This window comes from Amblyomma americanum, chromosome 1 (genome assembly GCF_052857255.1).
Source record: "Amblyomma americanum isolate KBUSLIRL-KWMA chromosome 1, ASM5285725v1, whole genome shotgun sequence".
NCBI lineage: Eukaryota > Metazoa > Arthropoda > Arachnida > Ixodida > Ixodidae > Amblyomma > Amblyomma americanum.
Window position 1 is genome coordinate 372287209 of NC_135497.1, and position 277465 is coordinate 372564673.

Genomic DNA, 277465 nt, shown 5'->3' on the forward strand with positions numbered 1-277465 from the left:
AAGCAAAGACACCAGTTAGACGAAGCCAAGTGAGCTGGTGCATAAAAGAAAGAAAGAAACAAGACCCCTCAAGGAACCGAAGTGTTCCGTGAAGGCCTTCAGAGCTGTTGATCACTGTGGCCACCGCTCGAGGACTTTCATCTGCGTTAGCCGGCGAGGAATAAGACGGTCCAGAGTAGCGTAGCCATTGTCTTTATTTACAGATCTCCAGACAAGCATAAAGTACGTGTTCTATTGTCTCGTCATAAGAGCAGTTAGAGCAGCAGTGCGATCAGCCGGACTGTAAGCGCTGAAAGGAGAGGAAAATAGAAAACGAAGGAGACGATACACAGCATACTAACAACTCACATTTTACTGGAAGATCACTTCCTTGAATACAGCAACTGTTCTTTAACAATAAAAGGAATTGCGGAGCGAAGGCATATCATGTCACCTATGCTACCTCGGATGCCTATGGGTGAAGCTGCGTGAGCTGAGATAATTTGTCCTTTTATTGTCAGCGATATTGAGAGCAGGCTGACAAACGTCCTGTCGGATTTATTAAGCTGAGGTGTTAGCAGCGCTCGCCTCCTTCCGTGTACCGCCTGCTTCATTTTGTGCTGTCCCTGTCTCTGTGAGCCACCACTACGGCACACTATTGCCTTTGAAGCTCGTAATGTTCGGGCATGCCTCAAAGCTGCCGGCATGCGTCTTTATCGCTTTGTTTGCGATCCAAGATGGTGCCGGATTTATCTCGAATGATCGCAGCCATTCGCAACTCCTTCTACGTTCTTCTAGAGTGTTGTGGCTGCTTTCCGTGCTTTACATCGTAAGTACTCAACTTTGAAACGAGTGCGGCCGAGAGCAGTGGTGGTGCTGTTCTTCGACTACCACCGAGCACGCCTGTTGTTATTGTAGCCACTGAGTTGTACAGTTCTTTGCGGTCGCCAGTAAGCACCAAGAAATTACCTTTTGAAGCCTTTCGGTGCCCTCCTCCCTATCAGATTGCCGTTACCACTATGCGTGACATCTGCGGCGATGATTCGAGGTAAATCTGGTCGCATTTCGGATCATAAGCAAAGCGATGAAGCCGCGTTACGGCAGTTTGAGGAATGAATAAGTAAAAAATGGCCAGGCTTAGCTTGGTTAAGCCAAGAATGCGTTGCATATCTCGATGGAGTTCCGTGCTGCTCCGTTGACTCGATAGGCTATTGACTCGATCGCCATTGAAACTGCCCGTGTAGCAGCGCTCGATCGCTTTTGAGTCGATAGACTATCGGTTCGAGGGCCCTCGAAATGCCCGTGTGACAGGGGTATAAGACTGTCCCGGCGAAGGAGCGCAGCTCTTTTATACATATGCCGTGACGTCAATCATATCGCAGCGCCCCTAGTGGGAGGAGCGGGAGTCAGGTGGTGGCTGCGACCGCGCGCGACCGCGCCAGTTGGGGCCCAGCTTTTCCTCCGTGACGTCACGCGCCGGCGCAGCGCCTCTAGCGGGAGGAGCGGGAGTCAGGTGGTGGCTGCGGCAGCGCGCGACCGCGCGAGTTGGGGCCCAGCTTTTCCTCCGTGACGTCACGCGCCAGCGCAGCGCCCCTAGCGGGAGGAGCGGGAGTCAGGTGGTGGCTGCGGCCGCGCGCGACCGCGCGAGTTGGGGCCCAACTTTTCCTCCGGCTATCGTGACGTCACGTCACGTGGTTGCGCTAAAGGTCAATGGTGGCTGCCCGGCCGCGCCCAAGGGCTGAACTGAGTGATTGCAATATGCAACGCATAAAATTACAAGCCTTCGCGGCGCTGAACACTAGCTAGTCTGCAAGAATAGTTGACTCATGGCTATTAGCCATACCAATGAGGAAGCAGTATACGTTTGTGAACGCAATGTCCAGCCACCGGCGACACAGCCAAATTGGATGAAGTTGTAGTGGGCAGGGCGCACGAAATGCATGCGTGATTTCCAGAACTGGCCCAAACTCCGTAAGGGAAGCGTCATTTGTCACGTAACCGCTTCACTGCATCAACTGTCGAGACCTGTGTCTAGCTTTTGCCGCACAGTCCTGCGAATTTGTTCATTCTTTTTTTTTCCGTTTTGAACAGGACTTGTTAATTTCGCGTTCCATTATCTCTAGTTAAGAATACCCAAACATAGCGGGGTGGACTTTTCCAGTATGCCCCACCATGGCAGCTCAGTGGCTTTGGCGTTCGGCTGCTGAACACGAGTTCGCGTGTTCAACCCGGACAGCGGTGGCCTCGATGCGATGAAGGAGATATTTGGGATTGCGACTGAAGGTTAGATTTCAGTAAACGTAAAACACTCCAGAAAGTCTAACCAATCAGCTGCCGCTGCGACCTGCCTTAATCCCAGCAGTGTTAATGCGAGAGTAATTATAAACATTTCACAATATCTTGCTTGCGGAGACGTGTCTTCTCTGTTCCTTGTTTTTTTCTTTTGTAAGAAAGTTTTCGCCGTCAAATCGCTCCGTCTCCTTTCTTCGCTTTCTTTCAGCTCTTGTTAGCCTGACACTACACAAACCTGAGCTCTGCACTATGTACCCCCCGCCCCTCCCCTTTTCTGCCGCTGTAATTGCGCAATGTGCGGCGTCAGCGAACGTTTCGGCGAGTGCAGGGGCCGGCATGCAGACTTCTGTCACTATTTTTTCGCTCATGGCGCGTGGTTTAAAAGCACAACCTGACACCTGCTCTTCAAAGACGACGTGCCAGCAGCGCGACGCCGGCGTCCGCAACAATGCCGCGCGTGGTCTCGGATAACGTGCCGGCCCGACTCTTCCTATCTCTCCCGCTAATGCGAGCGTCGATTGACGTGACGTCACGCGGCCATGGAGATTCCAGGCGCTGACTGACGCCCCCGGCTCGGTGACGGCGCGGCCGCCATTCGCTCCTCCGGTGGGTGACAAGAGCGCCCGCACCGATGGCTGTGCTCCGAGCCTGCTGCTGGCTGTGCGTCGCCGTCATGCTCATCAGCGTTCCGCGTCTGGTCGCCGGCAGACCCGTGCGTGCCCGGTCGCGCGTCTTCCAGTACAACCCCAACAACACAGGTGGGAGGCCGCCTCGCGTGCGTCCTTATCGCGCCGCCTTGCACGTACCGCGGAAGCACGCAGAACGTGGAAGACTGCGCTGGAAGGCGCCTGACGTCCCCATATGCCAACTCTACCGCGTGCGCGCGCGTTACTTGCAACAGCAGACTGACTGGCCTTGGCGCTCGCCTTGTTCATCTCTATTCCGTTCGATGTGACCACCGACGGCTCGAAAGAAAATTGCAGTTAGTTTAGGTTACAAGGGGCAGACATCTTGAAGCCATCTCGCGTAGTATCTGCGCTGTTCGCACTTAATATCTCGATCACGTCTTCCAGCTTCAAAAAAAAAAGGGTGAAGCTAAGAAACGGAGCCTGTTGAATGCTCTGCCTCTTCCTGACTGCCGCATTCAGCGACAATCATTAAGTTTGTTTTGATCTCTTTTTCTGATGTCTTGATGCGAGCGCAGTATCGGTGCCATATCGAGAAGTTTTTCAACGTACTGTTATTCATTACAATGCAAGCTGTGCATTCAAACGGAGCTCGCATGCGTCGGATCTCCTTGTGTGCAGATTCGCGCACACCGGTTTTCGATTCTCTGTTCTTCATTTGGCCAACGTTCGGCGGTGAAAGTGGAACGCCCAAAATTATCCTTTAAAATCACCGTGATATCGGCCTCTAGTCTCCGCCAAAGTGCAAGAGCACAGCGTTTAACGATAACCGCAACATGCCTATCAGTGACCCGAATAAATCCTGTGAACTTGACGTTGTTGTACGTCACTCGGTAATATACGTGTTCTTAAAAGCCTAAAACAATGGTGAAAGCGTTGCTGTTCCGTTCGGAGGCACCGCACTCCGCAAATGGGTTGCTTTCTACGTAGTTATTCCACACGTCAGTTTTAGAACAACAAAATTTATTTTAAAAAATCATTCAAGCAAGTAACGCGCACTTCAGCTGTTTTTTCGCCATCCGTTTGATTAACATATGACCGTAACTAGGCGTTGCTGTGTACAATTGAGACGAAAGAAACCCTACCAGCAGGTCAAAGTTATCAGCACAATGCGAGAAGTTCGCGCAATGCCTCTCTTGTCCACGACGGATCGCTTTCCAGACGATCACATTCATTCATGTATTGTTTTTCTGCTGATCGTGCATGTGTGCCCAGTTGACAGACACTAGTTTTGATTGCCTTTTGCGCACCCGTTACGTGCTTTGTGCTCGAGTTGACGTCGCATCAATTTTGGAATGGCGAACGCGATTCAAGCACTGAATAGCTCAACAAAAACAAATTGCCAGAACTTCCAAAAAATTTTGCCTTCCGCAAACATCTACTTAGCAATTAGATTCGCTGTTACTGTTCTGCGCCAGGTATAAGTCAACACTTATGAAATAGTATTTAACCAGGGCCATCGTTTGTGGACGCGGTTCGGGCGCCGCCAAGTGCCTTGCAATTTGGCATGCGCTTCAAATTACGAACCAAATGTTGCTGAAGCTGGCATATTAGCCGCGTTCTGCAGCTCAACAAAGTTTTGCTTTCCCAGCCGTGGTTCCCACACTTCGATGGAGCCGGGACGCCGACACCCTTGTTCTGAGATAAGGAACCGGAGAACAACCAAATTAATTTGAAGCCCTTCACTGCGATGCGTTTTACACAGCTGGTGCAGCTCTGGCACTTAAAAATACATTAACGTCTATAGCCGGCCTGCATGACAACCAAGGCTGACGTATGTCGTGATCTTCAGTGCCGAGTGATTCCATTTGTAGACAGACCGCAAAAACGATTGCAAAGTATCTTCTATGGCGTCGAGCGCAAGAAAATAATAGGGACGACACTGCCCATTTATTTGTTCGGGGGCCGTATAAAACTGACGAGATATTTCAGTAAAACTTCTTTTTGGGCTAGTTGATGCATTTTTTGTAAATATGGTAGCGACTGCCATTCGTTGCGATAGGGTGGCAGCAGTCACGGGTCCTTATCGCGCCATCATTTCCTGACTTATAGCACAGCTTCTAGGGGTTGCTCTTGAGGACGTAAGTACATCCATTTCAGTGAACATCCACTTGATAAATGAAGTATACGGATGGCTTGCGTACACTCAAAATGATTTGAACAATGAATGCCGGCCGGAACGAGCGGTACCTGCCAGACGTGAACTTGACTTGTGTGTATTAGTACAAAGTTGTGCAGTAACAGTGCCAACTTCTGACACAGAAAGAAATAAAGCGACACTGAAAATGTTAACCAATTTGCGCCCTTACACTCTAAAAACGAATTATGCTAAATGGTAGTAAGGAGCCCGTATACTGTGCGACGTCAGTGCACGTTAAAGAACCCCAGGTGGTCGAAATTTCCGAAGCCCTTCACTACGACGTCCGTCATAACCTGAGTCCCTTTGGGACGTTAAAACCCCATAAACTATACATATATTGTGTTACAAATGTAGGTTGCGTTGGTTTCCTCAGGGAAAAAGTTGATTTAAGTAGGACCTTCTCAAAGACACATTTATTGCCGACGTTTCAACCGCACCGCAAAGACATTAAATATGTCTTGGAGAAGTGCCTACTTAACTCAACTTTTTCCCGACGGAAGCCAACGCAACCTACTCTCTTAACGCAATACATGTATAGTTTATGGGGTTTTAACGTCCCAAAGCGACTCAGGCTACAAGGGGCGTCGCAGTGAAGGGCTCCGGAAATTTCGACTATCTGGGGTTCTTTAACGTACATTGGTATCGCACAGTACACGGGCCTCTAGAATTTCGCCTCCATCGAAATGCGACCAGCGGTGCCGGGACACATTTCTCAAAGACACATTTATTGCTGACGTTTCGACCGCGTCGCAACGCAAATACAATAAATGCGTCTTTGAGGAGGCGTACTTCACTGAAGCTAGTAACAACTAGTCATAACTAGTAATAACTGAACTGGTGGCATCAAGTTGTGAACTTCTGTCTTCACAAAGACGTTATTCGCGCCAAGTTGTGAAGTCGGATAGAAAAAGCATAACCATTTAACCACACCATGGCAGTGCGATTACGTTGATCTTTGAAAGTGCACCCTTAGAAAAATACATGGGTGTTTTTACTGTTAAACGAGTTTAGCACTGAAACTTAACCTGCATTGTGGGTTGTTTGTTCCCCAACCGCCCTTGGAGGTGCAAAGTGGCGTGCAATCTAGGGAAGTCTAATGGGAGGAGTTGACTCTAAAATAAGACAAGCGAACTGGAGGAAGAAAGGTGAAAAAAATCCGCTTGATATATAATGCAGGTGAAGGCTGAGTTAATGCACTGCTTAGAAGGTGGTGGAGACCTAAGCAGTCTGAGTGAGTTACAGAGGGCCTCGCTTTCGCATCTCTCTGCCGTGGTGATCGGCTTCTCGACCGTGCACCTCGACCTCACGTGTCGAGGTTTCCGCTGCAACGGCCTACCCTCCCCTCGCCCTATACCGCAAGCGAGTGATTTTGCAAGGGAAAATCGCATTTGTTCCTATTTTTTCGTGTAAAAAGTTCAATGGCTACATTGTTACAATAGGAGCACGCTCCTATAAGAGCAGTCCATTGATCTGCCATGCTTTTATCGAGCACGATTCATTAGTTGGAACCGCTCACTAAGCATGCAAAAAGAACAACTTCAGTATTCAAGCTTTGTTTCAGTGAAAACCTCCCGGTAAGCGCTGCATACAAACCGACAGAGGCACTATTGGCGCATCGTATTTTTTACGTTGTTGTCTGTCCGAGTAAATGAGCAAGAAGAAACACTGCCCCACCCCCTCTTCCACGCGAGCAGTTATCTTCATCAAGCAGTGCGTACGCAAAGCTGTAAACGATGTCCAGCGCGTGCACAACGTGACAGGGAGCGTCGATTACGGCGACGCCTTGGCCGAGGGCTGATAAGGGTCAATAACAAAATAAAACACGCTTCTTGGGCTCTTCGAGCTGCAGAAACAGCGCGGACGGACATTTGTGGCAGCAGGCTGGCCTTAATGACTACTCGTGGATGGGTGTGGAAACCAAGCTGAGAACAAATTCAGAGATTCCGTCGTAGTGATGAAAGCCTACCGCAGATTTATCTCATCCGCATTAATATTGAGCAATATTCTCAGAACTTCCTGAAATGCGTGAGAACGTTTTGTTTGTCTTTTTTTTCTTGTTGATCCGATCTTGATAACAGAAAAATGTAACGCGGGACATATTGTCGACGGTTAACCCCATGCTGTACGACTACGCCAAGAGGAATGCGTTCTGGAAGGGGATAATGCCGCGGCTTTGTACCAGATAGCTTCATTTTTGCTCCATGTGCTTGCCTCAAGAGCACCACGCACCTTGACGCGGTGATGAGCGGTGGTTAAAAAGACCGACATAGAGTGCAAAGCAGACACTTGCTGCATGGGGCTACGAATCTTCGAGGGAAGATGCCGGTGAGTGGGCTCTAGGAAGGCAAAATTCGCATGGCCGGTTCATGAATGACGTAAGAGCAACTGCACAGCAGAAACACTCAATGGTCGTGTATAATATGATGTGCAGCGAGGAGAAGGGCGGCACGTCCAGGAATTTGGGATTCAATAAATTTCACGGTTAGTCTGTACTGCCGTGCACATGACAGCCAATAATATGGCCGTGCCCTAACTATAGCGCTGAAAAACAGCAGGAACGGAACTGAGAATCCTACTTTTCTTGTGGCTCCCCTATCATGTCAGTATGACGTATACTGGTGCAGCCGGGATGGCGGATGTTACCGCTTACACCAACCTGCACCCCCCCCCCCCCCCCTCAAGAAAGCGGCGAGAATGCATTGCAATGGACAACAGCGGCCGCCACTGTCTCAGTAAACGAGTCAATGCTCTCGGAGCAGTAAGCCTAGAGGGAACGAGTGCAACAATATCGACGTTGAGGGTTACGCGACAGAAGCTGAATCTTGCACATTAAATTTTTCCCACAATGAAAACAGCGCGAACTTCACGAAGGACGCAGAAAGGGAAGACGTGACACAGGCGTGCCTTTAGGCAATATCCTTTCGGAAACACGCAGCTAATAAGGGGACCAACTGCCTACAAGCCGTTTCCGCGATCGACTGAAGTGTGGTGCAGAGCTCCTTCAAAGACGAGGTGCGGAATTTTCGATCGGTTGGTTTTGTGTGGTTAACGTCCCAACGCGACCCAGGCTACGAGCGGCACCGTAGTGGAATGCTCCGGATAATTTCTACCACATGGTGTTCTTTAACGTACACTGACGCCTCCATTGAAATCCGACCGCCGCAGCCGGGATCGGACCCACGTCTTTCGGGTCAGCGCAGACGATCGTCATAACCACTGAGCCACCGAGGCGGCACAGTCCTTTGGTCCGTCTCTTCTAGGACGCCGTTGGCACCGTTTTGCTTGGCATGCGGTTCCCCACACATGTCGAGGAAAGGTGGAGGCGGTTTATCTCGGTGCGAGCTCATAGCGCTGCTAGTAGTTGCCTGCAAAGTTCTAGTGCAGCAATCGTCTCCATATTTAGCATAGATGCGAGAGGCTGGCTTTATATCCGTGATCCGACGCACGGCGGAGCCATGATGCACATTCGTGTCGCGCTGCGACCTCCCGGAAACGTCGCACTGAATCGAGACCTTCGACAGCAGCTCAGAGGTGTCGGACGCAGGAGTGAAGTGGCAGGAATGGGGGCACATCGGAAGGCACTTGCATACGCTTTCCCGCTGGCTTCCGAACAGCCGGCGCCAAGGACGAGGCGCGCGAGGGCTTGAAGCTTCTTTCCTGGCGCAACGCCTTCTGCCCCGTCGCAGTCCGCTCCGTGCAAAATTTCAGGGGCCTTCCGGGTGGCGTTCGGCTCCGGGAAAGCTGCCACGCGGAAAGTCTTCGGCAGCAGCCATGACGCCAGCTACGACGCCACCGGTAGAACGGAAGCCTGCGGAAAGCATTTATAGAAACGCGAACGGAGACATTTCAGGAAGAAAGGAAAGGCGCAGTAACTGTTGCACACTTTATGGCCACAAGAAGCGTGTTAAGCGTGTTTTGAGGGAAGTGGTGAAGGAAGGGGTGACAGACGGGAGAGAAACAAAGAGGGGACATAACCGAGGGCCCCAAGTTATTCTGACTGCCGGAGCTTTTTTAACGTGCCGCCGTACACCCAGGATTCGATCTTGCGACCTGACGCTCAGCAGCCTAATGCCATGACCACTGAGCAACCGTGGTGTTAGGCGTAGAGCATACAGAAACGGGCGCTCACTGTGGGGCGCCATGATCACTGCGTCTGCCGAGTGGCTTCCTCCGCTTACATTTGTTTCCTCTCCACGAGACTAGCGTGATGTGCATTTGTCCGTCAGCATGTATGATCAATGTCTTATTTAATCACAAACGTCTTCTGAAATTTCGGACAGCTGCTAGCTAGCGCAGCTACGGCTTGCGCCCGTAGCTTTTGAATGGAAGAAGCATCATTTTTTGGTGCAACTTATCACACAGATAACAAACTGGGTTTTGCTCCATGGTTAAGGTTCTAGGTGACCCTCCGCCAAAGCTTAATGTCGGGAAGTTCCGGGGGTTTCATACCCCCAACCAGTATTAAAAACGTATCTGAGGCTGCCCGCGCCAGACTGTATGGGCTGCACGAATCCGCAGCAGGCAACCTTTCTTCATTCTTCATGCCAGTGGTTGTCGGAACATTTCTTCTCTATCGTTTCGAAAATTTAACCGTGATCACTGATATTTTTGACAAAATTCACTCAAAAGAAGAAATTGACAAAATAATTGAAAAAAATTCACATGAATCATTGATTTTTTTTGTAAAATCTGAGACAGAGAAAAATAAAAAGTCGGCAACACAACACAAGGGCTGGAAGAAGAAGGGAAACTATGTCTCGGTCGCACCAGCTTATCAAAACTGTTCAGAAACGCTACCTTCGTCCTTGATGTCATTAAGGGTATAAAATAGTGGCTTCGTGAATAATATTACATACATTAGAATAGCCGACACAGCGTTTCAGTGTGAGCCGTTTTACGACAGATACCGTCGAGCACCTGACAGAGCGTGAGGATCGCTTGTTTCAGGTTTGTGGCAATTATTGAGCAAAAAATCACCTTAAAAATGATATCTCTCATTTTTATCAAATCAAGCATCAAAGAGGACACCGGACGCTTTCTCTCTCGCTCTGCCTCTCTATATCCATCTCTACCTGCGCTCGAATAACTATAGACGCCCCTTCTTTGCAGCCAGAGTTCAAGCACTGTCTCCCGAACATGGCAAAGGCAGCGGAGTCTCGATGCCTCCACTAACGTTTGTTCCGAAACCATGGTTTATCCAATGACCGTCTATGGAAACAGAAAATTTTAGAGGTCTTCTTGGTGACAAAAACACGATTTTTGAGAGATATACAGGATCAATCGCTTTTTTTCAGCGGCTTCATATAGAACAGGGAATTGTCTTTCTGTATATCCAATGGTGTCTATGGAAGCAAACAGAAAAATTCTCCAAAAGTAGACATTTTCACAACACGGTTACTCCATTTCACACTGGAGGACTATAAGTCTACGCGTCCATGCGCACGAATACACCGTGGCGTCCCCGAGTGGTCTATCGCTACACCGCATGGAGACAGAGGTTTTATGATCGAACCGTCGCTAACACCATGTGGTGGTGAAACTTTATTTGGTCGGCTAAACAGTGTCTTGAGTAGACTACATATGTGTTAGTGTGTGTGTGTGTGTGTGGGAGGGGGGGTTCACACCCCCTTAGGTGGTCATGAGCCCTTGGCGTTCGGGGACCTCTATGGCTCATCTGACTACCCGGAGTTGCCTCTCCGGAGCGGAGCCGAGCAACGCGGCCTCCCACTGTTTGAGGTTCGAGAGATGCAAGTTCTACGGGGCTTCCTCCGATGGACATTCATATAGTATATCAGCTAGGATGGCTTTTTCGTGGCCACACAGTTTGCATTTGGGGAGAATTCTTCTTTAAAAATGATGAAGAAGTAGGGGAAGGTGATAGTTTGGAGTTGTCTCCAGGAGTTGGAGTTGTTAGGAATTGGTGAGGGATTTATTAGAGGTCGGGTAGTGAAGCCAGTCATTGCGATAGTGTATCGTAATTTCGTGATAAGTGGCCATACACTCCCTTACCGATCTGAGGTACGGGAAGGCCACTTCCCGGTTCGACGAATCCTCGGGCGCAGTTGTGAGCTGCTTCGTTCCCTGGATGCGACGAGAGCGATGCATGGACTCAGATAATTTAGTCAGATAAAAATTTGGCATTTGGCGGGGTTCTAAATTAGCATACTTTGAAGGGCTAAGATGACGGCAGAGTAGACTCTGCCTTTCGCAAAATTTCGAACGGCTGTTTTGGAGTCGCTGAGAATTTACTCGCTTTGGATCAGTTAATGGCTATGGCGATGGCTGACTCTTCTGCTTCATCCGCGAGCCATACTTTGCTAATGGCGGCTTTGAGTGGGTTGCCTAAGTTATCGACTGCCGCTAAGGCAAAAGCTGCTTGATCGGGATAGTCCGCGACATACCACATGGACTGTCTCCTATAGCGGGGAGTTGTTTTTGTGTAGTGCAGGCGCTCGAGCTTTGCGCCTTGCGGTGGGGGTGTTCGGGGTGCATGTTTATTGGCGTGTCATTAATGATGAGTTGTTCGTGGATGTGTTGTAGAGGTTGGGCTGTGGGGCTCTGTGGGGAGCTGTGTCCTATTCGGAGCTCATGAAGAATGATGCGTCCTGTGGGACTTTGGGACAAGCTTTCGTATTGGGCTCTGAGGTGGCCCTCTGCCTACGGACTCCCAGCTCTAGTAGTTTCTGTGTGGGTGTGCTTTTGGGGATGTGAAGGGCTGTTTTGTGGGCTTGTCTGATGAGGCAGCCTACTTTCTTCCTTTATGATGGGAGGAAGACGATGTATGATATGGTATAAACGGTGCAGCTTAGGACGAAGGCCTAGACCAAGCACCTGCGGTCCGCTTCCTTCATACGCTGATGTTTGTTTGCTAAACGGTGAATCAAACGTTTTGAAGGACGCATGCTTTGAGTTGGTTCACGGTAACAGTGCTTTTACCGTTGTTTTTTGAATGTCCACGCCTAGTACACGGAGGGTACGGACCTCTGGTACTGGAGTGCCATCCACATAAACTAGAAGAGGAGAGGTCTATTGCATTGGGATGCCCCTGGTAACGAGGAGTTCGGATTTTGTCGGAGAGCAGGAGAGGCCCACGCTGGTGGCGTAGCGCGCAACTGCATCGGCTGCCGCCTGCAAGGTGAACTCGATTTGCACGTCTTTGTCGGTCGTGACCGACAGGGTGATGTCGTCACCGCAGAAAGAGAGAGAGTGTGTGTGTGTCTGTGTGTGCGTGCGTGCGTGCTTGTGAGTGCGTGTGCGTGCGTGTTTGTGTGTGTGTTTTAGTGCACCCGTTATTTTGTTGTCATCCGCCATATGTTGGCAAAACAAATGAGCTAGACCACTGTCCCTAATTCCAAGTAACGTCGACACCTCAATTTTATGCAATTAAAAACAATGCACGCAATCAGCATTAATCACAATCTTTTAAACTGCCCAGTGCTGAGGAGAAGGCAATCATGCGGTCTACGGAAGCTGGAAGTAATTCCGCTTTGCAAGCAATAGTTGCAAACTCTAAAAAAAAATGGACAACGCTTAATATTCGCCTTTAAGAGTGAAACAGCGTGTTGCAGCGCTGCCAGGGAGTCCACAGAACGACATCGTCTTGCCCGTTGGACAAGTCGCTCGGAGTTTCTAGGAGGTCTCTGAAAACAACGCAGACGCTGCTCCACACTAGCACCCGTAGACGGCTGCGGTTCCATCACACCTGTTCAGAAATGAACGACGCGCACTACGACGCAGAAAGGTCGCCTACGCGTGCGCCATCTGCCGGGCTAGCGCCGTGTAAGGCGAATGGGGGGGGGGGGGGGGGGGGAAGGGGGAGTTCAGTGGATGCCACAGGGTGGTGCTACGACTGCACGTCAAGCACGGAGAAAATTTACCGGAAACGCATGGTACTGATATTGAAGATACGTTTCTAGGAAACCCGTGCGTGCACTAGACGCGCCTTTATTCATGTTCAAACGTCGAGCCGTCGCTGCGGAGTGGAAGCTTCCCGTCCTCGAACGTCAAAGGCTCTGGTTCGATTATCGGTCTAGACCCCGGTTTTTTTATTCATTGACAGTGCGTGGATTTTTACGCAGCCCCGAATATTTCCGGCGCGATGCGCGCAAGTACTATGACCTCGACGGCATTTCGACCGAACGAGCTTTATGCGCTGTCGTGTAATAGAGTTGCACAGAACGCTGTTCCCTCTGAAGAAGGAAAGTGTCAAAAAGGTAGTCGAAACCTTCTGAGCGTGTCTTCCGATCCTGCGAGAGTCATATAATTAAAAAACCCCAGAAGAAGTCTGTGGAGATTCAGAGGGGCTGCGGCTGAAATGTGCTCAGTTTTGCTCGAATGGCAAAGAGCGATGTCAGATTGGAGTTGCGAGCACAAAAACAGTTTTTCATTATTTCCCTGAAACCTCTACGATTATACGATTAATTATGATGTAAAAAGAAACTATGCTGTCATAAATAGGAGTCATTTACACATTATAAGTGACAATAAGGAAGTGAAATACATACCTGTAATTACCACAAGAAAAATCCTTTGCAGACTGCCTGATGCACATCAAAATTAGTAAACTTGGCGCGAAGTTCGTATTTGTGTCGGTGCGGAGAGTATTGCGAGGAAGACCTTATCGGTAATAGATGGGCGATAAGCTGTAACTTGCCAGCGACTGCTACGATAGACCCGGTGCGGGCAGGAAGTGAACTCTGTGCGAATCAGTGGTAAAGTTTCGACATGTGCTGAACGGTGAAACTTCACTTCGAAAACCGAATGCAGCACCAAGTATTTCGGGTGTTAAACAACACCGAACATTGAACGTCACTGTTGCTATAGCTCAAAAGGAAAAGTTTATTATATACATAGCATTTCAGTCCGGCTTTTCCTTGGTAGAGCAGAGGAAGTATTTTTCTGCGCTGTGATCATCTTTGAACATTCTCATTGCTATTTTATTCCTCCTATTTCCTATTAAATTGAACAGTTTCTGCACTCAAAGTTTAGCGCCACAAAAATGAAATAAAATGCACTTTCACTGGTCTAAAGTTAAACTAAGGCCTCACAAGTAGTAAATGCTTGAGTGAGATAGAAACAGGGGTATATCAAAGTTGTCAATCGGTAATCCCGTGCAGCATTGGCGATCGTAATGACTAACTTCCTTTCTACCTTAATGCGATATGACTTTCGTTCAGCGCCCACCCGGTTTCAGAGGCACCGACTTTTAAGCGCAATCATAGTTTACTGGGGACACTTATTGTTTAGATGATGCGTTCAGCTGGCTAAAAAGCTCACTGGTTGTGCATGGCATTCTCACCAGGTTCATCAAAGCGCTTACTCATTCTTAGATATGGCAGTGTCGGTGGCAGTCTTGGTGGCTGTCTCGCCTTAGATCCTGACGCATCCACCGATGTTAGGTTGAAGACTCGGATCGCATAGGACTTTCTCCTACCAAAGCGAACTCTGAAGTCCTGGCCTGAAGGCTAGCTGCTGTGCAAGGTGTAGTAAAAAAGGAATTTCGAGGTATTTATGTATAGAGATACAGAAAGGGGCTATTTATAGCTTTAGAAAGAATGACGCAGACGCTATATTGGCGATTTGCACGATGAATGGGGAGCGCCTCAGTTTAGCCATTATGGCGGCGTTAGAGACGACTGCTCCTGGGGAGAGCATAAGTAAAATTGCGCTTGTTCTAAAATTTCACGATTAATTCGAGTTTTTTTTTTGCCTATGGCAGCAGCCTTGTCAGATCAAAACAACCTCTCGTTTCTAGAATAAACAACGGACAAGGAAGAAGTCACTGTCTGGCGTTTGAAAACACCTGGCGTGAAACCGGAGCAGTAGTTGGTTGATGCGTGCCCTGGAGAGAATTTAAAAGCAATGATATTGATAATAAAGGCTCATGTAGAACAGGTGGAAGACAGTACTAGAAGAGCAAGTCTTTCAGGGAAGTAAGATTCAGTGACTGTTATTCTACTTGCACAAAAAACAAATGAGCTTCCCATTCACCGTCGCCTCAATTTTATACTGAGGAACATGCGCACTTTTTTTTTTCGAGCCCACAAACTAAAATAAAAAGTGCTGCTTTCAATATAAGTATATATTTCTGATCGTGTGTGCGGGCGGCAAGCGCGAAAAATGAAGTCGCCTGTTTCTGCGCGCTGTTTTCTCGAAGCAAATAGCCGCGCCTTATGCGCTGTTTTCTAGTGAACTGTGTACAGAAGGCAAGCAATTTATTTATTTATTTCGTCAAAGGTCTCGGTTGAGACATTACATGAGGGAGTGGACGGTATCTGGCAAACAATGGTAAAAAATGTTAAGATGAAAGGTTGGCGACGCTCCGCTTGAATTCTAGTGGGTTGATGATAATGGCAACCTCGGTGGGCAGGTCATTCCAGTCTCGTGCAGTACGCTGAAAAAATGACTGCTGAAATGTCACAGTATGGGCTTGTAGGGGATACACTGCGTTACTGTGGCTGAACCGGGCGATGCGGTGGGCTCTTTTTATGTAGGGGTTATCAAGAGGCAAAGAATGGAAAAATTTATGAAAAAGGTTAAGACGTGCTATCTTACGGCGCGAGGCTACGGGGGGCAAGTTTATTCGAGCTTTTAGTGCTGAGATGCTTGAGTGGTAGGAATAATTTGATAGAATGAATCGTGTTGCGCGGTTCTGAACCAATTCGAGGGCGTTAGTAAGATTAACGTGGTGCGGATCAAAAATAGCGTTAGCATACTCAAGCTTGGGACGCACAAAGGTTTGAAAAGCAAGCTGTTTAATAGGGGGAGGAGCGAGTGAATGGTTACGGCGTAAATAACCTAGAGCACAATTAGCAGAATTTATTATGTGATTAATATGACAGGTCCAAGTTAGGTCACGCGAGATATGCACACCAAGATATTTGAATGATTCGGATGTTCCAATCTGCAGGTTATTAATATTACAATTAGGCGCTACGTAATTACGACGACGGTGAATGGACATTAACACGGTTTTAGAAATATTTAATGACATGAGCCATGTTTTACACCAGTCCTGTATGCGAATAAGGTCAGTTTGTAATGCGAGATGGGCGGTGGAGTTAGTAATGCTTCGGTAAACGACACAGTCATCGGCAAAGAGTCGGATATGAGAAGAAATGTTACACGGTAGGTCATTAATATATATCAAGAAAAGGAGGGGCCCGAGTACCGTTCCTTGAGGTACCCCTGAGAGCACAGGTGTTAAGGATGAAGAGTGTGAATTGGCATATACGAACTGCTGACGGTTAGATAAAAACCCTCGAATCCAGTTCAGAACACATAAATGAATATTAAGGCGCGATAACTTTAGTAAGAGATGACCATGGGGAACCTTATCGAACGCTTTTTCGAAGTCTAAAAACACTGCATCAGTCGGGATATTACGATCAAGGTTTAAATGTAAGTCGTGCAGGAAGAGTGCCAGTTGGGTATCACAGGAATGATTCTTGCGAAAACCATGCTGGCTTGAGTGAAAAAAATGAACGGACGATAGGAAGGTAGCAATATGCGAGTATAAAACATGCTCCATTATTTTACAAGAAACGCTTGCTATGGAAATCGGGCGGTAGTTACTCGGCGATGGTCGGCTTCCTTTCTTGAAGACTGGGATGACCTTGCCCACCTGCCAGTCACGTGGAATCGAACCGGTGTTCAGGGATTCCTGGAATATGAGCGATAAGAACAGGCTACACGTATGTTTAGTATTTTTTAGCACTTTGGCGTTGATACCGTCCACTCCAGTAGATGACGAGTTCTTCAGTGACTCAATTACCTTGACTATGCCGACGGGATGAAATGTGATATTTTGCATGAGCGGGTGCGTAAAATATGGTGGATCTGGAAGATTGTCAAGGGGTTCATTAGTAAAGACCGAACTGAATACTGTGTTAAGAACATCTGCAACCTCAGTGTCGGGAATAGGAGATCCAGAGCTACTGTTAAGTGAAATCTCCTTACATTGATTAGGGCTAATGGTTTTTCAAAATCGTTTTGGGTTAGTCTGCAGCATAGATGGTAAAGTAGTAGAAAAAAACTTCCGTTTAGTCTGAGCGGTTAACTTGTATTCTTTTGCGACAGCATGACAGTTCTGCCATGTGGAAGAAGAGTTAGACAGCTTGGCCGACCGGAACAGGCGTTTTTTCTTATTATTGAGTCGTTTGAGTGATACATTAAACCATGGTGATGTTATTCTTTCTGATATAGTAATGTTTGGAATGTAAAGACTTATAAGCCGATGCATCTCTGTTTTGAAAAGTAACCAGATTGACTCGAGAGAATGTAGTGGAAAGTTAGCAGCGAAGGTGTCGAAGTAATCTGATAATTCACGGTTCATGCTGGCATAGTCTCCTTTATCATAAAGCGTAAGTATTTTTTTATTTTTTTGTTTCTTTAGTACGTTGTAATAAAAAGAAGTATGTATCGTCAAATGATCGCTGAGACCGCGCAACAAGGTGATAGGAGTAAAATTATCAGGATGCGTTGTTAATACGAGATCTAGAACGTTGGACGAGTGGTCAGTAACGCGTGTGGGATCAGTGACGAGTTGAGTTAAGCCAAAAGTCATACACGTGTTTAAGAAATCTCTAGCCGGGCTGCTTTTCGATAATGTAGCGGCGGGATTAAACCAATCTATTGTGGGAAAATTAAAATCACCGAAGAGAAGGATAGGGCTAAGTGGATATGTTTTAGTTAACACATTTAAGGCATCATGAAATAAGGGGGTGAAAGAACTGTCAGCATTAGGAGGGCGGTAACAAATACCAATGAGGATGGGCGGATGTGTAGTAGTGCATCGAAGCCAAATCATTTCCAGTTGTGAAGGGAGGTTAACAAATGAACAATGCAGATCCCGTTTAGTGGCGAGCAATACACCCCCACCGCGCGAATTATCGGGTCTATCCTTCCGGAATATCTCAAAATCTGGGAGAAATGGAAGAATCTCAGAACCGTGAACTGATGCGTTAAGCCATGTTTCAGTTAGTAGTAAGATATCGCATGAAGATGAACCTATTAAACTGCACAATGAATCGCGCTTGGGAACAACACTTCGATTGTTAGCAAGCAGAAATGATAAAGGGTGACGATTCGGCGAACGGGGTTCACAATTTGGTTTTAATGGTGGCTACAAGCTGTCCTCAACGACATGGTTAGAAACATGGTCGAAATGGTATGTTTTTTCACTTATGACAAGCTTTTCATTTCGCAACTTGTATTTCAGTTTTCGAGCCTTTCCAAATTCGATGAGGTGTTTCTGGGCAAGGCGCGTGCTGGGAGAAAGATCTTGAGCAACCGCATATCCTGTGTCTTTGAATTTCCGAGCGGAAGACAGGACTTGATCTTTGTCTTTAAAGTGAGCAAATCTCACAATAATAGGTCTGCACCTACCAGTTTGGAAAGTCCCAAGGCGATGTGCACGCTCAATGTCGCGTGGCTCTAACTGGATGTCTAAATACTGATTAATGTGTGCAATGATGATATTTTCAGAATCTGACCATGTTTCTTTATCTTTATCTTCAAGGCTGTAGAAAACAAGGTTGTTTCGTCTGGACCGATTTTCTGCATCATTTACCCGGGCAGACAGAGCATTTATCTGCGCCGTGTTCTCAGTGCTGATTCCATGCAGTTCTTTCAATTCAGTCTGCATGTCATCAATACCAACACATGCTGTCTCAATTTTATCTAGTCGCGCCTTAATCTCGCAAAACGTTTTATCATGATCAACTAGTTTCATTTCAATCGACTTTAGCTGCGCTAGCATTGCTGTCTGCCCAGTTTGAATTTCCTTCAAAGCATCAAGAATCTCTTTGTTAGGGCCGGGGTTAGATTCTATATCACCAGCTACCATAAGAAGTTTTAACAACATATGCGCACAGTCATACATGATGGACCGGAAACGCCGTGGGCTCGGCAGCACCAACAGTGCACGGTAGCTACTTGGCTTAGCGTAAAGGCAATAAGGTTTCATTACCTGCACCAAGAAGCGTAGAACGTTAGCACGGGCCATCGCTGGCGTGTTGCCGAGCCCACTGAACGGCACGCCGCTCCGAGCTGCCTTTTTAGCACAAGTCCACGCATGCGCAGGATGTACAGGGACGGTTCCGCGTTCAGGCGGCTCAGAGAAAGCCATGATGCTTGAAGATATGGTCCGTGGCCGTGTAGAAATTGCGCGGACCGGGATGCGTTGTCGATGGGCTGGCCATTCGTAGCCGAGAAAGGCTCAACCGTGTGAAGTCCGGAAAGCAGGAGTGTTGCGTTTGGACTGGAGTTGACGACGGATGCTAGGTACGGGACCCGGGGGCTCCACGGCCACTTTGGTAGAATTACTTCCGACGGATTCTATTCGATTCCTATCACCTGTTCTTCTCAATGACTGACTCCAGTGAACCAAGTGTGAAAAGAATCAGAATGAAATTGTTTTGTCAGATTTCCTCCCCTCTGCGTGTAAACAATGCCCCAAATCATCTGGCATGTCTGCCTCAGTAATGCCCGCAGTTACAGAGACAGCCGCGCACAAGTGTTTTCGCAGTTGGAATGTGCGTGCTAGTCATGCGTTCTCAGCTATGTTTGCTAAAAAATAGCATCTTGCATGCTTATTTACACTTGGTTTCCGATCCGAGTAAATGATGTTTTTTTTATATAGGCTTGTTTCGTGATCAGAGCGGCGTCATCCGCAGTCTACAACCATTCTGTTACAATGCGGAGACTTCCTTTTTCTTAATTCTGTGTTGGTGGCACCGGGAAACTTACGCAAGGACATTTGGCGGCTCTTCTGTCTCGATAGCATGGAAGCATCAATGTAACAGCTCTCCTAAAATAGGTTTTCGCATCGAAATTCTGAAACAACGCCTGAGTGTGCCGGCGAACCCCTCAAGCAGCTCAGCAAACGATGTGGATACTCGCGCGCCGCTCCTTCTTAGACTAATTCGCGGTGCGGCCGCAACGTGGCGTCGATTTTGTAAACAATCGCCAATATATGCCTACACGTTCGAGTGAAATATCTTCAATCTACTGGCTATTTAAGCTTGGAATGTCAACCCTTTAGGCACAGACTAATCTGGCGGTCATCTGTGCTCATTTTCAGCCACCCCCACATCAAAAAGCGCCAGAAAACCTCTTTGCTGTCCTGGGTAAAAGGGTAAACTTGTCGCCATTCCGTCAGAGCAGTCCACTGTTTCTGAGCCTTCAGCAGCGCCCCTAGTTTGGGTTGACTGCTTGCGTTTTTGTCGTCGGCTTCCGTCAATGGAAGGAGGGTCACTGGTCTGTGGTACATCGCTGGGATGGCGCCTTTTCTTCTCCGAGGTTTGTAATCCACGTATCATCGTCTGCTCCTTTCCCATGCCGGTCCGATTAGTCAGGCGAGGTCAGTGATAAGTACGCACGTTGACCTCGGCCGGGACCCCGCTGAAAATGACCACCTATGAAAGAGGCAGAATTACTGTCTCTCCCCGTGAATGGTTGTAAAAGGACGTGTGCCGCCAACCCTCACACGATGGACAACTCATATGACGAGGCACGGTGTCTTTGAGTGATTCATAAGACGTATTTTTACAACGCGCCTGGAAACACTCCCTCATTTCCTCTAAGTAGAAGATTCTAGCCAAACACGGCGTAATATTTTGCTTGTGCCAGTGACGCCACTGGCCACTATACAAAAGACAAGTGAAAAGAATGAATGATCCACAAATTCATGAGATCCTGCAAAGGTGGATGGACCGATTTAGTGCATGTAGACAAATGGTAACCGTTGCTCGCGCTATCATTTTCTGCAGAAGAACATATTGTGTTGGAGCTTTCTTGCCGTTAATGTTAGATGGCTGACTTGTGTTGCTTCTATACGGATGCAAAGCAGCGGTGTGCTTAGGGCTGCATGACACCATGGACACAGACACAGTGGCTGCCGATCCAGCTCTGGTACGGTGCTTTGAAACGATTCACTTAATAAAAATGATCCTGACATTGTAGCCAAAGTTGTTAGCGCTGCGAGGCCATAGTTTGTCCCACAGTTCGCTGGGGGTGGTGGTGGAAACTTTTATTTCCAACGATGTAAATGGTGGGGGCGAAGTGAAATGCAAACTGGTGCATTTAAACCAGAAACAAAACTGCACAAAATGTTCGTTCGTTAAAACGGTCAGGCATTGGCCTCCTCTGAGGTGCCGCGATCGCTGGAGTGACAGACACGAGCCGGTCACCACCGTTTTCACGTGTGATATGCGCTGTAAGTTCAGACACTGATTTCTTAGCAACCATCTTCAGTGCCAATGGATAGTGAGACTCGAAGTATAGTTGTGAAGTTTTTGCAACTTGCAAATATATACGCTGCATATGCATGAGACCACGGCTGTCCCAAAACACGCTTTAACAAGGGTGCTGTTTTGAAGGCGACACTTTTGGTTTTCTTCTTCCTAGCCGGCATTTATGAGCTTTGGTAACAAAGATGTCTCATAGCCGCGTCTCGCCGCGTTGCTACACGCTCGCCACACGAGTGCCACACCTTTATGCGGCCCAGCATCCTTCTCTACGTGCTCCCTTGCGTAAGATCCCCTTTCCGCTTTGTCTCTCTTTCTCAAGGTGCGTCGCCGAGACGAGTTTTCCGCTCCGTGCGCAAGGCACACAGCCTCGCTGTGACTGCGACTGTTACGCGCCATCGGGCCGTCGCTCCACTTCCACTCATGGGCCAGCGGGCCTGGCGGCTGGTTACTGTCATTGCCCGAGCATCGATGAAAACGATCTGCGTGTTGTCCAAGGCGTGTCGACAGCCTCCACTTATTCGATTCGCCACGCATTGATACACATATTTACTGCTAACATGTGGTCACAGGTTCCGAGAGACAACCGGTTTTCCTCGCAATGCGTGTATCTTGAGGCAGTTGCCGTGACACATGTTTTCCTTAATTCCTTCGTTTCCTTCCATTCGAATCACGGCGGCGGTGTCGGCGAGGCGTTTGCCGCCTCTTCAGATCTGCGATCATTCTCGAGATTCGTCCGTAAACGACCGCAGCCCGCGTTCTGTTTCACGTGCGGCGAAAACCGAGAGCGGAGGCGGAAGAAAAGGGCAACAGAAATACCTCGCCCAGAAATTCCCGTGTGGTCACCGGCAAGTAAATATCCGAATAATAAAACCGAAATAATAGCGCAGCGCTGGATGCGGTTGCTAATCGGGCCGGCGACTCGACACCGAATTCTTGCGCTTGCGCGTGCGCGCGACCACCTTCAGATTACCGGGAACGTCAGCAATACCAGCCGCCGCTCACTTCAGAGATACCGCCGACCGGTGGCCGATACAAAATCCGGTGGCAAAATCCAGTGGCCGGTGGCGAAATGGAAACGAACGGCGCGCTGTCCCTCTCTTTCTGCTTCGCAGTTACGACGCGGAGATTATGTGTGCTCCTTCTTGGATGCAATTGAAGGGCTGTGCAGTCCCTCCATTCACTACTAGCCAATCCTCTAGCACGCTTCCTTATTAATAAGATCAATTATGCGGACTGTGTATAGAGTGAAAACTGCAGCCGCACTCTCATGAACACAACCACCTTACGTTAGCTTGCCGCCGCCTGCCCCTGTAAACTTAAGTCTGTGGGGACCTAGCGAAACAGAACACCCCCTGTCAGATGGTTAGGTAATTTTTGGGTAGCTTTGTGAGCGAACTTTTTCGAAGTGTGGTCTCCTTCGCAGTGCGCCGTCTCCAAACAGAACTCACGCTCACCAATTGCCCAGGTGGGCAAAACTCCTGGGCGCTCCAGCCTAGGTGGGCACCATAGAGCTCCCGCACAGGTGCGCTCGAACCCCATTTGAGCTAGAGTAGGCAGTAGGTGCATTCATCGGGGCAAAGAGGCGGGGCAAAGAGGCGGGGCAAAGAGGCGGGGCGTTATACAGCCACCGGCATCCCTTCTTGGCCTCGGGAGAGGACAAAAGGTCGGGAGATTTTTTCCTACAAAAAAAAAGACTGCATCAGCTTCGAGTTCTCATCAGCGTTAAACGTGTGCCAGGTCTAGAGATTCAAGGCCTGCACACACACCTTGCGATTTGGTTCCGTCGAGTGTAAAAGCGCTTTATACGCTTGGCCGATGTGGCCGTGCCACCCACGGCTTTACAAGCAGATTCTAATCGAGGCAACGTGGTCACACTCGTCCCACAGTTGCAGCGCGTGGGCATCGTGCGTCAAAAGACGCGGGTGCAGGTACCCTGGCGCCTGCTAATTTGCGCTCAAAGTGTTTCGCTTTCCCCCTGAGCGAAGATCAGTCGGAGGCAAGAGTGGCAAGTGGGGGGAGGTTGGGAAACACCGCAGCTAGAGGACTTCACACTCCAATATCTTTCCTACCCGTTATCTTACATTAGTAGAAGGTTGAGCTAATCGGGTCTTGGGAAAGAGCTCCCGGGAATGAGTTATCGAAGGGGAAATAAACACCGGCCTTTCGCGATCTTATCTAACGTATCTTCGATCTCTGACGCAGGCTTTTTCATTAACCTTAGCGGCATGAATTATGAAACTATGCACCCTTCAAGTACTTCCCGTAGTTTGCAGGTGTGCCGTTATATTTTTTGCCATTAAGGAGCTAGATAAATACGGCACAAGGCAGTAGGTGTGCGGGATTTTGAAGCTTTTGAATGCCGCATTAGAGCGCAGACGCTTACGACATTGCTTCGCCGATAGAAACGATGCGTTGCTTCCAGTAAGTCGCTACTTATGACTCTGCAGGCTCGCAATTTTGGCAAGACTACGAAATCTGGCCAATTCATGCCTTCGAAGCGACCATGGACGATGCTCTGCTTGATTAAACACGCCCTAATATGCCATTAATATGCCATCGTAACTCATCTTCACAACCTGGAAATGCAGTCGTGCAATAAAATTAGTTGCGTGAGGTTAACTGAGTTGCTCACTCAACTTTACGTAATTCACGAGACATTTTCAAAGCTCAACTTCGGACTTTTTACAGAAGGTAAAACCTTTTCCAAAAAGTAAAGACTCTTGCTCAAAGAGCTCCGTTCAAAGCCATGTAATTGCGTGTTTTTAGCATCGGTGGTTGTTATAACTTACGAATGGAGGAGGATTAGAATTCATCTCGCTTTCAAAAGATTTGGAACGTTGGCGAGGTGAGCCGCAAAGCATAGCCCAGAAGTAAATTTCTGGTGCTGTTCACGTTTTAGAAAGGCTGACTTTGATGTTAAGCTTGGAGCGTTTGTCCAGTGCTGGAAATCACTTCTATGGTGCCTACATTCAGCGGGAACTAATCACAGACCGAGGCTTCTATCCAAATGAAAGAGTACCATTCACTTTAGAGTTACTGGAGCGGCTCTTCAGAATCCAGGTTACTCTGATTACAAAACAAAGAAAGGTAAATCGAGCAGCAACGCTGGCACATCGTTGGCTCAATTTCTTAATTGCGCGCGTGAGAAACGGTGATGGCTACTTTTTGCTGTTCGAAGTTAAGGTGCCAGAGGTTTTCGCCTATCTAGTTTTTAGTCAACGACCCTTTCCGTTCAAATTTGATTGATTCTAACTGTTTCACATTGCGTACTCTTCTTAATTTGATATCCTAGCCGCACTTCTAAGCGGACGTGCTGCATCCACATGTACGACACCACAGTTCTCGACTCCACATTGTCCATGAGCCTGCAGATTAGGTGTGCCCCTGCATCTTTATAAAAGCGGGCGTATTAATGTAGCGTTAGTCTGAAAAGTTGGGGCCTAGAATTTTCTACGACGCAAACATCTGCGAAATTTTCTTCTCGGAACGGCGACCGGTTGAGCCTAACAAAAAAAGATATTGTTGGGCTGCATCATATCTACAACTACACGGAAAACGTGTGCAGTGACCCTTAGTGTTTATGTAACACTGCACAAGGCCGTGAGCGCCTGGAAATCAGTCGGTGAACCATGTTTTCAGAACGGCGCGTTCGTTGGCCGCCGTTTGCTGGCTGAGGAGAAATCGAAAAAAAACCGATCCAAATAAAATGCCGACAAGACGGCAGCATTCCCTTTAGCAGGGGGGCACGCGCGCAATGCAGTAATTATCCGATGCATGGCCAACTGCCTGCATTGTCCTCTTGATGGGCAGTGAAGTTGATACGGACGGCGGGGTCTGGGCCACTCGACGCATGATATCGCCTTTTTCACACCTGCTTCAGAGAGAATGTGATAACGGGAGATAGGATTGACGTCAGTAGGACCGAATTCTTATGTATCTGCTCTCTTCCTGCGGTGAACAGATTCACTTGGTCGAAGTGCAAGGATCAAAGTACACTTCTTGTCACTGTTCTGCTTTTTGGATCGACGACGCCGTAGAAATTGTTAATAAGGCACATTTTTGCTGTTCAAGAAGCAGCGCGTGACTCCGGAAACACACCGCAGGGAGCATAAGGGCTTGAGCATCGTTGCTATCGTTAACCCAAGACTACAAATAAATGAAAATCGCCTCGCTTTGCCTTCGTCACGCTAATTACATTGAACGCCGTGTGCCGACCGACGAATTACTATTTTCGCGAACACGACATAAAGACCGGGCGAGCGGCGTCTAGTTTCCAGCCACGTGCTAAGTTGACTTCGCTAGTTGATATTTCTCCCTCGCGCCTTAGAAACGAGACAGACTCGAAAAGCCGCTCTGTGAACCAGTAAGCGAATGTTTGACGTTCAAAACAGGGGCCAAATAGTGCTCTTCACTTTCGAGTAATGCCGCGAACGCAGAGCCCAGCTATAGTGCGGAAGTTTGCTACTTATTTCCATCTGAGTGGTGTTCATACTGATGGGCACTGTGCACTCCGTCTTGTTTCTTCTGGCGTCTGTTTACAAGTTTCAGCGTCAACTGCTCCTATATTGTGGTGGAGTTTCGAAGCTTCACCAAGATTCAGTGAACTACTTCAAAGCAGTTTAAAAGCTTCATTGTTGTGGTTCTCTCATACGAGCCACGAGCTCGACAGATCGCTCCACCATGCACCTCTCTCGCCATTACGATAGTACGCGTTTTATCCAAGGGGAGCCTAAAGCGTGGCACGCATGGAGCGTTTTTTGCCCGCCAAATCTCGTCGCGCGCCCGACGCCAGCGCCGGCGTCGACGAATTCACTCCCGCATGGTCAGCAGCCGAGCGGAATTTTTTTGCCGCCCAGTTGTGGGGTGCACGCGCCCCCATTAATACTGAAATCAGACCGATGCGCAGGAAGCGAAGTGAAGCCGCTGGCTCTCGCGCGCATACTCCATGAGAGCGCGCCTCTCTCGGCCGGGGTGCACCGGCGTTGCTCTGTCCAGAATCACGTGACGCCCGCTCCGCCTCTCATTGGCCCTCTGGCGCTGCCCTCAACCGGCGTCGGCGCGGCGTTTTATTTTCTGTTCCGTCAGAACCTGACGATTTGGCAAAAACGTCCTCTCCGGCGGCAAAAAAAAAAAAAAAACACTCCGCTGCTGTCGATGTCGACGAATCGCCCGGGAAAACGCTCCATGCGGACCACGCTTAAGAAGAACGCCACATCATCGAATGCTTTTTTTTCTGTCCAAACAAGCCCTATCGCTTCGGAGGCCAGCCGCTAGCACGGCCGCGCTCGCGTTCACTGCGAGAAAAATAGGTTTGGTCAGGCTGGCTTCGGCTGCCTCGGTCTACTTTATTGTCGAACTCTGAGATATCCTGAAGCGTTAGGAACCGTAATCAAAATGAACAGCCGGACTTTAGAATCACCTGACGGTCTTTGCAAATGTGCAGGAACCACAAATGTGTGTGGCTTTGCTGTAGATACTAAAAAATGTTTTAATGATTTGTTGAACCCTTGACTGCGTCTTTCCGTCTCATCAATGACTCCGCGCTTCTGTTCGACATGTCTCTTTGACGAAGAGCTTCAGAAGTACTTAGAGAATAAGAGTGAGAAAAACCGTTTAATCAATTTTGGGACTTCAGTTTAGGCTGCAGTGAGAGGAACTTTAACACCCTTAATTTGGTGCCAGTGTAACAAGAAAAATAGCGTACTGATTATCTTTAGCTTCATTCAGTTGCCCTAGTGTCCCACCTGCTCAATTTGGTTCGGTTTATGCGAAGCGACTCCGACTATAAAGGACGCCGCAGTGAAGGGCTCCGGAAATTTCGACCACCTGGGGTTTTTTAGCGTGCACTGACATAGTACAGTAGACGGGCCTTAGAGTATCGCCGCATCGAAATTCGACCGCCGCGGCCGGGATTGAACCCGCGTTTTTAGGGTCAGTAGCCGAGCGCTCTAACCACATAGCCACCGCGGCGGCTGCTCAATTTTTATTCTTGAAACGAACTAGTGCAAAGCAGTGAGCTAGCGCAGGAAAAGAATTTATGTGTAGCGCTTAAGCGACAAAGCCCATCATGCGTCCAACACACTACATAAACACTACACTTCATTTAAGCTGGCAGAAGTTGTCTTTAGGGATGCACATAAGAAGCGGATTGCCGTAAATGTAAATTAGTTCACACCGTTATTTACCATAACCAGTCTCTTAAACGTGAGATTAAGCATAAACGTTTTGTAAATTACAGGTGGGATTAGACTTCCTTAATTCTGCAGGCAATTGCTTCACCATAGCGGTGCCTAAATTATAATTAAGAATGAGCAGAATGGGATGCTTCCCGTCATCTTCTAAAACACCTTCCGGACACTGAACCGTTCTACATGTGGTGACGGGTGCATTTATAGACTCTTGTGGGCGCTTATGCGCATGGTGAACGAGCTCAAGCGAGACGTTTGCACATAACATGCAAACTCTAGTAACGCTTGTATATCACATAGACAATTTTACTGCCCAGCCCAGCGATGTGCTGCAATGTGTAAACTCTGCCCTGCAGTTTCATTCTGCCAAACTAATTACTACTCGCAACAGCAATTCTTTATGAATTCTTCATCTGATTGCTCCAAACATTTAAACAAATTGAGGCGTCACTTTTCGCGTGCGTGATATGAGGTTCCCCTGCGAGCAACTCAAAGTTCATTTTAAGGTCAGCAATTACACCTGACACAACGAACTGCTCACAGACGACAGGTTCTTCAGCCGTTTCAAGAGTTACGTGCTACTGTCCGAACATTGGTAATGTCTACCGCATAGAAATGCACGCCCGCTGTATTTTTTGCATAAAATACTGGGGCGGATGTTTTCCTATTTCTTGCACATAAAGAATTCTGATATTTTCATTGTTCTTTGTGAGGAAGCTCGTAACATGCACTACACTGCGCGCTTTGCATTAGCGCATTCGTTCATGGCAGCTATAGTTTTAAAGCTCTCGAAGGCAGAAGATATTTGCCTTCTCGAAGAGCTGGGTGAAGACCAGACGCGTACTGTCAGCGTCAAATGAAATGCGAACAAGAGAACTGAAACCCAAACAGTGAAACTGGAAGATATTACACTAGGGAGGCAGTATACTAGAGCGGCTGACCACTCCAGTACTGCTCCTTGGAAGACCGCTCTTTGGATGTGTTAATAGGCTACGCCTTTAATCGTCCCCGACCGGGAACATGCTTCATTGTTCGTGCTCGAGTTTCAATCTTGTTCGCGTTTCATTTGATGTTGATGGCACGCCTCTTTCTCTAGCGCGTTGCTTCCCAATGCCACGATATAATGTTGAACAGACACGGCAAGTCTGGCTCGAGGTGAAGCCCCGCCTGTCTACCTGTCAAGCCCCTCGCCTGAACAGAGGGGCGAAGCGTCTTGTGTAAAACACGCATTAACGGCGGTTTTTCGCGGAGCAACACATTAAGAGCTGACGGGCTAAAGTGAAAAGAAGGTCGTGTTGCCCCCGCTTCTCATCGGGGCCATTAGCGCGTGCAAGGTACTTACGCATGTTTAGCCCATATTCATGCAGCTGAAGCCCTTCTTTACCAGTCAGCGCACCGCTCCTTCGGCGATGACCTTCGCTCCGGCCACCCTTGTCTGATGCATCTCAACTGCGATCAAAGGCCGCACTGAGAAAAGACCATGAGTACCGTGGAAAGCGCGGGTGGCCCACATGTTCAGCACAATCTCCTAATTATCCCCTGGAGCGGTAGTGCAAATATCGCTATGACTTCTTCTTTGGCGATATACTGGATACATACTTTAAGGGAGCGAGTTGACGGGCTAGTTGGTATTGCATGGTGTAGGAACAGCGCTAAGAACAGGGCAGAAGTCAAACATGGAAGCACAGGGACGGACGCCCGCCCTGTGCTTCCATGTTTGACTTCTGTCCTGTTCTTAGCGCTGTTCCTACACCATGGATACATACGCAAAAGAGACCGGTTAGGACCGTACCAAGAAACTAAAATACGTTAGTCTAACAGATTTTATAGCGTACTGAATAAATATATGAACGCAGAGTACCCGGATTCAAACACGACCGCGGCGGAAGCGTTTCGATGGAGGCGAAACGCAAAGGCGCCCGTGTGCTGCGTAATATCAGTGCACGTTAAAGATCTCCAGGTGGTCGAAATTATTCCGGAGCCCTCCACTACGGCACCTCTTCCTTCCTTTAATCTTTCACTTCCTCCCTTATTCTTTCACTTCCTCCTTTATTCCTTCCTTTACGGAGCGGTTCAGGTGTCCGCCGAGATGTGAGACAGATACTGCGCCATTTCCTTTCCCAAAAGCTAATTTTCAACGCAGACGCATGCATCATAGAAACGTGCTTTGCTTTATAGTTCTCAGATGTGCCTCTGAAACTAAGCTTCAAATCTTCGCAAAGAAAACCCCTGAATTCGATTTTTTTTTCCTTTTGCGGTACATGTGCAGCATTCATTCGAACGCTGTGTAATTAACTGTATTGCGATATTCAGGGCGTCTTTTCTAGAATGGTTGCTGGGACTTTATTCTAGCCCCGTTACGTTCAACGACGCACTTACTGAGGCAGCGACAAGTTCTAAAAACAAAAAAAAAGAGATACCCTTCTGTTCTGAAAGAAGTGCCATGAGTAAGCAATTATTATACTTTAGTTGCCTAGCACTGCTTCGATAAGGAAGCACCATGCTCTAGAGGTGCGCTTGGATGCTGTTGCTTGATGCTCCAACCGACAAAGAGCGTTGATTCGCACACACCTCACGTTGCGACGTGCAAAACCGACCCTTTTAGAGTTTGGGGAACCAGAAATCTAATGAACCGATCACCTAAAAATGTACACGACGAGCTGATCTGTCCACTTTCCAACGCATGTTCTTTTCGCAAATACGGCTGCCAACTATAATCTCTTTGCTGCAGGCATCGCACCATTGCTAAGACTAAAGTGTCGAAGTGCTGAACGTTGGTATTGTTTAAGTGGCACTGATTAATGTTGAAAAAAAAACCAGTCACAAAAGACAAGGGACAAGAGAAGGAGTGTACACGCCACAACGACTTGACTGTCAACTGAGATTTATTAGACAAAACATAGTCTCAGCAAGGCCAGCAGGGCATGCGCAACAGCCGTATCAACAGACGTTTGGCAGGCCAGGCAACCGAAGTATTCTGGAATCAGCTGAGAGCACATCTGCCAAAAAAAGAAAGGGTGAAGGTGAACAAAGGCACAGTGGCATACTTGGAAGGTGCGACAGTGCCAAAGGTTGTTGATGACCTGCTGAAAAATGACCCTAAGTACAGCCTTACACCAAGCTTAAGGGGCCATGAGCTGCTCGCCACCGTGCACCGGCTGGCTGATAAAGCGCACAAGGATGAAAAACCGCGCTGTTTGTCTGAAGGGGTTGACGTTCTTTTGAAGGTTGATAGCAAGCAGTCAGTATGCAGCCATCGCGCACTTAACCGTGTTGTCGACCACTTCATCGAAAATGACCTGACCCTACTCCAAGCGGACAAAGGAGGTGGCTTCGTAGTACTTCCGACAAGTTCTTTTGGAGAGAAGGCAATGGCTGCTGTAGCGAAAAACTTTGTTCTTGCCATTCGGAAGCCCTCAAGGTTAAAGACTGAAGCCATGAAGCTAGTGAAGGAAAGCAACTTGGAGAAACTTTCGAATAGTGTCAAGAATGCAAGGGAGACCGCCTGCGAGTGTTTTTTTCAGCAAAAACACATAAGGTGGGTTGCCCTCTGAGAGCCATCATCACGGAGACTGGTTCACGGCATAAGATAGTGAGCAAATTCCTTCAGCAACAGTTTACGGCCCTCAATGTGCAGGACCCTTTCAGTGTGGCCAGCTCGGCAGCGGTTGTTGACGCTCTTAATAGCGGTATTCCTGGTGCCAACATGGCTTTTTCGTTTGACATTGATGACCTTTTCTACAGCATTCCCCACGATGAACTCTTTGTTGCAGTGCGTGAACTTATTGATCATTGCAGTAATGTGAACTTTCGGAACGCATGTGGCAAGTCGGCTGATACCTTTTTGGAGTTATTTTTTTACCTGTCATCAACCGTTGTTGAATTCAAAGGCACCTTGTTCCTTCAGAAAAGCGGAATATGTATTGGCTCTAGCGTCGCTCCAGTGCTTTCTCAGATATTTTTTTAGCAAAATTTGACAAAACACTTCAGGAACTTCTTCAGGACAAGCGTGTGTGCAATGTTTTTCGGTACGTGGACTATTTTTTATTACTTTTCGAGCGTTTACCTAATGACACTCTGCCTGCAGCAGTAGACGATGTTTTGCCGGCTTCGTCCGTTCTTTCTTGAGCGTCTGAAGCAGCGATTCAGCCATTGCTTTCAAAAGATGCTTAAGGAACCCTGTAGCTTCCAAACGTTGGAATTGATTATCAAGGCTCTTTTTGATAGCCTGGTGACAGCTTTTTTCCAGTGCATTGCGGAAACAATTCATCACAATGCATCTCTTTATAATCTTAGTGCCTTGGTTTAAAAAATTTAAATGCACTGAATGTTATTTTTTTCTTCAGGCGCCCTTAATTTCACTGATGAACTCCCTAACAATCATTCCATCAGGTTCCTAGAACTGCAGATTATCTTCTTTGACGATGGTCATTTATGCTGGATGTTTTTACCTAGAAACAAGAACGCTCTGTTACCGGTCGGTTCTGTGCACTCTAAGATTGTAAAGAGAGGCATTGTGATGAATTGTTTCCGCAATGCACAGGAAAAAAGCTGTCACTACGCTATCAAAAAGAGCCTTGATAATCAATTCCAACGTTTGGAAGCCACATGGTTCCCTAAGCATCTTTTGAAAGCAGTGGCTGCATCGCTGCTTCAGAAGCTCAAGAAAGAACGGACGAAGCCGGCTGATGGTGGAGCAACTGAACGCAAGAAATTTGAGGTCATGCCGTATGCGCATAAAGTGAGCCACAGCATCAAAAAAGTTGCGGCCAAGCAGGGAGTGAGTGGTGTTTTCTGCCCCTTGCAAGTTTTCGGGTCTGTGCTCGCGCATTTCTCGAGGCAGGGAAAGGAACTACGTTTGTACAACGCAGCACGAGAACCGCTTCACGGCGTGTGTCGCTCAGGTCGTGTACAAGTTATTATAAACGAAAACGTAGCATATGGACGGGACGTAGAAGGGCGAAGACAGGACGATTGCTACGCTTACAACTGAAATGAATGAAATGCGACAATAAACCACACCCCATCACAGAGCAACAACACGCATGCGCATAACATAAAACAAGGTAAAAACAAACTGATAATCTTAAAACGTGTGGAAAAAGATAAAAAAGGAGAAAAGAGAAAGAGCGATAGATAATAAAAGGTGCTAAGAAAACTCAAGTGCGTTTTAAAAACTTCAATTCCTTCTCCATCAGATACACTGATGGGGTACTAATGCACGTACCTTCACTACATTTCGAAATTTCCTGGGCTTCCAAGATTTCCCTAGCCAATTGGGTTTTACCACGCCCTACAATTTTAGTACTATTAAGCAGGGGAAAACAACCATTGCACTTCTTGCAATGCACTGGTACGTGTTCTCCAGTTTGTTGGCGAAGTGAAGAGGCATGTTCACCCAGCCTCACGTTTAGACACCTGCCCGTCTGCCCAACGTACACAGACCCACATCGGAGAGGGAACTCATAAACAATATCTGTTGCGCATGAGACGTACGGTTTTCTATGTTTTGTGCCACAACCTGGTTCTCTTTCCCTCTCTCGATCTGCTAAAGCACATAGCATTGCCAGCTTGAGGGGCGTAGAAAACACGACGTCAACCCCAAATTTTGCTGCCACTCTCTTCAAGTTGTGGGAGAGCCTGTGTACATAAGCGTAACTTCAAACTTCCTATTCTTTTGGTCACCTGGTGTGATACGACGTAACAGAAGCTCTTTTTCTTTTAGCAGTGTCTTTCTGAGAGCATCTGCAACTGCCACAAGAACATCGGCAGGGAAGCCTGCTTCCTTAAGTCTCTTGACCTGAATGTCAAAACTTCTTCCCACTCTATGAGGGCATGACTTTATAAGTGCTGACCTAAAACGTGTACAAGTTCCCCCTCACATGCGAAAGAGTATACATATGCCAAACAGGTCGATGTACTAATGATCGGCTGCGTGAGCACCACTCCTCCCTGGGGTCTGATGACGGTGCCAACTTGCCTCGCCATTGCAATGAATGTGGGTGTTATCCACTGTTCAGCAAAGTAATGATTCTTGGTAGAGGCAAGGGTAACGAAGAGCGAGAAATCTTAGAGGCATACCATATCAGTTTGTCAGGCCAAGATTGCATTAGCAAAACTTGGGTGCGCTTTCTCGAGAAGGAATTTGCTTTTTTAGGCCGGTCACGTTGGAGGTGTCTTGTGTGCCCTATGCGCTGTGAGATTTGATACGGCTATTGCGCATGCTCTGCTGGCCTTGCAGGGACTATGTTTTGTCTAATAAATCTCATTTTACAGTCCAGTCTTTGTGGCCTGTACACTCCTTCTCTTGTCTCTTGTATTTTGTGACTGGTTTGTGTTTTGAAGTTACTATGAACCAACTGGCCCACATTTCAACCCTTCTGCTGATTAATCTTCGAGGTTCAAACTTTTCCTATGGAAACACGCCAACCTGCACTTCGTCCTTCAGGGTTAGAGCTCTTTCTTACAAAAATTTACGATCAGTTTCTGATTTAAAGTGAATGACAATAGATATGAAACTCACTAAGTATTTCTGACGACTTTTACGTGTGGATGACTGATATATTGCTGATGAAAATTGGTCACCGCATTTCTCATTAAGACATGATGTGTTTTCTTCTATTGAAATTATTTTTATTTTGTGATGCGTGCATGTCAAATTAAAGATAAATGTCTGCATGGATTATGGTGCATTCGAAGTAGTGCCTTGGTTTAAAAAATTTAAATGTACTGAATGTTATTTTTTTTCTAGCGTTTCTTCCCCATCACAAAAAACGCTACCTTAATAGTCTCTTAAACTACTGTAAACATCCATGAAACAGTTACATCTGCAACTCTTCCTGGAACCTTTACAGTCCAGGAAGAAGAAACTTGCTGATTATTAGAGCAAACAACTTCCATGGACCCTATAAGAGGAGCCAACAACAAGAATACCGAGAAAATAGGGTATACGACGCAGTGGAAACACGTGCCACGCCGGTACACTAACCTGATTCGAACTACTTCATGTCGTGCCTTAAGCTTGTGTGCGGACAATGAAAGGCCTCCCAACATGCGTGTTGGGGAGCTGTCAATAAGCAGTTTCCTAAAAACGTTCTTGGTGTCATTCATGCAATTTCTGGCAGGTAAAAATCAAGATATCTAACTGCAAAATTTTGTTAGCTGATGCGCATCATTACTGCAGGAGAAATTAAAAAAATGTCTGGCGTGCTGCTTTATAAAGACACTGCTCTAATATCTTCATGTATCATGACTTGTAGTAAAAAACAAGGTTTTTTATCAGCATAGTTAAAGCAAGAAACTCGTCTAGAATTTGATCCCAGTTTGACGCCAAAAAGCTCATGTAAAAACTTATAACGATTTTATCATTATGATATAAGAAATTCAAGACTAATTTTTTAAGCAATCGCTTGGAATATTCTTTTTTTCAAGAACAACCCAATACAAGGTGCGATAACAAGGCTCTAAAGGAGATGTGCTTCTTTTGAGCGGGACCACGTTACATTCCAACTTCTTCACGCTGCACAGCTTCTCTTCGAGTTCAGATTAACGTTTTTTTTATTTCCTGAGATACCTGTAATATGATAGATGCGGAACTTCCAACAAGGCGATCTTAAAACTTTTTTTTCTGTCGTGAGATATCCAGTTAGGCTTTGCGAGAATCATAATTCATTCAAATGGTTTTGCCAATCGACATAGCCTCAATAGTTACTCATTATTCCTCCCTATTTTTGGCGTCGATTGTTGCAAAGTTGTCGTGAAACCAGATCGCTGTGAAGCGCACCGGCAACTTTTGAATATCAAGAGAATTGGTCGGAGTGAATGAGGCTTTCAATTGAGAGGAAGTGCTATGTTCACGGTTTAGACGACATGGCTTCGCTACAGCTCCCTGCTTTCCCAGTGTTCTAAATATGTATTTTCGGATTTTCTTAAATTAATTTATTCGTCGCTCCAGCATACTGCATACGCATGTAATATACCTCGAGCGTTGAAAATATCTCTGACAATTCTATTCCGTAGAGTCACGTAATGATTTTGTGGAACACCTGTCTCCGCCAAGAGCGTGTTTTAGAACCTTCTACTCAGAACAGGTTTAATGGTATCAGTGCTGACTTTTTAACAACTTTGAGCGTCAACAAGAAATTAATCAACTAAGGATTCCTTTGCGCTGAGTAAAGTGGACTTTCTTTGGTGTCTTTAATAATTTTTCAGGCTATCACCTGATACTTCAGCATCAACGACAATTTCCTGTTCACATTCATTCAACGAAATTCCTCAAACGGAAGAAGAAAAACACCGTGGCATGTTCTCCTCAGGCTATCCGCTTGCGTGGCTGCCGCACGAGGCAAGCTGCAGAAACATTAAAGATTAGAACAGGCAGGCTTCAAGGATATCAGTGTTATTAACTTCCGAGCTCGATGTGCCGAAGTATTTAAAAGGAGCAGGGATAGGGTAAACGTCAGGATTCCGTCATGATGCGGCACAGTCGCATATATAGCAACGCGCTGAAAGCAAGAATAAATGCGATCTACATGTGCATTTTCATCACTAAGAAAAACTTGGAAAAGCCATATTGTTACCAATTTATAGTGCCAGAATGCAATTCCGTGCAATAACTTTATATGCATGCTAATAATATAAGATGCATATTCATTATTATATATTCACATATTAGGTCTTGCAGCGCCGTTTAGGCGCCGTGCATTCTACGCATTCTAGCCTGTTTTGCACTCGTCAGCTTATTAATTCCTACAATAATTCAAAAGCTGAAGCTATTAAGGATCCCAAATGGCTGTTTGTCGACTTAATAAACTCTTATAGAATGCTTCGGGCCGGTACGCTCACAGGGCTTAGGCATCTGGTTTATAATAAGCTTGTGTCTGTGGTCACCATTTTGTACTTCAGCCTTTATGCGTCCTGGGACGCGAAGCGTGGCTATTATGTAGATGCGCATAGATTACAGTGTCGGATAGGAACAGACGGAATATTGCGGTCGTAAAAGCATAGATGCCTTGGCTACACTTTAGTGTTTCACTTGCTTACAGCGCGCACTAAGGATATAAATGCTTCTGTATGCTTTTTTCGAGGTAATATGTTGCTATGAAAACACAACTTGCCTGCATGTTGAGCCTAGACATGTGGAACTAATCGCACATTTCGTCATTTCATGCAGATCTAATCGAGGGTGACATCATACCTCCAAAGCAATCGGTAAGTACAGTTCCAAGTTATTTGGTCATTTACAGATTGGTCGGCAGATAAGGACTGTCCTGTTTCGTTTTTATTTTACGCTTGTCGTAGAACACACGAGGGTCTCTTCGAAAAAATAAGCGAACGTGAGACTGGACGCATATGGCTAAGAGTATTGCGTTCCTGTTCCTTTCTTTCTAGCTCTCCTTCTTTCTCTCCTCTATCTTCTTTTTTTTCTTTCTTTCGTGTGCCTATAAAACATGTTTTCCGCCCGAATGTTTTCAGCTACAATTTGCGGTAAATTGAGACGGACATCGTCTGCAAACCATGGCGAACCTAAAGCCAGACATCAAGTCGCGCAGGGAGCCATACGTTTTCGGAGTGTTTCAAAATTTGCCGTCCGAAAAGTATCCAGGACAAGAAAAAATATTTCAAATAACATATCACTGAGCACGATAAGATTCAGCGCTGTCGCAAACAAAGCAACTTCCTTAGGCCAGCCACCCATCACCACAACCTCTCGGCCCACGGGTTCTAAGAGACGCTACGTCTTCTTAACCATCGCTTTCGTCGTCTTTCACCGGTTAGATCTGCGTTCCAAAATTATCGGCGGCCATAAAGCTGCCTCCATGGCCGTGCAAGAAAACCGTATGAGCCAAGAGAAAAATAAACAGCTGAGTGTTTACGTTGTGCTGCACTGAACTCAGAGAACATTTCCTAGGTGGGCGCTTTTTCCCATACACAGTACAAAACTAGCGCTACAAATGACTTAGTCCGCAGCGTAGCATTTGCTTATTTTCGCTCATCACACACAGCACTGCTACAGCCAAGTGATCAATGAAGTGAATTCTAACGGCTTCTACATCCCGCACAGCATGCCGTGTTTGAAAGGCTATATACACATGTTTCTGCTGGTTTCTGCGCGACCTTTGCAATAAGGGCATCGCCATATTTCTCGCTGGATTGTTGTGTGCACGTGACGCTAGCACGGCGTGACTGGCAACAAAACCGGTTTGAGACAACCCAGAAAGGAGGAGTCCCGACGTCTCCCTCGCCCGATGCAAAGGTCTGTTCACGAACGGCATTCGCCTACATCTGGCAACGACGCTTTGTCTGCCGCCACTGTCGGTAGACAACCTTTGACACCGCGCACGGCAAGATTCCGCCCGCATCGACTCTTGTTGCCTCGCATTTCAGCGCAAGGGCGGGTAGAGCTGTCTCCTCCTCACTCTCCATCGAACTGCTTCTGTTGCCGCGACTTGCTTCTGCCATCACACTTTCCACGCGACAGCTGTGCGCGCTCCGCAGCCGCGCACGGTTTCATCCTTTGGTAATGCCCGGCTGCAACGTCCCGCAAAAGTGCGGCGCCATCCCTGGTACTGCGCACTAAGCAGCTGCTGACGTGGCGCCATTCATATGGGGTGCGTTAAGCAGCGGCATACTGCCGGCCGCCTTTGCCGACGGATGACACTGAAGCTCCGCCTGGTTGGGCTCCGTATAACAGCTTTCGCTCTAAAAGGATTTCTGCCTATGTCGCCAACGGCAACTTTACGCTCTTGCGCACGAAGCTTCTGAGGAGGTGGCTTAAGGCTGCCTAACGCTTCGCTGAGACCGAAGAGGCGCATCATAGTCTTAGTTGGTTTTGCGCCATTAAACTTCATGTAACTAACTAGCTAAGGCCGCAAAATAGCAGGAATGCCATAGCGTGCCAAGTAGGCAAAGCAGAGAAAGGCGCCGAGGGTGCTGTCCAGCTGTAACGAAAGAGGTTAATGGCGGCGGCTCTTCAAGCCACGAGAACAGCCTGGAAAACCATACCCGATCATGAACGAGCAGAAGCAAGTGAATGCGGTGGCATGTCCAGCAGGCAAAGGATCCGGCCAATATCTGAGTGTTATACAATGGGCTGTGCCTTTCTTGCAATGCATTTCTTGTCTGGGCCTACAGCAGACGAAAAGATAAACTATATTTAAAAAATGTATAAAGCACTAATTTTATGTAAATGAATTTTCAAAACTATGTGTTAAAAGAACGACGCACATGGCTGCCACTTCATGCGAATGACGACACGTATGTCGTTATGTTAAAAATAGGCAACTTCGTTGAGCGAGTACAAACGACGTCCGTTTATTTCGAGTTACATGACACGACTGCCCCTCTAAGGGGCGCTCGGTGGTTTCTCTTTCCCAGCATGCTTGGCTTGTCTTGCCTTCCGACTTGAAGCGGTCTTTTTTCGGTTGTGGTTTCGCAACACATTCCCCCACAAAATGAGTTCAGTCATTTTTTTTCCTTTTACGTTAACTCTAGAGGATACACGAATTGGATTGGTCTCTTGAGGGTTGATCCTCCAGGTAGTCTCAGAAGGCACGACTGCGCCTTTCCGTCTCTTCCCACGGGCAGTTTATCAATCCTTGCGATCTTCCACTGCTGCCGTGGTTGAAGACTGTCACGAAGAATAATCAAGTCGCCTTCCTTGATTGTTTTTCCTTGGCGTTCGTTCTGACCTTACACATTTCGCAGTTCCTCTAGGTACTCTCTGGTCCACCTACGCCAGACAGCTTCAGTTGTCTGCTGGCGTCGGGTCCGCAGTCTCTGAAGGGATATGTTGATTTGGTCAGCTTCATTTTTTCCCACGCTAGGCAGCGATGTGAGGCGTCTTCCTGTCAAGGAGAAGAAAGGGCAAAGAGGTTCCGGTTCTTCTGGTCCGTCGTATACGTGTGTTAAAGGTGTGGAGTTCGAGACAGCTTCAATTTCAGCCAAGGTCGTTGCTAGCTCTTCGAAGGACAGACACCTTGAAGCGATAACTTTCTTGAGAGCAAGTTTGGTTGATCCCACGAGTCGGTCATAAAAGTCACCTCACCATGGGGCGCGCTCTACTATGAACTTCCATTCAATTCGTGTCATTGCAAAGTAGTCAGGCACCTCTGGTTTCCGAATAGAGCTCAACAGGCACAAAAGATCTCGGTTTCATTTCATTTCATTTTAATACCTTAAAGACCCACTGGGGGTATTACATAAGGGGTGGGTACATACAGTCAAATGAACAAGTGTTATGTTGAAAAATGGTTGGTAACAGCTTCGGCGAATGTGGACGGGCATGAGATGGTAGCGATGTCATTGGAGAGGTCGTTCCAGTCTACAGAAACACGGTGAAAAAAAGAAGCGGCACAGGTAACAGTACGGGCACGGGGGCGAAACACTTGGAAAGGATGACGAATGTGGTGGGATATGCCGGCTGGCGGGGCAATGTAGGGAGCGCAGCGCAGCGAACTATGGAAAAATTTATGGTATAGGCAGAGGCTAGAAATACGATGACGAAGTGAAAGGGGCGCTAAACTGGATTCCGCTTTTAAAGATGTTACACTGATATCGTACGAATAGGAGGAATGAATGAATCTGGCTGCTCTGTTTTGAAGTGACTCGAGCGCATTGATAAGGTAAACTTGATGAGGGTTCCAAACTGGCGATGCGTAATCTAACTTTGACCTGACAAGAGGTTTATATGCTAGTAATTTTACCTGTTGTGGGGCGTGGCGAAGATGACGTCGTAAGAATCCGAGAGTTTTATTAGCCGAGGAAATGACGTTAGTAACGTGTGTAGCCCATGATAAGTTGTTACACAGTGTGACGCCTAGGTATTTGTATGAAGAAACGGACTGCAGGTGAACGTTAGCGACTACATATGGGAAATCAAGCGGGTTACGGCGGCGGTGTAAGGACAAACGTTTACATTTATGAGGGTTCAGTTCCATTAGCCAACGGTCGCACCATTCCTGTATGCGGTTTAGGTCATCTTGAAGGTATGTTGGGTCGGAGGCGTTAGTAACTGTGCGATAAACGACGCAGTCATCTGCAAACATGCGAATATTAGAGCACACATTGGTCGGTAAGTCATTATTATAAATTAGGAATAGAAGCGGGCCTAGTACAGAACCTTGAGGGACGCCTGATGTTACTGGTAGCGGATTGGAATTTTGATTGTTAACAACGACAAACTGTGAGCGATTAGTCAGGAATTCTTCTATCCATTTTACTATGTCGGGGGGCAAGTTCAAACGGGAAAGTTTTAGGATTAAGCGTTTATGAGGTACCTTGTCAAATGCTTTTGCAAAATCCAGGAAAATGGCGTCGGTCTGTAGGTTAGAATCGAGATTAGCATGTAAATCATGAATGAATAGGGCTAGCTGCGTTTCACAAGAAAAACCTTTCCGAAAACCGTGTTGAGACGAATGGAAAAAATTGTTCGAGTCGAGGAAGTTTATAATATGAGTATATATGACGTGTTCCATTAGTTTGCAGGGCACACTTGATGGAAAGCGCGTTGTCCCTGTAGATGACTCTGGGACACTCTCCTTGAGGTGAAACGTGTGAAGGTCATCAAGAACGACTCCGCTGTCATGTCCCTTGCAAGCTCTACGTGAACTGCTCGCGTTACGGCACAGGTGAATAGTGTGATGTAGGACTTGTATAGCAAATTTTTTCCTTTCACCAGAAGTGGTCATGCAAAGTCCACTCCTGTGACCTCAAAGGGTTGAGCTTGGATTACTCGGTCACGTGGAAGCGGTGCAGTCACTTCAGTCGCTGGACGTACATTGTAGCGCTGACAGGTTATGCATAATTGATTGATTCTTTTTACCAGCTGCCGGGCTCGTATCACATGGTACTTCTCTCTCAGCTGTAACAAAGTATCCTGTGATCCTCCATGTAGCACTTGATGATGTGCTTGACGCACGAGCAATTGTGCTAGGCGATGTCACCTCGACAGTACACTTGGATGGCTTTCGTCGTACGGCTTGCCACTCTGTTGAAGTCTACCGCTTATGCGGAGAATACTGTCGTCAACAAACACTGGAGTGTCCCTCAGCGGCGAGTCTGCTGGAAAGCGATCTCCTTTTTTCGCACAATGCATTTCTCTATCCACGTCTTCTCTCTGAGCTTGCCGTATCCAGTATTTCTCGGCATCAACCAGTTCAACTGCCGTCAGTGATCCTTTGTTAGTGCTCAGATGTCGTAGCTTGTTGGCGTATCGTAATATCCAAGCTGTCACACGGAAGAGCCTCGTTGCATTGCTGTATCGATCTGTGTCTAACAGCTTTGGAGCGTCAGGTGAACTTGTCGTATGAAGGACTTCCGCAGTTCGCTTTTCTTCCTCCATTGTCGGAATGTTCCTGGGTAACGAGAAGCAGGGCCACGTGTTTCCAGTCGCCTTCATCCAGGACGTTCCCTCCGACCAGGTGGAACTCTCAACAAGCTGATCAGCTTTAACTCCTCATATCATGAGATCCGCCGGATTCTCGGATCCGAGACAATGTTTCCATGCAGAGGTGTCGGTAAGGCGCTTAATTTCAGTTACGCGATTCTTCACTAATTGTTTCTATTGAGAGGGCTCTCCTTTTATTCAATACAGTGTGATTGTCGAGTCAGTCCAGTAATGTGTCACCTGTGGTGGTTCCTTCAGTTTTCTCAACATGTGTCGACTCAGTCGGGCAGCTAAAAGACACGCCATGAGTTCGAGTCTCGGAAGAGTCAATTGCTTGATCGGGGCAACCATTGGCTTGCTAATCATAATGATCGAAGTTGTGATCCTATCCGCATGTGTTACGCAGATGTAGGCCAGTGCACCGTATGCCACTGGGCTGGCGTCAGCAAATACGTACAGGACTGTTTTGCTGGCAGGTTCGACTGCGCCTGCTTTGTAGTAGCGCTGCACTAAAACTTTTTTCAATTCTTGTAGTTTCTCGCACCACCGCATCCATTTTTCATCCAGATCCTGTGGTAGGATGTCATCCCATTCCCCATTTCTTTGCCACAGCTCTGTGAGTAAAGCCATTACCCGGACCGTGAATGGAGCTAGCTTCCAAGTGGGTCATACAGTCTTGCTATCGTCTTCAGAACCGATCTTTTAGTGCTTGTTCCAGGCTTCGGTAGCTCGCTGGACTGCGGAGTGAAAGTGAGGTTACCTTTGCGGAGATTCCATGTCAGTACTAACGCTTTAAGGACCCCTGGGAGGTATCCTGTCTTGCTTGAAAACCATCCTTCGCAAATTGTTTGTTCAATGTCTGGTTGTTCGACTCCCACTTGTGCATTGTCATAGAGACCGCACTGAAGATGGTCCTAGCATCTTCATAGATCTTCAGGGATACCTCTTCATTTTCTGCTCCCGTTAAGAGGTCGTCCCCTTACAAGGAATGCGCCAGCAGTGATGCTGTGTCCGGATACTCTTCTTCCATATTCCTGAAGTGATGCTGAAGAGCTGCGGTCAACAAGAAAGGACTCGCTGTCGTTCCGAAAAGAATTCGCTTCATTCGAAAAGTCTGCACTTCACCTGCTGTTCCGCTCGCACTTGGTTTCGTATGGTATCACAGAAAGCGCAATGCATCTCTGTCGTCCCCTCTTATCTCTATTTGCAAGAATGCCTTTTCAATATCTGCCACCAAGGCTATTCTGTTGCTTCTGAAATTCAGTAGCAGTGCGATAAGGTCAGCCGTCAAATTCGGACCACTTTCGAGGTTTTGGTTTAATGACTTTTACCTCGGGCCACGCGTAGAGGCATCGAAAACCACTCGCAATCTCGTCGTATTGCTCGTTTCTGGGAACACCGGCTGGTGCGGCATGTAGTAGATCAGCTTTCCCTCTTCTTCATTTTCTACCACTGGCTCAGCTATGTATTCCATGCAATACTCTCTGATGACAGCGTCGTAGGCTTCCAGCAATTCAGGAGTTCTTCGAAGGCGGTTTGTCAGTTGGGACAGTCGTTTTTCAGCAGTCTCTTTGTCACTGAGATCGATGTTTTGCCTCCAAGGAAGGGCTACCTCGTATCGTGATCCACTATGCCGCATATTGTCTTCGAAAGAATCGAGCACCCGTTGCCCAACAAAGTTGTCGTCATCCGCGACTCCGATAGACTCCAGGGTCCAGAAACGTTCCAAGCAGTTTATGGTCTCACTCTCGGCCAGTGATATGAGAAGGGCAATGATTTGCATGCACTGCGAGTCAACTATCTTTACTTCTACTGGTTCTTGAATGCACCAACAAAAGGCAGCGTCGACTGCTCGGAGTTTTCCATCTAGCGGCTTGCTTCTTCAAGTTACAAGTTCCCAGTAATGCTCTGAGCCGATGAGGAGGCCGATGTTACCTCTCTCGTTATCGCAGGTCCTGTCGGCTGAAGATAAAGGTACAAGTAGTTCCTTGATCCTGTGTTCAGAAATCAGGATTATTTGTTCACATATTATGTTGTCTCAAGGACTTCGATCTGTTGGATCTTTTTGTTTTGCGCGGTTAGCGAGACCAGCACTCTGCTGAAGTCTCGCTCTGATTGGTGTCCTCCAAACACGCCAACCCACAAAGTTTCTGTTCCAAGAACTCGACACCCGAGTTTTTCTGATGATCGCTTCGTAATGAATGAACGTTGGCTACCACCGTCAAAGAGAGCACATAAGTATACCGCTTTCGTTTCACCGGCACACAACGCCGTTGCCGTTTGTAGCAGTACTTCTCGTTTGCGAGTTTGTTTCACTGTAGATTGCATATTCACTGCGACTGTTGTCACATCGGTTGCATTCGCCTTGACGTTTAGATGGTAAATTCTGGATCGCACATTGTCGTCGCATGCCACCCTGCACAGTTACCGCATTTAATGCTGCTTCTGCACTCGTTTGAACGGTGATTTGGCTTCGTGCAGCGGAAGCAGTGTCTTACCGAACGGAGTATTTTCTTCTTTTCTTCTAATGAAATGTCAGCACGGCAGGCGTTGTTTTCGTGGTTATTCTCCTTGCAGAGGAAACAATGATCTGTTCTTGCTGATTGTTGTAGTACAGCTGCTGAGGAGTTAAATTTCGTTATAGTGCTGCTCTTGTAATTCCCAGTTTGGTTTAACGTCTTCAGCATTGATACCTGGTGCTTCTTGCTATTACGTTGCTGAGCAACCAGGTTCTCGCGGCTTTGCACTTCAATCCTCAAAAAGTCATTTAAATTCGAGAATAAAGGCAGAGTACCTTTTACAGCTATTTCTTTTAGGTGTCCCAGAGCGTCGTCGCTTCGCAGTGGAGATGCAGTTCGTTCCGCGTTCTGTGTTGACGTTTCCGAGATTTCCTCCCTCGCCACGGCTCGGTGGAACTCGAGCAATATTCCTTTCGGCAGTGTACGATGTACGACGGGGTAGAGCAACGTGCCGTAAGCCTCTTGGTTCTGGCCGAACGCCTCCAGGCCACGGAGGTGAGAGACGAGGGTATCGTATAACTGTCGGAGGGACCGTATGTCTTCGGCGCTTCGCACAGGTTCGAGGTCCAAGAGCTTCCGCATGTGCGCTTGTACGATGGCGTCTTCACCGCCGAACCTTTTTCAGCAGCAAGATGGCGTCGCCATAGCACTGCGATGTGGGGGGAAGGCCCTTGATCGTTCTTACTCCTGCGCCAATCACAACCGATATTAAATACCTGAACTTGTCCAAGGTCTTCAGCCGATCGTTCTTGTGAATCATTTGCTCGCACTGTTTCCGAAATTCTTACCAGGGCACATTTTTGCCGTCCAATTTTACGAGCTCTAATTTTGGAAGCTTCACCCGGCAGGTAAGGGTTGCCGCGCCTGCGTCGTTGCTTGGTGATGGCTCTTCTTTCGGCTGCCTCTTGCCTTGAATTTCTGTTATCTCAGCTTGGAGCTTCGCGATGTATGTAGCGATCTTGTCGTCATACTCGAATGTTTGGGTATAGTCCTGCTCCGCTTCTTCCGCTGGCAGTTGCTCCTCGACAGCGGCGTTAGCTTAGTTTAGTCGGGTCTGCAGAGAGCTCATTCTTGGCAAGGAAACACAGTTCTTTTTCTTTGTCCATGCGGCTTGTCATGCAGGAGTCAATATCCGTAATGCGTCGAGTCACCTGTGACTAGAAATCTGATCTATTCGCTTTGTGTCTCTCCATGTCACTGCACTCGGTAGCACTGGGCCGTGGCTTCAGAGTAGAAACTGGCTTTTTCTTCGTTATTCCTCGCCGTCGCCTCCAGGTAGTCGCCTTCGTTCGGTCTCGGGGTATATCCCGGGTTTCGGCACCAGTTTATATTTATGTCGCTTTCGTTAATAATAGACAACTTCGTTGAGCGAGTACAAACGACAACCGTTTTTTTCGAGATCACACCACTGCCCCTCGGCGCTCGGTGGTTTCTCTTTCCCAGCATGCTTGGCTTGTCTTGCCTTCCGACTTGTAGCGGTCTTGTTTCGGTTTCGGTTTCGCAACAACGTAAGCGGGGGTTTTAGTACTATCCTATCCGTTTTCAAACTTCCTGAACCCAGCTACAGCTTCCTTAAGACGCGTGCTCATATGATCTAAAATTGTAGGATATACGTCTCTTTGGGAAAAAAAAGAGCAGCGTGATTAGTTGCGAATCACGTTTTCAGCGCCATCCAGTGTCCATGTGACTGGGAAAGTGTATCGTGTTTTGCCTTGCGTTAGAAAAATAACGCAGAAGTCGGAAAGAAGCATGCGGGCAAGAAGATTTAAAAGGCGATTAGGATCTGTAATCTGAGCGGTTCTTCAGAAGGCAGGGGGAAAAAAGTGGGGCATAAATTGTATAAGATAAAAATACATTCACGAAAGTGCGTCGAGAGGAACATCTATGTATAACCGAAGGTAGACTGGAATCCCATAGATAAAGCCGTTCAAACTTTGTAGCCTAGAGGGGCGGGATACACGGGAACGCTCCTGCTAACATATCTTTTCCAAACCTTATTCTCAGCAAACATGAAGACATCCCAGATCCACTTTTTTGCACTTCTTGCGAACTTGCGCATCCGTTTGAAATTTATGGGCAGCTCAAAATACGCAGGCGCCAAACCAGGAGGATCGCAGGCTTTTTTCAGGTTGTTATTTGAAAACTCTCTTGAAGTCGATCAATTGTTGTACTTACAGCACAAGAAAGGCATGTACCGGAAATAAAGACCACTTCCAACAGCAGAGCAAAATGATGTTTCGTTGTATTAATTTGTTCTTTGTGTTGCAAAAACTGACTATACGGTTAAAATATATGCTGCATATGTCAAGAAACTCGGCAATTGCATCCATAGCCATCTTTATTTTAAATTTCCACCCCTTCATGCTTTCCCTAATCACTTCTCACACGATATGCTCCAGGTATCCACCCATTTAAAGACGCATTCCTTTTGAGCGTTTCCTTACTACTTCCTAAAAACTCGCAAAGCGAAGCGCACAGAGTCCGAGAGGCGTTTCAAAGCACATGATGGCCTCTTACGACCGCGCACCCCGCCTGAAATCTACTTATAACTCCGCAAAGACGTTCACAGTCCGTCCGAAAGGTGTTTATAAGCTTTACCAGCCTACTAAAACCCACGAGGTTCCATAGCGCAAAAGAAAGAACAAGAGAACACAAGAGCTAGCTTCCACTGAACGCTTTATTGGCGCTTAGAGGGTTTATGAAGGTACAAACAAAGGCAGGGGGGACAACATAAGCGGTTATCAGGCTGATGGTGTGAAATCATACATGTCGAAAGCAAAAACAAAAACTAAACCGTATGCAAGCAAAAGAGAACCTAAAAATATGTAAGCACGTTTCACGAATTCGCACTGTACCCTGCATCCAAGAAGGCAATGCCTTTTGTTAGTACGACATGCTGTTGGGCTAGTTGGTCTTCCATGATATTTGATAAACCAGCGCAAAAAGAAAACGAGCAAGCAGCGGGGTGTTTCACTGCGGTGATGGCGTACTGCGCTAATGCATGTGGCCAGGGAAGCTGATCTGCTCGCGCCGCCCGAAAGAAAGGTGATGAATACGACAATACCAAAACCCAGCAGAAGAGCCTGGCAGCCTGGAGCGAGGTTTATTGTGCTGCGGCCGAGAGTCAGCAGCGGCGTAGCCATGGAGGAGTGCTTCTACAACACTTCTTTCTCTTCTTCTTGGTAGGCGCGTTCGTCTTCACGAGCGTTGGCGTCATTAGCCCCACCCTGCGAAAGCATCGACCCGATGATGAAACGAAAGCAGGGGGTATCGAGAAGAGTTAGGGTGTCCTTGCGTAGTAGGACTTCAGTAAAATTACGTGGACTACCTCGGGCCGGTAGTGGCGTCGATATTGTTGAGTCTCATGAGGGACGACTTCATAATTCAGGCAATACTTTTGTTGGGCTAGTTGGTGCTTACGATGATCCATAACAGCGCGACAGACGGGGCAGAGAAGAAAGAAGTTGTGAGTCAGTGCTCTGTGTTGTGTCTTCTCTTCTCTGCCCCGTATATGTTACGCAGATATGTTACGTGCAGTCCCTCCTTGATCCCATAAATATTCATTTCACAGATATCCGCCAATTGTATAACAACTCATCTGCCCAGATTGAATTCGATGGCATTTTCCCATCGAATGCAAAGCTGCAGTCCTTCCCGCTTCTTCAGGGTCTGTTGCAGGACCACCTAAGGTCCTTTACCTCTCATGTTCTTATTGCTACTGATGCCTCGCAGGATCGCGAGAAGGCAGGTGTGGGAATTTTTTCGCCTTCACTGGATTGGTCTTTTTCTCTCCGTCTTCCTGACTTCACTCCCATTTTTCTGGCTGAATTATTAGCAGTAATCTTAGCCTTACGAAAATTAGAAACTACCGTTTCCCAGGTTGTGGTTATGACAGACTCTCTTTCCATTTGCTCTTCCTTATCCTCACCCACTGAGTCTCGGGCATCACGCCTCTTTAAGTTCCTGATTCCGCTCCATCTAAATTCGGTAAGGTTGCTTTGGGTACCAGGTCACATGGGTTTTCACTTAAATGAGTCCTTGAAGGTATTGGTGAGCGCTACTAAAATACGGAAAGGGACGAACACCAATACCGCGCTCACCAATACCTTCAAGGATGCATTTCCAACTAGCCCCAGTTGTAGCTCTTTTGACTTAAATGAGGTTGCAGATTCCTTAGCAAGAGCCTCTCTCAGCGGCCCAATTGTTGCTGTCCTACCATCGTGTGCATATACAGCTGCGGTGAGGTTTCGCAGCTACAAAATATTTCAGGAATTTGCTGCCTCGGCTCTTACATCATCTCCCGAATATCAGCATCTTCTGCATCCTTGGAGTAGCAAAGACTGGCGCTCACGCAGACTAGAGGTCTCTTTCACGCGCTTGCGTTGCCGGGTTCCCCTTCTAAATTTCTACCTTCACAGATCTGGCCTGGCGGCTTCCCCACTGTGCCCTTTTTGTGCCGAACCTGAGACAATAGATCACTTCCTGCTGTTCTGCCGCCGCTTCTCTCATTTGAGGAAGCGACTTTTGCAAATTCCATTTCATCAACTGGGCTTGCCTGTGTCCTCCGCGGTTGTTCTTTCCATTGGCGCTTCTTTGCTTGGACGAAGCGACAGGTGTGTGCGCTCTGCTGTGCAAAATTTTCTTCAAGAAACGCAGCGCTTCCCATTCTAATTTCTTCTTCCCGCTCTCAGTCAGTACGACATTGAAACATTATATACGTTGTGTACTATTATGTACATTAAGTCATTTTCCCGTCTTCGATCTCCAAGTTAACAGGACCCCTGTCCTTCCGTCTTCCAATCTATCAGGCTACATCCTACTACCATTCCTTTTCCTCTCAAAACTTTCCTGTATCCAGCAATTAACCGGCTGTGTCTTGGCCACTCCCCCGTAGTGGGTATATGCAAGCAACGTCTGAGGCCTTTCTTCCTTCCGTCGGTTGCGCTGTTATGGATCATCATAATTCAGGGCTGCAAGGCGTCGCACAATTCGGTAAGGACCCAAATAGCCGCGCAAGAGCTTTTCACTCAGTCCGCGTCGTCTGATAGATGTCCAAACCCAGACAGGTCACCTGGGTGATATTCCACATGCAGTCTGCGTAGATTGTAGCGTTGCGCGTCCTGGCCCTGTTCGTCCTGAATTCGAACCCGTGCGAGTTGGCGGGCAGCTTCGGCGCGTTGTAAGAAAGATGCAACGTCGTCATCTGGATGATTGTCGACATGAGGCGGCATGGCATCGATTGTTGTCACCTGACGTCCATAAACTAGGTCAAACGGTGCCATGTTGGTTGTTTCCTGTACGGCTGTATTGTATGCGAACGTGACGTAGGGTAGGACGTCGTACAGGTTTTATGTTTCACGTACACGTACATTGAAACCATATCTGCAAGCGTCTCGTTGAGACGTTCCGTCAGTTCGTTAGTTTGGGAATGATCAGAAGTCGTCCTACGGTGACCAGTGTGACTGAATATTAGAATATGGTGCAGGAGCTCAGAGGAAAAGGCAGCCCCTCTGTCCGTAACCAAACTTGTGGAGCACTATGATGTTAAAACGATTTGATGAACAAAGAACAGGGTTACTTCAATGGCGGTGCTACTTTGAAGACATGCTGTCTCCACATAACCTGTGAGATAATCAGTGGCTGCTATTAGCGACCTTTTTCCGGAGCCTGATGTAGGAAAGGGTCCGATCAGATCTATGTCGACTTGTTGAAACGCTTGGAAAGCGACTCATTGGGCTTGAAGAATCCGGCTGGCTTCATGAAGCGAACTTTGTGGCCTCTGGCTATCCCGGCAAGTGCGGACGTAATGCTCAATGTCAGGACACAGGCGAGGCCAGTAGTACTTGTCTTGAATTCTGGTTTGTGTTCTAGTAATACCAAGATGGGCGGAAGCTGGTTCGTCATGGCAGGCGTGAAGAATTTATTCGCGTAGGTTCACATGGACGACCAGCAAGTATTGCCTACCGTTGGCAGCGAAATTCTTCTTGAAAAGAACAACGTTTTGTATGCAGAGAGACGACAAAGCGCCCCTGAAGGCTTTAGAAACTCTCCTGTTGGCAACTTCAAGATAACGAATGACGTCGCGGAGATCGGGGTCGGCGCGTCGATGCTCGGCGAAATAATCGGTATGTATTGCATGTAAAGAGACATCGTCGTCAGTAGCGTCGTCCGGAGCTGCTTGCCCGGGAGCACGAGATAAGCAGTCGACATCTGCGTGTGTGTGACCGGATTTGTAAATGACGGTGATATCGAACTCTTGGAGTCGAAGGCTCCATCGTGCGAGGCGCCTGGAGGGATCCTTGAGCTTGGTCAGCCAGCATAGTGCGGTCACTTTGAAAGAGCGGCCATAAAGGTATGGTCTGAACTTCGAAACTGCCCACACGATGGCGAGGCATTCTCTTTCACAGACAGGGTAGTTGGCTTCTGTCTTCGATAATGCGCGGCTCGCATAGGCGATGACACGTGGTTGGTCCCGCCGAACTTGAATCAGGACAGCGCCCAAACTAACGTTGCTTGCATCGGTGTGGACCTTTGAGTCTGCATGTTCATCAAAGTGGGCCAGCACGAGGGGGGGGGGGGTGACTGCTGGCGGCGTTGAAGCTCTTGAAACGCCATCTGCTGTGCTAGTTCTCACTCGAACGGTACATGCGCCTTTGTCAGATCAGTAAGGGGCGAGGCAATTTGAGAGAAATTCTCCACGAAGCAGCGGCAATACGCGCATAGTCTGAGGAATCAACGAACTTCCTTCTTGTCACGCGGCGGTGGAAAATTCGCAATGGCAGATGTTTTCTCGGGATCCAGAAGGACTCCTTCTTGGTTCACAACATGGACTAAAAACTAGTTCTTCTTATGCAGAATGACATTTTTCAGCTTTTAGCGTGAGGCCTGATGACGTTATGGCCTACAATACCTCCTCGAAGCGATGCAGGTGCTTCTCAAAAGACGGGGCAAAAGCGATGACGTCTTCCAGATAGACCAGACAAGTTTGCCACTTAAAATCTACAAGAACGGTATCCATGAGCATTTGGAAGGTCTCAGGTGCCGCACAAAAACCAAATGGCATCACCTGAAACTCGTACAAGCTGTCTAGAGTGATGAATGCCGTTTTTTCTCGGTCCCTCTCGTCTAGCTCAATTTGCCGATATCCAGACTTCAGGTCCATGGAGGAGAAATATCTGGTGTTGCGTATGCGATCCAAGCCGTCGTTAATACTGGGTAGTAGTTGCACATCCTTTTCAGTCATATTGTTTCACCGACAGTAGTCAACACAGAATCGTAAGGTGCCGTCCTTCTTCACAAGCACGACAGATGCCGCCCACAGGCTCCTAGAAGGGCGAAAAACGTCGTAGGCGAGCATTTTTTTTTTCACTTGTGTGCTGTTAGCCTCACGTTCTTTAGTGAACACTCGATAAGGTGACTGCCGGAGTGGTGGGACAATTTCATCTCTACTAATGCGTTGTTTCGCAAGATGCGTTCGCCCGACGCGTGGCGATAGCGCGAAGGCACCACGGTAGCGGTCGAGCAGTTCCCGCACTTTGTCTCCCTGCTCGAGCGGCAGGGTTGGGTTAATGTCGTACTGAACACCCGCAGGTCTATCAGGCTCAGTCGTTGAAGCAGTCGTTAAAATGTGCACAGACCTAGTTTCACTAAAAGCGTCAATATACGCCACAGTCGTCCCCTTGTTAAGGTGTTGGTGTTCGTTGCTGAAATTTGTGAGAAGAACGTTGACCTTGCTATCATCAAAGAAGACAACCGTCATGGCGACTGAAACTCCTCTGTCCAGAAGCAACAACTGTTTGCTTTCCACGACACCCTCATTTTGCCGTATGCTCTTTGAGCCGACGGTTACCATTACACTGAAACGTGGGGGCATGGTCACGTGTTCGTCTAGGATGTGCAGCGCCGCTGGGAGAACACTATCGACGAATATGGACTTCTCGGTCGAGAACTTGACGGACTGCGATTGCAGATCAATGACGGCACCGTTTTCAGTCAGAAAGTCCATGCCGAGTATGACGTCCCGAGAGCACTCGGCTAGCACTACTAACGTTGCCAGAAATGTTTGGCCTTGCACGGTTACCCGCCACGTGCATGTTCCCGTCGGCGTGATCAAATGTCCCCTTGCGGTACGCATCTGTGGGTCGTCCCAAGCGGTTGTGACCTTTTTCAGTGCCGCCTCAAATTTTCCACTGAGCACAGAATAATCGGCGCCAGTATCCACCAGCGCGGTTACATCGGCGCCATCGACCGAAATCTCTAAGTCGGTTGTTGCTAGCGTCTTACTTTCGGGATGTCGAGGCATTCGCCCTCGGCTGCAGTGTGTCGAAGGAGATCGACATCGACGAAAAGCGCCGTGGCCACGGAGGGGTCACAGAGGCACTTTGGCTGATGAGTCGTCGGCACGGCTACGGAATTCGGCGTTGTGTGTGAACTGTCTTGCTGCGATGGAGGATCTTGAACATTTTGTCGTTGAGCAGCCGCAAATCCAGAGGCGGCTGCATCTAGTTCCCCTACGGGGACTCCGAGACTGGTCTCGTCCTGGGGAACTGTAGCGACACGGAGATGGTGATCGAGAGAAGCGGCGCTGTACTGAGTCAGCTTGCGAGATGTAATCCGCGGTCTCCTGCGGTCGTTATCCACACGTCGTATTGGGACAGCCGACGGGGAATCCTCGAAGGCCCATCTCCTTGTATGGGCAACGGCGCTAGACACGTCCAGCCTCACCGCAATGGTAGCACCGCGGCTGATTGTTTGGCGCTTTCCAGATATCCGTTCTGTGTCGTCCTTGGTGCTGTGGAGAATTCGGCTGGAGAGGTTGACTCCGTGGAGCGGCGGAGGCAGGTGCGTCGTAACGGGGGTTCGAATGGGACGGAATCAAACGACGTGTGACGGCGGCGTAGCTGAGATTAGGGTGCTGTGGCTGTACCGGGCCTATGAGAGGTAGTGGTGTGCTCGTACTTAAAGCTTGTTGAACTTCCTCGCGAACAACATCAGAAAGTGTGGCAACTGAGGCTGTACCTAAGCCGGAAAGAGCTTCGCCAGTACTTCTCGCACGATGGATCGAATGATCTCACGTAGAGATTCTGCCTAATTAATCGTGGCTGCCTCCACAGTGGCCGCGTGCATCGATGCAGTTGTGCGGTCGTACTGTCGGGCCCTCACGTCAAGAGACTTTTCGATGGAGCTCGGCTCCTTTACGAAGCCAGTTACAGTCAATAGAGGACTTCGAACCAGGCCGGCGAACGACGGCTCCTTAACCCCTTTCATCAGGAATCTCACCTTCCTCTTATCCGACATGCTTTGGTCCGCATGTCGGAAGAGTTTCTTCATTTCTTCGACATTCACCATCACACTCTCGTTGGGGAGTTAATTTCGGGCCACAAAAGCAGGTCAGCCTTCGCCATGCGTAGCGTGCTGTCCTTGAATACTTAGAGGAATTCGGTTTTGAACGTATCCTACGTTCGAAGGCCAGATTCATTGTTTATAAACCAGGTCCTCCCGTAGTCTTCGAGGGCGAAATAAAAATGAAGCATCTTGCAGTCAGCGCCCCAGCCATTGTAGATGGTCACCCGGTCGTACTGGTCCAGCCAGTCTTCGGCATCCTCGTTGGGTTTGCCGTGGAAATAAGTTGGCTCTCGCTGGTGGTGGAGTAGGACCGGTAGAACTGTAGCTGGAGGATTCATTGTAGCAGCCATTCGTGGTGGATTAGAAGCAAGGCGTAGTCCAAATTCGCGAAGTAGGCCTTGCAATCGGCGACTTCCATCGTGGACTGGCGTGTCTACCTTTGGTATTTGTCCAGGGCTTGAACTGCCGTTTGAAGCGGGCGTACGGTACTATAACGACATCCCAGCACCTCCACCAGATGCCAAGTTGGCGTTAGGCGGCCCAGAGTCAGCAGCGGCGTAGCCCTGGACAAGCGCTCCTACAACACTTCTTTCTCTTCTTCTTCATAGGCGCGTTCGTCTGCACGAGCGCTGGCGTCAATATAACGCTTTTGCATTAAAAACACACGTGAGGAAACGATGGTCAAAGTTTACACTACGAACAGCTTAATTGTCGAGCAGAACACCGTAAACGGGGGCGTCACGACCCAATAATTTTGAAAAACCTGATAGAGCACATTGGTTGCGTTTATTGTCTGTGAAAGAATTTTTTCTCTTTTGTCTGTCAAATTTACTATACGCGCAATGACGCAACAGCAACACACGAGATCGAGAAAAGTTCAAGGTGTTAAGTTCTCCTTTCCGATTGTTTAACCGGCATCTTCTTGGTTGGGAGATCTCCTGTGCAGACAGGTCCTGTCTGCACGAGAGATCGGATTTGACAGCCATCGAAGTGCGATTTCCGTGTCCTGTAGAAGGTGTCAGGAGACCAAAGAGCTGGCGGACACCTTGAAGTAGGACTTTCATCTTGAGGCATCATGAGAGCAGCCTAGCCTTGCACTGAATTTTTGTTATGACATACAACTTACATGCATATGCTGTGACATACGCATTGGTTGTGAAACATGAAGAACTCGAAAGGACAAAACTGACCTACATACACAGCAAATGAATTGAGGAACTCGTTTGACAAACATATAAAGGAAGCCTATAGTGACCGAAACCAAGATGTATAGAGGAATGTTTCTATTTTTTAAATTTGTAGTGTCGATCTATGGTAGAATAATATTTCGATCAATCTGCCGCTTGAAGAAAATTACTTAAAAAAGCAGCAGAAAAAACAAACCATGCCGCCGGTGGGATCCGAACCCACGACCTCCGAATATCGCGTCCGGTGCTCTACCAACTCCGCTACGGCGACGGCTGTCCTAACTGCTGCTTTTCTGGGTATTTATGTTTTGCGTGTAAGCGAACCTTGAGAGTGTTCACCAGCGCCACCTTCGTCCATAGCCACGTCACGTCGTTCCACGTCACACTAGCGGTATTACAGGACGTGCTACGTCCACCGCTATGGACGAGGTTGGCGCTGGCGAACACTCTCAAGGTTCGCTTACCCGCAAAACTTAAATACCCAGGAAAGCAGCAGATTGGACAGCCGTTGCCGTAGCTCATTTGGTAGAGCACCGGACGCGATATTCGCAGGTTGCGGGTTCGGATCCCATCGGAGGCATGGATGTTATTTCTGCTGCTTTATAAGTAATTTTCTTTAAGCGACAGATTGATTGAAATATTATTCTACTATACATTGACACTACAAAAAAAAAAACTAGAAACATTCCCCTATGCATCCCGGTTTCGGTGACTGTTGGCTTCCTTTATATATATACACCGGGTGTCGCATATAACTTGAGCCAAGGGCTAAAAAATAAATTATTAGAGAGAGGGAAGTAAAACCAGTTGCATATTGGTGACCGCCATCTTGTCATGCCTGATCAGGGAGCTCAGTAATTGCATGTCGTCTCGTGTATCATCTACCTCCTACTACCAACAGCCTAACATTCAATGAAAATCTTCTTGCGCGATTCCCCACCTGTGAAGTCGAGCCATTGTCATGCAGCCTTAGTTACCCTGTATTGCCTAGGTTTTCAGTAAGATATAAGTAGGGGGTTGGATTTTTCGTTTTTTTTTTTAGTTCGGCGGACTTTTTTCGGTGTTTATGTCAGAACGCCACTTTCAGCTTTTTTTTTTCGGAGAATATTATTTTCTACATAGGAATTTTCTGTTTTTAGCGGTGAAATATATGTACTGTAAACTGCACGTCAAAACTTACTAAGAGTTTAAACTTTTTTTTTAAATCACCCGCTCATGTAGCAGTATTTACCACATAAAAGGGCATCTTAAGAACGGTCTTTGCTGAAGAAAGTTGTACAGACGTAACAAAAAGTGAAAGTGCCGAAGTTAAATTTTTAGGCAGTGCAACAAACGTAAGTGGATGTTTGGCTGTAAAAACTTGATTGTCACATTCAGGTTGCACTTGTGGCTAAACGAGAGCACGGCGCACCTATATGCTCCGCGTGATGAAGGCAGCCATGGAACTGCTGCTTAACCGTTGCGGAAGCCGTTTGTGCATAGTAGCGCACCGACGGTTGCTGGTCACGGTGGCAAAAGTTTTCAGTGCATGTAGTAGAAAAACCTGCTTAACGAAGCGGCGGCTCCAAGTCGGTGATAATAAGTCTGAACAGACTGCGCTACGTTAGCCAGTAGTGCTTAGCTAAGTGGTCTAGCTATCCTATCTGCAGTGGCATGTCTGAGTTCACGGATCAATGCTTCATAACTTACAGTCACCGCACTAAATTAAGATGTCTTTGTCTCACCACGTTCCCAGTTCCAGCACTTTCTTAGTTTTCTGCTTTGACCTACTATAACTGCACTGAATGGCCTGTTGTGACAGGCATGAAAGTCATACTGACCTTTTTCGGTTAAAACCGAATTTCAAAATATGAACTAGGCGTGCGTTTATCTTTGTTTTTCTGTTTAAACCGAAGACTCCAACACCTAAATATAAGCGAAGCATTCGATTGTCAGTAAGCTGTGCTTCAATTACCTAGATTCATCTTTCGAAACATGCCAAGTGTTTCGCGCAAGCGCTGTTTTCTAATGGACAAGGTCGAACCACGCAGCGACGTCGTTCTAGACATTTGGCCAAGAAACCTACATCTTTCCGTCAGACATGCAAAGGCCGCCGGCATTCTCGCTTGCGTAGAGCTGGAGTAGCTACCGATAATGACACCGGAGACAATCATGCTTAATTCTGCTCTGTATTTCCTAGGTCGCTTGGCTGGAATGAACACGTCTGATTCGCTTTCATTTTCCGAACTTTCTGCTTCCTTTCCAGTGCAGATAATTCCGTCATGGTGACCACCTACGTCACGTATTTCATATGTTTGAAAAGTCAATTATGTAAACTTATAAGCACTCGTGGTGATCAAGTTTTTTGTAAAAAGCACAGCCCATGCTGTAGATGATTAAAAAGGGAAACACAGTCTACCTATGCTGCCCTCATTGTCAACTGCATCAGAAGACCATAAAGGCAGTATTCGCAGACTGTACTCGCCTCTGAAGGCGCTTACCAGCGGCCCCTTTAATTAGGGCTTCCAACCGTGGTCTTGAAAGCTTCTCAATTTATTCGTTTCCTTTCAATGAAAACAAAAGATTTCGGCATTTCTTTTTTTTTTACAAAGAAATAAAAAGCACAATTTGATACAGCAGGCGCGTATGAAGTACGCTGTCAGAGTATGCTTTTTCTTGAAATACTCGAAAGTTTTGTTACTCTTCAGAAGCTACATCATCGTCATCATCCATGAGGTTAGGCACTCCCATTGTTCTGGGAAAGCTCTTTGTCCGCCCTATCCTGAACCAGTGGTGGCCACAATATCCCATCAAGTTTCTGAATCTCTCTTCTCTCCACCTGAACCTCTGCGACCCATATGTAGTTTCATTACATATAATCCAAGCCGACTATGCCAAACTGTGCTATGCGTACTTTATTGAGCCGTTTCTACGAGAAAGGGATGGCATTCGGAGATGTTCCATTCAGGAATTTTTTTTTTATTTGGAGAGAACTTCGGAGGCGAAAATTCCCGAAAGATGAAATTTTTTGCGGCGTTTCAGAGAATTTAAGAACCAAAGTTGTCTAGCTTTCTCAAATTGAAGGAGTTTTAAGGCTACTGGAGGGTAAAGGGCCTCAAATAGAGATTTTGTGGTCTAATTTAGAGAAGTTTAGGTTACGGCATATAGCATCACTGCTGAAATTTCACGGGGCTATGTGTTTAAAGCCAAGTGTAGAATTGAGGGACATCCTAGTGATTCTATCAGCTGAAAAATGTGTCCAGTTAAGTACCCCTATGTAACGCACTCTAAGAACAAAATTTTCATTCCTGCGTTCGAATACGGACCACAATCCACGCGAGAGTGCTATCCTGTAATATAGCGCCTGCAGCCATTAGCCGCGTTTAGAGTGCTGTTTGCACCAATTCAATTCCTATTTCGGTTCCCACCTCGGTGTCTGGGCAAAAAAAAGACTATCCGTGCTAGGAGGGTTTTGGCGATTTGCGTTAACACTTGTTCCCCTGGAGCCTAAGCCTAAAAGATGCGTGCCTTGCACATGTGGTCAGCGCTTGAGACCTAGGAGTGTCTGACAGTGCTCGTATAGCGGTGCTATTTACCTCCACGTGGTTTTGAAGAAATGGGAGGCTTTAGCTGATGTGTTAAAGGGGGCCGCTTCGATGTTTTTAGAGGAGGTCTTAGATAATTTTGAGAGTGCCTAAAAATTCTCGCATATGGAAAGGTCAACAGGCTTAACCGCGATGACACCGACATCATACAGAGGATGTTATTTCCATGGCCCCTACGGCTTGCTCAGATCGAGCTCTCGAGTGGTTCTTGCAGAGGCCTTTCTATTGACGTGGTCAAATAGATAACCTCGGGACAGTTAACGGCCCAAGTACCGATTGCCCCACCACCTTTTGAGAAGTGTAGCCGCCTAAGCAGCTAAGGCGCGACACTTGAAGATTGGCCTTAAGGAATCAGGCACAATGGCTGCACTGCGCACTTCTCGCACGTTCTCGGCTTCCGCGACGTCTCCAAGATGGCCGTAGGCCGGAGTTGCATTCAAACATGTGGCTAACCTCACCTGTAGCGAAAAACTATCTCAAACTCTCATGAAGCCATCAGATGTACTGGGCTAACTGCGGGCTAACTGTCCTATCCTGCAACAGTATGCGCTCCTTTTTTAGCGAGACAGCCTTAAACTCCCGTTCAGCAGAAAACCTGGCCTTCTCATATCGAAAGATCCACCCGTCGTCACTTCGGCGGCGGTGATGTGTCCCGAAACCCCCGTCACGGGTGACGTCTGCGTGTGCGTCTGGAATGAAAATAATTTAAAAGACTTTTAAATTAAAGGTCGGTGCATGTCTCATATGACTTAATTTTATTAAGTAGTTGACTTTACCTAAAGAAAAGTTTGAATAAATTCTACTTTAGACTCAAACCCTTGGGCCGCCAGCCAGGTCAACTACTGGCTAGGCCAATAGACCCGTTGTTTTGGCTGAGGTACAACGGGGGAGGTGGAAACATTTATTCAAGACTCTTTACAGAAGAGAGTGGGGACTGGCCTTAAGAGCCAGCCCCTTACAAATCCTAGGAGAGGTCCCTAGTCCGGGACCCCGGTGGCTTCCGCGGCAGCTCGGGCCCTAGCGACGAGGGCTCTATGGCTCTCGAACCTACGGCAGCCGAGCAGGGCAGCCTCCCAGCTCTCTCGGGTAGGTGACGGGAAAGGAGGGTAAGCAGGGTTAGAGGGGCATGCCCACACCATGTGGTACAAGTCCGAGAACGCACAACCACAATGCGGGCACTCCCCGTTAAAGGCTGGAATAAAATATTGCAGCACTGCCGGGCACAGTACCGTGTTGGTATATAAGCGAAGGCCAAACGGGTGATGTGTGCGTATGGTTTTGGATTAACTGGCAGCTTAGTAATGGAGTAATTACTTGAGAGAACTAGAGACGTACGTATTAGTGAATCACTAATTAAAGCGAGATTATTTGCGTAACTTGGATTATGGAAGAGTTGAATGACAAGAATGTGGAAACTGTGTTGTGATAATTGATATAAATGTATGATTGTGGGCAAAGAAACGTGACTGTGCGGGAAGAGGAACTGCTGAAGGGAGCCGCTAACGCTCTCGCATCGTCTACCCTTAAAGACTGAGCTTAAGTGTGCCCCTAATTTCTTGTTACGAGAACGTATGTTTTTGTGAATGCCAGTGCTCTGGAACTTACCGGTACGCTTTAATGAAAGCTGTTGTCGCGGCATAACAGAACGGTGGATCGGCCGTTCTATTTACTTTTTAACGCAATAGCGTCACATAAAATCCGGCCGTGATCGTGAGCTGAAAATCTATGAAAAATTCCCAGAGACGCAACCTAAGTGGGCCACCAAGGTCATGTAATATTGCGGCGTGATCACCACCTGCCCATCGGATAGTGAACAAACTTGGCACCGTGGCAGGTGGCAGTTGAATTGATGATTGACCGCGCGAGGCTGCTCCGGAAAAACAACCTGGATCAAACAAGTCCCACCAGTGGCAGCACCTGCCATCCTGCAGGGCTGTGGCGCACCACTTAACCGCTGCGCCACTGCGCCAGGAGCGGTATTAGGACTCCCAGGGATCTGTGAATGTTGAATAGAGAAAGAGCCATTCTGCGTATATGGGAATTAACCCATGAGCTATCACGTCTTATCCTTAGGGCGGAGTGCGAGCCGCGGTACGGCGGCTACTGCCTTCACGAAGTTAGTGAGCAGATCAGAAGGGGTGTGACGGCGTCGCAGCGGCAGAAACATACATTCATGTAGACAAAGAAGTGCGGGTTGCATGCTTGGCATCGGGTTACATCACACCGCAGCGCGCGGCGAATGCGTTCACAAAGTTTGTCGGGCGGGTTTACGTATTCGCCCACGTAAGCACTTTTAAGAGTCTCTGCCACCTGTTCACGCGTGAATAATATTCTCATTTATTTATTTATTTATTTATTTATTTATTTATTTATTTATTTATTTATTTATCGTCCTCAAGTTAGAATTAATTGAAGAAAAGAGTGGTTGTCTAATACAGAGCTTATGTACACTGTGGTTTGGTGTGGTTTATGGGGGTCTAACGTCCCAAAGCGACTCAGGCTGTGAGGGACGCCGTAGTGAAGGACTCCGGAAATTTCGACCACCTGGGGTTCTTTCACGTGCACTGACATCGCACAGTACACGGTCCTCTAGAATTTAGCCTCCATTGAAATTCCACCACCGCGGCCGGGTTCGAACCTGCGTCTTTCGGGCCAGCAGCCGAGCGCCATAACCACTCAGCCACCGCGGCGGCTTATGTACATTGTGCTTACCATCCTAATTATACATATTTTAGCCGCCGCGGTGGCTCAGTGGTTATGGTGCTCGGCTGCTTACCCGAAAGACACGAGTTCGATCCCGGCCGCGGCGGTCGAAATTCAATAGGGGCGAAATTCTAGAGGTCCATGTACTCTGCCATGTCAGTGCAAGTTAAAGAGCCCCAGGCGGTCGAAAATTCCCGAGCCCTTCACTGCGGCGTCCTTCATAGCCTGAGTCGATTTTGAACGTTAAACCCCCATGAACCATAATCACACTAGCATGAGAAGAAATGTTGTATTTTTTAAGCGGTGAAATAAACAAAGAATCCTGCGAAATAAACAAAGACGAGCGTACTTTCGATGGGAAGAAAGGGATGTTAACTGTAGCGTGTTCTTCATGGAAGTTGCGCTGGCGGTGCAGCTGTAGTTTTGAAGGATAAAACGAGCTGAGTTATTTTGAATTAATTCGATGGCTGATTATGGACTCAGCATGTACTGTTATGTTGATACCTAGATAGCGGTATGATGTCGCCTTTTCTAATGTGATACTACCAAGGTGATAAGAAGTGGGGTAGGTCGACACACGTGAGAGAAGTAATGGTTTACATTTGGTGATGTTTATTTTCTTTGGCAACGAGTCTGATCACAGATTCTGTCAATGTCTATTCGCAAGGTGTGAGCATCGTTAGAGTCGTTAATTTTACGAAATAATATGCAGTAATAAGCAAATAAATGAATATTAGAAGATAAACGATAATGAATTATGTTGATTTTCATATATGAGGAACAAAAGTAGCCCTAAGACAGACCCTAGGGATACCCCAGAATAAGTGGTGCTGGATGGAGAATGAAAGTTATTAGCTGCAACAAGTTGTGTTCGATTACAAAGAAAATATTCTAACAATGTTAAAACATTGGGCTGAAGGCATTACCCGCTAAGTTTGAAAAAAAAAGTTCTTTATGATGAACTTTCTCAATGGCTTTAAAGAAGTCCATATTGAGGTGCAATCTGTGCAAGAACGACGGTCAAGAATGTGAAGTTTCTGCGCAAAGGCGAATAACTGAGTCTCACACGAAAATTACTTTCGAGAACCTTGTTGAGTGCCAGTGAAGAAATTATATGCAAGGAAGTCAATTGTGTTTGTGTATAAGAAGTGCTCTAGAATTTTGCACGGATTGTTCGCTAGCGATATGGGCCGGGAATTAAGTGGGGATTTTATACAACCTGACTTGTGTAACAGAACCACCTTTACGACCGTGCAGTCCGCAGCAAGCACAGACGTCTCGATTGACTGCTGAAATATTCTGGACAGAATGGTAGAAGAATAAAGGTTGGCAGTGTTCAGGAACTTAACGTCAATTAAAGTCGACTGAAGAGGTTTTATAATTCAACTAGTGTAAAGGGGTGAATTGTGTGAAAGCATGCAAAGTGTTATTGTGCAGCATTTGCAATGGTGACGTAATCGCCGAATAATGCCGCGTTGCCTTTAGGGCTTCTCTGCAGTGCACAGCGAAGGGCAGAGGCCGCAATGATGACGTCTCGTACGGCGGCGCTAAGATTTCAGCGAAGAAACGGTTGCTTCAAAGAATAAACCAACGCCGCCGAAGGCAAAGCACACGAAGCATTGTTTGGTTGCATCGGACGACGCACGGCAGAATGTGGGCGAAGGCAGCGGACATCTAAAATTTCAGCAACAATCATGCCAATACGAGTTTCCCCGCACTTCTCCAACGAAGTGAGGAGATACCTGTACACCGTGGCGGTTTTAATTGGTTATTACGTCACCATTATAAGTGCTAGTGCAAACTTAATTGGCATGCTTTTTACCTACAAGCTTCATGTACTAGAATTCTTGAACCACCTCGAATTAACAAAAAAAAAAGATTACAGCTTCCTTTTAAGCCACTACCAGGCTTTGTGATGTTTTGAGTCCTTCTGTTGTCTTTTTATCTCTTGAGGTTCGTTGAATGTTGCGTCCATTACTGCTTAATGATTTGAAGCTTTGAAGGTTTTTTAATACGAAATATAATCAATCAGAAGTACATGAAGACGTTAGTACAGTAAGAAATGAGATGTAAGAACAAAAAACAAAATTACTACAAAACATTTCCTTGGAAGCCGCCGCGGTGGATGAGTGGTAATGGCGCTCGGCTGCTGGCCCGAAAGACGCGGGTTCGATCCCGGCCGCGGCGGTCGAATTGGCTTTGGGACGTTAAACCCTCATAAAAACAAAAAAAAACATTTCCTTGAATATTTGGGGGCATTCAGTATCAGAGAGAGTTCAACCGTTTCCATCCAAGAGTTAGGTTAAATGATTTCTATCCCGGTTGATGACGCGCCAAAATCTGTGGGAGCCGTTTGTAAATGTGCTTGGCAGTGTATTCTGAAGAAAATGAGTCTTGACGCTTTCTACTCCTCATACATATATGCGCCATTCGCGGCTTGATAAGCTTCTGATTTTGCAACACACGTCGATATTCTCTGCGATACGGTAAAAACATTTTTTTCGGTTAGAAAACCTTTATGTGTGCGCTGTACAACCATGCTTTTGTATTACTTGTAATGCTCTGTAGTGGCATTTATTTTTCTGTTAGGTCATTCATATTAGCAACGAAAATGCTCTAATTCGTTCCAGTAGCTCGGCTCTCAAAATCTGTTAGAAAGACATCGCCAAATCAAGAAAGGTTTGCATTGATGACCTTAAAGTGAGCTTTGTTGCAATTACCGGTCGCTTGGCTTTCTTGTCAGTTTACTTGGTTAGAATGCTGAAGTCCAACGAGAGTAGCAAGTGGTCACTTTGGCCGGGCACATAGGTCATGTTCGAAACGAGGTCAGGATGGGAAGTCAATATTAGATTTAAAATGTTAGCAGTGCAATCTGATATCAGCGCTGGTTTCGCATTCCCAACTTAAAAAAAGAAATAAGCTAAATGTTCAAGACCTCGTTGCTTTGCGATGAAGATAATGTTTTAAGAGTTAGTTCCGAGGGCCAAGGGTGATCACAGAAGTGCAAACCACCTAGTAAAAAAGTGGTATAGTTTTAACGTAGTTAAACAGAGTACACGTGCGAAATCATGTGTTTAGCCTGGTTTCTTCACAGTTTTGATTTGCTGGGTCGTCGGCATGTCTGGCGACGATATTACCTCGACAGTAGTATTGCTTAATGAAGACGATGGTGTACAATGCACAGGGAGAGAGTGTGTATATTACTTCGATAGTGGTATTAGTTGATGAAGCCGACGGTGTGCAATGCACGTCTGATATCTTCTTTTCTAAGATACCAAAATCGTGGTAGACCAAGCAGTAAGGGGTGTTTTCGGCAAGAGAAGTCACAAGCGGGTGCCTTTGCCGGAGTGTGAGGTAGAGTTCTTGTACACATACTACAACATGTGAAACCAACTTTTCTTTTGTATGCATATTGCCACCTGGTATCAGAAAAGCGAACTGTGTCAGTGTTCATGCTGAGTGTCATTCTCTCGCAGCTACCGGATGTCATGTTCATTTTCACTCGCCCCAGCCTGTGGTAACAGGATTTAACAAAATGCTTAACAGTGATGGAGGGGAAAGGAAAATTCTGGAGAAATCTAAGATGATCAAGAGTGAAGAGCCAGCGTGCAAAAAAAATATTGCCTCGAACAATGCTTCTTTCCTCCTCACAAGAGACGAAAATCTACTGTGTCGGTAAGAGCAAAGAAAAAAAAACTGTCTACTTCGCTACCTAAAATTATCTGTAAGTGGAATGTCTCAAGGAAGAAAAAAAAAGAATATAAAACTTTTCGCCTTTACGCGGTATAGTGAAACGCTGAACTGGAAAATGAAATTTCAAAACAAAAAATGCTCAGGCGATCGTACGATATGATGTGAAAAATCGACGTTGGCGCTATTCGTGTATAGAATATGTTTTTACATTTGTCGCCTTCACGCTTCTTCTTTAAACACACACCCCTGCGCACGGACATACACACGCACGCACGCACGCACAAGCACAGCGAGCACGGCTTTTTCGCAGAAAGAAGCTAAAGTGCTCACGCATAATTTTTTTTTAAATTTTCCTCTCTATGTAGACAATGTAGCCGAGCTTGACTTATTTTTTCTTATGGGCTTATAAATAAAATCACATTTCATATTTCTCCTAGAAACAGCGATTCACCACCTATGCTGTCGTGAAGGACAGAGCTCTTACCTGGCCAGACGGAACGGTGTTCTACAAGTATGACCCAGACTCCTGTAAGTTTCATTTGTGTACGAAACGTTTTCTGCTCAATGTAAGTTTGCGAAAAGGCGTGTATGCGTGTATAGGCGGCCGATTCTATTATACGGCTGATTTCTAATCCTTGCGCCATGTAGCTCAGACGGGGTCAGAGTGGTGTTCTTTTTTCGCGGTTTTTATATGGACCCGTAGAGCCGAGCCAACTGCGCATTTCAGAGGAGAATATAGTCGCATTCAGAGAGCCTTTGCAACGGATGTTTGCAAAGAGAAATGTTCTTCCATTCGTGGCATAAAGCAAGGTCAGTTTGCGTGGGAGCCTAATAATGGAAAACGAAAATGTTCGTAATATTGTGAACACTGAAGCGCTGGCAGACGACGGACGAAGGGAGGACAAGACACAGTGCGACACACAGGGGACACAGTGGACAAAACACAGTGGACAAGGCACACAGCAACACACCCTGCTTCGTAATATTAACACCGCGGATCCCATTTAAAAAAAGTGTACGAAAGTATGCGGTCTCTTCAAGACACAGCGTCAGTGCTTTTCTGGTGAGCTCAGCCCTCAGTGAGCCCGTTAGCATCTTAGAGCAGGGACGAAAGCAGAAAAATGTAAGTACGAATGTAGAGACCTGAGTTGACAAAATGTTGAATGGACAACAGGAGCCGTTTTTTGCTAGCTGCCCTACTCTAAAATTAGATATTAAAGGATAAAAAAGAAACTTATTTTGAACAAAAAAGCAAATGAACAGTGCATTTTTATGCCAGCATACGCAGAATGCTGTGGTGATCAGTCCTACGAAACCTATGACCATATAGATGGGGCCTGTGAGCTGAGGCTACGGTCAATGAAATAAATACGGTAATGATCACCTGTTGTTATCTAGGAAAGTGCGATGGAGGTCATCTGTCAGATGTCACTACCGTACTCCAAAGCTAATTATGCTACCCCTGGATTCGCTGTTACGAGAAAAAAGCGAACACGCTGTAAATATAAACATAGCAATGCCAAGAGGTAATGACCGCGAGCAAATATTGGTTGGTTCAATTCCGGGGTGATTAATTGTCAGTTCGTACAGAGCCTTGCGAAGTATGATGTTACAGACACGGTGTTACAGACATGGATACAAAACCTGATAAGATGCTGCAACACGACCGAAACTCAGGTTCAAGTTGATTATCGTTGTAAACAGCTAGACTTAATGCGCGAACCGTAAACAGAACATGTGACGAAGAGATAACAGAGCGTGATAATAACCTGGAAAGGCCGCTTGTTTAGGGTGTGCCAGGCGCCTCATTTCTACTTAACAAATGCAGCCGAACGCCAAAAGTCGCAAGCCATATTTCAGTTTAAGAAGATTATATGAATAAAATTATCAACTCACAATGAAAACTAACATTTCCTTATTTAATTATTTTTATTTCCAACAGTTCCTCCAGGTCCCGAAGAGGAGGAAGAGAGTGGTAAGTAAACAGCAGAAGTTTAGAGTTTAGAGTTTAAATCATTAAATCTGCATTCTTCTTATTTTACTTTTTAATCATTAATATTTTTAACGTTTGGAGCCTCTGTCAGCCGCCGTCTTTGTCTTGGCCGATTCCCTCAAGTGGGTACGTGCCATTAGCTTCTTGAGGACAACAAAAACAAGTTTAGAGAGGCACAGAGGAACAAGATTAGCACATTGCTCTTGTGCGATACAACCCAAGACCAAAACGCCAGATGCCTCGTAAATGGGGCCCTGCAACCAATGGCGTCCACATATTGTCATGACGTCTTGTTAAATTGCCTTGCACCTGGTAGAGTGATATTACAGGCGGCTAGCAAGTGCGAGGCTATTGAGCCAAAATAGACTCGAATTCCCGTCCAAAAAAAATACCATAAAATTTTGCAGTTTGTCTGGTTGTTGAAAATATGCTCTTAATCTGGTTCCACCTACGGACCCAGATCGTAGCTGAAACTTTCTGCAAAAAAGTTCCGCCACTATCGCTGAAACTCTGCTTCATATACTCTTCAAATATGTGGAACAGCATTTTCCGAGCTTTTAGTTGGAACTGTGCTCAAGATATTTCTGATTGGAACTGTCTCGCAGAGAGATTAAGAGTGGAATGGCGGTCTAGATATTTTTAAGTAGAACGCAGTTCTGGTGAGGTTTCTCAGCTACGGTGTTTTCCTGAAGCAATCCCTTGAAACCTTGTTCCAGGTGTCTTGTGAACAGTAACTGGACCATATCATTCTCCAGCGTTATTGAGGAAACAACAGATTTTGCTCCAAGAAACACATATGGAATGACACGCTAGCTTTATTCATAGGAGTGCGCTGCTGCTATATAAATTGACATTTTGAACAGCGCGAAGAAACGAGGACTAACCAAGAAACACGCACACAGACACGAAGCGCTGACTATCAAGTTTTATTAGGAAAGACTCACAGTTATACAGCCTTCAAGCCCAGTGCACGCAGGCTGACTGTTGAAAATGCTAAACGTTCAGCAACTCGCACAGTTTTCGGTTCTGCAGACAATGGACGCATGGACGCATGCACAGTGACGACAGGTTCATTAGCGTGGTGTCAAAACAGAAAGTACAGGCGGAAACATCACTATAATGCTCTTCAACTTCTGCAGTTTTGTTGCATTCTGAATGCCACACTTTGCGAGACCTCTTTCGCTGAATCTATGCAATACTGCCATTGAACATTAGCCATTTATATCAATAAAATATATTTCCACAGTATTTCCATAAGACTACAACAAAACTTTACAAAGTACATAACTGAAACTCCTGAAGAGAAGACGGAACTAAAGGTCTTCGGAATACCACCAAAGTTTCTCTAAATACACACTCAATGTCTCTTAAAAATCTCGACAGGAATCCTTTTAACATCTTCGAGACATAGCATTACCAACCCTCCTAAAATATTTTAGCATTTGAAAAACTACTTAGTCATTTCACCTTTTAAAATCACCCGAATAGTTTAATTATACTTTACAGAGTACGCCAAGCTGACAGTGAATGTTATTTATTGTCAAAAGGAACGAAGAGCTGGTCCATGGGTGCATTTTATGTAATTCTAGTATATTTAAAGTTTATATATACTTTACAGAGTACCCCAAGCTGACGGTGAATGTTGTTTATAGTCAAAAGGAACGAAGAGCTGATCCATGGGTTCATTTTATGTAATTCTGGTATCTTTAACAATTTGGTTCCAGACCACTCATGAAAAGGGGAACTCATCTGAATATTTTACTTTATTGCTAACAGTGCACAGCATGTAGAAATAGCATGCAAAATATATTTCAAAAGAGACAAAGTGATTAATGCTCCATGGAATTCATTCTCTGATTAAACACTAAGTCTCATAAGGTGTTGCAGAGCCAGAATACGTGAGAACTGCAGACGTTTAAACGCATTGTAGAAGTGTTTCCTGTTATAGTGCTCTGTGTGTAATCAGCAGAATACTGTGTAATGCGAAAAATACTACTGCAAAAATGTCTCACTCACCTACGATCCGCAAGACACCTAAAACACGGTTGCAGTGTTTTTCAACTGCAGTGGCTGAAACTGTGCAATCTAGGATATTTCTATTGTGTTTTGGAAAGTATATAAGAAATTATACAGAGCCACTTTACAGCATTGGCTGTCATAAACTTCCTTTATTTGGTGTCACTACTTAAGCAGCATATTGGAGTAGCGGGCGCCGGCATCTTCGGATATGGTTTTCAACATGTGTAGCATAAACTTGACAATGATAGAAAGAGACAGCACACAGGCACTAACACTAACAACCAGCACACTATTATTTGGGAACGTAGTTGTAATTTTTCATTCTAATTGTTTAACCATGTTACGCATGTAATGAAGGCTACACCACAAAGAGACCATATTTTAATTAAAAAAATAGCTGTCACAAACAGGCGTCGCTTAGTGACTGCCTTCAGCACTCTTCGCTTGGGACGGCGACTTTGTTCGAAAAGAATAACCACTTGAAAGAGTATTCTGCAGTAACTCCCTCTCCTTTGAGATAGGATGATGCATATTACGTTTTTACTGAACCGGTAAGCCATAGCCATTATTTATGCGCTGGCTGGTCTGTACTGCACACTGCTAACAACATAACAGCACTGCCGGCTAAACTCCTCGAGTGGCGAGAGCAAAAGCTCTTTTCTGTCTTGTTGGAACTGTCTGGTTTATCTTTTAAAATATTTAATGCGCACAACACATTCATCTCAGTCGGGATAGGGAGAAGCAGACATGGAGCCTTTAGTTGTTTACGATATGGTAATCTTTGTTAGATCACAATGCCGGCAGTGAATGATGGTTTTCACTGCCATGTTTCCTTCTTAACAGCATCTGTCGACAAGCAACCTAAATATTTTATGCATGTTCTTTCCTGAACAGGCTTCCGATTAGTGATAAAGCAGGTTTCACCGAAAGGTGCGTGTTTATTCGGTTTTCAATGCCAAATTAAAATCTAATCCTCGTTTCTTTAACGTTGCAGTGCTCAATTCTTATAATATGAGGCACGATCTTTTCATTCCGCTATAATCTCAAGAGGCGTTTTCGTCAGTGGTCAGTCCCTTTAACGCACACTGGCACCGCACACCACGCGGCCATTTTTCTATTTCGCTTCGATCAGAATGTGTTTTTCTTTTGTGTCATTTCCTGCAGAAGACTCCGAGAGGTACATTATCGTGCAAGCCATGCAGCTCATCCAGGAGAAAACATGCGTCAAGTTTGAGCCGCATACCGACCAGAAAAACTTCGTCACTTTTGCTCACAGGCCGTGAGTGCACAAGTTTCATGCTTACGTTTTCCGGCCCGTACATTCCACAGCACCGCCAGCGCGTAATGCGTCTCGTAGAGGTACTGCGGCCACATAGGCACGTTGGATACAATCAGAGTTCTTGAATATATTTTTACTGGTCATGGAGCTTCCGTGGAAGTTTGGCATAGGGACAGAAGCTTCTGTTTTGTCTCTCGCATAATCCGTGTTACCACGGCATTGCGCGGGCTCTTCAAGGCGAAGCATAGGCAGTAAATTTCTACAAGCGTATAGTTTTCAAAGAGTTTGTCTATAAACGTGGTTCGTGTGCCTATCTTAAGGTTGAATCATAACAATCAGTGTATCCAGATATCCCACCTCCCCCCCCCCCCACACACACACACACGGGGTAAGGCAGTAGTTATCTCCTATTTATTGTCAAAAACACACCTCACTGGTTTTCTATAACAGTCTTAATTACCTGATGGAAGCGAAAGACAAATTTTATAAGCAACATTTTGCTATGCATCGGAAGGTTAGACCATTCCCATCAATATGTTCACAACAGTATATTGCATATTCTACCATTGCCTCACAATTAAAGCCGATCTCCAAGAAACTGGACTTATGTTTGTAACATATCTGAGGCGCACGAGATTGTATGTATACAATCGGAACAAATATTTATTCCCAAAGCCCAGCGGTATTCATAAAATATGTGCAAGTTATTAAAAAGAAGCATCCACTGCCGATAAATGAGGTTTACTTTCAGCGAGCACGATAGTTTATTAATATGGGCCCCGAACGTGTTAAAAAAAATTGATAGACTGTTTGGTCTTACGCCCGGGGCATGGAAGTGGCGGTGACAGCAGTGATGTTCGCTCGAGTTGGCCTTCTCGCTCTCTTGTCCTTGAGGGCTTTATATGGCAAGGGTGAAGTCGTTTTTTACAGAGTAAACCTGCGTTTTTATGGAGTACCTGGCGCCGCGTAAGGTGCGGGATACATGGAGCGTTTTCTGGGCGATTTTCGCCCGACGGCGCGCATTTGACGCCCGGCCTCGAAAAAAACGGCCGCCGTCGCCTATCTGGCCCCGCCAGATATTGACGCGCGGCGTCCGGCGAGACCGGAAGTGGCAGCCGGAGCAAGCCAATATCAGCGCAAAAAGCTCGCTCTTCCGGTTTGGCCGCCTCTGCCGCCGCCGCCGCCAACATGGCCGCCATGGCCGACGAGCACTGCTGTGTTTATTGCACGGAAATGTTATTATCGTGAAAATAAACGCTTCACGAGACATGAAATGTCACTTTTTTGGAGAACACGACCGAATCTTGGATCGAAATGACCACTTTTCCTCCCTGAAGTGAAGGTGCCGAAGAAAACCGCAGCCGATGGTAGCCACGGCTGAGCGGGCATCGAAAGGTACGCGACCGCATGCATTCGAGCACGCAAAACCTTGTAGATATCTATGCACGCGTGCTGCAATCAGTACGGTGGTGTCTAAATGAACAATTTCGTTATTCTGAAAGAGGAGTCAGCGTCGCTGCTCTCAAAGAGCTCCTCGCTCAATGGTATTTGCCACTTGTTGATCACATTGATTTCGCACTGAGATACGCGGCGGCGGGCTGCCGCTTTTTCGCTCCATGTATCTCCGGCCGGGCGTCGCGCCGCCACGACATTTTCTGCCGCGCGAACAACGTCGGAAAAAAACGTCGCATGTATCCCGGGCCTAAAGCATACTGTGTTTGGCATGCCACGCATATCGGTGTTAGTACCCACAATGTGCATCTTTGAAACAATAAAAATGAAAGACCTAGGACATCCAGCTTTCGTGTTAAGGGCCCTAATGATGAAATAAGCAAGCACAGTCCTTTTCAAAAATATACAACCCAGGAGGCTTCTTTCTAAGACGTGTAGCGGGGCTCTTAACCACATGTGACAGTACTAAGCTTGGGAGGGTTGAGGACACAAGTTGTTGCCGCCTTTGTGAGAATAGGGTCTCTGAGTATGAAGGAGGAACCGCGCTGCAGGGCTCAGAAGCAGACACCTTGGCTGTATACTTTTCACAAAGGCTGTACATAACGGAGCGCGTAGCTGCTGCCGTCCCGCTACCTGTAATTCTCTACATCAACCGTGTTTTAGAGTTTGGATGCATGATTGTGATTTTTTTTGCTGTGTCATAATCATATGACTAGTCTCAACGGGATTTCCCGAATAGTTCCCGCGCCAAAAGCTGAGGTCTCAGTTTTGACTTCTCCAATCTCGCAGCGCACCTTCGAATGTAAATAACCAGAACCGCGCCCGTCTGTCCAGCTTTTTCAGCCAGGGCAATTAGCTTCACTTGTTCTTATGCTGAGATGGCACGACAACTTGAAAGACATGGGTATCGTTCTCACCAAAATACTTCGTTCAGACGCGAATGCTTGTACACACCAAAGAAAAGAAGAAAAGCTTCCGGTTTCGCATGGTGTGCGCTATTTCACTACTCCGCTACGTTCACAATCACTCAGCGAGGCGAACGACGACACTGTTCTCCCTACCCCTTCAGCCGGCACGGCAGCGCAGAAAACAGCAAATATTCGAAATCCGTTGTCGTATTCAAACGCACTATTCCACACACATCACTCTGAATGAACTGTGAAAATTAGGCCTCAATCCATCATGATGTCAGCGCATCACATCAGTGCTTATAGCGGCCGCCTTCCCCATTGGCTCCTCCTAGCCTCTCCACTACAGCTATCGTCGCGGTATACGGCCACACTTGGCAACACGGGCAGCTCTCCTAAAGGGTTGTGCTCGAACTTCATCGCGATTAAAAGGTATTGAAGGATTCTGGTTGAATCGCTGAAAGCGACGAAATAGCAACCTATCAACCTCTGACAATGCACATCGCAACTGCATGATTGGATATGCTTCATGAAAAAAAAGCTATGAATTCATGTAATGTCGAGGAGTTTGTGCGTCACACTCGATGCCAAATGCAGCAAGCGTCTTCTACCGAGCAAGGATCGCTAGCAGCTAGGTGCTAACAGTCATCTCCAAGAAGTGGTACCAAAGTTCTGAATTGCAGTGTTCGCTTAGATCTCGCCTCGCCCGTTTCAAGTCTGTTTTTATGCTTAGGGGCGCAGGAAGGCTATGATAGACACCGTAAGCAGGCAAACTTACCGTTGTTATGACCGGTCAATTTCAGAGCCAAGTGGAGCGACGCGCAGGTGATTCTTCGGGGACAGAAAAGTCATATGTCATAGCAGGATGCGCAGCGTACCAAATCGCAGCGTCAAGTCAAAGAAATGCGTCGTTTCCTACCTTCTGCCGCAACGGATAACGCCGGGAGGCGACTAAGCCGCATCTACCTTTCAGGCTGGCATAGAGAAATCGAGATGCGAACTTCGAAGATCGTGGCGACGAAGGTCTTCCCCGACGCTGCTAGCTGCGGCCGGATACTACCGCTTTTCATTTTTTTTTCGGCGGGACCAGATGTTTCAAGAATCTGAGACTTTTTCACAGTGGCAGCTTTAGCTGTCAGAAAGCTGATTAGCACAGCGCTTCTTGATATAGACTAGTGCACCTGCCCAATGAAGCAAGATTGCGCACCTCTTCTCCTTGACATCATTGGGGCATGGACCTCCTTTACTACCATGAAGCTACTGATGAACGCGCCGCCCAGATGTGCCGTAGGGGCACTATTCGCTAAGCCTGCCAGACGCCCTTATCCGAATCCTATTTATCCTGTGGAATTGCATCCACTTTTAGACCACTACAGAAACTACTGGAGATGCTTCTGGAACCTCTCCAGTAGACTCTTAATCTACCACATGCTGTCAGTCACGATGTAAACAGGTGTGTATAAAACAAGTTTCTTTGTTCACCCATGGAACGATGTCCCTCCATCGTCTCGACCCCCTCGTCACCTTACAGTGAATTCCTCGGCCCTGAACCCTAATTGTATCACTATCCATCCTTTGAGGTCATGATGAAAAAAAGGACGGACGAGCCTATAATTTCCGATTAACTGAGCAAAGAACAAAGCTTGTACAAAGAATTTGCTTTTACATTGATCTCTGTGTCGATTCAGGGGGCGCGCACATAGAGGGTGCGTCAGTGCACCCCGTCATTTATTTTTTAAACTAGACTTTTCGAGATAAAATGATAGCTTTTGTGGCGTAGTAATACCAGTGTTGGATAGGGCGTCTGAAAACAAGTTCACATTAACTGCCAAGGTAGTTAACTAAATTCTAACAGTGAACGTTTAACTGCTAGAGTTAGGCGCCTGGTTGCAGTTGGAGATTTTTAGCTCGATGCTCGGTATAGTCACATTCGTTTTTAGAATTTCGAAAACACGATTACGCTCAGCGCTGTGTGGCGAGATGAGCTCTATCTATAGCTCGCGTCACTCTAAAATTCTGTGGCCGTAGAGCACGCGCAGCCACACCAACCAGCACACGTCAGTCGGCGGCGAACGTGTCACTATTATGCCCTGTTCCAGCGACATGCGCGCCACTGAGTGACCTTTCCTCTTAAGTGCCATTCTTCACAGCTCACATAACTATGGTACAGGCGCGCCTGTTTTCAAGTTGATACGCCTAGCCCTGATAAAGGTGTCTATGTGCTGGTCAAGTGGCAAGCAGTGTTGCTGCAGAAGCCAATGCGTGTCAGTGCATGCTCACCGCGGCGCTTTCCTTTGGCGGTGCAGGGGGCGCTGCGCGTCGCACGTGGGGATGCAGGGCGAAGAGCAGGTGGTGGCGCTGGACCTGAGCTACTGCCCCGGCCTGGGCCAGGTGGCGCACGAGCTGCTTCACGTACTCGGCTTCTTCCACGAACACAGTCGGCCCGATAGGGACGAGTACGTCGACGTGCTGTGGGATAACATCAAGCCCGGTGAGTGCTCCCGCTTTGTTATTTTGTGCACTTATAATTCACATAATAATGGCCGCCTTTTACAAACAAGGGCAAGAAGGATAAAGATACCAGAAAATGTGAAGCGTGCGCATGAACACAGAAGATGGTGCAGCAATGAGATGAAAATTCCCAGATGTTTGTGAAGCATCAAGGAAAAACATCATATGAGCAACATGCCGATAATTGCCCACATTGCATGGAAAACGCGGGGAGAGAGAAAACTTCATAAAAACTTCCAAAATAGCTCGTAAAGCCCCATTTCGCTTGCAGCACTTCCATTGTAATGTCTCCCTGTAGCTTTTTCAGTACCAAAAACAGGAGTCGGGCATGCTAGCGCCGAGAAAGAAATGCAAATGATGCTAATTAAATTATCAGCAAGGGCTCGCAATGACTTTGTAGAAAAAGTAATATTTTATACCAAAATCGCCAAACCAAAGAGGAGAGGTGTTCTGATTGATTTAGGAGAGCCAAGCTTGGCCTATCTTTAGGATCAGCCGGCTGAAATAGTTGGAGTGCGCTCACAAAGCGCTACTTGAATTTCTTTCCTCTCGATTGGTGCCATTTCGTTCCTCCGACGAATTATAGCCTTGACCCTTTAACAACAAAATTATGAAAAAAATCAAGGAAAAAATTCATAACTGCTACACTATGCGAGCAAGTGTGTACCTATTGAAAAACTTTAAGTTGACAATTTTTCTAGCGCTACTGGATTTAGGGAAATCAAGAAATCAATATGAATTCACGACATTAGATACTTGGTTCATTCTTCGCAGGTGAACCCCGAGCTATTGTGGTTGCCGAACATGAAGGCCTGCATTTTTAATAAAACCAAACACGCAGTTGTTTTCGACGTAGACAGGGGTGCCGACTGCATTTGTAGCCACAGGTACAATGTGGCGAGAATGCCCGTTAACGCATAATTGGTCAAAACCCCTAAAAATCTAGTTGTTCAACAAAAATAAGCATTTCAAGCGCCTGATAACAACACGGAAGAAAGTCATGGACGTTGGGAGTGTACTGTCTTCACAAAGTGAGCCATCTGGAGTCGTTAAACGTTGGCTAGTTGCACATTCGCCCCCTTATTTTGTTTTTACGCAGCTCCCTCAAAGTGCATGAGGCCACACAACTTCATAAGAAAGCGCTAGATAATAGGTGATGGTGGTGGTGAAAATATTTTAATGAAATTGTTTAGGAGGATGTAGCGGCGTTTGGAGCTCTCAGTCCGGAGCGCCATTGGCGTAGGCGGCTGTCCGGGCTCTTTCGATAACTTCTTTTTGGCACGCTTCATCCGAGTTTGTCAGAGCTGGTTCCCACCCCTGCTGCGTTGGCTGGTTATTAATAATGACCACCTGCATTCGTTGACAGGTCCATACGATATGGTACCTGTCAGCCTTCTCCCCTCAGAACTTGCACTGCGAGTCAATTGACTCCGGATTTATTGCGTGTAGTCTTCGCGGGTTTTTGTAAGAGTTATGTCTGCTCACATCAAAATTTCTGTCCCAAGATTCGTGTAAAACTATGTGCAAGGGATACATTTCGTATGCCGAGAATTCTTGACATTGATTGTTAAAAGTTTAAAATAGCCGTGCATATTGTCGAGATCAGTCAGTTACACTAAAGAACGTGCCACGCGCACATACGCATAAACAACTATGGTGAAAAACACCGCAATCAAGGTGGTAAGCAGACAGAGGACTTTACTTTTAAATGGCAGTTCGCCATATGTGAAAATTAGTATTAGGGGAAAGGAAATGGCGCTGTATCTGTCTCACATATCGGCGAATACTTGAACCGCGACGTAAGGGAATGGATGAAGAGGGATGAAGAGAAGAAAGGAAGAGGTGCCGTGGTGGAGGGCCCTGGAATAGTTTCGACCTCCTGGTGATATTTAACGGGCACTGAAATCGCCCAATACACGGGCGCCTGAGCGTTTCGCCTCCATCGAAATGCGGCTGCCGCTGTCTGGTTCGAACCCGGGTACTCCGCATCAGTAGCCGAGCGGCCTAACCACTGAGCCACCGCGGCTGGTCAATACATAATTTTTTCTTTTTCTGTCGCTGAGCAGAAGAAGCCAGTCTTATGCGAAGAGAGCCTGCAAATGTAAAGCTGAGCTTACTGAAAGAAGATCTAAAAGGTATACGTGTCTGAACCCCGCTTTTAATAACATAGCGTCTGATTTTGTGGCTGTCTTGACTCTGATAAACTTGGTTTTGAGCTTCATGTACTTGGGGATCCTTCCTTTGATAGCGGACCCAGAAAAGTTGAGATAGAATTGCACTTTTGATTTTTTCATCAAGGAAGCCCCATCCATCTCTAGCGTGCAGCTCTGGGTTACTAATGCTTTCTTTTTGAACCTTTAATTCCGCAGTCACTGCTCGCACATTGCATATTCCATAGAAGCCCTTCGCGCGCCTTTCATATAGGCCACCTCCACTTGCTTCATTTAGCATGTAGGCCGTCACTGACCGGCAATGGTAGCGTGTACTCAATGGAGTGCAGCAAAGCGGGATTGGGGAATCTTCTTTGAATTATGCCTTCAAGTCGCGACAGTTTCAGCAAGAAACATTTCTTCTTTCCCCATGCTCACGCAGGAGCGGTGTCAGCGTAGGAAAATAAGTGATCGCAACCAGTGTTCAGCTTACAATGTTTCTTTTAGTGTTCACATAAAACCGAACGCAGGCTCAAGCCAATGGGCGTCTGTTCGCGCTTATAGCAGTGCAATTACAAACCTCATCCGTCAGACATGGAGCAGTCACAGCTCAGGGAAAAGTAAGCGCGCTTGCCTTTTCACTGTTTACAACTTCATCAAGCACGCAGCCATTTTAGAATGTGCCGCGCATGCCCAGTTAGCTGCCTTTGCGAAATTCTTTCATTAGAACACTGCTACCACAGCTGAGAAGGGAAAATTTGAAAACTTCTTTGGACAGGGCTGCGACAGGCTTTTTTGACAGGCGAAGTTTTTAAGAAGGAAGGAAGCGATGGGAGCCAAGGTTAGGGGTAGTAAAAAGTCACGGTCGAAGTCGTCTTCGCATAATTAGCTTCAAAATGCGAGCACAAGCTGAGAAGTCTAGTCGGCGCTCCGCTTTAGCGCCCCCCCCCCCCCCCCCTCATGTCATGAGTTCAATGCTTTCATCATTGCGGTGCTACGGTGCACGCGACATCTGGTCCATTGGCACATGCGTGCTTCTTCAAATACCTGTTTTTTTTCCCGTCACAGATGCCAACCAAAGTTTCTGGCTTAAGCCTGAAACCGAGGCCGACACATTGGGAGAGCCATACGACTACGAATCAGTCATGCACTACCCGTTCGACGCGTTCGCCGTCAAGGAAGCGGAGCCCACGCTTTTGCCCAAGTCGGTCAATGTGAAGCGGGAGACACTGGGCAAGGCCTACGCGGAGGGCTTCCTCACGGACACTGACATTACGCAAATCAACGTGCTCTACACATGCGGCAAACAACCATCATAACCATAGGCTCTAGGCCACCTTAGGTTCAATTTATTTAAATTACGCAGAAACAACAACTGAGAACGCAGCGCAAAAAGACCGCCGCGCTTGTTTTCTGAAGGTTTGCCATTCACGTTGCTAAGAATGACGGCGCCAGTTTAGATACTGTGTTATAACGAGTTTTTCGGTCCGGTCTCTTTATGTACCGGCATCTGGAAGCGCTCACCGTTTTCGCTGAAACAATTCTTTGTCACGGCTACTTTTGACACAACCGAGCACAGGTGTTAGCAATTTTCGTCAGCATGTCTGATGTGTAAACATATGGTGTTTTCTTTTCGCATACCCTCTCTACTATTTTCTGTTCAGGAATGCACTGTGTATACAAATGGAAGTACAATAGTCTGGTTACATTTTTCAACACGTGTGAAGTGTTGGAAGATAAGGGTAAATCAGTTCAAACCAGCCTAAACATGGCTTCATCTGATGTGCAGTTCATGCCTACATTTTTATTTCCTCCGGATAGCTCCAATGTGTTACGTATATCTAGCAGGCGTTTTGTAAGATGTTCTATTTAGAAAGTTTATTGCAAGATGGCCCAGTTCTGTTTGACGAGAAATTCATGATTTTCTGACATGTATTGTTTTGTGAGTTCTATTGGCATCAAATGGAAAACGGAAATAATACAGCTGAAAACCAAATATAAAAACAAGATCGTTATGGATCAATAGCGGTGTCGATTTGCATTTCTACGGCGCGAAGACTACTCTTTGGAAATATTAATTGACCATGCCTCTATCTTTTTTTCCAAAAACCATTATTTTAGTGTTTTCACGTTCGGGCTACACACGACTTGTTCGCTTTTTCTTTGAAGCTGATAGTACACTGTACCAGGCCAATCAAAATATATTTAATTTTCTGTGTGTGCTTCTGTTGCCGCTGTGCTTGGCTGGCTCTATTCTTTCCCACCGCTGGCTGCTATACTCCGTTACAACTGGCAAAAGAGTACAAGTTACGGAGCCGAAATACACCTTCTCTTCTAACGCAGCGTAATACAGTTTCCGCTTGTGTTATAGATTTTATCTTAAAGCATTGTATATTGTCAACATTCCTTATTTAAGGGACAACTTTAACGCAACTGCCAACTGTCAACAATATAAAGTCGAGAAAAGAGATTTTTTTATTGCATCCAGTTTCTCAGACACGTCTAGTTACAAGGAGCACCTTGCGGGCAGGCGCACTATCGTGTGACCGAACCGTTCGGCGAAGTTCTTTTCATGCGAACACATGCCACAGATAAGCAGTTAAGCGCAAGCTGGCTGAAAGTATCAACTCAGACCGAATGTCGTTCTGAGCAAGTGCGTTCCCACGGAACAAAGTTTAAATTATAGCATGCCATCCAATGAATGCGTCCCTTGTTGTACACGTTCGCAAATTGTACTGCTAAGTGGCCTAGCACAGTTCTGTCCGCCCGATAAATTACGTTCCGCTAGTTTTTTTTTTCAAAACTGCCGCTCGAAGAGACGAAGAGAGATTTACTAGTTAGCTAGTAGATGGCACCACAGGTGTCGAGAATCTGCAGGCGTTGTGGTGTGTGAGCAGCTTGTGAGCGTTGATCCACAGCCGTACGCGTGTGAGCGAAGGTGGGGCAATGAGGCATTGGTATCTACGATGGAGGTCGTCAGTACGGGCGCAAGGAAGGCGAACAACGCGAGCTTCTCAAATCAATTGTGCGGTGTTCTCCAAGTACAAACTGCGCCGTTCAGCGGCGAGATAACGTAAGTAATTCACCGTTTGTATAGCTACTCTGGTTAAAACAGACTCACCAAGTTGGCAAAACAGTGTAATTTGGGTGCAACTAAGAACACGCCATGGCTACACAACAGGCAAAAAAAGTCACGTTCTGTCAACAAGATCGAAGTATTTCGACGTTTAAAATAATGTATATATAATTTTCAACCATATCTATAACCTCTATATAGAGCAATATTAAGTAGACAGCGCATGAAAGAACAGAATAGTACAAGAAAAAATATATCGATGCTTCATACAGCAGATAACGCACTGATCAAACAACCATCAGCTAATTTCAGAGCAGCGAATAAAGCGTTCTAAAGAGAAAAAAAGTGAAATTCCTGCCAGTATGCACGCTGTTCATTGGAGGCTGATTTTCCTGAGTTCATGGCACTCTTGTTTAAAGCTTTAAGAATCTTTTTTTTTACATACGACCGATGTTCAGTGGTGACTTTCGAAATGTGTTGATATCCTTGCTCAGGATATGAAGACATGCATGGTATAAAGCAGATGAACGTCGCGTGAGTACTGGTGCGACTTTACCTTCCTTCATATTTTTCTTCACAAAAGTTGGTATGATGATTTTACATTGTGGCAACTCCTTCCACGAGCCGCGCCTTGCCACTATATTTTGTGATGTTGTATGCAAGGCGCTGCTTTTGATTATTTTGTAATAACTTTGTCGCTAAGACAAAAGACACGAGGTCATTCTTCCTGTTTGGTTCTAAATATGAGCCGGATTGCGTCCTGCACGCCAGGAACCCAGCAGGAGGTTTTGTTTCTAGTCATATAACTCGCGTCATGTTTCTTTTTCTGGCTCTAAGATCGTTGTCTTCTTAGATGAAGTGTAAAAGCTACAATATTATGTATGTACATAAACAAGAATAAGGAAATACACACTAACCAATCTTAAGCCGACTCGTCTTTAATTCTTCTGTATACACCTGTGAGAGAAGGAAATGCTTTCCTGCACATGCATCCACAGCAACTCCCGCAATAAAGAAAAGATATTTTTTCACCTTCTAAAACACTAAAATTGGTTGCCAGAGGTTGTCAGGACGCCTTTCGGCAATAAAAAAAAGCAGTCCTACCTCGTCAATCTTGGCTAGTCAAACAGTGCAAGCTGACATTTACCTAACACCGGCCAAACGGAGCTACCGACGTAAGCCCGACCTGTTTGGCCGAACGTGGCCAACGTGGCCGACTGAACTACTGGACTTCTTGAAAATATACCTGCGCTCAAAAGACACGGACTGAAAGATAAAGACACACACACACACAGCGCTGGGCTTACAACTGAATTTTTTATTCGGGAAACACTGCTCTTTATACACATCAGCAGCTGATAAAAATGGAAGATGGTAACACCCGGATGATAAAAAATCGACAAACTGTCTCGTCACATGTCCAGTCCTACCTTCCCTTTTGCAAAAATGCCTTTTCCTTTTACTTCTACTGCCCAACCATTCGGCCTAACCCCCGTATTCACAAACAACCCTCCACTCGACGCTGCGCCTCCACTCCTGGGAGTGGAGGAGAGCGCTCATCCTCGGCCCGAGGAGCAGTCGCGCTTCTTGAACACACCTCGAACATTCCTCCATCGAGGAGCTGGCCGAGTAGCCCTCCTCCACTCCAGTGCTTTCGAGGAGAAGAAAGAAACTGCCGATGACGAGAGTATTGGAACATTTATGCAAATAAAACACCACCTATTTGGTAATATAGAAGTAATTTGTCTATTTTAGTGGTAAACTGCAAGGTAAAAACAATAAAAATGCATATTTTTTGTTTTCCCATAAAAAAACGTGTACTTTCAGAAGAAATAACCAGTTTTCTTTACCTGTCTGGCAACCACAGCAGTCGCTGCTGTCCGGCGCGGCATTTTTGTTACGGTCCCTCTTTCGTTTCTCCGCTTGCTCGCCGCGTGTTCTCGTCCGTTTGCTGTGCTCCTGACTCGCTTCTTGCAGCTTTGTTGCAGTGTCTGTGCTTGCGCGTGTTCGACTGTTCGTGTGTGCACGTGTTTTTGTGTCTGCCCTTCTTTTTCCTTTTGGTTGCACAATGTCCGATCTCGACATTTCGGACTTCAGCACGACACCATCGGCATCCGCTTCGGACGCAACCCAGCGCGCCAAGAAACGACCCGCCTGTCCGCGATTCATCTTCACCGTAGATGTACGCCACGTGTTTAGGAACATTATGGCGAAGTATCGCGACGTTATAGAAAACAAACGAACGGACAATACCACTAAAAAGGCAAAGGATGAAGCCTGGTCTCAACTTTGCGATGATTACAATAGCTTGGCCGGCACACGCACTGTGTGTGTAGCACAGCTACGAAAACTGTGGGATAATATGAAGTCCCGGTGGAAAAAGAAGAAGTCTGAAGAAACGAGGGAAATCTTTCGGACAGGTGAGCGAAACAGTTTTACATTCAAAAACTGTCCCATACATTTTCCTGCATGTTCGCACGTTTCATCTTCTGACATCATTTTAATCCTAACAATTTGGCATTATTTATTAATGCGAAAAAATTATATGGTTACTTCGCATCAGCAAAACGTGTCCGCGAATTCTGTGTGCACGGTTATGTCGTTCTGTGGAGATAAATATGCAAAAGTTTGAGTTAGGCAGTGCGCGAGTAGATCTTGAAGTGGGAAACGTTTGGTTGATGAATTGTAATTAGTTAATTAAATTGAAATAATGAAATAAAAATTGCTGTGTTTGAAGCAGGTTTTGTGTGACCGATTCGATGAAAAACGATGTAAATGCACGACAAGGCTTACTTAGTATAAAAAACAAATTTAAAAAATGAAAAACAAGCAACTACAAAATAAATTAAATGAAATAAGAAGTTTCCAACTAAAAAAAGGAACAGAGGGAGCAAGAGAAAAAGGGAAGGCTTTCGCATTTCCGTCCTTAAGCATAAATGCAATCTTTTTTCTTATTGTGAATTTTTGTGAAAAATTGTTAAAAATCTGCGTACTACTTTTGAGCAAAACATTACTGGTGGTACTCTACTGGTTAGCGATTTTGTTTGTTTTTCCTTTTCAAGCTTTGCGTGCTGCGCACAGAATGCACTTCACCTCAGTGTGTTTCACTGCGCAGATTGTGCTGTAGGAAATGCACAATTAAGAATTTTGGTGCAGGTGGCGGTACCCTTGAATGCCGGCCAATGAGTCCCGCAACAGAACTGGTTGGTGCAGTCGCCGACCATATGGCAACCAGACTGCCAAATCCCTTTGACAGCGACGGGGCCCATGTCACCGAGGCAGTGCTGTCCCTGCCACCTGTTGCATTATTGGAGGCGATGGTAAATGACAACGAACCAAGCCAAGACGACTTTTCCAGTAAGTAAGGCTGCCCTCTTTAAATACTAGTTACAACTGTCACGGTTAGTTTTCCTCGTGCATGAAGTCCAAAGCCTGGGCTGAGAAAGACGTTGTTGGGGAGGGCTATGGATTAATTTCAACTGCAAGGGATTTTTTAACGCCCGCTTACATGCCGCATTACACGGGCGTTTACACAGCTCCTCGCACCTATCGACATGTGGGCGCAGCATCCCAGATTCAATTCGCAACTGGTGCTCGGCTATCGAGCGGCACTGCAGCAAACACTAGTTATTTTCTGCTCGTGGTATGTGCACGTGCTCAAGCAGGTGGGCCACATATTTATCAGGACTTCTTGGCGGGCTCGTACTGGGTCCATTTTTCGCCATGTCACATATATGTTGAGAAGTTTGTTTTTAGATGTCTACACTAGTCGCGACCATGTAAAGCATTTGTTTTTGGTTCCCTGTTCTGGTCTGAATAGCCTCTGTTTATGGTCTTATTTGTTCTTTGCATGTCATATCACAGTAGTATGTATGTAAGCATAAGAGCCCACCAACTTTGTTACAGCATTGCAGAGTTCTCATGAAGGTATTGTATGTGTGTGCATGTTTTTGCAGGCGAGGTTCCTGCACCCACATCAATGCAGGCAGCACCGTCACCATGGCTGAACAGCCGACCACTAACTGACGAGGCACTTCCTGTTCAGGAAGAGTGCCTCAGTGCAGGCAGACCAACAGTGCTCGTGCCTGTCGTGCCGTCGTGCCAGAGTGTGTCTGAGGACATCACACCAGCACAAATTGCTCGCACGAGGGCAGGTGGCCCCCGAGTTGCTGCGGTGGAGCGGACACTGGCTCCTGAAGTAGCAGCCAGAATTAAGGCTATTGAAGCTGAGGACCGGCGGAAGGAAGAGTTACACCAACTCGACCTACAACTCCGCAGGAGCCAGCTGGCCGAGCAGCGGCTCAAAAACAAAATGCAGCGCAAGCTGCTTTCTCTGGATTTCGAAATCAAAAAGCGGCAGTTAGAAGCACTGAAGCGCTAAATAGAGAAATAAAATTAACTTGTACATATTTGTCTCGGAACACTTCTGTGTACAATTACCAACACTGTCGTCATTTTGATGCAGTCGTACAGTATTTGCATGTTCCTTCAGTTTCTTAAAAACAATGTTCTTTATTTAACACACTTGCACATGTATAAACAGTATAAGGAAATATAATATGGAAAGGATCAAGCAGTAAAATAAGGAAGTAGCCTAAAAGCAGCCAAAAGAAATCTTTCGTTGGCAGAAATTGGAAGGTGCCATAATAGTTCACGAGGAAAGTGACAAAATACCAGTTGTGAAGGGTGTCACGCAGGGAGACGCGTTCTCTCCAGTACTATTCGTCACGTGCTTCCAGGATATTTTCAGAGAACTCGAGAGGAAACAACTGAGGATGAAATTGAATGCGAATGCCTTAATAATCTCAGATTTTCTAAAAATATTTCACTGCTAAGTAGCTGAGAACAAACTTCCAAACATGGTCGAAGACAAGCAAAGCAAAGGAAGCAGAACGGTGGGAGTAAAAATGCATATTGAGATCTTCAGTAATGTTAACACTCAGAACGGAACAGCCGACAAGAGGCAGTAAAGCATTAAAGTTGTAAGGTAAACGCACCTATTTAGAGCATAGTGACCACAGATCTGCACCACATGTGTAAACTAACTAGGAGGATAAGAATGATGGTGCAGCACATTTGCCAGGCACTCTCCAGCCATGAATGGCAGTTTACTAGTATTCCTCAACAGCCATATCTTGTCGGGCAAAGCCTATAACCTATGGGGCAGATATAGTGCAGCGAACTATGGAAAGGAAAATGATAGAAGTAGCGGTTAAAGTGCAGAATGAATGAGGGAATAAACGTGAGTTGGTAATGTCCAAGCTGGAATCAAGAAGAAATGGGCATGGGCAGGGAATGTAATGTGAATTCAAGATAAATGTTGGGCCATTGGTAACGGAATGAATCCCAAAAGAAGGTAAGCATAGCAGAAGGCGGCAGAAAGTATGGTGGGCTGATGAGATTAGGAATTCTGCAAGAACAAGGTGGCCGCAGCTGGCACAGCACAGGGTTAATTGGAAAGATACAGGAGAGGCCTGCGTCCTCCCATGGACGAGGTTCAGCTGATGATGACATTATATGCTATAAGAGAACCCAGTTCAAAGAAATAGACAAAAACACTGCAAATGCCATAAAAATAGCGGTTCTTTAACACTAGAAAAGTATCGTGTACATTTTCGGAGAAGGTAATTGGGACATTTAACGGAACGATCTGGCTATAAGCCCCACCCGAACACGAGAGCCATTCACTGTGTCGGCAGAAAGCTGCGGTGGCACATGAAGCTGCTGTGGTTGTACCCTGGGCTGTGGCTGCTGGATAACGGGGAGGGCCACAGCAGGTGGCTCCGGGTCCTTCCGTAGAACGGCGAGATTGTGAAGGGCGCCGCAAGCAGTTATTATAACTGCTGAGCGCTCAGGGCGGTTCTGGAGGCCCATGTCTAGGCATGGGAAGCGGCGCTTCCAAACTCCAAAAGCCCTCTCCAGACTATTTCTCGTTTTGATGTGGGCCGCCTGATACCTGCGTGAAAGACGAGCAGTTCGAAGTAAAAATTTGTATAGATGTGCTAAATTGAAGAGCACAGCAGTCTGCGCATTACTTTCTCAGTGGCCCCTCTGCAGCTAATAATAAAGCTGTAATTACATTTGCACGCCTCGGAAAGTAGCAAGACAGCTTCAGGGGCGTTGTCCGTCAACTGGTGGCAAATGTATACTAAATCTGAATTTTTATTTCTTGTTGAATTTGAATGAAAAAATAGGAAAAGCATGGAAAAATTATGTGTTTCAGTAACAAATAAAAATGAAGATTCCACTCTTTGATGTAAAGTGTTTACGGAGCAGTACAGCAACAAAAGGAGATGACATTCGTACATTTGTGCTGCCTTCAATCAAAGAAATTATGTTGCTACGTTCCCTCTTGTACTTACCTGCCCTCTGGGGTATTTGGCGGGTTGGCATCTGCCAGAGGTGTCATTAAAAATGGCATGCAGGGATAACCTGCGTCTCCCAGCAGCAACCCGGGAACTCGCTTTGATTCGTAGAGGACCCGTGCACGGCTGTTGTCGAAAATCCTGCTGTCATGAACTGATCCAGGCCAGCCGACGACCAAGTCATAAAATTCAAGCCTTGGCCCTGTGATTGCCTGAGGATAAAATATTATGTCTCTTTCGTGAAAATATTCTCAGGAATTGAAAATAAATTTTTGTGCCTACATGTCAGATCACTCTACTCTTCAGCAATTAATATATATTCATAAAGCTTAGGTTCTATGTTTTACAGGAAACAAGAGCCAGAAAAATTAGCACTTTCATTGAAATGGTGCAAGTTGTTTACTTTCAATGCGAGTGAAAATTTGGTGCATCATGTAACAGGAACGCTAGGTAACATTCATGGTATTTATTTATTTTTACTCTCGGGGTCATACAGGCATTTGAAAAGGGTGCAGGAAGAATGAAATGCAAAACAAGCAATGCGAAAAACAAATTATTGCTCCTATATATACAATGTTAGCTAAGAAATAGTAAATTCATTAGATGTGCTGGTGTTTATACAACGCAAGGCAAATATTGAGGCATAACAAAAATATTGTACAAAAAATACCTTCATCACTGATGAATTGATAGCAGTCGCTTTGGACGTAAAAGGGGTTTGCGTATACGTACACGCAATAATTAAACCGAACCCTCCAATCTTGAAAAGTGATGCAGTGCAGGTTCAGCACGCCAAGAGATCGATCCTTTTTTTTTGGTCAATATTTACATGAACATTATTTGAAGAAGACAGCTAAGATGGGCAATGCGAAGAAAAGTGGCCCTCAAGTTTGTTCTATATCAACGCGCGTTAGTACAAATTAATGCCACCTAGAACGCGATAAAGTATTGCAAAAAGAAAAATGGGCTCACCTGCACATTGATCGAAAAGTAGCCTTTCCGGTTGCGGTATACCTCTCCGAGCTGCCCGCCAGGAGACTTGATTCTAAAGTGGGTGCAGTCTATGCACCCAGTCACCCCAGGGAAACGGCCAAGGCGGTAGAAGTCTCTCGTGTCCGCTTGAAACTCGGCCGCAGTAGCGGGGAACTTAACACTTCGAGGGAACATATGTGCCGCGATCAGCGTGGATACTCGTTCCACTGCACGGCACACCGTCGGTTGCGAAACATTTACCAAGTCACCGGTGACGACTTGGAACGTTCCACTTCCATAAAATCGAAGTGCAATGGCCAGCTGAAGCATCGGTGGTAGCGGGTGACCGCGATTGCTGACGCTTTCTTCCATGGGCAGGCACTTCAGGAGCTCTCGCACGGTGTCCTTCGAAAACCGGTACCGGGATAGGAACTCCCCATCGCTGAAATGCTCGAGCGGGTTTATTCTGTCCCGTAACGCCCGTCGTGGCACAACTGCAGCTTCGCTATCGTCGGCGCCGTCGTGGAACAGTTCGTCCACACGTAGCACACGTTCGGCGAACTCGGCGAGCGAGCCGGCAGCCATCTCAACACGGTTGAGGGGGGACGCTTCGGTCGAGGAGGCGTTCAAGGTAGCAGCAGCGCCACCTCGAGATTTCGGAGGAAAGCGTGGAGGAGTTCCTCCGTTCGAGGGCCGGTAGGAGTGGAGGAGGGTTTAAGAAGCACGAAACGGGCTTCGAGGAGCAACTCGAGTGAAATTTCAAGTGGAGGTCTGTTTAAGAATACGGGGGTAAGTCGTGCCGAGTGCCTTACGTTGGCCAGCCGTTATCCTACCGTTGGCTAATGATTTGCTGGTATCCCTGGTATTACTGACGACTGTTAACGACGAAAGGAAGCCAGTCTATTAAAACAACTTCCAGAATATAAACTTGAGCGACGTCATGTCGCGCGATCATGCTTCTTTCAAGACCGCGGTGTCACAACACAGCACTACGATATCACATTTTCTTCTCCCCCCCCCCCCCAAGTCTAGGTCTGAATCAGTCCGATTGCTTGCGCGAACCAGTGCCTCTGCAAAGCAATGGTTCTTGCTCTGATGCTTACCTGCCTTGGGCTTGGCTGCGGTGACAGATCCGCACAAGTAGAGGTTGGCACTGCGTCATCCACTGGAGGTGGTTGAAGAGCGGCCGGGTCCGTTCTTCTGCTGGCAGTCCAGTTGATTGTGCGCCCTCACTGAGTAGAGGACTACTGAACGGTGACCGTCCAATCGGTGCGTCGGTTGCGAATGGCCGTTCTGAGGCTGAGCAGGGTCAGCATGCTGTGGCCGCAGATGGTCAGCGTGTGTGAACCGAAGATGCCCGTGCTCTTCCGCATTGTACGTCAATGCACTCAAAACTTCGCGAACCACACTTTCCTCTCAAGAGGCATGTTCTCTGCGCACCGTCTTCACGTACACACGATCACCCTCGCAAAACACGCTGAGCTCCACACGACACATCACGCTTCTCTTTCACGTCAACTTGCTATTCCTGCAGGTCACCGACAAAGCTGGATTTTAGCAAAGAAAGACTCGTGTGTGGTTGATGCTTTAGGACAACAGCGCTGGAATTCGCCCCGTCGCACTGCTTGGTGTATTTCTGTAGGCGGGAAAAAATACTATTAATTACGCACCTGAAGCAAACACATGCGAGTGACATCATGTTCAATGCTCTGCTTTAACAGCGCTCGTTTTACCGTCGCAACGGTGCGCTCAACAACGCCATTGGACGCGGGGTGATACTTCAGGTACGGGCATGCTTCACACCGTTGCTCGCCAAGAAGTCTGAGAACTATGCATACGTGAAGTGCACGCAGTTGTCATTGAGTAACACGTCAGGTAGTTCGTGGGCCGCAAGACATTCCTTAGTCTACCAATTTTCTTTATGTAGACGTTTATGACATCGCCAAACTTCCCCTCATTTAGAAAAGGATCGAAATAAAATTAAAAAAACATGCTACAATTGTTACAAGCAAAATCAACGTGCACTCGCACCCAACACCTCGATGGATAGCTCCGCGGATAAAACGCCACGGCTTAAGCGGCTGGCTAACTGCATGACAGATTTTGCACTTGCGCACATACATCTCAATAGCTTGAGCCATTCCAGGCTGCCATACAAAGCTTCTGGCTAGAAATTTCACGCGAGTAATGCATGGATGTTCGTCATGAAGCAAAGTCAACATGCCTTCCTGCAATTGGTCTAGTATTACGACTCAAGTGCCCCCTGTTACACAACGTTGCTCAAGTGGAAACTTGAAACGGCACACGTGATCTGCCTTTTTTCTTTAGGCTTGGTCAACTATTCTGTATTTATTCACATACGACTAAAAGTTAGATTCCGCTTTGTGGTCTTTGCAGCATTAGCAGCATTTAACGGCACACATTCGAACACTGACTGGAATTGTTTTGCGTATATCAGTAACCTTCTCAGCGTGCGATTTGTAACCTGGACAGTGCGTCCGCTACTTCCAGCCTCTTGCCTTAGCAATATTAAAGCCGATATTTGTAGGCAGCAATCATAATGGCCAAATGCTGCATGCGCATTGCGGCTAAAGTAGGTGTTGGCTTGTCCTGGCCAAGGATTTCCAGCAATGGCTGATGGTCGGTGTAAATTGTAAATTTCCTGCCATATAAGTGTCGATGGAACTCCTTGAATCCAAAAACCAAAGCCAGAGCTTCGCGCCCGTATTGCGGGGACTTCTTTTCTGCAGCTGTCAATAGACAGTAGAGAGTTATAGCACATCGTTACCGTGTTTACGTTACCGTTTACCGGGCCCGGCAAGCGACGTCTGCGCATGCGCCGCCACTTTCCGCTCCGCAAGCACTTTACGGAATCTCTTTTAGCGTTGCGGAGAGTTAGCGTTCGCTCGTAAACAAACATAGCGGCGCCCTGCACGGCCGTTTCGGACCAAATACGGGACCGCCGCCAAGTTCTACGGCGTTATTTCTCGCTATACATGAAGGCATTCGCTTTTACTTTGCAAACTCTCACTGATACGTTGAGGTTTGAGTAACAACTAGGCCATGTTTTTGAGATTATTTGCCGATATTTGAGCACTTATGCAGACTTTATGTCGTGTACATAGCCAAATAGCAACGACTACACTGAAGCTCTTCAGTTTTGTGCCCAATTTAACATTTTTTCAATATTTTCATAATTTTTTTCCTTGAAAAATAAAACGGATAATTTTCTTACTATATTCATCAGTAATTGCAGAAAATAAAAAGTTTTCTCCTGCCATGAGTTGGCGCACTTTAACTTACTGCCACTAGATGGCGCCACTGTGTTTACATCCAAACACACAAAGAAGCGACGATGCGGCACGGCAAACAAGTGTCGCAGTTGTGCTTTTTTACAGCGCTCGCAACGCAACGTGCGCTGTGTATGCAACCTTACTTAGGTCTATGTAGTGAAATTGTCTACTGGCGAGAGTATGGAAATGTTTCTAGCTTCACGAGCACATTTGAAAAGCCGCTGAGTCGGCTGTTAGCTAAAGCGTAGTCGGTACGTCTTTATATGCAGAGAAAAAGATTATTAAAGTGTAGCATCTCACTTCATAGAAAGGATTGCAATGCATCCGTATTTTTTTTTTCATTAAAAGCTGTGCATCTGCCATCAACATCACTCGTTTTACCCTTACGGTAACTTGTTACGCGAGAGACGGTGTGCTTTTTTTAAAAGTCTTCTGCGTGCGCCGCGCTAACCGGAAAGTCAGGCGTCCGGTAACACGGTAACGTAAACACGGTAACGATATGCTATAACTCTCTAGTTTTAGCTGTGCGTACGCAACGGCTTAGCGTACGCAAGGAGTTTGCAGGGAAAGTAGTGCGCATGCGCAGAACGCAAGCGCAAGCCCTGCGTCTAGTGTGCGTATAAGCTAGCCAGCGGACTTTGCGTTGCGGCGCTTGCTTGGCTTGCGTCCGTTAACGTTGACAAGATGGCGGCACCCTGCTCGTCCGCTTCGGAATAAATACATGTCACCGCTGGATTCTCTCACGCAATATCTCGCTCAAATGGCAGCGGTTCGCTTTTATTTCGCCTACTCTTGCCCACACATAGCAGTATAAGCGATAACTAGCACCTGTTTTTCAGATAATTTGGCGATTTTCAAGCTCCCTAGCCTAACTAAATGCAGTGTGTTTTCCTCGTAGCAACGGCACCTGGCGAAGTAGTTTTCTAGCTTTTAGTCAGTTCTTGCATTTTCTTTAGTTTGCATAGTTTTTCTTGGAACAAAAGAAGGCTCCCAATGCACTCACCCTAGTTATCAGTAATCACGGATGAAATTTTCTTCAACCGAGCTTTGATGTGCTTTGACGTCTTGTCACTAGATGGCGCTACTTTTTACGCGTGCGCGTGAGGGACGCTACGGCACGGCCAGCTAAAACTATATATCGGAGTGGTCAGCGTAACGTACGCAGCGCCGTAGCGCTTTGCGTACGCAAGCACTTGTGCACGCACAGCTAAAACTGTCTAATGTTCGAAAGGCAAAGGCTATGGGACGTTCGTCTGCTGTCTCATGAAAAATACGATGCAGCGTCGCAAAACATGCCCATAGGCTGACTCCCGTTATAGAAGGTCAACACTTTTTTCGTGCGGCACGCGGGGGGTGGCTTGGCACACCACTGCGAAAGGAACGGTCTGCACGGAAATAACCAGTTGGAACAGCCAGCACTTTCGTCGAGAGCCTGATTGTCGACTGGCCCAGTACGTGCCCAAAGACACGACAGCATCGAAATAAGTATAGTGGGAGTGCCGACTGAGCGAAGTGACTAGAGAAGCAACGGTTAATGGGTATTGCCGACAATGGCTTTTTACGGGAAGATAGCAGATTTTTAATGCTAAAACTCTGAATTTTGAATCCTGCGAGGAACGTTTTCACTGTTGGCGCGAACGACATCGCGGAGGAGAAAAAAAGTGCGTTTTTGATGGTTGTGAGTTAGAAAGCTTACAAGGTGGTGAAGAGCCAGAGTGTCCTGAAAACGCCAGCTTAACAGACGTATGCTGATGTAAAACGGTTGCTTCCAAGTTAATACTGTCTTAAAAGCTCTTTGATGGCCGAACGCTGCCAGTTTAATCGCCGAATTGCAACTAGAGCATGAAAGTGTTGAAGAGTTTATGGTTGAATTGAAACACTTGGCCAGGAAGTGTGTTATTCGCGAACTTTTACCGGATGGGTTACAAGACAGCCTTATTCCAAGCTTGCAAAACGAGAAAAGTCAGTTCGCGTTGCTCACTGCCGAGGACTGAACGTTTAAAGGGGCGTGCAAAATTGCATTGGACGATGAGCTGGTAGCAAAAGACGCCGCGCAAATGCAAAAGAGAGAAACTAACCTATTGTTGCATGCCCAGCAGACTAAGAGCAAGGAAGGCTGCAAGGAACGAATATTGCGAAGTCGAATTCTGACCAATGCCGTGGGCAGCGTCTTATGAAAGATGTAGCAAGAAGCACGCATCACCAATACTGGCGCAAAAAATTTTAATTGACATAAGTGACTAAAAATTAATCACTTGCAGAAAATGTGCCCGAAGGCAAAACACCTGAATACCGTGGAAGGTAACGATGAAGAAGAAGGAGAGCTAGACGGGTATCTCAGACTTGACGCGGTCAAGTTATGATGTGAATATTGAAGTGGAAGGCAAGCCATTCAACATGAAGATTGACACTGGCGTGGCTGTTACAATTTTTCCACAGAGCGTGCATAATTCCGTCTCTCCGCATGTGAAGTGTGTGCCCACTAGCATATCGAAGAGCAGTTACACGGAACAACAGTTGTCTTTGAAAGGCGCATCGGAATATACAGTCCCGAACGACCTGACAACGCGCCATGCGATCACGGCTTTTTCAAGACGCGATGACGTCACAACACAGCGTCGCGCTATCACAATCCCGCAGCTGCTTGCCAACATTCATTGTAGTTCTTGCACCCGTTATGTTTAGGCACCTAAGTCATGCGCTAACGCTAATACTACACGCATTTTTTCATTCGCTATTACTTTCATTCACTATTACTACACGCATTCTCTGGTGTATAAATAGCTATGCCGCTGCGCTTCGAAATAGAGTCACAAGAAGGAGGCGTTCACGGATACCTGCATGGTAAGCGACTGAAGCACGAAATGTAATAAGGTTTTTACGTTAAAACAAAGCGTCCCCAGCTGCAATTCATCGCCAACTGGGTAAAGTTTTCGGAGCGAGTGTAATGTCACAAAACAGGTATGGTTTTGGGGCCAGTAAATTCATAACGGCGCAACAGATGTGCGAGAAGAGCAAACGTCAGTGCGGCCAAGCCCATGCACCTAATTGATAACGCGTGCCGTGTCGAAGGATTTATTCCAGCCGATCGTCGCATTCACATGAGGCAGACTGCACTCAAACTCAGCGTCTCCATTTTCAGTGTTTATCATCAGAATCCACTGGGCTACCGGAAGACGTGCTCTCGCTGGGTACTACGGCAACTCTCAGAAGAGGATGCGGCAAAAAATGGGATCGTCTCTCGAGCACTTAGCGGTATCAACTTAATGCGTTATCAGCCGAAGGGTGTCCAATTTCTGCACCATATCGTTGCAGGGTGTATATGATATGTCACATGAGACGAACAAAGCATCAATATCATGAAGACTTATGCTACAATGTTTTGGGGGACGCAGGGTGTGTTTCTAGTTGATTTTCTCACCCATGGAGAGACTGAATGCTGCGAGTTACTGTGCCGTGCACGTCGGAACGGCTGTAGAAGGCGATTCGAAGGAAATGACCGGGATTACTTTTTAAGCGCCATCGTACGATCATTTCGGAGCGGCTTCCGCCAGTCCCGCTTAGCGAGCGTGCCGCCCGTTTTCGGCCGCCAGACGGACGTGAAGCCTTTTTCACATGCAAGCGAACCGATCGCGAATTCCACCGCCGCAGTGAATACACTCTCTCACAAGCGGCGGAGGAAGCTCAAGAGGCTGGAGCGGCGAGGTTCGGGCAAGTTGAAAATTTTCGCGGCGGCCACGCGGCAGCACCGCATATCAACCAAAGACGGCCCGGCGTTGTTACGCGAGTTTGTACGCCGCACGTGCGAAGTTTAGTATACAAAAGAGAGTGTATAAAGTGCGGCTTAGTGCTTTAAACGCAAGAATTATATTTATTTATTTAAACTGTGAAAAGAAATGACAAAATAATGCTTATATATTGCGCTTTTTTGTGTTTGCAGGCCACCAAAACCGGTTGCAAGCGCATATCTTTTGCCAGCAACATTGGTTTTCGCAGCGGTGGGAAACGCGCAGCGGCGCTGCATGTGAAACGAAAGCACGGGAACCGCTTCCCAGCTCCGCGCCGCTGTACGTTCTGTTCGCCAATTTCCTTGCATGTGAGCCGCCCTTGAGGCGGAAAGGTGTTGTACAATCACTTTGGCGCTTGCGAGCGAGGCGGATGGTCCCAGCATGCCGATTGGCGCGCCCGCCACTCCCTGATTGGGCGGCTCGGCGCGCCCGGCCAATAGCCTTCTCCGGCTGATGGCAACCTAGCCGGCGCGAGCACATCGTCACGTGGTACTTTTTTTCGTTCCTCGGCCACCTGCACCTAGGCTGAGCCTCGGCAGCGCCATGGCGTGCGTGTTGAAGTTCTTGCTGTTGTCGGCGGCTCTCGTTAGCTACCAGATGAGTAGCTCTTATGTAGAGATTTTGCGTGGTTACATGACCAAAACAAACAGGGCGAACTGGCAATTAGTCGCAAAATTCTTCGCTGCCGACGCAATCATCTAGCTGCAGTGTAGTTATGATGTCATCAGAGAGAATCCCAACAAACACAAAACCTCTTCAAAATCTTCCAGAAATATCCTATCAGGCGATTTTGAATGTCCCCAGGAGGTGCTCAGTTTTCCCGAAGACATCCAAAAAACGTCCCCACAACTAGCCATGTCCAAGAAGTTGTGCATCTCAGCTACAGCCCCAAAAGGTGAATGTTACACTCTAAAAAAAGAGTGTGAGTTAGTCTTTTTCGGGGGTAAACCACTTGTCGCTGAGCTAGCACCTTTAGCAGGGTAATATTACGCTATTTGCTCCAGAATAAAGTTTTAGTCCACGACAAGCAGTATAAACGTTACACTCCCTCTAGCGTAAAGGTACACCTTGAAAGGCAGTGTAAGCTTTTGCTGCCCAAGACTATAGTTACATCTTTTCAGAAATACTATGTTTTAGTCCACGACTAACAGTGTAAACGTTACACTCTCTCTAGTGTAACGTTATGTCTTGAACGGCAGTGTAAGTTTATGCTGCCCAAGAATATAGTTACACCTATGCAGGAAGAATATATTTTAGTCTGAAGGGGTTAACTCCTACTCTCACAGCAGTGTAAATTTATGCCATCAATACCAGTGCAACGTGAGGCTGTCTAGGAGTATTGATACATTTTGAGAATGTGTATGTTTTATTCCAGACAACATAACTTACTTCCACAGCAGCATAAAGCTGTGCTGCTATGGGTTAATATTTCTCCAAAATGCAGTGGCTGGACTTGTAATCATGCAGAGTAGTGGTGCAATGTGTACACAAGAAACAGGCATGTATAATGTGCAGTAGTTGCGTGTTTTGGTTTAGGCGCAGTGCAATAACAGAACAAGATTTTTCACAACTGAAAAGAAAACATACCCCAAATGGCCTTTATTTTAAATAAGGTTACAGCCAAACTGCTCACAAGTCCACCTATAGCAGGAGAGACCTGAGCAGCAGATAAAAATACACACGTACTTAATACACTTAGGCAACACCTAAAGAGGCATAGGACAAGAGATTTTGTAATACAGTAATTTAAATGAAGTTTTTCAGTTACAAAATTCATAAAACCATCTGTGCTCCAGTCTTTACATGAAAGCAAGAATGAAATAAACCGACGCAAAAGAAATTTAGTTCTCACAATTCCTTGTTTCCTGAAAAAGTAAGGCAGATAGGTCCATGTGCCACAATATTGTGTCAAATTAAGGTTCCGTCACAAAATGGCATCAAACGCTATAAGTAGGTGAAAACCATTTCATGCTCTGATGCTACTACATGTGTGCACCAATAACTTAACTAGGGCTATATAATGTAGGAATGGCACTGCCTCCAGAAGAGTATTTTCCGATGCCTCTATATACCATAACCTCCTTGCAATGCTACATAGAATTTAATCATTTTAGATGACAGTTAAAGGGGGCTTCCTGCATTGCAAATAGAATTTGGTGCGTGAGCATGTGTGCCAGGAAGACTCAAAAGTGACATGAGTTCCATCAGAGCATGCTACAGTCAGAAACCACTCAAGAACAAATCAGCAGATGTCTCTCAAAAAAGGCCTTTCAACCAATGGCACGGACTGGTTCTTCTGATGTCACGCTTAGTCTGATTAAGCCCTGGTTTATCCCGCTTCATCTGCCACCCCATAGCGATGTTACACTAGCAGGTCTAAAGAGATTAACCAGCACGTTGTGAGAATCGATCGAAGCCATTGGTTGGAGGGCATTCTTTAACGGGCATTTGCCGCCTCGTTCTCGGGTTATATCCAACTAGAGGCTGAAAAAAAGAAAGTAGTTACGAGCCAGATCACATGATAAATCAGCATCAGATGGCAATCAGCGGCCTTATTTTGGTGCGCTTGCCACACTAAAGAACATCTCCATATGCCTGGGCCGCCATCAGCAGTGAAATGACTGCACAAGGGGTTTTATACCGTCTTAGTGCCACCATGTAGCTAGTTTACTTTTATGTTGCAGTGCTGTGTTACTTCAGCTTTGTACGCCACACAAGAACTCAGCATTATGATGAATTTTTTGTAGTGCACTTTCTTGTTCAGTGAGCCCACACATGGAACTCCACCTCAACGTGGGTTAAGGCCTTCAGTTGATAATGCCTCCACTGACCTACTGTCCAATGTTAGTACAAAGCACGTGGGCCTAAGCTATATGCAGCCGGGGAGGGGGAGTTTTAGCAAATGTGATAGGGTGGGTGCACTCAATGGGGGCAGGCTATACTAAGCTACTGCTCTCACGTTTTATTTTTTTTAACTTTGACTGCAATATTTAATATTCTCTCTGGCACTTGCAGTCAGTCACACTGGTCACTGTCACAACCAAGGTAATATGTGTCTGTTTACAGCGATGACTTTAGAGAAACAGTGTCCAAGCTTTGGTTAAAAAGGAACACAGGGTTTTTTTGGGGGAAAGAATTATGATTGGTAATATGACTGGGCAGAAATAAAATTCAAATGCAAAAAGCAGCGTCAAAGAAAGGAGCACTGTGGGAACATAGGTCACAATCAGGAAAGCTAAGTGTGAAAGAAGTCAAAGTTCACCCAAAACATCATCCCTCGACTCTGTCAATGATGGGTCATTCCAAGCCAAACATCCCAGAGTTAATCTCAACCATATTCGATTTGTTCAAAAAAATTAATATAAAATTTTTGCAGTGTGTGAAATCTAAGCCAGATGCAAAAAAATTTAATCATGAGGTGAGCGCAGTTTGAACGTTTAGAAAACGTGTGAAACCGGCAAAGCTCTATGATCGACCAAAAATCCAGATTTTTAGAAGATACATGACAAATGTTTCAATGAGATTTGCAAAGATTCTGGCTTTTGATATGATTCAGATCTTGTATTTTTGAACGGTATAATTATTTTTAAAATTTAAATAAAATGTAAAAATTACTCTATGACACTTAAAGAATAACTCCTAAGAAATAGCCGTCTTGCTTCCTTAGATGTGTATTACCCATAAGAAATGTTACAGCTCATGCAACTGAATGAGTCGAAGTGAAATAAAATGCTGAATTTGCAGAAAGGTGCGTTTGGGACCATAAAAACTCGTTCATTTCACTCTGAGGTGTTCCAAATAAAAATACTACCAGCGATGGCAAGTTTAGTAGAACAATTTATTGCGTTTCATTTCTGAAGTTTTAATCGAGGTGATTTTTGTTTAAAGCGAGAATAAAGTTTTTGAAGTAGAGCTCGTCCGCCGCGAGCTGCGTCGTCTCTTTGCGCCTCTTCATCACCGAGGACAGCACAACCCTCAGAACATTGTGTAGACGAACAGATAATCGTGGGAAAAGATTTTCTTTGCGCTGCCGGGGTGGCACTTGCACCAGTGAGATTTTTATTCAGTGTGTTCATGCCACACTACGTCACTGCTGTCAAAGACATGACAGACATAACAGGCAACGCTATGGATGTACTGTGTTCGCAAAACCATTTTACTCCACCACATATCATCTGTTCTTCTAAAAGCCTCGCTGAGTGTTTGAATGAAAACAAAGCGGTATAAAATGAACTGGTATCACTGAAAACCGCGCTAAAAGCAGTGAGGCACTTAGTGTTCATTACCTCTGGATATAATTTTCACTGAGTGAGGACAACTTTTTAGGCACGGATGGTGTATATGCGATTCGCCCTATGAGATGCATATCGTATCACCACATGCCATTTTTTACTTCTCGAAGTCTCGATGAGCCCAGGACAAAAATGTTGCAAGAGGTAGAACGAAGGGCAGGAGGCCGTCACTCACGATAATTGAGATTTGCAGCACGAAATATGCATGGGGTCACTATGCTTGTATGGCGAACTACTTTTTGGGCATAGACTTGACATTTGCAAAAAGGTGTGCTAGCTTTGGCAGCGTTGCCTGCTATGCAAGAAAAAGAGTATACAGAATACAAGGAGGAGGCGACTGCATGCCGGTGCTGCGGTCGCAGTTTGTTTGACCACTCGAGAGCAAGGCAGCTCCACTCGATCGGACCGTGCCAGTGCCAGCGTGTCTCGCGTTACCAGAAGCCGTGCTGAGGACTTCGCACCGTCACGTGCGCTCCGGGGCACATGCTTTCCGTGATCTTATTCGGACATTAAAAAAAAGACGTGTTACGAGAGTGCCAGGTGGTCGTTCCTTTCTTGTGGCTGAAGCGAGACAGCACACTTAGAGCCATAGTTTTGCTGCTTTTGGTTGCCTTATGCCATAGCGGGTTCGTTTGAACTTCAAAAGCGAAAACAAACTCGCATATCGCATACCGCCTGCAGAATTTCATGCGACACCTGCCTTTGCTCTAGCCCTAAACATGCACTACAGTGAGTGAGGGTAAACTGACGTGGTTATGTGGCCATAAATGTGCCATGACAGGTGCTGTGTTACTCGATGAAGCGTTAAGAGATGACGCAACTTGCAGCACGAGAGCTCGATTTTAAATTTTTTTTCTCGCTTTGAACAAAAAGCACCTCAATTAAAACTTCAGAAATGAAAGCCAATAAATCGTTCTACTAAACCCACCATCGTCTTTACTTTGACTTGGACCACCTCAGGGTGAAATAGAAAAAAAGTGTTTACTTATGTTCCGAAACACTTTTCTCCAACTTTAGTACTTTAATTCACTTGAACGCTTTCAGTTTCATCAGCTGTAACATATTTTATTGGTTATAGAAATCTAGGTAGGCAAGAATGTCATTCCCAAGCAGCACAAGTAATTGGCCCAACATTGGAACTTTATTGGCAAAGGTGGCCCCACAAAGCACCAGGATGGGACCATCCTGTTGCAATATTGGGCCCATGACCTGTGCTGCTTGGGTTCTGAGAGGAAGTTGATATTTTTTAAATGTACAAGTAGTAAATTTTAAAATTTTATTTAAACTTAAAACTACTTATACCGTCCAAAAATACACAATATGAATGATATTGAAAACCAGAAAATATGCAAATGTCATTAAAATTTGTGCAGTGTTTTCTAAAAGTTTGGATTTTTGATCATTATTGAGCAGAGCCTGGTTTCACACCTTTCTGAAATGCTCCCACTCACATCACCTCAAAAACTTTTTTTGGCTTAGACAATGCACGCTGGGACCAGCTTGAATGAATTTTCATCAAGACTGGAGATGGTCGAGCGCAATATGTAGGGCATTTGGAGTAGAGTGATGGATTCATAAATCTCACTTCTACCCAGTTATGCTAATTAGAATATAATTAGTGTTCTTGGTACACTCTCTGGCTCTTTACTGGCACTTTAATGTTTGTATGGCAGCCAAAACCAATTTAGGACTGATGTAAATGAATTTTAATATCTCGTAATGCTTGATCAAACTCGTGATCCAAATACTCGATTCAAACTCCTGACGTACACACTTAAAGACTGGTTGCCACCGTTCTCAAGTGAATAACAGTTTAGCAAATCCTCTGCTATCAGTGCCAAAAATTAACTGTAGACACGCGCAGTTGCTAACCCGGCTGGCCATGGTAACACTTGTATTTTGTTGTTTGGTCATCGTTAGTTTCCAGGAGCCCTCCACTAAGGCACCTCTCTATTTCTTTCTTTTATTCCCTCCTTTATCCCTTCCCTTACGGCGCGGTTCATGTGTTCAACGATATATGGGACAGATACTGCGCCTTTACTTTCCCCCAAAACCAATTATTATTATTATTATTATCGCTAGTTTCCAAAAGCTTCACTTTTGGTGAGAGTGGTCTCGTTGTGTTTAGAATTACAGAATTACATAGATTGATACAGGTAAACTTCAGTCCATTGTAAGAGTCCCTATGATGCTTAAGTGAACATTTTCACAATCACAAAGGCATAAAAAGCAGCAGAATCCAATATTCATAAACTGTGAATGATAGAACACAAACAGTTTTTAGTCTCTATGTGCAGAATATTAGTTCACACTGCTATGAGTTCATATCCTCCATCAGAACTCAGTAATTGGTAATAGAAATATAGGTAGGCAAGCACGGCATTCTGAGAGGAAGTTGATATTTTTTTAAATGTCAAGGTAGCAAATTTTTAAATTTTATTTAAACTTAAAAATACTTATACTGTCCAAAAATGCACGATCTGAATCATATCGAAAACCAGAAAATATGCAAATGTCCTTAAAAAATTTGTGTAGTGTTTTCTAAATATTTGGATTTTTGATCATTAATTATTGAGCAGAGCCTGGTTTCACACCTTTTAGAAATGTTCCAACTGACATCAACTCAGAAACTTTTTCTGGCAGAAATATTTGAGCTTAGACAACAGACGCTGGGACCAGCTTGAATGAAATTTCATCAACAGACTGGAGATGGTCGAGCGCAATATGTGGGGCATTTGGAGTAGAGTGACCGATTCATAGATCTCACTTCTATCCGGTCATGCTAACTAGAATCTAATTAGTGTTCTTGGTACACTCTCTGGCTCTTTACTGGCACATTAATGTTTGTATGGCAGCCAGAACCAATTCAGGACTGAGGTAATTGAATTTTAATATTTCCTAATGCTTGATTCAAAGTCGTGATACAAATACTCGATTCCAATTCCTGATGTAGACAACCCAAAAATTGGTTGCCACCGTTCTCAAGTGAATAACAGTGTAGCAAAGCCTCTGCTATCAGTGCCAAAAGTTAACTGTAGACACGCGCAGTTGCTAACCCGGCTGGCCATGGTAACACTTGTATTTTGTTGTTTGGTCATCGCTAGTTTACAAAAGCTTCACTGTTGGTGAGAGTGGTCTCGTGTTTTGAATGACACAGATTGATACAGGTAAACTTCAGTCCATTGGAAGAGTCCCAATGATGCTTAATTGAACATTTTCACAATCACAAAGGCATAAAAAGCAGCAGAATCCAATATTCATAAACTGTGAATGACAGAACACAAACAGTTTTTAGTCTCTATGTGCCGAATATTAGTTCACACTGCTATGAGTTCATATCCTCCATCAGAACACAGTATTATGGGAGTACATTACAGTACCGCAAAAATTACCGGGAATAAGTAGCGGGTACTGCTAATGTGAGCTTCCTATCAGCAGTACCAAGCTGGTAATGCAAAACCATGTTCTAATGCTTATTTTGCTGACATAGTGACAACAGAAACTATAGTTTTTCAGTCACTCTGACCGAAGGGAAGCAGGACTGCTGGGTTTTGTAGTATAATGAGCATTTCACAGAGGCATCTTCTACAATAAATGTGCAAGCACTGACTTCAATAAAAACATCTGAACACTGCTCATTTCAAAAGCAAAGTGTTGAATGTGTTAATGACATCTTATATGTTCAGAAATCTGTAAGAAAGTTCTAAGTGATGTACTCACTGAAGAAATCCCAGATTTCGCAGCTTTTCAAAGAGAAAAAAGGGCAGTGCCTGGACCGGTGGGGGCAGTGGCACTGCTTGTAGGGCGAGCAGCAAAACCAGCTGCTGGAAACCTGCATTAAATATGAACACGATGTTGTAGGTCATCCTCTGAAAAATGCATACCATCTTTTTATCTGCATAAATATGTAACACAATCTAATGTAAACAGGCCTGCTCATATAAATTTACCGCACAGAAGTACTGTATAGGAAGCCACAGCATTTTATTTCAAAGGCAGCATTGCAATAGTTAGAATGACATCATTATAGTGAACGAGAATATATTACAGTGGCTCCACCGGGAGGGCACGTCTACCTTTCCGACAGCCCGTTACGCTCTTGAAAGCCATCATAAGCGCTGCTGCTCTCTTTCATACTACAGCGCGGCAGCTGAGCCCACTAGGCATCACAGAGCGCAGATAGGCAATGGTCTTTAATGAATACTTTCGCCTGTTGGAAATGCGTTCTAACAGTGTACTTCATATCCTGGAACACAATAAAAGAGGGTAGAAGATAGAGCCTGGATGCCAAGAACACTGCGAGCAAGTTGCAGCTGGGGTTGCAGCATTTAATGCCACAGCACGCTTGTATTGTTTTACGGAAAGCATAAGCCACGCTAGCACCCAATGTCGTGAAGATGCACGGCTTAAATTTTGCCAGTGTTAAACACTGCTTAGTGCACTTTTAATAAACCAGAATTCAGCCCTTTCTTTATTTCCTTGATTTCTTGGGCGTACCAAGTATAGAGCACTGCATTTAAAATGAAATGCATGTGAAAAACTGTGGTACAATCAGACATCATATTCGACAATTAGGCGAAAGCAGTTGGATTTACCCTCGATTATTGCACAGATGGTTTTACTAAATTGAATGTTACTCTACATACATGCTGAAGCATTTACATTACATGCTGAGGCATCACACACAACAAATAATTGCCGCGGGGGAAGGAGTGATGCTAGCACTGCTTTAGCAGCAAAAGGTGCTAAATTTACCTAATGCTCCACATTTAGAAATACAGACTGTCTTCATAATCCCGCATAAATTTTAATATGCAGGGTGTTCAGAATTTAGTTTTACAGACTTCTACAAACATATATGCACTCAGTGCTGAGTGGTGCGTGAGTGTACTGTGTGATGCCCGTGCACGTTAAAGAACTCGAGGTGGTCGAAATTTCTAGAGCCTTCCACTACGGTGTTCCTCATTGCCCGAGTCGCTTTGGAACGTCGAGCCCCATGAAGCATAAACCATAAGGTTGAAATAAAAGAAAAAAGTTTCCGCTAGTAAAACTAACCACACAAAACAGAACTTTTAACTTCACAGTACCTCAAAAAAAACCTGGTTGATTGCAAGTGTACATGATGCCAAATGAACATGAGAGGCAGTACTCAAGCTTTCTAGGTTCCAGGTTATGGCAGCGAGCACGCTCGATGCTTTATCACGCATATCTTATCGCTTCTGACAGCTGGGTGATTCCATGAGAGATGAAACTGCCTAAATATTTCGTTTTTAATTTTCTCAGTTATTTTACTTATTATGCGCACATTATTCAGAAGGCCAACTGTGAATTTTGTTTTGTGAAAATGCTAATATTTGAGGAGAAAAAGTATAAACAATATCAAGGCAGAGGCAGCCTTTTCACGCAGAGCTCAATTTCTCTAATTTGCCATGAATTAAGTATCTAGATATGAAAGCATGATGTATACAATGTTCATGCTAAATGTACAGTTGAGAAGAAATATGTGGGCTTATTTCTGCCATTTCGAGGAAGTTGTCGCTTGCAGGAAAAAAATTTTCTGAAACGACACACAAGTCTGAAACGACGATATTTTCATTTTTTCTCCACAAATATATAACATGTATCTCTCAAATTTGCGCAATTAATAACCATTGAGGTGCTAAAAAGTATACCGGCTTTCATTGTTACATAAAATTGGGAAGTGCAAGAAGTATTGCCGTAAATCTGGCATTTTTGAATACAGTAGAAGTTTTCAAAAATCAAAGGAAAAACGCCCCATCTCTAATTTTTCTTAAAACACATGAAACAAGCTTCTAGAAGAAGGAAAAAAGTGTACGAAAGAACGTGTTGAATTATTTAGTTTCCAACAATGCAATCCAAGCTCAAAATTGTAGTTTTTTGAGCATCACTCAGAGCGCCTAAATGCGGGGGCGGAAGCAGCAAAAGCTCTTCGCTGCTCTAAAGTTTTCCCATATCCCAACACAGACCTTTTCCATGAAGAGAGAGCGTACCTAATACTTTTTGTGGATTGACACCAATCTGTAACATAAACAGAATTCAGTAGCACCGCTTAGTGCAGGTAAACAAAAGCTCTCAATGTAATTTTCTGACTGCACGGTGCAGCAGTAAGGTTGTCTTTCATTAATAAAAAGCCAACTACATAGTAGAAATGAACGTGGAAGTACACAGCATCATTTCAAAGTCAATGTTTCTTTTAAAAGAACATCCCAATATGTGCTTGCCAGAGGTGCTTCACAAATCCACATTCTGTACCATAGCTTTTACCATAGGCATTTTGGAGGCTCTGTGATACGCAAAAGCTTAAAGAAAATTGTACATAAGTTGAAGGAATGCCTACTGCAGCATAGCTATCCCTAATCTAGGATATACCAGCATAACCAATCCAAATAAATTAACTGCGGCAAAAAAAAACAAATTGTATTTTTAAATAATACTCGAACTAGAAAAGAAAATTAGCTACAGTATGCCTGCAGTCAAACGACAAAGCGAGAGCCTGGGGACACACACAGCTTCATAGGTGCACTATGCAGCAATAGAATTACATACAAATCTTTTCTTTAGATGCATTCCTATGGGCAAGTTGTTACCTGCACCAGGCCATAACGGCACTATCGAATCCTTCTTACATCACAGATCAGTGTCTGTCCTCAAAATGTATTATGTATGCTCACTCTTGACGAAAAAGGTCTCAGTGTTGGGATCGGGAGAAAATTTAGAGCAGCGGAGGGCGTGTTTGCAGCTTCCGGCCCCTTATTTAGGCGCTCCTGCTGACGCTAAAAAAATACAAGTTTGAGCTAGGATAACATTGCTGGAAACATAATAATGCAACATGTTCTTTCATACATTTTTTCACCTCCTTCTCGAGTCTTGTTTCCGGAGTTTTAAGAAAAATTGGAGAAGCGGGTTTTTGATGAAAACATTTTTGAAAAACACTACTATGTTCCGAAATGCCAAAATTAGGTCAATATTTCTTGCACTTCCTTATATTATATAACAATGAAGGTCGGTACACCCTATTAGCACCTCAATGCTTCTCTATTGTACAAATTTGAAGGAAACGTGCTTAATATTTGCGGAGAAAAAATATCTTGAAAATAGGCTCGTTTTCGAAATTTTTTCCAGCTAACAACTTCCTCAAAAATGCGGAAATAAGCCTGACATATTCCTTCTCACCTGTACATTTTTCGCACGAGAAATGTATCCATCATGGCTTTCACATCTAGATTCTTACGTCATGGCAAATTTGCGAAAATGAGCTGTCCTTGAAAACGCTGCCTCTGGCACGGCGTCGTTTACAATTTTTTCTTCTAAAATATTAGCACTTCCACAAAACTAAATTCACTGTTGGCCTACTGAATCAAGAAAACTTAAAATATGAAATATTTAGGCAGTTTGATCTCGCGTGGAATCACCCAGCTTCGTCTTGATAACTTCGGGAAAGACGGGACGAGAAATATTCATCATTTTTGCTCACAGCGCAACAAGAACGGGGCACGAGACGAAAGACAAACACAAACAAGCGCTGACTATTCACTGGTTTTATATTGAATAACAAAAGGCATATATATATATATATATATATATATATATATATATATATATATATATATATATATATATATATATATATATATATATATATATATATATATATATATATATATATATACATTATCTGAGAGGGAATTGAGTAATCAGACCTCCCACGTGCATTCCAGGTAACTTTTGCCATCTTGATAAGTCTTTCATTATCTGTATATATACGCATTTCGTGGTTTGGTTTATGGGGTTTTAACGTTCCAAAACGACTCAGGCTATGAGACGCCGTAGTGAAGGCTTCCGGCAATTTCGACCACCTGGGGTTCTTTAACGTGCACTGACATCGCACAGTACACGGGCCTCTAGAATTTCGTCTCCACCGAAATTCGACCACCGCAGCCGGGATCGAAACCGCGTCTTTCGGGCCAGCAGCCGAGCGCCATAACCTCTCAGCCACCGCGGCGGCTTTATACGCATTTCGTTCAATAAAAAACAGTTGATAGTCAGCGCTTGTTTGTGTCTGTCTTTAGCCTCGTGTCCCGTTCTTGTTGCGCTGTGAGCAAAAATGATGAATACCTACCAACTCGCCAAAATTTCCGCCTTGCTGAACGGGACGAGAAAGACGGAGGCGCTCGTGATGTCCATTTTAAGCGCTGCTTTCAAGACGAACTCAAGTCAACAAGCCCAACTTTCTACGCTTTTGCATGCACTGCTTGATGACTTACATGTATCGACGCAAAGTCAAGATGAAAGCAATTCTCCACTCTTCTCGCGTGCTCGATCCGCCCTCGCTGGTGGCATTACGAAGTCGCACACTCCAAGTCGTTGCAACCCAAATCCGTCTTCGTAGCAAGCATCCTGAACTGAACACGTTCGCCACAGAGGGAACAGTGGAAAAAGACGCGATAGGACTCGAAGCAGCTGCAGGCAGCAAACGTCCGTGCAAACGCCGAATTGTGCCTGACATGAAGGAAAATTGTGCCCAACATCCTAACGTACCGCGGCCATGCTGGCCATGTCACCGGCAAAGATTGCCTTCGGCTTCGGCTTCCAATGAAGCCAAAATCCAGCTTCATCGGTCACGTGGTGAATTTTTTTTATTCTCTTCCTTTTTTTCTAGCAGTGCCAGCAGCTGTATATGGTATCTTTTCAACAGGGCTATGGGATCTTTTCAACAAATGTCTCCTGACTGTGAGGTTTTGGCACTAGACTTTGTACTTCCTGGGTGCTCTTCATTTTCAATAGCAAATTGTTATTTCCCCAATGGAGTCCAGGATGTTAGACCTCTTGACTTGCTACTCGCTAACTGTAGAAACCCAGTTCTCGTGGCAGGGGACTTCAATACTCACCATGTGTCGTGGGGTTTTAGGACTAATACATGCTACAAGCGCCTTTGGGACTGGGATTCTGATCACAACCTGATGTGCTTAAATACAGGATCGGCCACTTATCTTCGCTCACACACTCAATCTGTTTTAGATCTCACGTTCATTAGCCCTAGAATTGGCGTAACGAATTGGTTGACTGTTGATAGCGGCACCTCAAGTGGCCATATACCTATTCATTTTGATATCATATGTCGTGTTACTCCGGCGTCTTCTCAGTTGCGGTCACATGTAAATTATGACAGATTTCAGACGACGTTTCGCTCTACCCTTGCTTCAGTGTCTAAAATCGCCAAAGTCCGCCAGTACACAAGCATATGTATGGCTATAGAGGAAAGCCGTAAAAAGTCGGAGTTCCTGGTGAGGCCAACAAAAGGGAATTCTTCTAACTGGTGGAATGCGGCCTGTACAAGAGATTACAGGCGGAGGAAGGCAGAATAGAAAAATCTTCTTCATAACCAATGCCCGAACAACTGGAGTGATTATAAATTTATTGCAGCCACCTTTAAACGCACAGTTTCTCGCGCGAAGGAAAAATATAACTCAGAACACATCGATTATCTTTCAAAGGCGGGCAACCGATGTGCACTATTCGGTTTTCTACGGTCTAGGAAATAGCTCATGGTCCTCTCATAATTTTCAGTCATTAGTTATGTCACATGTAGAGGCTATCCAGGTGGTTGAATTAATTGCCACAGGCCTGCAAAAGCGGTTCTCGTCTTTACTGCCTTTGCGCCCATTGTTGTTTGCACCAGTCATGCCAAATGATAATACCTCACAAGTAAATCTATCAGAGCTTTCACAAGTTGTCCAGAGATTGCCAGCTGCTGCTCCTGGTTCTGATGGCGTTACTACAAAGATGATCAAGATTCTATTTGAAGAGTCTCCCAACTCCTTATTGTACCTAATAAACTACTCTCTCAAACACGCTTGGATACCTTCTGAGTGGAAGCTGTCCAAGGTGATCCCTTTACTTAAAAATCAAGGTGGAGGCTATGAATTGGATAATATTAGGTCACTTTTTTTAACATCAAACGTGGTAAAGTTGATAGAAAGGGTGTTACTAATTCGGGTGTCAGCCATTGTGGACCGCAAAACTATACTCAGCCCGTGCCAACTCGGTTTCCGGCCACGGTGTTCGATATGGAATGTACATGCTGATCTTGAGAGCAGAATTCGCCTTGCTCGTCGTCAACGCCTGGTCGCGGCTTTGGTTACGTTAGATGTCGCCAAAGCTTACGACAGTGTAGAACACTCCATCCTGATACATAGGCTACAGTCTCTTCAATTTCCAGATTATATAGTTGCATGGATATCTGCATTTATTTCTAACGAGAATTCTTTTGCGTCCATAATGTTGTTCTTTCAGAGAGGTACAGACAAACGCGAGGTGTACCGCAAGGAGCTGTTCTTTCTCCTGTGCTCTTTAATATTCTGTTGAGCACAATTCCTCTCCACCGTCATGTACGCACTTACGTCTATGCGGACGATATTGCGTTTTTTGCTGCTGCGCCGGATATACATTCTCTGTATGGTCTGTTGCAGTCATATTTGAATACGCTTGCGTACTGGTTGAGCGCATTACACCTGAAGTTAAATGTTGGCAAGTGCGCCACTCTTGTTTTCCCTCTATTCACTCCTGCAGTGGTCTCTCTCACTTGCCAGTTAAAAATAATACCGCAGGTTCAATCCCTAAAATACCTAGGGGTCATTTATGACAACGAACACACCTGGCGACCTCACATTGACCATGTCGCGGCGAAAGGGGCTCGTGCCGTGGGCATGTTACGGAGATTATGCCATCACCGGTACGGCATGCGCAGAGATGCGCTATTAATGATCTACACTGTGTATGTCAGGCCAATTTTAGAATTTGGATCAGTGTTATTTTCAGGCCCGGCTACACATAAACTTCGCCCTCTCGTCCTTTTAGAGAGGGAAGCACTTCGCATGTGCCTCGGCCTTCTGAAATTTGTGACTATCAATGTGCTGTACCTTGAAGCCCGCATTCCGTCTCTCTTATCACGACTTCAATTTTTAACTTTGCAAACTTACCTCAGGATCTATGAATCCCATTTCCACCGTTCTCAAAGCATTTTCTGTTCTCAGCCGACCTCCTTTTTTGGTGTCCCCTGGTCTCGTTTCAATTCCCCTCAGGTAGTGTTTGTGCAAAGATTACTTCAGCCCTTAGATGTAAACGTTTATGTTATCCTTCCTGCGCTTCGCAATGGGCCCGCTATCCACATTGTTTTCGACGACATATTCCAAAAAATGCAAAACTTTTGCCACCGAGTATTCTAAATGGTCTTCTAGAAGATCATCTGAGGACCCTACCTACAGATATAGCAATAGCCACTGACGAATCGCAATGCAATGAAAAAGCAGGTGTGGGAATATTTTGCTCGCATTTAGACTGGTCCTTTTCACTGTGCCTTCCAGATTTTACCCCTCTTTTTCAAGCAGAGTTATTAGCAGTTGTACTTGCTGTACGCAAGCTAGACCCCTCTATTACAGCAGTTGCAGTAATTACTGATTCTTTATCTTTGTGTTCGTCCCTCGCTGCACATGTTGACAGTCCCATTTTAACAACTTTCTTATCCCTATTTCCTCCGCATTTGAGCCTTGTTCATTTAGTGTGGGTTCCCGGTCACAGCAATGTAAAAGTAAATGAGATTGCTGATAATCTCGCAAAGGCTTCCCTCAGCGGCCCCGTGTTGCCAATCATCCCGGCTACAGCCTATATTACAGCATCGAGATTTCGGCGACGTGCGTTTTTAAGCACGCAAGGCACATCACTTTTAACATCGGCAGACTATGAGCACCTTAAATGTTATTGGAACAGGAAAATTTGTTGCTCTCGGCAGCTTGAACTATCACTGATGAGGGTGCGCTGCCGCATCCCCCCTCTAAATTTCTATTTACACAAGTCGGGTTTGGCGCTCTCTCCCCTTTGTGCGTTTTGCCGTGAGCCTGAATCTATAGAACATTTCTGGCTGTATTGTCGCCGATTCAACTCTCTGAGAAAAAGGTTCATGGAGGAGCCCTTGCAGCATCTTGGCCTTAGTTTGAGCAGCCCGCTCTTGCTATCATTTGGCGCCACCACATTTGGGTTCAGCCACAGATCTGTTTGTACCGCTGTTCTAAATTTCCTGATAGAATCTCCCCGACTGCCTTGCTAAGTGTTCAAACTTTTCTTTTCTATCAATTATTACATTTTGACTAAATAATTATTATTTAATCCCTCTTTTTATTATTAATCTTAAAATTTTAAAATCAAAACTTTTATTCCTTTTCTGTTCATGACGCAAAATTCACCGGTGTTGCGCTCCCACGTGCTGTTCCTTTTTGTTAACTGCGTTCAGGTGAATAGCCACCCGATTCTTGGCCGATCCCCCAGTGTGGATATGTGCCATCTTTTGATAGGCTAACAACAACAACCGTTCCCACGCTGCGAAAGAAAAAGAGAGAAGGAAACGCTGTTCGGGCCAGCTTGCGGTTTTCAATTCCACGTCGGCTCCTCGGCGCTCTCTCCCCGCAGTCTTTGTACAGCGGCAGAAAGGAACGGCGCCAAATATGCCTCTTTTTTGTGTGGGTGATTTAGGAAATTCAACCAGCTACTGAGCACAGGCCCATGGCTGCCTTTGTGTCAGATGTCATGACATTTTTTTTTGCCGCGACGGCTAGCTTTTTTAAATTGTCCCTAATTCGAGTTGTCCATATTACCGGGGGTCGTATAAACGAGTCACGACTTGTTTTCTTCACATGTTTCGGCTCAAACATGTGAAACTCAAACCACGTGGCTGGCTAAACCATGCTTACGTGTTTCGAAGAGACTCAAGCAGCTCCGGTCTAGTTTTTTATTTTTTTATTTATTTTTGGGTGTTAAGGGTCAGTGTGCGTGTGCTGTGCGTGTGCCTGAAAAAGTAAAAAAAAACACTTGCTTGCAAGCAACCTTCAAACCCAAATACTGGCACCGAGGTTGCTTCGAAAGAAAAGGTTGCACTTCCGTTACGCAACACCCACAGGGCAAGAATAGGGAGTCCGCATTTGTTTTGCGACACAGGCGGTGGCATAGTCCCGAGAGAATTTTGAGCCCGAGGCGCACGCGGCTAAGCATTTGGAAGCGCCTAAAGCAGAGCTGTAAAATAGGTCCGAGCACTAAACACCAAAGAGAGAGAAAAAGTAGCCGAAATGTAGCCAAATGTGAAAATGGCATGTATCACGAAAACAGCCCGAAAGAATTTTTTTTAATGAGCACAACAAAATAATCACGAACAGGAGGGCTCCCATAACTGCTTCCTAGAGCTTCTAGCGCTCATTTTGTATTTCCGTTTTCATCTGAAAATCGCAGTCTTCATCATTCTCTTCATCTCGGTGCTGAAAGCGGACCATTGCGGTCCTAGCGCTTCACCGCTGTGATGGGCTTACCTCCTCTATTAATTAATCACTCTTCCTCCGACTCCTACCTTTCTTTGCTTCAAACTTTGCCTCTGTGCAACGGTGCGCTGCTTATGTTGTTTTTGAACATTTGAGCGACGTTGCTTCTCGGTACTACTTCTAGGAAAGCGTCGGCTTGATGTCATATGAGGAATTACAGTGAAAGAAACTTTCAGCAACAATTTTATTCTTATTGCAAAACGCATGCATACTACCTCCTCCCCCCCCGCCCTTTAAGCACATATGTACAGAACATACAGTCGGGGACAAAAGTCTGGAGACCACGTGTTTCTGAAACGAAGCCGATAGTTATATTATTAGCCAGCGGCTGGAGACCGCACTTATTTATTCGTGGAGCTGAATGAACAAAATTTTGACATTCACCTCCTCAAGTGTGGTCTCCAGCCGCCGGCTAGTAGCGGAGATATTGGCTTCGCTTGAAGAACATGTGGTCTTCAGACTTTTCTCCCCGACTGAACATCCACAAAAGGAACATGGATAAGAAAACGAGAAACACAGATAAAACGCAATTACAACAACTGCAGTTAAATTGCAGTGCCATAGGGGACCCGAGGTTCTAAAGCAAATAACGCAACGCCTATATGCACTGATCACGTGGGCGAGTGAAACTGCGCGGAAGATAGCTAGCTTCTAAGTCCTTTCTAACTAGCTCGAGTCTAGCTTAAGTTAGTTTTTCAGTTTATTTCGAATATTAGCCTGCCAGAAGCTTGAATAATCTAACATGGTTTAGGCTATCTGCCACCGTTCTGTGTTTTGTGAGAAAAGTAGCAAATAGATTTTTTTGGTAAAGTTGCGATCGTTTCAGTAAATGAAGTTTGGTTCGATATCCGAATTCTATTATATATATATATATATATATATATATATATATATATATATATATATATATATATATATATATATATATATATATATATGTCATTGGATGAAACGGTGTCCAAGGTATACTTCGGCAATTTACTGGCGCCGCAAAAGCAACGGATGGAACTGGCTTTTAATGCTCCACCACTAGAAAACTACCAATCTGCGCTATAAACAGCTCCAGCTTTGCACCATTAACCTACGATGTTCTAAGCGTGCTCCGGCGAATAAAGATAGCAGCGTCAGAGAAATGGCTTAAATATTGCCATTTTCGAACATTATACTATATAGCTACGTAATAAAAATAGGTGTAGAAAAGTGGTCATTATTTTTAATATCCTGAAATATATCAATTAAAATAGTACCACGTGATGGTCTGGCTCATGGTTGCTAAAAAAGGTTTCCGATTTTTTTTTCATGCGAAACTAGTTATCGCCCACCATAATGCAGAGGGTGCCTGGAAGCTGGTTGCATGTGCCGAAGTTCGGAGAGGTGCTGCTGCGTTACAATTGATTTCATGCTATTTGATGGCTTGTGCTTCAGCTGGAAGAATGCATGTGGGGATTCGAAAGCTGGTGTTTAAAACGCTGTTTCACATACAAAGACATCGGCCCGAAATTTTACGCAGCTAAAAAACGCACCCACGGGCTTGCACGTAATAACACTGCCATTACAGGAAACGGTCCGTGCGTGTTTGAACGTGATACAACGGTGCCTAGGGAGCCCGTCTCCATTCCCGCTGCCTTGCTTCAAAAGAGTGCACCAATATTAGGCGTGTCGAACCACAAAACGTTCTCAGAGTGAAGGTTTGACGCAGCTGTGCTAAAAAAATGCGTGGCTGTTCTAACCAGCTGCAGGCCATTGTGCAGAACTTGAAAGTATGCATAGCGGATACTGTATTTCTTGTAAAGATGTCCAGATTGCTGCGTTATTTAAAACACTCAAACGGACAGCCATGTTTTCCACATTCACTTTGAATCCTTTTCGTTGACGTTGAAGTTTTTGATCGATGTGTGGCAAGATTTGTTTCCAGGTCTGGACATAACCTTAGAGTGCCTGTCAGTGCTCTCCCACTCTCTCATTCATATTCTACTAGCGATTTCATGCCTGTGGTCCAGACATGCGGCCGTGCAACTTTTTTGCGATTCCCGGCCAGTTGATAATAACTTTTATTCTCATCTAGTTTTGCTCCGAACCTTCTGTGCTCAGTGCTTATACGGGCGTTACACCAATGCCCATTCTTCCCTAGGCCCTGAGGTATGTCCTCAGCAAATCGGTGGCTACTCAATGTCACGATTGAACTCTCTTCTGCTCCTATCCGAATCCATCGCTATAATGGCATCTCGCAAACGCGATGAACAGCAACGAAAAAATTGCGTCGCGTCGATATACTTTTAATTAGTGTTCACCACTTTTATGAAGATAAAGCAGTTTTTGCAACGAGGGCCAGCTCTGTTGAACTACGTTTTGATACGCTTGAACAGCAACTCAATGTGCTGGGGACGCTCTCGTGATGTAGTTCCTAGTTAAGTGGTTTCCACTGACATCAGCTTGGACGAGATTATGAAAAGCAAGAAAATATGCTTCAATATTAGTAGAAATAATCGTTGCAAGACTACAGGTGTTGACAAGACGCAAAGCAGTCAATTACACGAGAAACAAAGTGCCTCATGTTGTTTTTCTAAGAAGCCGTGACGTCACGGGAGTCATTTTTGGTCGCACAGGCTACCTCCCGCAGCGTACGCGGAAAAAGGTTGGTGATAAGCGGATTACGGAAAACATATTCCCTTTCACCGCCGTAATCTAGCCTCAGAGGTGGCGGCCGCTAGGACGTTGGTGAAAACTTTATTGTGAAGAATAATAGGGATGTAGGAACTGGAAGCTAATGAAACATGCAGCGAGACACAAGACAAAGCCACTAAGCAGGTACCAACTCGTCTGTTACCCCCCAGAGAGGAGTACAGTGTGAAAATATCGGGAAAGGAGCTTCCATAAAAGACGCACATTTCAAAAGGGCTCCATTCCAAGGGGATTCCAAGTCAGCATGTCAACAATAGGAGCGGTGTTTTTCAGGGGCAAGGAAGGGTGCACTTCTCATTCATGATTTTTCTCTCCTCCTAAAGCCCATCTTTCTCTTTTCCGTCTTGCTATACACGTTTACACGTACCGCCATAATGCTGGCTGGACTGAGTTTTCTACCTGGCGCTAAAATTAACCGCGCCTGCGCTTTAACTTCTCGCTCTCTAACTTCCTCCATTCATTCCTCTGCACCTATAGCCCGAGCAATAAACAACCCACTCCACGGAACGGCGACGAAGGCATTTTCCTCTCCCTGCCTAGCCACTACTGCAGGCAGCGCGCGACCATCCGGAGTTTTACTTCTCAAGCAGAATGTGTGCGTTGTTTGGGTTCGAGACCTTTTAGTTGGAGAGCAAGCTTTCAGGAAAAGATGACTTACTGGTATCCGCAAGTGGTCAGTTGACAACTTGCAGAATATATAGTAACACCCTCTGCAATATAGCATATAATTTTCAAACAAAAACCCTTGTTCACATTTCCGCATTCTTGTTCGAAAAGGATGAGGGAAGATGCTTTTTTATCTGTATGAGAGGGGAGTTGCTGAAAGGACACAATGAGTAGCCAAAAGTTCCAGTGAACCCAAAATTTCCACTGACTCTATAGGGAGACAAGTTCCGTTCCTGTACCAGCACTGGTCTCTAGCTTATCCACAATAAATACTCGCTCTCTCTTCTTTTGTGTGCAAAGCATGGCTGCGAACGCGAGGAACAGGTCGAAACAGGTACAACTGTGCAGCAGAGTACCCTTCGGCAACTGCCCTTTTCACACGTAAGCGAACCGTTGCTCGCGAATCCAGCCGCCGCGTCGCATACACCCCGTCTCAAGCCGCGAAGGAAGCTCCAGCGGCTGGAGCGGCGAGGTTCGGGCAAGTTGGAAATTTTCGCGGCGGCGACGCGGCAGCACCGCATCTCAACCAATGACGGCTCGGCGTTGCCACGTGACCTGTAGAGGCCTCGTACAAGAAAGCATGCGCATAGATCAGTGTTTGTGTTTGTGCGCCGCACGTACAAAATTTTGTTTAAAAAACAAAAATATTTATAGTGGGGTTGAATGCTTAAAACACAAGAATTATATTTATTCAAATAAGCTATGAAAATAAACGACAAAATCGTGATGATATATTACGCTTTTTTTGTTTGCAGGCCACCAAAACCGGTTGCAAGCTCATATCATTTGCCAGCAACATTGGTTTTCGCAGCGGTTGTACAACAGTTAAACTTCTAGTTCACTGTAGTTGTGCAGTGGCTGGAATTCTAGCCACTGTAGCGGTGGGAAATGCGCAGTGGCGACGAATGTGAACCGAAAGCAAGCGAAACGCTTCGCAGCGCCGCACCGCTGTTCGCTCTATTCGTCGAATCGCTTGCATGCGAACCACCCTTTGCACTCGATCTCGAAAGTTGGTGGTAACCTGTGGGGCTTCAGGTTCACTGAGATTAAGGACAGTCACTCTCTCTCTCTTTTCATAAAAAGAATGAAATGGAAGGCGATTGGCTCACATTCCCTCTGATGGCAGAGGATGAAATTAAGAGGCTGTACTCACGTGAAGGAGAATTTTCGGTTTCAACTTTCAAAATTCCAGAAAAACTTACTTAAAAAAGGTGCTTTCCGACAAACACCCTCGTTCACAGACTGGTTTTCTCTTCCTGCTCTACCCAAAACCGGGGTAGTGTGAAGAGAGATGAGTAAGTCGCCCTCCATTGTATTCTCTTTAGAAGTGGAGCGGGGCATTCACGTTAATCTGTGCAAACCTGAACTCCAGGCAGTTCCCATCAGTTTTGGAAAACGGGAAAATGCCACCCCGACGAGAGGCGGAACCGGTCTGGCCGGGCCGGCGGAGGCTGACGCGCTCGGTGCGAAATCGAAACGCACTCCAAGTTACTGCTGGTGTGGTCGAGGTGCGCCGAACCCGCCGAACGCTTCGGCGGTCAAGCGCCGTTGGAGTGTAGAGGTTCTCGCTGTGGCCAACGTGACGTCGCCGTGCCGCGCGCGCACGTTACGTCGGAGTATAAACGCGTCCCGCGTACTACCACGAGGGTCCAGCTTTACATCGCTGAGGGTCCTCACCGCTTAAGAACAACTTGCTTCAAGGACGCGTTCATGCAACTGCCCTCATTCCACGTGCTTTACAACGTTGGGCACGGCACCATATTAAAGCTATAAGTAAAATAAAGTGCTACTTCTTATTTGAGGAATGAAGAAATACAAAAACCTTGATTCATGAAAGTTTAAAAAACGAAGGTTGCGAAATTCAATACTGATCTCACATACACGTATTTCTTCTGGCTGCCTCTTTAAGCATTGCACCATAAAAAAGATTCGTCATTTTCATTGCTTTCAGTTTTGTTGCTAAAGGGAAAATTACACCTAGAGAGGTAAGTTCAGATCAGCAACTCTGGGAGGATAAAAACAACACAGCTTCTATACAGAGCTTTTTCATCTTATAAGACATCTTGCTCTAAGTTCCACATAGAGAAAAGATATATTTTTGATCAACTAGAACTGCCGCGCTTCAAAGTTTACTTCTTATGAAAAAGAAAACTGCGCTTTTCAGTAAAAAGAACCCGCTAGCATGGAGATATTGCGCAAGTGCAAACCATGCCGCAGTATTGCTTTCGCCTCCAACATTTCAGACACTAAACCCAAAGTGCCCTCTAGGAGAAATCCCAGGAAGAATTTTTTCTGCCATATTTGGCATAAAAAACGAAACACAGTTTTCAACACTGACAAAAAGGGATAAAAAAGGTGTAACTTTCACGAAACAGAGAAAACGTCTCGCAGCAGGTATTTCTAGTGTGCAAAGTTATTCCAATGCCTGCCGAGGTAAAAGTTACCCCTTTCTTACCCATTGTTTACACCGCTTTTTTAGAGTGTAGATTTTTCGGCTCTGGTTCAATAAAATTATTTCTTCTTTTCATGCAGACTTCAGGAATCTAAGCGCACATATATGTGCCAAATTTCAGGCACATGATTACCTTATAGGTGGTGTAATACATTTGTCCACTCGTGTGAATGCTTGCTGGCTAGGCCATTCAGACTTACCTGTTTACTTGAAATGTGCTTTAACAAGGTGAAAATTTGGGCTTGTTGGTGCATGATCTTGTGACGCGAGCCGCGCAGCACGAGACAGAGAGAGGTGGTACATGACGCTGAATAACAAGCAGATTTTTGATGCACGTTCGTCGAATATATACATCTCGCTCGTATAAGAAGGAAAAGAGAGAAGCATGAAAAACGCACAAGATGTACACGTGGTGAAATATTAAGACGTCGCACGCATATAATCAATTTCTCTGTCACGAAGCGCTACTAAAGGTATGCAAACGCATACGTCGCTCTTTTGTCTGATGTTGAAGGCTTGTTCAATCTCGCTGGTCCGTTGATCAAAATATGACGGGTTGACCATTGTGTTGATAAGCTGCGGAGCGCACTCATGTTCTCTGCAATGTTTTGCTAATTCACTGCTGATGGCGCCCTTTAGGGATATTTTGTGCTCTCGGAAGCCGTTTATTCAAACAGCACCCTGTTTGACCAATGTAGGTGCGTCCGCACATGACAGAGGTATTGCATAAAACCCGTTATGCACACAATTCACGTTTTTTCCGGTGTCTTTTCTTGCATTGATTTTTTCTTTGCTCGCTGTTGACTTTGGCGCACAGGCTCCTTAACTTGTTGGGTGCTGACATGAGCACTTTTACACCAGCTCTTGCTCCTACCTTTTTGAGACTGGAAATGCCATTAACGCAAGGAATGACCGTGTACGGCTTCCTTTATTCTGATGTGGATGCGACCTATTTTCTGACTCCAAGTGCTTGCAGACTCCCTTCTGCGACACTAGATAGCAGTCTGGTCGGGCAACATGCTGCTTTCAGCCGACAATTCTGGGTGTCAAAACTGCCTTGAACTTCCAGATGACAGGATCTCGTGAATTCGCCTCCCACTGCGGTTTTTTTCTACCCCCGCTTGATGACCTTGGAGTGCGCACACTCTAAAAAAAGAGTGTGATTTTGTCTTTTTGGAGGGTAAACCACTTGTCGCTGAGCTAAAACCTTTAGGAGGGCAATATTATGCTGTTTGCTCTAGACTAACGTTTTACTGCACGACAAACAGTGTAAACGTTACACTCTATCTAGTAAGTTACACCTTGAAAGGCAGTGCAAGTTTATGCTGCGCAAGACTATAGTTACAATTTTTTAGAAAGACTATGGTTTAGTCTACGACGAAGTGTGTGAAAGTTACACTCTCTCTAGTGTAAAGGTACACCTTGAAAGGCAGTGTAAGTTTATGCTGCCCAATATTATAGTTACACCTTGCAAGGAAGACTATATTTTAGTCCAAATGGGTTAACTCCTACTCCCACAGCAGCGTAAATTTATGCCATCAATACCAGTGCAACGTTAGGCTGTCTAGGAGTATTGGTACATTTTTTGAGAACGACTATGTTTTATTCCAGACAGCATAACTATTTACACTGCAGCATAAAGCTATGCTGCTATGGGTTAATATTTCTCTTTAGAATGCAATGGCTGGCTTTCTAGTCATGCAGAGTAGTGGTGCAATGTGTACACAAGAAGCAGGCATGTATAATGTGTAGTAGATGCATGTTTTGGTTTAGGCACAGTGCAATAACCAAACAAGATTTTTCACAACTGAAAAGAAAACATATCACAAATGGCCTCTATTTTAAATAAGATTGCAGCCAAAGTGCTCACAAGTCCACCTATTTTTTATCCTGGAGGACCAGACTGCAGGAGAGACCTAGGCAGCAGATGAAAATACACACGCACTTAATACACTTAGAAAACACATAAAGAGGCATAGAAAGACGAGAGATTTTGCAATACAGAAACTTAAATGAACTGAAGTTTTTCAGTTACAAAATTCATAAAACAATATGTGCTCAAGTGTTTACATGAAAGCAAGGAAGAAATAAACCGGCGCAAAAAAATAAAGTCCTCACAATTCTTTGTTTCCTGAAAAAGTAAGGCAGATAGGTCCATGTGCCACAACATTGTGCCAAATTAAGGTTCCATCACAAAATGGCATCAACAGCTATAAGTAGGTGAAAACCATGTCATGCTTTGAGGCTACTAGATGTGTGCACCAATAGCTTAACTAGGGCTATTAAATGTAGCAATGACACGGCCTCGAGAAGAGCATTTTCCGATGCCTCTAATACCATAACCTCCTTTCAATAGCTACATAGAATTTAATTTAATCATTTTAAATCAGAACTAAATGGGGGCTTCCTGCATTGCAAATATTATGGTGCGTGAGCATGTCTGCCATCAAGACGCAAAAATGACATGAGTTCCATCAGAGCATGCTACAGTCAGAAACAACTCAAGAACAAAGCAGCAGATGCCGCTCAAAAAAGGCCCTTCAACCAATGGCACTGACCGCTTCTTCTGATGTCACGGGAGTATGATTAAGCCCTGGTTTATCCCGCTTCATCTGCCGTCCAATAGCAATTTCACACTAGCAGGTCTAAAGAGATTAACCAGCACGTTGTGAGAATCGATCGAAGCCATTGGTTGGAGGGCATTCTTTAACGGGCATTTGCCGCCTCGTTCTCGGGTTATATCCAACTAGAGGCTGAAAAAAAGAAAGTAGTTACGAGCCAGATCACATGATAAATCAGCATTAGATGGCAATCAGCGGCCTTATTTTGGTGCGCTTGCCACACTAAAGAACATCTCCATATGCCTGGGCCGCCATCAGCAGTGAAATGACTGCACAAGGGGTTTTATACCGTCTTAGTGCCACCATGTAGCTAGTTTACTTTGATGTTGCAGTGCTGTGTTACTTCAGCTTTGTACGCCACACAAAAACTCAGCATTATGATGAATTTTTTGTAGTGCACGTTCTTGTTCAGTGAGCCCACACATGGAACTCCACCTCAACGAGGGTTAAGGCCTTCAGTTGATAATGCCTCCACTGACCTACTGTCCAATGTTAGTACAAAGCACGTGGGCCTAAGCTATATGCAGCCGGGGAGGGGGAGTTTTAGCAAATGTGATAGGGTGGGTGCACTCAATGGGGGCAGGCTATACTAAGCTACTGCTCTCACTTTTTATTTTTTTAACTTTGACTGCAATATTTATTATTCTCTCTGGCACTTGCAGTCAGTCACACTGGTCACTGTCACAACCAAGGTAATAATTGTTTGTTTACAGTGATGACTTTAGAGAAACAGTGTCCAAGCTTTGGTTAAAAAGAAACACGGTTTTTTGGGGAAAAGAATTATGACTGGTATTATGACTGAGCAGAAATAAAATTCAAATGCAAATAACAACGTCAAGAGAAAGGAGCACTCTGGGAACATTGGTCACAATCAGGAAAGCTAAGTGTGAAAGAAGTCACAGTTCACACAAATCACCATCCCTCGACTCTGTCAATTATGGGTCATTCAAAGCCGAACATCCCACAATTAATCTCAACCATACCCAATTTGTTCAAAAAAATGCATGTAAATTTTTGCAATGTGTGAAATCTAAGCCAGATGCCAAAAAATTTAATCATGAGTTTAGCGCAGTTGGAACAATTAGAAAACGTGAGAAACCGGTATCGCTCTATGATTACCAAAAATCCAGATTTTAGAAGATAGACCACAAATGTTTTAATGAGATTTTATTTAGTAGCGAACAATGCAATGTTAAGGTTTTCGAACGAATTTTTTAAGTTGTGGATGACTGTCTGTGTAACTTGGTGCCCAAAAAGTGTGTTAAAAGACGTCCCAAGCATATATATTACCACAGGGAAATCATACAACTTAATCGTCGCATCAAGAGTCTTCGAAAGCGACGAAAGTCACAGCATAAAAGTGATAATAGCTTCCTTGAAAGTGGCCCTGCGAACCAAAATGCACGACACTAGGAAATTTAATGATCAGAACACGCTGACAACATTCATAAAAACCAACCCATCCATATTCTGGACAACAATTCTCTCCGGCAACTGTTCATCATTTGCTGTTAATGATAAACCAAGTTCTAGTCATTCTATTATCTCTGAAGGTATTATTAAAGATTTTAGATCGGTATTTCATATTTTACAACGGCACTAGAGCGATTTTTTCTTTAGTCACTGAATTAACATCTTTCCCCAATTTGGGTATAAGTTATAACGGAGTTCTTAATCTTTTGTTACAAATTGAAATGGCCAAAACTGCTGGAGCCGATGTTATACCGAATATGTTTCTAAAGAGTGTTCTGAGTGGTGTGCCCGCTACTTGACTTTTATTTTCCAAAAATCCCTCCAATCTGAAACTTTTCCACAAATCTGGAATATAGCTAATGTAGTGCCAGTATTTAAGGCTGGCTACCAAAGAAGCCTCCCCAATTATAAACGAATTTCGTTAATATACTTGTTGAAAGGCACTAGAGCACATTACTCATAAACACATTGTCAAGTACTTGTCTAGCAATAATGTTGTCTCTAATAATCAGCATGGTTTACAGGCCTGATTCTCTACTCTCACGCTGTGTAATTGAATTCCCACACGACATTGCATCATGCATAAATGATCGCGGTCAGATGGACGCCATTTTTATCGACTAGTCTAAAGCATTCAATTTGGTTTGTCATAGTAAGCTCATGACTGAACTTGGTGCCTTTTTCAAAGAAACTCATGCTGTCCGACTACTACCCTGGACTAAGGAGTGCTTACAAATGACGTCACATTTTGTTGAGTTTAATCACTCTCAGTCAACGTCTGTCTCTGTAAGATGTGGCGTCCTACAAGGATCAGTTCTAGGGCCCCTTTTTTTCTCATTCACATTAATGACGTCGTCCAGATAACTAATAACACATGTGTTAAAATTCGTTTATATGCAGTTGACTGCGTTCTGTATTCAAATGTAAATAATGCATGCGACCAGCTCACTTTAAATAATGTGTTTTTTTATTCTGTGATTGGAGGAACACATGGGAGATGAAGCTTAATTTTATCAAGACTGTGTCGACGACATTCAATAAGAAAAATTCTTTTTACTTTTCGTACATTAACAACACTCATCACCTAACGCATATAAACGAGTAAAAGTACCTTGGCGTAACGTTCTGTTCAAACTTGAATTGGTCTAAACATGTAGATTTGCCTTGCTCGAAGGCTTTAAAGAAAATGGGGTTTTTAAAACGTACGTTAAAAGATGGGACCAAAAACTGTGAGCTGACGGCTTGCAAATCTCTAGTAAGCTGTGTTCTTGAATATGCATCGGTGGTCTGGTCACCGCACTTAGCTAAAGACTTCACTAAACTGTAAAAAGTACAGAAAAAAGCAATATGAATAATATCATATCAAAGCAATATGACCGCCATTTCTCTCCCACAGCTAACGCCCGCACATTATTTAACACGCTTCAACACAGACTCATATGTGATCGCGTTATTCTTCTTCACAATATCATCAGCAAGCGTATTTATATCAGCGCCCCCTTTTCTTTCCCCAGTTATTCAGCACGTGTCACTCGCCGTTGAAAACCGCTTAACATCGTGCGGTTTTTGCCGTTTTTAAACTTTTAAAATTTCAATTGTTCCTTTCACAGTCGAATTATGGAACGATTTTGATGGCACATTACGCCAGATGTCTATTGATCACTTTTTGCGAGAATTATGTACTCATGTATTTTCTTACTTGTACTGTACTGTTTTCTATGTAATGTTTGGGCTCACGTTTGTAATCATGCCCTTTCCTAATAAATTAGTTTCATGGGTAACCTATACCACTCCTGCAATGTCTCAATTTATGGGATAGCAGTATTTTTATATAAATAAATAAATAAATAGTATTTCTAAACGCGACCCCGATTTCCACTACTTTTCCTCTTGCCGCTAACTCGTAGGTGGATTCCCTCCAGTAGTTTCTTCCGTTTCGTCTTCAAGTCTAAGCTTTTTCTAAGCACGTGTTCGCTAAAACGCACCTTTCCGAAGACCTCCACATCCCGCACGAAACCAGGGTGAGTGCACAGTATGAAGTCTATTTGATTTTTAGTCTCACCATAGGGGCTCTTCCCCGTCCACTATAGTTCTATTGTTTACAAAAGAAGGTATTCATGATTCAATAATCATATCTCTTTGCAAACTCTGCTAATAATCTCCCCTACTATTCCTAAAGCCTATGTCACAGTCGCCTACCACCTGATATCCGGCTTGCTTCTTGGCTACCTTCGCAATAAAGTCGCTCAACAGTACAGTATACTGCTATTTTACTTTAAGGCGATCACGCAGTACAATTAATAGGTTAATGCTCATATATGCGGAATTGATCCTTCTCTACTACACATTCATAGGTCCCTGTGAGCCCTCATAACATTCCTCGCGCAGTGGTTTAGCCATGTGCAACTTGCTCCCGGTGGTGGCTGTTTCAAACACATTCACCTGTGGGGCCTGTGCGACCCAGGTTGCTCTTCCCAAGCAACCTCACGTGACCTACCATTTGAACTGCTACCTTTCACGGTGGGCAGTTTGCTCACATTCTGGTGGCAGGTTGTAATGACGCTACAAGGTGACGTGACCTAGGTAATAGGTGGACCATCTGCTTTTTAAGGCGGAAGCAGTTCTTGGCTCGTGATTGGCGTGGACGGAAGTTGTAGACGAAAAGTTGTGGATGGTAGTTTGCGGACATAAGTTGTCAGCAAGATCTGTCTATCATGACAGATATGGTTAATAAAATAAAATGCAAATGTCGGTTAAGTAACAGTTGATAAGGAGCATATAATGTTGCAAGAGGCTCCCATCTTTGTGGTGAAAAGTTTTATTTAGCGAAGACCGAGAAGAAAGGAAATTATGATGCTCCCGCTCCCTGGGTGGCCTTTAGGCTGCCGGTTGTGGCCGTCATGTCATGCTTGGCTGTGACTTCCGCTACCCAACTCGTAATCCGTAGTTGAATATACGGCTCCGAGCTGGCCAAAGCAGCCTCCCACAGCTCCGGGGTGTTAAGTGCCAAGAGGCGGGGGGAGAAAGCGCCGGACATTAATAAAGAATGTGAGCATAGTCTGCTCGGGGGGTGGCTGCACAGGGCGCATTCCGGTGAGAAGGCACCGGTGTGAATAAGAGCCAGGCGGGCAGGAGAGAGGAAAGTGCGGGCCTGTAAAGGGCGCCACGTGCTCTGTTGGAGCTTTGAGAGAGATTTATAAGGTGGAGGGAGGGGTACGCGAGAGTTGCGGTGATGCAGGGTGATGTCATGGAATGTAAGGAGGGAGTCACGCGTGTCCATCCCGGAGTGTAGGAGGCCAGCTCGGTCTGTCATCTAGCGAACAATGGAATTTGCCACCTCATTTCCAGGGTAACAATGGAGCGTATATAGAAACCGCCCAAAAGAACGAGGGACGAAGAGAAGAAAGCACAGGACAAAACACAGATTGGTTACCACTGAAGTGCATATTGCAACCGCGCAAAACGACGAGGGACGAAGAGAAGAGAGAACAGGACAAAACGCGGATTGGTTAACAATGCAGTGCATATTGCAACCGCGCAAAACAACAAGGGACGAAGAGAAGAAAGCACAGGAGAAAACGCGCATCCTTTAACTATGAAGTGCATATTGAAACCGCGCAAAATGATGAGGGACAAAGAGAAGAAAGCACAGGACAAAACGCGGATTGGTTAACAATAAAATGCATATTGCTACCGGGCAAAATGACGAGGGACGAAGAGAAGAAAGAACAGGACAAAACGTGGATTGGTTACCAATGAAGTACATAATGCAACCGCGCAAAACGACGAGGGACGGAGAGAAGAAAGCACAGGAGAAAACACGAATTAGTTAACAATGAAGTGCATATTGCAACCGCGCAAAATGACGAGGGACGAAGAGAAGAAAGCACAGTACAAAACACGTACTGGTTAACAATGCAGTGCATATTGCAACTCCGCAAAATGACGAGGGACGAAGAGAAGAAAGCACAGGACAAAACGTGGATTGGTTGACAATGAAGTGCATATTGCAACCGCGCGAAACGACGAGGGACGGAGAGAAGAAAGCTCAGCACAAAACGCGGATTGGTTAACAATGAAATGCATATTACAAAGGCGCAGACGACGAGGGACGAAGAGGACAAAGCAACTGACAAAACGCGGGTTGGTTAACAATGAAGTGCATATTGTAACCACGCAAAACGATGAGGGACAAGGAAAAAAAGCACAGGACTAAACACACCAACTGGAAGACGAAGTGACCCTGCTAAGGTGGCTGCACATCGCTCCAATGAAAAATCTCGCCATCCCCATATATACGTCCCTTATATCAAGAGAATTGACTTCGCACCATCTGACGAAGCTCCAGAGGCTTATGCGCCGTCTCACTGGGTGGCAGTAAGCAAGTGTCCTTCAGTCATCCCGGCAGCTGGACTGGGCTCCGAGGCTAGGCCTAGAGCCACTGGTGACGCGCTGGCAGAGGTGGCTTCGCCGGCGTCGGTCCTTCTCCCGGTCCATCAGCGGCAGCGCACATCCCGCCTTTTTCAAATGCACCTCAGCCTGTGAGCGATCTGCCCTCTGGGCAGAACTCGGCAATGGCTGCCCAGCCTCCACTGCTGGATGAGGCTTCAGCCGCGCAGCGTGAGGAGGAGAGCTCTCCAATGGGCCTGTCTTCAGCACCTCCATCCGTGCCACCGGCTTGCCGCATTTCTCAAAAGAGCCCATCAGGGGACACTGCACAGGATTTGTCTTCTGCCAACTGCAGCTCACAAGGCAAGCGTTCCCGCCGAGCGTATGCCAACCAGGTGGCTGTGCCGACATCCGGATAGGTATCGTATAAACTGGCCATTAAAGCTCTGGCAGCCAAAAGCCTGACAGACATTCCGAACAGGATTCTTCAGACGAACCTGGACGCGTGTCTTGGGACCAAAGGTTTTCGTGGTTTCACGTCCAGAACGAAATCTAATACCATCGCTGTGTGGCTTCCAACTTTGGCTGCTGTCGAGCGTCTGCAAACGCTCAAGTGCATAACGATTACAAGCGATATCTCGGTGCCGGTCAAGGTGTACCTAGTAGAAGGTTCGGACCTACAACGCTGTGTTGTTTACAACGTCGACGTTGCCGATGACCAGACGACCCTCCAGCGTGAGCTGTACTGTCCAACCCACCGTGTCATCCAAGAGTGGTATATGGGAAAGGGGCGCTCGTGCATCGTCACACTACAGGGCCCACCAACTCTTCCAGAACGACTTTACTACAATGGCTGTATTCTGCGGCCTCGCCCTTACAAACCGAGGGCATTCTGTTGCTACAGCTGTTTCAGACCTGGCCACATGCGCCGATTATGCCCTTTTGCAACGCAAGATGAGGCTTGGCCACAAGGCACACCGTCTTACAGGTGCGGACTTTGCAAGACTGACGACCACGAGATTACCTCTCCAACTTGCCCAACAAAACAGAAAGCAACTGTGAAGTTTCGGCGTGGGATCCGTAAGCAAGTGCCTCGTAATAAACACAAAGCCCTGATACAGACATCCAACAGGTTTGCGGCTCTTCAGTGGGTTGAAGACGACTGGCCTGAGCTTTCTGAGCCCAATCCACCTGCAGCCCCTGCCCAACAGTCGTACAGTGATAAAGTGCGCAAGGATCGCCGTCGCCTTCAAGCTACACAAAAGCACAGCATACTGGAACCTCTGCATGAGGACATGGAAGCAGTTGAGGAAAAAATTGCACGCCTTTTAGCCGAGGTCTCTAAGCTACGGCAACGCCGTGAACTGCTTGCTCGCCGTAGACAACCAGTGGAATCCCACTCCACGCCAATCAATGCTTCAGCGCCTCCGATTACGTCCAGCCCTCATGCTTTTTTCGCCGACTCTACCAGGTCTTCTGCAGAACTACAGGATAACTCTACAACATCCATCCTCTGATTTATGGTAGACCAGTTATCTAACCTGACATTAGTTCTATTACAACGCTTGGAAGCATAATCGAAAATGGCGAGTAAACGTAGTTGTGGTGTGCTCCAATGGAACTGCAGAGGCCTCTCCACAAAGCTGGGAGAGCTCAAATCTCGACTTCGCATGAACAAGCTGCAGGCGTTGCCCTGCTACTGCAGGAGACCAATGCCTTGCCATCCATTCCGGGCTTTAAAGGATACATGTATCTTTCAATGAACGACCGTTATGTGCACACTGCTGCCCCTCCGTGAAAGGCGGCGGTGTACGTTGATGCGCGTTTTCCTCAAGTTCGCCTCTCTCTAGAAATCTGGTGCACTTCATATCAAGAGGTAGTCGCAGTGGCTGTGAAGCTTCCCAAGGAAATTATTGTGGTCGTCTCATATTATGTAAGACCCGCCGGTGGAGCTCCCTCCCGTATTAATCTAGGGTGGTTATTAACTCTACGACAACAGCACCCAGGGTGGCCTGTTTTAGTCGGCGGTGACTTTAACGCCCCTCATCCCGACTGGGGGTACCCCACTTCAAGCCCCTGTGGTAGGCGTGTGCGGGACGCATTCGCGAATGCGCTGCTTGTTTTACTCAACCATCTAGATTCAGCAATGCGGACTGTGCGCCATGCTCACAGTCCAACATATGCTCCGGACCTTGCGTGGTGGTCAGGGCCCCGGATTCCATCGTGGCACCTGGAGCCAGACTGCTAGGGCAGTGACCATCATCCTATCATCATCGGTCTCCATCCATCAAGGGCCCGCCGATTACGCAGTAGGTGTTCTGTGGTCAATTGGGACACGTTTCGCACCACCGTCGAAGATCTCTCTCTGCAATCAACTGCACTACTTGTGGACTGCATACAAACTGCGCTGAATAAGGCTACTGCTGTCACCTGGACGGACGTGAATCGCCCGGCGCAGGATGTGGCTCTGCTTAATCTGTGGGCTGCTCGCCAACAAGCGGAGATGGCAGCTTCCCGCGACCCTACTTCTGCGCAATCACGGACAAGGCTGAATTACCTTACTGCCAAGGCTCGCAGATATGAACGCGATCTCTCGCGACGGCAGTGGCATGCGTGATGTGAGCAGTTCTCGACAAAGTCATCGAATGCTTCTCTCTGGCGAACGTTTCGTGCAATGGAACTAGGTTCCCGCCGTCCTGAAACAGCGTCGACAGCATGCTTCGCAGCTATCTTAGCTCCGGATGATTTCGCCACAGAGGCAACGCGGAAGTGTTTCCCCCAAGTATGATGTGTTGTCTCCAAGCGTCATAGGAGCCCCCTTGGCTGCCATTCCAGCATATGTCGATAAGCTCCCATCTACAGCCGACGCCGAGGAAATTACAAGCCCATTTTCATTGCCCAAGTTGCTTGCAGCAATAGACAAGGCCCGTTGGAAGACTGCGCCCGGTCCGGACTTCATTCCGTACGAGGTTTACAAGAACTTAAGTTCCGCTGTACTGCCTCAACTCCTCGCCACCATTAACAAAGTATAGATAGAAGGCGTCGTACCAGAAATATGGAAATTGGCAATTGTGATCTCCATACCAAAGCCAGGGAAGCCACCGACAGGCCTCGGAAATTTCCCGCCTATAACGCTTATGCCAATATTTTGCAAGCTTACCGAAAAAATGCTTGCCACATGACTGTCGTGGTGGCTTGAGCACCATGGTTTCTACCATCCCGCCCAAATTGGCTTTCGTACATCCATAGGTACAGAAGATGGACTGGCTGTCTTGGTGTCAACAGTTCTGGCCTCAACTCGCAGCCGCCTTGTACGTACTGTACTGTCCATGGACGTTGAAAAGGCGTACGATAATACCAGTCGTGCTGCCATCCTCGAATCGCTTGACATGCTGCATTTCTCTGTTAGAGTGCGCAGTTTTGTTTAATCCTTCCTTGAAGGCCGACACTTTGCCATACGCCTCGGTAGTGAGGCCGTCGGATCATTTGTACCTCTTCGCGGCGTCACCAAGGATCGGTGTTATCGCCAACATTATTTAGTATTGCTTTTAACCCCTTGCTTGGGGCTTACAAGATGTCTCTGTGATTAAGTTCTTATTGTATGCTGATGATATAACAGTGTGGAGCACTCACAACGACCTGATGACTCAAGCAGAAGGCCTACAATCAGCCATAGATACTACGTCGACTTTTTCTTCTTCAATTGGCCTGCAGCTTCCAGTGAGCAAAACTACGTTCGTCTCAGTCGCCAAACTCTGGTGGCGCCGTAAACTGGCTGCAAAACTAATTCGTCTCCATCTATCTGTAGCTCCATTTCAAGAATGTTCGACCGTAAAAATGTTGGACTTGACAATACACGAGTCAGGAACAGGTACTGCATGGCTTTCTCGGGCTAAAAAGCAAGCAATTCAGGCGTTGGATCTGATTAGACGCATTGCTCCTAAAACAGGCGGAGCCCGCTCTCATGTTGCACGACAGTTGATGCGGGTGGTTGTGCAACCGCGCCTGGTTTACCAAGCCGAACTCCATCATTTGACGAGGGCTTAATGAGATCGTCTAGAAGCTGTTAATCGAGAGGGAATGAGGGTCATCACTTGCCTTCCCCGCATTACCCCGATCGTGGCGCTCCAAGAACATGCGCAGCTGAATACACTAGATGAGCTGGTGCAGCAACGACGCGATGCTCGCCGCCTAAAGTCAAGCCTTACACAAACAACATCTGCACTCAGGGCATATGCTTCATCGCACTGCATTCTACAGCCGCCCCCGCCAGTTCTTCCTCCTTGGCGTTTTGTGCAGCTAAGCGACAACAAGCCAATTGATCTACGTGGCCAACATCTACTCGCGCGGCATCGTCGTTTCGCGACCGAATTACAGAGCAAGACGCCAATCTGCCGCATGGCTCCATGGTGATGTACGTTGACGCAAGCATCCAAGCCTGCGAAACAACAACGGCAGTTTACTGTCCTTGCAAGCCTGCTCTGAACAAAACGTCTATGTTTCGCCTCTCAGAACCTCCTTCCGCCTTCTGTACGGAGATGCTTGCAGTTCAAGAGGCACTTAGCTCTGTGGCCGCCGTTCCCATGGTACACACGGCCCGCATTGTCATTCGCATCGACGCCCTTCACGTCACACGCCTACTACAACGAGTCACTCGCACCCCAGAAATATGCCAAGACGTCCATCGTCTAGCGGCACGCATCCCGTAGGAAATCCGTATTCAGTGGGTGCCGCTTGACCTCCTGGCGCACAAAGCCGCGCCGATTCTGCTACCCGCCTTTCGACCCCAACCTCGTCTTTGCCTCGAGTCCTCACTCTGGATGACACCACTCTCCTTTTAACAAGAAAGGAACACCTCCGGCACCGCACACGTGCTTTAATCCCTCCGTGTGCGGTAAACCTCCCCCGTGGTCTTACCCGTGCAGAGGAAGTTGCGCTTCGGAGGATACCGGTCGGGTTGCCCTAACTCGAGCTGTGACACGCAAGTAGCCGCATTTCAAAGATTTATATCCCCGCCCCGGGTGTCCAGTCTGCAAGAACAGAGACTGTGAGGCGTATATCCACCTCCTGTTGTTGGACTGCCCGCCGCTGAAGCCGACGAGAATTCGGCACCTGGCGGCAGTGGGACTCTCACCGGACAATCCGGATTGCTATAATGCCTGGACACAAGGTCGATGTCATCGATCACTTCTTGATCTCATGAAATCAGCCCACCTTTTTGCTTTTACTTAAGCATCTTACTCATCTCTCACTTCATAGTTTTTATGCCCTGAGGCAATAAACATAGCTTTAAAAAAAACACCAACTAGCCCTCCTTTGCCTGTTACATTTACTGGTTGCCCCGAGTGAGCCGGAGCCCAGAGAAGTTCGATAGCAAGTAAAGTGCGCGGAGTGCTTAAGGATGTGGAGTGCAGAGGAGCAGATTCAACCCTTTGCAAAGTTGCGGACTGCAGTCTTGGAGACGCTGAATATAAAACGGGCCGGGCAGCAATGGCGAGGGCAATGGCTGCCCCCCGGCGGCCGAGGAGGTGAGATCAGGGATAGTAGCGACGGAGAGAGGGGAAAGTGTATGGGAGACGGTGGCGATGGCATGAACAGGGTGGGAAAGATATGGTGCTGCATCAACACACACACCGTCATACTTTGAGCCGTACTGGCGCCAGAGTGTGGAGGCGCGGGCAGATCGGCGGGTGGCGTAATACTCAGGGTGCATGTTCTTGGGAAGGAGGTTGACTGTTAGCATGGAGAAGATAGAAGGGGGTAATAGGCGGGTGACACAGGCAGGGGACGTAGGGGTCAAGCAGATGGAAGAGAGATGGGCTCTGCCAGGGAGGCTATGCGATAGGCGGGGAGCTGTGCTGTGCGATGGGCATCCACAAGTTCTGAGTGTTGTGCACGCCCATCACCACCAGACGAGAAGTGGGGGTGGAGGTGGGGAGCATGAGAGTCGACTTATAAGGTTGGCGGATGAGACAGTTGACCTTGTCTTCCTCGGCACAAGAGAGGAAGAGATAAATGGCGCTAGCCACACCAGAGAGGCGTCGGGTCTTCGGCGAACGAAGGATCCTTTTTAAGACGAAATATACACCAAAATAGTTTTTCAGAACTCCTACCCCCTCCTCTTTCCAGTGAACAAGAAGCTACGTTGTACACGCCCTGATCTCTGGACTGGTCACTGCTTGCCACTAATTACATGAGTTCGACTTGTCATAAGCCAAAAATGACTGTAAACTCTTTTTCGAGGGTGTCACATAAGGGGTGCGGTTATCATAAGCAATAAAGCATTTATTTTCATGATTAAAGATGCGACGCCGCTTTAAGCTGGCTCTAATCATTGGCATCTTGAAAAAAGACTGCCATGAAATGTGCTGTGAAATGAAGTGCACATTGATAACCCAGGGTAGTTAAAAATAATATGTAGCCCCACACTGCGGCTCCCTTTAGAGCTCATGTGCAGCTTTGGAATGTTAAACAACAAACTGCAGGAAGTCCTCATGCAGTTAATATCAAACATAATTTACAACAATGCATAATGATAGCTGCCTCTTTAAGGTGCCGACTGCTATCCAGTAGCGGGAAATTCCAATTTTTATAAGAAACTTATTAAGAACATACAAAAAATTACCATCCTTCGAGATGATCAATTTATGCAACTTTTGTCTGAGCGTTATTTGCCTACACGCCAGTATTCAACACTGATTTCAAGGTCTCTGGTGTACTTCTTTTGACACAATCGCAGTAATGAAGCCACGTAAAGATATCAGAAAAAGTTAGCCCTTTCAATATGCTCATGCTTGGAGATCAAGTAGGTGAAAACCTAGGCTCACTGGAGTCATACTAGTGCTAAAAAATGTCCAGAAGTGTCCACCTGGAAAAAAAAAAGTTTCTGCAGTAGTTTTGCAGGCACAGCTTGAGACGGTCGTATGAAAGAGTTTTTTTTCAACGCATTCTAAATACATTCATATTTCTGGACACTGCAGTTTGTCTATATGCATTAGATCATGAATACAGCAACTGAACTCACTGCGAGCCACAGCATCCTGCGATTTTATGGCATTTTAAAGTAGTAAACAGCAAATATTAGTTGCATGTTTTACATGAATCACCATACATTTACTTCCTTGTAGTAGGCATTCCGCTAGAACCGCTAAAATATACATATATAACAGAATTTCTTCTCAAGCTGGTTCGTTTATGAATTACGTGGGTTTAATGTCCCAAAGCTATTGAGGCTATGAGGTAAGCTGTAAAAAAGGGCTCTGGAAATTTTGGCCACCTGGGTTTCTTTAATGTGCACGGGCAGCGCCCAGTATATGGGGCTCTAGAATTTCGCCTCGATCGAAATTCGACTGCTGCGGCCGCGATCAAACCTCGTCTTTCGGGTCAGCAGCCGAGCTCCATAACCACTGAGACACCGCGGCGGCTGTACCATTAATATGTAGCTGATAGACAATCTGCTTACTACTGGAAAGAAAACGCCAAAACTTGCCAGGTGAAGCTTTCATGAAGGAAACAAGGGTTATTTCTTAGAAGTTTTTGCGGACATTTTGTAGTTTGAAAACCAGCTGTTCTTTTAGAGCACGTAAATCAGCATTGCAACCGTTTAGCTTTCGTTTCAGCGCCAAACGCGATTTCAAGTGCTTTATATCACGATTGGAGAAAGGATTCTGATGCCTATTTCATGCCGGACAAGGACAAATCTGCTCATGCATTCTCTGACCATGGTCTTGAATCTGTTCCAAAGGTTAGATATCTCCCCCATGTTTGAACTCGCAAAAAATTAAAATGCGACTTGACATCTGCAGCCGAAATATTATGAGTTTTCTTTGATGGCGGTATTTGGCTGCCATGTACTTTTAAAGTTATATGGACAGACTTGTGATCAGCATATGCCGTCTGTAATTGACACGTTACAACATTCAGAGAAGTTTTAAAGAAATATAAGATCAAAGGTAACATGTAGGAGCAGTAACGAGCTGCGATGGATTTTAAGAAAAGGTTGTATCAAAAGAGGGTGTGCACTTTCGGCATCATGCGATGCTATGATATCTAATCAGCTTCGGTTAATACCGGTCAAGTTTATATCGCTAGCGCGAGCCAATTTTGATTTGGTCTCATAAAGCCTTCAAGATGGTAAGCCAGTTCTTTGATGTAGGATACCGGGCTTTTGAGGGGTCTATAAACGAGGCCGAGAAGTCGTGATACTGATTTTGCGCTACACATTTTCGTGATGAGCAATATCTGCTAAATCATATTCAGCTTCTCCTTTTACTCTCACTGCACACTCCACCACCTCACTCATCTAGGCCTTGTCGCACTATATTATGAGGAAGAATAATTTCATTCTCTAATTTGAGATGACAGCCATGTTTTAGTAACGACCAGGATATGGAGATTGTGAAGAAAAAGTCTTCAAGCTTACTTGCTTTGCTAGCGAGAGTTCTTGCTTTTAATGAAGAAAAACAGAATGATTTGGTCTACGATCGTGAAGCTGCTACAGCTGTATTGGACCGGCGTAATTTCACAACTTTCGAGTTGACGTCCTCCCAAATGTAGCCATCACTATCTCCGCTAAGCAAATCGTAATCAAGGAAAATCTTGCTGCTCTTTAATTTTAAATGCTTATCATGCTTCCAGAGATTGGGTATTTATCTAGTGGGGCTTTACGAAAAGCATGCCAAACCGAAATGTTCCAACCTTTGAGCTTGGAACAGTTGTGCTTAAAATCACCTTTACATTGTAGTAAAAGAAGTTTAGTATGCTGGTCTGAACTTATCACTTTTGTCACTTGTCTTTTTACAGAGTGTGTGCACCTTTTGGACGCTCGTAAATGTTACACCGAGCTTCTGGCTAAACATTGCAAGTATATTTCTCCTGAAGGCAGCAGGATTTTCGTAGTCTTCCTCAGTATGCCCTGAAATTTTTAAGCTGCGACGCCAGCTTCTGCCCTCGAAATCATCTAGCTTACTTTGTAGTGCGGAAATAACTATTTTAAGTGAAAAAATCTCAGACCTTTGAAGAATTAATTATTCACTGCGCTGAGCTAGGACCTTGAGTGTTAAATTCAGTTCAGTGAATTTTCTGTTCATTGTTTTCTCAGCTTATTTTGTGTGCAGGAAATTTTGTCTATAGAAGCCTACGTAGCTGCCTGCATTTCCTGTAATATATTTCTAATGTCGTTGGGTTGAGGATTCCTAAGAGGTCCCGGATTAGTTTCCACCTCTCCAGCGAGAAGCACCAAAACCAGGTCTCAGGCTTCATCCAGCATAAAAATGCACTTTGTTGGGCACGGCAGGACAACAATGCATCAATTGTCTCTACGAAAGCAATGTATGGCATAATGCAAAGGAACCTGTCCAAACAGCAGAAAATGGTTCCTTGCGTCCAGGGTGGTGTCGCTGTGCCCTCTGAAGATACCAGCCGCGTAACCGCTCATATGTACGGTAAGTGGTGGCATTGATATTTTTAGGAGTGGGGATGCTAGCATCACGTTGCCACGACTTACTTCAGGTGCCATGCGGTTGCGCTCGGTGACGATCCAGGCGGGGATGCTTGTAGAATTTGTCGATGTACGTAGTACGGTAGCCCACAGCTTGACCTGTGCAAACAACAGGAAAAGGTTCATTGCATCCGCGGTGACCCCCAGTGCCCCCTGAAGATTCCAGCCACGTAGATGCTTTTATATCTGGTAAGTTTTGGCACTGGTGTTTCCGGGGGTGAGGCTGCTTGCGTCCCAATGCCATAACTTGCTTCAGATTCCGCCTGGTTGCGGTTAATGAAGAGTCAGATGAAAATGCTTGTAGCATTTGTCGATTTATGTAGAACGGTAGTCCACAGCAAGACGTGTGCAAACAGCAGGAAATGGTTCATTGCATCCATGGAGGTCCCGCCGTCCCCTCTTGGCGTCTCTACCTTTGTTCAATTGTTGAAACTGAAACAACATATCAGAAACATTGAATTATAAACTATTGAACAGCCGTAGAGAAATAACACGGGGCGATACATGCGCAATGTCAAATGCATTATTATGAAGAAGAAAACTGTGAAGCAAAATTTTAGTGTGTACTCTTTTAAATAAAGTGACATTTCTGCCCAGTGGTTTTTCCTGAAGGAAAAAATTAATTTCCCATTTTAAAAGTCTCTCTGGGCCATCTATAGGAGAAGTGAAAAAGTTGCTCGGATATGAGTCAACTGCGAGCGCTGCGCTAAACGTGACTGACAACCGGTGAACTTTGGTCTCGACGGCACACACGGTGGAGGGGCACCCACAAGCGGGACAGCATGGTGGTTGCGGTTAAACAGCCGCGGGAAGGGGTGGTGGTGCGGATAGTTCACAGGCTGACTGACCACTCGGGAGGTTGCCACAAGTTCTCTGCCGTTCTTGGTCAACGCGGTCGTGGGAAGTGCACTTGTACCGCTTGCCTGTGCCTCAACTTGGACGTGCACAGAAGATGGTCAATATTTAACTTAATCATGACCTTACTGCGTGAATGGCCCGAAAAAGAAAAACCTTGAAGTAAGTTGGTATAAGTCCAATAAAAAAGCATTACACAAACACAAACACACATACTAAAATACTACTGCGAGTTTAATCAAGGACAAGAATCACAGACTGCAAAACTCTTGCAGTGATCTTTACATTTATTTCTTCATGGTGGCATATACCTTACACTGCATTTTCTTGTAGGGGGCAGCAGACGTAAGATAGGGGGATGAGATTAAAAAGTTTGCAGGGATAAAATGGTAGCAGCTAGCACAGGACATGGTTAATTGGAGATATCCGTGGGAGAGGCCTTTGCCTGCAGTGGGCATTGTCATGCTGAGGATGATGAGCCATCCGAGTGACTTACAACATCGGACAGTACAGTTAATTTCGTCTTGTTCACTGCTATCGTTTGTCTGCAACCAATGCATGCGACAACTTTTTGAAATTACAACTTCTACCCTTCAAAATGCATTAGGTCAGCTCATATGATTTTCCCACGGCGAGCTGGCTCTGCTGGCTGCAGTTGGAAAATGCGCCGCATAAACAAAGAAGGAACAGATGCATTATCCGGAAACTGAACACTGCGATGCTTACACAATCTCTCGCAACTTAAATGCTATACTTCCCACGACCATTACCAGCAGCACTTCTACTACAATAGACAAGAAACCTCGAATAGCTATTCTGTTTTCTCCACCGAGCCACAGCTGCAAGAAGACCAGCTTGTAACAGCAAACAGATCTGAGAAATGAACAAGATGGAAAAATTGGGAATTATAGCTACTCATAGCGCCATTCTGCTGTTAGAAGAAACAGCACATGTACTCAACAAGACCCAAGTGATAAATTAGCCTTACAGATGCTTAAAAATTTAATCTACTGGTTGAAGAAAAAACAGAAAAAGGCGACTCGCCTTTGCTTTTTCAGCGGCAGGCAATATGCTTTTGAAGAAGGTAGTGTCCTGACTTTTTCCCTACAAGAGACCAGCACTGTAGGCGCCACAGTACTCATCGTTATTGTCGTCCATTCAGTCTCCAGAGGGAAAAGCAACCAGCCCTCAGATTCATCAGTGATGGCCAGCCTGAAATTCACGAGGAATATAAGTACAGCTTACCAACCAGCCTCGCATACACTGACTAGTGCACATCCCGTTTCCCAAGGGAAGAGTGTAGACAGCCAACCCATTAATTTATCACAAGGAACCATCGGTCGTTCTCCACATTACATAAATAGAGCCTCTGGTGACAAACCCTGCATATTTGAAAACAGGCAACCGTGCTACCAGCGGAACACACGAACAGGCTTCCTATGCTGAACAGTTTCATGAGGCTGGGCATACCAGCTACACGAGGACAAATAACACGCTTCGACTTTCATATGCGAACAGAGGTTACACTATATACTGTCTCGAGTTCTCTTTCATTTCTGCTGACCTGTACAGAAATATTTGTGGCAAGAAAAGAGGCATACAAGTTATTGTGTTTTTTGCCACCACTTAAGTTGTGTTTACACCCCTGCCGCATCACGGCTTTGAAAATATCAGAGGATAACCTCTCTATGTGAAAAAGCATCAAGCATTTCACCGATCTTTGCAGGCACTGGAGAGATCAAGTAGAGTAACTAACAAATTCGCGGTAAGCAGATAAGTGGCACCAGTCTACTAAACAACAACTGATCACAATGTCAACAATCTCTTCTAATTAGATCTTAAACTGCATTACATTCAAGGCTAGATTGCATAATAAGTCCAGTCTGTCATTCCAGATCACACCATCAGAAGGGTACACGAGTCTGAAGGAAGTACAGAGTGGAGCCGTACCTGTGCTTCCAATTTTATTTAAGCGTGCCTCCAGGCCTTTCGACCTTATTCATATGCAGAACCTGAAAAATTTTGCCGCACTTTTAAAAGCAGTTTGAACAACTAAGCCATGCCGTAGAGAGGAGGTAAGCAAGTGAAAGCTGCAGAAGCTCACAGCAAAGAAACGGAGCTTTTAAAGGGCCTTAAAACAGCATGTCTCAACAGTTTTGTCGCCAACCAGTTGCCTTGGTGATGTAGCTTCGCACCATTGATAGGCATAAGAACCTTAAGCCTCTGCTGGCTGGCTTCTAAAGTTAAAGCCTCTGCTAGCCTCTGGTGGAACCTAAAGGCCGTCTTGCTGGACAGTTCTTTGCAAGGAACTCTCGCAATCAGAGCAAAGCAGAGAAAATGCGGAAGTGCACACACACACACACACACACACACACACACACACACACACACACACACACACACACACACACACACACACACACACACACACACACACACACACACACACACACACACACACACACACACACACACACACACACACACACACACACACACACACACACACACACGCACGCACACACACACACACACACACACACACATGCAAAAACTAAAAATGTTCTATCTGTGTTTGCACCTCGTGTTCGCATTTTTCCTACGAAGTATTTCCCTCCGCAAAACCTTCTTGAAGCTAGAAAAGGGACAATTAGAAAGCTTACGCATGTAAATCAGCTGCTAGAAAGTGCAGGCAGTTCGAAATTACAAAGGGGCATATCACAAGGGTAGTACAACATGCACGGTTAGCATTAAACCCTAAAGCATACGAGTAATGCACAGCACATGCGAACTGTACATTCAGAGGCTAGCACCAAATGATGGTTTTTCGCGGGTTTAAAGCGTGATGCTTGATTGCTATAGTACACAACGCAATATAAGAATAACAGACATGCGGTCATCACAGTGTTGTGGTCCAACAAGCATGCCGTATCATAACCATGCAGCTACAGTCGGATACAACTTAAGTCTGCAGTGAAGCTCCGCCCACATTCAGGGCCGGTGCACAGAATCCCTCCACGACAAAAAAGTATTCCGTTGCTAAAACTTCTCTTGTCGCCTAAACAAGAAGCTAATCACGAGAAAAAATTATGAGCTCTAGAATTTTGATACCTGGCTAGTTTAATGAAGTCAAAGATTAAAAAACTTATTTTGTTTACTTTTGTGACTGGCTAACGGAATGATACAGTTCGCCGTGGACCATGACCCAGTGTTAACGACTGCAGTTTTTTTGAGTTGTACCCTACTATAGCCCATTCCCGCGGGTTTTTGAGAACGAGGGCTAAAAGCACGAGCTTGTTGCTTGATGCACGCGGAAAGATTCAATATGAAGAGCATCAAGAACACTAAAGGGGGTGTGAAATACTGCTTGAAGGAATGCTGGCTATACTTCACATGAATTATTTACGGCACACAGGTAGGCTACTGACTCAAAAAATGTTCCAGGAATCGGCGGATAGCAAAGAGAGTTATTCGATGAGCAAATTTCAAAATATAAACAAACAAAATGTTGCCATCAACTTGATTTTCGCTGTGCTTTCCATTCTCATTTCACTTTCTCAATGAGGACACCGGCTGGAACCAATCAAAAGAGCCTATCTGAGCCTGTCGCGGAAGTTTGCACACCATGGTTGCCTGTTCGCTGTAACGTGTTGTTACCAGCGCTGGAAGCGTCGTTTGTATGGTTACAACCACCACGTGGGCGCCCAGCTCGCTCTGCGATGATTCATCATCACGTCGACGGCACAGGAGCGAACACTTATCAATGGCCTTCCCTGACTTATCCAAACTCGAACATGAGATATTGTGACGGAGTGATGGCCTGGGTTACATAGCATAGCGCGTATTGCTACCGCCACCGCATACCGTGCCCTACCACTGCACGCCGTTGACCGCAACGTGGCGCTATCTGGCGCCACCGCCCGGTGATCCTCCACAAGCAGACAATGTGCACTGGTAAATGTGTAACGAATGGCTTATTTTCTTTGAGACCTTTCTTAGGACGAAAACGAACTTGTTGAATCCAATGGTTCGATCAGTTGAATTCAATCAGGCCATTCTCAAATACTTAGAGTTGTCTTAAGTGCTATGCGCTAGGTCATAGATGTGTACGTACAGGTGCAAAGCACTTCGGTGCAATTCAATAGCCAGAGCACCTGGTACTGCTCTACTGTAAAGCTGTATACCTCGACTGTCCCTGCAAATTATCGTGTCGTTGTACGCGAAAACGCCAGGCTGAAGAAAAACAACAAAACAAGCTTCAAAACCATATGATGGATGATAAGGCGCGTGTGAGCAATGAGAACACCGTCATACGCGTTCCGGTAAATATTAGGTTTGCAGCGTGTTGCAGCGTTGCCAAGGGGTTCATGGAACGCCATCGTTCGTTCAGCGCGACGCCTTACGCGTTTTACAGTTTAACGAAAGGAAATGAAGCCTGTCGCACCCACCTTGGTGGAAACATGGACCGTACCGTAAGGCAAGGAAAATGAAATGAAAATTGGTCTAGAGAAAAACCACAAAACAAGTATAAAAAATTGGGGAAGCACTTAGGTCGCCTTACGTGCGTCAAGGCGAAAGCCTTGCTGTCGCCCTAAACTGCCGCCGCGGCGGAGTGAGTAGGAGGGTTTTCTTTTAATCAAAGCGCTCATGACATCATTTCATTGACAAGTTAGGTGGATGTAACGGACGCCGGACAGATCCATGGCCGCGAGTATGAGCCATTAAGGCTAAGATTAGCTTCCTCCCAACGACATTCCGTTCGCCCTGGAAGCCGTGCGTGCGTTGATCTACGACCACTACCTGCGTCAACGACACCCGGACCTACTCACCGCGCACGAAGAGCGCATCTTTGTCGTTGGCGCGCATCTTTCCATCAGTACGACGAAAAGGCTGCGACGCCTCTGCCTAGGGAAAGCAGCACATTTCCTCTCTTCTATGACACAGAAAGAGATCACGGGATATCACCTGGGCAAATCTTGGGCAAGGTCTTGCGTTGACGGGGTGACGACCTTCGCAGTTTGCGTAGTGGCTTAGTGCTGCTGCTTCAAAGTTTTCAGGAGCATGCTGATGTGAGGTGATTTTTGCGCAGGTTTTTCCGGCATGGCGACTCTTCGACCGACGGCCGTATGACTGGCAGTTGAATCATCTTCTGCGGATGCGCCCATAGTGCGAGGGAATTTCAAATATCCTACATCAACGTATTCTGGCAGTCTGTTCTAGTTGAAGGTGAGGACGACACATTTGTTTTTTTTATTTCTTTGATATCTTTAAATATTTTTATGGCAAATACTTGACACGTTATCGGTCTTTGAGATCCTCCTGCATTTGTGCTTCATAGAGCTCCAGAAAGTCAACTTTATATATCCATCCTCGAACGATAATTAGGGGCTTGTGTACGTCCCCTATTAAGGCTACGGTGGACTGTTTTGAGGGCTGGGCATTGTCTGAGTGTCTTCACTGTGCATGGCACGATACTTTGTAAAGGTCTCTCTCGTTTTTCTGAAGCATTGGGCAGTTACGTCTTCAGTCTTCACTGCTTATGAAACTCGATAATTTTGTGTGAGAGGTGGAACCACCCCCCACGCAGCCCAACAAGGCGACAGGACAGGAACTCCCAAGCAAGTCCTGTCCACACCAGCTGTACACCCCAACTATCAGCCAATATGACGAAACAGACGGTATTTCGCCACTAGCCACAAGGAATAAAAGAAACAACCAAGAAGGGATCAGAAGAAAGGAGAGTTGTCAGAAGGAGATAGGATGTGAAAGATAGAACAGGATATCAAAAGGCACCTGCAGATGTCCGCCGGTCGGGTCAGGTTTGAGGGACCGTCTACAAGAAGCTGGGGTCAAAGTGGTGCACTTCCTCCGCCGAGGGGCCATAAAGGTTCAAACGCTCGGCATCAGCTCAACCCCCAGGATCCCATTTGCCCAGACACTGTGCTGCCACGCATGGCTAAGCGTGGGTGCTTGGGTCTGTTGCGGCGCAATGCTCACCAACATCTCCCTGCGGGGATGTCCCTGCAGCTTGGGAAACCGTGGTTTTGCAACTCACCATCTCCTTGTTGCATACGTGCCTGCAGAGTTAGGATTGCAGGATAGGAGGCTAACTGAACGACGGGAACTGAACACAGCATCGAGGTGAATCTTAAAGCAAGCTGGGCTGGAAAGCGCTCAATCTGAAAAGTGAGAAAACAAAAAAGTCTGCCCGTCCATGCAGCTTTCTTATCTGAAACTCAGTTGCGGAGTTCAAAAATGCTGCGCAACTCAACATGAAGACACGAGACAGACAAGGGAAACACGAGCACTAACTTCCAGCGATAAACTTTTTCAAGTAATGACTCATTAGTGCACTGAAACCCTCGTGTTAGTTACCAGTAGATCATAAACAGGTCTTGGTTAGCACAGCAAGTAACAAAAGATTTAAACTCGGTGTTTTTGGAACACAGTTGCTGTGATACAGGTCAAGGCTGCCTTCAGAAGTTAACTGATGAATTATTAAGCGACACAGATTATGATTTCTTGCAACCTACAAGAGCTATATTTTCGTAACGCAATTTATAGAATCACCCATACATGACACCTTCCACTGTGCCTGCAGCTAGCGGCTTAAACGCAGCCTCACTGAGAGCGGAACATTGCTGAACGTACCTGGCGTTTGCCGACTGTCGCTCCAGCTCTAGTTTCTTCGGGGTCAGAGTGGTAATGAGCTTCTTCAATTCCGCATTCTCAATGTCAGCAGCATGCCAACGTTTTTGACACAAACTCCAAAAGCATTTCTGGAAAATACACCGAATTACCTTTAGAGCGTAAAATTCCGCACCCGCAGTCGAATGATGTGGTCACCTGCATATCATGACAAATTTATTGCTCTTACCAGAGAAATTGTTCTGTATTCATGAGCCAACAGTATTTCCTATGTCACTGACGCGTCCATTTGTGCCGTAAAAAAAAAAGAACTGACAGGCTACATTTGCTGCAGTAAGACATGTGCTTCACTTTTTCCGTGAGAATGACCCATTTCGAGACTAATGTGCACACATGACATGACGCCAGCAATTATTTAACTTAAGCCCGCAACCAAAAGCTCAAAGATGCATGCGAGCACTATGAAAACGTTACTGCACTCTGCGCGCCACCCTGTGGGCAGTTAAGAGGAAAATTCTAAAAATGGCTCCCGCACCTTCCTCTGCCTTATCTGTGTTAGTTTAACGGCACCTGCAGATGTATCATTGAACTGCGGGATCAAAGAGAGCTTCGAGTGATCTGGCTCCATTTCGGCTCTGGAACGAAGTAAACAAAGAGGTGATGGAGCGACGCATTCCACAGAACAGCTTGCTAGGCTCTGCTTGGTGGCGAACATTGACACTCCGAGCTATCGGCGAAATATATCTGATTATCAATGCTCCAAATAGGCTACCACCAATGCCATATCGAAAGGTACCCATTCTGCTACCCGCGACGCACCGTACGACTACAAGCGAAAGCTAGAGGATACCTATTCAGTGGCCGAAATGTGAAAACATGTGGAAACCGAGACACAGCTAACCGCAATGCGTCTACCGGTGAAGCGAATGGTACACACCGAACACGTCTTCTCTCGAATAAGAAAGGCGTGCAGCAAAGGAGGGGTGCGGGGGTCGGTGTGAAGCAATATCCTTCAATTACGAAGACAGTCGCGGGGTTTGTAAGACAGAACAAGGCCTATTACGTGCGCTTGATTCAAACGGAGCTTTGTATGAACCGCCGCATCTTCACCGCTTCAGTGGCCGTTACATCACTTTCCCGCCGCCGCAGGCTCGGTTTCGAGGTGGCTCAAGCAGATAGGTAATATTATGGTTTAATTGTAGAGATAACAATCAATTTAAAGAAAATCACGAATATTTAGAGCAATTTTTAAAACCATGAAAGCAATGCAAAGAAAAATTTTGAGAGAAAAAAAGTCTAGCATGGGTGGCAGTTGCCACTACCAAATTTCAAAGGGTACGCACTTATATTCCATTCTTGTATCAAACGTAAATCACTGATCTCATGGAGGAAAATGTCCTTCCTCCATTACTGATGTACATTTCGTGGCTGGATCCAAATTGATTTTTAAAGAAAAAAAAGTCCGCAATATCTCTTTGACATCTCAGAGGGCATCTGAACCGCGCCGTAAGAGAAGGCGTGAAGGAGGGATTGAGATAATAAAGGAAGAAAAAGCTTCCATAGCGGAGCGCTCCAGAATAATTTCGACCACGTGAGAATCTTTAACGTGCAGTGACATCGCGTAGCACACGGACGCCTTTTCGCGTTTTGCCTCCATTGATACTAGGCCGCCGCGACCAGATTCGAACCCGGGAACTCCAGCTCAGTAGCCGAGTGCCCATTTTACGCTTTCGGAGTTGACCCCGAGTGAAACGACTGGAAGCTGGATGGCCTGCCCCGGAAGTCCGGCGTCTGCTTCGTAATTCATTGCAAAAAGACCAATTTTTCGTCCTGCCGTTGCCAGTTTTCTTCGTTGTTCTCGTGTAATATCTGCTGTTTTGTGAAAGGAATATGGAAGCTGAACGCGAGAAATTTGAGTATCGTTTGGAGAGCCCTCTAATTTCAGAGAAAGCGAGGAAAACAGACATGCGGGGGTACGTACATAATACATAATTCCTAATGTGGTACGTACATAACACAATACATTTTTTGGTGGTTCTCTTCCGTGCATAAACAAGCGCCGAATTTTAGTGTAGCAAATAAAAGGCGAACAATGGCAAAAATTTTGACACTCGTCCCTCAAAGTGAGGCTCGTTGTACGTGTGCTGAAATTTCAGTTTGGAGTTCCAGCCAGACGATGTCTCGTCTCATAGATGGAGGGTGATGTTTATCGTTCTTGGATGTCTATTACCTTCCAGACAACCTAACTCCATAACAAATGCACGTCTTTTACAGCTTCACCAATATAATAAAGAATTTTCGGTCTAGTCATTAGCATATATTTAGAAATGCGCAGCGTCTGAGAAACGGCCGACCAGAAGGACTAACACTGTGCCAGCGCGTGTGCCTTTTTCGACGTGCACACCGCGAGAGAAATTGTGCACGGGAAAGAGGAATATAGACGTAGCGCTCTTTGACGTCAACGGCACCAATCATCACGAATAAAAGCCCATTCAGGCAAAATCTGGTACAATACAAAACCTTACTTGATAATCTGCGCTGGGAAAAGTAGTGCCACACCTTTTGGAGGCGGATACGAACGAGAACACCGTCGGCACCTCATCAGTTAGTAGCCGCGCTTTTGCTCCCGTGCGATCGGAACATAATTCGGTAAATTGGTCACTGCAGAGTCGAAAGCCTCCTTGTAGACTTCCATGCACCTATTCTTTCTTGAATTTACCCCTGCCCACCCCCGCTCCCCACTATCGCAACGGAACAACAGAGAGCTGAGCGGGCGAGGCTCTGTACGTGTTGTGTGTAGCGACGTCCTCACGTCAGCTATTTTCGTCCCATTGCAATACAAAGGACCTTTGTTCTTGAAACGTCTTTCCCGGAGATTCTGATGGTTATCTCATGCTGTTGACGGCGTAGAAGGTAGGCATTATGTTAGAAAAGTACGAGAACGACGAAACCGAGCTGCCAAGGTGAAAATGGAAACTGACACTTTAAAACCATGCTAATATCCAATATCGTCCACTGCGAGAGGCTGAATTCCGCAACGAGGCCGCTTTCTTCCGATGGCCTCTTTCTCTAGTGCACTGTGCTTTAGGGCCTCCATGCTATATCAATGTATCGGGATCCCCATACGTCATCCAGCACCCTAGTGGACACCGGTGACGAATATGGACATGTATAATAAAGAGATGCTGGCTAGTTGGTAACTAGTAGTGGAATGCATCTTGAAACCGCGCCAAAAACACAAGGAGCGAAGAAGAAATCGTTGTAATAAGCCACTTGAAGTTCCGCGCTCTGTCCTGTTGGTTTCTTCCTGGTCCTTTGTGTTTTTTGCGCGTTTTCAAGATGGTGGACAAACACGAGCTTAAGACCATGCGGGGAAACGAGGAAGAGGAGGATTAAGAACTTTATTATCCAACAAAAATGGCATTCCCCGAGTACCTTGGAACTAGGCCGGGGAGGTAGGAGACATTTTTAATGCTGGCCGGGAGGTCTTGTGTCCCGGTGGCCTCTTCTGTGGAGCTGGAGCTCTGGGTCTGAACAATGCAGCAGGGTCTCGCAGTATTCTTTAGGAATCATATTTAGCGCCCTCCTAGGAGAATTTTGGCATTCCCAGATTAAAGAAAATGATTCGCGCTCACAATAGCCAGCAGTAGACAGCAGTTGTAGACGGAAGTTTCCCGAAAAACTGTCCGCACGAACTCTCAATCATAAGTTTGTGGTAAATAAAATTAATTGTAAAAGTTGATTAAGCAAGATTTGATAAGCAACATATATGTAATGATAGTAGTTACAGTTAGTGAACAGATAGTAAAAATTGGTGATAGATGTTAGTAACGGTAGGTAATGATTGTTAGCACGCGGCGCCGAAGCCAGCAACGCTCAAACTCTCTTGTTCTGTAAACGCCGCTTGGACAGCCGCTATCCTCCGGGTGATAGTCTCCCTTTGTGGCACTCCGCGCTTCAACTGAATTTCCTGCCGCTACTGCAGCAGAGGCACCTGGCATTCTACGGCCGGCGGCTATCTCGTGGCTTCTCCGTTCTTTGCATCATCCGTCGACGGCTGTCTCTGGCATTGCGGAACATCGGTATCAAGAGGCGGCATCCACTACTGCGCCCTATTGGCAGCAAGCGGCAGCGAAACCTGTAACTGTTGATCTGTTATCGCAGATTAGTCTTGTATTGTCGAACACTGTTTTAGTATTCCGCCGTCGCTGCTGCCATAACCTGCTTATTTCGTTCGTTGTAGTCATTGTATTGCTATGGGTTCAGCTATATCAGATGTTATGAAGGCTCTGCAGGACTTTAAACGCGAAATCAGAGCCGAAAGCGAACAGTAACTCAAAGCATCAAGGACTCTTCTGATTCTGCAGATGACCTCAAGCAGGCCCTTACTGAGCTACATGATATCACCTCTGAACGAAATAAAGTGAAGGAAGAGTGTGTTGCAATAATACAAGAAAATAAGAATCTAAGCAGTTAGCTGAGCAATGCGGAGGACCGGATCGCAGACCTGGAATGGTACAGCCGATTAAACAATGTCGCGATCAAGCGACTGCTAGCCACGGTCAAGGGCAAAGCCGTTGAGATGGCTATGAAGGTTGCTCAGGGTGACTAACGTCACAATAAATCAAATAAAATGAAATCTTATTTTTCTTCAATTACAGATTGTGGGATTGTAGAAAAAGCTGTCCTTGGACACCTTGAATGGTCCACAATTCCTTATGTCGGTAGAGTGACAGCATCACATATGCAAACATATTCTTCATACCCAAACATATACATACATATTTAATATGATGCAGATGTAGTACTCACAGTACAGATGTAAACGAAAACAACAGCGGAACCCATTGCCCCAAATGCAAAACGAAACGATAGCAAGGCTAGAAAACATTATATACAAACCAAATACATCTGCCGGAGGTCTTTGTAGGATGCCGTGAAGAGATAAAAAAATGAATCTGACATCGACATTGCGCACAGTGTCCCGACAAGAAAAGGCAATGAGGACCACATGATCATGCGCTTTTGCTCTCGAGCCAAGCGTGACGCGTATCTGGGTGCTGCAGAGGAAAAACTATCACTACTACAGATCTTGAATTCAAAGGACGTGAACAAAATATCAATGCTAACGAGCATCTCACGCCATAAACGAAAGGCTTTGTCCGATGTGCATTTGAGAACAAGAAAAGTTCAGTGGAGGTTTGTGTAGACCGAAAATGGCATCGCCCATGGCCGTAAGACAGACGTCTCCGCTGTTCTTCGAATTCGTTCTCGAGATGGCATCCAAAAATGACTTGAGCTGTCCCATGATCTCGACATGCATGAGTCCTTCCATGCCAAACGTCTCGGACATTGCGCTCAACCATCTCCAATTTGTTCAAAACATTCATGCAAATTTATCTGAATGTACGCAATCAAAGTGTGGAATATTTTTGCAGAAAAAAAATTCATTCTTCAGGTGACGGCCGTTTGAATATTCAGAAAAGTCGAATAACCATGCATGGTTCATAATGAATAAAAAATTCAAATTGACTGCCCAGGCACAATCCGTGTTCCTGGCTTCCCGCGCGTCGCCCAGAAGCGGCGCCGTTTTCCCCCACGGCGAATACGCGGAGTCGGCACACACCCGCACAAACAAAAGAAAAGGGAGCGTTTCCCCGGAAAGTGCTGCGGGTGAAAGGGCCGTTTAGGGTTTCCCGAGGCAGGGATCCTCCAACAGGACCGAGACGAGACATGCCGGCGCGCTATAACTCACGCAACGTGTGCCCGGCCTGCTCATCAGCACGGGCACTTGTCGGCGCTACCGTGTCGACTGTGTCAACAAACAGCTCGCAGGCCGGCGGGAACACATGTTTCCGCCTGCTGCGTTGCGGTTTTGAGCTCAATGCCTCTACAACACTCAACAGTTTTTTTCATTCACGCTTTCGAGATAATTGGGAGAATGAATTTTATAAAGCGTAAATATTTTTTTAAAATCGAGAAATGTATCAAAATGTGCCTTTTTTGTCGTTCTTTCTTTTAAATATCATCTTGCTCTCGTAAATTCAGAAAATGCCTTTTTTTCTCTGAATGCCTAGTAGCATTATCAAATGTTACAAGTGACGAAACTGCGTACATCAAAGTAACAAAAATACTATAGTTGCAAAAATCCGTTTCGAGCCAAAAACACTCGTTAATTTAACCCTGAGGTGTTCTAAGTAAAAATACAAAAAATACCGAGTTCCGTAGAATGCTCAATTACCTTTCATTCCCCAAATTTTTATCAAGCTAATTTTTTTAAGCGAGGAAAGAAATTTTGAAGTTGAGCATAAAGTTGAGCTCACGCGCGGCATGTTGCGTGCCCTCTTTATGCCTCTTCACCGCAGACGAAGTGTAGAGTACTTGTTCTTAAGTGCGGTTTTCACTGCAGGCAAGCACGTAAACTCAAAAGACAACATTTGACAGAAGTCTGTCTGGTTGGGGAACTAATTTAGTAGAAAGATCACGGACGCTAACCAGGTCAATTTTGAAAAACACGATGTTTCGGGACCGGTTGGGTCCCTTATTCACGGTGTGACTACGGGCGAGGCGCAGCTTGGCTTTATAAGCCCTCGTGATGAATACCTCCGGGATAATGGCCGCGAGCCATGGATGTAAGATGAAGGAAGTGTCCCCAGGGAGCGATTAACATTCCTTTGTGTCTGTTGTAGGTGCCACGACTCCAGCAGAAGCCTCCTGCGATGGTTAGCTTCGGTCTCCAGTAAAATAGTGCCGTTAAAGTCAATTCGGCGGTGACGTTCCTCGCAGTGTTCGGCCACCACGCTGCGCTGGCGGTTCATTTGTCGGACGTCCGCTTTGTGTTGCCTCATTCTTTCGGCGAAGTTCTTCGTTTCCCCCACGTACGAAGCCGGGCTGACTGAGCAGGGAACCTTCTATACAACCCCTTGGACCCTTTCTTTTGGGTGACGGTCTTTCGGGCGGGGCAGGAAGCCTCCGATGGTGGTAGGCTGTTTGTGCGTTGTTAGCACCCCTTCTTTACCGACAATTCGAGCCAGCGTCGCGCTCACGCCTTTCACGTATGGCATGCAAACACGTTTCTGGTTCTGGCGTGTGCTTGGAGAAGAAATAGAGCTGTTTTTGTTTTCTTCCTTTTTTGTTGTTGGCTGACGTGTAGGATGAATGAACTGGGGTACCCATTTTCTTGGAGATCGGAGACCACTCGGTTCTTCTCGTTTCTTTTCTTTTTTCTTCATGTGAAGAACATATGGTGTCGGCGCTCTTCAATAAAGATGTAATCACAGATGCCTTGTGGGGAGTGGGATGATTCGAATTGAAATGGAGGTACCGTCCCGTATGGGTTGGCTTTCTGTATACCGAGAACCGCAAGACTTTGTCGTTCCTTGTGAATAGAACGTCTACAAAAGGCAAACTGCCCTGCTGCTCACGTTCAACTGTAAATCGTATGGCCGGTTCAGTTGAATTTAGATGGATTCGGAGATTGTCTATTTCTGACGTTTTCACCACACAAAAGCAGTCGTCTACAAATCGAAGGAACAACTTTGGCTTGGAATTGAAGAAGGTAAGTGCCCGGCTTTCGACGTCTTTCATGGTTAAATTAGCCATTATGACCGATATCGAAGCCACTATGGCAGTTCCGGTTGTTTGCTTGAAAAATTCTCCTTTATAGGTGAAATAAGTACTGCGAAGGCAGATATCAAGAAGGCGTCATGCCTCGTCGACGCTGAGTGGGGTTCTCTAGTGCAAAGTTTGGTACTTTTGGAGTGAGTGGTGAGCAACGGCCACAGCCAAAGGCGCTGGAACGCTGGCGAATAACGACAGCACGTCAAACGAGACCAGGCTTTTGTCTTCTTCAATCGTCAGGTCCGAGACAAGTTGCACGAAATGTCCTGAGTGCCGTACATGCGTGGTTGTTCTGCCGGACAGCGGAGCTAATACCTTGTGAAGGTAGTCGGAAAGACGTCGAGGAGGAGATAGAGTGAAGTCTACAAATGGCCGCAGTGGGATGTCAGGTTTGTGAATTTTAGGTAGGCAGTTAAAGCTTGAGGCTGAGCCATTTCTGGAGATGAGGTGGAGGTAAAGGCTTTTGAAATCAGGATGCCGCTTGAATATGTCCGCTAGAATTCTGTTAAGCGTTGTTTGAGTGGTCGAAGTCGGATCCTTGGGAATCTTGTCATATGTCCAACTGGTCAGCAGGGCCGATGCTTTTTCCTCGTAGTTGCGGCGGTCCATCACCACCGTTGAGTTGGCCTTGTCTGCCGGGAGCACGACGATGGTGGTGTCGTCTCGAAGACCCCGTAGTGCCTTTCGTTCCAGTAGCGACAGGTTACTGGGAAGTTTGGAGGGTATCTTGGAGATGATCCCAATCGCTTTCAGGCGGACTTCTCTAATCTGCGGCTCCAGGTGCTGGATAGCGTCCTCGACAGCCGCAACAAGTTTTGGAAGGGCGGGAACCGATGACATGTTCAACCCAAGCCCTTTTGCGTGGACCGAGCATTCATGCGGGGTTAGCTGACGGGAGAAAATGTTCTTCATGAAGCCGGAGTTTTGCGGATCTTGTTGTTTCTGTTGCCTCTTTTGTAGTGCAACCAGCTTCTTTCCTTGAGGTGTGAGACGCTTGTTGGTCAAAGTGGCGGCAGCTTCTTCGGCAAAGGCGTGCACACATGGGAAGAGCTCAGGCATCCTGTGTTCTAGTTGGCGGCGGGTGAAGAAAAGGTTCAGCTATTTTTTGCGGAGAACAGAATGACACTCGTGTATCCGCGCAAATAGTAGGCGTTGCTCTGTTCTGGACACGAGCCGTAAGCCCTCTGGAGTGGTTACCGGTCACTTGAGGCGAAGACTCACGAGTATTACATCGTTTTCTCTGCAGGTCTTGTTCAAGTCGAGATGAGTCCGGAAGACAGCAACACCCTTGGTGATGTTGATATATCGCTTTACAAGCTGCATGGTCTCGATGCCGAAGTCTTGGCGTATAGACTCAAAAGAAAACATTTGACACGAGTGTGTCTGGTTGGGAAATTAATTTCGTTGAAAGATCGCTAACCCAATCATGTCAATTTTGAAAAACACGATGTTTCGGGACCGGCTCGGTCCCTTCTTCACGGTGTGACGACAGGCGAGGCGCAGCTTGGCTTTTTAAGCCCTCGTGATGAATACTTCCGGGTCAATGGCCACAAACCATGGATTTAAGACGAAGGAAGTGTCCCCAGGGAGCGATTAACATACCTTCGTGTCTGTTGTATGTGCCACGACTGCACCAGAAGCCTCCTGCGCTGGTTAGCTTCGGTCTGCAGTACAATAGTGCTGTGCAAGTCAATTCGGTGGTCACGTTGCTCGCAGTGTTCGACCACCGCGCTGCGCTGACGGTTCATTTGTCGGACGTCCGCTTTGTGTTGCCTCACTCTTTCGGCGATGTTCTTCGTTTCCCCCACGTACGAGGCCGGGCTGACTGAGCAGGGAATCTTCTATACAACCCCTTGGGCCCTTTCTTTTGGGCGACGGTCTTTCGGGCGGGGCAGGAAGCGTCCGATGGTGATAGCCTATTTGTGCGTTGTTAGCCCCCTTCTTTACCGACTATTCGAGCCAGCGTCGCGCTCACGCCTTTTACGTATGGTATGGAAACTTGTTTCCGGTTCTGGCGTGTGCTTGGAGAAGGAATAGAGCTGTTTTTGTTTTTTTCTTTTTTGTAAACGACTGTTTTTGTGTGGTGAAAACGTCAGAAATAGAAAACCTCCTATTCCATCTAAATTCAACTGAACCGGCCATACAATTTACAGTTTAACGTGAGCAGCAAGGCAGTCTGCCTTTTCTAGACGTTCTAGTCATAAGGCACGACAAAGGCTTGCGGTTCTCGGTATAAAGAAAACCAACCCGCACCGGACGGTACCTCCATTCGAATCATCCCACTCTCCACAAGGCACCTGTCATTATATCTTTATTTAAGAGAGGCGACACCATATGTTCTTCGCATGAAGAAAAAAGAAACGAGAAGAACCGAGTGGTCTCCGATCTCCAAAAAAAATGGATATCCCAGTTCATTCATCCGATGCGTCAACCAAAAACAAAAAACAAAAAACAAAAAGAGCTCTATTCCTTCTCCAAGCACAAGCCAGAACCGGAAACGTGTTTGCATACGATACGTGAAAGGCGTGAGTGAGGCGCTGGCGCGAATTTTCGGTAAAGAAGGGGTGCTAACAATGTACAAAGCCGCTACCACCATCGGACGCTTCCTGCCCCGCCCGAAAGACCATCACCGAAAATAAAGGGCCCAAGAGGTTGTATAGAAGTTTCCCTGCTCAGGCTGCCCGGCCTCGTACGCGGGGAAACTAGGAACTTCGCCGAAAAAATGAGGCAACACAAAGCGGACGTCCGAAAAATGAACCATCAGCGCAGCGCGGTGGCCGAACACTGCGAGGAACGTCACCACCGAATTGACTTTAACGGCACTATTGTACTGGAGACTGAAGCTAACCAGCGCAGGAGGCTTCTGCTTGAATCGTGGCACATACAACAGACACGAAGGAATGTTAATCGCTCCTTGGGGACACTTCCTTCGTCTTACATCCATGGTTTGCGACCATTGACCCGGAGGTATTCATCACGAGGGCTTAAAAAGCCAAGCCGCACCTCGCACGTAGTCACACCGTGAAGAAGAGACCGAGCCGGTCCCGAAACGTCGTATTTTTCAAAATTGACCTGGTTGGCGTCAGTGATCTTTGTACTAAATCATGCAAACGTGGAGTACTCGAACAGGTATTCGTGGGAAAAAGGTTTTCTTAACGCTGCCGGGTGGCACATGCCTAAGTGAGCTAGTTCTTCGGTGTGGTTCTCTCGCAATCAGTGATTCTTTTCAGCGCCATGACAGACGTAGGCACCAGCATAAGAGCTTGTGAGACGCCTATTTGGAAATGACGAGAACGATCCGGTGTTGAGACATGCGCGACGCAGCAGCACCACGTAGTACCTGACCATTTTGGCCGTCAGAGGCTCATGCCCGGTTGTTTCCGATGTGATGTTTGGTTGTATTTCATTTAATCAGTGCAATTTCTGCATTCATACCCCAGCGAAAACTGTCGACGAGCCACTATGCTGGTGAACACCTTCATGCGATCGATGAACCTACGGGCCAACGGGCCGCGTTCACCGCCAGCATGTATGGCGTTACTCGCCACAGTGGTGTGCACTTCGGACCTTCACGTGCGCTCAGAGGCGCGCGCTCTCCGCGATTTTATTCGGATATAAATAACGCACTTGCGATACGCCTCCCAACTAGCTGGTCTGCCCTCCTCGTCGTCCATACGAGACAGCACGCTGAATGCCCTTGCTTTTCTTCTCTTGGCTGCCCCGCACTAAAGCGTGTCTGCTCGAACTTTCTAAGCGAAAACAATCTCGTTTATTGCATACCATCCGCCGAATATCACGCGATATCTTCTTTATCTTCAGCCCTAAAACACACCGCAGCGAACGACGGCAAACAGAAGTTGTTATCTGGCCATAAGTTTCGTGCCATTCCGGGTGCCATGTTTTGCGGTGAACAGGCGCTAACTTAAGAGACGACGCAGCTTTCGGCGCGAAAGCTCAGCTTCAAAAATACTTTTTTCACTTTAAACAAAAATATGGTCGAAAAAAGTTCATAAATAAAAGGCTATAAACTTTTCTACGTAATCCGCTATAGTATGTATTTTACTTGGAGCACCTCATTCTGAAATTAGCGAATGTTTTTGGCTCTAACAGCACATTTTGCAACTTTAGTACTTTCTTTTTGCTTTGATGTACAGAGTTTGATCACTTGTAAGACTTGTTATAAGTACTAGACAGTTAGGTAAACAAAACGGCTATTTCCGAAAATCCAAGAGCAAGTTGATATTTAAAACAAAAAACGACAAAAAGGCACAATTTAATACATTTCCTCGATTTTTTAAATATCTACGCCCTATAAAGCTGCACGCTCCGAATTATCTCGAAAGCCAGAATTTTTGGAAATGTTGCTGAAAAAAATTGCCAAGTTTTTTCTAGAAATTTGAATTTTTTTATCAGTTATTGAGCAGTGCCCGTTTTGTCGCCATTTCTAAATATTCAAACTGCCGTCACCTCGCGAATAAATTTTGTTCGACAAAATATTTCAGTCTTTCATTCTGCACATTAAGATAAGTTTCCATGAACTTTTTTTGAACAAGTCGGAAATGGTAGAGCGCAACGTCTGGGACGTTGCGCTTGTTGCACCAAAATGGATGAACTCCCTCTTTTTACTCCTGTTTAGTTCGTTTTGCAAGGTTTCATAAAACAAAGGCCCTTAGTAATAATTCACTTCAACCAGCAATAAGCAGTGAAGAGGGAGGAACAACTTAACTGCTTTTTGCAGTCTGTCATCTAATTTTGATGTTGTTTACTCTCGGAAACATGGTATCAGTCGGGCATTGAAAGTGTAACTATACCTGGATAAAGTTCATATTTTCTAAATCGCCACGAAAAACGTAGCGGTGGTGTCGTTATTTTGATAAGGACCAGCTACATGTGTGAAGAACTATCCGGCCTTAGGATTTCAAACAGGGATATAGGAATGCTTACTCTGCAGTCAGGTCGCCTCACATTCTTTGTCCTGTATCGTTCGCCGCAGGGAAACACAGCCAATTTCTTTGATTGTTACGAGCGGGAGGTTTTTTGTTTCTCATCTTAAAACTACTGGTCTTACATAGCAGGTGATTTCAATATCAATTTGGGTAGCACTGAACCCGCGCAGCTACAAATGGCAACTATTTTAGAAAGCTACAGCTTTGAAACCTAATTAGCCAACCGACCCGTATAACAGTCACTTGCTCCTCTCTACTAGATCTGATCATTACAAATTATCTGAGCAGTGCTTTTATGGGGCGTCGCAGCTTACATTAGTGATCATCTGCCTGTCTATTCATGCATCGCAAAGGTTTCTTGCCCGCAGCCTACCCGTGCCATTCGACGACAGCTTTTCACTCAGAGGCGACTTGAAGAATTCAAAGACCGTATTTCTCACGCAGATTGGACTTTCGTGTACAGTGAGGCTTCCGCCGACATTGCCTATTCAAAATTTCTCGGCCTTGTTTCTCCGGTATATAATGACTGTTTCCATATAATTGCGGTCACACTGCGTTCAAATGCACGCAAACCATGAATGAGGCGTCGACTTATTTGCCTTTTTAGTAAGGAATACAAACTATACGCAGAATTTATAAGAACCAAAATTACTGAACTGCTTGCACGATACAAATAAAGTAAATAAAGAAATCAAGACTGCGAGAAATGAATAATATGCAAATCTGTTTGCATATCGTCTTGCTAAAAGCCTAGAAAAAAAGGGGAGAACTAAATACACTCTTAAAGAATTATGCAGCCAGTCTCCAAAAAGTCTTAAAATCGACGGTTGTGTTATCTCTGCAATAGATCTCGCTAATGCCTTCAATGAATACTTCACTGAAGAAAAGGTTAGTCACAGTTCCAGTGTTCTCGCAGGTACATAACGTTTTTTCGGTTCAAAAATCTAACAGTCTCGGTTTGTCGTGCCAACTGTCGTACCAGAGGTATATTCCGTTTACAATAACTTTAAAACCCTCATAGCCTCGACGCTAATAACAACCAAAGCAAGGCTGGTAAATACATCCTTCCCGCAATAGTGCCGTGTTAGACGCACATTTATAACATTTCTCTTGAGACAGGCGTCTCTCCTGCCTATATGCAACTGGCAAAAGTGGTCGTAATACATAAGAAAGGCGATAAAAATGTCCTTGGCAATTACAGCCTATATCGGTCCTCCCGCACTTTTCAAAAGCTTTCGAAGGAATATTTCTACTAAGGCTGCGAAAATTGATTAACAAGTATTCCTTAATAACCGATTCTCAATACGAATTCACACCTAAAAGATCGACAGAACACGCACTAGTTGCACAGAAGAAATGCGTGCTTAATGCTTTGAAAAAAAGTTACTCGCGCTGGGAATTTTTGTCGACTTCCCGAAATCTTTCGATAAAATTAACCACTGTATCCTTTTCGCAAAATTGGAACATTATAGCATTCGCGGTCCACCACTGAACCTTATCATATCATACCTAGGCTCGAGATCTCAGCACGTACAAATTGACTGCTACTGCTCCGACATACTACCCATAACAAAAGGCGTACCTCAAGGCAGCATAATGGGTCCCTTGTTCTTCAGCTTATATGCAACGATAATCCCAACTCATACGATAAAGCGACTTACATTGTATACGCGGACGACACAAGCCTTTTCTTTAGCTCTCATAACATCCAATCGCTTACTGACACTGCAAACCAAGCTATATCTGTCTTAGAAGCATATTCAATCATCAAAGCTCTAAAAAAACTGCTGCGTTACTTTTCAACCCCAAAGAAAGGTACATGCCAAATCCGCCCCAAATTTATTTAGGTCACGATCCTATCGGGTACGTAGATAGATTCAAACCGCTTGACATTTTGTTTACATCGACAATGACATGGCAAGCCATTGTAGAAGATCTATCTCGTACCCTTTCTCCATCTATTTGAATGGTCTATCACCTTAAAAATGTTTTACGCTTGCAGGCTCGGATGAATTTGTATTACGCGTTTTTTATTCGTCTTTAATTTACGGTTTTCTTGTGTGGGGAAATCCGATTGTGACGAATAATAACACACTTTCTATTCTCCAAAAAAGAATTCTACGTGCTGTTCCCAATTTACTTTATGATTCACCATTCACGCCAATTTTTCGCGAGAATCTGATCGTGTCAGTGAGACACTTGTTTGATTACAGCTGTGCATGTTTTCATAAGCGAACAACATCCAAAGATGACACCTACTTTTCTAATCTTGTTACACTTACACCTCGGCAATCTTACGACATTAGAAGCTGTAGCTCCTATGCAACCCCACAAATCAGAACAAACTATGGTTTCATGATGCTGAGGTCTATCTTACCTCGGTTTCTAAACATATCGTTGTCTAAGGAACTTAGTACCGTGTCACTGTCTTCAATTTGAAACCTGTGTATCTAGCTGCACTTTTAACTAAAACATCGTTTTTTCTGAAAAGCTCCATGCTCGAAATGCTGTTTGTGGTAGTATAAGAATGTACACACTAATTTTTATGTCTAATGTAGCAACTGGTCTTATCAGTATATCACGCGTTCGTCTTTATGTTGCTGTCATGCCTAGTTATTCTGTAGCGAGTGCTGTTTACATTTTGTCCTCCTGAATGCTCATACATCAGTGAAAGTCTATGTATTGTTTCGTGCATCATGTGCTGCTGCCAACATTCAAGAGTGGCGAGGCATATCAAGCAGTTTTGAAACACTTCTTTTTTCTTGTCCCGTTTTTTGTATTGTTTGAAACACTGGAATAAAGGAATAAAATGAAATGAAAGATCTTATAGAGACAGTTCTAGAGATAGTTGTAGTGATGATAGTGATAGGGATGGTGGTGATAATGATAGCTGCCGATAGAGATAGTGCTAGAGAACGATAGTGATGATTGTGATAGTGATAATGATAGCTAGTGATAGTGCGAGAGATAGATAGGGATAGTGCTATAGACAGTAATAGTGATGGTGATGGCGATATTGTTATTTGGCGATATCGATGATGATGATAGCGATAATCACAGCGATAGTGCGAGTTGATGGAAGCGGTGGTGATAGTGATGGGTAAAATAATAAAATAAAAAATAAAAACCAAAGAAACATTAAAAGTACAAATTAACAAAAAAATAAAAAACTTAAGCAAGGAAATAAAAAATCAAGAAAAATAAACATATTAAAAATGCAAAACAAAGAAAAAGGAAAGTAAAAATGGGGCGAAAGAGCAAAAAGCAAAATTAAAGACTTTCACATTTCCGCTCTTAAGCTGACTAAAGGCAATCCTGTAGTTTTTCGCAACCTGCATTTTGAGTCAGGAAATCTGCACGAGAGAAGAACGCGAGCATCCGCATGTCCAGTTGTTTCTGTTCTAACACAATTTCTCTCACAAAGGTGTGACCCGCAGGGCCACCTTGAGTGTTCAGGTGTTGGTACCTGGCAACACCACGTACCCCAGCTCCCATACAAAAGCTGTCATCAGCACCGTGGCGATATATATGGTGAAGAGTACAAACCACGAACGGTGGTGGTAGGGGCCATTTTGAAGCTCCGGCCGAAGGGCACCGCGTCTGTTTAGCAGACGGGTGGCTCCCAGATCTTCCTGTAAAATAAGGGCCCGTTCACACTTGTCTAAAAATCCTGCGAGCGAAGCGGATTCGGACGCTTTTGACGCCGTGCGAGGCGGAAAGCGGCGCGGGAAGGCCGATCGGGCTGGACCCAAATTTTTCGCGTTCGGCGCCGCCGCGGCGACAAACATGGCGGCGCCCTTCGACGCAGGACCCCTCGCCTCAGAATGAATTCGTCGTTGTTGCGGTCATTTTCAGCGCGTTCACTGGTCATAAATCGGACACTGGTACATCGATCGCTTCGTGTCACCTCACATATAAATAAACGTATAAGTGATTTGCTTTATTTTTTTATTTAAAGTGATGATTCTGCCGCCACTAGGCTTAAAAGGAACGCCTGTTTTTTTACAGTACTAGTTCCCGTCCTGACAAGCAGATGGCGCCACTAGGCTGGGCGCTTCGTTGCGAGTCTGATTGCATACGCAGAACTAAAAATAGGAATGTGCCTGCGTTTGCGTACGTAAGCGTGCATACGGTTATGGTACACAGACAGCATTGATTTATTCTCATTTCTAATCATATCTGTGTACGCCGCGAGGGGTGACGTGGTGGCCGGGAAGTGTGTGGAAAAGCAAGAAACAGCATCGGCGCGGCGGTTCCGCCTCGCCCGGGCGTCAACAGATGAGAACAGGTCCTAGTTTTCCCGGCGAGCGAAGCGAATTCGCTCGCCGGATTTTCGGACAAGTGTGAACGCGCCCTAAGACGGTGAACTAGAGGCGACATTTTAGGAAACGTCACCATAACCATATCTCACGAGTAAATTTTATAAAAACCTGATTGGTCTATGAGAAGTATCTGCACCGATGAAAGCAGTGCCAGAACTCAACTTGACTCACCATTTTCCTTGCTTCCTGATCGTCCATTCGCTTGCAGACAATGAACCAATTTCTGCCTAGTCTGTTTTTGTCATTGCTGTGACTCTGCATAAAATGATAGGCAAAAACGACAATGCAAAATAACTCACTACCGGTGGCCTGTTCGTCGAAGTGTCACAGAAAGACACCCTTGCGAAGCAAAAACTGTTCGATCTCCTCCTGGTAACCCCCCGCTCCAACCTAAGCACAGTAAAAGGTGTTATCTCCGAACGCGACCTAATCTGTGAAACAGACTCAGACCTCCCTGAAGGCTCCGAGATCAAGGTGTCATTGCCCTTCGTCGCATCACTATAAGGCGGAACGATTAAGAGGTGGTGACACCCCACATCGTCTTGACATTAGAACGCTCCCGTCTACCAGATGCTGTCAAAGCAGACTTCACCCACTGTAAAGTTCGTCCTTATATCCCCAACCCGACAAGATTCTTCAACTGCCAAACGTACGGACACGGATCTAAAACATGCCGCGTAAAACTCGCATTTGCGATGTGCGGTGCCCATGAGCATCCATCCGATAACTGCAATGCCGCTCAACTTGAATATCCAAACTGCCGCGGGCCACACGCCGCGTACACGGGAAAATCTCAGATATTCAAAAATCAGAAAAAAAATAATTCAGTTGAAAGTCACTGAAAACACCACATTCCCGAAAGCCCGGAAGAAGCTCTCACTTCTCCCTCGAAGATCCTACGCTGACGCAGCGCGCCGAGGGACAGAGAGGCATCTCGTCACGGTGAGCACGCAATTCAGCCTCGCTGATACGCGCCCACCTCGGCCCTCACCAAGCAGCATCCGGCTGCACCAACATTCCATGTCCCAGGTATAAACTTTTCACAGACCTCTGAGAAAACACAGACAAATGAGAGGAAGTCTCTTCCCCGCCCCCTTGAAAAATGCACATCTGCTTCCGCGTCTCCACCGGAAGCAATGGACGTGACACCGGAACCCTCAGGATCGGAGGCACTGACGGAGTTTCTCAAAGAGAGGTGGAGTCTTCTAGACCACCTCAAGCCAAAAAGACATCGTCCAGTTAAGCCGCCCGATAAAGACGGCGACTTCTAAATAACCCCGAATAGTCTTCGCTTTCTCACTAAGAAATATGGCTGTCGAGAGCATTATTCACTGGAACTAAAGAGGTCTACTTAAGAACATGGATGATATATATGAAGTACTCGCTCAATATTATCCACACTTACTTTGCCTACAAGAAACACACTTAAACCCAAAGTTTAAAACAAAGTTTTTAAAATAGATGTAGTGTACAAGAATGACAGGCAAGGCAGTGCCCACTCATCAGGTGGCGTTGCTATAGTGGCTCAGACTTAAATTCCCTCTCAATGTCTTCCACAGGCTACTGATTTAAAGGCAGTGGCCATACGCGTCCTAACTTTCGGCAGAGCAACAACCATATGTCCCTATATATCCCACCAGGTCATCGCATGTCCCTTGATGAACTCAATAAACTCATTGACCAGCTACCCAAGCGATTCCTGTTGGTTGGCGACTTTAACGCGCACCACCCATTACGAGGAGGTAATAGAACCGATTATCGAGGTGCGCTAATTGAAAAATTCTTGTTATTATCTGGCTCATGCTTATTCAATAGAAGAGAGCCAACACATCTTGAAGCAACACACAGCTCATACACGGCGAAAGACCTTGCTATTGGCTCTCCGTTGCTCTTTACAGCTACTAAGTGGACTGTTATTAATAACTTTTATGGAAGTGACCACTTTCCTATACCTTTAATTAACACAGAAAATATAAATTCGAGGGTAAATAATCCTGTAAAGTTTAAAGAACAGATTGCTGACTGGAAGTTGTTCCGGGAACTTTCAGCATTGCCCTGTTGATCAGTTACAAACATTGGTATATATGCATCTGAATCCCTGGTCACATTGCACATTATAAACGCTGCACAGAAATTCATTTCACAGACGTGAAGTAAAATACAAAACAGATGAAAGCCATGATGGAATGTGCAGTGCAAGAAAACTCGCCAAAATCAAAGTAAAGCATGGTCAAAACTTCGCCGTTATCCTACGAATGACAAATTAATAAACTTTAAGCGAGCTAAGGCAAATGGCAGGCGTACACGGCGTATATCAAAACGGGCAAGTTGGCAATCATTTCTCTCTTCTGTAAATTCTTACACAGATGCGCATAAAGTGTACAGTAGACTAAAACACTTCAAGAACATAGTTCACATCCAATTACTCTTGTTAGCACTGCTGGTGATACATTGGACCACCAAGCAGGCCAACAAGCAAACACTTCGAAAACTCTTAGCTCAGCGCCTTGTACAGATTCCTTCTTGAAGTACAAGCATGCTGAGGAGCGCAAACTTATTCACAATAATAAAATGCCACTAGTAGGAGGTTACAATAGCGTATTTACCTTACAAGAGTTGAAAGTTCTCTTAGGCACTTGTGGCCACTCAACAGCAGCAGGCCCTGACAGGATCACATAATCGCATGAAGAAACCCTTGAAAGGGTCATGTGCCAGTTTAATAAGATATCGGCTGCTGGGCGTCTTCCAAAAGCATGGAAAGAAGCGATTATTATCACGGTATCAAAGCAAGGCAACGAAGCCACACTTGCCGCCAGCTATCGGCCAATTGCCCTAACCAGCTGTTTATGTAAACTCGCCGAAAAAAATTATAAATCGTCGCCTTGTCCATCTCCTTGAATTAAACGGTCTTCTTGACCAGCACCAAGCTGGATTTAGGGCTAACCGGTCAACCACTGATCTGCTCGTTGCAATCAAATCTTACGTAACGGACACCTTTGTGCATAAACAGCACCGTTTATGTTTCCTTTTATTTAGAGAAACCTTACGATACCACATGGCGCTATGGTATAATCCGTGACCTGTTCGTCCTTGGTATCTCAGGGAATATTCTGTGCACAATTCTGAGGTACAGGCCTTAAAGAATTACGTTCCTATAGGGAATTCATTATCTTGGTAATTTTTAGAAGAGAAAGGTTTTCCTCAAGCGGCGTTCTTAGCTGCTTTCTTTTTATAGTCAAAATGAATTGAATAAAGACCATCCTGCCTAGACCAAAATACTACTCTGTTTATGATGACGATGTACAAATAAGCTACAAGTCAAGTAATTTGTCTATCTGTGAAAATCTAATTCAACTAGGAATAGACAAAGTAGCAAAGTGGGCAGAGCAAAACGGATTTAAACTCAATTCATCCAAGACTCTGAGCGTACTCTTCACAAAAAACGTAGTATTAGACCTAACCCGACCTCACACTTTAAAGGCAAAGTTTTGTTGTCCAAAAAGAGCACAAATATCTTGGCGTTATAATCCACGAAAAGCTTACACTCATCAAACACCTTAAGCAGCTAAGACTTAAATGCATGAAACTAATAAACCTTCTAAAGATCCTCTCCCACCAGTCTTGGGGTACAGATCGAGACTGTCTGCTGACTCTTCTAAATAGTGCAGTTCTATCACGTATAGACTACGGCTCAGTATTTTACGAGTCACCACAAAACCCTCTTAAAAATGGTCAATACTGAGTACCACCTCGTTTAGCGGTTGGCTACCGGTGCTTTCCGTACAAGCCCAATTGCCCGTTTTGTACGCTGGGGCGGATTGATGGTCACTTGAAAGACGGCGGAAGTACACAAATATAACTCACTCTCCTAAGGTATTATCTCATGCTGACCATCCATGCAACGCTCTGCTGCGAAACCCAACCAGTACGCTGTTCTCAAACCGACCGTCTTAAACCCCACGTTTACCCATTAGAGTCGCCACACTTGTCGAAGACATGAACATACCAGTCTCCAACATTCTGGTAACTTCGTCTAAAGAAAAATTGCTCCTTGGAAAATGTACCCAGTTGACTGCGGCACATCTTTTCGTGAGTTTGGCAAGAATAGGCCACCAACGTGCATAAAACAGCATTCCCTGTCCCTACGAGCAATATATCAGTGCACAGAGTTTTACACCGACGCCTCAAAGACATTCTCAGTTTCCTGTGCTGTTTACAGTTGTCAATTTGCTGAAACAAAAACAATGAATAGACACACAAGCTTATTTTCTGCAGAGTGCCATGGTATTTTGTTGGCTGTTTGATTCATCGTGGAAAAAAGTCCCAAGTTTTGTTATTTACTAAGATTCCATGAGTGTGATTCAGGCCCTGTCTTTAGGAAACCTTGTAAAACCATGTAATGACTTCCCTCTTGAAATGCCTTACGACTGCATGCACATTGCACCATAAAATTACAGTATGCTAGGTAACAGGTCACTGTGGACTGGATGGAAATGAAGAAGCTGATAGGCTTGCAGCATCAGGTGCCGAACTGAGTACAACGAATATAAAACAACTTCCCTACCAGGACCTCAGGCCATATAATAACACTGCACTTCGCAAAGAGTGGCATTAGGATTGAGATGAACAAACAGACAACAAACTTCACACAATTAAACTATAGATTGGGAGGTATGCCAATGAAAAACAAATTAGATTCAAGGAAGTTGCTCTCTGTAGACTGAGGATAGCACATACATACATCACACACTCTTGCAGGACACTCCGGCACCGCAATGCGCCAGATGTGAAGCCCACATCTCAGTTGTCCATACATTGATCATATGCCCTAGACTGGATACACAAAGACGACAGCACTTCCTTGAACTTTACACAATCCAATTACCAATGAACCCTTTTTTATATTTAGGTGAGAGCCGCAACTTTTCATTAGCAAATGTTTTTAAATTTTTATCTGATGTAGGTTTCTTACGAGAGATTTCATATTCAAAGTAACCTCCGCACCTCCTCATTGCTGAGGAGAGTGCTGAGCTTACCCATGGCTGCCAGACGCTTTGCCATTCTTCCTCAAGCAAGGACCTCAAGCAAGGCTACCAGGCTTCGTCTTTTATATATAACCCCTCTTAAAACAAGTTTTAGGCGCTATGCATCACTTTACGCCATTCCACCAGATATTTAGGCACCCTCTACACACTAATGCTAATGCACATACTCACTACTCTTAGGCCTAATACACCTCGTGCTGATTTTATCATCTCTGCATATTTTAGCCTGAGTCAACCAAAAACCTCGTGTTTGGCGCTCTTTGCCCTTAGATGCCCTTGCGTCATAAAAACCTAGCATCATCATCAACACAAACGCGTGTGCGCCAGTGCATTTCCTGTTATTAGGCATAGCCCAGTGGTCATGGTGTTATGATTTGTTCCTTTGCCTTTCGTTCTCGACATATTTCTCAGTTTTTCTTTTCTTGGAAAAATAAATCAACTAGCCCAAGAGGCATTCTTATGTATACAGATTTTGTACTTGGATAACATGATTATCAGTTCATGCAAATATACACGATTTTGTCGAACTTTTTTTTTGTCTGACAACTGCAGTTTATCTCCTCACCTACAGTTTTCTAAAAGCCTTCTAAAAAAACTGTACTCTTAACAATTCCTGTTTGAAGAGAAGTATAAAAGCTGGTGCAGAGGGAAGAAAGCGCGAGCCAATTCTGTCCCACCTAACTATAGAAAATCTATCTGTTGTGAACGTAACTGAAGAAGGAAACGGCGCTAGCGTCTGTAGTAAAAAAACAAGATCTAACCGAAACAAGGGTCTTAAAGGAGAAAATATATCTCGCTCTCTTTATCTTTATCTCTATTTGTTTTGAATTTCTGACCCGCGCGGCTGTTGTAACTAACGCGCATAATGTGCGTGTTTCATGAACTCTGTCAGTCGCTTTATCGGCTTTGTCGTCTGCTTTGCTGCGGCAGTCGCAGACACTTTGGCGCCGTGTTTCTTCAAGTGTTATTGATGTCGATGCTGCGACAACTACGGTGGTGTTTGATTTTGAGCTCGTGAGCTTCGAAACTGCGAAGAGAGCCGTGAGACCTGCACGGATGCGAAGAGAACCGCAGCCTGCGCAAGCTTTCTCGGGAGCCACCACTCATAGACGCCCAAAAAACTACTTGGAGTTACCTCTTTATTTTTTATCCCTGATATTTCACGACTGGCGGTGTCTAAATATCAAACCGGCATCAAAGCCGTACCAATGGCATTGTTTTTTTTATGAGCACGATTTCGCGGTTAAATTTGTGACAGCAGTGGCCACATTTCGACAGAGACTAATGGAAAAACCGCCCGTTTACTACGTATTATGTGTTAAAAATCTAATGGCCTAAACCATTATGCTATCCCCCTATGCAGTTTATCATAGCGTAAGACGCGTTTTGGGGAGGAGAGGGCACACCGTCATTAACAGTCTCGGAGCAGCCCATCGAACTAGCGAATACAGGTTTTTCTCCAGCCCCTCATATGATGCTTTCATGTCCAGTGGCGAGCGGTAAAACAAACCCGAACAGATGCGGAGCACCATTTGGTATATCCGACGGAATGTGCTCGCTGACAGCCGAAGCAGTCCAAGTTAACTGAGCTCTGTCCTTTACCAGGCGAACGCAGTGGTGCAATTAGGCTTTGTGCCGGTCAATACAGCAGTACACTTAGAACGCCGCTGTATTGCAGCCCGCTGCTAGCTTTTGCGCTTTAGAACATCCAAGCGCAGCCGTTCAGTGCTGATCTTCAATAAATAAAAGAGGCCATTTAACTTCTATTGTATCGTTCAATATGGCCGAGCATGCACGTCGGAAGTTACTTGGACGTCGCACTGCGACTGACGCTTATGAAACTCGGTCTACAAGGACTGTGGTTAGGCTTTCTCCCATTCCTCGTCAACAAAGACCTTCGGTCAGCAATTTGAGCGGCGTGATTTTTTCAGTTCAACGCAGTACCGGGCAGTTCCTTCCGTCCCCCCACCTTATCAGAAAGAGACAATATTGTTTGTAATTTTTCCAGCATGCGAAAACTGCAACTACAGGTGATACCAATTTTTTAAGAGAAACTTTATTGCGAGAGAACAAGAAATATGTACAAACTGCCACGATAGCTTCAGTGGCTAATGTACGGTCGAATACGAAAATTCTGGTTCCACCGCTGAGGGTGGAGGGCTGAAAAGATATTGGTAATGTACACGCAACAGTACTACTGTAATAGTACACGCTTGAGGAATACACAGGACAAATTGCTAAAAACATTGAGGAGACCAAACCAAAATAAAAATCAAGCAAGCACATAGAACAGAAAAGAAAAAATATTTACACACTAAAAAAAGTATAAATACAAATTAAAAACAAGACATCAAAGTAGATGCCAAAACAGGGAGTTTCAAGCAGAATTTAATTGGATTTGTATTGCATTTCATTCGCCAAATGAACTTTACGGCTACTTTCTTTAGTTTTACCTTCTACGTTCCACATTTTGGCTCCATTGGACCCAATCTGACGTTCTGCACGGGCCTGCGGTAACTTGCTTCAGGTGCCGAGCCAGGCGGGAATGCTTGTAGAATTTGTCGATGTACGTAGTACGGTATTTCACAGCGACACTCGTGCAAACAGCAGCAAATGGATCATTGCGTCCGCGGTGGTCCCGCCGAGCCCTCTGAAGATTCCAACAACGTAACTGCTTTTATGTCCGGTAAATGGTGGCTCGGAAGTTTTCAGGGGTTGGGCTGCTGGCTTCACGTTGCCATGACTTCCTTCAGCTGCTGCGTGGTTGTGGTCGACAATAGGCCAGGCGGAGATGCTGATAGAATTTTTTGATGTACATTGTACAGTAGTACATTGTACAGTAGTACACAGCGAGACCTGTCCGAACAGCAGAAAACGGTTCATTGTATCCGCGGAGGTCCCGCAGTGCCCTCTCGGCGTCTCCATCATTTTCATCTTGTTGAAACTGAAACAACATTCCAGAAGACCATAACTTATAAATTATTGAACAATCGTAGGGGAATACCATGGGGCGATTCATGCATAACATTTAATGCATCATCACGAAGAAGAAAACACCCAAATAAAATTTTAATGTGCACTCTTTTAATAAAGAAATCGGCAGTTCCCCACCATTGTGTTTTCCTTGAAGTAAAAAAAAAAAAGTTCCCACTCCAGAAGTCCCTCTGAGGCCATCTATGGGAGAAGTGAAGTTGGTGGGGTCCGATGCTGTATAAAGCGCTACTGACCGCTGGTGAACTTCGGTTTCGTGGGCAGACACCGTGGAGGGGCACCCGCAGTGGGACAGCATGGCGGTTTTGACACTGAAGCTGTCGGCAGTGGTGGTGGTTGGCATGGTGTCACGGGTTGATTGACCGCTCGGGAAGGAGCGAGAACCTTTTTCCCGTTCTTGATCGCCTCGGCCTTTTGCAGTTTGCTAACCGGTCCTTTGATGTGCGCCTGTTCTTTATCTATCCCCTGGACAGAAGACGGACAATGTTCCACTGAATCACGATCTTACTGCGTGAATGGCTCAGAAAAGAAAAAGCTGGAAGTAACTGGATATAAGTCCAGTCAAGAACTGTTACACAAACCAAACACGCTAACTAAAAGAGTACTGCAAGTTTAATCGAGGACAAGAATCACAGAGTGCTCGACTCCTGCATCGATGGTTACTCTGAATTTTTCATGGTGGCATATACCTTACACGCTATCGTCTTGCAGTGCGCAGCAGAAATAAGGTAGGTGGATGAGATTAAAAAGTTTGCAGGGATAACGTCGCCACAGCTGGCACAGGACAGTTGTAATTGTACAGATATGGGAGAGGGCTTTTCCCTGCAGTGGGCGTTCGCAGGCTGATGATGATGTTGAGCCACCCGAGGGACTTGCAGGACAGTTGTCTTTAGACAATGAAAATTGCACTCCCTTTTAACGACATAACACTTATTCACAAGTTAACTTCTTTTTGCTGTTCGCTGCCATCGTGAGGTTGCAACTAATGCATGCGACAAGATAATGCAACTACAACTGCTCCCCTTCAAAATGAATAGCTAAATAATTAATGCTCCTATGCAGTGCCCTTACAGCTGTGTTTTGACCGTTGCAGATGTAAGTTTCAAGCACGATGATTCATTCAATTTCTTTCGTCATGAAAGAACGCCTATCATTTCCGTTTTTTTTCATGCTGTGCACTACCGCTGCACAGGTGTACGTGCCGTACAAACTTGTTCGCAACAGACTGCCTCCAACTAGCTCAACTTGCAGCATTATTCTCTCTCTTCGATCTTCTCCGCCAAATTACAATCAAGCTTTTGCCTCCAAAGCTGAATATTAGCATCGTCACATTAATTTGTGCCCTCTCCCAGAGCCCTACGCGTTGGCTCAGTGCTTAAAGTGCTCGTCTGCTCACCCGGAGTACCCGCGTTTGAACCAGACTTCAGCGGCCCCCTTTCCATGGACGCGAGAAGCAAGAAGCGCCCGTGTGCTGTGCCATGTTAGTGCACGTTTCCCCAGGTGGTCGAAACTATTCCGCAGCCCTCCACTACGGCACTTCTTTCTCTCTTCTTTCACTACCCTTTCTCCCTTGCTTTACGGCGCAGTTCTGGGGCCTACACAGATCTGAAACAAATACTGCGCCATTTCCTTTCCTCAAAAAACAAATTCTCAGTTTTCTTTCCCAGCCTTGTGGCACCCTTTAGGTTAGCATATATGGTAGTCCCGAGGCCAGCTGGCTGTGCTGGCTACTTTGGCAAATGCGCCGCATGAACACAGAAGGAGCCGATGCTTTATAGAGAAAGTGAACACTGAAGTACTTACAGAGACTTTACAACTGACATTCTGTATTTCCCACTACAATTATAACGAGCACTACCACTACAGTAGACCCTAAACATTTAAAAGCTCGCTCTTTTGCCCAACAGAGCCATTGCTGCAAGACCAGCTCGTCACAGCATACAGATCCGAGAAGTGTACATGATTAAAAAATAGATATTACAGCTAATCAGAGCGCCAATCTACTGTTATCAAAATAGCACTTGTGCCCAACAAGAGGTGCTTAAAAAGAAGAATATCTGGTTGAAGAAAACCAAAAGAAAAAGGGGACTCGCCTTTTCTTTCTTGGCGACCGGTAATGGGCGCTTGAAGACGGTTCCGTGCACATTATTCTTCTCTGGCAGAGAAGTGCTGTTGGCGCCACAGTGGCCACTTTTGTTTTTCGGAAAGCAGCCTCCGGAGGAAGGAACCATCGAGCCCCCGCAATTTCTAGTCACCTCCAGCCTGAAATGCACCAGCATGATAAGCAACAAACCAACCACCAAGGCGTAGACTGACTATTATACAGCCCATTTACCAACAGAAGGAGGCAGACAGCCAACCCACATAATTATCACAAGGGACCATCAGTAATCTTTTCTCCACATTAAAGCAATACAGTACCTGGTGACAAACCCTTCATATTTGAATGAAGGAAAGCGTTTTACCAGCAAAAACACGACCAGGCTTCCTATTCTGCATAGATTTCATGAGGCTGGGCATACCAGCCACATGAGGACCAATAACGCGCTTCAATTTCCATGTGCGGACAGAGATTCACTGTATGTTTTCTCCAGTTCCATTTCAATTCTGAAAATCTGTACAGATACACTTGTTGCTAGAGAAGGGGCATACAATTCCTAGCGTTCTTGGGCCACCACCTAACAGTGTGGTTGCACCACTGCTGCAGGACGGCTATAAAAATAGTCACAGGATAACCTTACCATGTTCAAAAGCATCAAGCATTTCACTGAGCTTTCCAGATGCTGCATAAGCACAGAAAAAGATCATGCAAAGTAACGAACAAATTCGTGGTCAGTAGATAAGTGGCACCAATCTACTACACAAGAAAGCACAATGTGATCTGTTATAATTACATCTTCCATATCTGCATTCCACTCAAAGCTAGATGGCATAACAAATCCAGTCTGCTATTTCAAATTCCACCATGAGAAGTCGACAGGCTTTTGAGAGAATTACACACTATAGCAGTACCTGCGCTTTACCTTTTATTTCAGCGTGCCTCCTAGCCTTTTGCACTTGTTCATGTTAAGAACCTGAAAAGCCTAGCCACACTTTTGAAAGCAGCGTGCACAACTAATCTACGCCGGTAAGAGGAGGTAATAAAATGAAATATGTAAAAGTCCACCCTCTTCCTGGACCAAGAAAAGAAACGTAAATGTTTAAGGGCCCTACAACAACACGTTTGAACAATTTTGTTTCTAACCTGTTGCCTCGGCGATGCAGCTTCGCCTCCTGACCTGGTTCTTGTAGTGGCAGCTTTTGTAGTATGTTATTCAGCATTTTGGTCTTCTTTTCGAGGAACTCTCGAACCACTTCTAATTGTTTTTTCTGGAATAGCAAAGCAGAGAAAATGTGAAAGTGCATGCACACGTACACACGCACACGCACTCACACGCAAGCAAGAAAAAATAAAATAATCTACCTGTACTTCCACCTCCTTTTCACACTTTTCTCTACGAAGTTGTTCTCTCTTCAAAGCCTCCCTGAAGCAAGGGAACAGATGGTTAGAAGGTTTTTCACGTGTAAATAAGCTCCTAGAAAATACAGGCAGTTTCATGTTACCGAAGGAGCATGTCGCAAGACTAGAACAGGGTGAACGGTTAGCTTTAAACCCTAGAGCACACGAGAAATCTACAGCATATGCAAACTGTAGGTACAGATTCTATATCACCAAATGATGGTGGTTCATGAGTTTAGAGCGCGATGCTTGACAGCTATAGTGCTCAAAGCATTATAGAAAAAGAGACAGGGAGTCATAACATTGTTGCTTTCGAAGGAACATGGCGTACCATTGCTATGTAGCTAGCTTGCTGCCGCGGCTATTTGAGAACGAAGGCTAAAACCACAAGGTTATTGCTTGACGCACGCTGAAAGATTCAAAATGAAAGAGACCATCGAGAAATTTAACTAAAGCGGCTGTGAAATACTGCTTGAAGAGATGCCAGCTATACTTGAGGTGAATTCTTATGTCACACAGATGCCGACCCAAAAAAAAATACAGGAATAAGCGCATAGAAACGGGAGTTATTGGATGCACAAATTTCAAAGTACAAGCAAACAAAATGATGCCCTGGACCTGATTTTCGCTGCTACTCCCTAATCTAATTTCACTTTCCGAATGACGACATTGGGTGGGACCAAACAAAACAGTGTCTGAGCAGGTCGCGGAAGTTTGCACACAAAGGTTGCCTGTTCACTGCAAAGAGTGAGTTCCATGTGCGTGAAAAACAGCGACGCGGCGAGGCGACGCGGCGACGTTCGCTCCATCGCTTAGTGGGCAACCTCCAAGCAAACGAAGGCTGCAGGCGACGCGCTCTAGCGACGTGCCCATCGGTCCCGATGCGTGTGCACTCGAGCTTAGAAAACACGCCCCTAACCTGTTCTCTCTTAAAATTTTGTGAATGTGCCTGACAGTCAGGGCAAAAGAAATATTTCCTCCATGTCAGCGGTCTAGCGATAGCGGCGATCGAGTCACAGGACGAATTCATGAGGGAGGTGCTTTCGTTTGCTGCCCGTGCACTGCGGCTTAGAAAAAACTCCCGTAAACTGTTACCGCAGTCTGCTTCGAAGTGAGTAACTATAATATGCCAGTGAGAATTCGCACTGCGAGTGTTTATGCACGTGTATACAGTTGGAGCAAGGACATGGTGGATCGAGCGCCGGTATCCGCGGCTCGACAGGCACATCTTCCTGCAGTGCTCTCGCTCGTATCACCGCTCAAACTGTTGTTAGCCCTCCGTAACCGCCAAGTAGATTGTTCTCATTATTTAAATGTATGGGGTCTGGCTCACCGCTACAGCAAAGCGAATATTTTCTCGACAGCGGCAATGACCAAGCAATGCATGCAGTGCTCTTTTTGTAACCCAATTTTTTAGGTTGTGCCCTGCTCAAATAGGCACTCGTCACTGATACGAGTTCTTGCTTCCTACAGATTGTTTACCCACTACTAAGATCAGATGCTTGTTTACAACCTGTTGTTCTCTTTTTTTATTCACGGGCGAAGTTTTATCATCAAATGCAAACGGACCTGCACAGGCTCGAGGGCCGGTCTTTAGAAATTGATACCAGGGCCGCACCCGGGCAGACCTCTAGCATCGATTATAAAGTTACGTTTGGTAGCTTTCCTCACATCTAACAGTTCACCGTTTGTGCTATTTCTACAGAATTTAACGATGAAGCATCGCTTTCTCACTTTATATTCATAGCCTCCGTTGTTGTTTTAATTCTAACTTATAGGAGCTGTGAGCCCCAGATGGCTGAAAGGACATTCGCAATTTTCTAACCCGACCGGCTGTTTAGAACAGAAAGTGACGGCAGTGGACATTGTTCAATGTGGTTTACACTTTTTATATCTTTAAACAAAGATGGCCAGCTGAGACGAAGTAGATTTATGGACGCAGCCAAGACGAGAGTCTCACCTGTCAGTGCCTGTCTGGCGCGGTGTTAAAATGTACCCCAGGTCTGAACAAGAGAGAGACCTCGAAGAAAGCTTGAGGCATTTGCACGGTGTCGACACTCAAACGCCCAGGAATATACCCTTTAACTTTGATCTCTCAAGAACCAGCGCCAAACAACAACAAAGAAATAGAAGAAGGATCACCTGGACGGAAGCGCTGAACTGAACACTTTTATCCTAGGAGAAACAGAACAAAAATCATGATCTTGTAGCTATGGTGCCGAGGGTTCTGCCGTGTCTCTTGTAATGTATATATAGTAGCTTCTTTTAAATCTAGCGATAATGCTACAACTCTGAACTTTAAAACTTTTGAGGTTCGAATAACAGCGGAAAAATTACACAGGGACAAACCCGTTTAACGATAACAAAGACATTGGCTATATTCAAAAAGCATTACACACGTCTTCTTCCGACGACTGTTCTTTTCGCACTGGCCTCGTCCACACGCTTTTTCACCCTCAATCTCCACGAGGCACTCTTTCCCTCTCACCCGCAAGTGCACATGGTTTGGTCGTCGCGTCTTTACCCCTACCCTTGTGCCGTGTTTGACATCTGGAGTTCATTCGGGAAGGAGGCCGCTTGCGGGCGTGTAGCTGAAGCGCCGTCTGTAGCCGACCGCGCGGCTCTCCCCAATGTCACTGCCAATTAAAGGCGCCGGGCTGTTGGTGGTCTTTAGTCGCCTTTCTTCGGGGCGCCGCCGTTCGGGTGTCTCCAAGGGCGCCCAGGTTTCTGTTGCCGTCTGTTTCTGCTTTGTAGCACTTTACCCAAGCTTGGCGCTTCTTTACGGGGAACTGCTGTTTCTGCTTCTCTGTTTCCTTCTTTCTTTACGTCTCTTGTTGGTCACTTATCTTCACAACCTTTGTTGTTTCTTTGCATTTATGAATCATAGAAAAAGGTCTTAAGGATTTGCTGGCTTTGCCTCTCTCTTTTTCATCGGCGCACAGAAACGTTTCCACTTATAACATCGTTTTTGCCTTGCTACTATCTTTTGTGACGATTTTATATAAAAATGGTTCTTGCGTACATTTCTACGTCTCAGGCCCAGCTCTATTACTTCTGGAATAAAAGTAGTTAGCTAAGCGCTTCCGTCAACGTCATCCTTCTGCTTGTATGTTCTCTTTTCACTCTGGTTCATCAAAGATCATGGAAGACCAACTAGCCCAACATCAGGTGCCACTCTTTAACGCCTGTCTCAATCACAGCTTGCCTCGACGCAAGAAAATCAGAGGCTTGAAGTCAAATTAAACAGAGTCACACGCAGCCATGGCATGTCCTTTGATGTTCGTCAGATTGTGATTTTGACAGCGCTGCCTTCCTAACATCTGATCGTACTGAGCCATTCTGTTGCATGAAGGAGGCCTCTGCGCTCTAGTGGCTTCCCTGTGTTGCGTCTGCTGCTGGCATCATCCGATGCCGACCGTGTAGACACGGGCGAATCTGAAGGGTGGACGCTCGCATGCAGTGTCCTTCGCCATCCTAAGTGCAGGGGGGTCAGAACCCTCCCGTCCACCCCCTGCCCCCCCTTGATTAACGCCACTGGACACCATCAGCGCCATGAATTTGTGTTGCAACCTAATTGAAATATTAAAAACCGGAATTTACGCGGTACAACCAGTGCTAATAGAACCACTATAACTCCTTCTATGCAACCAGAACGCAAAATGATGCACTGAAAATCTGTTTCACAGCCCCCTTAGGCACAGTCCCAGCTGTTGTTGCAAAGCTACAAGTCCAGCACAGGGAAGGTCATAGTGACATTACATTATTACACCGCTCTGAATTGATGGTTTGGATGCAATTGTATTAGAAGCATTTGACGCAGTTTTGGCTGTTCTTTTTGTGTTGTGTCGGTGCTTACGGCACATAGACAACTAAGGCCATCTTGTGCCAAGCTCCACATGTGAGAAAAGTTTCCTGCAGAATTTTATAGAAATGTGAAAAATCATCGGTAGTGTGTCGGTGCTTACGGCACATAGGCAACTAAGGCCATCTTGTGCCAAGCTCAACATGTGAGAAAAGTTTCCTGCAGAATTTTATAGAAATGTGAAAAATCATCGGTAGTGTAGAGGGAATAAAACATTACTTTGTACTACTATGATGACAAAAAAGAAACTATAGCAATGGTGTCAAGTAAAATAATTTACGAGGGTCGGGCAACCTCATTAACCATCCTTGGCTGGTCCCAAAGAACCAAATAAAGTCGTCCGGCTTCTCAGGATTGAGAAGCTCGCTGAGGTGTCTTAAATATCAAGCGAAGCAGTTTCTTTAGAATTTAGGTTCGTTTCTAGGTTTATTGGTTTCTTGAGAATACCTGCTTCTCTTAAACACAAGACATGTCAACAATTCCTTTGTCAGTAAGATTTGTGTTGGCTGAAAAAAAATGCATTCCTTATTAAATTTAGTAAAGTGTTTTTTCTGAGTAAAAATGAGAATAAAATGGAAGTAGCCGCAAGATTATATCCGCATTTTTCAGAAACACGTCTCTCTTGTATTTTCAGCAGTAAGTTGGGTGTAAGGTGTGTCTGGCCTATACGGAGACGGCAGAAAATCAGTTAATTCAAATGTTTTTGTGCACACATGACTTCCATTCACCTGAGACAGGCTGTACAAAGTGTAGTTTTGTTATTTAATTTGTTGTTCCAAGCCAACTGCCACTTTTTGTTTCATTTACGATACACTAAGTTCACGTAATCCTAAAGAGTTACTTACTTTCCTTATTTGCTCGCCATTTGCTTGAGCGGCGTCTTTTATTCCGACGCGACTCTGAGCCCAACAGAGTATTATGTTTTATCCTTGAGGTGTGGCTGTTACGATGTTGTGTATGACGTCACCAAGTAGCGGAGTGGTTGCATTTATAGACTGAAGAGGTGTAACTAGGCTCAGAGAGTTTGCGTAAACATTACTGTTCGTGAGTTCTATTTTACTATTTTTCCTACGGACACACAAACGTATAGCATTCCGCAGTGAATACCGATGCGCACTGTGGAAGTCTTACTGTTTTTCTCCAATTCCCTCTAACTGCTTAACTTTCTACATAAACATCCGTTTTTGAACCGTCAGTATAACACTCCGTAAAGCTACTGTAATCCTCTTCGATTGCAAGAAATTCATGTATGACATATTTTTCTGAAGTTTATTTATGGAACCATGCATTTAAAAGTGAAATTGCGGACTGCAAGAAAATTGTACCATGGAGGTAGAGGATTTCGTCTTTGAACAATGGCAGGTAGTGTGTGATGCTTATTGATATTCTGGCATATCTCTTCAAATCTCAAGACCAGTTGCCAGGTAGCTCGAGGTTTGCGTGTGAACATCATTCTAGAAGAACGTTTTGTTACAAGTAGATAGGAGAAGTGTTTTGTAGAGATCTTACTTTAAGGCCATGCGCACAAGTTAGAACAGTTCTTGCGATTTCAACTATGGGTTAATTTGTTTCTGTATACAGCCTGACTGTGGGAGATGTCCTGTATGCTCCACATGAGAGGCGTAGGCCTGAGTCCTGGACTGGATGCAGTACTTCAGTGTGATGGTCTCTCTGAACTATACAAAAAGAACACATAATATGAGGGGGAACATCTCAAAGAGCGATACATGTGCAGAAGACATGTTCCATCAGACCCCCAATGCTTCTTAGCATTTAGAGTATGTTCCGAGATAGAAGGCTCTCTTTTTTAGTGTATTGTGGTGCAGTAGCAATCAGAGTTTTCTAATAATATTGAAGCGGGAAGACTACGACAAGACTGAGCGAATGAACGGCTGGACGAAGACGACAACGAAGTTCTGACTGTTCTGAGTGCCGCTCGTAGCTGTTCCTTCGCTGGTGTACATAGCTGTAAATATATTCTTTCCCGCAACATATTTGGTGGAGGTGCGCCTTTCCCCTACGTCTACCAACGACGGAGCTCCGCAGCGGCCGACAGCTGCCTTCGCTCACTATGACCCAGGACGCCTGCCAGCAAACGTCACCTTCGGCCATGCCATCACTCGTTCTTTCTGCTCCTCGTGACCCTGGGACATTTTCTGGCACCGACAACGTTGACGTGGACGACTGGTTCCAGATGTATGAACGCGTGAATACATACAACAGCTGGGATCCAACCCTTATGCTCGCCAATGTCATTTTCTACCTAAAAGACACCACCCGAGTCTGGTACGAGACTCACGAAGATGACTTGACCAGCTGGGACGTCTGCAAGCAGAAACTGCGCGACCTGTTTGGACGGCCGCTCGGCCGAACACTCGCCGCTAAGAGGAACCTTGCATCCCGAGCTCAAACTTCTACGGAATCCTGTTTCGTACATTCAGGACGTGTTGGCCCTCTGCAACAAAGTTGAGAATAACATGCCCGAGTCTGACAAAGTGGCTCACGGGTTGAAGGAGATCGCCGACGATGCCTTCACCTGCTCGTCTACAAGAATTACACTACAGTCGACGACATTAAGGAATGTCGCCGCTTCGAGGAAGCTATAAGCAGGCGTATTAGGCAGCCGTACACACGCCTCCCGAAAACGGCTGCCGCTTCCTTATGTGAAGACCTGCTGCACCGGCAAACTCCTGCGCTCCAGAAAATGTGACCCGCATCATTCGATGCGAACTCGAAGCCATGTCTCCTGCCTCCCTGCACCTACGTGATGGCGACAACCACTTGGTCACCATCTCTGTGGTACAAGCCGCCGTCCGTCAAAAGCTTGCAAATCTTGGACTCCAACCCGTCAGCCCCGTACGTCCTTCATTCCCACCCGACATCACTGCGATTGCTCCTGACCGACCTTCCTACTTCGCTCCACGTCGACGTAACCCTAACGATTGGCGGACACCCGACTACAGGCCCATTTGTTTCCTCTGCCATCGTATTGGCCACATCTCCCGTCACTGTCGCAATTATTGGTCCCATCGTTGCGCATACAATCCTCTCAGCTCTCACCGAAACGACGAACAGCCCAACCACTTCACGCCCCCTCCAGTCCGGCAGAGTGCTACAGTCAACGGCCAGTTTTCCCGCCCCAGCCGCTCCCCGTCCCCCCTGCATCGGCAGTCTCGTTCGCCCCTACGCCGTCGCTCCTCTCCTAGCCGCTACGTACGCTCGCAAGCGGAAAACTAGACACTGCAGTGTCTGGAGGTGATGCTGCAGTACAGCCCCAGTCCCAAAATCCTCTCTTAGCGCTCCGCGCACACTAAACTTTGCTCGCTATTCATGTCGATGGAGTCCCTGTGAGAGCCCTGATCGATACGGGCGCGCACGTGTCCGTCATGAGTTCAACCCTCCAACGCCGCCTCAGAAAAGTACTGACCCCGGCACCCACAGCCGTTCTCCGCGTTGCCGACGGCGGAACGCCTCCTGTGGTTGGACTATACACCGCCCGTGTGACCATTTCCGGCCGCCATACATCCGTTCTGTTCTCTGTTCTGGACCAGTGCCCTCATGACGTCATTCTTGGCCTCGACTTTCTGTCTGAGCATTCAACCCTCATCAACTGCGCCACCAGTGTTGTCCAGCTTGACCTTCCCCTTTCTGCTTTGTCACCGTCCCCAGTTGTACCTCGCCTTTCTGCTGTCGACTTTTTCCGTCTAACGCCTAAAGCCGCCACTTACATTTCTTTCTCATCTGTTCCTCCTGTCCCTGGTGGTCCCTACGTAGTCACTCCGGACCTTGACGTCGCCCTTTCGCGAAGTATTGCGCTTGCGCACACTGTCTGTACAATGTCGGCCAACCGAGCGTACCTTCCGGTTCTGAACTTTGGCTCGTCTATCCAACCGCTCCCACTCCCGTCTATCCAACCAATTCGCCACGCTCTGCCCGGCTGCCGAATGTGTCATATCAGTCGTGGACACCTGCTTACCTTCTACTCATCAAAGCCTGTTGCCTGCAGCCACATCAACCGAGAAATCAACAGACGACTACGCCGACATGATCTCTTCTGACCTACCGCCGACGCAAGCTCATGATCTTATGTGCCTTTTATCATCTGTTCGCGACATCTTCGACTTTGATGCCCGTGTTTTGGCTTGTACCTCTGTAGTGACGCATCGCATAAACACTGATGCTGCCGCTCCTATCCACAGACGTCCGTACCGCGTGTCCAGCGCTGAACGCACCGTCATCAATCAAGAGGTGGACAAGATGCTCGCAAAAGACATCATCGAGTCCTCGTCAAGCTCTTGGGCATCACCAGTTGTCCTGGTAAAAAAAAAGGACTGCAGCTGGCGCTTCTGCGTTCATTACCGGCTCCTAAACCGCATCACAAAAAAGGACGTGTATCCTCTCCCGATGATCGATGATGCATTAGATTGCGTCCACGGCGCCAAATATTTCTAATCTATGCTAATCTAGACAGGCGACTGCAAAATAAACTGGATGTTGCTGTTGTCATTCGGACGTTTAGGTATGTTGATGACTACCTAGTGGTTCTTCGTAAGAGCCAAAGAGATGTTTCTGTAACAGCCGCAACCGCTGTTTCTACCTTCTCTGAGTGTCTGCACCCTCTGAAGATCACCCATGAGCTTCCGGTTGAGGGCACTATTCGGTTTCTTGACCTAAAATTGGTTACGGGACAGCAGGTTTGTTGGATGTATGAGCCCAGAGCTGAGAAGCTCCTATTACCCTTTTCGTCTACGCGTACGAGGCTGGTCAAGCGAGGGGTCGTGAAGACGTGCTTTTCAAATGCAGTTAGCAAGTCCTGCGCATGCTTGATTAAAAGTAGTTTTTATAAGCAGGTGGACCGCCTCCGAGCAGCAGGATTCCCCAGACACTTATTAGTTTCGGTTGCTGAGAGCTTGCATCAGCAGGAAAAGGCCAAGAAGACTGGAACTGATGGCGAAGGGGGCAACAAGGTAGTGGTGGTGCCATATATCCACAAGCTGTCACACTCCCTCAAGAAGGTAACACAAAACGTGGGAGTGAAGGTGTATATGTCTGCACCAGAAAAATTGTCCCGCATTTGCAAGGCCACCTGTCCCGACAGCAGGCTTCATAATAGTTGCACGATTCGGCATAGAAACCCTTTCGTGCAGTGTACTGAAGATATAGTCTACAGTATCCCACTTTCATGCGGTAAGGCGTACATTGGGCAGTCAGGCAGATGCCTTAATGAGCGGTTAAGCGAGCACCTTAGGGAAGTCAGGGATGGCGGTTCCAGCAATTTGGCACGGCACTGTCGTGCTCATAAATGCAAGCCTGGTTTTAAAGAATGCGAGGTGATAGGCAGAAATGCCGATAGATTAACAAGGGAAATTATCGAGGCTGCCGCAATCGAAGGAGCTGGACCTGAAAGCTGCGTCAGCAGTCTGTCATTGTCACTGACAAAGAAAGATATGGCATTTTTAGCCTCGGAGCAGTATGCCAACCGGTGAAATGTATTGCATGTGATTTTTAAGCTTTGTTCACAAAGTATCTTGTCTAATCTGACTGGTTTCGTTCTTTACTTAATGTATAAATTCTGTGTGCACCAAATAAAGCCGTAGTGGAAGTTTAGTGCTTGTGTTTGTCCCCTGTTTTGTTGGTGCGCTATGGATCATAACGCATACCGACTAGCCCGAACCATCACCATGTTAAATATTTCTCTTCAATTGATCTTCGATCGGGGTACTGGTAAATTGCTGTTGATGAAAAGGACCGCGAAAAGAGACCACCTTCGTGACGCCTGATGGCTTATACCAATTTAAAGTCATGCCATTCGGACTCTGTAACGCGCCGGCTACCTTTGAACGAATGATGGACTCTCTTCTTCGCGGCTCTAAGTGGTCGACCGGCCTCTGTTACCTTGACGATGTTGTGGGTTTCTCGCCTACTTTTGCCACGCACCTCGAACGCCTCTCCAGCATTCTGACAGTGTTCCGTAACGCCGGAATCCAGCTGAACTCATCGAAATGCAAATTCGGTCGCCGCAAACACATTATTCTCGGACACCTGGTTGATGCTTCTGGTGTCCGCCCAGATCCAGTCAAAATTCATGCCGTCGAGAACTTTCCTTTTTCTAGGTCGTCGAAAGATGTGCGCAGCTTTGTCGGCTTGTGCTCGTATTTTCGCCGTTTTATCAAAGGTTTCGCCGGCATCGCTCGCCCCCTCACCGACCTTCTTAAGAACGACACCCCCTTTAACTGGGGCACTGCTCAAGAGCACTCATTTTACTCCCTCGTTCAATTGCTAACCTCTCCGCCCATCTGAGCCCATTTTGACCCGTCGTCTCCCACAGAGGTTCGCACCGACGCCTCCGGATATGGGATTGACGCCGTGCTAGCCCAACGTCAACAGGGCCAAGATCGCGTCATCGCTTATGCCAGCCGCCTACTTTCCGCCGCAGAGCAAAATTACTCCATTACTGAGCACGAGTATCTCACCCTTGTCTGGGCTGTAGCTAATTTCCGCCCGTACCTGTTCGGCCGCTCATTCGCTGTTGTCACTGATCACCACGCTCTCTGTTGGCTGTCTTGACTAAAAGATCCCACCGGTTGCCTTGGTCACAGGGCTTTGCGCCTCCAAGAATATTCATACTCTGTAGTGTACAAGTCCGGTCGTCGCCACCAGGACGCTGACTGTTTATTCCGGTACCCTGTAGAGCCACCTGCCCTAGAAGACGCTGAGACCCTTCCCTGCCTCTTAGCTATCACTGCTCTCACCGATATCGCCAACGAACAGCGCCACGAGTCATCTTTACGCCCTGTCTTTGATGGCCTCCGCTCTGCAAACCGATCTCCGTCTCTTCAACTTTATTTCTCCAGAATGGCATTTTATATCACCGCAATCTACCCTGCGATGGTCTTTTATTGCTGCTCGTCATACCCCAACATCTACGCTCTTCTGTCCTTGAAGAATTGCACGATTTGCCGACAGCCGGCCACCTTGGCGTGTCCCGCACGTACGCTCGAGTGCGGCACCGCTTATTTTGGCCTGGCCTGTATCGTTCCGTCAAGCGTTAGGTTGCTGCTTGCGACCTGTGTCAACGTCGGAAAAGGCCCTCCACTTTGCCTGCCGGTCTCCTACAACCTATCGACGTACCTCCGGAACCTTTTCACCGTGTTGGCCTCGACCTTCTTGGCCCTTTTCCGACGTGCCTCTCCGGCAACAAGTGGATCGTTGTCGCAACTGATTATACCACTCGGTACGCCATCACGCGTGTTTTTCCTACCCGATGCGCTACCGATGTCGCTGATTTTCTTCTCCAAAACGTCATTCTTCACCATGGCGCCCCTCGTCAACTGCTCACCGACCGTGGTGGTTATTTTCTGTCCCGGGTGATTAATGACATTCTTCGTTCGTGCGCCACGCAGCACAAGCTCGCGACAGCTTACCATCCACAAACCAACGGGCTTACGGAACGGTTCAACCGCACGCCCACCGGCATGTTAGCAATGTACGTCTCACCAGACCACCGAGATTGGGACGTTGCCTTGCCTTATGTGACTTTTGCGTATAACTCTTCACGGCATGACACAACCGGCTATTCCCCTTTCTACTTTTTGTTTGGTCGGCACCCCATCTTGCCTTTGGACACACTCATGCCATCTTCTTCAGTCGCCACCACTGCTTACGCTCAGGACGGCATCGCCCAGGCCTCGCGGGCGCGCCAAATAGCCCGTAGTCGGGTCCGTGCCTCACAAGCTTCCCAGAAGTCCGCCTACGACCGCCATCACCGGGCGGTCGAATATGAAACCGGATCACTCGTCCTTCTCTGGACGCCGTCCCGCAGCGTCGGTCTCTCCGAGAAGCTCCTTCCTCACTATCGGGCCCTTACCGTGTCGCGCGCCGTGTCACCGACGTGAACTATGAAACTGCACCCCTTGCGTGCTCGCCATCTGCTCCGGCCCCTCCACCGACGTCGTCCATGTCTCCCGCCTAAAACCTTATCACGACGTTCATACGTCGCCACTCTAACGCCGAGACGGCGTCTCATTAGCCGGGGTCCTGAAGCGGGAAGCCGACGACGAGACTGAGCGAGTGAACGGGTGGACGAAGACGAAGACGAAGTTCTGACTGTGTTCTGAGTGCCGCTCGTAGCTGTTCCTTCGCTGGTGTACATAGCTGTAAATATATTCTTTCCCGCAACAATATGATTAAAATGCACGTTCTTCTTTTATTAGTAATATAGTTTCATGTAGATGCAGAGTGGGGTCACTCTGCAAGGTTCCTGCTTCTTTCCTTTAAGGTTCCTGCTGCGTCTTCTTGTGAGGCGAACAACGCATTTGTCTGCCCAAATCGCTACTCTGTTTAATGCGATTTGTATCTGTCTCTTGCACGTTGTTAAGCTTGATGATGTGCATGCAGTTTGGAGGTCGCCGACATATACTGAATACACCTCTGACTTTGGAATTATTTTAGCCATAGAATTCCTTTTTGGGACAAAGAGCGTAGTACTTAAAATACACCCCTCGGCACACCATTCTCCTCAACAATTTTTTTTGGAAAGCGCTGAACCAAGGAGCACATGAAATGAGCCGTCAGACAAAATACTTCAAGCAGTTCAGCATCCTTCCACGGATTCCTGTGTCTGTTATGTCACGGAGAATCCCGAGCCTTCAGGTGGTATCGTAACCTTTCTCCATACAGAAGAAAACTGCCAGACAGTGTTGTATGTGTGCTGGTACTGAGTTTTCCAGGCGGACGAGATGATCAGTTGTTGAACATGCATTTATTGAATCCGCATTGGTTGATGCTCGGAAGCTCATGAGGTTCAAAACAAACTCAGCGAAATGTTCACAGGGCTTTCGAAATATCGAGCCAGACAGCTTGTAAGGGCTTTGGGTCTGTAACTGGTAGGGAAGCCTGGCGCTTCTGCGGGTTTCAAGAACTGTAGAATAACGGCGTTTTTCTAGTCTTTGGGTGTATTTCACTACGTCCTCACCTTGTTAAAACATCGCAAAAGGGCTTCCACAGGAGGCTGAGGAAGATGTCCAAGCATTTTTAAATGTATCTGTTTAGAGCGGGGTGCAGTCTCTTCACTGGCAGATAAAGCTCTCTTTATTTTATGAACTGTAAGAAAACTGTTCTATATATTCTTGTGCCACCACTTGTTCTAGGGCTGTTTTTTGTATCTCAAAAATGATTGTGTGTAGTGTGAACTGGAAACGCTTGGGAAATGTTCCCTTAAGATGTCTGCATGTTCCTCTATACTTGATTGTGTGTAAAGGTATGTAAGAAAGATAGATATGAAAGGGTAGAAGATGCCATTCAGTGTATGAGCTTGCTCCCACATTTTTTGGGATGCGAAGGAGCTGTGTATCGATTATGAATAGCTATGACATGGATTTTTTTTCCGCAATATGACTGATATGTTGCGCTTCTGTTCGCGTCTTTATAAAACATATAAGGTTTTCGGCCGTTGGCTACCAACGAAAAGTTCCGCAGGTCTTTTTTTCTCTGCAGTCTTCTTTATGCCACACCCTCAAGTTTGGTGATGGCATTCCCGAACACTGAGGAATGGCTAGGCGTGCAGCACTTATAATAGTTTTTTAAACATCTCATTCAGTTCATCTAACCTAAGATGATACGAAAATAATTTCTGCAGCGTGACCTCTACTCTCAATAGCGCCCAGTCAGCTACGTGGAGCTTCCAACGACGTGGCTTACTTTCAGTAAAGGTGCTGATGACAAGGTAATTTCTCCAGGAAGGTGATCACTTCTGTAGTTGTTAAGGAGAACATTCCTTTTAAAATTGACAAAAATAGAGTGTGAACAAAAACACAGCTCTATGCAGCTGATTTTTCCAGAGCTTGAAGAGCACTTTGTGGGTTTCCTTGTATTCTGCAGGCTGACATTCTTGAATGGAATAAGATCCTCTATAATACGACCTCTCGTGTCAGTTCGTTCACTTCCCCTAAAACCACAGCGGATATAATATCTCCAACGGCCAGATATGGCTCTGGTAGCGGCTTAAAAAGTGCTTCTAAATCAAGCAGTGTTACTGTTAAGTTTGCTTCGAGGTATACAGAATGTATCGTGTTTGTTTTAAAATGAAGGACAGTGACTGCAAAAGCGTTATATTTTGTTTTCGTACCCGATTTCATGGGTTACCTCACCGTTGTGGGTGACAGTAGCAATACCTCCAGAGAACCTATAAATTTGCTCTCGGTAGCAGCGCAGCCGCATGGGGGAAATGTGTTAAAAAGTTACTTGATGTCATTGTGGTTATTTAATTGTCCACGGGAGTTGCGGTGTGGAATGAACGCCACGTTGGGCGATTGTTGGGAGTGTAGTTACTTAAGATACCGGTTTTGGGGGTACAGGTAAAGGGGCCTTCTCATTTCTTTTTCGCTCAAGAGCTGTGCTGCCATTGCAATGGAGGCAAGTTTTGCTTTCTGTCCATTCCTGCGCTAAAGGCTCTGCAGGCCCCCAGTGAACCCAAAGGCGTACGGTTTGTAGGCCTTTCCCTCTGGGGGAAGTCTTACAGGCGACCGACTGAGGGGCTGGCGGGCCCTTTTTCAGAGGTAGCAGGGCAGCCTTCCCTCCGAATCCCGGGGCGGGAGGCCACCCGGCCCCAGCCTTTACCTGGGCATTGGCCGGAGCCTTTTGTGATGAGAAATTTCAGCTCATCGGTGAAATTGATTCCTGCAGTGAAAGTACTTGTTGATAATGTGCGTATTGTGCGACAGCCAATTACGCGCATTTTTGATTGAAATTGTTTCTTTTGGCTTCAGAGTAAATAATTTTCTTTCAGTCTCCCATCTTGGACAAGACCTTCAGTAGGCAGGGTGAGCATCTTCACAATTTGCTTAGCATTGTGCTACTGCTTCATAGTTTTAATAAGAAGCAGGCTGATGTGAGGGGCTTTTCGCGCAGGGTTTTCTGCCATGGCAACTCTGCGATCCACGGCCGAATCCCTGGCAGTTGAAATAGGTCCTGGGTTTGCGCACATAGTGTGACTGAATTTCAAAATAACCTACTTCAATGTGTTCTGGGAGTGTGCTCGAGTTGAATGTGAGGACTAGATATTCGGTTTTTATTTCTTTGTTAACCTTCCAGATGTTTATGGGTAATACAATGACAAATTTTAGAGCTTTGAATTCGTCCAGCACTTCTACTTCAGTCAACACGAGAAAGTCCAATTTATATATCACTCCTCGGACGATATTTAGGGCTCTGCGTGTGTTTTGTGAGATAGGAACGTCCCCTGTTAAGAGTATGGTGGACAGTTTTGAGTGCTGGACATTGTCTGAGTTTTACACCGTGTATGACGCGATACTTTGGAAAGGTCTTTCGTTTTTAGGAAGCATTGGGCAGCTACGTCTTCGGTCCGCACTCTTTTTGGAGTTCGATCAATTTCTGGGGGAGGTGGAACCACCCACCACGAAGCCTGACTAGGGGACCTGACAGGCCCTCGCAAGCAAGTCCTGCCCACGCCAGCTATACCCCCACTATAACCCAATATGACGAAAGGCAAGGTAGTTCGCCACCCGAGATTAACCCTTCCCACCTGAAAAAAAGAAGCAAAAACAAAGGGAGAAGAAGACAGGAGAGATGTAAGAAAGAGATAGGAATGTGAAATATAGAGGGAGGATAGGAAAAAGCAACTGGATTTGGGCCGGCCGGTTCAGGTTTGAGGTGTCGTCTGCAGGAAGCTGGGGCCAAAGTGGTGTGTTTCAGCTGCCGAGAGGCGTTAAAGGTCCAAACGCTCGGCATCGGCTCAACCACCAGGATCCCATTTCCCCAGACACTATGCTGCCACGCATGGCTAAGCGTGGGTGCTCGGGTCCGTTGCGGCGCAGTGCTCACCAATAACCCTCTGCGGGGATGTCCGTGCAAAAGCTCGGGAAACCGTGCTGTTGCAACTCACCATCTGCGTGCGTCATACGCGCCTGCAGGACGGCACAGCTTTTAATTTTGAACTTTCATAAATGAAGAATCTTAACGAATTTTTGGTTCGTTAAGATTCGTTAAGAAAGCACGCAATGATGCTGTCTGCAACTGTTCTGGAAGAGGCAGTCGCCAGTTTTAGAGTATTGTGCACGAAAATTTCAGGTAAAAGGAAAACAATCAAGAATAAGTTTGTATCACTTTAGTAATTGTTTTTTTTTCAATAGCGTCGTGCATGATCATCTTTAAATTATGAAAGAAAACTGGAGCTATTAACGGACGATACGGCACTTGCTGTGACTGTGTTACAGGATTTTTATGCTTTTTTTCTGTAGAAGACTTGAACCTGGTTAATTCGCAGCAGGATGAGAAAAACCAACTAAGGCTGTGGGGATACACGCGAATCCTCTGTCCAATAAAAAAAATAGTAACGGCCGCGCGTAATTATCACGCGATGCTATGCGCGCGCCGTTCGGGAGGTTTGCGAGAAAGGGCACTCACGCCGCCCATGCTTCCTTTCGCGCCCTCGCAGCGATGCCGCCGCGGAGATTTTCCCTCTTTCCCCTGTTATCACGGACAGACCTCCTCTCCACATGCCGGGAGAAGGCGCGGTCACGCGGTTCTCCCGGGGCCCGCTCGCCTTCTGGTGGGAGCTGTGCACACGCACGGACGCAGATCTGCCACGGAGACCGCTGCCGTTACCGCCCGGCCACCGCGTGTGAACTGACCGCCGCGGGCCGTGAGCGAGGATTCACGCGGGGTGAGCGGAACCCTCCTCCCCCAGCATTTTGTGTGCGTTCCACTCTTTGTGTGCATTTCACCCCCGAACGCGATCGGAACACTCCCTCGTTGCGTCGGTTGCTTTGTTGCTTGCTGCTGCTTGTATTGCTCGGGAGCAATAAACGCTCATTCGAGTGGAATACTCGTGTTTGTCCCATCTAGCCCGAACCCGCCGTGGTTGCGACTTACCGCACCGCGGGTTGCGGGTCACAGCTCTGACTGCTAGGGCTGGCAAGTTGGTGCTATAGAGCGACTTCTGTTCTAGCCCATTGTGCGTTATTACTAGAAAAACGCCAATAAGTAATACCAAGGAATCGCTTCTTTTTTTCAAGAAATCTCTGTAATAGATATTACAACTTTTTGTTTCTTTCAATCCACATGTAGCCAATATCCAATGTACCACCTGTAGGGTCTGTCGCACTATTTCAGATGGCAATTCCAACAAGTGATACTTGCTACAATGTGCTAGCACCCACATTTGGATTGCAATATCTAATCGGTTTCTAATAGGATGAAAGATTAGGATTGACGGATAGGAAAAAAAGTGAAGGAGGCTAACTGAACGCAGTAGCGAGGTGAATAAGAAGCAAGCGGGGCTGGCGAGTGCTAAATTTTGAAAGTGAGAAAACAACAAGGACTGTACATCCGCTCAGCTTTCCTTTTTTAAACACGGTTGCGTAGTTCAAAATTAATGCGCAACTCTACATGAACACACGACATAGACAAGGGAAACACGAGCACTAATTTCTAACCAAGAAACATTTAAAGTAATGACACACTAACGCACTCAATCTGTCGTGTTAGTTAACAGCACAGGCTAAACAGGCCTAGGTCAGCACAGCAAGATACACAAGATTTAAACTCAGTGTTTTTGGAACACAGCTGCTGTGATATAGGTCAAGACTGCCTGCTGAAATTAATTTTTGAATTATTAAGCCAAAGAGATTATGATTTCTTGCAACCTACAAGAGCTACATTTTCGTAACGCAATTGATAGAATCACCCATACATGACAGCTTCCACTGTGCCTGCAGCTAGCGGCCTTAAACGCAGCCTCACTGAGAGCGGAACATTGCTGAACGTACCTGGCGTTTGCCGACTGTTGCTTCAGCTCAAGGTTCTTTTTTGTCAGAGTGGTAATGAGCGTCTTCAACTCCGAATTCTCAACTTCAGCAGCATGCCAACCTTCCTTACACTCTTTCTGATTTCGCACAAACTCCAAAAGCATTTCTGGAAAATACACAGAATAACCTTTAGAGCGTAAAATTCTGCACCCACAGTCGAATGATGCGGTCGCCTGCATACCATGACAAATTTATTGCTCTTACCAGAAAAATTGCTCATGAATTCTTGGCCCAAGAGCATTCCCCATGCAGCTCCCGCGTCAGTTCGCTAGCGTAAAAAAACTGACAGACTACATTTGCTGCTGTAAGACATGTGTTCCGCTGTTTTCAATGAGAATGACTGATTTTGAGACTAAAGTGCACACATGACAAGACGCGAGCAGTATCTCCTGCCCGCAAACAAAACCGCGAAGATGCATGCGAGCACTATGAAAATGATACTGCACTCTGCGTACCACCCTGTGGGCAGTTAAGAGAAAAATTCGAAAAATGGCTCTTGCACCTTCATCTCCATTGCCTGTGTTAGAAGAAAGGCGCCCGCAGATATCATCAAACTGGGCGATCAAAGACCGCTTCGGGTGATCTTGCTCCATGGCGGCTCTGGAACGAAGTAAACAATAGGACGATGGAGCTACGCATTCCAGAGAACAGCTTGATAGGCTCTGCTTGGTGGCGAACATTGACACTCCGAGCTATCGGTGAAATATATCTGATTATCAATGCTCCAAATAGGCTACCACCAATGCCATATCGAAAGGTATCCATCCTGCTACCTGCGACGCAGGGTACTACTATAAGAGGATATAGCTAGAGGATACCTCTTCGGTGGCCGATATTTGAAAACATTTTAAAACACAGACAGAGCTAGCCGCTATCCGCGTAACGGTTAAGCGAATGGTACTCAATTAACACACGTTCTCTCGGTAAGGCGATTAGGAAAGCAGGTTGGTGAGCGTCGGTGACAAGCAAATATCCTGCAATTATGAAAAGTGTCCAAACGATTTATAAGGCGGAGCAGGGCCCGTTACGCGCGCTCAATTCATGCAGAGCTTTAATGATGATGATGATGATGTCCTCAGGCTGAATGGCACGTACCCACGGCGGAGGATTGGCCAGGGTGCATTGCTGATAGAAACGCACACATGAATAAGGAGTGGAGTAATTTAATAGTCTTCTGAAGAAGGCTCGAATTTGCATTAAAAATGTGAAAAAAACGGAAATGAAAAAGCTGTGAATTCAAATTCTAGCATAAGAACCTACCTGATGCAATTATATATCCGTGAATAAAATTGCGCACAGGTTTCAAGGCATATCCCTTGGCGCTTGCTCCGAAGGAGAGAAGGATCGGAATAGAAAGAGGTAGCCCCAGTATGGGGATCTCCAAGTCTGTTCTACGGAGAAAAGCGAACCAAAGACAAAAGAAGAAAAAGTGATCTATTGACTCAATTTTGCCACAAGACTCACAGAGGTTGGTCAGCGATAACCCTGATCGACATAAATAGAGATTTAGTCGCGGTATTCTGCACCGCAAGAGGGTCATGGCCGCCTCACACTTCCTTGAACTGCACATCCGCACACTCCAAGGAAATGCCAGGTGTTGAAAATCCGCTACAGCAAGAAAAGGCTAATGGCTCAGGTAGTGGAGGCGCTGGAATCGTTTTAAAGTATGCTGCAGTCAAGAAGATAGTATTAGGGACGAATGGGACAATAGGTCCCCGAAGGGCGGACTTCGCTAAAAGATTAACCCTCTCAATAGAAGCAATGCCACCGTGCCCAGGGACCCAGTGAAAACGTACCTCTGTAATATGTGGTGGAATAAAAAAATCGAAGGGAACGGCTCATAAGAGTATCCCTAAATTTTTCCAGCGCTGTCAAGGTGGAAAGGCTGTCCTAAAATATAATGACCTGAGAGATACTGCAGGAAATCCTTATTAAAGCCAACTCAATGGCCAGAAACTCGGCGACAAAAATAGGGGTGCAGTCAGGGGCCCGAAATGAAAAACTCCTTTTCAGAGCCACTGAGCAAATGCCAATGGCTGCCTTTTCATTTTGCCTAGAGGCATCTGTAAAAACTGCAATATGGTTAGGAAAATTATCCATGTACTCCTCAATAAGCCCATTTAATACACTGGGAGGAAGATTTTTGCATTGCCTGGGAGGTTGTCATCGAATGAGACTACAGTATCAGCGCGGCGGTGGATAACTGCGACTATCAAATATATTGATACAGAAATTTTTGACTGCAGGGAATTAAAGAACACAACACGAGAGCGCTTACGCCTACGCCAAAAAGTACAAAAGAATACAGATATTTTCGTTGCAAATATGGGTTTAGCCAATACAGGAACACGCTCCAAATACCTTAAAAACGACCACACAGTAAGAAGCTGAAACCGCAAATCTAGATCAGGTATCCGCGTCTCCACTCGCCACAGATTTAGGAAGACCGAACCAAAGGCGCAGAGCGCGGTGCTCCATAACATACAGGAGTTCAAGCTTATAACTTGGGCATCCAGAAAAAGAGAATAGAGCCGAATTCAAGTATTGGCTACACATAGGCCTTATAAGGAAAAAGCAAAGTGTCCCGACGCATACCAAATTTTTTGTTGCTGATCATAACCAACCGGCCAAGGGCACGCTCACCTTTAAGCACAATACTTCTAATATAGGGCAGCAAGTTTAACTGCGGGTCATATAATATACCCAAGTATTTAACCGAATCAACTTGCGAGATTAGAATAGAGTGATACGACAAAGAAATGTAAAGAGGAGATGACTGTGGGAAAACAAGGACAGCAGACTTATTGACATTTACAGTTATAATCAGGCTGTCGAGCCAAACTTCCAGAGCATTTGAATGCTCTTGCACCAATTGATACAGGATGTGAATGTTTTTGCCAGAAGCGAAAAAAGCAATATCATCCGCACACACGAACTTTGATGATCGGGTAAATAGGGATATCTGGCATGATTGTATTAAACAACGGTGAAAGAACGGAGCCTTGTGGGACACCTCTAGACGGGGCGTGTGTGTTATAATTTAACGTACCTTTAGTGCAAAAGAATGATCTGTTCCTTAAGAACTCCCTTACCCACGCGAAGAAGCACCAAGGACGTTGTACGCCAGGTAGCTTTAGAAGCAGAGTGCTGTGTTCAACGCTGTCATAAGCCTTAGCAATATCTAAAGTAACTGGAGCAGATACCTCTTTTTGCTTCATAGCAACCCTAATACGGCTCTACATGTCTATGTGCGCGGCACAAATTGAACATACACTGCGGAAACCAATCTGTGCCTCACTGAAGCCTCACTGAAGGTGAGGCGGCTGTAGATTACCCGTTCTGCAAGCTTAGCCAAATTTGTCGTGAGAGAAATCGGCCGAATATTTTCGAGATCAAGCCCCTTTTTCTGGTCTTAGCAATAAAATTATTTTCCCTTTTTCCAATTGTGTGGAATCAGGGCATTTTCCAAAGACGAAGTTACAATCTGCGTGAGGTCCGGGGCTAAGTCTTGCATTAACATTTTCAGCATGCCAACTGTCACTCCGCCAACCCCAGGGGCATCAAACTGCAGACAATTTACTACAGATGCTAAATCAGATACAGAAACCTCAGTGAAGTCTGCACTCAATTGGAATGGAGTCGAAGGAAAGGCAGTGCGAACATGAAAACGCGCAACAAGGCCTTGAGCTATGGACTCCAATTGGTCTTTTTCTTCCCGAGGGGCAGCACTGTGGACTGAACGATATAAGACGTGAACCACACGTCAGTACGTTCCATGTATCTATCGAGAGATTTCCGTTTGACTGGGTTCGACAAATAGGTGTTCAGATTTTCATTGTATTCATTCATAGCCCTAGATATGGTTCTTTTAAAAGGTGCTGCAAATAATTTGTAATTTATCCAGTTCTTAGAGCACTGGTTATGCGCAAGGCTCTTCCATGCTGCTTTCTCCTGACGATAGGTTTTTTCTGGGCTTCAATCCACCAGCTCGAAGGAGTCTTATTTTTAACTGTTGACTGAACCATAAAGACTGATCGCCGAGTGGCGTCTAATACGGAAGTTAACATTTGAGGACCCCGGTCAGACTTATCTGAGGGAACAGCCGACGAGAAGGCCTCACCTAGAAGTCTTTGGAACAGCGTATTATTTACTACTTTTGTGCGTAACCAATCGCCCCATGCGGGCTGCATGCAATTGTGAAAGTGATTGGGTAGTAGTCACTTGACGTACTGCTGTTAATTGTAGACCATGAAGCTACCCCAATACAATTGACAGCTAGCGTTAAATCAATAGCTGAACGAGATTTTGCTCTCATGTAATTTATGGCGCGATTGTTGTAACAGCACACACCATTTGCCGACATATAAGACCAAAGTAACTGCCCACTGTATTCTGTCTTGAAACCCCATAAAACATGATGCGAATTGAAGTCCTCAGCCAGAACTATATGTTGTTGCCTACGGACTCTGGCGGTGAAGTAGGTATTCGCAACTGCAACAGGGACACACTGCGGCACAAGGAAGTCAACTGCAACAATCTCACCATCAGGTTTCATTAATTTATGAGACACTTTAGCACGATGGAGCATTTTTGTTGAAATCAATGTTACCAAGCCCCCGCCCCTGCCGTTTGGGCGATCAGCTCTAAAAACAAAGTAACATTTAATTGTATTAGGACGATTTGGAGAGAGCAACGATTCTTGTAGTAAAATGATTCCAGGAGAAAAATTAAGAATAAGCTGCTGTGAATCGTGAAAGAAGATGCGATAGAGCGGCAATTCTACTGGAAAACAGAAATACCCGACGTGATTACTGCTTTAAAAATGAGGCAGCAACAGCCTCTTTCGACACATCTGATTTCTTTGGAGTTCCTTGCGAAACTTTCTTGATCTTGACATGCGGAAGGTCTGATTTAGAAGGACAAGAGGAAAACGTCGCTCCTTAGATGAAGATGCCATTTCAACATCTGAATCACAAGCGTTAGAGAGGGAGACTGGGTCAGAGACATTTACACCCACAGGCGTGGAGGCAGAAGAGGTGGTTGGTTGAACATGGTCAACAGTTACATAGGAGGGAGGACCGGTAGACAAGGTTAGGTTACCTAACGCCGATGAAGCAGCCTGCGCGAAGATTACTTGAGATGAAGCATCACTGAACGTACTGATCATGCGGTCAAGTACACAAGCAATAGCCTTCTCCACCGCAGCGACGACCGACTTTGTTAAGCTTGTCTCCATATCGGCATGGTCGTGCGGACAAAATTTGCATACGAGCTCTGTCGTCTGTCGAGAAGGGCACAAGGATCCGCGCGTGAACACCGTTCGGGCTGAGTAATGTCCAAGACAGACAGTTTATCGGCACGCTTTGGGCAGGTGGGATCGTCAGCTGTGCGATCAGAGTGACAAAGGCAACACCTAAACGACTCACAAGTGCATACTTCTGAAGCATGATCCCCGCCGCAAATGCAGCAGCGCGTTGCTGACTTGCAGGATTTGCCACTGTGACCAAAACGCCAGCATTTCTTACACTTTAATTGTCGGGGCTGCAAAAGCGTCAACACAGTATACAATGGGCCAGAGTGATTTCACATGGGCATGAGGGCCCCAAAGAATTTGCTATAACAGACTCAGTTGAAATACGAGAGCATCCAGCCTCTCTGTAGCCGCGGTAAACTTAGAGCATGCCAACACCGGCATCATAAAAATCTGCAAGAAATTCTTCTCGCGCAGTGGAGGGAACCACACCGCGGATTATTCCTTTTACGCCGGCAAGTTGCTGAGGAATAAACACTTTCCCAGGGAGTGAGGCGAATGAAGTCCACTGCAGCAAGTCTGCAACACAATCCTAATTACCTGATTTGCAGAAAATTCCTCTTTTGCCACATGGTCGAACCTCAGAAATCTCAAGATAGCAGCTGGTCGCAGCCTTCAGCTGCTCTTGGATCACAAGCGAGTTTTTGATCTTAATCAAACCATCTCCTACAGGAGCAGCGCCACAGGGGTATCCTTGACACCGTTTTGGAAAAAAGACTTTAGCGGCATGTTTTCAGCCAGCAAACGGGCGAACCAGGTTACCGGACCTGTGCCCGGAGAAGACATAGTCATTGCCCCAAGCCTAAACAGGCACGACGCCTACATTCAAAAGGGGAAAAACCTGGCCAAATTCCCCACTCGCGGAACGGCCTCACCGAGAGTTGACGATGGGCCAGAACACGCAGAGGCAGGCTGAGGATCAGCAGCACCAAGACACACTTCCGCACCGAGGCTTTCTTGGAGGACGCAGGAGTGAAGCGTGCAGCTGGTATCGTCGTCTCAGCAACGGTCCACTTGCCTGCCTCATTGGCCGCTACTTCACTTTCCCGCCGGTACGCGGCGGGCCAAGTTTAGAGGGAAGTTAGAAAAAAAACGGTTGGAAGATTGGTGACTGAAAAGCAGAGTTTATATAATGTTTGAATTGCAGACTTAAAACTCTATTTAAAAAACGGCGAAGATATAGAGCAATTTTTAAAACAATGAAAGAAATGTAAATAAAATTTTAAGGACAAAAAAGCCGAGCATGGTGGCAACTGCTACTACCTCGTTTCAAAGGGGGCGCTCTTGTATTCCATTCTTTCGTCGGTTACGCCCCAGCTCCTTCCTGCAGGTTCCTGCTGTCCCAGTCTGGGACGCTCTGTTCTCGCTCTGTTAGGAGGACATCGTTCGACCCAGTGGCGTTCGTCCTGTTCATCGCTGCCCCGACGGCTCTGCTCTGCTGGGAACGATCGGCTAAGTTTCGGGTGGCTGATTTTGGCATTTTCTCTCTGCGTCTTTGCGCGGTAAGGCAGTAAGCCCGGGCTATGTCCACCCAGTCTCCCGGCCAGGGGAGTTCCCTCTGGTCGGCTTCTCTGTCCACTGATCTCCTACCGTTGGAAGCTTTTTTCCGCAGTGGTGTCGGCAGTATCTCTGTCGCGCTGGTGCCTAAGGATGGTGGTGCTATCAAGATGAACAACCCTGGTGCTGTTCGGGCTGCTCTCCAGTCGGCGACTTCTCATTATGAGTCAATCTCAGACGTTCGCCAGTTTGGACGCGGCGGGATTCTGTGCAGATCGCCAGACCTCGCCTGTGTAAGAGATTTACTAAACTCCTCATCCTTTGCCTCCCTTCGGGTAAGTTCCTTCATCCCTTCACATCTGGCGTGCACGAAAGGTATTGTACGAGGCGTAGACTCTTCCCTGTCTCCGGCAGAGCCTCTTGAGCTTCTGTCGGCTGCAGGTGTTGTTGCTGTGCACCGCTGTAGCCGGGATGTAAACAACTTGCGGATGCCCACTGAATCAGTGATTTCTACCTTTGCCGGCACTTCCTGCCCCTCTGAAATCAAGGCATGGCCTCTAATTTTTCGGGTAGACCCATTATCATCTCGGCCTCTGCAGTGTAACAACTGCTGGCGCTATGGACATAGCGCCGGCGGTTGCAAATCCAGCTTGAGGTGTTGCAACTGTGGGGATGGTCATTCAACGAGCACCTGCACTGAGAAGAATGAGAAGTGTTGCCTTTGCGGCGGTGCTCACTCTGCAAACTACTCAAATTGTCCCTCTCGAGCTCAGGAAATTCAAATTCTGGAAATAATTGCAAGGAAACGCTGTTCGCACCGTGACGCTATTTCAGAGGTCAAAGAACGTGCCCACGGTTATGCCGGTGTGACCGCTCGGCAAGGTGTCATGTTAGACTCAACGCTGTCCCAGGCAATTGCGGCTGCTGTGGAGGCTTCGATGTCTAAAATGGTAGAAAAGATTGTCGCAAGTGTGTCGAAGTGCCTACAAATGTTCTAGCGGCTCAGCTTACACATGCCGTGCAGGCTAGTTTGGCACCTCTTTCGACAGCAATTCCCTCTCCTCTTATCCGGTCTCCAATACCAGTAGCATCACAACCCCAGGAACAAACTTCTGTCCCTTCCGCTGTACCTACCTCGGGTACTTCGAGGGATGTTGATATAATGTATGATTCCGAGATGGTGGAGCCTGATGCGCGGCTTCTTAAGCGCAGTGGGTCCCCCATGTCTAATTCGTTGTCTTCTCTGGGCAGCCAGCCCAAATCAAAGAAGAAGCAGCTTGGCACTAAACCCAAGGATACCATTTCGGAGCAGGTAGTTGCTGCTGCTAGACTTTCGCAACCATAGCGTCGTTGCGAGTTCTGCAGTGGAACTGTCGCTCTATTCTTTCCGCTTCCACAGATTTACACTGCCTTTCTACTCAGCTTAATCCGGCTGTCATAATTCTGCAAGAAACGTGGCTTTCAACCGACAAACATTTTCATATCAAAAATTACCGTTCATTTCGCCTAGACCGCCAGTCAAGAGGCGGGGGTTTACTAACTTTAGTCTCTTCAAAATTTTGCCACAGGGCTGTGGTATCTTTTCAACAAATGTCTCCTAACTGTGAGATTTTGGCAATAGACTTTGTACTTCCTGGGTGCTCTCCATTTTCAATAGCAAATTGTTATTTCCCCAATGGAGTCCAGGATGTTAGACCCCTGGACTTTTTACTCGTAAACTGTAAAATCCCAGTTCTCGTGGCTGGGGACTTCAATTCTCATCATGTGTCTTGGGGTTTTAGGACTAATACATGCGGCAAGCGCCTTTCGGACTGGGTTTCTGATCACAACCTGATGTGCTTAAATTCAGGATCGGCCACTTATCTTCGCTCACACACTCAATCTGTTTTAGATCTCACGTTCATAAGTCCTGGAATTGGCGTAACGAATTGGTCGACAGTTGATAGCGGCACCTCAAGTGATCATGTACCTATTCATTTTGATATCATATGTCGTGTTACTCCGGCGACTTCTCAGTTGCGGTCACATGTAAATTATGACAGATTTCAGACGGCGTTGCGCTCTGCCCTTCCTCCAGTGTCTAACATCGCCGAGGTCCACCAGTCAGCAAGCATATGTCTGGCTATTGAGGAAAGCCGTAAAACGTCGGAGTTCCTGGTGAGGCCAACAAAAGGGAATTCTTCTAACTGGTGGAATGCGGACTGCACAAGAGATTACAGGCGGAGGAAGGCAGCATGGAAAAAGCTTCTTCATAACCAATGTCCGAATAACTGGAGTGATTATAAATTTATTGCAGCCACCTTTAAACGCACAGTTTCTCGCGCTAAGGCAATATGTGACTCAGAACACTTCGATTATCTTTCAAAGGCGGGCAACCGACGTGCACTATTCGGTTTTCTACGGTCTAGGAAACAGCTCATGTTCTCTCATAATTTTCAGTCATTAGTTATGTCACCTGTAGAAGCTATCCAGGCGGTTGAATTAATAGCCTCAGGCCTGCAAAAGCGGTTATCGTCTTTACTACCTATGCGACCATTGTTGTTTGCACCAGTCGTGCCAAATGATAATGCCTCACAAGTAAATCTATCAGAGCTTTCACAAGTTGTCCAGAGATTGCCAGCTGCTGCTCCTGGTCCTGATGGTGTTACCACAAAGATGCTCAAGATTCTATTTGAAGAGTCTCCCAACTCCTTATTGCACCTAATAAACTACTCTCTCAAACACGCTTGGATACCTTCTGAGTGGAAGCTGTCCAAGGTGATCCCTTTACTTAAAAATCAGGGTGGAGGCTATGAATTGGATAATATTAGGCCAATTTCTTTAACATTAAACGTGGTAAAGTTGATAGAAAGGGTGGTACTAATTCGGGTGTCAGCCATTGTGGACCGCAAAAGTATACTCAGCCCATGCCAACTCGGTTTCCGGCCACGGTGTTCGATATGGAATGTACATGCTGATCTTGAGAGCAGAATTCTTCTTGCTCGTCGTCAACGCCTGGTCGCGGCTTTGGTTACGTTAGATGTCGCCAAAGCTTACGACAGTGTAGAACACTCCATCCTGATACACAGTCTACAGTCACTTCAATTTCCAGATTATATAGTTGCATTGATATCTGCATTTCTTCATAACAGGGAATTCTTTTGCGTCCATAATGGTGTTCATTCAGAGAGGTATAGATAAACGCGAGGTGTACCGCAATGAGCTGTTCTTTCTCCTGTGCTCTTTAATATTCTGTTAAGCTCAATTCCTCTCCACCGCCATGTACGCACTAACGTCTATGCGGACGACATTGCGTTTTTTGCTGCTGCGCCGGATATACATTGTCTGTATGGTCTGTTGCAGTCATATTTGAATACACTTGCGCACTGGTTGAGCGCAGTACACCTGAAGTTAAATGTTCGCAAGTGCGCCACTCTTGTTTCCCTCTATTCACTCCTGTAGTGGTCTCTCTCATGTGCCAGTTAAAAATAATACCGCAGCTTCAATCCCTAAAATACCTAGGGGTCATTTATGACAACAAACTCACGTGGCGACCTCACATTGACCATGTCGCGGCGAAAGGGGCTCGTGCCGTGGGCATGTTACGGAGATTATGTCATCACCGGTACGGCATGCGCAGAGATGCGCTATTAATGATCTACATAATGTATGTCAGGCCAATTTTAGAATTTGGATCAGTGTTGTGTTCAGGCTCGGCTACATATAAACTTCGCCCTCTCGTCCTTTTAGAGAGGGAAGCACTTCGCATGTGCCTCGGCCTTCCAATATTTGTGGCTATCAATGTGCTGTACCTTGAAGCTCGCATTCCGTCTCTCTTATCACGACTTCAATTTTTAACTGTGCAAACTTACCTCAGGATCTATGAATCTCATTTCCACCGTTCCCAAGGCATTTTCTGTTCTCAGCCGACCTCCTTTTTTGGTGCCCCCTGGTCTCGTTTCAACTCCCCTCAGGTAGTGTTTGTGCAATGATTACTTCAGCCTTTAGATGTAAACATTTATGATATCCTTCCCGCGCTTCGCAATGGGCCCGCTATCCACATTGTTTTCGACGACATTCCCATAAAACGCAAAACTTTTGCCACCGAGTATTCTAAATGGTCTTCCAGAAGATCATCTGAGGACCCTACCTACAGATATAGCAATAGCCACTGATGCATCGCAATGCAATGAAAAAGCAGGTGTGGGAATATTTTGCTCGCATTTAGACTGGTCCTTTTCTCTGCGCCTTCCAGATTTCACCCCTATTTTTCAAGCAGAGTTTCTAGGAGTTGTACATGCTCTACGCAAGCTAGACCCCTCTATTACAGCAGTTGCAGTAATTACTGATTCTTTATCTTTGTGTTCGTCCCTCGCTGCACATGTTGACGGTCCCATTTTATCAGCTTTCTTATCCCTACTTCCTCCGCATTTGAGCATTGTTCATTTAGTATGGGTTCCTGGTCACAGCAGTGTGACAGTAAATGAGATTGCTGATAATCTCGCAAAGGCTTCCCTCAGCGGCCCCGTGTTGCCAATCATCCCGGCTACAGCCTATATTACAGCATCTAGATTTCGGTGACGTGCATTTTTAAGCACGCAAGACACATCACTTTTAACATCGGCGGATTATGAGCACCTTAAATATTATTGGAACAGGAAAATTTGTTGCTCCCGGCAGCTTGAAGTATCACTGACGAGGCTGCGCTGCCGCATCCCCCATCTAAATTTCTATTTACACAAGTCGCGTTTGGCGCTCTCTCCCCTTTGTGCATTTTGCCGGGAGCCTGAATCTATTGAACATTTTTGGCTGTATTGTCGCCGATTCAACTCTCTGAGAAAAAGGTTGCTGGAGGAGCCCTTGCAGCATCTTGGCCTTAGTTTGAGCAGCCCGCTCTTGCTATCATTTGGCGCCACCACATTTGGGTTCAGCCAAAGATCTGTTTGTACCGCTGTTCTAAATTTCCTGATAGAATCTCACCGACTGCCTTGCTAAGTGTTCCAACCTTTTCTTTTCTATCAATTATTACATTTTGACTAAATCATTAATATTTAATCCCTCTCTTTATTATTATTAAAATTTTAAAATCAAAACACTCATCCCTTTTCTGTTCATGACGAAAAATTCACCGGTGTTGCGCTCCCACGTGCTTTTCCTTTTTGTTAACTGCGTTCACGTGAATAGCCACTCGATTCTTGGCCGATCCCCCAGTGTGGGTATGTGCCATCTTTTGATAGGCTAACAACAACAGCAACGAAAATAGCGTTTCTCATGAAGAAAAATTTCATTCCTCCATGACTGATCTACATTTCGTGGCTGGTTTGAAAAATTGGTTTTGAAGAAAACAAAGTGCACAATATCTGTCGGACATCTCAGAGTATAGTTATGAAGGGCTCGCCCTTAAGGGCGAACGGGAAAACGAGGATTTATGTTCCGACTCCGCAAATCGTCCCTGCAAGGAGGAAGACGAGGGATTGGCTAAGTATTGGGCGTTTGGTCCTGTTTTCCTTTTCCCCCTGTGCCTTTGCATCTTTTTTCTTGTGTGCATAACGCAAGAGGTGAGTTTCTAAATCTCAGGTAATGTCTGCGCAGTCTCCCGGCCAGGGGAGCTCTCCCTGGTCGCCTTCCCTACCGCCTCATGAGATGCCTCTGGAAGCTTTTCAACGCTCTGGCGTCGGCAGCATTCCTGTGGCGCTGGTGCCAAAGGATGGTGGTTCTATCAAAATTAACAATCCAGGGCCTGTTCGAGCTGCTGTCCAGGCGCCGACTTTTCCTTATAAGGCAGTCACTGAAGTAAGGCAGTTTGGACGTGGCGGGATTCTGTGCCGTTCGCCAGACATGTCGTACGTAACGGATCTTCTAAACTACTCTTCTTTTGGGTCTCTTTCGGTAAACAGTTTCATTCCTTCTCATCTCGCCTGTAGAAAAGGTTTGCTTCGCGGTGTGGACTCTTGCTTCTCTCCAGTTGAAACCTTCGACCTTATCGCTGCAGCGAGTGTTGTTGCTGTGTATCGCTGTAGATGTGAGGTGAGCAATGAGCGGGTGCCAACAAAACGATTTTTGCCTCTTTTGCGGGTACTGCCTGCCCCTCAGAAATAAAATCATGGCCCCTAATCTTCCGTGTATATCTCCTTCCGTCTAAGCCACTGAAGTGCAGCAATTGCTGGTGATATGCCCATAGTGCTCGTGGCTGCAAGTTCACCTTGCGCTGTTGTAAATGCGGCAATGAGCATTCATCAAATTTATGCTCTGATCAAAACGAGAAGTGTTGCCTTTGTGCTAGGTCTAACGCGGCAAATTTTATGAATTGTCCTTCTCGGGATCATCATATGCAAATTCTAGACATATCCGACCGCAAACGCTGTTCGCGGCGCGAGGCAATATCAGAAATTAAAGAGAGCTCATGGCTATGCAGGTGTTTCATCCCGTTCTGGAGCGACACTAGATTCGTCTATCTCTCAGGCAATAGTGACTGCTGTTGAAGCCTCTATGGCTAACATGTTTGACACGATAGTGTCCACTGTCGAAGAGTTGATATCTTATGCTCTGGAAACGCAGATTACCCAGGCCATGCAAATTGGAATCATTTCTGCCATACCAGTCATGCCTTCGTTAATGACCCAACATTCCTTGCCTGAGCCGTCTCAGCCCCAAGAAGAAGTTACTCCTGTCTCTCCACTTCCTCGGTCCACTAATTCAGATAATGCTCAAATTATTCATGATGCACAGATGGTGGATTCGGATACGCGAATCCTCAAACGCAGTGGATCCCCCATGTCTAACCCTTCTTTACATCATAAGCCGTAATCAAAGGAGTATCAGATTGGCTCTAAGCCAAAAGAAACTATTTTTGGTAGACAGTTGCTGCTGCCCAGATTTCTCAACAATAGGGGTGTTAAGAGTTCTCCAGTGGAGCTGTGGGTCACTTGTTTCAGCTTCAACAGACTTACTGTACCTTATATCTCAACATAATTCAGACATAATTGTTTGATAAGAAACTTAGCTTACATTAAAAAAAATACTATTTGCAAAATTTTTCTTCATTTCGACAAGATCTTCCGTCAAGATGAAGAGGCTTACTCATACTAGTTTCTCCTAAATTTTGTCACAGGTTTAAGATTTCTTTTCAGTCCTCTGCTGTAGACTGAGTTATTTGCTATAGACTTTGAAATTCCAGGGTGCTATTCGTTTTCATTAGAAAATGTTTATTTTCATAGCGGTGTGCAGGATACCAGGCTGCTAGATCTCCTGCTCCTTAAATGTCAGAAGTCAGTGCTCTTAGCCGGTGACTTCTCATCATGTGTCGTGAGGCTTTATGACAGATTTCTGTGGTAAGCGCCTTTTGAATTGGGTTACTGATAACAACTTTTCGTGTATGAATTCAGGTTGGGCCACATTTCTCCGCGCAGAAATTCGATCTGTGTTAGATTTAACATTCACCAGCCATTGTGTTCCTGTACTCATTTGGTAGACTGTGGATTGTGGAACATCTAGCAATCACATACCTATCGATTTTGATGTTAATTGCCCCTTAACTCCGGCGTGCTCTCAGTTGAGGTCATATAAACTTTGTCCAGTTTCAGACCTCTTTGCGCTCCACTCTTGCTTCAGCGATTAATTCTGCTGAAGGTCATACAGCAAAAGGCTTATGCTTGGCTATTGAAGAGTACCGAAAGAAGTCCAAATTCTTGGCACGTACACTAAGAGGGAACACTTTTGCTAGATGGTGGAATGCAGATTGCTCGCGGGATTACAGACGCAGAAAGGCTGCACAGAAGAAGCTCCTACACAATAAGCACCCAAAAAAATTGGCATGATTATAAGTTCATTGCAGCTACTTTTAAACACACAATCTCACAAGCGAAATAAATCTATGAATCCGAGCATTTTGACTTCCTATCAAAATCAGGAAACCGTCGCGCACTTTGCAGATTTTTAGGATTGCGGGAAAAGATTCCGGTTTAAGAAAATCCACCATCATGTGTTTTTACCTCCCAAAAGCAATAGAAACAGTTGAGACAATTTCCAAAGGATTAGAGCAGTGTTTCTCCTCTGTACTTCCTTTTCTCTCCTTATTTTTGGCGTCAGTGGACCGGTTTCAGCATATCCCCCTATTACCCTTTCCGAGCTTTCCCCGATAGTGTTGAGGTTACCAACTGCCGCTCCAGGCCCTAATAGAATAACATCAAAAATGTTAAGGAACCTCTTTGAGGAGTCCCCTACCTCTTTACTGCAGCTGGTTAATTTTGCAATCAAACATGCATGGCTTTCTCCTGAGTGTAAAATCGCAAAAGTGATCTCTTTACCTAAAAACAATGGTGGTGGCTATTCTCTGGACAATATTAGAACCATTTCACTGACATCAAACGTGGTTAAGTTAATTGAAAGGGATCATAATTCTACGTGTTTCAGAGTTTGTGGACCGCAATAATATCCTTAGTCCCTGTCAAATTGGTTTTCGTCAAAAATGTTCCCCATGGAATGCTCACACCGATCTCGAGAGTCGTATTCTTCTTGCGCGGCACCATAAAATGCATGTTGCGTGTATATTAGGCTACATTAGGTGTAGTCTAAGCTTATGACAGCGTAGGACGCGACATAATATTGCAAAGATAACATACTCTGCAGTTTCCGAATTTCTTACTTCCATGGATATCTGCGTTTCTTGAAAACAGACAGTTTTTTGTATACTAATTGGAGTAAATGGTGTTCCCCAAGGAGCAGTCCTGTCGCCTGTGCTCTTCAATATTCTAATGAGCTCTATTCCCAGCCATCAAAATATTCGCACGTACGTCTATGCGGACGAAATTTCATTTTTCACTTCGGCAGCTGACATTCAATCTCTCTATGTGCGCCTGCAATCGTACCGGAATTTGCTTGAAAGTTCGATGTGTGTCTTACGTCTCGCCTTAAATGTAAACAAGTGCGCTGTACTTGTTTTTCAAATGAAAGATCCTGTTCACCTGTCTCTCAGTTACCAGCGACAAAATATTCCTCAAGTTAAGTCACTAAAATATCTTGGTGTCATTTATGAAGACAGCCTCACATGGCCCTTTCACATTGACCATGTCGCAGTGAAAGGGGCTCGTGCTTTGGGCATGTTGCGTAGATTAAGTAATCCCCAGTATGGAATGCGGAGAGATGCACTTTTTATGATTTATGTTTTGTATATTCGAGCAACTTTAGAATTTGGATCTGTGCGGTTTTCTGGTACGGCTGCTTACAAAATTCGCCCGCCCGTTCTTTTGGAGCTGGAAGTGCTTCGGTTGTGTCTTGGTCTCCCCAAATTTGTGGCCAATAACGTGCTTTATCTTGAAGCCCTTATTCCTCCTTTATCATCTAGATTTAAATTCCTAACTGGTCAGACGTACCTACGGATATATGAATCATATTTACACAGCTCCTTGTCTGTATTTTGTTGGCCTAGATTTCATACCCCGCAGGCAGTTGTGGTACAAAATTGACTTGACCCTTTAAATGTTCTCTTGTATAACATCCTTGCGACAAAAAACAGTGGTTCCTCTGTAGAAAATTGTCTGAGGATATTTTCTCGAAAAACGCTAAGCATTTACCACGTCGCATTTTAAATGGAATATTGGGCTCCACATTCGATGAAAGGCAGGGGCGGGAATATATTGTCCGCTTCTAGATTGGTCTTTTTCTGTGCGGCTTCCTCATTACACTCAGATTTTCCAAGCGGAGTTTCTGGCGGCAGTGCTTCCTCTTGGCAAACTAGAGGCAGCTTTCTCCTCGGTGGCTGTCATTACAGACTCTCTTTGTGTTTGTTCCTTGCTTCGGCTGTAATATTAATAATAATAATAATTGGTTTTTGGGGAAAGGAAATGGCGCAGTATCTGTCTCATATATCGTTAGACACCTGAACCGCGCCGTAAGCGAAGGGATGAAGGAGGGAGTGAAAGAAGAAAGGAAAAAAGGGGTGCCGTAGCGGATGGCTCCTGAATAATTTCGACCACCTGGGGATCTTTAACGTGCACTGATATCGCACAGCACACGAGCGCATTAGCGTTTTTCCTCCATAAAAATGCAGCCGCCGCGGTCGCGTTCGAAACCGGGAACTCCGGATCAGTAGTCGAGCGCCCTAACCACTGAGCCACCGCGGCGGGTTAGATTTGCCAATATTAAGCACCTTCCATTCATTACTGCCTCCGCATTTGAGCCTTGTTCACATGATATGGGTGCCAGGTGATAGCAGTGTGACTGCCAATGAAGCTGCGGACTGCCTGGCAAAGGCGTTCCTCAGTGGCACCGTGCTACCTACCGTTCTGGCTACAGCGTACACTAAAGCAGGGAGGTTTTGAAGACAAAATTTGCTAAGAATGACAACTATACCTATTTTAAGATCTGGTGATTACCTGCACCTGAGGTATTCGTGGAGCAGGCAATCATGCCATTCACGGCAGCTTGAGGTATATCTATCAAGGCTCCGCTGCCGGATCCAACCCTTAATTTTTTTATTTCCACAGGTCTGGGTGGCGATTAATCCCGTCTGCGTATTTTGTGGTGAGCACGAAACCATAGACCATTTTTTTGTTGTTTTGTCGCCGATACACCATGATGAGAACACGGTATTTAGAGAAACCACTACAACAGCTTGGCCTTTGTTTCAGCAGCCCAGTCATATTGTCATTTGAAGCCCCCATACTTGGGTACAGCCACAAGACAGTTTCTACCGCCGTCCAATTTTTTTTAATGGAATAAAATCGACTACCTTGGTAATTTTTTTAATTTTTTCTCTAAGATTACTTTTATTCTTACAGTTATCATTATCATTTAGCCACTCGGCTATAAACATCAGTCTCAATCTCCTGCGTGCCTTATGCATTTCCCGTTTCATTTCGTTGTTCCTTTTTTTTACTTCTTCCTTCCTTAGCATTCATTTTATTTTCATCCAGGAAATATTTACCTGAAAAGCTCTCTGTGCTCGCCAATTCTTGGCCAATCCCCCTATGCGGGCATACATGGCCACATCGGGAATACCCTCATACAGTGGCACGTGCCACTGTATGAGGGTAACAACAACAACAATCTCAGAGGACACCTGAACCGCGCCGTAAGTAAAGCAGCAAAGGAGGGACTAAGAGAAGAAAGGAAGAGAGGTGCCGGAATGGAGGGCTCCGGAATTATTTCGACCACGTAGGTGGCCTGGGTAACTTTAACGTGCACTCACATAGCGCAACACATGGGCGCCTTTTCGTGTTTCGCCTCCATCGAAACGTGGCATCTCGAACCAGGAAATTCAAACTCAGTAGTCAAGTGCCTATTTCTGCTTTCCGAGAAGAGCGTTAGTAAAGCCACTGAAAGTTGAATGGCGTGTGCCGGAAGCCATTCGTCTGCTGTGCATATCAATGCAAAAAGACGAGTTCTTCTACCTTTCGTTCACAGTTTTCTGCGTTGTTCTTGTGTAACATGAGCGGTTATATCAAAGGAATATGACAAATGTGCTGCTATATCAAAAGAAAGCGAGAAATGTGAGTATCCTTTGGAGAACCCTCTAATATCAGAAAAACCAAGGAAAACAGATATGCAGGTTTCACCCTGCCGCAGCAATTGGGTACGCATACAATACATTTTTTTCTGTTTCTTTTCTTCCAAGCACTGAATTTTTGTGTAGCAAATAAATGGCGAACAACGTAGAAGAGACGTTCGTGATAAAGGTGGCGTAGTTTCAGTTTCTAGTTGCAGGCGGCCTATGTCACCTCTCATAGCTGGCGGTTCATGTTTATCGTTTTAGGATGTCTATTACCTTCCAGACAACCTAACTCCATAACAAAGCAACGTCTTTACAGCTGCGCCAACAAGAAGCACCTCAAACAATTTTAGGACTAGTCATTAGCATGTATATAGAAATGCGCAGCGCGGCAGAAATGTCTCACGAGAAGGATGAATGCTGCGCGGGCGTTCACGTTCCTTTTTCGACGTGCACAGCGCGAGAGAAATTGTGGACGCGAAAGAGCAATAGAGAGCAAGCGCTATTTTAAGTCAACTGCACAAAAGCATCATGAAGAAAACCCCGTTCAGGGCAAATTTACTACATAATAAGAAACAGCGCTTGGTACACTCCGCTTGGAAAAGTAGTACCATACCTTTTGGCGGCACTGATGTGAACTAGCAGAACACCGTCGGCACCTTACCAGTTAGTAGCAGCGCCTTCACTCCGCCTCGATCGAAACATAATTCGGTAAAGTGGTCAATGCATTGTCGGCTGCCTGTTGTAGGATTTGTTACACCTATCCTGTCTTAAATTCGCCCCCCCCATTAATGGTAGGACTTCGGCTTAGAGCATGAGAACGTGCTTCACAATAAAGCGCAGCTTTGCCGACACTAGCGCTACGGGACGACAAAAATCTGAGCGGACGAGACTCCGTACGTGTTGCTGGCGACGTGCTGTCCTTTGCTAGTATCGTCCGACTGCTATGCAAACGAACCTTATTTTTTAAACGTCTTCCCCGGAGACTATGCTGTTCTCCTCATGCAGCTCACTTCGCAATAGGTAGGCATTATAGCGAAAAAAGATGAGAATTACGGAACGACGAAATGCCAAGGTGAACATAAAACCGACGCTGAAAAACTGCGCTGATTTCCCATTTCGTGCACTGCCCAAGACTGTCTTTGGGGACGAGGCCGCTTTCTTCTGATGGCCTCACTTTCGGCAGTACGATGCACTACAGGCCCTCCATGTTATATCCCTGTATCGGGCGCCCGATGCGCCAACCAGCCCCCTACTGGAGATCGGTGAAGATGGTCAAAGACGAGGCTGACAACATTTGAGTTAACGAGGAGGAGGAGGAAAGAACTTTTTTATAAAGCTGACCTGATTTTCAGCGACTCAAAAACAGCCATTCGAAATTTGGCGAGGGGCAGAATATCTGTCACAGTGGCACGATTGGTACGGACTACGGCGGTGGAAATTGTCTGGGTACCGGCACCCTCTCGGAACCTTGGGAACGAGACGGCTCCCGTGAGTGCTGGAGGTTTCGTCTGCCGAGCAGTTGAAGCGGACGTTCGGCGAGGTGCACAAGAGATGGGCAGGTGTCCTTTCACGACATTACTCATCATTACAAACTTGAACGGAGAATTTACCCGCCCCCGGAGAAGCAATTGGTGAAGGCGCAGGAAAGCGTCTGGCGAAGATTGCATACTCGATCTTTCGATAACCCATACGTATTAAACAATATCTACCCAGACGTTCAGCCGGAAAGCAAACGGTGTCAGGAACTGGCAACCTATGACCACATATGGAGCAGCTATAGCATAGCGCGGCCACCGGCATATATTCAATTCAAATCAATTCAATTTGTCTATTTTTCAGAGTGGTACAAACACAAACTCTGAATGGTCTCCTGGACTAAAAGTTGCACTAAGCTACTTGACGACGACCCAGGGGCCACCTTACAAGACAGCAGTTGACGCAGATTATTAAACAAAAGAAAGAAAACCGCACTCATCAAAGATCATATTGAAAATATATGGGCTATAAAGCAGGTCTCAAAAGCGCATATATACGCGAAACAAACGGTGAGACAAAAAGAAGAAAATCATGAGAAAATCAAGGAAACTATATTATGCGTAATCCTTCTCTGGAGCAGTGGGAGGCCGTGTTGGCCAGCTGAGATGCGGTCGTCCTGACCAGGCCCGTGAAGTGGGCCACCCAGGTCGCCGCCAGCAATGCATTCATATCTAGCACGGAAACGTCCCCACATGCGTTCTGACGAAAACAGTTTCTCCATCCATGCATCCAACAAAAATGGCATTCCCGGCCCCTCGGCACTAGGCCGAGGAGGTAGGAGGCACTGCTTTTAATGCTGGCCGGGAGGTCATTTGTCCCAGCGGTATCCTCTGCCAGTCAGACGAGGCGGAGATGCTTGCTTGCTTGCTGTTGTCTGAAAGAATGAAAAGGAAAGTGCACGGGCCTACCCACTGGCTCAAGCTGAGCCACAATCGCTGCCACGTGCTGAAAGTAGGAGAGTTTAACGACAGCAGAGCAAAGATTGAAAGAAAAGACGCGCGCTACTATGTCCCGGGCCGATCCCGGAAGCAGTGCAATGCCGGGCCAACCCGTGATGGAAGTGAAGCAAACTTCAAGCACTCCGCCACATTTCCAAATATAAGTTTAATATCTTGGGTCCAAATGGGACCCGTATCAGATATTAAATCATATTCAGATACGCAGCATGATATATCACGAATTTTTACTATCTGTTCACTATCACTACTATCAATACATTTATATATATCAACGGGTTGAGCTGGAGCTCTGGGTCCGAACTACGCAGAAGGGTTTCCCAGGATTCTCTCGAAATGGTATTTAGCGCTCTCCCAAGAGAATTTGAGCATTCCCAGATTAAAGAATGATTCGCGCTCACAAAAGCCAGCTGTAGACAGCAGTTGTAGACGGAAGTTGTCCGCCGAACTGTCCGCACGAACTCTCAATCATAAGTTTATGGAAAATAAAACAAAATATAAAAGTTCACTAAGCAACAGTTGACAAGCATTATATATGTATTGATAGTAGTGATACTGAATAGATAGTAAAAATTTGTGATAGATGGTGGTATGATAGGTACTAATGGTAACAGATCTAGAGAGAGTGGCAGTGATGGTAAGGATAGAGACCGTACTGATAATGATAGCTGACCATAGATATATTTAGTGCTACAGAAACATAGTACACTCGACACCCGTACACCCGTACACCCGACCTGTCACAAGAAGTCCGTTGTTGCCTCGCTTGTCCGCCGATCAGAGAACCTCAGCTCTACGCTGAAAGAGAAAAAGACAGATTTGGACACCGTTCGCCGCGACCTGATGGCTTCGGGCTATCCCAGTTCTTTTATACAAAAATCCGAGAATCGCCTAGCTCACCCGCCGCCACAGCAACCCCAGCGAGAGAAGAAGAAAAGGATCCCGATACCCTACGTCCCCGAAGTAAGTGAAAGTTTATCCCGCATATTCCAGTCGTACGAAGTCGACGTCGCACATGTACCCACGCAGAAGCTGCGACACGCGATGGTTACAGTGAAAGACAAGATAGAGGAGAAGTTCCCGGGCATCGTGTATAGGGTTCCCTGCGCTGATTGTGAGCATGGCTATATTGGTGAAACAGGTGATATTCGGAAAAGATTGCAGCAACACCACAATGATGTCAAGAACAAGCGCGTGGCAACAAACGCACTGGCTGATCATGCCATCTTCGAGGGCCATGACATCGACTGGGACGGCAGGAAGATAATCGGAAAAGAAAAGAGCAAGACGACAAGGCTTTACCTAGAATCTTTTTATATTCAGACGACGGCAAACACGCTTAATCGCAACGAAGGCAATCTACCCCCGATATACTCCCGCTGCTTTCGTCATACCATGAAACCTATATAACTTACCTTCACTCCTGTCTTTCTTTCATTGTGAACAAGGCCCCCGTAAGCCGGGGCCGAAACGTCATCTTTTTTAACGATTGGTCGGCGCTTGAAGATTTTCCGCCATGAGCATACCCGACCAGACGGGTTTCCGTCGAACCCTGGATTTCATAGTAATAGCATAGGCTGTGATAGGGATAATGATAGCGAGTGATACAGCGAGAGATAGATCGTGATATTGCTATAAATAGTGATAGCGATAATGATAGCGATATTGTTATTTGGTGAAGTAACCGATTTTTATAGTGATGATGACAGCGACAGTGAGAGGTGGTGGCAGCGGCGATGATAGTGTGGATGGAAATAATAAAATTAAATAATATAAATAAAAAATACTGTGAAAAATAAAAAAATATTGAAAAGAAACAAACACTGAATAACTAAGAAAAAATCGAAAAAATAAATTATATAAACATGTCAAATAAGAAAACGGAAATAAAAATGGGGGAAAAAGAGAAAAGGGAAGGGCTTTCGCATATCCGCTCTTGAGCAGCCTCAAGTCCACTCCTGTAATTTTTCGCATGCTGCATTTAGAGTCCGGAAATGTGCACCAGAGAAAAACACGAGCCTGCGCATGTCCGTGTGTTTCTGTTCTAAAAGAATTTCTGTCACAAACGTATGTGCGTCAATGCATTTCCAGTACTTATGCATAGCACAGCGCCCGTGGTGCTGTGTTTTGTTTCTTTGCCTTTCGTTCTCGTAATATTCCGCAGTTTTTCCTTTCTTCGATCATCAACGAACTATCCCGCAAGAACATTCTTCTGCATACAGTTTTTGTTCTTTTTGGATGACATGAATTCTAAAGGATGCAAATATACACGCCTTTGTCGAACGTTTTTTGTTCTCAAAACACTGCGATTTCTACCCTATGTTACAGTGTAATAGAAGCCTTCTAGAACACATTACCGCGGACACTTCCTGTTTGAAGAGAAGCATCGAAAGCTGGCGCAGGGGGTGCAAAGCGCGTGTCACCTCCTTCCCAGCTCATTGAGAGAAACTCCGCTGAAGTAACTCTGTGCCCCGCCCGTTGTGAACGTAACTGAAGAAGGAATTGTCGCTAGCGTCTATAGTAAAGAACAAGATCTAAGCGAAACAAGGGTCTGAAAGGAGAAAAGGCCCCTCTCGCTCCCTCTCTCACTCGCTATTCTTTTTGAATTTCTGACCCGTACGGCCGTTGTAACCGCCGCGCATCGTTTGCGTGTTTCCCGAACGCTGTTAGTCGCGTTATCTCGGGCGCTTTCGCCTAAGTTTCGGTGCCGGTCAAGGACGCTTTGGCCTCGCGTTTATTTATTTATTTATTTATTTATTTATTTATTTATTTATTTATTTATTTATTCATTTATTTATTTATACATACTGTCAATCTACTAGGGATTTTAACAGGAAGGGCGTTCGGAACAAAGACATCATAATAAAGAACGCAACAACGTTAATAAATTATTGACACAAAAAGTGATCCAGAATTGTTCCTTCATGTGTTAATGATATCGGTGCTGCGACAACTACGGTGGTGTTTGGTTTTGAGCTGGTGACCCTTGAAACTGTGAAGAGTGTAGCGAGACCCGCACGGATACGACCGGAACCGCTGTCTGTGCTCTTTCTCGGCGTACCACTCATAGGTGCCTAATAAAGAACTTGGCGTTAGCTCATGATTTTTTCCCTCATTTTTCACGGCATGCAATGTCTAAATATTAAATAGGCCTCCAAGCCCTAGCAACAACATCGTTTTTCTTAATGAGCACTCTTTCGCTGGTTCAATTCATGGCCCCATTGACCGCATTTCAATGCGTACGAAAGTAAAAAGCGCCCGTTTACTGCGTGATATGCGTTAAAAAACCCAAGTGGCGCAAACCAATATGCTGTAAACCTATGACGTTTCACATAGCGTAAAGACGCGATATTGGGAGATGTTGGCGCATAGTCAAAAGCAGTCTTGGAACAGGAGGCTGCCCGTCGATCTAGCCAATACAGGCTTTTCTTGAGAGCGGCTCTGATGAGGCTTCTAGCTTCCAATGGCGAGTGATAAAACAAATCTGAGCAGATGCGGAGCACCATTTGGTATATACGACGGAATGTGCTCGCCGACAGCCGAAGCAGCCCAAGTCAGCTGTGCTTTGTACTTATAGTAGGCGAACACACTCGTGCAAATGAGCTTTTTGCTGGGCATTACAGCACTCCGCTAAGAACGCCGCTGTAGTGGAGCCCGCTGCTCCCTTTTACGCTTAAGTACCTCCGAGCGCGGTCGTTCACTGCTGATGTTCAATCAATAAAAAGGCCATTTAACCTCTCTTGTATCGTTCAATGTGGTCGAGCATGCATGTAGGAAGTCACTTGGACATCGCACTGTGGGTTACGCTCATGAAACTCGGTCTACAAATGATATGGTTAAGATTTCTCCCATTCCTCTTCAAGAAAGACCTTCCTTGACGGCGGGATTCTTTCAGAGACCCTTCCCGCCCTCCTTCCTCTTTATACCCCCCCCCCCGCCGCAAACAGACAATATTGTTTGTAATTGTTCCAAGATGCGAAAAATTCACCTAAACCAGACACCCCCTTTTTTTAGGACCAACTTTATTGCGATAAAACAAGAAATGTGTGCAACACTGTTTGACCCGACAATTTCAGGGGCCAATTTCCGGTCGAATAAAAAAATAGTAAGAGGCTCCGGCGCAGAAAATATGGGGATGAAAAGTTAATGTACACGCAATAATAATACTGTAATAGTACAGGCTTGAAAGATACACGTGACGAAGTGCAAAAAAATATTCAGGAGTCTTCAAAAAACAACATGTAAGCACATAAAATAACACACAAAGAAAAATATTGACACAGCCAAAATGTAAAGATAATAAAAAGAAAATATCATAGCAAAATCAGAAAGCGAGAGTGTCAGGCAGAATTTATTTCGATTTTTAACGCAATTTACTGGTCAATTTGAAATTTCTGGTAACTGCCTTTGTATTGATCTTCTACGTTCCATAATTTGGCTCCATTGAACTCCATCGGGCGTTCACCACGGGCCTGCCGTGACTTGCTTCAGGTGCCGAACCAGGCGGAGATGCTTGTAGAATTTGTCAATGTACATAGTACGGTAGTCCACAGCATTACCTCTGCAAACAGCAGGAAATGCTTCATGCATCCGCAGTTGTCCTACCCTGCTCTCTGAAGATTGCAGCCATGTAGCTGCTTTAGTGTCTGGTAAGAGGGAACGTTGATGTGTTCGGGGTAGGACTGCTTGCGTCACGATGCCATGACTTCCTTCAGGTGCCGCGTGGTTGCGGTCAATGACGAGCCAGGCGGGAATGCTTGTAAATTTGTAGATTTACGTAGCATGGTAGTCTAAAGATGGACCTCTGCAAACAGCAGCAAATAGTTCATTGCGTTTGCGGTGGACCCGCCGTCTCCACCATTCTTCAGTTGTTGAAACTGAAACAACATCCCAGAAGACCATAACTTGTAAATTATTGAACACACGTAGGTGAATACCATGGGGCGATGTATGCATAATGTCTAATACATCATCACGAAGAAAACACTCAAGCAAAACTCTAAAGTGTACTATTTTAAATAAAGCGAGAATTCCTCAGCAATGACATTTTTTTTGCTCAAAAAATTAAGTTCCCATTCCAAATGTCACCCTGGGGCCATCAATGAGAGATAAGAAGTTGGTCAGATGTGGTGCCGTGTCAACTGCGAGCGCAGTCCCAAACGTGACTGAACGCGGGCGAACTTTGATGCCGTGGCCAAGCACGTTAGAGCGGCATCCGCAAGAGGGACGGCATGGTGGTTGCGATACTGGAGCTGCCGGCAGTCGTGGTGGTGCGGATAGTGTCACGAGCTTTTTGACCACTCCAGAAGTTGCACCAAGTTCTGTACCCTTCTTGATCACCCCGTTCATTTCAAGTGCGCTTGCACCACTTGCCTGAGCTTTAACTTAGGCCGGCAGTGGAGACAATGTTCCACTGAATCCCGACCTTACTGCGTGAATGGCTTACAAAAGAAAAAGCTAGAAGTAACGGGGTATAAGTCCGGTCAAGAGCCATTACACAAGCATAAACATGCTTACTAAAAGGCTACTGCAAGTTTAATCAAGGACAAGAATCACAGAGTGCTCGACTCTTGCATCGATGGGTACTCAGATAGATAGATAGATAGATAGATAGATAGATAGATAGATAGATAGATAGATAGATAGATAGATAGATAGATAGATAGATAGATAGATAGATAGATAGATAGATAGATAGATAGATAGATAGATAGATAGATAGATAGATAGATAGATAGATAGATAGATAGATAGATAGATAGATAGATAGATAGATAGATAGATAGATAGATAGATAGATAGATAGATAGATAGATAGATAGATAGATAGATAGATAGATAGATAGATAGATAGATAGATAGATAGATAGATAGATAGATAGATAGATAGATAGATAGATAGATAGATAGATAGATAGATAGATAGATAGATAGATAGATAGATAGATAGATAGATAGATAGATAGATAGATAGATAGATAGATAGATAGATAGATAGATAGATAGATAGATAGATAGATAGATAGATAGATAGATAGATAGATAGATAGATAGATAGATAGATAGATAGATAGATAGATAGATAGATAGATAGATAGATAGATAGATAGATAGATAGATAGATAGATAGATAGATAGATAGATAGATAGATAGATAGATAGATAGATAGATAGATAGATAGATAGATAGATAGATAGATAGATAGATAGATAGATAGATAGATAGATAGATAGATAGATAGATAGATAGATAGATAGATAGATAGATAGATAGATAGATAGATAGATAGATAGATAGATAGATAGATAGATAGATAGATAGATAGATAGATAGATAGATAGATAGATAGATAGATAGATAGATAGATAGATAGATAGATAGATAGATAGATAGATAGATAGATAGATAGATAGATAGATAGATAGATAGATAGATAGATAGATAGATAGATAGATAGATAGATAGATAGATAGATAGATAGATAGATAGATAGATAGATAGATAGATAGATAGATAGATAGATAGATAGATAGATAGATAGATAGATAGATAGATAGATAGATAGATAGATAGATAGATAGATAGATAGATAGATAGATAGATAGATAGATAGATAGATAGATAGATAGATAGATAGATAGATAGATAGATAGATAGATAGATAGATAGATAGATAGATAGATAGATAGATAGATAGATAGATAGATAGATAGATAGATAGATAGATAGATAGATAGATAGATAGATAGATAGATAGATAGATAGATAGATAGATAGATAGATAGATAGATAGATAGATAGATAGATAGATAGATAGATAGATAGATAGATAGATAGATAGATAGATAGATAGATAGATAGATAGATAGATAGATAGATAGATAGATAGATAGATAGATAGATAGATAGATAGATAGATAGATAGATAGATAGATAGATAGATAGATAGATAGATAGATAGATAGATAGATAGATAGATAGATAGATAGATAGATAGATAGATAGATAGATAGATAGATAGATAGATAGATAGATAGATAGATAGATAGATAGATAGATAGATAGATAGATAGATAGATAGATAGATAGATAGATAGATAGATAGATAGATAGATAGATAGATAGATAGATAGATAGATAGATAGATAGATAGATAGATAGATAGATAGATAGATAGATAGATAGATAGATAGATAGATAGATAGATAGATAGATAGATAGATAGATAGATAGATAGATAGATAGATAGATAGATAGATAGATAGATAGATAGATAGATAGATAGATAGATAGATAGATAGATAGATAGATAGATAGATAGATAGATAGATAGATAGATAGATAGATAGATAGATAGATAGATAGATAGATAGATAGATAGATAGATAGATAGATAGATAGATAGATAGATAGATAGATAGATAGATAGATAGATAGATAGATAAAGAGGAGGAGAGAAAGACAGGGATGTTAACCAGAAAGGGGTTCCGGTTGGCTACCCTGCACTGGGGAAGAGGGATTAGGGGGTTACACTGAATTTTTCATGGTGGCATATACGAGTGGATTCCAAGAGAAAGTAAGCGCAGCAGGGGGAGGCAGAAGGTTAGGTTGGCGGATGAGATGAAGGAGTATGCAGGCAAAGGGTGGATGGCGCTGGCAAAGGACAGGGTTAATTGGAGAGACGTGGGAGAGGCTTTTTCCCTGCAGTGGGTGTAGTAAGGCTGATGATGATAATAATAATGATGATGATGATGATGATGATGTACGTTACACGCCACTTTCTTGCATGGCGCAGAACGAATAAGGTTTTGTTGACGAGAATAAAAATTTCCAGGGATAAGGTGGCCATTGCTGGCACGGAACAGGGTAATTGGAGAGATATAGGAGAAGGCTTAATTAGCCCTCCAGTGGGCGTTCTCAGGCTGATTATCATAAGGCACTCGAGTTACTTGTAACATTGGACAGTACAGTGGTCTTTAGAAAATCAAGCTTTCACTCCCATATAACGGCAGAACCGTTATTCACAAGTTAATTTCTTCTTGCTGTTCACTGCTATCATTTGCCTGCAGCCAATGCATGCGACAACTATATGCATCTACAACTCCTGCCCTTCAAAGTGCCTGGCTGAATAAATGAATGCTCCGGTGCAGTTCCCTTAGAGCTGCGTTTTGAAATCTTGCAGATAGAAGCTTCAAGCACGAAGCAGATTCAAACTGTTCATGAAAAAAAACGCCTATCATTTTCTTTTTTTTAATTCCGTGCACTGGTGTTGCACAAGTGTATGTCTTGTACAAATTTTTTCGCAGTAGACTGCCTCCAGCTAGCCCAACTTGGAGCATAATTTTCTCTCTCCAGACTGGTCATCCAGTTTATAGTCTAATTTTAACCTCCCAAGCTCAAAATTAGCCCCATCATATTAACTGGTGCTCTCTCCCAGCGCGTGGTACCCTTCAGATCAGCTCCTATGGTTGCCCCAATGCCAGCTGGCTGTGCTAGCCGCAATTGGCAATTGCGCCACATGACAACAGAAGGAATAAATATATTATCCAGAAAGTGAAGACTGCAATGCTTACGCACACTTTCACAACGGACATGCTATATTTCCCAGTGCCATTACTACCAGCACTACCCTTACAAAAATCGGTGTGTTGTTTTAGTGATCGTTTCGTGGACTTCCGTCAACACAGTCAATAACATGGCAACAAAATTTCCATGCACCTTATTGTTGCCAAATTCTTGCATAGTGGCACACCATTTTGCTGACCATCTGTTGTAATCTATTGAGTTCAGATGTCATTTTGTTGATGCACACAGAAAAATAACCTTGTTGGTCCCCTGTTCAACCGTTGTTGAGTTGAAAAGTTATAGTCATTTTGTTGACGCACATATACAGAGAGGCAATCAATCCTGCTGGAAGGACATATTTGCAAATGCAGTTTGTGCCACACGTACCTGCATGTACTTCAAGATGTACAGGAAAATAATGCTAAAATTTGTTTTATTCGCAAAAAATCACAGGTGCCTGACAAGAGCCGAAACAAAAGTTAAAATTTAAAAAAATTAACAGTTATAGAGTGCAGCAGGTGAATGTTGCTGGCGGCCGATTACAGTAAAACCCCGTTGTTATGTTCCTCACTGCTGCATTTTCTCGGCTGCTACGTTTTTTTTCTCGGTCCGGTGAAAAACGTATGAACGGGGTTCCATGTAATAAGGCGTGCCAGGTAGCATACGAGGCTATTTTTCACATGGCCTGCTCTTGCGTTGCTGCGGCCGGCCCATTGTTGAGGCGAGGCATGTAGCTCGCTAGGCTATTCTTGATGTGGCCGGCACTGGCATCCGGAAAGTTCCTGCATGTAAAGCCCGAAAACAAACTTAGCAAACAGATGTTGAACATGTAAAAAATTTTTGTGCCAAAGCACTTGACGTGTGCTATCACTCTGATGTTTCTGCAACATTCATATATGCTTTTGCCAAATCGACTCATCCCTTCCTTATTGTAAATGCAGTAACACTCATTTGTTCCATAAAAGTTTAGGCAATGATATAATTAATCCAGCCATATCCTTCTCAACTGTGAAATATGAAGCTATTGTTAATAATGGTAGATATAAATAAGTTACTTCAGGCAGTCTTAATTGATGTGTCACAATAGTGGGAGCAGTAATTTTGTATGCGTGCATGCAATCTGCTATTTCAAGGCATTCAGCAGCTGATTTAATTCAACATGCGTGACATGTCTAATTTTTTCTCGTTCTTTTCTTTTTTACATGCCATTTGAATTATGGATTATGGGGGTTTAACGTCCCAAAGCGAGACTGGCTTTGAGAGACGACGCAGTAAAGGAATCCAGAAATTTAGACCATCTGGAGTTATTTGATGTGCTGTGACATCGCACAGCACATGTGCACAGGCTTTTAAAATTTCGCTTACATCGAAATTCAACCGCTGCGGCCAGAACCGAACCAACGTCTTCGGGCCAGCAACCGAGCGCCGTAACCATTCAGCCACTACGGTGGCCACATACCATTTGGTGAGGTCTTGCTATATGCTTTGTGTTAGGTGTGCGCGAATATTAGAAAATCGGTTTGATTTGGTGTGGTTTATAGGGTTTAATGTCCCAAAGGGAGTCAGGCTATGAGGGACGCTGCAGTGAAGGGATCCGCAAATTTCGACCACCTGGGGTTCTTTAACATGCACTGACATCGCAGAGTACGCGGGCCTCTAGAATTTTGGCTGCATCAAAATTAAACCGCCACAGCCAGGATCGAACCTGCGTCTTTCGGGTCAGCAGCCGAGCACCACATCCACTGAGCCATTGCGGTGTACCTATGAGAAAATCTCGAACGAGTCAAAAAGTGTATTTTGGAAATCATTCGAACCGAATCGAATTGGTTACGAACTATTGAACACTTAACGAACAATTGGCATAATGTTCAAATAAGGCTTGACATGGTATTTTTCTTTGATGACTGTTCTTTCAAAGAACAGGGCCCACACTGATGCTGCGTACTACCTGCGGTGATATCTGTGCGTTGCAGGGTCTAGTGCCACTATATGGTCATTCGTGCGGCAGCATTAGTAATTCCCATATATGCCCTCTAGCACAATACAACGCAGCAAGACTTCGGCAGGTTTAGCAGCCGTGGAAGCCATGGCTCATATATGTTTTCGCCCCTCTCATGCTCTTAGCTGTGGCTCTAGTTTATTCTCTATGGTTATCAATAAGAAATTAATTTCTGTACGTGCATAACTTTACGTTCGCAGAGTTAACATGATGAATTCATGTTTCGGCCTCTTAGTGTAGATCAGTGTTGCGTAATTTAACAGCTATAGCTTTAACTCCGCAAGTTAGCCTCGTACTGCAGCCCCGCCACTATCACAACAATGTTTAACACTATTCTTCCGTTTTGTACGATTATTTGTAAAAGTAGCAAATATTGGCACAATTATTATATTCGTATAGAACTCAGGCCAGTTACACTACTCATCTTCAATTGAAAAAGTACTATCCCTACACCTCTAGTTTGCATTCCTGTTTTGTTTGCAAAAGAAGCTCAAGTGCTTTCAACCTAAGATATTGAATTTTATTTTACCTCACAGCAAAAGGAGTTTTAAATTCTGAATGAGCAGTTTGGATTTGTAAAAAATAGTTTAGATGACAGCCTACATAAAGATATGTCTGAAAAAAACACTGGGTACTGCCTACAACTTCTCTTGGTCCAGAGCCCCGCTTTTAGAGTGTGTCCATGCGTTCTGCTGCCCGAAGAGAGAGATGCCATGCAGCTCCTCAGGCGTAAACAACTGCAGAGCAGTGCACGGGCATATTTCCCAGGCCCGCTGGTAAAATAATTGAAGAGCTCGAGCACCGATTTATATACCAGCATACCACCACCAATATAAACCTGCAAAGACAAAGCATGTTACACCTTTGTAACAAAAGCATTCGCAAGACAGCAAAGAGAAGAGAACAAAGTTTTCTAGAAGGCCTTGTTTTACAGTGTCCACACAGAAACTGCTACCTAATGAAACATGCACCTGCTTTGGGGTTTTGTCATAAGAGAAAGCATAATTGATTTATTTATTTAAAATACTGCTAGTCACAATACGAGACCGTAGGGGCATGGCACTCGGCACAATACAAAGTTCAAAACAATAAAGAGAAATTGCTGCCTGCGGATCAACAGAATGGGAACCTTGAAAATAAATGTTATATAACTAATAGTAGGCAGGTTTCCAAAGACTACCTTAGAAATTCCGAAGAGCAGAAAAAACAAGTAGAGCAGCAGTCATTCTTGCTTATAAGCATGCCAGAAGAAGGTAATGGGTCACAATGGTCCGCGCAACCATCCGTAAAATGGCATATCAAGGAATGGCAACAAGTAATTGCTGCACAGTCATCTGGTAGAATTTAGGAATATGTGCACTTTACTGATTTTTGTTGGATTCAAATCTTGAGGTGAAGGGAGGTAGCGATAGTCAGTACACACTAGTAACCAATGGATTGAGTTAATTCCATTCGCTGATGGGTAAAGGAAAGAAGGAATGCTTTAGAATGTTGGCTTCAGATGATTTTTCAGTAAGCTTATGCGCATGTTTGTGCAGGGATTGCAGTGATTGTCAGAAGGATGCATATTTAGATATATTTACACTATAGCTTTTGTGTAATAAATGGGTATAAAAACTTCAAACGAGAATCTTTTGCCCTGCGTGATAGTGATGGAAGGCCAGATGAAGCGGTAATATTGGTAGGGGAGTCACAGGGTTTGCATTTGTTATGAATGAACCTTACAGCTTTTCATTGCATTCTCTGAAGCCGAGTGACTTTAGTGATTTTCAGTCTTACAAGTGTAGTGTAGGCAAAAAAGCTTGGTATTTTGAGAGGTTAAACGTAAGCATCTTCTAAGGAAGAACAGCTTTCGCAATGCGGCAGACTATAAACTTGGCCAAAATATAAATAACTGAAATATCAATAACACAATAAGAATCAAACGTGATAAACTGGTCATCACAAAAGCCTAACTTGCATCAAGCGATTATATAGCAAAATAGAAAAACAAATACCTTCTGAGGTATAGGCAGCCCAAGAACAAAGTACAAATGAAATGAGACAGCAGTAGCACTGAGCTCCCATTCAAAGGCATATGGCAACAAAACAAAAATGAGTGCTCAAAGCGAGACATGACATGACCTCAAAAACCAATTTAGAACAAAAAACGCCGCGGTGGCTCAATGGTTAAGGCGCTCGTCTACTGAGCCGGAGTATATAGGTTCGAACCCCACCTTGGCGGCTGCGTTTCAATGGAGGCGAAAAGCAAAGGCGCCCGTGTGCTGTGCGATGTCAGCACACATTAAAAATCCCCATGTGGTCGAAATTATTCTGGAGCCCTTCACTAGAACACATCTCTTCCTTTCTTCTTTCAGTCTCTCCTTTATCCCTTCTCTGACAGCACAGTTCAATACACGGGGAAGTAAATTAATGATGTGGCCTTCAGAACAATACAAGGTGTGCTTAGTCACGTCAAGATGCAGAGCCAAGCAAGACTAGACAGTAAAGCGTGGCGCAAGTACCCCTGTTACCTGATGTTTCCAAAAAGGCGTGCATTTTGCAAGCCAAGTTGAGCTTTTTACTACTACGCCGTTTTTCACTACACCCATTGCTGCTAGGAGCCTGAAAAAGGGGTCACGTTATGCGTATCTATTTTCGGTTTGCTTTCCTTTTTTAGTATTTTCTATTTCTAAGTATGTGTAATATAAGCCCTATATTTTGGCGAACTAATTATGTAAACAGTTGAAAATGCAGCATGCATCAAAGTCTGATATGTTTCTTTCAAACTTTGTTTAACTACGATATCAGGTAGCATGCCAAAAGGCTGAGTGTAACAGATCACTACAAGCTCCTAATTTTCTATCGGTGTATTTTAGCAAGTATATTCACTGAACTTGCACAGTGTCATCACCAAGCAAGTGAAATGGCAAAACAAACGCCAAAACTCACCAAGGACGTGTTATGGTGAACATTCACCTTTTTTTCATTTAGCACTTTTAGCTTTTATGTGCTCAGGCTATAATTGAACTGATTCTGAAGTAGTTTGCACTAGACGGTGATTATTTTGCACTAAGATCTTGAGGCAGTAAAAATATTGCAACTACAGTGAGAGGCCGCAGACGAGAAGCTTACAAGAGAAGCTGTCAGCAGAGGGAGTAGGAGGAAGACTAAAAGTTCAATTAAGGTTTAATTTTTGAGGCGCATTCATAGCTGCGCTATATAACACCGTTAATATTTTTTTGACCAAGTGAAATAAGCCGCCTTTGCTGGAGCAGTCTCTGAGGAGTGCCTTGTGAAACAGGCATTCCAGCAGAAGGATGACATGGTTACCCTTCTGATATAGTTGCCTGAGGAGTGCCATGTGAGATGGACACTAGAGAAAAAAGGATAAAAGCGTTGTCCTCATGCTGCAAAATTTTTTTTTAAATGCAGCCCTGTAGCCCATTATTTCATATTCCTATTTTTTAAACCCTGGCTGCATTGAAGGGGGTCTCTAGTTACTCGAGAACAGCTGGCGAGAGAAATAGAGAGAGAGAGAGAGAGAAAAAGTGCCTATGCTGAGGCTATGCCGGTGTGCTCGTTGGTGTGCAGACTTGGAGCTAAGCGGCCAGCTCTGGACTCACTCGTGGTGCGAGGGTGCGGGTTTTCCCTTTTTCTTCCACCTATTCAGTTGTGCTGTCAACGTTGCATTTTTTCTCCATCTCAGCTTTAAGAAAGCGTGTTCATGATTCTCGCTAAAAAGCACAGAGAAATTTTAGAAATGACAGAAGAAACGTTCCGACCAGTACTAACAAAAAAAAGAAAAATGATTGCTTGCTTCGGATTCATGCACTCCCTACATTCTAGTACCGGGGGTTCAAATTCCTCGCTAGTACTGGTAGGGATTCTGAGGATAGCCGAGACCCCTCTGAATTTAAGCACTCCTTCATAACGAACATGAAAGTGGCACTATCTGATGTTGACCTATTGAGAAGAGACACACATGTTATTTTGAATACGGGAATGCCCATACATGCCGTCAGCATTCTGGTTTGAAGCAGACATTGCAACACACCGATCTCAACACAGAGGTGAAAAAACAGATTTTAGAAAACTCAATACATACTTGTGCTCTGCAATGTATGCTGAACGGGCACAGTCAAGAACAGCCCCAAATCTGGACAGTCAGACATCCTCTTTGATGAAGCTCATTTCAGACCTCTTCATACTGAACCGCAGGCACTTAACCTGCATACCATCATAATTTCCAGCTGTGTATACTTGCATCCGCAATGCCTGGCACTTCGTGGTAATTATTTGTATTGGTAGCATTTCACACAACCACAAAAAAAATGTTTAACAGCCAAACTTTAAATACATAACGCCACTTGCTCACACTTGTTTTTATAAGCTCTGCACTACTTAGGTTATTCATTACCATTTAATTTGAAAGGGCTACAAAGCGCTCCTTTCTCGGGCTACTTCTTCGTCAACCTTTAGCAGTGACTTTTATTCACGGCCGCTCGCAACTAAAAGAACTTTACAGCTGCAGGCAACGTTACCAATGTTAGGCCCGTTTCACATGCTGCGAATTTCCCCGTTGGGCACTGCAAATTCGTTCGTTCTGCGGCTGGAGAGGGGGCCGCCGCTTTTGCCGCAGACGGCTTGCGAACTGTTTCCGTCTGGTTAGAATTCATTCGCAGCGTCGGTGTGTCCATCTGTCTGCGACTGACCAACAGGGAGCATCCACTGCTTGGCTCACTGTCAGGTTTGGCTTTGGCCAGCTTTGGCCAGGCTTAGCTTTGGCCATCGTGTACTTTTAGAATAATTCGGAACTGTTTACTTTGATAAAAAGATACGAAATGTTCTCTTGTATCTAAAAGTGCGCATGACTAGAAGAACATAAACATATTCCATGTTGCATTACTGCCGCATTTGCTCACAGGTCGGATAAGCAGACATCTAGTAACCCTGTTGTCCAAACCGAACGAATTCGCAGGTGCTGCATTGCATGTGAAATAATAATAATAATAATAATTGGTTTAGGGGGAAAGGAAATCGCGCAGTATCTGTCTCATATATCGTTGGACACCTGAACCGCGCCGTATGGGAAGGGATAAAGGAGAGAGTGAAAGAAGAAAGGAAGAAGAGGTGCCGTAGTGGAGGGCTCCGGAATAATTTCGACCACCTGGGGATCTTTAACGTGCACTGACATCGCACAGCACACGGGCGCCTTAGCGTTTTTCCTCCATAAAAACGCAGCCGCCGCGGTCGGGTTCGAACCCGGGATGTGAAAAGCGGCAATCGCATTGCGGCGTCAGCGGCGGCACCGAATTCGCAGTGTCGGTGCGGCAAAATTCGCAGCATGTGAAACGGGATTTACACTGGTGGTCAAGCAGCTTCCTTGCTGGAGTATCGCTGCATGCGACGCGTCGTTCAATTCACGCAGTCGCTTGCATGCCTTGACGCGTCATCCCCCTCGCACACTGAACTTGACAGCTGGTGTAATCGGCTCGTAGAGGTGTGTTATATCCTTAAGACGCCACATAAAATCGCAATAAAGACGCACATACGTCTAGCGAATAATACAACGCTAAACAGACCGAGCGGCGCACGTTATCGACAGTCCGCAACGGGCCGATAGTGGCGTCAAAAAACACGCGTGCAGGCAGCGCACAATCAAGTTGCACGTCGAATAATGAACAGGAAGTCAGGCAATCACCTTAACGAAAGCCCAAAACATAGTCACACGGTTCGCTGGGCCAGCGCCTTGCAGGGCGACATTAAATTGCCACATTTACATTAATTAAGGTCTCCTACGTATACCTGAAATTTAGCAAGCGCATTTATGCACGCACCACGCCGTTCGCGTCGCAACGCATAGATTGCGAACGCTGACAGACCAGCACTTTTATGATTCGATATGGAAGGCGTTTTGCTGCAGCGGAAACAACCAGTGAACCACGTCAATGCCGAAGGGAAACGAACAGGACAGAGCGGTAGGGTTTCGTCAGGTGGGTAGAGTTTCGTGAGATGAGTACATCTCACGAAACCCTACCAGACTCGCCTTTGTGCTCGCTCGTTTATCTTCGCGGTCACAAATTGCGCGCATTCCTGCGCTACACTATGGGTTTCACCTGGAAGCGAAGACTCGACGTCTTGCAGTAACCGCTTTCTTCTCTCGCTTCGCGGCACGAAAAAGCTGCAGTGGCTTTCACGGTTCAAGTCTAACGTATTGTAAAGAGGAAACGGCTCCATGCTTCCCGGCGTGGTCACTTTTTGACAAAGTACGCGAACGGCTGCATGCATTGCTGACACGCGGCGCAAGATACGATAAGCAGGAAACCTAAACGCAAGTTTGAAGCAACAATTTTGAAATCAAAGAAACAGCACCCGCACAACAGCAGCACGGACCATGTCATGGCGCGGCGTAAGCCCTAGCCGGATATCATGCCGGGATGCCCTGATGTCAGAGAGGCAGGAGTTGCTGCGTCCTGCCAGGTGACTTGAGAGCCAGCGCGCTAGATTTTAACGGCGTTGGGAAGCGCGTTAGGCGTTGGCGCGTGGCCAATAGCGTTGCGCGTGTCACGGCAAATAATTAGTGCGAACTGTTACAAAATTGCAGTTAGACTAAGGAGCTTCGCGCCTCAGTGTCTTCGAGTGACTACAATCAGCCCCTCAAAGGCACTCGAAGATGCATTGACGCGTTATTTTCAATCGTCAGATTTCCTGCATAGACTGTGTAAACCGCCGGAATATTGGACATATAATTATTTTGATATAATGCAATTAGTATTTTGTGGTGGGAAGTAAGTGTTTACGTATTTATTTTATAATTATGCTGAGCTGCTCATGATTCAAACAAAGCGAATAAATTTGCTTCTTTGGGCAGTGTTACATGCTCAAGAACACACCATTTCTCTGATGTGCAAATTACCACACATCAGCGCTCTGATGTGCACTTTAGTATAGTGTGCCTGCACACTACAACACACCAACCCACCCTGGCATGCACATCAAAGCAGACTAACACACTAGGGTATGTACACCAGCACACACCAAAGCAGTCTGGTATATGATTTATATATTATACATGTCTTTTTTAGCATTTTAGTCATGTGTAGTTAGTTGGCCAAGCAATGTCCATGAATTTGGCACTTATATATTTTCTGTCCACTTGTGTTATAATATGGTGGTCCTTGTTACCTTTGCTATCTACATTTTACCTGTAGCAGTGAACCTTTGCAGCCCCCGCGGTGGCTGAGTGGTTACGGCGCTCGGGTGCTGGCCCGAAAGACGCGGGTTCGATCCTGGCCGCGGTGGTCGAATTTCGATGGAGGCGAAATTCTAGAGGCCAGTGTACTGTGAGATCTCAGTGCACATTAAAGAACCCCAGGTGGTCGAAATTTCCGGAGACCTTCACTGCGGCGTCCCTCATCGCCTGTGTCGCTTTGGGACGTTAAACCTCTATAAACTTATAAACCAATAAGTAGCAGTGAACCATTATCTGTTAGCTAACTCTTTCTGTGCCATTGTGTTTATATGGCGGTAACACTCTTGCTTCCATGTGATGCATAGATCTTTGTCTTTGAATAGCACTGACCAGAGGCCAGAAGTGACTCTTATTGTCACCTTCTGCCACAGAATTGTGCCAACCCTTATATTCCCAATATTTCAAATAAACAGTGTTGCTGGACTTCCCCAAAATTTTAATCTATCATTATCTCTGACTTGGCTAGAAGACAGCTATGCTTAATGCTGCGACTAAGACAAAGCTGTGGGCACAAAAAATATTGTTATGTGGCCCAAAACGAGAACGACGCAAGAATTCCCCGGGCACAGCAGACATGTCAAGAGCACAGGGCCCGTACAGAGCAAAGCACAGAGCACCCAAGCCCGGAACACGCGCACCTCCGAGACACTTCGTTCACCTAGTCTTCACCAAGAATATCCGTTGCACGGCCACCGGTCGCAAAAACACCGTCTCGGTGTATATTAATGCGTGGCAACGGATGGCGAGAGGTAGTGCTTGAGGCGAGAGACGTGAATAACGTCACGCTGAGGTGCAGGGAAGGTGGTCTCCGGGAAGGCCGGGGTGATCTCGTAGGTGACAGCGGTGACCTGGCGGAGCACACGGTATGGGCCAACATACCGGGACAGAAGTTTTTCGCAAAGCCCGACGCGGCGTGATGGCGACCAAAGCAAGACGAGGGCTCCAGAGGAGAAAGTTACCATGCGATGGCGGCGGTCGTAGTAGTCCTGCTGTGAGGCCTGCGATGCTAGTAGTCGGTATCTAGCCAGCTGGCGGCCGTGGTCGGCCCGGGCAATTGCGTTGTGTGAATATTCAGAAGGCGGTGAAGATGTCGGAAGCAACGTGTCCAATGGTAATCGGGGGTTACGGCCGTACAAAAGATAGAACGGTAAGTAACCGGCAGTGTCATGACGGGATGAATTTTAGGCGAAAGTCACGTATGGAAGGGCAATTTCCCTGTCCCGATGGTCCGGAGAAACGTATATTGCGAGCATATCCGTGAGGGTGCGGTTCAGGCGCTCTGTGAGGTCGTTGGTTTGGGGATGATAGGCGGTGGTCAGCTTATGTTTAGTCGAGAAGGAATTGAGAATGTCGCCGACAATTTTAGAGAGAAAATAACGGCCGCGGTCGCTGAGAAGTTGGCGATGAGTTCGTACAGGACAAAGTCGGCAACGTCAGTAGCAGTACTGGTTGGGAGGGCCTGCGTGACTGCGTCGCGAGCGGCATAATCGGTGGCAACGGCAATCCATTTGTTTTCGGAGGTGGACTCAGAAAACGGACCCAAAAGATCTAAGCCAACATGACAGAAAAGTTCAGTGGGCACATGAACAGGTTGGAGCATACCCGCTGAGAGAGTTGCAGGACGTTTCCGGCGCTGCCACTGGTCGCGGGCACGAACATACCGGCGTACATAATGATAGAGGTGGGGCCAAAAGAAGCGACGACGGACGCGGGCGCAAGTACGCGAGATACCTAGATGTCCAGCAGTGGGGAGGTCATAAAGCTCTTGGAGGACATCGGTTCGCAGGTGCTTCGGCACAACGAGCAGGAGGTCGAGGCCGGCAGGTTTCAGGCTTTTGTGGTATAGAGTGTCATGATGCAGCACAAACCGTCGCAAAGCAGGGTCAGATGGGGAGGAGTTGTGGCGGTAAATAATAGAGCGGAGCTCGATATCCTGTTGCTGCTCATCGCCAAAGTAAGGAATAGCAGAGCGCGAGAACAGGAAGAGGCAATCAGCATCGGTGAGTAGCCGACCGGACTTATAGACTACGGTGTAGTCGTAGTCTTGTAGCGCAAAGCCCAGCGACCTAGCCGGCCAGTAGGATCTTTCAGTGAGGAGAGCCAGCAGAGCGCATGGTGGTCGGTGACAACTGTAAAAAGCGGCCGTACAAATGCGGGCGAAATTTTCCAACGGACCACACAAAGGCCAAGCACTCGCGTTCCATGATAGAGTAATTGCGCTCTGATGTAGAGAGGAGGCGGCTGGCGTAGGCAATGACACGGTCAGACCCAGATTGCCGCTGAGAAAGGACACCGCCGATTCCGTGACCGCTGTCGTCAGTTCGGACTTCAGTGGGAGCGGCCACATCAAAGTGTGCCAAGACGAGCGAGGTGGTGAGCTTCGAGATTAGAGCGGCAAAGGTGTTTCTTTTTAGGGCTCCCCAGGTGAAAGTCATATCCTTTTTTAGCAGATCAGTGAAGGGGAGGGCGATGTCAGCAAATCCGGGCACGAAACGGCGGAAGTTGGAGCACAGCACCAAGATGCTACGTACATCGTTGCAGGAACGCGGCACCAGGAAGTCTTTCACGGCTCGGATCTTAGCTGGGTCAGGGTGAACACCCGTGGCATCGACGACATTACCGAAGATTGTGATCTGGCGACACGCAAAACGGCATTTGGAGGAGTTGACCTGCAGGCCGGCATGATGGAACAGGGAAAGAATCTTGTAAAGGTCAGCGAGGTGACAGGAAAGGCTGGGGAGAAGACAATGACGTCGTCGGGATAGCAGAGGCACGTGGACCATTTTAATCCGTGCAGAAGGGCGTCCATCATACGCTCGAAGGTGGCCGGAGCGTTGCCTAAGCCAAAAGGCAACTGATACAGCCCATCAGGTGTCACAAATGCCGCTTCTCACGGTCCTAGTCATCCACTGCCATCTGCCTATAGCCCGAGCGAAGGTCTATGGAGGAGAAGAATTTGGCACCGTATAAGCAATTAAAGGCGTCGTCGATTCGCGGGAGGGGGCACACTTCCTTCATGATTATCTTGTTCAGGTGGCGATAATGAACACAAAAACGCTATGAGCCATTCTTTTTCTTCACAAGGACTATTGGCAAGGCCCAGGGGCTGTAGAAGGGTTCGATAATGTTCTTATCAAGCATCTTCGTAACCTCGGCGTTAATGACCTGACGCAAAGCGTGGGAGACTCGGTATGGTCGATGGCGGATAGGAGAGGCATCCCCAAGGTCGATGAGGTGCTTCACAGAGAGAGCTTGGACCACCGGGACGTTATTCAGATCGAAAACATCCGAAAACGATTCGAGAAGGGCTCGAAGTTGTGCAGTTTGGGCGAGAGGCAGGTCGGAGGGCATCATGGTCTGTAGAAAAAAAGGTAGGCTGAGGATGCGTGCGTGATCTTGAGAAGGGGCGGCGTTGAATACAGCGACTTGGCACAGTGCGAGAGGGGAGATTTTCGCAACGCAATTGACGCATGAAAGAACTTTTCAGATTCAGATTCAAACCATTTTATTTCCTTTCAGTTGAAAGTGGAAGGCGAGGCAAAAGGCATGGAGCCTGACAAGGCTTCGACTCCCATCTTTAGTTCAGAGCAGGCAAAACTTCAATACATTTGCAGGGATTTCTACTGATGAAACGGTGTACACATATAAAGTACATATGAACATAAAATGCTGGCTGTCGATTAACGCAACGTTCGAAAGCACATCAGAGGATCCGTGACAACACACTGGCGAGAAAAACAAACCGCTGGATAACATGTTGACAGAAACATAGAAAAAAAAACTTTTTCGCAACAGTGGTGATTTGCATGGGCATTTGAGTGCAGCTATGTAAATAAGATATCATCAGTGATCTTCAGGAATGCTTCGTGCTGTAATTTGAAGGGCTTATATGGTAGCGTAATATCAATGTAGGACTCGCGATGGTTAAATAACTTTGTTGCTTGATAATCAAAATCCTGTCTTCTATAATTTGTTCTCACTTTTCTTGTTTTATATGTATGGGTTCGAAAGCTATAGTGTGGCGATATATCTGTAAATCTAATGTGAAGTTTTTTTTTATGGACTAATTGCATCAGTTTAGAGTAATACACTTTGTTGGCCGGTAATATATCATGTCTGAAGAAGAGTGGCTGCGTTGGTAGGTTACGTATTCTACCTCTATAATTCTCAAATAGACGTAGAAGGCGCTTTTTCAGTACGAGAAGCCTGTCGTAATTTCCTTTATTCGTAGTGCCCCACACTAGATAGATAGATAAAGAGGAGGAGGGAAAGACAGGGATGTTAACCAGAAAGGGGTTCCGGTTGGCTACCCTGCACTGAGGAAAAGGGATTAGGGGGCTAAAAGGAGGAAGAGAGAAGGGGAAAAAGGCATAACACACACACACGCACACCGCTGTCACAATTTGTCACTCAATCCAGTCGCTCTCAAGTAGGCAAAGAGTGCCTTGTATGCCTTGAGGGCAGTCGACTGCTGTGGCCATGGACCGAGGATCTTTTGCTCTGTTCATGGGTGAGGATCTAGGCGGTCCAGGGCACAACACAGTGTGTCTTGAACTGGCAAATGCAGGGCACTCACAGAGAAGATGAGCGATGGTCTCCTCACAACCGCAGCTTTGCGTAAAGTAGCCGTGAGTAAAATAACGTATAATAAAAAGTATTTTGCAGCCAGAGAGGAATAAGTGGAGCTATACCGCTCATACAGCCCACAGCATGGGAAAGATCAGTTAGAAGGTGATTAATATGTGGAGTCCAGGATAGATCTTCACTGAACCAGACACCTAGAAATTTCTGAAAATTAACCTGTTCAATGTGTTTCGTTCTGAAATTAAGTGTGAGGCTTTCTTTAGTAACTTTGTTGACTGGTTTAAAAAGTATGAACTTTGTTTTACGCGTATTTAGTTGCAGACTATTGTCCTCTAGCCAAATAGATAGCTGAGACAGGTAAAGATGAGCTCCATTTTCTAGGTCATTTGCGTGTTTACCTGTAAAAAGTAAACTAGTGTCACCAGCAAAGACAGTTATATCAGGTGTGTATTTAACATCTGTGATATCATTTATATACAACAAAAAGAAATTGGGACCTAGAATGGAACCTTGAGGTACTCCTAGTTTTATTTCTAAGTTTTCAGAGTGCTCTCCATTGAGGTTTATGAACAGGTATCTTAATGACAAATAGCTTTTAATAATGTCTGATGCAACGCCTCGAGTTCCATGCCCGTGAGGTTTGTGAAGCAAAATTTCGTGGTTGACAGAATCAAAGGCCTTCCGTAAATCAAGAAAAATTCCCAAAGTAAACATTCTTGCTTCAATATTCTTTAGAATTAATGATTTTACATTGAGCAGGGCCTCTTCAGGTGTCTTGTTTTTTTGGAACCCGAATTGAAATGGTGAGATTATATTATATTTTTGCAGGAACATAGTCAATCGAATATTTAGAGACTTTTCGTATACCTTTGAGAAAACCGGTAACACTGAAATTGGTCTATAATTAACGAAATCATTATGTGTTCCTCCTTTGTATATAGGTACCACTTTAGCTATTTTAAGGTGGTCAGGAAAGGTTCCTGTTGATATAGATATGTTTATTAAATGTGACAATAGAGGACTTAATTCAGATGACACATACTTGACAGTTGAGACTTGGATGTCATCATAACCGCTCGCCGCATTTGGCATCATTTGCTTTATGATTTTGTCAATTTCTGAAGATGTGATGGCAGTTAGGACTATAGGGTTTGTTTTTGAGCCTACCTGTGTTCTTTTTGTTGGCTAGGGATTGAAGGCACAATGCTGTATTAATGAAGTACTTATTCATTTCATCCGCTAACTCTTTCCCGCGGAGAACAGAATTATTCACCAACATCTGTTCCACTGGGTCGGAATTTAGGCCTTTTCTTGTGAGGGCGTTGACTTGTTTCCATATTTTGCAGGATTGCTCGTTATTTTTGTAAACATGGCTTCATAATATTTTAACTTAGTCTATTTGATGTCAGCATTTAATTTATTTCGGATTTTCTTGAAATCAGCAAAAAAGTTTCTGTCTTTAGTGGCAAGAAATCTGTGAAACATTTTGTTCTTAGCTACTATTCTTTTGTATACAGCATTACTAATACAGGGTTTCTTTATTATCTTGTTACGTTTTTTGATTTCTCAAGGGGAAACGCAGAATCATAGAAATTTCTGAATATTTTTAAGAACGCTTCATATGCTCTGTTTGCTTCATATTCTAGGTATGCTGGATACCAGTCCGCTTGCTGGATTAAAGCTTTGAAATTATTCATTGATACCTCATTGATACTTCTATGTTGGAAACAATTGCCATTATGAGCCTCATGGGATAGGCGATGCGTGGCGAAAAAAAGAGGTAGGAGATCACTGATGTCACAGGAGAGCGTGCCAGAAACGAACTCTGAAGTGTTGTGGTTGGTGACACAAACGTCAATGGACGCAGAAAAACTGGGGTTGATTCGAGTTGGTCCTGGTATAGTGTTTTCGGATCCGTACGATGCAACAAGATTGTTGAAGTCGTGTGAATAAATGCCTTCAGACACTATATTAATGTTAATATCACCCATGGTAAAGAATGGTTTTTGATAGGATTTACAGTATTCCATAACCACCTCAAACTTAGCCAAGAAACGGCGCTTGTAGCCAGTTGGCGGTCTGTACACAACCACAAGTATGAATTTTTTTGCGTCACCCAACCACTCAATATCACAATCTGAGTCAGTAATGTCATCAATTATCTCACCTGTGAACAGGCGCCGCAGTTAAACAGCAATACCACCACCTTTACCACTTCTATCCGATCATATGCAGGACTAGTTTCTAATTTGGGGCGCGAAATCAGTTTTACCTAGCCATGTCTCACAAAACAACAACGCATCAAAATTTACTTGTAGTTCATCAAGATAACAAAGTCATCTTGTTTGGAATGCTTCGTAAATTCAAGTAAAAAAGAGAGGCACATGGTTGGAAAATACTGAGCTTTTCCTTGAGGGCATCGCTTTCAATACAGTCATCCATTGACATGTCTGGCATAAACTAACAAATAAAATTGATAAAGCACAAAAACTGGGGGTAAAATCACTGAATAAGAACAATGTCATCTTTAGCAGCAATTTGAATGACATCGGACGATTAAACCTTGCGCGCTTGAGGAGAGAAGCCGAAGTTGAGGAACGAACGGGAGAGACAGTGTGTTCGCCTGAACCGAGGCGATGGCATACGGCAGAGCAACGTTGCGGGTCAGCAGGAGATCGATACTAGGTACAACGAAGTAGTCGCCATCGGGAGGGGGGAAAGGGTGTCAGTGGAACAAAAAAGGCGGCTTGAGAGGGCAGGCGAGCATAGTCTACATTGAACAGGCGCAGAGAGGGATCGATGTGGTCGGAACGGAGTTGTGGGAGCTGCGAGCAGTCAAATCAGAGCTGAATTGTCAGAGACGAAATCCACGCTGAGAATGAGGTCATGGGCGCATGCGGACAAAACGGGGAACTGAACCAGGGTACTGTGGCCGGCAACAGTGATGCGAGCAGTACATAGTCCGTCCACAGCAGGTGTGCCTCCATCCGCCACACGCACTAGGGACGTTGCAGGCGTGAGCACTTTGCGGAGGCGACGGCAAAGGGCAGAGCTCATCACAGATACATGTGTACCGGTGTCAATGAGGGCGCCCACAAGAAAATCGTCGACTGTGACGTCCAGTAAGTTCGGTCGGGCGGCCAGTAGAGGATTTCTAGTTGGGGTCATTGATGCAGCATCACCTCCGGAAGCTGCAGCAGCTAGTTTTCCAGAGTGGAGCGGACGGGGGGGGGGCAGTGGCCGAAAGACGGGGTAACTGCGGTGAGCGTGAGCGACGGCCTTGGGGCGACGGTGAGCGGGAATTCCGGAAGGAGAAAGCAGACTGATCGGGCTGGGAGGGGGGCGAGAAACGGCGCTGAGTGTTAGGTCGGCAGTCGGAGAAGCCAGCGGGCGGAGGCGAAGACCAAGGAATGCGGCAATGTCGAGAGATATGTCCAACGCGCGAGCAGAGAAAGCAGATGGGTCGGCTGTCAGCCGTGCGCCATTCCGCCGGATTGCGGTAACGGGACGTGGAGTAGTAGGTGGGGCGGAAAGCAGGGGAAGGAGGCTGGTGTACAGGTGAGCGGCCAATAGAACACACCTGGGGGGAAAGATCAAGGTTTGCCAGTTCTTGCTTGACGACAGCCTGATTAAGCGACACAACGAACAGGGTAGTATCAGGGACAGATGGTGGGGATATGACAGGTGCGAGGGCCTCCAGTTCACGTCGGAGAATCTGGGTGACTGAATCGGTGACAACAGGGGCGTCCGAGGCCGCGCGGGATGGCGATCGCTGGTCCTCACTGGAAAATATCGCGGCCGTGTTAGGAAGGCGAGAAAACTATTGCAGAATGCGGCGGCCTTTCACTTGCTCAAATCTACGGCACTCTTTAATGATGGAGTCAATAGCGGCACAGTCTTTACAAACAAGCAAGTTGAAAGCATCGTGTACAATGCCTCTGAGCACATGGCCCGACTTTTCGGTCTCACTCATGGCAGCGTCGACCTTGTGGCAAAGAGCCAAGATGTCCTGAATGTAGTCCACATAGCTTTCTGTCGAAGATTGTGGTCGAGACACGAGCTGTTTCTTGGCGGCGAGCTGGCGGTCATCAGGCCTACCGAATAGTCCTCAAATTCTCCTTAACCCTTTCAGTCACGAATTATGATGTTTTCGGGAGAAAAATGCTATACTCACAGGTTTGAAGTTTGAAGTGTCTGTAGGTGAAAAAAAACGTTGAATCGCTCCAGAGCAATTACTACGCAATTGCGGCCGCGTCCTCATATGGAGACATCGTGCCTCAATCCTGCTTTTCTTCATAAAAAAATAATAATTACGCTGAGGCAGTGTACACCAAGCAGTATTTATTTCAGAGGGTGCAATAGGTGCGCTGACCAGTTCAGTGGTTGTGGTATCGGTAGAAACAGTCTTTCTCAGCTGCGATGCACAAGAATACGTCACATTTCCTGCAGCGGACCCTGGTTTTCGCAGAAAATTTCTCGTACTTGCAGCGCTGTGGAAATGGCAACTGGACCTGCTGAGGCCAGTGATCCTTTGCATCGTACCTCACAGCATTTGGCGGTAATGGACGAGAGTTGTGTGTAGGACGTGGTGGTACCTCAGCTGAGCCGGCACTCGGCCGCCCTCTCTTCCTTGGTGCACTTTTGTTGGCTTGCACTAGGCTGAGAGCCACATCAGTCTGGAAGGCGAGCATGTCGAGGGCCTTTCTTCTCGAAAGTCCGTGGCTGCTGGCCTCTCGCACGTACTCCAGCCAGGAGTTGGCCAAAGCCAGTGATGTGAAGTGGCACATTACTCTGACAGGCCATTTTCTGGTTTTTGCTTTCGTGGGGTAGAGGGCCATTACAAATCTAGTTTGTCCACTCCTCCCATGAATCTGTTGTATTCCAGAATTGCTTGCGGGCACAGTATTTCTACCCTCTCCTTTGATGCATCACTCCATCCTCTCGTGACACCAACCGAACCGTATCCTACTTGCGTAGAAGCGATGTTTACGACACCATTGTCAAGCCATCTAACTAAAACAACATCACCTTCTTCAGTCACTTTCATGTCCATCGCTCCTCTTCCTTCTTTTTTAAGCTGTTTCTCATTCTTCAGGTTGCAACCCATCAGTCTGTTTCCCCTGATCGTTCCTGTTGCTTGTATGCCAACCATTCGTAGTTCGCGATGCAGGTTGACAGATGTGAAGTAATTGTCAAAGAAACACTTGAAGTTTCTTCTCTTTGGCAATTTCTCACACAGTCTCATTACAACAGAGCCACCAAGACCGAGATGCACATAGCTGTGGTCAATACCAATTCTTTGCCCTGGTATATTTCGAAATCGTGGGCGATTCCATCCGGACTGCATCGAACAAAAACTTTAACACCCTCAGGGTTTGGCTTCGACTTAATTACTTGTTTTGCGGGCAGTTTTCTAGTGAAGGGTATCATCTGTTCATCGATGCTTGACTGTTCCGTTACGTCAAGCTCCAGGCATCGCTCCCTCACGACATCAATCAGTGGTCGCACTTTCCAGAATTTATCGGTGCTGTTGGGGGCTGGAGAGCTCGCATCGGTAATGTGAACAGCAGTCCGAAGCTTAAAAAATCTGTTTACATTCATTGCATCTGCAACCACGGCAATCCGGGTCCGCTGCTGCCAGTACATTCTAATTCTAGGAAATTTTAGCGCGGCCATGTACATCATAACGCCGAAAAAAACCTTCATTTCTTCTGGTGTAGCGCCCAGCTCTGGGCCGGTTGTTCTTAAGTAATACAGGTTTGAGCACTCTGCAAGTCTTTCAAATGTGCTGTCAGGGAGGTATTTAACGAAATACTGAAGAGGTTCAGCCGGCATCTCGTTTTTCCTGGGGGCTGGGATCCATGAAATGTCACCTGGATCGAAGGTTTCCTTCACCCAGTTTACAAGTTTTGTGCGCTTTGTTGGGTGATTCACAACGGCATCGTTATCTTCATCAGAGTCACTGCTCTCCGCGGCGACTAACGCGGAAGCATTGCTTGGGCATCCAAGGTCAATGTCCTACGATAAAAAATAAAACGAAAGCGTCTAGGGCTCCGATTTTCTAAATATCATGAAATAGTTTTTTGAAATATACATACCACATCCACCACATCGTCGGACACTTCGCCTCGTCGTCAGATAGGTCAGCGTCGGTCAGGTTTCCGTCAGCAATAGCCAAAAAAATTTGCTGTGCTGCAGAAATGCTGGCCTTGCGGCGAGTCTTGCGATGCCTCTCGATAGCTGAGAAGAGACGAATGCAAGCAAAAATGAACACAACACGAATGGCACAAGCAAACTAACTTCCCGCGGCAGTGCTAAAATCAAGTACAGGTTAAGTCACGGTGTGTCCGTTTGTACACACGGTTCTGAACGGTGTCAAAACTATGAATAAAAAGACCTAGGAATAAAACATTGACTGTTTTTCGTTCAGCTAGTTCTTTCTGCACATGAAACAGGTGTTTATATGCTTTATAAATTATTTACATCGCAGTAAAAAAGAACTTTGAACAGCAACTCACAGGAGATCCCATAAAACGTGGCAGCGTCCATCTTGAAACGATGTTTTTGAAAAGTGTTCCTGCACTACACACAAGATGGCGCTACCTATCGCTTTCGCAGGTTTCGAATATTAGCCGCACTACTTTGCAGCATGAAGCGTTTTGATTTTCATGACAAAAACGACGAAGAAACTCGCGTCTCCATATGGAGACACTGTGACTGAAAGGGATAAAGATGCCCTAGCTTGTTAAGTCTTCCTCATGGGTCTCCTACCACACTCGTGCACTGCCATTGAGATAAAAGATGACATTGGCTAGCATTAGCGTAGGGTACAACCTGTTATAGGTGCTGACGCGTTCGTAGAGGTTAAGCCAGTCTTTGACATCCGTAGCATCAGTGCCAAAAAAGGTGCCGGGGTCGCGAGGAGGAGCCATGATCACGATAGGAGCGGTAGTGGGGTTAGTTGGGCTCCCTGACTCGCTGGGTGGAGCCATGGTGGTAGGCCCGGCCTGACGACCACTATGAAGCTGCGTGGTAAAATCAGCACCTCCACCAAAGATGTTACGTGGTTCAAGACGGGAACGACGCAAGAACGCCCCGGGCACAGCAGACAGGTCAAGAGCACAGGGCCCGCACAGAGCACAGCACAGAGCAATCAAGCCCGGAGCACGTGCACCTCCGACACACTTCGTTCACCTCGTCTTCACCAAGAATATCTGTTGCAATATATAGCTTTTAACTACAATGCCTTTAAGTTACATCTTGCATTTATAAATGTGCAAGGACGTTCTTTGGGTTTTGTGATATGACTGAATTTTTATTTACTTTGCACCTATGAACGAAAGAACATTGAAGTATACTATAAAGTTTACCGAATTACATGCTCAAGGATAGATTTTTGCAAATCCCCTAACTAAATGTTACAGTTCCATGGTGCTTTTTAATACATGATGCATGATCCCACCTCTTACTTTTCAAGAATCAGCAAGATATTGATAGTCTTTCCCAAGGGAAAAGAACAGGCCTGTCTCAGCCTACTTGAGTCCTAATAAATGGCTTTTTATATTAAGGCATTGTTACTTGAATACCTAAGTTAAATATATATTCGGCTTAGTTTACCCATGCACCTTCGCATCAGTTGGCAGCTGCGGATGCGGCACGAGCACGCATCCTGAACCGTTTCTTTCCGCCTGTACAGATCACATCTGCAAGGAACTGCCTACAAGAAGACTTCGTCTACCCCGGCTGCGCCGCATATCGCCCCAAGAAAAAGCATCCTGGCCGTGGCCGTGTCTACCGCCTACCATCTACCGCAACGCGCCTGCGCGGGATCCCAAGCCCCTTGGTTTAAAAGCCCTGCAAGAAGCCCCTTCGCATCAGTTGGCAGCAGCGGATGCGGCCACGAGTACGTATCCTGAACCGTTTCTTTCCGCCTGTACAGATCACAGCTGCAAGGAACTGCCTACAAGAAGCCTTCATCTACCCCGGCTGAGTAGCTTATCGCCCAAAGAAAAAGCATCCTTGCCGTGGCCGTGTCTACCGCCTGCCATCTACCGCAGCGCGCCTGCGCGGGATCCCAAGCCCCTTGGCTTAAAAGCCCTGCAAGAAGCCCCTTCGCGTCAGTTGGCAGCAGCGGATGCGGCCACGAGCACGCATCCTGAACCGTTTCTTTCCGTCTGTACAGATCACAGCTGCAAGGAACTGCCTACAAGAACCCTACATCTACCCCGGCTGCGCCGCTTATCTCCCCAAGAAAAAGCATCCTGGCCGTGGTCGTGTCTACCGCCTACCATCTACCGCAGCGCGCCTGCGCGGGATCCTAAGCCCCTTGGCTTAAAAGCTCTGCAAGAAGCCCCTTCGCATCAGTTGGCAGCAGCGGATGCGGCCATGAGCACGCATCTTGAACTGTTTTTTTCCGCCTGTACAGATCACAGCTGCAAGTAACTGCCTACAAGAAGCCTTCATCTACCCCGGCTGCGCCGCTTATCGCCCCAAGAAAAAGCTTCCTGGCCGTCGCCGTGTCTACCGCCAACCATCTACAGCAGCGCGCCTGCGCGGGATCCCAAGCCCCTTGCTTTAAAAGCCCCGCAAGAAGCCCCTTCGCATCAGTTGGCAGCAGCGGATGCGGCCACGAGCACGCATCCTGAACCGTATGTTTCCGGCTTTACAGATCCAAGCTGCAAGGAACTGCCTACAAGGAGCCTTCATCTACCCCGGCTGCGGTCTAAAGTTTGTAAATTCATTCTTACTTCCTTTCTTGTGCAGTACACTCACTTTGGCAAGCTGAATTTGCTTCGGAAATAGTCCTTGAGATAAACAAAGGTTATATATTTGAGTTAAGCACCCTGCTATGTCTTCTATCACATACTTTACTGGTTTTATGACAATGTCGTCTGCGTCAGCACTTTTACTGTTTTTTAAGCCCATGAAAACCGATATCACCTTTGACTCTGATATTGGCGTTAAGAACATAGATTTCTCGTTTCAAGTATTAAGAGCATTTGAATCGACGAAATTACTAGTTATATCTGTAAAGTGGCTGTTCAATGCATTAGCTAAGTCAATGCCTGTCAATTCCTTACCCCCATTCTGAATTGTTGTTATTGGGCTTGAACCTGAAGACCTGCCCAGAAGTGCATTCAGTTTCCTCCATAATTCATCTGACTTAATCATAGAGGAAAACTTGTCACAAAAATATTGATCGCGCGCTCTCCGTATTTCCGTCGTCAGTTTATTTCGAAACACTTTAAACGCTTTAAATATGTCAGGGTCTCGTGTTTTTTCAAACTTTTTGTAAAGCTTGTCCTTTTTACGAATTTTCTTCAGCAATTCAGGTGTAATCCATGGCTTCCTAATGTTCTTACGTTTCTCTGCATGTTTATCAGGAAAACACTTGTTGTATATACGTAAAAAGGCCGTTAAAAACAAAGCGTAAGCCCTTTCGGCAGCTGTTTCATTGAGAACGTCACTCCAATCATGACTATTAACTTCCTCTTTGAAAGTGTTCAGTTTTTTTGTCGAAATATCCCGAAATAATTTAGTTGCCACTTTTCTATTAGGAAATTTACTTTTCGGAATGCACATAAAAGTGGCGCGGTGGTCACTGATATCTGTATTTATTACACCTGCGTTCAGGACAGGCATGTGCGTATTGGTTATAATTAGGTCAATTAGTAATTCAGACTGCACTGTAACACGTGTAGGATTGGAAATCACGTTCTGAACAGCGAAGGAATTTAATACATTTTCAAATTCAATTTTCGTGGGGTTGTCTACAAGGAAGTTGATATTGAAATCACCACCTAAAATGACATCGTATTTGTTTTCGCTTATAAAAGATAAGAAAAAGTCGAGAAAGGAAAAAAAGAATTTTAAGTTTCCGCTTGGGGGGCGATAGATAACTGCCACAACCTTCCTTTCGATAACAAGAGACAGGACTTCATAATCAGGGTGGACAAAAGAAAATTCATGCAACACTTCAGAGTGAAAATGTTTTTTTACCATCAATAGTAGGCCACCACCGCGACTGTTCGTGCGATTGATAAAGTGTGAGTCATACAAAGGAAGCTTGAATACATTGTTATGTTCAGTATACCAAGTTTCGGTCAGCATGACCGTATCAAAATCAAAGCCTAACTGTGTAAAAAGCAACTCGAGATCGGCTGTCTTAGCCACCGCTGAACGAGCATTTAAATGAAATACACTAAATGATTGCGGGTTCTGAGATCCGCAAACATTAAGAAATTCACTGCGCCGCTTATCGCCCCAAGAAAAAGCATCCTGGCCGTCGCCGTGTCTACCGCCTACCGTCCACCACAGCGCGCCTGCGCGGGTTCAAAAGCCCCTTGGTTTAAAAGCCCTGCAAGAAGCACCTTCGCATCAGTTGGCAGCAGCGGATGCGGCCACGAGCACGCATCCTGAACCGATTCTTTCCGCCTGGGCCGCTTATCGCCCCAAGAAAAAGCATCCTGGCCGCGGCTGCGTCTACCGCCTTCTGTCCACCGCAGCGCGCCTACGCGGGATCCCAAGCCCCTTGGTTTAAAAGCCCTGCAAGGAGCACCTTCGCATCAGTTGGCAGTAGCGGATGCGGCCATGTGCACGCATCCTAAACTGTTTCTCTCCGGCTGTACCGATCACAGCTGCAAGGAACTGCCGAAAAGATGACTTCATCTACCCCTGCTGCGCCGCTTATCGCCCCAAGAAAAAGCACCCTGGCCGTGGCCGTGTCTACCGCCTACCGTCCACCGCAGCGCGCCTGCGCGGCATCCCAAGCCCCTTGGTTTAAAAGCCCTGCAAGCAGCACCTTCGCATCAGTCGGCAGCAGCGGATGCGGCCACGAGCACGCATCCTGAACCGTTTCTTTCCGCCTGGGCCGCTTATCGCCTCAATAAAAAGCATCCAGGCCCTGCCTTTGACCACCGCCTACCGTCCACCGCAGCGCACCTGCGCGGGATCCAGAGCCCCTTGGTTTAAAAGCCCTGCAAGAAGCACCTTCGCATCAGTTGGCAGCAGCGGATGCGGCCACGAGCACGCATCCTGAACCGATTCTTTCCGCCTGGGCCGCTTATCGCCCCAAGAAAAAGCATCCTGGCCGCGGCTGCGTCTACCGCCTTCTGTCCACCGCAGCGCGCCTACGCGGGATCCCAAGCCCCTTGGTTTAAAAGCCCTGCAAGGAGCACCTTCGCATCAGTTGGCAGTAGCGGATGCGGCCATGTGCACGCATCCTAAACTGTTTCTCTCCGCCTGTACCGATCACAGCTGCAAGGAACTGCCGAAAAGATGACTTCATCTACCCCTGCTGCGCCGCTTATCGCCCCAAGAAAAAGCACCCTGGCCGTGGCCGTGTCTACCGCCTACCGTCCACCGCAGCGCGCCTGCGCGGCATCCCAAGCCCCTTGGTTTAAAAGCCCTGCAAGCAGCACCTTCGCATCAGTCGGCAGCAGCGGATGCGGCCACGAGCACGCATCCTGAACCGTTTCTTTCCGCCTGGGCCGCTTATCGCCTCAATAAAAAGCATCCAGGCCCTGCCTTTGACCACCGCCTACCGTCCACCGCAGCGCACCTGCGCGGGATCCAGAGCCACTTGGTTTAAAAGCCTTGCAAGAAGCACCTTCGCATCAGTTGGCTGCAGCGGATGCGGCCACGAGCACGCCTCCAGAATCGTTTCTTTCCGCCTGCGCCGCTTATAGCCCCAAGAAAAAGCATCCTGGCCGTGGCTGTGTCTACCGCCTACCGTCCACCGCAGCGTGCCTGCGCGGGATCCCAAGCCCCTTGGTTTAAAAGCCATGCAAGAAACACCTTCGCATTAGTTGGCAATAGCGGATGCCGCCACGAGCACGCATCCTGAACCGTTTCTTCCCGCTTCGCCGCTTATCGCCCAAAGAAAAAGCATCCAGGCCGTGGCTGTGTCTACCGCCTACCGTCCACAGCGGCGCACCTACGCGGGATCCCAATCCCCTTGATTTAAAAGCCCTGCAAGAAGCACCTTCGCATCAGTTAGCAGCAGCGGATGCGGCAACGAGCACGCATCCTGAGCCGTTTCTTTCCGCCTATACAGATCACATATGCAACGAACTGTAGACAAGAATACTTCATCTACCCCGGCTACGCCGCTTATCGCCCCCAAAAAAAGCATCCTGGCCGTGGCCGTGTCTACCGCCTACTGTCCACCGCAGCGCGCCTACGCGGGATCCCAAGCCCCTTGGTTTAAAAGCCCTGCAAGGAGCACCTTCGCATCAGTTGGCAGTAGCGGATGCGGCCATGTGCACGCATCCTGAACTGTTTCTCTCCGCCTGTACCGATCACAGCTGCAAGGAACTGCCGAAAAGATGACTTCATCTACCCCTGCTGCGCCGGTTATCGCCCCAAGAAAAAGCACCCTGGCCGTGGCCGTGTCTACCGCCTACCGTCCACCGCAGCGCGCCTGCGCGGCATTCCAAGCCCCTTGGTTTAAAAGCCCTGCAAGCAGCACCTTCGCATCAGTTGGCAGCAGCGGATGCGGCCACGAGCACGCATCCTGAACCGTTTCTTTCCGCCTGGGCCGCTTATCGCCCCAAGAAAAAGCATCCAGGCCCTGCCTTTGACCACCGCCTACCGTCCACCGCAGCGCACCTGCGCGGGATCCAGAGCCACTTGGTTTAAAAGCCATGCAAGAAACACCTTCGCATTAGTTGGCAATAGCGGATGCGGCCACGAGCACGCATCCTGAACCGTTTCTTCCCGCTTCGCCGCTTATCGCCCAAAGAAAAAGCATCCAGGCCGTGGCTGTGTCTACCGCCTACCATCCACAGCAGCGCACCTACGCGGGATCCCAATCCCCTTGATTTAAAAGCCCTGCAAGAAGCACCTTCGCATCACTTGGCAGCAGCGGATGCGGCCACGAGCACGCATCCTGAACCGTTTCTTTCCGCCTGTACAGATCACAGCTGCAAGGAACTCCGGATATGAAAACCTCATCTACACCGGCTGCGCCGCTTATCGCCCCAAGAAAAAGCATCCTGGCCGTGGCCGTGTCTACCACCTACTGTCCACCGCAGTGCGCCTACGCGGGATCCCAAGCCCTTTGGTTTAGAAGCCCTGCAAGAAGCACCTTCGCATAAGTTGGCAGCAGCAGATGCTTCCACGAGCACGCACCCTGAACCATTACTTGCCCCCTGTACCGATAACAGCTGCAAGGAACTGTTGACAAGAAGGCTTCATCTCTCCCGGCGGCGCCGCTTATCGCCCCAAGAAAAAGCATCCTAGCCGTGGCCATGTCTACCGCCTACTGTCCACCGCAGCGCGCCTTATGCGGGATCCCAAGCCCCTTGGTTTAAAAGCCCTGCAAGAAGCACCTTCGCATCAGTTTGCAGTAGCGGATGCGCCCATGAGCACCATCCTGAACCGTTTTTTCCCGCCTGTACTGATCACAACTGCAACGAACAGCCGATAAGAAGACTTCATCTGCCCCGACTGCGCCGCTTATCGCCCCAAGAAAAAGCATCCTGGCCGTGTCTGCGTCTACCGCCTACCGTCCACAGCAGCGCACCTACGCGGGATCCCAATCCCCTTGATTTAAGAGCCCTGCAAGAAGCACCTTCGCATCAGTTAGCAGCAGCGGATGCGGCCACGAGCACGCATACTGAACCATTTCTTTCCGCCTGTACAGATCACAGCTGCAAGGAACTGCCGATAAGAAGACTTCATCTACCCCGGCTGCGCCGCTTATCGTCCCATGAAAAAGCATCCTGGCCGTGGCTGTGTCTACCGCCTACCGTCCACCGCAGCGCTCCTGCGCGGGTTCCCAAGCGCCTTGGTTTAAATGCCATGCAAGAAACACCTTCGCATCAGTTGGCAGTAGCGGATGCGGCCACGAGCATGCATCCTGAACCGTTTCTTTCCGCCTGCGCCGCTTATCGCCCCAAGAAAAAGCATCCAGGCCGTGGCGGCGTCTACCGCCTACCGTCCACCGCAGCGCGCCTACGCGGGATCCCAAGCCCCTTGGTTTAAAAGCCGTGCAAGAAGCACCTTCGCATCAGTTGGCAGCAGTGGATGCTGCCACGAGCACGCATCCTGAACCGTTTCTTTCCGCCTGTAAGATCACAGCTGCAAGGAACTGCCGATAAGAAGACTTCATCTACCCCGGCTGCGCCGCTTATCGTCCCATGAAAAAGCATCCTGGCCGTGGCTGTGTCTACCGCCTACCGTCCACCGCAGCACGCCTGCGTGGGATCCCAATCCCCTTGATTTAAAAGCCCTGCAAGAAGCACCATCACATCAGTTGGCAGCTGCGGATGCGGCCACGAGCACGCATCCTGAACCGTTTGTTTCCACCTGCGCCGCTTATCGCCCCAAGAAAAAGCATCCTGCCCGTGGCCATGTCTACCGCCTACCGTCTACCGCAGCGCGCCTGCGCGGGATCCCAAGCGCCTTGGCTTAAAAGCCCGGCAAGAAGCCCCTTCGCACCAGTTGGCCTCAGCGGAGCGGCCACGAGCACGCCTCCAGAATCGTTTCTTTCCGGCTGCGCCGCTTATCGCCCTAAGAAAAAGCATCCGCCTGCTGTCCACCGCAGCGCACCTACGCGGGATCCCAAGCCCCTTGGTTTAAAAGCCCTGCAAGAAGCACCTTCGCATCAGTTGGCAGTAGCGGATGCGGCCATGAGCACGCATCCTGAACCGTTTCTTTCCGCCTGTACCGATCACAGCTGCAAGGAACTGCCGACAAGAAGGCTTCATTTACCCCGGCTGCGCCGCTTGTCGCCCCAAGAAAAAGCATCCTGGCCGTGGCCGTGTCTACCGCCTACTGTCCACCGCAGCGCGCCTTACGCGGGATCCCAAGCCCCTTGGTTTAAAAGCCCTGCAAGAAGCACCTTCGCATCAGTTGGCAGCAGCGGATGCGGCCACGAGCACGCATCCTGAACCGTTTCTTTCCGCCTGTACAGATCACATCTGCAAGGAACTGCCTACAAGAAGACTTTGTCTACCCTGGCTGCGCCGCATATCGCCCCAAGAAAAAGCATCCTGGCCGTGGCCGTGTCTACCGCCTACCATCTACCGCAACGCGCCTGCGCGGGATCCCAAGCCCCTTGGCTTAAAAGCCCTGCATGAAGCCCCTTCGCATCAGTTGGCAGCAGCGGATGCGGCCACGAGCACGCATCCTGAACCGTTTCTTTCCGTCTGTACAGATCACAGCTGCAAGGAACTGCCTACAAGAAGCCTTCATCTACCCCGGCTGCGCCGCTTATCGCCCCAAGAAAAAGCTTCCTGGCCGTCGCCGTGTCTACCGCCCACCATCTACCGCAGCGCGCCTGCGCGGGATCCCAAGCCCCTTGGTTTAAAAGCCCTGCAAGAAGCACCTTCGCATAAGTGTGCAGCAGCAGATGCGGCAATGAGCACGCATCCTGAACCGTTTCTTGCCCCCTGTACCGATAACAGCTGCAAGGAACTGCCGACAAGAAGGCTTCATCTATCCGGGCTGCGCCGCTTATCGCCCCAAGAAAAAGCATCCTGGCCGTCGCAGTGTCTACCGCCTACCGTCCACCGCAGCGCGCCTGCGCGGGTTCAAAAGCCCCTTGGTTTAAAAGCCCTGCAAGAAGCACCTTCGCATCAGTTGGCAGCAGCGGATGCGGCCACGAGCACGCATCCTGAACCGATTCTTTCCTCCTGGGCCGCTTATCGCCCAAAGAAAAAGCATCCTGGCCGTGGCTGCGTCTACCGCCTACCGTCCACCGCAGAGCGCCTGCGCGGGATCCCAAGTCCCTTGGTTTAAAAGCCCTGCCAGAAGCACCTTCGCATAAGTTGGCAGCAGCAGATGCGGCCACGAGCACGCATCCTGAACCGTTTCTTTCCGCCTGTACTGATCACAGCTACAAGGAACTGCCGACAAGAAGGCTTCATCTACCCCGGCTGCGCAGCTTATCGCCCCAAGAAAAAGCATCCTGGCCGTGGCCGTGTCTACCGCCTACAGTCCACCGCAGCACGCCTACGCGGGTTCAAAAGCCCCTTGGTTTAAAAGCCCTGCTAGAAGCACCTTCGTATAAGTTGGCAGCAGCAGATGCGGCCACGAGCACGCATCCTGAACAGTTTCTTTCCGCCTGTACCGATCACAGCTGCAAAGAACTGCCGACAAGAAGGCTTCATCTACCCCGGCTGCGCCGCTTATCGCCCCAAGAAAAAGCATCCTGGCCGTGGCTGTGTCTACCGCCTACCGTCCACCGCAGCGCTCCTGCGCGGGATCCCAAGCCCCTTGGTTTAAAAGCCATGCAAGAAACACCTTCGCATCAGTTGGCAATAGCGGATGCGGCCACGAGCACGCATCCTGAACCGTTTCTTTCCGCCTGCGCCGCTTATCGCCCAAATAAAAAGCATCCAGGCCGTGGCTGTGTCTACCGCCTACCGTCCACAGCAGCGCACCTACGCGGGATCCCAATCCCCTTGATTTAAGAGCCCTGCAAGAAGCACCTTCGCATCAGTTAGCAGCAGCGGATGCGGCCACGAGCACGCATACTGAACCATTTCTTTCCGCCTGTACAGATCACAGCTGCAAGGAACTCCCGATATGAAAACCTCATCTACCTCGGCTGCGCCGCTTATCGCCCCATGAAAAAGCATCCTGGCCGTGGCTGTGTCTACCGCCTACCGTCCACCGCAGCACTCCTGCGCCAGATCCCAATCCCCTTGATTTAAAAGCCCTGCAAGAAGCACCTTCGCATCAGTTGGCAGCTGCGGATGCGGCCACGAGCACGCATCCTGAACCGTTTGTTTCCGCCTATACAGATCACAGATGCAACGAACTGTAGACAAGAATACTTCATCTACCCCGGCTACGCCGCTTATCACCCCAAGAAAAAGCATCCTGGCTGTGGACGTGTCTACCGCCTACCGTCAACCGCAGAGCGCCTGCTCGTGATCCCAAGCCCCTTGGTTTAAAAGCCCTGCAAGAAGCACCTTCGCACCAGTTGGCAGCAGCGGATGCGGCCACGAGCACGCATCCTGAACCGTTTCTTTCCGCCTGTACCGATCACAGCTGCAAGGAACTGCCGACAAGAAGGCTTCTCTACACCTGCTGCGCCGCTTATCGCCCCAAGAAAAAGCATCCTGGTCGTGGCCGTGTCTACCGCCTACTGTCCACCGCAGCGCGCCTACGCGGGATCCCAAGTCCCTTGGTTTAAAAGCCCTGCAAGAAGCACCTTCGCATAAGTTGGCAGAAGCAGATGCGGCCACGAGCACGCCTCCTTAACCGTTTCTTTCCGCCTACCGATCACAGCTGCAAAGAACTGCCGACAAGAAGGCTTCATCTACCCCGGCTGCGCCGCTTATCGCCCCAAGAAAAAGCATCCTGGCCGTGGCCGTGTCTACCGCCTTCTGTCCACCGCAGCGCGCCTACGCGGGATCCCAAGCCCCTTGGTTTGAAAGCCCTGCAAGAAGCACCTTCGCATCAGTTGGCAGTAGCGGATGCGGCCATGTGCACGCATCCTGAACCGTTTCTCTCCGCCTGTACCGATCACAGCTGCAAGGAACTGCCGAAAAGATGACTTCATCTACGTCTGCTGCGCCGCTTATCGCCCCAAGAAAAAGCATCCTGGCCGTGGCCGTGTCTACCGCCTACCGTCCACCGCAGCTCGCCTGCGCGGGATCCCAAGCCCCTTGGTTTAAAAGCCCTGCAAGCAACACCTTCGCATCAGTTGGCAGCAGCGGATGCGGCCACGCGCACGCATCCTGAACCGTTTCTTTCCGCCTGGGCAGCTTATCGCCCCAAGAAAAAGCATCCTGGCCCTGGCTTTGACCACCGCCTACCGTCCACCGCAGCGCGCCTGCTCGGGATCCCAAGCCACTTGGTTTAAAAGCCATGCAAGAAGCACCTTCGCATAAGTTGGCAGCAGCAGATGCGGCCACGGGAACGCATCCTGAACCATTTCTTTCCGCCTGTACCGATCACAGCTGCAAGGAACTGCCGACAAGAAGGCTTCATTTACCCCGGCTGCGCCGCTTATCGCCCCAAGAAAAAGCATCCTGGCCGTGGCCGTGTCTACCGCCTACTGTCCACCGCAGCGCGCCTTACGCGGGATCCCAAGCCCCTTGGTTTAAAAGCCCTGCAAGAAGCACCTTCGCATCAGTTGGCAGCAGCGGATGCGGCCACGAGCACGCATCCTGAACCGTTTCTTTCCGCCTGTACAGATCACATCTGCAAGGAACTGCCTACAAGAAGACTTTGTCTACCCTGGCTGCGCCGCATATCGCCCCAGGAAAAAGCATCCTGGCCGTGGCCGTGTCTACCGCCTACCATCTACCGCAACGCGCCTGCGCGGGATCCCAAGCCCCTTGGCTTAAAAGCCCTGCATGAAGCCCCTTCGCATCAGTTGGCAGCAGCGGATGCGGCCACGAGCACGCATCCTGAACCGTTTCTTTCCGTCTGTACAGATCACAGCTGCAAGGAACTGCCTACAAGAAGCCTTCATCTACCCCGGCTGCGCCGCTTATCGCCCCAAGAAAAAGCTTCCTGGCCGTCGCCGTGTCTACCGCCCACCATCTACCGCAGCGCGCCTGCGCGGGATCCCAAGCCCCTTGGTTTAAAAGCCCTGCAAGAAGCACCTTCGCATAAGTGTGCAGCAGCAGATGCGGCAATGAGCACGCATCCTGAACCGTTTCTTGCCCCCTGTACCGATAACAGCTGCAAGGAACTGCCGACAAGAAGGCTTCATCTATCCGGGCTGCGCCGCTTATCGCCCCAAGAAAAAGCATCCTGGCCGTCGCAGTGTCTACCGCCTACCGTCCACCGCAGCGCGCCTGCGCGGGTTCAAAAGCCCCTTGGTTTAAAAGCCCTGCAAGAAGCACCTTCGCATCAGTTGGCAGCAGCGGATGCGGCCACGAGCACGCATCCTGAACCGATTCTTTCCTCCTGGGCCGCTTATCGCCCAAAGAAAAAGCATCCTGGCCGTGGCTGCGTCTACCGCCTACCGTCCACCGCAGAGCGCCTGCGCGGGATCCCAAGTCCCTTGGTTTAAAAGCCCTGCCAGAAGCACCTTCGCATAAGTTGGCAGCAGCAGATGCGGCCACGAGCACGCATCCTGAACCGTTTCTTTCCGCCTGTACTGATCACAGCTACAAGGAACTGCCGACAAGAAGGCTTCATCTACCCCGGCTGCGCAGCTTATCGCCCCAAGAAAAAGCATCCTGGCCGTGGCCGTGTCTACCGCCTACTGTCCACCGCAGCACGCCTACGCGGGTTCAAAAGCCCCTTGGTTTAAAAGCCCTGCTAGAAGCCCCTTCGTATAAGTTGGCAGCAGCAGATGCGGCCACGAGCACGCATCCTGAACAGTTTCTTTCCGCCTGTACCGATCACAGCTGCAAAGAACTGCCGACAAGAAGGCTTCATCTACCCCGGCTGCGCCGCTTATCGCCCCAAGAAAAAGCATCCTGGCCGTGGCTGTGTCTACCGCCTACCGTCCACCGCAGCGCTCCTGCGCGGGATCCCAAGCCCCTTGGTTTAAAAGCCATGCAAGAAACACCTTCGCATCAGTTGGCAATAGCGGATGCGGCCACGAGCACGCATCCTGAACCGTTTCTTTCCGCCTGCGCCGCTTATCGCCCAAATAAAAAGCATCCAGGCCGTGGCTGTGTCTACCGCCTACCGTCAACACCAGCGCACCTACGCGGGATCCCAATTCCCTTGATTTAAGAGCCCTGCAAGAAGCACCTTCGCATCAGTTAGCAGCAGCGGATGCGGCCACGAGCACGCATACTGAACCATTTCTTTCCGCCTGTACAGATCACAGCTGCAAGGAACTCCCGATATGAAAACCTCATCTACCTCGGCTGCGCCGCTTATCGCCCCATGAAAAAGCATCCTGGCCGTGGCTGTGTCTACCGCCTACCGTCCACCGCAGCACGCCTGCGCCAGATCCCAATCCCCTTGATTTAAAAGCCCTGCAAGAAGCACCTTCGCATCAGTTGGCAGCTGCGGATGCGGCCACGAGCACGCATCCTGAACCGTTTGTTTCCGCCTATACAGATCACAGATGCAACGAACTGTAGACAAGAATACTTCATCTACCCCGGCTACGCCGCTTATCACCCCAAGAAAAAGCATCCTGGCTGTGGACGTGTCTACCGCCTACCGTCAACCGCAGAGCGCCTGCTCGTGATCCCAAGCCCCTTGGTTTAAAAGCCCTGCAAGAAGCACCTTCGCATCAGTTGGCAGCAGCGGATGCGGCCACGAGCACGCATCCTGAACCGTTTCTTTCCGCCTGTACCGATCACAGCTGCAAGGAACTGCCGACAAGAAGGCTTCTCTACACCTGCTGCGCCGCTTATCGCCCCAAGAAAAAGCATCCTGGTCGTGGCCGTGTCTACCGCCTACTGTCCACCGCAGCGCGCCTACGCGGGATCCCAAGTCCCTTGGTTTAAAAGCCCTGCAAGAAGCACCTTCGCATAAGTTGGCAGCAGCAGATGCGGCCACGAGCACGCCTCCTTAACCGTTTCTTTCCGCCTACCGATCACAGCTGCAAAGAACTGCCGACAAGAAGGCTTCATCTACCCCGGCTGCGCCGCTTATCGCCCCAAGAAAAAGCATCCTGGCCGTGGCCGTGTCTACCGCCTTCTGTCCACCGCAGCGCGCCTACGCGGGATCCCAAGCCCCTTGGTTTGAAAGCCCTGCAAGAAGCACCTTCGCATCAGTTGGCAGTAGCGGATGCGGCCATGTGCACGCATCCTGAACCGTTTCTCTCCGCCTGTACCGATCACAGCTGCAAGGAACTGCCGAAAAGATGACTTCATCTACGTCTGCTCCGCCGCTTATCGCCCCAAGAAAAAGCATCCTGGCCGTGGCCGTGTCTACCGCCTACCGTCCACCGCAGCTCGCCTGCGCGGGATCCCAAGCCCCTTGGTTTAAAAGCCCTGCAAGCAACACCTTCGCATCAGTTGGCAGCAGCGGATGCGGCCACGCGCACGCATCCTGAACCGTTTCTTTCCGCCTGGGCAGCTTATCGCCCCAAGAAAAAGCATCCTGGCCCTGGCTTTGACCACCGCCTACCGTCCACCGCAGCGCGCCTGCTCGGGATCCCAAGCCACTTGGTTTAAAAGCCTTGCAAGAAGCACCTTCGCATAAGTTGGCAGCAGCAGATGCGGCCACGGGAACGCATCCTGAACCATTTCTTTCCGCCTGTACCGATCACAGCTGCAAGGAACTGCCGACAAGAAGGCTTCATTTACCCCGGCTGCGCCGCTTATCGCCCCAAGAAAAAGCATCCTGGCCGTGGCCGTGTCTACCGCCTACTGTCCACCGCAGCGCGCCTTACGCGGGATCCCAAGCCCCTTGGTTTAAAAGCCCTGCAAGAAGCACCTTCGCATCAGTTGGCAGCAGCGGATGCGGCCACGAGCACGCATCCTGAACCGTTTCTTTCCGCCTGTACAGATCACATCTGCAAGGAACTGCCTACAAGAAGACTTTGTCTACCCTGGCTGCGCCGCATATCGCCCCAAGAAAAAGCATCCTGGCCGTGGCCGTGTCTACCGCCTACCATCTACCGCAACGCGCCTGCGCGGGATCCCAAGCCCCTTGGCTTAAAAGCCCTGCATGAAGCCCCTTCGCATCAGTTGGCAGCAGCGGATGCGGCCACGGGCACGCATCCTGAACCGTTTCTTTCCGTCTGTACAGATCACAGCTGCAAGGAACTGCCTACAAGAAGCCTTCATCTACCCCGGCTGCGCAGCTTATCGCCCCAAGAAAAAGCTTCCTGGCCGTCGCCGTGTCTACCGCCCACCATCTACCGCAGCGCGCCTGCGCGGGATCCCAAGCCCCTTGGTTTAAAAGCCCTGCAAGAAGCACCTTCGCATAAGTGTGCAGCAGCAGATGCGGCAATGAGCACGCATCCTGAACCGTTTCTTGCCCCCTGTACCGATAACAGCTGCAAGGAACTGCCGACAAGAAGGCTTCATCTATCCGGGCTGCGCCGCTTATCGCCCCAAGAAAAAGCATCCTGGCCGTCGCAGTGTCTACCGCCTACCGTCCACCGCAGCGCGCCTGCGCGGGTTCAAAAGCCCCTTGGTTTAAAAGCCCTGCAAGAAGCACCTTCGCATCAGTTGGCAGCAGCGGATGCGGCCACGAGCACGCATCCTGAACCGATTCTTTCCTCCTGTGCCGCTTATCGCCCAAAGAAAAAGCATCCTGGCCGTGGCTGCGTCTACCGCCTACCGTCCACCGCAGAGCACCTGCGCGGGATCCCAAGTCCCTTGGTTTAAAAGCCCTGCCAGAAGCACCTTCGCATAAGTTGGCAGCAGCAGATGCGGCCACGAGCACGCATCCTGAACCGTTTCTTTCCGCCTGTACTGATCACAGCTACAAGGAACTGCCGACAAGAAGGCTTCATCTACCCCGGCTGCGCAGCTTATCGCCCCAAGAAAAAGCATCCTGGCCGTGGCCGTGTCTACCGCCTACTGTCCACCGCAGCACGCCTACGCGGGTTCAAAAGCCCCTTGGTTTAAAAGCCCTGCTAGAAGCACCTTCGTATAAGTTGGCAGCAGCAGATGCGGCCACGAGCACGCATCCTGAACAGTTTCTTTCCGCCTGTACCGATCACAGCTGCAAAGAACTGCCGACAAGAAGGCTTCATCTACCCCGGCTGCGCCGCTTATCGCCCCAAGAAAAAGCATCCTGGCCGTGGCTGTGTCTACCGCCTACCGTCCACCGCAGCGCTCCTGCGCGGGATCCCAAGCCCCTTGGTTTAAAAGCCATGCAAGAAACACCTTCGCATCAGTTGGCAATAGCGGATGCGGCCACGAGCACGCATCCTGAACCGTTTCTTTCCGCCTGCGCCGCTTATCGCCCAAATAAAAAGCATCCAGGCCGTGGCTGTGTCTACCGCCTACCGTCCACAGCAGCGCACCTACGCGGGATCCCAATCCCCTTGATTTAAGAGCCCTGCAAGAAGCACCTTCGCATCAGTTAGCAGCAGCGGATGCGGCCACGAGCACGCATACTGAACCATTTCTTTCCGCCTGTACAGATCACAGCTGCAAGGAACTCCCGATATGAAAACCTCATCTACCTCGGCTGCGCCGCTTATCGCCCCATGAAAAAGCATCCTGGCCGTGGCTGTGTCTACCGCCTACCGTCCACCGCAGCACGCCTGCGCCAGATCCCAATCCCCTTGATTTAAAAGCCCTGCAAGAAGCACCTTCGCATCAGTTGGCAGCTGCGGATGCGGCCACGAGCACGCATCCTGAACCGTTTGTTTCCGCCTATACAGATCACAGATGCAACGAACTGTAGACAAGAATACTTCATCTACCCCGGCTACGCCGCTTATCACCCCAAGAAAAAGCATCCTGGCTGTGGACGTGTCTACCGCCTACCGTCAACCGCAGAGCGCCTGCTCGTGATCCCAAGCCCCTTGGTTTAAAAGCCCTGCAAGAAGCACCTTCGCATCAGTTGGCAGCAGCGGATGCGGCCACGAGCACGCATCCTGAACCGTTTCTTTCCGCCTGTACCGATCACAGCTGCAAGGAACTGCCGACAAGAAGGCTTCTCTACACCTGCTGCGCCGCTTATCGCCCCAAGAAAAAGCATCCTGGTCGTGGCCGTGTCTACCGCCTACTGTCCACCGCAGCGCGCCTACGCGGGATCCCAAGTCCCTTGGTTTAAAAGCCCTGCAAGAAGCACCTTCGCATAAGTTGGCAGCAGCAGATGCGGCCACGAGCACGCCTCCTTAACCGTTTCTTTCCGCCTACCGATCACAGCTGCAAAGAACTGCCGACAAGAAGGCTTCATCTACCCCGGCTGCGCCGCTTATCGCCCCAAGAAAAAGCATCCTGGCCGTGGCCGTGTCTACCGCCTTCTGTCCACCGCAGCGCGCCTACGCGGGATCCCAAGCCCCTTGGTTTGAAAGCCCTGCAAGAAGCACCTTCGCATCAGTTGGCAGTAGCGGATGCGGCCATGTGCACGCATCCTGAACCGTTTCTCTCCGCCTGTACCGATCACAGCTGCAAGGAACTGCCGAAAAGATGACTTCATCTACGTCTGCTGCGCCGCTTATCGCCCCAAGAAAAAGCATCCTGGCCGTGGCCGTGTCTACCGCCTACCGTCCACCGCAGCTCGCCTGCGCGGGATCCCAAGCCCCTTGGTTTAAAAGCCCTGCAAGCAACACCTTCGCATCAGTTGGCAGCAGCGGATGCGGCCACGCGCACGCATCCTGAACCGTTTCTTTCCGCCTGGGCAGCTTATCGCCCCAAGAAAAAGCATCCTGGCCCTGGCTTTGACCACCGCCTACCGTCCACCGCAGCGCGCCTGCTCGGGATCCCAAGCCACTTGGTTTAAAAGCCTTGCAAGAAGCACCTTCGCATCAGTTGGCAGCAGCGTATGCGGCCACGCGCACGCATCCTGAACCATTTCTTTCCGCCTGGGCAGCTTATCGCCCCAAGAAAAAGCATCCTGGCCGTGGCTGTGTCTACCGCCTACCGTTCACCGCAGAGCGTCTGCGCGGGATCCCAAGCCCCTTGGTTTAAAAGCCATGCAAGAAACACCTTCGCATCAGTTGGCAATAGCGGATGCGGCCACGATCACGCATCCTGAACCGTTTCTTTCCGCCTGTACAGATCACAGCTGCAAGGAACTCGCGATATGAAGACCTCATCTACCCCGGCTGCGCCGCTTATCGCCCCATGAAAAAGCATCCTGGCCGTGGCTGTGTCTACCGCCTACCGTCCACCGCAGCGCGCCTGCGCGCCTGCGCGGGATCCCAAGCCACTTGGTTTAAAAGCCTTGCAAGAAGCACCTTCGCATCAGTTGGCTGCAGCGGATGCGGCCACGAGCACGCCTCCAGAATCGTTTCTTTCCGCCTGCGCCGCTTATCGCCCCAAGAAAAAGCATCCTGGCCGTGGCAGTGTCTACCGCCTACCATCTACCGCAGCGCGCCTGCGCGTGATCCCAAGCCCCTTCGCTTAAACGCCCTGCAAGAAGACCCTTCGCGTCAGTTGGCAGCAGCGAATGCGGCCACGAGCACGCATCCTGAACCGTTTTTTTCCGCCTGGGCCGCTTATCGCCCCAAGAAAAAGCATTCAGGCCGTGGCTGTGTCTACCGCCTACCGGCCACCGCAGCGCGCCTGCGCGGGATCCCAAGCCCCTTGCTTTAAAAGCCATGCAAGAAGCACCTTCGCATCAATTGGCAGTAGCGGATGCGGCCACGAGCACGCATCCTGAACCGTTTCTTTCCGCCTGCGCCGCTTATCGCAACAAGAAAAAGCATCCTGGCCGTGGCCGTGTCTACCGCCTACCATCTACCGCAACGCGCCTGCGCGGGATCCCAAGCCCCTTGGCTTAAAAGCCCTGCAAGAAGCCCCTTCGCATCAGTTGGCAGCAGCGGATGCGGCCACGAGTACGTATCCAGAGCCGTTTCATTCCGCCTGTACAGATCACAGCTGCAAGGAACTGCCTACAAGAAGCCTTCATCTACCCCGGCTGCGTAGCTTATCGCCCAAAGAAAAGCATCCTGGCCGTGGCCGTGTCTACCGCCTGCCATCTACCGCAGCGCGCCTGCGCGGGATCCCAAGCCCCTTGGCTTAAAAGCCCTGCAAGAAGCCCCTTCGCATCAGTTGGCAGCAGCGGATGCGGCCACGAGCACGCATCCTGAACCGTTTCTTTCCGCCTGTACAGATCACAGCTACAAGGAACTGCCTACAAGAACCCTACATCTACCCCGGCTGCGCCGCTTATCGCCCCAAGAAAAAGCATCCTGGCCGTGGTCGTGTCTACCGCCTACCATCTACCGCAGCGCGCCTGCGCGGGATCCTAAGCCCCTTGGCTTAAAAGCTCTGCAAGAAGCCCCTTCGCATCAGTTGGCAGCAGCGGATGCGGCCACGAGCACGCATCTTGAACTGTTTTTTTCCGCCTGGGCAGCTTATCGCCCCAAGAAAAAGCATCCTGGCCCTGGCTTTGACCACCGCCTACCGTCCACCGCAGCGCGCCTGCTCGGGATCCCAAGCCACTTGGTTTAAAAGCCTTGCAAGAAGCACCTTCGCATAAGTTGGCAGCAGCAGATGCGGCCACGGGAACGCATCCTGAACCATTTCTTTCCGCCTGTACCGATCACAGCTGCAAGGAACTGCCGACAAGAAGGCTTCATTTACCCCGGCTGCGCCGCTTATCGCCCCAAGAAAAAGCATCCTGGCCGTGGCCGTGTCTACCGCCTACTGTCCACCGCAGCGCGCCTTACGCGGGATCCCAAGCCCCTTGGTTTAAAAGCCCTGCAAGAAGCACCTTCGCATCAGTTGGCAGCAGCGGATGCGGCCACGAGCACGCATCCTGAACCGTTTCTTTCCGCCTGTACAGATCACATCTGCAAGGAACTGCCTACAAGAAGACTTTGTCTACCCTGGCTGCGCCGCATATCGCCCCAAGAAAAAGCATCCTGGCCGTGGCCGTGTCTACCGCCTACCATCTACCGCAACGCGCCTGCGCGGGATCCCAAGCCCCTTGGCTTAAAAGCCCTGCATGAAGCCCCTTCGCATCAGTTGGCAGCAGCGGATGCGGCCACGGGCACGCATCCTGAACCGTTTCTTTCCGTCTGTACAGATCACAGCTGCAAGGAACTGCCTACAAGAAGCCTTCATCTACCCCGGCTGCGCCGCTTATCGCCCCAAGAAAAAGCTTCCTGGCCGTCGCCGTGTCTACCGCCCACAATCTACCGCAGCGCGCCTGCGCGGGATCCCAAGCCCCTTGGTTTAAAAGCCCTGCAAGAAGCACCTTCGCATAAGTGTGCAGCAGCAGATGCGGCAATGAGCACGCATCCTGAACCGTTTCTTGCCCCCTGTACCGATAACAGCTGCAAGGAACTGCCGACAAGAAGGCTTCATCTATCCGGGCTGCGCCGCTTATCGCCCCAAGAAAAAGCATCCTGGCCGTCGCAGTGTCTACCGCCTACCGTCCACCGCAGCGCGCCTGCGCGGGTTCAAAAGCCCCTTGGTTTAAAAGCCCTGCAAGAAGCACCTTCGCATCAGTTGGCAGCAGCGGATGCGGCCACGAGCACGCATCCTGAACCGATTCTTTCCTCCTGGGCCGCTTATCGCCCAAAGAAAAAGCATCCTGGCCGTGGCTGCGTCTACCGCCTACCGTCCACCGCAGAGCGCCTGCGCGGGATCCCAAGTCCCTTGGTTTAAAAGCCCTGCCAGAAGCACCTTCGCATAAGTTGGCAGCAGCAGATGCGGCCACGAGCACGCATCCTGAACCGTTTCTTTCCGCCTGTACTGATCACAGCTACAAGGAACTGCCGACAAGAAGGCTTCATCTACCCCGGCTGCGCAGCTTATCGCCCCAAGAAAAAGCATCCTGGCCGTGGCCGTGTCTACCGCCTACTGTCCACCGCAGCACGCCTACGCGGGTTCAAAAGCCCCTTGGTTTAAAAGCCCTGCTAGAAGCACCTTCGTATAAGTTGGCAGCAGCAGATGCGGCCACGAGCACGCATCCTGAACAGTTTCTTTCCGCCTGTACCGATCACAGCTGCAAAGAACTGCCGACAAGAAGGCTTCATCTACCCCGGCTGCGCCGCTTATCGCCCCAAGAAAAAGCATCCTGGCCGTGGCTGTGTCTACCGCCTACCGTCCACCGCAGCGCTCCTGCGCGGGATCCCAAGCCCCTTGGTTTAAAAGCCATGCAAGAAACACCTTCGCATCAGTTGGCAATAGCGCATGCGGCCACGAGCACGCATCCTGAACCGTTTCTTTCCGCCTGCGCCGCTTATCGCCCAAATAAAAAGCATCCAGGCCGTGGCTGTGTCTACCGCCTACCGTCCTCAGCAGCGCACCTACGCGGGATCCCAATCCCCTTGATTTAAGAGCCCTGCAAGAAGCACCTTCGCATCAGTTAGCAGCAGCGGATGCGGCCACGAGCACGCATACTGAACCATTTCTTTCCGCCTGTACAGATCACAGCTGCAAGGAACTCCCGATATGAAAACGTCATCTACCTCGGCTGCGCCGCTTATCGCCCCATGAAAAAGCATCCTGGCCGTGGCTGTGTCTACCGCCTACCGTCCACCGCAGCACGCCTGCGCCAGATCCCAATCCCCTTGATTTAAAAGCCCTGCAAGAAGCACCTTCGCATCAGTTGGCAGCTGCGGATGCGGCCATGAGCACGCATCCTGAACCGTTTGTTTCCGCCTATACAGATCACAGATGCAACGAACTGTAGACAAGAATACTTCATCTACCCCGGCTACGCCGCTTATCACCCCAAGAAAAAGCATCCTGGCTGTGGACGTGTCTACCGCCTACCGTCAACCGCAGAGCGCCTGCTCGTGATCCCAAGCCCCTTGGTTTAAAAGCCCTGCAAGAAGCACCTTCGCATCAGTTGGCAGCAGCGGATGCGGCCACGAGCACGCATCCTGAACCGTTTCTTTCCGCCTGTACCGATCACAGCTGCAAGGAACTGCCGACAAGAAGGCTTCTCTACACCTGCTGCGCCGCTTATCGCCCCAAGAAAAAGCATCCTGGTCGTGGCCGTGTCTACCGCCTACTGTCCACCGCAGCGCGCCTACGCGGGATCCCAAGTCCCTTGGTTTAAAAGCCCTGCAAGAAGCACCTTCGCATAAGTTGGCAGCAGCAGATGCGGCCACGAGCACGCCTCCTTAACCGTTTCTTTCCGCCTACCGATCACAGCTGCAAAGAACTGCCGACAAGAAGGCTTCATCTACCCCGGCTGCGCCGCTTATCGCCCCAAGAAAAAGCATCCTGGCCGTGGCCGTGTCTACCGCCTTCTGTCCACCGCAGCGCGCCTACGCGGGATCCCAAGCCCCTTGGTTTGAAAGCCCTGCAAGAAGCACCTTCGCATCAGTTGGCAGTAGCGGATGCGGCCATGTGCACGCATCCTGAACCGTTTCTCTCCGCCTGTACCGATCACAGCTGCAAGGAACTGCCGAAAAGATGACTTCATCTACGTCTGCTGCGCCGCTTATCGCCCCAAGAAAAAGCATCCTGGCCGTGGCCGTGTCTACCGCCTACCGTCCACCGCAGCTCGCCTGCGCGGGATCCCAAGCCCCTTGGTTTAAAAGCCCTGCAAGCAACACCTTCGCATCAGTTGGCAGCAGCGGATGCGGCCACGCGCACGCATCCTGAACCGTTTCTTTCCGCCTGGGCAGCTTATCGCCCCAAGAAAAAGCATCCTGGCCCTGGCTTTGATCACCGCCTACCGTCCACCGCAGCGCGCCTGCTCGGGATCCCAAGCCACTTGGTTTAAAAGCCTTGCAAGAAGCACCTTCGCATCAGTTGGCAGCAGCGTATGCGGCCACGCGCACGCATCCTGAACCATTTCTTTCCGCCTGGGCAGCTTATCGCCCCAAGAAAAAGCATCCTGGCCGTGGCTGTGTCTACCGCCTACCGTTCACCGCAGAGCGTCTGCGCGGGATCCCAAGCCCCTTGGTTTAAAAGCCATGCAAGAAACACCTTCGCATCAGTTGGCAATAGCGGATGCGGCCACGATCACGCATCCTGAACCGTTTCTTTCCGCCTGTACAGATCACAGCTGCAAGGAACTCGCGATATGAAGACCTCATCTACCCCGGCTGCGCCGCTTATCGCCCCATGAAAAAGCATCCTGGCCGTGGCTGTGTCTACCGCCTACCGTCCACCGCAGCGCGCCTGCGCGCCTGCGCGGGATCCCAAGCCACTTGGTTTAAAAGCCTTGCAAGAAGCACCTTCGCATCAGTTGGCTGCAGCGGATGCGGCCACGAGCACGCCTCCAGAATCGTTTCTTTCCGCCTGCGCCGCTTATCGCCCCCAGAAAAAGCATCCTGGCCGTGGCAGTGTCTACCGCCTACCATCTACCGCAGCGCGCCTGCGCGTGATCCCAAGCCCCTTCGCTTAAACGCCCTGCAAGAAGACCCTTCGCGTCAGTTGGCAGCAGCGAATGCGGCCACGAGCACGCATCCTGAACCGTTTTTTTCCGCCTGGGCCGCTTATCGCCCCAAGAAAAAGCATTCAGGCCGTGGCTGTGTCTACCGCAACCGGCCACCGCAGCGCGCCTGCTCGGGATCCCAAGCCCCTTGCTTTAAAAGCCATGCAAGAAGCACCTTCGCATCAATTGGCAGTAGCGGATGCGGCCACGAGCACGCATCCTGAACCGTTTCTTTCCGCCTGCGCCGCTTATCGCAACAAGAAAAAGCATCCTGGCCGTGGCCGTGTCTACCGCCTACCATCTACCGCAACGCGCCTGCGCGGGATCCCAAGCCCCTTGGCTTAAAAGCCCTGCAAGAAGCCCCTTCGCATCAGTTGGCAGCAGCGGATGCGGCCACGAGTTCGTATCCAGAGCCGTTTCATTCCGCCTGTACAGATCACAGCTGCAAGGAACTGCCTACAAGAAGCCTTCATCTACCCCGGCTGCGTAGCTTATCGCCCAAAGAAAAGCATCCTGGCCGTGGCCGTGTCTACCGCCTGCCATCTACCGCAGCGCGCCTGCGCGGGATACCAAGCCCCTTGGCTTAAAAGCCCTGCAAGAAGCCCCTTCGCATCAGTTGGCAGCAGCGGATGCGGCCACGAGCACGCATCCTGAACCGTTTCTTTCCGCCTGTACAGATCACAGCTACAAGGAACTGCCTACAAGAACCCTACATCTACCCCGGCTGCGCCGCTTATCGCCCCAAGAAAAAGCATCCTGGCCGTGGTCGTGTCTACCGCCTACCATCTACCGCAGCGCGCCTGCGCGGGATCCTAAGCCCCTTGGCTTAAAAGCTCTGCAAGAAGCCCCTTCGCATCAGTTGGCAGCAGCGGATGCGGCCACGAGCACGCATCTTGAACTGTTTTTTTCCGCCTGTACAGATCACAGCTGCAAGTAACTGCCTACAAGAAGCCTCCATCTACCCCGGCTGCGCCGCTTATCGCGCCAAGAAAAAGCTTCCTGGCCGTCGCCGTGTCTACCGCCCACCATCTACCGCAGCGCGCCTGCGCGGGATCCCAAGCCCCTTGCTTTAAAAGCCCCGCAAGAAGCCCCTTCGCATCAGTTGGCAGCAGCGGATGCGGCCACGAGCACGCATCCTGAACCGTTTGTTTCCGGCTTTACAGATCCAAGCTGCAAGGAACTGCCTACAAGAAGCCTTCATCTACCCCGGCTGCGCCGCTTATCGCCCCAAGAAAAAGCTTCCTGGCCGTCGCCGCGTCTACCGCCCACCATCTACCGCAGCGCGCCTGCGCGGGATCCCAAGCCCCCTGGTTTAAAAGCCCTGCAAGAAGCACCTTCGCATAAGTTGGCAGCAGCAGATGCGGCCACGAGCACGCATCCTGAACCGTTTCTTTCCGCCTGTACTGATCACAGCTACAAGGAACTGCCGACAAGAAGGCTTCATCTACCCCGGCTGCGCAGCTTATCGCCCCAAGAAAAAGCATCCTGGCCGTGGCCGTGTCTACCGCCTACTGTCCACCGCAGCACGCCTACGCGGGTTCCCAAGCCCCTTGGTTTAAAAGCCCTGCAAGAAGCACCTTCGTATAAGTTGGCAGCAGCAGATGCGGCCACGAGCACGCATCCTGAACAGTTTCTTTCCGCCTGTACCGATCACAGCTGCAAAGAACTGCCGACAAGAAGGCTTCATCTACCCCGGCTGCGCCGCTTATCGCCCCAAGAAAAAGCTTCCTGGCCGTCGCCGTGTCTTCCGCCCACCATCTACCGCAGCGCGCCTGCGCGGGATCCCAAGCCCCTTGCTTTAAAAGCTTCGCAAGAAGCCCCTTCGCATCAGTTGGCAGCAGCGGATGCGGCCACGAGCACGCATCCTGAACCGTTTGTTTCCGGCTTTACAGATCCAAGCTGCAAGGAACTGCCTACAAGAAGCCTTCATCTACCCCGGCTGCGCCGCTTATCGCCCCAAGAAAAAGCTTCCTGGCCGTCGCCGCGTCTACCGCCCACCATCTACCGCAGCGCGCCTGCGCGGGATCCCAAGCCCCCTGGTTTAAAAGCCCTGCAAGAAGCACCTTCGCATAAGTTGGCAGCAGCAGATGCGGCAACGAGCACGCATCCTGAACCGTTTCTTGCCCCCTATACCGATAACAGCTGCAAGGAACTGCCGACAAGAAGGCTTCATCTATCCGGGCTGCGCCGCTTATCGCCCCAAGAAAAAGCATCCTGGCCGTTGCCGTGTCTACCGCCTACCGTCCACCGCAGCGCGCCTGCGCGGGTTCAAAAGCCCCTTGGTTTAAAAGCCCTGCAAGAAGCACCTTCGCATCAGTTGGCAGCAGCGGATGCGGCCACGAGCACGCATCCTGAACCGATTCTTTCCGCCTGGGCCGCTTATCGCCCCAAGAAAAAGCATCCTGGCCGTGGCTGCGTCTACCGCCTACCGTCCACCGCAGCGCGCCTACGCGGGATCCCAATCCCCTTGATTTAAAAGCACTGCAAGAAGCACCTTCGCATCAGTTAGCAGCAGCGGATGCGGCCACGAGCACGCATCCTGAGCAGTTTCTTTCCGCCTATACAGATCACAGGTGCAACGAACTGTAGACATCCGAGTGCAGGGCTACGATGCACTGTTCACATGTTGTTGTTGAAAGAACTTTCCGAACAAGGAAACCTGCATTGTACGGCACTACAGCACCGACAAAAGCTGACAGGCTTTCTGGGCAGTCAATGCAATGGGTTTAGTTGTGGTCGTCGGCCTGCAGGATTGATGACCTGCGCATATCAGTAAGCATGCAGCCTTCACCTACCAAAGCTGCTGTAGTCGTTGCACTTAGAATTGAGACCATGTCTTGGGAACAGTTTCCAGAGCTTGATGAAGTCACTTCTGTCTGAACCAATAGACGCTCGTATGCAGCCATAAACTACGCAGCGGTTGGGTTGTTATGAGCCCCTCGTGCATATATGGACCCGAAGAAGTTTTCGGAGTGATCTTGGCTAAGCTTGATTCACAGACGGCGAAATATTACTAGCGTTAATAAGCTTGTGCCTCAGCAATTATTTCAGCTGACCCTTGCCAACAAGCTCATCAAACACCTTTTCTGTGCTGGACATGCACATCAAAAATCCAACGAACCCGTTATCTTCAGTCCTTCTATAACTGGACCCCCTGACGGATCTCTTAGCCCATGTATGTAGGCACGGCCGCAGAAAAGAATAGCTTCCAGCAGGCTTCATTCTGTTCCCCAGAGGTGCCTTGTACTACCATGCAACTGGGTTTTGAGAGTTCATGAAGTCGAACAACTGATCAAAAAGCCTTATGAACTTAGATGTTGCACTGGCACCCTTGAGCTGTGAAGCTTGAGCACTTGTTCGCAGAAGTCCAAGGCGTCAGCAGCTGAAGCCCTCAAGGCTTGTCCTGCATATTATACTTTCATTCTCTTGCTTTTCCCACTGGACACGCAAATTTGTGAGCTTGTTTACCAGCCGCAACCCTTCTCCACGTTGCAATGCCTCCAATGCCACTATATAAGCCTAATTCACGTAATTTCCTCCCATGCCAGTAAAGTAGCTTACAGTTGGCAACGAGTTCCGCGCAAGCTTAATCGTGTGACAAGCATCTAGGATAAACTGAATGATTTTGGCGCAATGAGCAGGGCTTACAATGCTTGTAGAAAACTTGTGAGGACCCGGTTAAACCTGAGCAATGAACATTTTGCCATAGTGATGTTAGATGAGGCACCTTTAAATGTAAGGGAGACGACATTCGCATGCACTGACAAGTTTGTCAATGCACTGCTTAGTTATCTCCGCCCTCTACGCACGAGCGGGCGCGCCAATCGAAAAGTAAGCGACCGGCATTTTGATCCTGGTGGTTGGTGGTAGACCGATGGCGTAGAGGTAGAGCGCCCGCCTCGCGTGCAAGAGGACCGGAGCTCGAAACCTGGTGCTGCGCGATTCTCCACTGGGTTAAAAAAATCCGCGTATGGATAGAATTGCATAACCACGACTGCGGTATGTCCTGATCTCGGTGACGAGAACGGACAAGGCACTCCCTCGCCAGAACTGGATTTGGCCACCTCGGTGTAGTACTCGGCCGCAACCTACCTTGAACAAACCAATTACCCCTCGGCCGTCAGTCCCCAACGGCTGCGGAGTAACTGACCACGGCGGCTATCATACCTGTGACGCAGCGGAGGGCGCTAAGAACTTCTGGCTCCGGACAGGCCGCCATTGGAATCTTAACCTGCCAACGGTTAAGGCTAGAACCTTATATAGTGAGGCTAGCCTAGCAGTTCTGTTTGAGGAACTAGCGGCAAATGAAATGTCATAGGGCTTAGTGGAGTGAGGAGGACAGTTGAGGCGTATACAGTACTAAAGGACGGACACATACTGGGATATCGCGGATTAGCGGATAGACGACCGACCGCGGGAGTAACACGCGCTGGAGTTGAGAAGAGATCACCCGCTGAGAAGACGTCAAGGCCCGCGTCGCGGCGCCATTTAGTCGTGGTGTCGCTCTGCAGGCGACTAAATAAAGTTGCTTCTATATTCTCTATTCTCTCATTAACTGGGATATGATATAGCTTCCAAAGTCGAGGAGCTCTATAGTATTAACGAGAGGGTAGCAGCTATTTAATTAGGAGGTACAAGCTGAAGGTGGTGCACTCCTACGCGCCGACATCCAGCCATGATGACCAGATCATTGAAAGCTTCTAAAAAGACGTGAAATCGGCAATGAATAAACCAAAATCACCTTATACTGTACTGATGGGCGACATCAATGCAAAGGTGGGCAAGAAGCAGGCTGGCGACCACGCAGTAGGCGACTAAGGGATAGTGCTAGGAATAGCAGGAGACAGTTATTAGTCGAATTCGCAGATAGAAATAATTTACGGATCATGAATACCTTCTTCCGCAAACGAGAGAACAGGAAGCGGACCTGGAAGAGCCCCAATCGTGAGACTAAAAATGAAATCGACCTCATACTATGCGCTCAACAAGGCATCGTTCAGAACGTGAACGTCCTCGGAAAGATGCACTCTAGCGACTACAGATTGTTAAGGTCTCGAATTAGCTTAGACTTGAAGAGGGAATGACAGAAGATAGTGAAGATGAAGTCCATTGACGAGTTAGAGGTAAGAGGGAAAATAGAGGAATTCAGGATATCGCTGCAGAACAGATATTCGGCTTCAACTGCAGCAGACGGTCTTGATGTCCATACAATGAACGACAATCTGACAGCTATCACTACGGAGTGCGCGGTAGAAGTACGCGGTAGGGCGGCTCCATAGGATACCGGCAAGCTACCTTAGGAGACGAAAGATCTGATTAAGAAACGCCAAAGCATTAGGGCGTCTAACCCTAACGACAGAATAGAACTAGCAGAGCTATCGAAGTTAATGAATAAGCGGAAGGTAGCCGACGTAATGAAGTTTAATATGGAGAAAATCGTGCATGCTCTTAAGAAAGGAGGGAGCCTAAAAGAGGTGAAGAGGAAGCTAGGCATAGGTAAAAACCAGATTTGTGAATTAAGCGACCAGGAGGGAAATATCATTAGCAATATGGATAAGATAGTTAAAGTAGCCGAAGAGTTCTACACAAATCTGCACAGTAGGCAATGTAATCAAAACGTTAGAGAGACAGTAGCGCACAGCAATGTGTCATCCTGCCAGTAACTAAAGAGGAAAAAGGCCTTAGGAGCATTGAAAAGGGAAAAGCAGCTGTTGAGGATCAGGAAACAGCAGATCGGTTTAAGGATGGAGGGGAGGCCGTGCTAGAAAAACTAGCCACCCTCTATACGCAATGCCTAATGACCTAGACCGTACCAGAAGCTTGTAAGAACGCAAACATTATCTTAATTCATAAGAAAAGAGACGCCAAGGAAAACAGACTGCTCAGCTTACTATCCGTTGCCTACAAGGTATTTACTATGGTAAGGTCATCGCTAATAGAGTCACGGCGACCTTAAACTTTAATCAATGAAATGATCAGGCAGGCTTTCGCACAGAATATTCTACAATATATCATGGTCACACTATCAATCAGCTGATAAATGCGCAGAATATAACCAACCGCTATGTATATAGCCTTCATTGATTGCGAGAAAGCATTCGACTCACTCAGTGGAAACCTCAGCAGTCATACAGGCATTGCGTAACCAGGGCGTAGAAGAGCCTTATGTCAAAATACTCGAAGATATATATATATATATATATATATATATATATATATAGCAACTGCCCAGCTACCATAGTCCTCCATAAAGTCACCAGTAAAATTCCAAAATTGACGGAACGGCGTCAGGCAAGGAGACACGATTTCACCAATCCTATTCTCAGCCTGTTTACAGGAGGTATTCCAAGGCATGAATTCGGAACAGTTGGGAATAAAATTTAATGGAGAATATCTAAATAATTTGCGATTGGCTGATGACATTGCCTTGCTGAGTTAGTAGGTGAACTGCAATTCATGATCAATGAGTTAGACAAGCAGGACAGAAAGCTGGGACTAACAATTAACATGCAGAAAACCAAAGTAATGTTTAACAGTCTAGCAAGGGAACACCAGTTGACAATTGGCAGCGAAGGGCTGGAAATGGTGAAGGAATACGTCTACTAAGGGCAGGTAGTGACAGCTGATCCGGATCATAAGAACCATAAGACGGATAAGAAAGGGGTGGAGCGCATATGGCAGGTTCTCTCGATCATGAATGGCAGTTTACCAATATTCCTCAAGAGAAAAGTGTACAAAAGCTGTATCTTACCGGTATTCATCTACGGGGCAAAAACGTGGAGGCTGACGAAAAGGGTTCAACTTAAGTTAAGGACAACGCAGCGAGCCACGGAAAAAAGAAATAATAGGTGTAACGTTAAGAGACCGGAACCGGCCAGGATGGGTGAGGGAACAAACGTGGGTTAATGACATCCTAGTCGAAATCAAGAGGAAGAAATTGGCTTGGGCACTGCATGTAATGCGAAAGCAAGATAACCGCTGGTCTTTAAGGGCAACGGAGTGAATTGTAAGCGTAGCAGGGAACAGCAGAAGGTTAGGTAGTTGGATGAGATTAAGAAGTTTGCAGGCATAGGGTGGATGCGGCTGGCGAAGGAGACAGTTAATTGGAGAGAAATGTGAGAGGCCTTTGCCCTGCAGTGCGTGTAGTCAGGCTGATGATGGCGGTGATGATGATGATATTGATTCTGTCATTTACACCAAGAATCATGTAAACACACACAGTTCTGGCTTCAGGGAGACTGTCGTCGTCTAGCCCTGTTCCAAAGTCCACATGCCCGACTATTTTGTTTCCAACAAGTTCTATGTGTTTTCTTATGGCCATGTCGTCCACGATGAGAGCGCAGTACAAGGGCTCACTCTGTGATTGTGAAAATTTCTCAACGAAGCAAAACGCTTCATCTGTAAAACCCGGAGCTCCGAGGACTGAGCGATACAATTGCCTAGGTGTGCGCTGGGAAAGAAGGACATCATTGAATTTGGACCCGTCGTATAGTCAGTGATACGCGCCCGCGGAATAAAAATGCAATATCAGCGCGACCGCGTGCTGCTCGGGTGCATATATACCATTTTGCTTGTTGCCCACTCTGATCAGAACCTAATAAACATAACTTCAAATTGGTGATGTGAACACCTCTGATCCTTCTTCTGTAAGGAGTTTTTAGTCTCTGATTTCTTTTATAACTTCTGGGCTGTCTCATTTCTCTTTGTGAGTTTTCGCCTCGCTTGGTGCAAGCTTCCTTTTTCAACTGATTTATTTCTTCCTCAGAGGCACTAACTTTTTCTTTGTACCATTTTCTTGTGGGTGAGGACAAAAGTAGCTCTTCAGCTTGAGGGTCTTCATGCTGCGGAGAAAAGTTACTGGCGTTTGTGTCTTGGTGCTTGCGGCCTGGACGCTTCTTTTTCACCTGAAATAGACGCCATATGTACTTGTTATGAGTCTCAAGTCAGAGAAAATTAAGAGTAGTTGCGAAGTTATGTCTCATCTGCTACCACAAACTTACTGCTTCATAAAGGTGGGTGTATGTTATTTTCAGTTTTATCCAAAAGCATCTTTTTAAATTATTGGCCTGTTTATTTTGTTTAGTATATAAGCTTGCATATGAATTAGATCTCTGGATGTTACCACCCACGCATGCTTGCTGAACACATTTGCTGATTGAAGCCGCATCTGTAGTCTACGTTAATGATTCTAAAAACAGTTTTCGTACTTTGTGTCTTATGAAAATGAAAAAAAAAGTGTGAAGCTGTGCAAGATCTGGACATAAAAGCGGTCTCTATGCAATGTCATGGTTAGAGCCTTGCTGAGACAGTAACTCCAGACGGTAAATATAAATCATTTTCATCAAATGTCAATCAAAAGTAAAGCGTTTCATTAGCTGTCACAATGAAAAATTTAATGGTATTACATGAAAGCGACATCCGCGATCTAATGAGTTCTGGAAACTCAGCCGCATTTCTCGCAGTCGCTGCTGACAGGGCACACATTGTTGATTATTATCCGGCTTATTATGGTCTCTTCTTTCCAACGAAAACGATACCGCCGACGCTACAGTTCGGCAACCGTAATGCAGCAAATACATTGCTCGAGAAACGCGAATCATTTGCCCAGCTAGCGATTGATCAACATTCTGCATACTCACGGGGTTCTCTAGGTGCCCAGGAAAAGCAGGGAACACTAAAAGGACATATACCTATACGCAGTTGCGCTGTCTGTCTGGTGCGGTCGAAGTACTCCGGTGCGAAATGCACACAGCAAACACGATCTCCATCTTTCGCGCGCCACCTTTCACAGCGAACAGCCCGCTCCCACAGACTCCGCAGCCCCGCATATTTTGTAAACCTCTCGGTAATTCCATGACTATTAATTGCTGAACAGATGCACAAGTTGGCATCCATCGGCAACGCGAGAATAATGGCTCAATCAAACGTGTTTTCGTGTACTTGCAGGTGAAATGTGAGGCCACAACCCTTCTTGGGCCTTTTGCACATCTTTAGGCAACGCAAGGGGCAACCATTATCACATCGATAGAATTTACATGCCCATCACGTAAACTTCCACTGCAAAACAACTCATGAAAACAGCAGCGCGAGCCGGCGCCGAGCGCGCTTTTTGCCTTGGTTACATGGCGGCAGGCGGCTTCGGTCGGAGCGCGTCCTCTCCACGGCAGCAAGTTATATACATCCTGCTAGCGTGGGCGGACGCTGTAGACTGAAGTTGGCCGCAGAACTGTCCGCACGAACTCTCAATCAGAAATTTATGATAATTAAAATAAAATGTAACGGTTGATTTAGCAACAGTTTAAATGCAACATATATGTAATGATAGCAGTATAGTTAGTAAACAGATAGTACAAATTAGTGATAGGTTGTGATAATGATAGCTACTGATAGTGGCATTAGTCCTAGAGTTAGATCTGAGTAGCAATGGTAGTGATAGGGCTGGTGGAGTAAAATAGTAAAATTGTAAAAATCCATAAAAACAAAAGAAACAATAACGGTAGAAATAAAAATAAGAAATAATAAAAAGAGAGAAATTTATCAATCAAAGAAGATAAAAATCACGAAAAATATTAAAAACAAAAATGAATTAAAATAAAATAAAATATAAATAAAAATGGGGGATAGAAAGAGAGGAATGAGAAAGGTTAAGCACTCCGCTCTTGAGGAGACTTAAGTGCAATCCAGCAATTTTTTGCATGGTGCATTTAGACTAAGAAAATGTGCACGAAAGAAGAACACCAGCAAGCGCACGTCCGCGTTTTTGTTTCAAAAAATTTCTGCCAATCACAAACGAATCATGTACGCCAGTGCATTTCCAATACTCATGCATAGCACTGCGGTCGTAGTGTTCTCTTTCGCTCCTTTGCCTTTCGTCCTCGTCATTTTGCGCAGTTTTTTTTTTAATTCTGAACCAACTAGCCCACACGAACGTTCTTCTGGATACAGATCTCGTAGCTCTCGCCCGTGCTCAATTTAAAGCTTATAGAGAACTTTCGAGAAAAACGGATCAACGTTACTAGAACATCCTGGAACAACGTATAATAATCCATGCCTGGATGCGATCAATCGAGATAAATCTGGTCGCGTCTTGCATCGCAATCAAAGCGATAAAGTGGCGTGCTGACAGCTGTGAAGAATGAACAAGTAAACACAGCAGAGATTCGCGGCATTACTCTCCTCTCAAAGTAGCATCGGCCCGATGCATTAAAACAAATAAGGCGACTAGCAACAAATAAAATGGATCGTGCGAAAATAAACACATGTAGAGTGTGGAAACACAGAGTCCTTTAGCGCGCATAATATGGCTTGACACGGACGACATGGACAACTTCTGGTCGTACGCGACATCGCTGGGATGCAGTCATTGCGTCAGCAATCACTTCATAATCCAGTTCACCTAGCCGACGAAGAACCTTGTATGGGCCGAAATAGCCGCGAAAAAGCTTTTCACTCAATCCACGGCAGCGAATGGGCGTCCAGACCCATACTTTGTGTACTGGCTTGTATTCCGCGTTGCGTCTTCGTACGTTGTAGCGTTCGGCGTCGGTCCGCTGCTGATCTTTGATCCGTAATTGGGCAAGCCTTGGAGCTGCTTCTGTGTTGTTGTTGTTGTTAGCCTATCAAAAGATGGCACATACCCAGACTGGGGGATCGGCCAAGAATCGGGTGGCTATTCAACTGAACGCAGTTAACAAAAAGGCGGCAACAAAAGGTAGGCGGCAACGTCGACGTTCGCTTCTTTTGTAACGTTGGGCAGCATGGCGTCTAGCGTCGTCGTGGATTCTCTGCCATTAACGAGACTCTAAAAGGCGTCATCTGTGCGGTCTGCTGCACTCTGGTGTTGTAGGCGAAGGCGACGTAAGGTAGGATAACGTCACACGTCTTGTGTTCGGCATCGACATACATTGTCAGCATATCGGTGATGGTTTTGTTCAGGCGCTCGGTTAGTCCGTTGGTCTGCGAATGGTATGCAGTGGTCCTCTGGTGGCTGGCTTGGCTGTAATGCAAGATGGCTTGCGTCAGTTCCGCCGTGAATGCTGTTCCTCTGTCAGGCAAGTCGCAGAAGAACACACTCCACGAAAAATATTGCGACTTCTTCTGTTCCGTTCAGTAGCAGGTCGGGTAATCGGTCGCTATGATGATCCACTTATTCCAGAAGTCCATTTTGGGAAAGGGCCGAGCAAGTCCATGCCGATGTGCTGAAAAAGGTTCAGAAATCCTGCTTGTCGAGTGGGAGGGGTCTTTCGTCCCTGACAATCTCGGCAGGTTTTCGCGTAATGTGCCACATCGGCAGACAGTCGGCGCCAGAAATACTTGTCTAGAATGCGGCGGAGGGTGCGAATAAATCCGAGATGCCCAGCTTTCGGCTCATCGTGTGAAGTCTGTAGAACTTCTTCGTGGAGACAAGCAGGTACAACAAGGAGGTAGGGTGTTTTGTTCGCTGCGAATTTCTTCACGAGGACATCATTCTGTACACAGAAGGAAGAAAGTCCTCGCTTGAATGAGGCAGGAGGTGAAGAAACCTTGCCTTCCAAGAAATCATTTAGGCGTTTTAGGTCGGGGTTCGAGCGTTGCTGCTATGCAAAAGAGCTGGGGCTGATGGGTTCCAGGAAAGCGTCCTCATCATCAACTAGCAATGGTGCATCTACAGGGGCTCATGAGAGGCAATCGGCGTCAGAGTGCATGCGTCCGGACATGTAAACGACGGTGACCTCAAACTCCAAGAGGCGCACACTCCATCGAGCGAGGCCGCCAGAGGTGTTCTTGAAATTGGCAAGCCAGCACAGCGCGTGGTCATGGCTGGCCACTTTGAACTGTCGTTCGTACAGGTAGCGGCGGAATTTCGATGTAGTCCAAATTATGGCAAGAAACTCCTTCTCAGTTGTCGAATAGTTAGCATCGGCCTTGGAAAGCGAACGGCCAGCGTATACGATGACTTTCTGCAGCCCGCCACTTTTTTGAACGAGGACGGCTCCTGGGCCCACGCTGCTTGCATCGCTATGAGCTTCAGTATCGGCGTTTTCATCAAAATGCGCGAGGATCTTTGGGGCCTGTAAATGACGCTGAAGTTCTTTGAAGTATTGGTTCTGCTTACGGCGCTCCCCATTTAAATGGCACGTCTGCCTTCGACAGTTGGGTCAGGGGTTCGGTAATGCGCGAAAAGTTTTTTTCACAAATTGTCGGTAATATGCGCGCAGTCCAAGGAATCTGCGCACTGCTTCCTTATCGGCCTGCGTTGAAACTGTTCAATAACAGCGGTTTTCTGCGGGTCTCGGCATACTCCCTCCTTGCTAACGATGTGGCCTGGAAACAGCAGCTCTTCATAAGCAAAGTGGCACTTCTCTGCTGTTAAGGACAGGCGAGACGAATTGATGGTGTCTTGTACTGTTCGAAGTCTTTTGAGGTGTTTTTCAAAGTTCGAGGCGAAGACAACGACGTCATCAAAATGTACCAACAAACTTGGCACTTTAGGGCTGCCAGCACTGTGTCCGTTACTCGCTGAACCATCGTTTCTACGGAACAGAGACCAAACGGCATCACTTTGAGCTCAAAGAGCCCATCCGGAGTAATGAATGCGGTCTTCTCGCGATATCTTTCATCGACCTCAATTTGCCAGTACTAGCTCTTGAGGTCCATCGATGAAAAATACTTGGCGTTGCAGAGCCGGTCCAGTGTGTGATCGATGCGGGGGAGGGGGTAGGCGTTCATTTATGCGTTGCATATTGCAATCACTCAGTTCAGTCCTTGGGCGCGGCCGGGCAGCCACCAAACCACGTGACGTGACGTCACGACAGCCGGAGGAAAAGCTGGGCCCCAACTCGCGCGGTCGCGCGCGGCCGCCGCCACCACCTGACTCCCGCTCCTCCCGCTAGGGTGGCTGCGCCGGCGCGTGACGTCACGGAGGAAAAGTTGGGCCCCAACTGGCGCGGTCGCGCGCGGCCGCAGCCACCACCTGACTCCCGCTCCTCCCGCTAGGGGCGCTGCGCTATGATTGACGTCACGGCATATGTATAAAAGAGCTGCGCTCATTCGCCGGGACAGTCTTATACCCCTGTCACACGGGCATTTCGAGGGCCGTCGAACCGATAGTCTATCGACTCAAAGGCGATCGAGCGCTGCTACACGGGCAGTTTCAATGGCGATCGAGTCAATAGCCTATCGAGTCAACGGAGCAGCACGGAACTCCATCGAGATATGCAACGCATTCTTGGCTTTTTTACTATGTTGTTCAAGCGGCGGCAATCAACGCAGAATCGAAGTGTGCCATATTTCTTACTAGAACAACCGGTGCCGCCCATGGGCTGTTTGATGCCTGCATGACGTCGTGGCGAAGTATTTCTTTCACTTGGTCCCGGATGGCTTGTCGTTCTGGCGGCGACCCACGGCAGGGGCTTTGACGGATAGGTCGGGCGTGCTGGTCGGTTATAATGCGATCCTTGGCGATCGGCGTTTCTCGGACCTTCAGCCATGACGAAAAATCCTCGCTGTACCAGATCTGATCTTGTCTGTTCCGGCGCAGGGCTGGGTTGATGTCAAAAGTGGGCGACTTCTCTTGGTCAGGCGAATGTTCTGCGGAAGGGTCGGATAGGGAAAAGGAGTCTCGTACGTTGGATATTTCATCAAAGAAAGCAATCGTCATTCCTTAGCTAATGTGCCGGTATTTTTCGCTGAAGTTAGTCAGCAGTGCTTCGGCCTGGCCATTGCGGAAACGTGCGATGCCTCTTGCGATGCTAATTCCTCGGTCTAGAAGCAACTGCATGTTCATTTTCGCTCTCAGCGCAACACGAACGGGACACAAGACGAAGGACCCGTTCGTCCCGTTCGTTGTGTCCAATTCGTGTTGCGCTGAGAGCGAAAATGAACACTTACCAACTCGCCCAAATTTCCGCCTTGCTGAACTGCATGTTCCCCTCGATGATGGCTTCAGCGTTAATGGCTCTCGTGGCACCTGCGGTCACGATAGCGCTTGAACGGTGTGGGGCGCTCACTTCTTCCTCCAGGATACTCAGGGCAACGTGATTTTCAAGAGTTTTCATCAAAGGGATGGCCTCGTTCGTCGAAAGCGTGATCAGCTTGGATCGTAGGCCGATGATCGCCTGATGCTCATTAAGATAATCCATGCTGAAGATCACTTCGCGGGAGCATTGCCGTAGCATAACAATGGTGGAACGATAGTTATGTCCTTTGGCAGTCACTCACGCTGTGCATTGTCCTGATGGTGTAATGAGGTAGCACCCGGCGGTGCTTATTTGTGGGTCGTCCCGAGCGGTCGTGACTTTCCGCAGCTGCGCAGCGAATGTTCCATTCATCACCGAGTAATTGGCTCCTGTGTAGACTAGAGCGGTAACTTTCCGGCGCTAACAACTACTAATTCGGACCTCCTGGCTCTTGCGTTGCACGCCGTCCTGGGCATCGGGTCACGGGTGCGTCGGTTATAGGAATAGTGCGTAGAACGTGTTGTCGAAGATTTTCCTGGCGTCGTTTTGAAGGCGGTTTGCGTCGTGGTCGAAGTTGTCAATGTATGCGGCTTCGACATGTCACGGGCGGCGTCTTCGTGCGGCAAGGTCGTTGGAGGATCTGCGGTGTTTTGCTCGGGAGCAACCTCACCTCCAGAGGTTGCCCGATCAA

General features: G+C 46.8%; 3 protein-coding genes, 2 long non-coding RNA genes and 1 pseudogene across 8 annotated transcripts; 2 read left to right on the forward strand and 4 right to left on the reverse strand.

The window, feature by feature from the left end:
* The first annotated feature begins 2805 nt into the window (after positions 1 to 2805).
* On the forward strand, positions 2806 to 142286 carry LOC144115657 (zinc metalloproteinase nas-14-like). 4 transcript variants are annotated; one of them, XM_077650101.1, is made up of 7 exons: positions 2806 to 3029; positions 36708 to 36745; positions 65390 to 65480; positions 66895 to 66927; positions 70129 to 70243; positions 74910 to 75094; positions 94911 to 95652. In XM_077650101.1, exons 1-7 carry the CDS (start codon positions 2903 to 2905, stop codon positions 95210 to 95212), a joined length of 891 nt encoding a protein of 296 aa, XP_077506227.1. In that variant the 5' UTR covers positions 2806 to 2902; the 3' UTR covers positions 95213 to 95652. The 4 variants fall into 4 exon arrangements, with proteins under 4 accessions (XP_077506227.1, XP_077506231.1, XP_077506230.1 ...); XM_077650105.1 differs by lacking the exon at positions 94911 to 95652 and adding an exon at positions 142159 to 142286 and having other exon boundaries at positions 2811 to 3029; XM_077650104.1 differs by lacking the exon at positions 94911 to 95652 and adding an exon at positions 75889 to 75967 and having other exon boundaries at positions 2811 to 3029.
* Positions 82252 to 86533, forward strand: LOC144101189 (uncharacterized). Its single transcript, XM_077634260.1, has 2 exons — positions 82252 to 83697; positions 84297 to 86533. Exons 1-2 carry the CDS (start codon positions 83523 to 83525, stop codon positions 84719 to 84721), a joined length of 600 nt encoding a protein of 199 aa, XP_077490386.1. The 5' UTR covers positions 82252 to 83522; the 3' UTR covers positions 84722 to 86533.
* On the reverse strand, positions 136380 to 146521 carry LOC144115658 (uncharacterized). Its single transcript, XR_013311507.1, has 4 exons — positions 146243 to 146521; positions 143721 to 143848; positions 138114 to 138281; positions 136380 to 136646 (listed from the first exon to the last, which is right to left on the reverse strand). It is a non-coding gene; the product is annotated as an uncharacterized LOC144115658 (long non-coding RNA).
* A 22348-nt stretch (positions 146522 to 168869) lies between these two features.
* LOC144122128 (uncharacterized) lies at positions 168870 to 190069 on the reverse strand. Its single transcript, XM_077655674.1, has 6 exons — positions 190033 to 190069; positions 189790 to 189934; positions 172105 to 172165; positions 171886 to 172010; positions 170735 to 170903; positions 168870 to 169106 (listed from the first exon to the last, which is right to left on the reverse strand). Exons 1-6 carry the CDS (start codon positions 190067 to 190069, stop codon positions 168870 to 168872), a joined length of 774 nt encoding a protein of 257 aa, XP_077511800.1.
* Positions 190070 to 210648: 20579 nt separating this feature from the next.
* LOC144116651 (U2 spliceosomal RNA) lies at positions 210649 to 210816 on the reverse strand (annotated as a pseudogene).
* Positions 210817 to 219623: 8807 nt separating this feature from the next.
* LOC144101196 (uncharacterized) lies at positions 219624 to 239530 on the reverse strand. The gene is made up of 3 exons (XR_013307955.1): positions 239500 to 239530; positions 239080 to 239221; positions 219624 to 219946 (listed from the first exon to the last, which is right to left on the reverse strand). It is a non-coding gene; the product is annotated as an uncharacterized LOC144101196 (long non-coding RNA).
* Positions 239531 to 277465: the final 37935 nt, after the last annotated feature.

Bases quoted from the DNA above. Each gene is read 5' to 3' on its own strand.
- LOC144101189 (XM_077634260.1), top strand. From the start codon at position 83,523: ATGAGTCCCGCAACAGAACTGGTTGGTGCAGTCGCCGACCATATGGCA. The intron at 83,698-84,296 runs GTAAGTAAGGCT...ATGTTTTTGCAG, and splicing joins AAGCCAAGACGACTTTTCCA to GCGAGGTTCCTGCACCCACA.
- LOC144122128 (XM_077655674.1), bottom strand. From the start codon at position 190,069: ATGCTCTTGGGCCAAGAATTCATGAGCAATTTTTCTG. The intron at 172,011-172,104 runs GTAGATTATTTT...TTGCTATTCCAG, and splicing joins AAAAGGAGGTGGAAGTACAG to AAAAAACAATTAGAAGTGGT. The intron at 170,904-171,885 runs GTTAGAAACAAA...GGTGCATTTCAG, and splicing joins CTGCATCGCCGAGGCAACAG to GCTGGAGGTGACTAGAAATT.
- LOC144115657 (XM_077650101.1), top strand. From the start codon at position 2,903: ATGGCTGTGCTCCGAGCCTGCTGCTGGCTGTGCGTCGCCGTCATGCTC. The intron at 3,030-36,707 runs GTGGGAGGCCGC...CATTTCATGCAG, and splicing joins GTACAACCCCAACAACACAG to ATCTAATCGAGGGTGACATC. The intron at 70,244-74,909 runs GTGAGTGCACAA...TTGGCGGTGCAG, and splicing joins GTCACTTTTGCTCACAGGCC to GGGGCGCTGCGCGTCGCACG.